General features: G+C 41.7%; 4 protein-coding genes and 1 long non-coding RNA gene across 5 annotated transcripts; 2 read left to right on the forward strand and 3 right to left on the reverse strand.

Moving 5' to 3' along the window:
• Nucleotides 1-19,441: 19,441 nt before the first annotated feature.
• Nucleotides 19,442-52,116, reverse strand: ZAP70 (zeta chain of T cell receptor associated protein kinase 70). The gene is made up of 13 exons (XM_026698403.2): nucleotides 52,018-52,116; nucleotides 47,028-47,478; nucleotides 45,727-45,887; nucleotides 41,480-41,618; nucleotides 39,232-39,313; nucleotides 36,279-36,316; nucleotides 33,510-33,564; nucleotides 30,035-30,218; nucleotides 28,409-28,615; nucleotides 26,159-26,351; nucleotides 24,415-24,555; nucleotides 22,213-22,325; nucleotides 19,442-21,504 (listed from the first exon to the last, which is right to left on the reverse strand). The coding sequence occupies exons 2-13, from the start codon at nucleotides 47,427-47,429 to the stop codon at nucleotides 21,414-21,416; spliced, it is 1,806 nt and encodes a 601-aa protein (XP_026554188.2). The 5' UTR covers nucleotides 47,430-47,478; nucleotides 52,018-52,116; the 3' UTR covers nucleotides 19,442-21,413.
• A 16,189-nt stretch (nucleotides 52,117-68,305) lies between these two features.
• On the forward strand, nucleotides 68,306-149,340 carry ADAMTS10 (ADAM metallopeptidase with thrombospondin type 1 motif 10). Its single transcript, XM_026698996.2, has 25 exons — nucleotides 68,306-68,877; nucleotides 74,867-75,184; nucleotides 79,487-79,851; nucleotides 86,849-87,008; nucleotides 91,318-91,535; nucleotides 92,909-92,992; nucleotides 95,414-95,559; nucleotides 101,366-101,409; nucleotides 103,192-103,297; nucleotides 103,991-104,137; nucleotides 104,248-104,389; nucleotides 108,546-108,653; nucleotides 109,684-109,829; nucleotides 109,925-109,988; nucleotides 113,576-113,678; nucleotides 118,781-118,914; nucleotides 120,443-120,566; nucleotides 123,348-123,428; nucleotides 130,927-131,090; nucleotides 133,525-133,651; nucleotides 137,545-137,674; nucleotides 139,588-139,792; nucleotides 143,769-143,945; nucleotides 145,397-145,553; nucleotides 147,167-149,340. Exons 2-25 carry the CDS (start codon nucleotides 75,097-75,099, stop codon nucleotides 147,274-147,276), a joined length of 3,330 nt encoding a protein of 1,109 aa, XP_026554781.2. The 5' UTR covers nucleotides 68,306-68,877; nucleotides 74,867-75,096; the 3' UTR covers nucleotides 147,277-149,340.
• Nucleotides 120,453-135,954, reverse strand: LOC148128394 (uncharacterized). The gene is made up of 3 exons (XR_015741313.1): nucleotides 135,877-135,954; nucleotides 133,439-133,668; nucleotides 120,453-120,580 (listed from the first exon to the last, which is right to left on the reverse strand). It is a non-coding gene; the product is annotated as an uncharacterized LOC148128394 (long non-coding RNA).
• Nucleotides 149,341-154,679: 5,339 nt separating the features above from the next.
• MYO1F (myosin IF) lies at nucleotides 154,680-232,532 on the forward strand. The gene is made up of 28 exons (XM_026698998.2): nucleotides 154,680-154,845; nucleotides 186,690-186,827; nucleotides 188,372-188,461; nucleotides 189,553-189,647; nucleotides 195,661-195,748; nucleotides 197,238-197,327; nucleotides 198,902-199,033; nucleotides 200,955-201,089; nucleotides 201,414-201,546; nucleotides 202,533-202,729; nucleotides 203,247-203,327; nucleotides 204,818-204,904; nucleotides 205,884-205,970; nucleotides 207,866-208,033; nucleotides 210,224-210,309; nucleotides 211,398-211,479; nucleotides 212,442-212,548; nucleotides 213,450-213,548; nucleotides 215,630-215,774; nucleotides 217,089-217,203; nucleotides 219,356-219,525; nucleotides 221,407-221,552; nucleotides 222,934-223,080; nucleotides 224,966-225,114; nucleotides 227,100-227,186; nucleotides 229,624-229,837; nucleotides 231,016-231,185; nucleotides 232,105-232,532. Exons 1-28 carry the CDS (start codon nucleotides 154,843-154,845, stop codon nucleotides 232,179-232,181), a joined length of 3,318 nt encoding a protein of 1,105 aa, XP_026554783.2. The 5' UTR covers nucleotides 154,680-154,842; the 3' UTR covers nucleotides 232,182-232,532.
• Nucleotides 232,533-234,245: 1,713 nt separating this feature from the next.
• OAZ1 (ornithine decarboxylase antizyme 1) lies at nucleotides 234,246-243,124 on the reverse strand. Its single transcript, XM_026698994.2, is given in 6 exon segments — nucleotides 234,246-234,716; nucleotides 234,864-234,949; nucleotides 235,873-236,045; nucleotides 236,296-236,382; nucleotides 236,384-236,441; nucleotides 242,868-243,124. Coding segments are annotated over 6 exon segments (657 nt in total). The 5' UTR covers nucleotides 242,990-243,124; the 3' UTR covers nucleotides 234,246-234,585.
• Between the last annotated feature and the right edge of the window lie 17,631 nt (nucleotides 243,125-260,755).

A 260,755-nucleotide genomic window follows, 5' to 3' on the forward strand; every position in this document is an offset into this window, starting at 1 on the left:
CCTTATAGGTGATGTAGTGATGTATAAATTTAATAAATTCAATAAAATATTTTTAAAAAATCAAAATAAAAACTTGAGAGAGGAGGTGGTTTCTTGCTGGTTAATGATCTAGCTGTCTGTTCTGTATTAACTGCAAATTCTGGGTACATTTCAAGAGTATTTCTCCATAAAACACAATGCAACCAACTTATGGATAATTGTCCCTAAATCTGAGTGAAACAGGAAAAGTTGCAATTGGTACAGTAGCACAATTGTACCAATGTGGCCCTTGCCTCTTAAGAATTCAATGACTACAGTAAGCAGAGTGAAAGTCCAGAATTCTGCATTTAAAAAGGACTGAGGCCTAGGTCATGCACATCTTTGATGCTATCCCTCAACTGTAGAAGGCCCCTGCTCAAAACCTATCCCCACTCCCTAAGATGAAAAGTCCCATAAATTAATTGATTGTTGAAAAATCAAAGTCAAACAGCTCCAGGAGGAACTTTTGTGGGTGTTAGCAATAGAAATGGATCCAGAAACGAGGCAGAAAACCATGCTTGCAAAGCTTAGCTATTTATCCAGGCTAACTAACATCACAAAAACCAGCCCTGTCAACATTGGTCTTTCCCCAGGTTTACATGACATTTGCAACATAATTCACATTTAAGCACTTACAGGATGCTTTCTCTTCTTGTTTTGATGCTGATATTGAAGGTGCAGTGAAATCACAGAAGACACGGGGATAACCTGACCTTTTAAGTCTGCTTAGTGCTGCAACTCTGAATCACTTCAGACCCGCCTGGAAAATTGGTAAGATCAACCACAATTTCCTTTTCACCACCTCATCTGTTACCTCACCCTGGAAGAAGAAAGAGAACAGCAATCTTACCTTTTCAAAGAATGGCAAACCTTTCTGTGGCCTCCTGAGCTCTACTTCTGGGATCTCCTATTGCTGGAATTCATTGGCTGGTTCCTCACAACAATTTTCTAAACAAGTTGCAGTGAAGGCTAAAGCCAGAATAAGATCTGTTTATTAGGATCATGGCTTAAACAGCAATTAGATTTTGTTAACCCAGATTTAAGTTTAGGGTGAATGTGTGAACCCAAGCATTATGTCATTGCCCTTCCTCCTGCCTATTATTTTTATATATATAAAATGATGATGGTGAGATTCAATTTTTTTTTACTACCAGTTCTGTGGGCATGGTATAGCTTTGTGGACATGGCTTTGTGGGCATGGCAGAGAAAGGATACTGCAAAATCCCATTCCCTCCTCACCCCACTAACTTGTTTTCCAGCTCCGTTCTCCTGTGCAGGGCAACCAAAGAAGAGCCAGCTGATCAGCTGGGACTCGGGAGGTAGAGAATAGATGGGGCAGGGCCAGTCAGAGGTAGTGTTTGCCAGTTCTCTGAACTACTCAAAATTTCTGCTACTGGTTCTCCAGGACCGGTCAGAACCTGTTAAATACCACCTCTGATATATTGTTATTGATATTGAGAAATATTGTTTAGCCTAAATTAGATGCCACATTGCAAACATTATGAAAAATGAATTGACTAATGAAATCTGAAAGCGATTCATGTTGATTCATAATTAGTATTTAGGCAGAAGTGTTATTTTAGTGTTCCAAAATTTTTGCAAGCATGATCAGAGATCTGACAATCTAAAAGAGGGATAGGATTATGACACACACAGCTTGCTGCAAAAGGCAAAATCTAGGGGCAGCTGAGAGGGAACACACATTTTCTTAATTCTGTGGGTCAAAAATGTGCCTCTTTCAACTGAAACTCCAATTGGCAGGTAGCGTTACTCTCAGGTGCTAAGAGTCATTTTTGATTACTGATTGTGTTTGCAGAGACCTGAAATTCTGCAGCACAAACTCTGCTTTTAATGACAGGGACTTTCAATTTTGACAGATTGCTTCAGAAGAATCAAAGGAATCATAACCGATTTCACGAGGCATGCTCAGTTTCACTCTAGGTGGGAAATATAATGAACATATTTTAAATAAATTTTATACGCTAATGAACAGCGTATTACATAAACAGCTGCTAGTGAGAATGTCCCCTTTTATAAAAACCTAGAACTAGAGTAACTCCAAAAAAGATTTCTTTACCACTTTTGAATTTTCTCAAGCAACTTTATTTTCTGGTATCTATACACACAGTTCCTGACCTGAGGGTGCAACTTTTTGACCCTGCATCCATGAATCTACTCTTGACTTCTGAGTCTCAGTCTATGATGTCAAACTTCTAATTCCTTGTCATGGTATACAGCAGAGGTGGTATTCAGCTAGTTCAGACCAGTTCTGGCATACCAGAAGTTTTGACTGGTTCGGAAAACTGGTAAATACCACCTCTGGCTGCCCCCGCCCTGCCCCTTCCAGGAGTCCCATGTGCCCCGTTTTGGCTCCCAGGTAAGTGCAGGGAGGCTTACGAAGCCCAAAAGCGCCCCCCACCCCCCGGCCCTTTTCTGCTCCCAGGAGGCTGCGGGGTCCAACCAGTTGCTGATCGCTGCGAGCCAGTTCCAGGCTTGGCAAGCACGGTCAGTCCTTTATTGTTATAATAAAGTATTGTTGCACTCATGCTCTGGTTCAGCCTCTCTTTTCCCAAACTTAACAAGAAGGCTTCCCAGACTTTTGATCTCTAGAGATGAAAAATCTACACTCTATGAAGACAGATTGTTCTACTATTGTATATAGACAATTAAAAAGTTTGTCCTTGTATTTAAACAAAACCCCAGTAATTACAACTTCTATCTATTATTTTTGGCCTACTTTCTGTGGCCATGACAAAGAGTTTCTTGCTGTAGTCTGTGTAACAACCTTTTATATATCAAGATGCTTAGTTCTTGATATATAACCCATAATGTCAAACTTCTGAGCCTTAATAGTGGGAAAACCGGGTGTTGAATATTGTGTTGGTGGTAAGAGCAAATAGAAATTGATGAACATGCTAATGGAAAGCACCCTGAATTGTGCACAAAAACATATGAACTCACGAACCTCAAATATTACTTGAAACTTCCTGTTACAGCAAGCTTGTCTTTTGATCCACTGCAAACACACATAAGCTTAGAATTATGCCACAAGTCAAAGTCCACTGACTAGATCAGATCATGGTTGTTCATAGTCCTATATCTGAAGCAAAGCCAGGGCACTGGAGAATGCATCTTGACTAGCCAAGCAAGGATCTCCTAATTGCATATCGTTTATGGCAGTTTTCCATAGGATGCATCCTTCCTTGTCAACTTCATGGAAGGCAGTTGAACCTTGTCAACTTCACAGCCTGGTCAACAGTTATGCCTGATTGATTATAGACCTAAACATTTGGAGTAGCCTGATCTATCAAGTCAGGCAATTCTTCTCCCGAGTTTTGTAGCTATATCTGGAATCAAAACTTGATCTATCTTCATATATAGATACAAAATTTCTTTAAATATCAGGGCTCTGATCTCTATGACTTTGAAGAAAAAGCAAGTTAAGTGAGATATAGGAAGCCTCCTTGTACTGAATCTAATCCTTAATCCATCCACCTCAATACCATCAGGCCAAGATCCCTCTAGATTCCCGAGGCTATTTGAAAATACCTGGGGAATTCTTCATGCATGCATCCATCCATAGCAGGATATTGATATAAATATATTTCTTCTCTAGTTCTGGAAGAAAAAGGTAGGTCTATCCTTTAGGGGGGGAAACTGGGCAACCTTGAGGTGGATTTTGTTACCAATGGAGGCAGTAATAGAAATCCAAGATTTTTGATGATTAGAGAAAACCACATCTGAAATGAAACCTGCCTCATTGAATGGAAGTTGAATGTCAGTTACCTAGAAGTGATGTGTTAGTATTAGGAAGAACTTTGCAACCTTTCAAAAATGTCACGTACTCCTCTTTTAGCTCTAACCACAGCTACTACTTTTATTACTAATATAAATTGCAATTTGTGTGGGAGAACAGGAAATACTTGAGGTTTCAAAGCAATACTTATGGTTGAAATAACTTTCAACTACATGTTGATAAATTTAATATTATTGGCCTGAAAATTCAAAACCTATCAAAATCTACATGAAGATTCATTCTATCTTGGCCAATCCAGTTTTTGCTTCATAACTATTGTTTCATATCCAAGTTCAGAAGCCATTGATTACCTCTATACTCCTGGATAGAACATAGGTTGTAACTCCACAGTTTTCATACATTCGCAACTCCAGAAAGAATCATAGTGAAGGATAGCAATTTTGTATGATGTTCAATTCCAATAATCGATGGTTTATTTGGTAAAATAAGATATGAATCATAAAACAGGAATAGGCTGTTTGGGTCACTGAGTGAGCACTGTTGGTCTGCTTTCTTTTTATATAGAGTTTTTTCCACTGATAGTCAGCTAAAATCTACCGTCCGGTATTTTAAATCTATTATTCCCCATTCAGCCATTTCCATGAATCTTCCTGAAATGTAGTGCCCAGGAACAGGACAGTGAACTTGAGATGTGTAGTTTGATCAAACTAAACTGAAGTAGAACAATTAATTCCCAAGATTGGGGAACCATCTTGTTTCTGTTGAAGCATCCTAAAATAGTATTCACCTTTGTTGCAGCTGCATTGACTGCTGACTCATATTCAACTACTGCGTCAACAACTTTTTCCACAATGACTACCGCCAACATAAATGCCCACCTTTAAATTCCTGTGCATTTGATTTGTTTGTACAAAACTATACAACACCCAGCTTCTATCTGAGGGTGGACAGTTAGGGGGAATTTTTCAACTGGCAAGAGTTGTTATCTAGTGTAATAGGTTGACTCGTGAAGGTTTAATTTAAATCAAAGCCCAAAATGACATTTAGAGAACCATAATGCTCACCTCCCAATGAAACCAATATTATGAGTTCATAGCTATTAGCTTTGCAGTCTTGGGAATGCACATTTTCTCTACAATGTTGGGAATGTTCAATGCTTTCAGTTTAGAAAAAAAAGAGAGATAATAATACTTATGAAATCCTGACTGTTGTAGAGAGTTGATAGAAAGGCCTCATTTCCCAGTCTTTCTAATAATCAGAGTTGAGTTTTGACTCACTGAAATCTGGACTTAAACACTACAGTTGGTAAGGTTTTTTTTCACACTTGTAATTCATTTATAAATGTTGTGACCACAAGGCCACAAACACAGATTGTTGTTTTATTTTTTAAGCATTTGATCAACGGATAGAGGCGAGGAAGTAGGTTATGCTCTTTCCTGTGTTGTTGTGGGACTCAAGACACACTTAATCAAGTTTGTGAAAGAGCTTAGAATAGTGTGGAAAGCTTGGTTCATTTTTAACCTTGGTTAGTAGCTTTGGATGTGTGTTTGTATGCTTTGAAGTATCCCAGCAGATATAGAAAAAAATTCAAGATGGCAGTCATGATTCAGATTAAAAAGTGGGAGTTTGTTGCTTTGTGTGGTTATGCTAGCCACCTTGAATTTTTGGACCTCTCCTTTGCAGACCCCCATTTAAAACATTTCCATTTTGTCAACTTCAGAAGGATTTCTGACAATTTACAAAAAGCTGAACATTAGGAATGGAATAGAAACTCCGCATCCAATAAAAGAAATTGCCTTCCACTCCTCTTCTGCAATTGATCTTTCAAGATATCGGGCTATCTCTGAAAATTTAAATCAATCAAATCAGTGTTCTCGTTGCCTGGAAAACAGGAGAGCAGTTGGAAAACAAAGTTCAGAACCTTGTCCCATTTTCCAGTTAACTGTCAAAAGAATAGCTGTTGAGTTAAAGTGTTCAGAAATTTATGTAAACTAATCCTTTTAATCTTTTCAATGCATCTTAAAACCCTCTATGAGACTCTTGTTTTTCGAAAGCATGGTATTGTTTGTAACTTTGCTGTCAAGAGTCAGCCTCATATCTGCACATATTTTTACAACCTCTTGAGTCCTGCCCCATAAGATATTAGGATAGCAGTTCTGCCATATTAGGGTGATCAGAATCCAAGGGAGTTTAGTTAAAACGAGAGAAAACAACTCTTTGCTAGAGGTTTTTTCAATGTTTGCAGTGTTGATGATGTAGAGAGTGGGAGAGGAACGGAGCAGGCAAAGGCTACCAAAGGGTGGAGGTATATGGAACTAAATTTTTTAAAACCCAATACAGTGCTGGACCTCAGGCCAATCTTTTATTGGGTCAGTTTTGATGCATTGGAACTGCATGACTGAAAAGTGTAAGAGCTGGAGTCTCATTAAATTTGGAGGATATCTCATTGAGAATTCCGTATTAGGGATAAGAAAGATACCCTTCATTTATTTCTTCTGTCTCAGAATACCGTGATCTACCAGACCAACACTTGCTATAATTGATTTATCAATTATTGTTTGTAACTAAGGTATGATTTATGATCTATGACCTACTTCAGTGGTGGAATTCAATTTTTTTTAACTGCCGGTTCTATGAGTGTGGCTTGGTGGGGTGGCTTGTGGGCGTGGCAGGAGAAGGATACTGCAAAATCCCCAATTCCCTCCCCACCCTATTAACCTGTTTTCCAGCTCTGTTCTCCTGTACAGGGTAACAAAAAAAGACCCAGCCGATCAGCTGCAACTCAGGAGGCAGAGAATAGATGGGGGCAGGGGCAGTGGTTTTTGCCGGTTCTCCGAACTACTCAAAATTTCCACTACTGGTTCTCCAGAACTGGTCATAACCTGCTGAATACCACCTCTGACCTACTTGGTGTTTGTATGTACACTGTGAACTTGTGCACTGGAGACAAACTCCTTGTGTGTCCAATCAGACTTGGCCAATAAAGAATTCTGTTCTGTTCTAATTCTGTTCTAAAATAGCAGCTGCTTTCCACTGTTCACAGTTATTGGGGGGAAACAGACTATTAAACATAACGTAAATTCAGAAAAGTTGCATAACAATTTAAGTTACATTTTAAAAAAATTAAACTCCACGAGTTAAAGGTAGATTAACTATAAATTAAGGAAGGAATGTTATTTTGAAAACTAACACAATTAAATTTGTTTAACTAAACACTAGATGTAAACATAACTGAAGTTAAGTTTACTTAATTAAATGCATCTCATACAATTAATTCTTAACTACCTAATTGACTGCAGGTTTACATATGAATCGGATCTTTAAAGATAATTCATTTGAGTATTACTGTCCTGAATTTATTTATCTATTCAAAAGTTTTGTCTAAAATAAAGGAACATTCAATTACTTTCTGACTATGATCATTCACCTATTGGTTTTTTTAATTTCTGATGTTCAGAAATTCTTTCTAATTTTGCAAGAATACAAAAACGCTTAAGGAAAAAAATAGACACAGGTGGCAGGAACCAAAATGAGATACATGTATGGTGATAGAACTGGGTGTTGAAAGAATTTAGAAGTACAGAAAAATGAAATGATAAAGGCAGAATCTTAAAGAATAACTCTTCTATAATAAAGCAAATGGTTAAAATTTTAATTTAAAATTTAAAAGCCCAATCTAAGAATAAGCTTGTATATATCTACTGGATTGTTTTTTGATGTTGTTATTGCATCTTGGAAAAAGTATCTCCTTTTTTTTTTCTTTCTTTCTTTTCTTTGATCTGGGGTCAGCAAATCCTATATCAAGACTGATTAAAACCACTAATGTTTAATTCTCTTGTATGTTGTTGGTTCATTTAGTCCATCAATCACCCCTTATTCTTAACTTCAACAGTAATAAGTAATTTTGGAATTCAATTTCATGCTCATATTTCTAAGTTTACCTCCAATTATCAGGGGAATTAAAATAGCACTTAGCTTCCATTTTAATGAAATAGATAATATTTACAAGGTCAGCACATGTTTATTTAGTAGCATTTCTCTGTGGCACTGCTTCCAACAGAACATAGTAAAACAATAACAATACAATTAAAACAAACATTTAGTTTTTATATTTTTTAGTGTATGGCACATGTTAGCCAGGGATCACCGAGGTGGCTGGCTGCCTCTGTGAAAGGAATTTTTTCGGGCGGTGTTGTCTTTACTCATGGGACGCCTGAATGCCGGTAGGCAATCGTGTGAGGCTCCTTTCTTGTCCCTATAATTCCTCATAACAAAACAGATGTAATAAAACTTTTGTGGGTGAAAAGCCAGGAAGGAGGGAGCTACATACATCACTGTATACTTGGGGGAGGGGAGGCTTTCAGTAAACTTTTAGTGAACATTCACTTTAGTGAACATTCAGTGCAAAAGGAAAACTATCTGAATCATAAAACACTGCAATTCGGCCAGATTTAGACAGGATGAGGCTGTAAACAAGTGTTTTTCATACTTGGCAAATTTAAAATGTATGAACTTTCAATACCCAGAATGATGGAGAATTTGGAGAGTCGACAGTGGAAATTACCGAGATTGAGAAAAACTGTTCTAGCCCATCCTTATTTATCTTGAGGGCTAAAAGGACAGTGATGATTGGATTGCAACCAAATCAATTAAAAGTAAAACGAACACCTCTATTTTTGAAGCAAAACAGTGTAGCTGTAATATACAGCCGATCTCTAAATGCTGAGTAATTATACGTACACTGAATAAGCATCAAAGAAGCATTTAAAAGGATCTAGGAGCAAGAGAGGATGAGAAAGTACCAGACCGCAAAAAATAAGATATTCAAAAGAATTAATTTAAAAGATCAATTTAAGAACAAGCTTGTACTAATTTTCTAGATTACATTTTTGTTGCATCCTGGAAAATTTGTTTCTTTTTCATTTTTTCTCTCTCCTTTGGTTAGGGGTCAGCAAATCCTACATCAAGACTTATTAAAATGGTAATGTTTAATTCTCTCTTTTTAAAAATTATTCATTTAAAATTCATTAAATTTCTACAAAAAATAAAATATAGCCTATCAATTAAAAGTAAAAAAGAGCAAGGGGGTACAAAAGAATAAAGAAAGAAAAACGTATTTGTGAGGGAGCTTCCAACTTTATTTTGATACCGTTACAAAAGCAAAATACCTTAACCTTTTAATTTAAAATTGAATAATATGCTGTATTTCTATTACCATAAACACTTCTAATTATCAATTCCTAAAATTAATATAGCATTTCTTTTGGTTACAAGCAAAAAGTCCAAATGGTTTCCACGTAGAACCAAAGCTAGACAAAATCTTTTCTTTAATCAAAGTAAACAATTTCCATATCAGCCAGTTCCATTAACTTCTACAGGTCTTCTCACATCTGTGCATAATCAATGTTTAGTTCTCTTACATATTGGTGGTTGGTTTAGTCCATTGATCATACAACACAAAGGCCAAAGATGCCAGGTTGAATGAAAAGTTGGGCTACAAATATCTCAAATAAATATCTCTCCAACTCTATCCTGAGCTCTACCCTTTGACCACCTAATACTTGGAATGAGAAAATCTCTTTTCAGTTATGTTTGTCAGTTCCAATCAATTGGGATTTCTCAACTGTTTTCCCACCCTGCTCAATGTCTGTTTGGAAAGAAACAATGTTTGTTGTCAATATTCTGATTATTTCATTGTGTCTTGTTCCATTTTTAACCCGGTTTATTTTTTTAAGGAAAATACAGAAATTGTAGAGAGGGTAAAAAATTAAAAAGCTTTATTACCAATTGTTTTAATTGGCTAAAAAGGTCATTCTGAGTTTATTTTATGTTAAGTTGAAAACTAAGCTAGACATTTTATTAAAAGTGGGGAGGGAGATTTCTTCAATGTCTTTGTAATAGCATTCCATTTCTTTTTAGCAGCGAATAAATGGAGGGTCTTTTTTTTTTCTTAGAAAGTTCTGCAAAGGAAATGTTTCTTCTAACACAAAAATTTGTTTCAGAATTTTAACTATCTAGTGTGTAATTGTCAATCCTTTGGACATTCTAGATTCAAGTTAGTACAATTTTAGCAGCAACAAAATTACTTCAAGACATTAACTTTTTGCTGCAAATCAGTTTTGAAATTTAGAAGTCCAGTTTATATAGAATAGAATAGAATAGAATAGAATAGAATAGAATAGAATAGAATAGAATAGCAGAAATGGAAGGGACCTTGGAGGTCTTCTAGTCCAACCCCCTGTTCAGGCAGGAACCCCTATATGATTTCAGACAAATGGTTGTCCAATCTCTTCTTAAAAACTTCCAGTGTTGGAGAATTTACAACTTCTGGAAGTAGATGTGTAGATGTATATATTCCCGGACAACTCCTTGGAAGTTTTTTGGCATTTTTGGGAGGGCGGGGGTAGCAAACATATTCCACACGCCTTCCTCCTCCTATTTTCCCCACAACAACAACCCTATGAGGTGAGTTGGGCTGAGGGGTACTGAGTGGCCAAGGTCACCCAGCCAGCTTCCATACCTAAGGCGGGACCAGAACTCATTCTCTATCGATTTTTAGCCTGGTAACTTTAACTATCACTAGGCTAACTCTCAGTTAAATTTTATCCTATAGTAGGTATCTGGAAAAAAAAAACCCAGAATATTCTACAAGGCTGTCACTGTGCCTGATGTAAAACTGATGTACTAGATCAGATTTCCAGCATCATGTTAAATCTTGGCTGGACAGTAAATCATTGCCAAATTCTTTCATACATTTTGGACACTAGTACCTTAACCGTCCAAATCTTGTCTGATCTGATCCAACTAATTTAATGAACTAACTCACTCACAATAATTCCACAAGACCATACTCGTTTCTTCCTAAATATTTACTAATTTCTGAATCCTAAATTAAAAGCATTTAATTTAGGATTGTTGCTCACAAACAATTTCTTAGAAATGTTGTATGATAACTCCAAAAAGAGGAAAAGTGGTTAGCGTGGATAACGACAAATGTGCTTTGATGGAGTCAAGGACAGGATCTTGATGTAATAAAAATATATAGGGGATAATTTTGGTCTTAGTGAAAATCTTCATAGATGAATCATTTTGTGACCCATTTCCTAAAAATATTGCCCTTTTCCCTGGAGATCCAGGGAAACTCTGTGGAGTTTCAAAATCTCTTCTTTGGTAAAATACCTTCCTTTCCTATATGCTTATTTTGAAAAGAAATTTGTTGTACAATTGCAGATTCAGATTTAATATGATTTTTATGATCTCCACAAAGCCTGCTCCTTGAGGCTCTTCTTGCTTAACAAAACATATTCATCCATTTACCATGATAACTTATGAAATACTGCAATAAATGTACATTACATATACTGAGCAAACATTTTAAGAGAGAATCTCTGGCTAAGTATCCAAAAACATCTGTAATAATAATTTGAATGATTTATTAAATTTATATGCTGTTCAATTCCCAGCTGTCTGGGCAATCATATCAAATAGGATGGAATCAAGTAGAATGAATCATTTACTCTAATAACTCTGAATAAAATCAAAAGAGAATAGGGAGAAAGAAAGTGAAAGAAATTGTACGAAGGGAGACAAAGTTGGAAGAAAGGTTAGAAATGGTTAAGAAAGGCAAGAGAACTGAGGAGGGTTTTTTTTTAGTTTTTTTTCACACACAAGGAGAAAGTCTGCTAAATTTAACGGAATTTGTTTCCATCTAAATCTGACTTCATTGTGGTACAAGTATGTAATATCGTACTTACTTGTTTAAGATTTAAATGCTGAATAAATGCATGGGACTATGCTGACTAAAGGCCCCTTTTGGAGAATACAGTTCATTTTCTCTGGACAATTTGGACTTCTCAGTTGCTCTTAAAGAGAAATAAACAATAGTTTCATTTTGTATATTCTGTGATTGTTTTTACAAATACTCAATTAAAAACCTCCAAGTTATAGATGCCAAATATATGAAACTTGATTAGTGTTGGTTGCTTTTTGCAGAAAGGGAAGGGTGGCTTATTATTTTGTTAAAATCTGGATGGTTTGTGTTTCAATGTAAGATATGACCAGAAAACAGGTGAGCCCAAAAGTAAAAATAAGCTGCAAATGCAGATCTTGAGATCAAGGGAAGAAAAGAAGATGATGCTTACCTGCCAGCACCAAAGATTGAATGCGAGATTACAGACTCTGAAAATGGCTTAGTAGTTAGTAGTACCGGTAGTAATTAATAGTCTTGAGCAACTTGTCTGCTTGCTTCCTTACTTGGTTTGACCTGAAAAATGGCATTGATGTCACTGTTATGTAAGAAGGGAGGACACCCCACGTTTGGTGGGATTGCTTTTATCATAAGAAAGTGGGAAATGAGTCATTGGAACAAAATCTCTCTCTCTCTCTCTCTCTCTCTCTCTCCCTCCCTCCCTCCCTCCCTCCTTTTGTGAGAGAGAGTGCATATGTATGTTTGGGTGCAAGTGGGTGGGTAGGTGCCTACACGCTAGAGATACAGCTATCCTTTCAGCAAAGCTGTCTTTCAGATTGCCAACACTATTCTTTTAGAACAGAACAGGATAACAGTGTTGGAAGGAACCTTGAAGGTCTTCTAGTCCAACCCCCTGCTCAGGCAGGAAACAAACCCTACACCATTTCAGACAAATGATTGTCCAGTCTCTTCTTTAAAATTTCCAGTGTTGTAGCATTCACAACTATGCTGCAGTTTATGTCCATATATTTTGAACTGCAGAGCAGTTGCTCTGCAGAGCAGTTGGGTGACCCGTATAAATTTTCTTAATAAATAAATAATTAATAAAGAGATGATGACCATGTTTATGTGAATGGAAAGTTTTGGCTGTCCTTAAGAAGCAAAGTTGGTAATGTTAGCAGGGTTTCAAACATAGTATTCAAGGTGCAAAATGGATCAATTGATTTAGCTCATTCTCTGAAATGTTTGCGGTAGAGCAGCACTATTTATAGATGTGTTTTGGTTGGTTTATTTTTAAATTATGCTGCAGGTTTTATGGCTGCTATTTATGAAGCATAAGCATCATGATGAAAGAGATTGGATGGCATTAGAAGCTATATGGAAAGCTAAGATTTAAAGCTCCTAACAAAGTATGAACACCAACAGTGAAAAATCTGGGCTGGCTGCAAAACATTCTATTTGAAATAAATATCTCATTTGTACTCCAGAACTTAGAATTCTTTATTGACCAAGTGTGATTGGATACACAAGGAGTTTATCTCCAGTGCATAAGCTCTCAGGGCACAGACAAGCAACAAAGTGATAAGTCATAGATCATAATCATAAAATACAATCATCCTAAATCATAAGATAAAACAGTCAGTGATGGTCATAGGATACTAATAAAAGCAATCAACATAAATCATAAGACACAAACAACAAAATGATAGTCATAATATGCAAAAGGAATAGGTAAAAGGAAAAATGAGAAGGATAATAGTAAAACAGTCCTACTAGGTGATTTGACATGCTAAGGCATAAGACAGTGTTGTGAGAATTAGTTGTTTAGCAGAGTGATAGCATGCGGGGGGAAACTGTCTGTGTCCAATTGTTTTGGCGTGCAATGCCCTATAGCATCATCTTGAGGGAAGATGTTAAACAGTTTATTTCCAAAATGTGAGGGTTCTGTAGATATTTTCACAGCCCTCTTACTGACCCCGTGCAGTATACAGCTCCTCAATGGAAAGCAGGCTGGTTGTAATTGGATTTTCTGCAGTCCTAACTATTCGTTGAAGTCTGTGTCTTTCTTGTTTGGTTGCCGTCCCAAATCATACAGTTATAGAGGTGCAGATGATAGACTCAATAATTCCTCTTGTAGAACTGGATCAGCAGCTCCTTAGTGTCATGCCCCTCATGAAGACTGACTCTGAGGGAGAGGAGGAACAACCGACAGGGAGTGGAAGTGTGACTCCGGAGGTTGTGGAGGAGGCTGGGGAAGGGCAGAGGCTGGCTGAGCAGTCAGAGGAGGACCCAGGCCCATCCCCTATCCATCCTAGGGCACGCAGGGAGGAGAGGATAAGGGAGAGACACGTGGTTTCCTCGGGAGGAGAGGGCCTTGATCCTCTTCATGAGCTGCAGGTGTGAGAACTGCATAAGAGTTTGGACCTGTGTTCTGATAAACGCTGGAGACAAAGTGTGTTTTATTTTGGTTTGAGGTTATCTTGGCTGGCGTCCTTCCAACAGATTGTGCCTTATTATCTCCTTGAATTTGGTAAATACTTCTCCTGTTCCGCTGTGGAAATTTCATCACTGTAGTTTGTTTGGTTTTTATTTTCACCTCTATCTGCTCATTAAATTCAGACTGTATTGCTTTCTTTTGAAGACTATTTTTGAGTATGTTTTATCTCCAACTGAGAATTATTGAACAGTGGGGCAAAGTTGGAGGCATTAAAGGACATTTATTTACGTCTTAGATTTTGTTACGTTTGTTTTACACTCTGGGTCATCACACTTGAGCAGTCTGAGCTTTCTGAGTTGGTGCAGGAAAAACATTCTTTTGTGTGTGTGTTTTTAATGATGTTTTTGATGTTAGATATCAATTTCAAGTCCTGGGAGATTATACAAAGGTCTCTACTGTTGATATTGTGTTGTCTGGTATTGTAAGAGGTGGTAGAATAAGTGGGCTTCTAAAATCTACTATTCTCTCTCCAATTTCCAGTGTGTTCAGTTCAATATTGTTCCAGCTGCACCACAGGGCCAGTTGTTCAACTTCCCATCTGTATGCAGATTTACTGTACTTACTGAACATCCTCCTCCAATTTTAAGAACATGATGGGGAAAAGTGAGCACCCTGGATGTAATAAATGTGGAACTCCTGTTCTGATTTAGTTTAAAAACAGGAACAAAGGCCTTTTTGCCACTGCTCCTCCAGGAAGATCAATAGTAGATTTTATTTATTTTATTTATTTATTTTGTCAAGCATGTATTAGACAACACATATAAGTATAAACACGATTATGAATACATGAAATGGATTAGAATAAAAAAGAACATTAGGACAGGGACGGTAGGTATGTTGGTGCGCTTATGCACACCCCTTACAGACCTCTTAGGAATGGGGTGAGGTCAACAGTAGACAGTCTAAAGTTAACATTTTGGGGGTTTGGGGATCCACAAGGGTGCTGTCAGAAAAGAGGGGAAATACATAAGGAAGATCTTCTTCTCCATCTATGAACTATCATCTAGGAATGTAGAGATTCCCTCTGTCTTTTATTCCCAGGACCACCATTTTAGGGAATAAAAAGTTTGAAAAGCAAATTATCCAGACCAACGGGGACTATCTGTGCTATAGTCCAGTAGAGTCCAGCAGTGTTTCTCAAGCCCAGTGCTGGCTGCGGAATTCTGGGACTTGACATCCACACATCGTCAAGTTGCCAAGATTGAGAAACACTCGTCCAGTGCTCCTCAACCTCCATAACTTTGAATACTTTTTCAGTTCCTTTTTTTCGTCCTGTTGTAATTCTGAATGATCATTAAATGAACGGTAGTAAATTGAGGCTTACCTGTATGAATACATCCATCAGGAAGGAATGCTGTGTGGAAAAGTGCTTTATACAAATATCTGCCCTTCAAATGAAGAAAGCCTCTGGATTTCTCTGTCTGTAAAGGAGGACTGCTAATCAGCACTTGAATTCCCAGATCCTGCCCAACCCCCAATATAATTATTAATTTAATATTTTCAGTATAAAATATTACAAGCCTGTTTGACCTGGCCTAACTTTATTCTAACAGGAAAAGGAAGAGAAATAAACAACAACAAAAACTGGAAATTAAAATAAAGCAGCTTCCTGCTGCTTTACAAACAATTGGTTTGTAAAAGGTTTGCATTATGCACTCAGTGTGCCATATTACAAGAAAAAGTAGGATCATTTCATGGGCCTTTCAAATAGCTTTGGTCTATTGTGTGTTTTTAGGGGAAGGAGAATTTGGCGGGTGGGAGTGAGTTTGGGGATTGTCATGTATGTGTGTGTGCGTTGGGTCTGTTTTCTGGGTGTTATGGGAATTTCGTTGTATGTGTATACTGTGTATATACATACAATGACAATAAAGTATTCTTGTTGTTATTGATAATATCATTTGGTCCCTAAATGGGATTGCTCAGACATTTTCTACAGATAAAAATTGAATATAATCAAAGATAATAAAATGATCAAAAAGTGAAAAACCAAAACCAGCTAAAAATATAATTCTACAATCCTCACACAGTCACACAACAGACCCACGAAATCACAAAAGATTTCTCAAGAAATTGACAATGTAATAAAGAAATACTGAAATGGCTGCATCGCTATTATACAGAACCCCTTTCTTCCTTTGTAATCTTGGGTGTGAATTGCTTGCAATATGTTGTCTGCTGGCAACTGATGAAATGCTTTCTTTAAAAAATATTTAAAAATAGAGTAGATTATATAGATTCCGAAAACTGATGAAGAGATTTTTCTCATTGCTTCACTTCTATAAACTAATCTCAACACATATCTGAACCACTTTATATAAAAAAAAAACCATGGGAAAAAAATAGTAAAAAAGATTTGACTGGGTTTCCAGTAAGAAAGTCATTTATTTTATTAAGACTGAAACTGTGGGAGTTCAACACCCAAAAAGAAGAATCCAGTTTGTACATAACGGTTATTGCCCAATGAGAGTTGCAACAAACTATTTAAAAGAAAATATGCTCTTTTTATTTTTCAATTCCATTCACTATTATTCTATCAATAAACAAACAAGTTGTGTATTCTCCAAAGTAGGCAACAACCAATTCCAACAATAAACCACGTTACACATTCCAATAAGAAATCTCCAAGTAGTTAATACATCTTTTTAAAACCTGTACTGTATTATTTCAACAAAAATAAAAAGTCACAACACTGTTCATAAAGATTACCCAACTCTTAGCAGCCACACATAGATCTCTCCCCCACACCCCATGGCTATATGATCCCAAATTAATCTATAGATTTTCCAACAGATTCTCTAACGCCACTTTGCTACTGTAACCGAGTCCATCCCGCTTTGTTTTTGATTATTTTCTTCTTCTCCTCTTTTCTTCCACCCTTCCCAGCATTAGATCCTTCTCCAGAGAACTAGGTTAGCAAATAGGATAAATTGAGCCTAGTCATTTAACCTTGAGTGGGAACTGAGTAGATTTATGCAATGATCCATTTGTTTCTTTTCTTGGCTGTCAACAGTATTTTCAGGATCTTCTCCAATACAAAAAAAATTTCAATACTATTATCAAAGTCCAACTTTTCATAGAATGCCACATGGAAAACATTGCTTGCATTATTCTGATCTTTATAATAAGATACATCATAACATCTCAATATCTTTGCCAAGATCTTCATAGCTGCTCTACCAAATGCTGGTCTACAGCATATTTCTTCACTGCTTGTTCCTTGTTAGTTGATCCTATCAGCTACTCAGGAGCTATCTGCCACTTCAGTATCTTCATTGTCAATTCTAAAACCAGTCCCACAAACCACTAAAATTTAGCACTGACTTTTCTTAACTCCTGCAGACACTCTGGTTCTTTTCAGTTCTCAGTCAAAATCCTCTTTCTTATACTTTCATCTGATTCATTTTGCGGGATATTTCCAAAATTTCTGGGAGTCAATCCTCAGGTTCTCTGCCTGTCCTAAATAAGAGAAACCAATTATTTTGTGCTTTAAGGTAGCTGCTCCTTAAAACCACTGGGCCTTATTCTGCAAGAATCACATTTCCATAAAGAAAGAAAAAATGGATAACCAGAGGATGATCTGCTCGTGAACTTGAAGGCTCCTTTCTCATAGACTTCTTGGAATGAATAAACTTCTGAAATACTTCAGCTCTGAAATGCTTCAGAGATGCCAGAAGTGTTTTTAAGATGGAGAAATGTTGCAAAGAGATCCACCATTATATTGTACATTACATTTAAAGGGGATCCAAATGATACTGATACCACTACTTAAGAAGAGTATGTTTATTAGATAGGCGAAGCAGACAGCAAAAGAAATACATTCCCCAATTCAGGATTTAGCTTCTTCACTCTACTGTTTTTTTCTGTCTTACCCACATTAGGTCCTAAATCCAGATTCAGGTCTTAAATCCAGATTCAGTAAGAAGGGAGGGAGGGAGGGAGGGGCTAATTTTTACCAAGAAATGTTTAGTACATTGTTTTGCATATCAGAGGAATTGTGCAAAGGTCACATTTTTCATTCTGAAATTTCCCCCCCAAATATACTACATTCATGGAAAATTATGAGAATGACTTACAACTGAATAACAACCTACCTAATAAACTTGCAGAATTGAAGAGTTGCAACTTTTAAAGTCAGAAAAAAATATCTTCTGCTTAGAATATAGACCAATTTCACCTACCCTATCTTATGTTTAGTTTCATTTTGTAATTTTTATTTTTATTTAAATGATATCTATCTTAGTAAATACCATTACGAAATTAAGCCTGTTTAATTTCAGAACGATAGGTGCAGAATCTAGGGGAGAGTTCCACTTTGATTTAAGGGGTGCTCAAGAGATAGATGTGCTTCAGAATTTGGCCAATCCTAATAGGAATCCATAACTATTCTTGTGACATTAAGGACTTCTTTCCAGGATATTAACTCTATAAGTAGGATGGTGATACCATAAAACATTCCATGTATGCAGGATGTGGTCAAAAAGATTAGCATGGCAGCCATGACGGTACCTTCAAAGCTCTATCTGTGGGTGATGTTAGGGGTTCTAACGGATGCCCTAATTAATTCATGAGCCTCGAGACAAATTTCAAAAGAAATCCAATTATTCATTAGGAGCAACATGTCAGCACTTTTCCCAAGTGCAGTTGGCTCTGCCCTATGTAGTTTACAGCCCACCTATGACCCTGTTTCCCCCCTCCTCCCAGGGTGTGTCATAAATCACATTCTCCAATGAAGCACTTTAGTGGGCTGTGGAAAACATGCCTTTTGTCTTTTAACCTTACCCTGACCATTCCCCCCATTATCCAAAATATGGAATTTGCAGTAGCTTTAACTTTATATATTAAGATAATTATTATAATTATATAAATATAAGTAAATATAGCGATTACATCCCCAATATCCTCTCAGGGATCTGCAAAATCAAAATTATTTGCCAGCCAATGTTGAAATAGAATACAATATCCCACCATATAATTGTGAGAAGTGGTAGCAGCAGCAGGCACATCAATTTTAATTTTTAATACAGTACATATTAATAAATGTAACCTACAAAAAGAAAAAAACTATTTCATTGGGAAAATAAAAAAATTCCAACAGAGGAGGAAACGATTAGGAAAATAATGGAATGTGTGGAAATGAGTAGATTAACAATGGCAATTACAGAACAGGAAGAAAAAGAGTATTATAAGATTTGGGATTTATTTTATGAATGGTTAGATAGAAGAGTAAAAAACTGAAATATAGGATAACAGTAATAATATCTTTGATTATCTTTGAATGAGTAAGAATATGAATATCACGGAGTAAGGATAAGATTTGTCTTGAAAGATGATACAGAATTGAAATTATATGGTTAATGATGATATAATAATGGAATAATATGATGTAGATTGTTGACTAGAATGGTCTATGAATATAATCAAATAAGAAATGTACAACAATACTACTATGCGCGCAAGATAGATGTACCCAACCAACACACTGTAAAATTGAAAGATAGTTTTATTTGTTGTTTTTGTTCTAAAAATAAAAAACTTTTTAATACAAAAAAAAGAAAAGAAAAACTCTTTTTGTGTCTTGCATAATTTTTAAAAGTGGGAAGGAGTCCTGAGAGGAAAAAACCCTGATTACATTATCGCAGATTAAAATATATAAAAATAAATATTATTCTTGCTTTTAAAAAGGGATTATTTGCCTTCCCACTGTAGAAAGTTAGCACCCACCCCTCTCCTAGAAGAATGGAATATTCTAGGAAATATTTAAAAAGCAGAATATTATACTTCCCTGGATGAGAAAGGGAGAAACATGTTTTTAAAGACAAAGCAGCTCTCTGCCCCCACCACCTCTCCAGCTCCAAGGTGATGGGATTAAGACAAGACATAATAGGATTAGCCCTTTACCCCTCTCACCACATGGCACCTGGGAAGATTACATCATCCAGTGGGATTCAACCCCTTGACAGCAACCAATCAGGATGCTCTTCCTGTGCCCCAGGAAGTTCAAAGCTTATGGAGGGCATAAAACTCAGGGACTCTCAGCATCTCTTCCCTTTTTCGCCCAGGATCTCCAAGGCATGTCATCCTGTCCACCATTAAACCTTCTTTCCAAGCAACTTCCATGAATCCATTGTCCTTTTTCCCCACTTGGAACTGAACCCGGAAGGATATTTCTTCTAACACCCACTTTCCCAAAAGTACACACACGTGTGCGCGCGCACACACACACACACACACACACACACACACACACACAAGAGCATCCTATAGAATTACTGTATGCCCATGACCATATTGATCCAGCATTTTTCAAGACTAACTTTAAGATATTTTTTGTAGCAAATATTTTGAGAATTATTCCTATACCTATTCACTTCCAGGACAGCTTTTTAAAAAAATCATGAAATGGCCAGAAGTTTTTCCTGCCAACCACCAGCCACAAAAGCATCGGGGAAACCAGAACATCCATGAAAAAAAGCATAATTGTTCCATTTGTAAAACAAAAGAGGAATTAATCTTTCCATGTTTAGCAGATTTCACGTTTAACTGATCTGGGCTGTCTGCAGCTAAAAAAAAACTGCTGCAGTGATCATAGCTCCATCCATTTCCTACATGCATTGCATATGCAAGACACAATTAAAAAAAACATAATGGTTGCCATCCTGTCATTTTTAACCTGCAGACACAATATGGGAGCCCTGATTTTGCTGGTTTTTGAAAAGGGTATTGATGGCCGGTCATACCCTTTTGTTGTAACCAATCTCACCTTCCAATTATCCCTCCCTCTGTCTGGAACAGCTGACTAGGAATTCTGGGATTTGCAATCCCAAGGCATCAAATGGGTACATATGTCAGGAAGCTGCCAGACTCACTGCCAGAGGTGGCATTCAGCAGGTTCTGACCAGTTCTGGAGAACCCGTAGTGGAAATTTTGAGTAAGTTGGAGAACCGGAAAATACCACCTCTGACTGGCGCTGCCCCCAATCTATTCACTGCCTCCTGAGTCCCAGCTGATTGGCTGGGTCTTCTTTGGTTGCCCTGTGCAGGAGAATGGAGCTGGAAAGCAGGTTAGTGGGGTGGGGGAGAGAATGGAGATTTTGCAGTGTGATTCCCCTGGAGTGGGGTGGGAATGGAGATTTTGCAGTATCCTTCCCCTGCCATGCCCACCAAGGCATGCCCACCAAGCCACGCCCATAGAACCAGTAGTAAAAGAAAGATCATCCTGCTCACTGCCCCTAAGATCCATCAGTCTAAAACATATGAAGAATAGTTGCAAGAATTGGACATGCCTAGTTTAATGAAAAGAAGGACTAGTGGTGACCTGATAGCGGTGTTTCAATATTTAAGGAGTTGCCACAAAAAAGAGGCAGCACATCATCCTTTCAGAAATGCTGAAGCTGGCAAGAGGCGATGGGCGCATGTGCCTTCCAACCATTTTCATGAGTCCATCACATTTCTTCCCTACAACTTCTCTTCCTTCCTGTCAACGATGCTGTAGTAATACGTGCGGATCAGTGTCTCCACAGCAGCAAAGTTTGGGCGGTCTTCCCATCTGGCGACAAGAAAGTAGACATGTCAGAAATAAGGGGAATCTCTACAGACATCTGCAAAAAAAACAACCAATTTCAGAGAGCACCAAGGACTCCTCATTTCAGCTTTGAACTACAAATATTATTCTCCTTTATCGGTACAGAAGAGCATGTTTTCTCAGTCTAGAAATATGACCCTCTGCTGCCAAACTGTTGTGGTTAGCTGGCAGCAGGTGTGGATGGTGGAGGAAAGCGAGGACTCAGATAAAAGGCCCGGATCATCAGGGAATGGACTGCTGCCTTCAGGGATTGTGGGAGCTGGCAGCAGTGATGAGGAGGTTCCCGAGGAGCCTGTGCCAAATGCACGTGAGCGCAGGATGATTTGTAGAAGAGAACAGCTGGAGCAGCACAGGCGACTCGGGAGTAAGGATGCAACATAATGGCCCCTCCCTCCAGGGAATATAAGCCTGGTTTCAAAAGGTTTTTGCTTTTGCAGAAAGCAAAAACGTTCTACGAACTCAGCATTGTGTGTGGGGACTCCGGCTTATCTGAAGAATTCTGTCAAGGCTTTTCTGGTTGGACTAATTGGCTGCAAGCCATCTTTTATCGACAAAGAAGTTATTTGTCGATTAAAGCTGTGAAAAGTTGCTGCGTTTGTTTGAAATTTTCTTGCTGGTAACAGGGTTGGGTCAGCACACAAACCGAAAGAGAAGGTGATGTTCTCGCCTTACTTGTAAGTCCAACATAGGTTCATCAACTTGTACATCTCTTCTGGACAGCTGGATGGACATTCCATACGCTTCCCTTCTTGGATGAATGCCATGACTTCAGGTCCTTTCATTCTCTAGAAGGGGAGAAAGAGATTGGTTAATGAAGCTGAGCATCTGTTTTGGTAAAACATTAGAGTCAGCCCCACTAAAGTAGACTAGACCATGACATCAAGTGCACAGGAAAGCTAAAACTACTTTGATTGACACTGGCTGTTAATAAGAGTTTTGCAAGTCTGATTGTGCTATACCTTCTTCTCCTTCTTATACTCTTGTGAATTAGGGAGGTGTCGCTTTGAACTGTTCACTAATGTTTTCTGGCTCTTATGGACTTCAAAAAAAAATGCTTCGCCTCCTTTTGCCTATGCAATATTTCTATCAAAGTCATCTTCCTTACTGTCTATAGAGTGACAAAACCCAAAACAAGCCAGTGGGCTCCTACTTTCTTGGCCTTCCAGAAGACTATGAAAACCTGGATCTTCCCCCAGGTGCTGGGCAAGGAGGAGAGCTTAGTCCAGCACATGAGCATCTGGTGTAAAATGTTTTGGCGCCTTGGTTGTCTCTTAGAAAGGGTTATCTATCTATATAAAAGCGAAATACCACTCACGCATCATCACAAAATCTCCAGAACCGTAAAGCCTACAAACTTGAAATTTGGCACGTATGTTCCTCTTGGCTTCTAGGTGCTCGCTAAGAAAGGATTTTTCAAAATGACCATCATCAGAACATTAGTATTTCCTATATTATTATTAACATGCTCTGATGCTAAGGAGTTCTATTCCCACTCCCCACCTAAAAAGAAATCTGTTCCAAATGCAAAACACAAGCAGAGGAGAGGAGTTTCAGTTTCAGTTTCACAGCAGCAAGCAGCTTTAGTACAAAGCAGTTGAGCTAAGCCATGCCCAGGCTCCTTGCTGTCTCCTTCTTGCTCACACAGCAAATACTGTTTCAATTTCCAAACAGCCCTCAATTCTCTCACACACTGACAAGATGCTAGCCAGATGAATACCAAAGGCACATTTCCCTGCCCCCCATTTTCCTCCCCCAAAACTAAGCCTGATCACATAGTTTCGTAGCAAAGCATGGAGCTAGTTTCTTAATATGTTATACGCAGGGGTGGGATTCTACCAGTTCGCACCTATTCGCTAGAACCGGTTGTTAACATTCTAAGCAGTTTGGAGAACCGGTTGTTAGAAGAAATTAGTGGCCTAATCCTGTAAGGTAGGCAGGAAAGAAACATTCTGGTGTTGCTTACAGAAACTGCCTCTCCGTTAACCCTTATTACATTCTTGGCAGGACTAGACTTCCTGTCTCAGGAACTTCTCTGGAGTTTTTTTTCCCTTCCTTTGTTGGTACTTTGCTAGTGTGGAGTGACCATTCAAAGTTACAATGGCACTGAAAAAAGTAATTTATGACCATTTTTCACACTTACGACTGTTGCAGCATCCCCAGTCATGAGAGGCCAGGCGAGGAGATGCGTGTCTCGATGTGAGTGATATTGAGTTGGCCATGCCCAGCCAATAACATGACCACCAAGCCACGCCCACCAACTAAGCCACACCCACAGAACCAGTTGTTAAAAAATTTGAATCCCACCCCTGGTTATATGGGTTTGATTGTTGTTAGCTTCCCAGGTTTATATTGTGTAAGATGGGCCTCTCTTAAATAAGCAAACACACAAAACCTCATGACCAGTTCAGCTTCCTACTTCCTAGGTCAGGAGACCTCAAAGCTATTATTCTTAGAAAATAAAATGATGAAACCAGGTGCTTTGGCTGGAAAGGTGTCTTGTGTTTAACTAATATTATTTTCACCTCCCGCCTGCAGTAGACACTGAATAAAGCTTCGTGCAAAGAAAATATTTTTTGCTGAATCCTGTTTACAAAAACCTGGAGCCCATTGCATGCATCCAGAGGTGCAGGTTCCAATTCTGAGACACTTATGGGGTAGGGCCAAAAGGTCAAAATGTATTTATCAACTGCTAAGAAAACCAACACGAAGCAATAAAAATGCAATTCAAAAAAAATAACAAAAATACAAAATTCATTAAAGGCGGCTTCAGGATTCTACAATCGCAGCCCCATTCTTTAGAATTGTATGATCACAGCACCGCCTTAACTGTTTTGAGCCCTCCCTAGTGAACCCCCAAATTCTATCCATATTCACCTTGTAGGGTTTCTGGCCATAAGAGAAAGCCTCCCACATAGTCACGCCATAACTCCAGACATCACTCTTGCTTGAAAACTTCCGAAACAGGATGCATTCTGGCGCATACCACTTCAGTGGCCACTTCCCAGTGGTCTTGGCCTGTGGGTGAGGACAGAACGGAAATTTCAGTGAGATGAATTATTGGAGAAGACCAAGTATGTAGTCCTTGACTTACGACCACAACGGAGCCCAACATTTCTGTTGCTAAGCGAGAGAATTGCTGAGGGGGTTTTCCTCTCTTTGCAACCATTTATTTTTTTGGCCACAGTTGTTAATTGAATCACCGCAATGGGTTAAGTTAGCAACTGGCTTCCCCATTGCTTTGCTTGTCTGAAGGTTGCAAAAGGTGACCCAGGGACATCACAGCTGTCATAAATATCAACCAATTGTCAAGCATCCCAATTTTGATCACGTGACCAGAGGGATGCTGCAACAGTCGTAAGTGTGAAAAACGGCCATAAGTCACTTTTTTCAATTCCGTTGTAACTTTGAACGGAACAAATGGTTGTAGGGATGGGATTCAACCGGTGTTACTACCAGTTCGGTGAGAGTGTGTTTTGTACACGCCTGCGTGCTTTGCATGGGTGCATGTACAGCATTTGCTAAAAAACCTCCACTGTGCCACCCGGACAGCTGACAAGCGCTGCGCGTGGGTGTGCAGTGTTTGAGAATCCTCCTCTTTCCTGTTTTTTTAACCTCAGCTATGCCCTGCAAAGCAGCTGAGATTGAAAAAGCAGGAAATAAAGGACAGCCAAGAGCCCGGGCGGGCAGGTAGGCCAAACAGATGACCAGAAAGTCATCACAGCGAACCAGTTTGGTGTCAGCTGCTCTTCAGAGCTACCGGTTCTATAGAACTGGGCTGAACCAGTAGCATCCCACCCCACTAGGGGTGTAAGTCTCTAGGACTACCTGTACAAGCACATATTTATTTCTCCTAAAATACAAAATGATGGGGGAGGGGCAAGTGATATAATCTCATTTGCAAATCTTGAAGCTCTCCTAAATTTTAGATACCTCTATAAGAAGCTTTATCTTAAATGTCATAAAAGATATCCATCACAGATTTCTGCCAAGGTGGATTTTTGATATTCAATAGGACAGACTCTGCTGTGGCACCCACACACAGATAGATGCACTTAACAGAGTTTACCAATTCATTTGTTTATTTATGTAGGTATATCATCCCTCACGATAGTTTTGTTTTTCGGATAACGTTATCACATTTTGCAAAGCCTCACATAAAAAACAACAACATAAATGAATAATCAAGAGCCTCTCTTTGAGGGAGATGGGAGATGAGCAATGGGAAATGACTTTCTGCTATTTTTTTTTTATGTATCTAGGAAGCGCTAACAGGGAATGCTTGCATTAAAGGGAGACTGAAATAATCCTTCCTACCCTCCTTATCCTTCCAACAAAACTCTCTCTGAAATGAGGGGTCCTTGGTGCTCTCTGTCCTCGCTTGTTTTCTTGCAGACATTTCATTACCCAACTAGGTAACATCATCAGTGCTCGTGCTGCACTGATGCACGAGCACTGATGATGTTACTGAGTTTGGGTAATGAAACCTCTGCAGGAAAACAAGTGAGCTCAGAGAGCACCAAAGATCCTTCATGCCAACCCTGAGCTACAAATATTCTCCTTTATTAGTATCTCTGAAATGCCAGCGGGATTGATTTTCCCATCTTGTCTTCTTGCTCACCATATAATAACTGTCGTCAGCTGCCAAAGCTTTGGAAAGCCCGAAATCGCTGATTTTGGCATAATGCTGGTTGACAAGTAACACATTCCTGGCAGCCAAGTCCCGGTGGACAAAGTTCTTTTCTTCCAGATACTTCATTCCAATGGACACCTGGTGCATCAGTTCGACCACATTATTCACAGGAACCTCATCCCTAAGGGGAAAAGGAAGAGAGAGAAATCTCACAACCGTGTTCCCGGACAAGTAATCCTTGTTTTACAAGAGTTCATTTAGGGACCGTTTGAAATTAGAAAGGCATTGAAAAAGGTGATGTGTGATTGTTCTTCACACTTGTCAACTCACAAAATATTTATCTGGTCTTTTAGAGTTGCTAGCAGAAAGGGAGGGGGGTAGCAATGCAGCAGCTTGCAAAAAGGAAATTGCATTCCATAAATGTTTTCATGGATAGTTTCTAAGTGACCGAAGTTTTTGCCGTGCAAAATTCTAACTGGAGAGTATGATTGATGACTCTTGGCTATGGATGTGTCCCATTGGAGAATATGAATTATGATACACCCATGGGGTAGCGGAAAACCAGGGTCAAGGGTGACAATGAATGATGTGTCTCAGAGTCAGCTACACCCAGGCAGCACCGGTATGTTTACTACTAATAAATCTTCTTTAAGCTGTGGAAATCCGGCTAGAGTCCCGTGATTTAAATGGGGGTAACTACTGGAGACCTGACGTCACGACTGTTGCAGCAGCATCCCCAGGGTCACATGATCAAAATTTAGGGGCTTTGGCAACAGACTCATGATGGTCAGAGGTGGTATTCAACAGGTTCTGACCAGTTCTGGAGAACCGGCAGCAGAAATTTTGAGTAGTTCGGAGAACTGGCAAATCCCACCTCTGACTGGCCCCGTCCCCATCTATTCTCTGCCTCCTGAGTCCCAGCTGATTGGCTGGGTCTTCTTTTGTTGCCCTGCACAGGAGAACGGAGCTGGAAAGCAGGTTAGTGGGGTGGGGAGGGAATGGGATTCTGCAGTATCCTTCCCCTGCCATACCCACCAAGCCACACCCAGAGAACTGGTAGTAAAAAAAATTTGAATCCCATCACTGGTTTCAGTGTCCCGGGGGTCACATGATCCCCTTTTGTGACTTTCTGACAAAGTAAAGTCAATGAGGAAGCCAGATTCACTTAACAATCATGCTACTAACTTAAGAACTGCAGTGATTCACTTAAACTACTCAGGCAAGACAGGTTGTAAAAATGGCCCAGAGCTCAATTAACAACGGTCTCACCAACAGAAATTTTGGGGTCGATTGTAGTTGTAAGTTACGGACCACCTTTATTTGATCTGCTCCTTATGGACTGGAACTTCACCTCTCCACTTGGCTACTAGTTATATTCTAGGATTTGTAGACCAAATACATTTGGAGAATTCCAGATAATGGAAGGTTTATCTTACAAGCCCCACATTATCCTGCCTTCACTCATTTCATTATTACAGGTAATGCTTGACTTACAACCATTCGTTTAGTGATTGTTCGAAGCAGAGGTGGTATTCAGCAGGTTCTGACCAGTTAGCGGAAATGTTGTGTAGTTCGGAGAACTGGCAAATCCCACCTCTGACTGGCCCTGCCCCCATCTATTCTCTGCCTCCTGAATCGCAGCTGATCGGCTGGGCTTCCTTTGGTTGCCCTGCACAGGAGAACGGAGCTGGAAAGCAGGTTAGTGGGGTGGGGAGGGAATGGAGATTTTATAGTATCCTTCCCCCAGGAGAGGGGAGGGATGGGATTTTGCAATATCCTTCCCCTGCCAAGCCCACCAAGCCATGCCCACCAAGCCACACCACACCCACCAAGCCATGCTCATGGAACTGGTAGTAAAAATTTTTTGAATCCCACCACTGGTTCAAAGCTACAGTGGCACTGAAAAAAATGGCTTATGAGTTATGACTGTTTTTCACATTTCAACTGTTACAATATCCCTGTGGTCATGTGATCAAAATTTGGACACTTGGCCATTTATCGGGGAGGATTTTTAGGCCCTGAGCAGAGTGATACTCATAAATGGCCCACGTCAGTCTTCCCAGGGCCTCTCCCACCCCAGTGAGCTGAAAGGTGCATTAGATGATATCAAAGACCCCTTCCAGAATAAATGACTTTGTGATTATCTCAGTGATACTGAACTGATGGGTCATAAATGGTTCTAAGCCCACACCCTGGAAAGGTATAAATTTCTTGCATGATGTGGTGGCATCCACTCACTTCTTGGAAGACAAGAACTTGTGCAAGGGGCCACCTGATGCCATCTCCATCACCAGCATGAGAGCTTCGGCATGACAGACTCCAATGAGACGGACAATGTAAGGATTGTCCAGCTGGTGCATAATCTGGGCCTCCTTCATCATTTCGTCCTGCTGTACCACTCCATTGCCATCTTTTAGCATTTTGATGGCTACGTCAATTTGCTTCCTGGAAAGGAGAGAAAATGAGAAGATAGAACGTCGATAGAACATAGAATAATAGAGTTGGAAGGGACCTTGGAGGTCTTCTAGCCCAACCCTTTACCATTTCAGACAAATGGCAGTCACTTTTTGAACGCCTCCAGTGATGGAACTGCCACAACTTCTGAAGGCAAGCTGTTCCACTGGTTGATTGCTCTCACCATTAGGAAATTTCTCCTTAGTTCTAGGTTGCTTCTCTCCTTAGTTCGTTTCCATCTTGTTTCTCATCTTGCCTTTTGGTGCTTTGGAAAATAGTTTGACCCCCTCGCCTTTGTAGGAGCCCCTCAAATATTGGAACACTGCTATCTTATCAACCCTAGATGGAGACGCCACCCATGATAGCAAAAGTAGGGAACGGTTGATGTGAGAAGCCTGAATTGTTTCGAAATGAATGTAACTCCAAACAAAAAATAATAATGAATAGTAACTCCAAACAAAAAAAAATGAATTAACTCCAAACACACGTGATTCATAGTTGTTCTCTTTTGTTCTAGAAATATCAACTATTTTGGGCAGCCACCCCCTAATGAGTGCAATTTTATTTCCCAAACTAGCCCTGAAACAAAACAATTCTAGCATTCTGAGAAAAATAAAATGGCAGCCATCAGAAAATAGCTGCCGACATTGCTCTCTTATCTTGATCAGAGATACATATAACAAAAAGTAACCACAGCAAACTCTGTGAAAGAGAATGGAAGTAACATAATTTCCTAAAATCAAAATGTGGGGTTTTAAAATAGAAACCAAGAAGAGAACCGCAAAGCAAAGGAACATATTGATTGTATCACCCCCATCTTGTGACTGTGTGTTGTATCCCACTCCCTGTGTAGACCACTTGAGGACTGTGCCAGGCTTTCATGTCAAATCCAAATCCCCCAAAACTTAAACCTTAAACTGTCTACCATGGATCTCACTCCTTTCCTAAGAGGTCTTTACAGGGGCGTGCATAAAGCGCACTAGCGTGCCTACTGTCCCTGTCCTACTGTTCACATTTAATTTGTACTCATTTATTATGTGTATATACTTATACCCGTTTATATTTATATGTTTATATGTCATGTTCATACTTGTTTTCTCATACATGCTTGACAAATAAATAAATAAATAATAAAGTCAAAGATGCCCTCCTAAGGTGGGTGAGGCTATCTACTATTTTGGAAAGAGAGACCTAGGGACCTAGGCGGCAAAAGAAAGGACCATAGCTACTTTCCCTCTACCAAGTTAAGACATCCAACCCCAAATTATCTCCAAATTTAAGGAATCCTCCACAAAAGACAAACAAAATGAAATTTGATTTTTCTCATGGGGAATAGCAACTTCTGAAAACTGCAGAGATCTGTTTCAGCACATTAAGAGAAATTTACCTCAGAACATGGCGTGCACTTACTTCTTCATTTTGTAAACTCCTTTCCTGACACACCCAAAGTTGCCCTCTCCCAGGTCCACTTCATCTATCATCAGACTGCTCCTTTTTAAGAATAGCTTCCGGTCCTTGAGCTCTTCAGGGTCACTGTATGGGCTTTCATAACATGAAGTGTCCATGGGCAAGATCCGTGTCTTTTTCCCTGCTCCTATTCCCCCCCCAAGAAAATAAAGTAGATTAATTGTGGGTTTCATGTTTGAAAATCCCCTTCCTTGTTTCTCAATTCCCACTCCTTCTAGATTCAGTTCAAGCTACCCATGTTATATTAGTGACTTCGGCTCCTGTAAGACTGAACAATAAGCCAACTTAGGTTTCATTGAAATTGAACAGAACTTTGATTAACCATAACAATATTCTTCTTATTATTAAGTAGTGGGATTAAATAATGGGGAAATTACGGTCTCCATGCCACTCTGTGAGGCATCTTGCAAAACTCTAAGGGGAACCAGAATGTGAACGAAATTAGGAATTGGTACAATCTGTTGTGCTTACTTGGATTTTTGCTCAGACCATAGAGACCTTAAAATATTAGAACCTTTTCACAATGCCTGCACTCTTCAGCCTTATGGCTTCCTTTCTGTCCAAGCTCTTCTCACTTTCTCCAATAGCAAATTCAGGATTTCAGGTAAGGACTTGGATGACTTCAATCCATGGAAGAAAAGTCTACCAAGGGACATGAGTCTTCAAGATCCATGATACCTCTAGGTTGAAGGCAGCAGGCCTCCAACTATGACCTGAAGGAGAACAATGCTGGGGAAAATCTTTGTTTCCCATCCCAAGAAGCATCTAATTGGCCACAAGGAGCATCCGTGTGTCTGTGTGAAAAAGTGTCTACTTTCTACCCTACCATAAGCTAAATAATCTATCCAGGGTTTTAAAAAAAAGATATACAATAATACCAAATCTAAAATACAATATCTAAAAACACAATAATTAAAATAACTAAAACCCACTAGTAACAATTAAGACTGTTTCATACCCCCCTTCAGAAAAGTCCAACTTCTTCCAGAAGGCAAATAGAGTTAGAACTAAACAAACCTACAACAGGAAGACATTACTCTGGTGGTCTTTCGGGCATGTTATTAAGCAGGTACTTGGCTGATTATCCTGAGTTTCTCAAGTCAATTTTTTTTAAAAAATAATAACTCCACAAGTGGCCACAAGAGGGTGATAAAGTAACACATATTGTACAGTATCTCCTAATGTTCTATCTATTCTATTCCGTTAGGGATATTGTACAGTCTGTATTATTTTACACCCTCCTGTGGTCACTGATAGTACTACCTTTTATTATTATTTTTTAATCGAAAGAAAAGTAAGTTTCAAATACTTTTTTTTTAATGAAATGGCTATATATATATATATATATTTTTTTTTCAACTTGAAATTACATGGAGACTAGCAGAAAGTAAATACATGTTTTGGGTTTCTGATGCTGTGGGGTTCTATTAAAAGTACAATAAACTTTTCCAAAACAGGTTGCAGCCTGAACAGTGGATGAGACCTTATAGTATGATTTTTTAATTTTAATTTAGGCTGGCTGAGCACCCTGTTGGGAACAGCATTCCTCACAGAATTGTGTTGCCATGTCTTCTTTTCAGACAGCAGATTGCAAGTTATTCTTAGGATAGCAAAGTGTTGGTCTTGGTTCACCCATTCTTATTCATTTCTACCCTACCACAAGCTAAATAATCTATGCAGGGCTTTAAAAAAAAGATATACAATAATACAAAATCTAAAATACAATATCTAAAAACACAATAATTAAAATAACTAAAATCCACTAGTAACGATTAAGACTGTTTCATACCCCTCTTCAGAAAAGTCCAACTTCTTCCAGAAGGCAAATGGAGTTAGAACTAAACAAACCTCCAACAGGAAGACATTACTCTGGGGGTCTTTTGGGCAAGTTATTAAGCAGGTACTTGGCTGATTATCCTGAGTTTCTGAAGTCAATTTTTTTTTAAAAAAAAAAATAACTCCACAAGTGGCCACAAGAGGGTGATAAAGTAACACATATTGTACAGTGTCTCCTAATGTTCTATCTATTCTATTCCATTAGGGATATTGTACAGTGTGTATTAGCCAATGTGCTAATTTGTCAAGGGCAGGGAGTCACAGAATGTCGGATTGTTCAAGAGAAGTATTAACAGTGAAAGGACGTATTGACATGAATCAATCTAACCTTTGCTCTTTTGCTTCTGTTAAAGAAGTTGCTTGGACTATTTTGCTAAGGATGGGAATCACTTGTTAGAAATTCATTCTGCAAGAGAATTGTATCCTTTTCTATCTGGTTTCTCGCCTCTGCAATTTGCTTCAGAGCTAGACACATCCTTGGAGACAATTCCCAGGAACATCCTGCTCCATAGATAAAGGAGGGGGGGGCTGCCTAGGAGCACAAACACACACAAGGACAAGGAATAATGTGTAAAATAACAAAGTATGGACAGAGCACAGATAAAGAATGCTCCATGGATAAGGAAGGGGAGAACATGGGCAAGACATTGCCCACATTAATAATGAACCTTTGTCTCTGATTGGATACACTTTTTTCTATCGGCATAAAGAGTATACAATACTCTGAGCCACTCTCGCAAAGTGTGACTATTCCTCACATGCATTTTGTCTGTATGTTTTGGACATACTATTCAGCCATACTTTTTGCTTTGGCCAAAGAATAAAAAAAGCTGCTATTTTTGCAAGCCTTGTCTCGAGGCTCGGGGAAACTTTTGGGACCTTAAAACAGAATAACAGTCTGAAATGGTATAGGAACTTCTGCTGGAGCAGGGGTTGGACTAGATGACCTCCAAGGTTTCTTCCAACTCTTTTACAGGTAATCCTCAAGAGTTCATTTAGTGACCGTTTGAAGTTACAATAGCACTAACAGTGACACAACCATTTTTCAAACTTTGTGACAGTTGCAACATCCCCATGGCCACGTAATTTACATTCAGATGCTTGATGACTGGTTCACATTTATGACAATTGCAGGGTCCCCCGGGTCATGTGATCATCTTTTGCAAAGCTTTTGACAAGCGAAGTCAATGAGGAAGCCAGAGTCGCTTAACAACTACACTGATTCACTTAACAACTGTGTCAAGAAAAGTCGTAAAATGGGGCAAAACTCATTTCTTGGTTAGCAACATAAATACTGGACTCAATTGTGGTCATATGTCAAGGACTACGTGCATTCTGTTTAACCTTCAGAAATTATGAGGAGCACTGAATGAGGGGGAAATCTATGACTGGCCCATGAAATTGCGGCCATTGCAGCATCCCTGCAGTCACATTATCACAATATGAGCAATTGTGTACTTGGCTCACAATTATGACATCACAATGAGCCACGGTCACATGAATGCCATTTGTGAACTATCCTGCCAATAAAATAAACACTTTATCTTTATGCTGTATCTGCTAATACTGTTCTCAAACTCACCAAACGGCTCTGGTGTGTATCCATCTGAGTTCTGAGGTGTGAATCTCCGACCAGCCTAGGAAAGTCAGAGCAGAGTTTACACTGGAGAAATTCAGGGCAGAAAATGTGCATCTGTACCACTCAGTTGTGCTCTCAATCTTCAAATTCGCAACAGGATACCCTACACCACCAGACTTGAGATTCTAGGCTTAAACAACCTTGAACTACGCCGACTAAGATTGGACTTAAGCATAGTACATAAAATCACATGTTACAACGTCTCTTACCAGTTAATGAATATTTCAGCTTTAACCACAACACAAGAGCACACAACAGATATAAACTTAATGTAAACCACTCCAAACTCGATTGCAGGAAGTACGATTTCAGCAACAGAGTGGTCAATGTCTGGAACTCACTACCTGATTCTGTTGTCACCTGCTCAAACCCGCACTCCTTTCCCCTCAAACTAACCTCTATTGACCTCACCCCATTCCTAAGAGGTCTGTAACAGGCGTGCATAAGTGCACAATCGTGCCTACTATCCCAGCCCTATTGTCCCCAAATATTAGTTCCTATTTCTTGCATTTAAAATATGTTTATTCTTATTTCTATTGTATTGTAAGCTTTTGAATAAAAAATAAAATAAAATAAATAATAAAATAAAATAAAATAAAATAAAATAAAATAAAATAAAATAAAAAAATAAAATAAATAAAATAAAATAAAATAAAATAAAATAAAATAAAATAAAATAAAATAATAAAGAGAGACAAAGCAGGGATCCTAAAGCTAGTCAGGGAATTGCGTGTCTGAATTGGGATTTCAATCCTGCCCAATGTTATCTTTTTGGGCATCCTTTCCAATGTTTTCCATAAAATGATTTCAATAGGATTTTCCTGGCAACTGGTGGGTATGGGGTTCACCAGAACAGCAGCCCACTAACAATATCTTGCCCACTCCTTCCCCCACCCACCCCCAGTGTCAACTTCGAAATGGATTGGGCCTGTCGCAGCCATTTTCTCTGTTTTTCAGCTTGACGCACTTTGTGGGGAGGAGGGAGCTGTCAGCTTTGGAAGCCATATTGACAATGGACACTTCCACACTGCCACATTCTTGAGCCTGGGAAAATGGGAGGGGCGGGATATCTTGGAGGGTATGTGGTTAGACATAATAGCATTCTTCTTCTAAGTCAAGGTCATGTTATTTCTGCACCTGGGTGAGAGGACATCTCAAGTTGGGACGGATGGTGATTGGGGCATCCAATGATGAGTGCGGGGGGGATTTGTAGTTTTTTATTTATTGCAAGGAAATCCAGAACTTTCAGATTCGGGATTCCCCAGGTGTGCCAGGTTACTATCCAAATAAAACAGAACTTTTGGGAAGATGTCTGTCTCAGAGTTATTTGTTGAAGTGGAGGTTTTCTGGAACCTCAGACCAGACATCTACAACTTATTATCTTGTGGGAACCAAGTTCATCCTAACATATGCTGTCCAGAGACTGGAAGAAATTACCAAGGAGATGCCAGAACACCTAATTGGACAGTGTGATCTGTGACAAGGAGGGAGGGAGCTGTCTAATCTTTAATTATACTGAAAGCCCAGGAAATAGCCAGAGATGGTTTGTTTTTCAGCTAAGCCAAACTGGTGCACTCAATGAAGCAGTTCTTTGAGAAAGCTAAAAAGTCTCAGAGTTGCTGGATTGGTTGAGTTCATTACTCAGAACCTTAGCATTCAGTATGAATGCCACTAAACTGCTGAAGAAACAGGCTTGAGGTCTGGAGCTACAACCAGATTCAGGGTTGTTGCTAAGATCGGAAACCCTTGTGGCTATGAGCATCACTCACCAGTTTAGGCCAGTGTATTAACTGCATCCTTCTGGCCCTCCTAATTCATGTATTTGTAACCTGAAGTCTCAATTGCTTACTACTGTGGCTGCTGGTACCTCCCTCACTTCCTGACAAACCCTCGCCCTGCTCTAAAGATAGTTTTAGCCTCAAAGAAACTTAAGAAGGGCTGAAGACAAAGCGCTAGTCTTTAGCATTACCTTTATTTCCAAGAATAGAGCTCTGGGTGTTCTGAGAAAGTGGAAAACCGTGAAGGTCTAAAACCCAGGGCTTTGTTTCTCTATGTGATTCCCTGCTCAGAAATATATCTATCTGTCTCTGTTGGTCTGTGTCTGTGTCTGTGTCTGTGTCTGTGTCTGTGTCTGTGTCTGTGTCTGTGTCTGTCTGGATGTCTGGATGTCTGACTATCTATCTATCTATCTAGCTAGCTAGCTAGCTAGCTAGCTATCTCTATTATTTCTATCTATCCAGCATCTATCTATCTATCTATCTATCTATCTATCTATCTATCTATCTATCTATCTATCTAGCTATCTAGCTATCTAGCTATCTAGCTATCTAGCTATCTCTATTATTTCTATCTATCCAGCATCTATCTATCTATCTATCTATCTATCTATCTATCTATCTATCTATCTATCTATCTATCTATCTATCTATCTATCTATCTATCTATCTATCCACCCACCCACCCATCTAGCTAGCTAGCTAGCTAGCTAGCTATTCTACCTTGTCACTGAAAGACTTCTCTGCCATAGTGATCATTCATTCAGCTTTCAGCTTGTTAGTTTGTCCTTCCCATTTGCTTAGTTCCCCCTGATTTCTGTCTTTGGAGAGGATTATTTTTAGGTTGTTTTATGACAGCTGTAAATGCTTTTGCGGGCAACATGGATGAGAAGCGATCCATAAAAGCATTCACTGAGCAAATGAAGACCACACTTACCAATGTAGATGGATGCGCTGGTGGCCTTGGAGTGGCAGCTGTTGGAAAGAAGGGAGGAAAGGAACAATAGTGAAATTTGTTTATGTATACAAGCAGACCTCCATTTACAACAATTCATTTAGTGACCATTTGAAGTTACAATGGAACTAAGAAAAGTGACTTATGCCTGTTTTTCACAGCTACAACCACTGCAGCATCCCTTATAATCACAGGATCAGAATTCAGATGCTTGGCAACTGACATGTACTTATGACGGTTGCAGTGTCCTGGGGTCATGTGATCACCTTTTGTGTCCTTCTGACAAGCAAAGTCAAAGGGGGAGCCAGGTTCACTTAACAACTGTGTTATTAACTTAACAACTCCAGTGATTCACTTAACAACTGCATCAAGAAAAGTTGTAAATATATGACATATATAACAGGCAGCCTATACCTAATGATAAACTGATCATGTAGTGCGAGGGTCTTCAAACTTGGCAAGTTTAAGACTTGTGGACTTCAACTCCCAGAATTCCTGAGCTAACACGACTGGAGGAGGAATTCTGGGAGTTGAGGTCCACAAGCCTTAAAGCTGTCAAGTTTGAAGACCCCTGATGTAGTGCCTCTTAGTGATCAGCAGCATATTCATTAATTCATTCTTTCACTTGGCATGGCTCCCCATCAGAGGTTCATGACTCTGAGCAACTAACAATATAAAACATTTTAAAAAACAGAAAATGGCAACACATATAAATGATAACTGGGATGAAAACTAACTGATCAGTGATAATTGCTGTGTGAGGATCCATCACACCTCCTGACCCTACCAGGTGATAGAACCATGTGTTTAAGGCCCTGTGAAAGGTTGAAAGTGTCAGGGCCAACGTAATCTCAGGGTGGGATGAATGGAACTCATCACAAAAAAGACCCTCTTCCTAGGCTCTGCTAGATGAACTCCCTAATAGATGGGACCCAGAACATCTCTCTTCTGCTGGACCCGGATAGATACAGTGGTGTAATTCAGCTGGTTCAGACTGGTTTGGGCGAACTGGTTGTTAAATTACTCCCATCCCACCCCATCCACTATCGAAGTGGATCCTGGGCACTGCACTGCAATGGAGAAACGGGCAACAGAGTGGCTGGCGTGAGGAAATGAGAAGACCACTTTCCCTCTTTCTTCTCCCTGCTCCTCCTCCTTTCCTTGCGCCAGCCGCTCCATTGGCTGTTTCCCCATTGCAGCACCCAGGATCCATTTTGCTAGCGGGATTAATTTAACAACTGGTTCACCTAGGCTCAGGTTGGCCGTTGGTGAACCTGTTGTTAACCAATGGATGGGTAGATCTAATTCAGAGAGGCAGCCCCAGAAATAACCTAGGCCCTGTGCCATGAAGAGTTACAACCACTCCGTTGAACTGAATTGGAAAGATATTGGCAACCAGTGCAGTTTGCAGAGCAGAAACATAACATGGGCTGACCGAGAAGGTATACACAGCTAAGCCCAAAATTTCCATTGCTAAGCAAGACAATGGATAAGCGAGTTTTGCTCCATTTTATGACCTTCCTTTCCACAGTTAAGTGAATCACTGCAGTTGTTAAGTTAATGACACAGTTAAGTAAATTTGCTTCCCCATTGACTTTACTTGTTAGACATTCACAAACGGTGACCATCACCCTGAGACAATGCAACATTCATACAGTAAATACAGGGCAGTTGCCAAGTGCCTACATTTTGACTGTGTGACCATGGGGATGCTGCAATGGTCATAAATGTGAAAAACTGTTGTGAGTTGCTTTTTTCAGTCCCATTCTAATTTCAAACGGTCATTAAACAAATGACTATAAGCCAGGAACTACTTATATAACTGCCTGCTGTCATGTATAGAAACACCTATAAAATTGAATGCCCTGACTAGTGGGGATAGAATAGGAATATGCATATGCAGCAAAAGGAACTTCTGGGACAATATTTTACAGAGAGTATTACTTTACTGATAATTCCATATCAGGCACAGAAGAAGCAAAGCCGGTTCTGAAGTTTTCGCGCATGAAGCAACGTAAGTAAAATCTCCTGTTCTCCCCTGGGCCACTCACTGTTCATGGTCCATTAATTACACTCAATTTGTTTTGGGAAAGAGTCTGAGTGCCTTGAAACGACCCCATCAGAAATGCAGGCAAAGTTGCCGCAGCAGGAGCATCCTGAGTTGCCTTAGCATGCACGGTTAGTTAAGAATCGCCCTACCCAGAAATGGAGGTGCTGGAGGAGGAGGAGGAGGAGGAGGAGGAGGAGGAGGAGGCGGCAGTAGTGGAAAAGCAAGCAACTCAGGACGCTACCGTGGTTTTGCCTGCTTTTCTTACTGATTTTGTCTGTAGTACCTCTTATGTAGGGCAGGACAGCTGTTCCATAGGTCTGTTCATCTTCTAGGCCTCCATTATATCTCAGTGTGTTTTTGTGGATCAAGCCAGTGATTTTGCTTTTGTGGAATCCGTTGGCTGTCAGTACTTTAGTCAGGGTGCATAGTTCAGTCTTTATGTGTGTCTTGTCTGCCAGGCGTTCGGTTCTGGTGATTAGTGTTTTGGCCACGGAGTTTATCTATGCTGGGCGGTGGTGGGATTGGGTGTTGAGGTAGCGGTTGGTGTGTGTTTTCTTCTGGTATAAGGTTGTTTCTTCTGGTAGATGGCTCACTAGGACACACCATATACCAGAAGAAAACACACACCAACCGCTTTCTCAACGCCCAATCCCATCACCACCCAGCACAGATAAACTCCGTTGAAACCTATATCATCTGAAGGATGTTAGCTTAGACAAACTCTGATACCATCCTTCTCTGCAGTTCCTTTTTTTAAAAAAAAAAACTGTAATACAATCTTTAAGGAATATAGATTTTATGATAACTAAAACATATACCCCGGGAAGAAAATAACCAGAATTGCCAATCCTTTTCTCAGATATAGGAGAGAAGTTAAAACCTTACCTGATTGCATTTCAGGATTTGGGGTGCTTTCCTTCAGATAATAGATAAGGCCATCAGGTTTGAGTTTGAAATACTCAACCATCTGGTGAAAGAATGTTGAAGGAGAAGAGCATAAGAGGAAAGAGAAGGAATGGGATGGGATGGGATGGGATGGGATGGGATGGGGAGGAGAGGAGAGGAGAGGAGAGGAGAGGAGAGAAAAAAGCTTTATTGTTGCTTTCAAATGTACACGAATCAGCATATATTAAAATGAAATGTTGTTGCATCCAGTCTCCAAAGGTAACCATTATGCTTATGCATTATATAACCCACCATACATATATGACACAGAGAAACATGACAGTCTAGTTTGAATGTATACATATGCATGGCGGGGGAAAAAAGAATCCTGCGAATGGCAAAAGGAACAAAGACGTTTCAGAATGTGGAAATCCTGCTAGAAATACTTCAAAACGTCCTCCCAGAGGTGAGCAACAGAAAGAAGGGGATGTGTGGGATCTCTAACCATGCTTTGAGCTGTAAGCACATAGCACTTATAAGCGGTATCTTGAATGACAGGAAGCGAGCTTCCTATAATCTTCTCAGCTGTCCTTACCACTCTCTGTATGGACTTTCTATCTGAGGCACTGCTGCCATCAAACAGGGATGCAGTTTGTTAAAACGTTCTCAATCATGCCTCTCTAAAAAGTGGCCAGGACAGAAGGAGAAAGGTGTGCTCTCCTCACCCAATGCAGGAAATGCAAATGCTGGTTTGTACACTTTACTAAAGACAACCAAGTCAAGGAGACTAGAAAATTAATGAACAACCAAGTTTTTAGTTTAATGGCCTTTTTGACATCCTTATTTTCTTGCATCCCCAGAGAAAGTGGGAGGGAAATTAAACATCTCAAAAAGATACGTGAAAAAGTCAGAAATACATTTTACAGGACTTATTGGAGCAGTGCTGCCCTTCCTGGGTTTCATTTGGCCAATACAGATAATCCTCGACTTATCACCCCCAAATTGCTGTTGCTAAACAAGACAGTTGTTAAGTGAGGTTTATCTTATTTTATGACCTTTCTTGCCACCCTGGTTGAGTGAATCACTGCAGTTCTAACATTAGTAACGTGGTTCTTAAGTGAATATTTTTCCCATTGACTTTGCCTATCAGAAGGTCACAAAAGGTGAATACATGATCACCCTGGGGCATTGTAACAATGAGAAATATGAACCAGTTGCCAAGCATCCGAATTTTGATCATGTGACTGTGGGAATGCTACAATGGTTGTAAGTATGAAAAACAAAGAGATACAAACAAACTTATCAACCAAAGAAGACACTTTGGTTGGTAAGTTTTTTCCACTTACCAACCAGAGAGCCAATACAGCACCGGGCTAGAAAGTGGGAGACTGTGAGTTCTAGTTCTCATGAAAGCCAGCTGAATGACTTTGGACCAGTCACCTTCTCTCAGCCCAATTCACCACATAGGATTATTGTTATGGGGAAAATAGGAGGAGGAAGGTATGTTGGATACAGGGGTGGGATTCCACCGGTATGCAAACCAGTTTGATGATTGTGCGCTTTGTGTGTGCTCCGCATTTAAAAAAGCACAAATACCTTCTACTGGAGTCCCTGTGAATAAAACAGCTGAGGCGCGGCAAACCACTCTGCCACAAGAATCAGCTGTGCTCTAACAAAAGGCAATAAAGCACAGGAAAGAGCAGGGACCGGCAGGCGGGTCCAGTGGTGGTATTCTACCGGTTTGACCTGGTTCTGCCAAGCCGGTAGGTCCAATGAGCAGTGGAGACTGAACTGGTTCTCTCCGACAGTGTGCTGTTTGGCCCACCCACCCACCCGGGCTCGCATACTAACCTTCATGTCCTGCTTTTGAAGTGCAGCTGCTTTGCGCGGCACAACAGATTGCCACGTGTCAGCTGCTGAAGCAACAGGGAGAGTGTAGGATTACAGGAGGTGAGTCAGAAAGCCTCTGCACCTGTGCAAAGTGCACATTTGGCACAAGCGCAAAGCATGCCTACCAAGCCACGCTCACCAAACCGGTGGTAAAAATTTTTTTGAAATGCACCGCTGGGTGGGCCCACTTCTCAACAGTACCAGCTGATCTTTGGAACAAGGGGCTCGCCCAAACCGGTCCGAACCAGTAGAATCCCATCCCTGGTTGGATATGTTCACCAACGGGTTATTTATAAACAAAAGGTAGGTTATAAATAAGCAAACAAAGCAAAGCACTCATTCTTCACTGCAATCTCACCTGCCACAGCGTATCAAATTGGGTTCCATCTTCTATAGAGTATTTCCCTGATTTTCCTTGTACTATTCGATAGTGATAAATAGTCTTTCCGTATACAAGGGAGAGGGCGTAGCTTCCTTGCTCTTTCTTTTGTCTCAACCTGATGGGAAAAGAAGAGGAAGACTAGAAATAGCTACATTTCCACAAACGAACTGTACGATTCTGATGCAGCAACTTAAAACAGATTGGTAATTCTGTCAGCTTTCTCTTACATGCAAATCTGTCACGTTAATATTTATCTGGGTCTCCTCCCTTCTCTCTTTCTCTTTTTTTTTTTTTTTTGCAAATCTATCAATAGAATGAGTTTCAGAACTTTTGTTTAAAAAAAAGTTTAGATTAAATTGTCCTAGGCTGCATTAACGGAGGGATAAAGATCACATGAAGTGTTAATATCACTCTATAATGCCTTGGTAAGGCCACACTTGGAATACTGCATTCGGTTTTGGTCACTATGAATGTAAAAAAGATTTTGAGACTCTAGAAAGAATGAAGAGAAGCACAACGAAGATGATTAGGGGACTGGAGACTAAAATATATAAGGAACAGTTGCTGGAATTGGGTATGTCTAGTTTAATGAAAAGAAGGGGTGACATGACTGCAATATACCAATGTCTCAGGGGTTGCCACAAAGAAGAGGGAGTCAAGCTATTCTCCAAAACACCTAACAGTAGAACAAGAAGCAATGGGTGGAAACTAATCAAGGAGAGAACCAACCTAGAACTAAGGAGACATTTCCTGACAGTTAATCAGTGGAACAATTTGCCTCCAGAAGCTGTGGATGCTTCAATACCAGAAGTTTTTAAGAAAAGATGGACAACCATTTCTCTGAAATCGTACAAGATTTTCTGCCTGAGCAAGGGGTTGAACTAGACGATCTTCAAGGTCCCTTCCAACTCTATTATTCTGCTATTGTGATAACTTGTGCATTTTTGTGCTGATTTCTTCAAACATAACACAAATTTTTGCAGATTTGCCTCTTATATAGATAGTCCTTGGTTTGCAACCACAATAGAGCCCAAAATTTCTAAATGAGACTCTTGTTAAGTGAATTTTGCCCCATTTTACAATCTTTCTTGCCACACTTTTTAAGTCAATCACTGCATTATTAAGTTAGTAACGTGGATGTTAAATGAATCTGGCTTCCCCATTGATTTTGCTCAGCAGGTAGCAAAAAATGATCACATGACCCCAGAAAATTGTAGCCATCATATATATGTGTCAGTTACCAAGCATCTGGATTTTGATCATGTGACCATGGGGATAATGCAATGGTCATAAATGTGAAAAACAGGCATAAGTCACTTTTTTCAGTGTGTTGTAATTTTGGAAGGTCACTAATTGAGCTATTGTAAGTCAATGTATCTGTACTTCATTTTTTTTTCAATTATTCTAGTATCAAACTAAGTAACATCACCAACGCCAACATCAACAGCACTGATGATGTTCCCTAGTTTAGTAATGAAACGTCTGTTGCAAGAAAACATCCAAATTCTGAGAGTACCAAGGACCGCACATTATATATCCCTGCATAACAAAGTTACTAGTATTGCACCAATCAATTATGTCTGCCACAGACAAAAACATTTTAGATATAAAATTTTAATGTTAGACTGCAGGAGATAAGATTTTAACATCATGGAGGGCAAAAAAAGAATATTTTGTTTATATCACTTTTAAAATATAAGGCTAAATACATTTGCATTGAAATGCAAATTTAATCAATTTCACTCCCTTCCTTAGGAAGCACTGGGAAATTCTCCAGCAAGAGAGATATACAAGCCCACTTAAGATATAGTGATTTCTCAGTTTAATTTTAATTTCCCATGAAATGCCTCTAGGCCTATCATCTGACTTTCTCAAAATGCCTTGGACCTGGATGCTCTCAGGATATTTTGGACTGTTGACAGAATGAGATTTATTGGAATCACTAGAGAAACTATTGAGAAACTGCTGCCAATGCAGTTTTTAGAAAGACATGACCATTTTTAGAAAACTAGTTCCCTGGAGACGTAAATAAATATAGTATAAACAGTAATTTTATATATAAAAAAGAGACACATACTTTCACTACAAATCCTAATAACTGATATTTTGAAAAAGCTAGTGACAAAGCTGGCTTGGATATTGCCTGATGGTATGTTCCAAAATCCTAGAATAACATGGTTAAACAATTGAAATCTTAAATTTGAATGATTTTAATTGCTAAGAAATTATTATGAGGTAAATTATAATTTTAAGGGATTATTTTGGCATTTTACAACTGATTCAAATACCTTGCAGACCAAAGTTTTTAAATGATTGCAATTGTACCAATTTTAACGAATGTTTATACATTAAACACTGTTTGTGTTTTGTGTACATTAAACACAAAATCAATCATTTATAACAAAGAAAAAAGAAATCCCTGGTGAATCTAATCCCCGAGGGAACAGAATAAAATGATCTATTCAAAGAGGCACCCCCTGAATCAGAGTTAACCATGTATTTATTATTCATTAACATCCAATTCACAACATGTAAATATGACTGACTGGTTTAAGCCTTTGGCTGCGGTTTATATCACCTATAATTATTTACAGTGGAATTTGGTCTAACGATTGCAAGATTTGGCTGAGTTTTACTGTCCTGAGATGCTGTGGGGACTCTGCGACAGTTGCACAAGTGTGAGGACCAGTCATAAGCCATTTTCTTCAACACCGTTGTAACTTTGAACGCTCAATAAATAGAATGGTTGTAAGTCAAGGACTGCTTATAAAAGGCTGCTTAGGCAGAATGTAGATGTTCTGACCCAGTTCCCCAAACTCGACAAACCCTCTGACATGAACTCAAAAAATTATTACGAGTGCCAGTAGCCCTGAAAATAAGTTTTTCTCGCAGGCTAACAAGTCTGTCCAGCCGGAAGATGAATAGTTATGTGCCACACCTATTCATCTCTGCCTCCTGCCTTTTATCGCCAAAGCTAGAGGGGGGCCTTTCTAGCACCAGTAGCTCTCCCTTCCCCAGGATTGACCCACGGCTTTCCAACTGTCCAGACAGTTTCGAGTTAATGGGATATGGGATAGTTAGTTAGGATTTGAGAGCTGTCCCCTTAAGGGAATGCCTCATGGTAAATGTAGTTAAGGTATCCTGGGAAATGTAGTCCATGTCATGTGGTCACATCTGTAATCCTGATTGGTCACTAAATTGACCCTTGTTGGGTTGGGGGAGGCTCCCTCACTCTTGCCTGAAGCCATTACCATGCAGCCTCTTCAATCATCATGGGGTTGAGACTTTATTATCTTCCTACACCACAATTCAGATATGCAAAGGATTGGACATTAAGAAGAACCTCATCATAAATGTGAGTTGACAGGATGCCTGATGAACCAATAAAAAAGACTTTGTGTGGATGCTTGGTGGAGTTGATCTATCTGCCTTTGTACAGGACAGGCTGAATAGTTCTCCTCTGCCTTCTGTGTAGCCGTGCATCAGGCACTGGACTCAGCTGTTCCTCCCTTTCTTCATCATCAACCACCTCCAGATCTGGGGGCTGTTGACTCTCCATCTGAGGGCTGATGGGCAGCCCAGGCTCTGCCTCTGCCTCTGCCTCTGTCACTGTCTCTCTCTCTGCCAGCTCCATTCTCTCTTCCCCCTCGGAGTTCCCAAGTTGTCCTGATGCTGACCAGTAGTGGTATTCTACCAATTCGGCCCGTTTCTGGTGAGCCAGTAGCAGCGATGAGCAGTGGAGACCAAACTGGTTCTTTCTTCCGCTCTGATGTTGGGCCCGCCTGCCCACCCTGGCTCCCATACTCACCTTTATCCACCAAATTTGAAGCGCAGCTGCTTTGCGCGGCACAGAATAGGACTGCGTGGCAGCTGCTGAAGCAACCGGGATCGTGCAGGCTTGTAGGAGGCGAGTTAGAACGCCTCTGTGCCTGCGCAAAGTGCGCATTTGGCACACGCATGCACACAAAGTGTGTGCACGTGTGTAAAGCGCGCCCACTAAGCCACGCCCACCGAACCGGTGGCAAAAATATTTGAATCCCACCACCGATGCTGACCCTGACTCCCACACCTCCTCCTCCTCTGATTCAACTGCTGGAGGGGCCGGTGGCCGACAGGCCACAATACTATAATTATGCAAATGTGCGTGTCTTAAATATGGAACTGCAGGTAGTGGGGAGAAGAAAAAAAATTCCCCAGAACTAAAGGGATCCTTAAATGCTTACAAGAATTTCCCATCAGGCTGTGCTCCTGAGTAGAGCCGCATCTCAGCTTGCTCTCGGGAGATGGGGCCGTGGTACCAAGGCATTTTCTCATGAGCAGTGGTCGCCAGAAGTTTCTCCACTTGAGGTGCTTGGCTTATGATTGCTACTTCAAGATTTTCTCCCTATAAAAAAAAGAAGAGGGGGAGGGAAATTATCTTTCGCAATATTGGGAATTATTAAAACCTGGGAGATAAGTAACAATAGATGGGGAAGTTTGCTATTTCTGCCCTTAAGTATGTTTGGATAAATGGATAAAATTCAACCTAATATTTTCCCCAGCAATCTGAATGGAAAAAGTTGGGGGGTGGGATGGGGGTCAGGCATGACATAGAAGAATATTTCAGTACAAAACTAATTTACCCCCAACCCTAAACCTGGCAGTTTAATTTCTACAGTTAAATTCAGTGCAAAAGAGGAAAGGATATTCTGGAACTATACATTCCTCCCTAAAAAAATATAAATTCAGTGTTTTGGAATGGTTTGGAATCAAACCATTCTAAAACACCAAATTAATCTCTCCCTCTCCCCCCCCCTCCCCCCCCTCTCTCTTCTCTCTCTTTTGGAACTAAAAATCATATTTATTGTACTTACTAAGCTTTCGTCAACCTCTGCTGACATCATCAAGAATATTAAGCTACCATTACAGAGAGCCATGCATTTATATATCATTAATCAATTTAGCCCTTGTGCAGGTAATAGGCCCTTCCAACTGCCTTCCCACTCATAATTAACTCTGTTGTTTGCGCTTCAGTCATGTTAGTCAAAGGAGGCTCATCTCGTTGTTCCCTCCCTTGCCAGACCCAGCCTGGAATGCTTATCTCTAAGAGGTGATGTTAACCTGCCAGCTATTGCAATTTGTTGCTTTGCTCATGAAGAGCTATTCATGAACACAGCCATATCTTTTTTTTTTTTTACATTCAGAGACCTGAAAAAAGACATAGTGGTTTTAATAGGTAGCAGCAAAGAGGAATTGAGCTTGTATGACTTTCAAAGCAGTTTTTCAAAATCATTCTCAAAATGTGCATAAGTGAATGCAGGTGTATATGTGTGTGTTTGTCTCTCTGTCTCTCCCCTCCCTCTCTCTCCCTCTGTGTGTGCATCAGGGGGCTCTGTGTGTGTGTGTGTACTGTACATAAAATATAGCATTATTGGGAATTTACTTTTGTCAATAGGTGTTGGATTTTGTAAGCCATCTCATATAAAACATATAAAAAGAAATAAATTCTCTAATGGGAAAAATAAAATCAAACTTATGCTCATACCTCTAAGTTCCACGTTTGCCGGACGTATTCGCGGACCATATTCTCCCGGATGTTATCAAAAATCCCCAGCTGGGGTTCCAGGCCATTAGGACGGTTGCAAGGTTTCTTCAAAGGACAGCAAAGTCCATCTGCATCCTTGGAATAAAATTCGCAGAGCTCTTCGGGGCCACAGTGCGCTTTCCCTCCAGAGATGGCAAAAGTCCCGTTCATCTGACGCTCGATGGGGTAATGGTAGAACTGGAGGTTGTGCACTACAGAGAGGACATAGCCGCCAAGATTGCGAAGGCACTGTCGCAGCAAGAATAGCCCATCCGACATCCCTGCCAGTTTGAGGTGATCCTCGGCATCTGACCGGGAGATGCTGCCAAAGTAGAAAGGCAGATGGGCAGCTGGATTGGGCATCTGGAGAGCGTGGCTGGTTCCACCACAATGTGCTGTAGCTTAAAAATGTCTAAAAAGAAAAGGTGAACCTCGTGATTAACAAAAAAAAAAAAGAAAATATATACCTGCCAAGGGACCTCTCTTTAGTTTCCTTTGGACAAAAATAATACAATCTTCAGAAACAAATTCACTTGGAGAAAGATGACAGTAGCAAAATAAGTATGCTCCTATCTATCTTTCTTTGATTATTTACCTTTAAAAAAAAAACCAAAATCATATCTCAGAAAGCAGCTGCCTCTACAAGTTTTTGAAGGTTCAATAATAGATGCACATGGAAGTTTTGAGGGTTAAGAACTCTGGGCGGATGGAGTAAAAAATGTAAGAGTTATTTCTATATTCTCATACTTCCATTTGATGGGTTCCAATGGACAAACAGGAGGAGGAGGAGGAGGAGGAGGAGGAGAAAGATATGGAAGAGAAGGAGAAAAATCAGAGAAGAGGAGGAGGAGGGGGACGTTGTTTATAGTTTTACTATTCAGTGAGAAAATGGTGGACAGACTCAAGCTCCTAAACCACCAAAAGACTTTAAAGAACCTGGTTTAAGATAACCTGCTTGTTGGGACCTGCACATTCTCGCCACATCACCATCCAGTCCTAAAGCCCAGAGTATTTTTTTTTTCTCTTCTTTTCAAAGTCAAAACAGCCATTTGTGACATTCTTAAGCAGGAAATTGTGGCAGGAAACCAGCCAGTGATGGCTGCAAGTAAACAGAGCAGGTAGGTTGTGTCTCGGTGGGTGTCTGGATTTTGCCCCCTAAAGAAAAATATTTCACACATTCTATTCACCGAAAATACATTGAAAATGGGTATTTTGTTGCTGTGAAGGAATCCTTAGGCAAAAGCAAAGATGTAGAGACCCTTTAAAATCTGTAAAGGTTTGTATTATTTGCCTCTTCATTGATCTGAATGGTAAAATGTAAAAAGACCGTCTTATTAAATGAGATTTAAACACCCCAGTGGTAACAGCAGCAAAGGATTGAACTAGAGCAACAACAGCATTTTTCCCTTTTTTACACCTAGTCTCTTATATTTAGACTGCTTTATACATGGAGGTAGTACACAAAATTATCTGCTACAATGTCCTACCAGTCAATGACTTCAGCTTCAACTGCAACAATACAAGAGCACACAACAGATACAAACTCAATGTAAAATGCTCCAAACTTGATTGCAGAAAGTACGACTTCAGCAACAGAGTGATCAATGCCTGGAATGCACTACCTGATTCTGTTGTCACATCCCCAAACCCTCACTCCTTTATCCTTAAACTATCCACTATTGACCTCACCCCATTCCTAAGAGATATTTCGGAGGTGTGCATAAGTGCATCATCGTGCCTACTGTTCCTGTCCTATCGTCTCCATTTATTCGTACCTATTTCCTGTATTCCTACTCATGTTTATACTTATGCCTATTATTTTATAAGCGATTGACAAATCAGATAAATACATAAATATTTAAATCCCTGTAAAGTAGCAAATGCAACCACTTTGAATAAAAGCCCCATACATAAATAGACTTCTGCTGTGTTGGCACAAGTATCTGTGCAATCCTATATTTCTTTTTCCAGCAGTGGCAGTAACCCATAATGCTCTTTGGAATTCCATAAATTATTGAAGGAAAAAAAATTCCCTCTTTTATTTTAAATGCCAATAGACACCGCAGGTTCTATTCAGTTAACACAGAGAAGAAAAAGAGCTTTGTTCATCTCTCAGATTTTTTTTTTTTTTGCAACTTATTATGCTGGGCAAGCAATTTTGTTTCCCCAGCCACTAATAAGATCTTCTTCAATTTACTTGCTTATATTTTACTTACATTCTACCATTATTCCATTATTTCCCAGAAACTCTATCCAATATATTCTATCTTTGATGGCTTAAAGAAACAATATCAGTTGTAACAAAACTGTAGTCAATCAACAACAGATATGGAGGAATAGTTAAAAGCACAGGGAATACTTATCTCTCTTCAAGCAAACATCTATCTGGTTTCATCCACAAACCCTACATCCCATGGTTCAGACATGCCCTGGTAACTACTTTTGTAAGACTTATTCCTTCCTTCCTCCCTTCCTCCCTCCCTCCCTCCTTCCAAAAGGTGATCACACAATCCTGGGATATAGCAAAGATCATAAGTATAGACCAGTTGCCAAGCATCTGAATTTTTGTCACATGGCCATGGGATGCTACAAACATTATAAAAATTGGTCATGTCACTTTTTTCACTGCTGTTGTAATTTTAAATGGTCACTAAGTGAACTGTTTTAAATCAAGAACTACCTGTATACTGTTTTTAATATTTCATTTGCACACTGCCAGAATCTCTCTGTGAGAGAGATGGGTAGTTCCTAAATAAGTTAAATAGATAGATGATAGATAGATAGTAAGAGAGAGTGAGAAACATAGATGGGGCACATACAAGCTATTACATATCCAATGTTATGCTTGGAATCGCAATATATTGTAATGGTATGTGAGAATGACCTTGGGAGATAGGAGGAAGAATTGCAGCCTGGACAATATTCTGGGAAATAAAACCTGTGTCCGAAGCATAAAGGGTGGGGAAAGCATCTCAGAGGCTTTCTAATTTGCAGGAAAGTAAATTTAAGGACAGGAGAGGTACTTTCAGACTTGCAAGATTCTGTTAATGCAACCCTACAATAAAAATAAAGTTAATAATCATGATCATACTTTTAGTCTGGACTACCTTGAAGGGCTAACTTATATATATTTACATGCTGGCCTATGTTGGCGTTCAGAAATAAGAAGTCTCCCTGGTACTTTTGGAAATTATTAATCACAAAGGCTCTTACTTGAGAGCTTGCTATGGTTCAAAAGCAGAGCATATGATCTCGGTTTGAAACTATGGATGGTTACTATGTACACAGACAAAACTACACGCCTGATCAATAATCCAACTTGTTATTAGCAATTTTCTGAACTCTTTAATATGAGGATACGTTGGAGTACTATGAAACACATCCAGGGAAGCAAATGGCGTTGATTTTCTTGGATGCACAGAAAGCATTTGATAATCTGAACTGGCAGTTTATGTTAGCACAACTGAAAGATATGGATTTTGGGGAAAGATTTATTAATACAATTAAGGCGATATATTACAAGCAAGTGATGATAAATGGAGATATGTCAAGAGAAGGTTGCTATTTTTTTAAAAAGTACACGAAAAGGGTGTCCCTTGTCACCACTGTTATTTATATTGACATTGGAGGTATTAAATAGAAATATCAGACAAGATATGGAGATAAAAAGTTTGGAAATAAATAAAGAAATACATACATTACAGGCATTTGCAGACGATGTAGTTGTTATTAGCAATTTTCTGAACTCTGAACTAGGTGATTTTGTGAGGCCCTGCCATTAGTTCTCCACAAAAGAATAATTGCTACGCTGGATCAGGCCAGTGATTCATTGTAGGGCCTTTCTGAAGTATTAAGTTACCATTCTCTCTGCTCCTCCTTGAGTCAGCAGAACACTAGACAGACATAAAACATGCTGTCCCTGCTGCCAATCCATTTCTTAACTTTATGGTTTATTTTCAAAATTGTATCCCCAGCTTTATAGCAGGGGTGCAGCTAAGGATAATTGAAGCCTATCATACTCATGAGATAGATCAGAGAAATACAGCCGAGAAAAGGGGTTACTTTTCCTAAGAAAGGTGAAAATAGTTACCTGAAAATTCAACCTTTAGGGGAAAAGGCATATTTTAAAAAATATTTAAAAATTTAGGTGAATTGAATAGAGCAGCTTCTAAAATTTACACTATTTATACAGTATATAAAATAAATTGGAAAGAAATTTGGGAGGAATCAACCAATTTAGGAAATTGTAGGGCGGGGGGCGGGGGAACTGTTCTGAGCTATTCCTACATCTCTTAAGGAGGATTCCTCACTTATAAACGGCATTTACACTCCGACTCAGAAAAGTTACAAAATCACATGCTTCCCAAATGTTTGGAAAAGCGATGCATAAAAAGGAACTTATTTACATCTTTGATGGGAACGCCCTAAAATAAAAATCTTTGGGGATAAGATTCATGAAATAATTAACTGTATTAACGCCAAACTATTTGTAGAAGAAGTAAAATTAAGTTTGTTGTCTATCTGTTCAGGGTTAAGTTTCAGAACTATATGAAGGCATAAGTCAACTACTTTGCTGACAGCAGCCGAAGAGTCAATAGCCCACTGTTAGAAATGAAATTCTTCCTCATCCCTTGACAAACAGTTCAAAAAAACCTCTGGCATTTCATATCTATGAAAAATTAACACATAAAAGGAGACGATTTTAAGAATATGCATACCCCCCCAATTTTTAAGCCTTGTGGCATTTCTCCTAACAGCGCAAAACAAAAATGAAAAAGACCACTAAACCATGAATAAGCCACTGTTTGGAGTAAATGAAAAATGGTCCTTGATCACTGCATGTTCCCTTGTCAAATGTTATCAAACAAAGACCCAGAATTGAGAATGAGAAATGGAACTGAAGTTTAGCAGCCGTTACCCTTTCGCTTCATCTCCAGATAATCTTACTTACCTGATTTCAAAAAACAGGTAGACAAAAGAGGCCTTCCTTCAGTCTTTTTGTTCTTTTCACAGAACCAATAAATAAAAGAACATGCAGTTAGAGATGCTCTCTCTCACACACACAGCAGAACAGCGTTTGGGTAGCCATGTGGGCAGGGCAGAGCTGTTTGCCCTCAAAACGCTAGCTGCACCTGTGACGTCACTGGGAGGCTTCACTTTCAAGTGAAAACCTGATTTCCTCCTTACTAAGGCAGGAAAGTTTGAAAGGAGCACATTTAAATGAATGCAAACGGAATTCATGATGCTCTGAAGAATACAACCGTGACCTAAAAACACACTTGTCATTTCCTTCACCAACAGGGCATCTGTACTTTGCCAGAGCTGCTCAGCAAGCCAAAATTCAACTGGTGGAGCCATTTCTATCCTGCCTGGTCTGAAAAACTACCAGTTTATGTCCCTGACTGCCAGATCACTATGGTGGGCCCAACAGATTTTTAATTTTATTTTATTTTTAATTCAATTTATATGCCTCTCATCTCACTATCCAAAAATGGCATGTATATGGATGTTTTACACCTGTTCCTAACAGTAAGGATTCACTCAAATTCTTTTGCTTCTTAAAAAAAGAACAAATATATAGATATAGAATGATATAGATTTTGAAATTGTTAAAGGGTTGAAATAGAGACTGATCTGGATGCACATAGCATCCTATAAACTATTATATTTCATAAACTACACTGGATGAGTTTGGCAGAACATATTAAGGCAAACAATGATTTATAAATTGTGGTTGCTGAATTCATACAGGACGCTAATCCAAAACTAGACAGGTCTTATTATGGTTAAGTATGTCATACAAACTCAGCTTCAATTATAGACTCTGTTATACTGTACACTAAAGCAGTGGTCGCCAACCAGTGGGCTGGGGACCACCGGTGGTCCGTGAGGAAAATTTTGGTGGTCTTCAGAGAAATGTCCTCTCCAAAGCACCCCCCGCAAAAGCAATTAATCCAGGCTGCGTGGGAACACAAAACCATCTCTCTCTCTCGAGGAGTGCTCATGGGGAGAAGCAACCAGAGTCACTCTCGTCTCTCAAGAGTCCAGCTGAAATTTCCCATGCTGTTTCTGAGAATACTCAAGAGAGAGAGGGGGCGGGGATTTTACAGATAGCTTGGGCAAACTCCTGTTCCTGGGAGTCAAAGCACTGAAGCGCGAGTGGCGTGGGAAACTTCGATCGGGCTCCTCGAGTGAAGGTGGAATGCTGATGCCGCACAAATGCAAGCAGCGCAGTGCTCCTGCACCTTCCAGCCATCTCCATCACTGTTTTGGCCCACCTGTGCCACCGCCCCCTCTTGTCACAACAGCACCTGGGCCGGCGAGGGCTGCACTGCTTTTTGCACATTGCACCACATGCAAATTTGCACATTAAACATGCCAACCCCTACGGCGGAGATTTCCAACCCCACCATGGGCTGGTCCCATATTCCAGAGCTGCAGTAGTCACCAAATTGGCCCTTTGGTCATCCTGGAGCAGCTCTTCCAGCCCATGGCAGTTCAGTGCACCCAGGTGGAGAAGCAGCTTCTCCAGGATGACCAAAGGGCCAGTCCTGTGACAACTGCAGCTCTGGATTATGGGACCGACTTTTCCAACAACGTCAGCAAACCATCCAGGGCGTATTTCCCTCCCCTGCCATTGGTCTTACCTTCCAGTTCCAGCTCATGTGGCTCTACTCAAGGTAAGGTTTGCACTCAGCCAAAAGGTGGAGGCCAGCGGGCAGGCAGGCCATGTGGGTGGCGCAGCCTTGTGTTCCCGTGCAGCCTGGATTAATTGCTTTGGAGGGGTGGCGGGACATTTCTCTGTGGACCACCAAAATTTTCTCGCAGACCACCAGTAGGACTGAAGGCTAAAACATATGAAGAACGGTTGCAGGAATTGGATATGTCTAGTTTTATGAAAAGAAGGACTAGGTGTGACACGATAGTAGAGTTCCAATATCTAAGGATTGCCACAATGAAGGGAGGATCAACCTATTCTCTATAGCACCTGAAGGCAGGACAAGAAGCGATGGATGGAAACTAACCAAGGAGAGAAGCAACCTAGAACTGAGGAGGAATTTCCTGACACAACAATTAATGACTTGCCACCAGAAGTTGTGAATGCGGCAATACTGGAAGTTTTAAAGAAGAGGTTGGACAACCATTGGTCTGAAATGGTATAGGATTTCCTGTTTGAGCAAGAAGTGAACTAGAACAGTGGCCGCCAACCTATTGGGCACCAGGGACCTGTTCTGTGAGTAACGTTTTTCCGCAGACCAATGGAGGGATGGTTTTGGGTGCTGCTTTAATCTCACAGATAGTTTCTGGCATGCCAAGGACCAGTGCTGATCCATGGACCAGGGGTTGTTGCGGAGGACCCCTGGACTAGAAGACCTTCAAAGTCCCTTCCAACTCTTTTATTCCATTAAATGACTGGTGTTTCTGCCTCCAGTTTTAAAACTATCATCTTCTTTTTCCAATCCAGTTTCCCTTACTATATATTTACTATATAGGTTCACAAATAAATAAGGGGAGAGAGTATATGCCATGTCACACTCATTCTCTCTATACAGTAATGCGGCTTCCTGACCAGTAGTGGTATTCAGCCGGTTCACACCACTTCGAGCGAACTGGTAGCAAGGATTTGGCGTGGGTCCCCGAACCGGTAGTAACTTCTGGCTGGCCACGCCCCCAACCCAGTCGCTGCTCACTCGCTTGCCCTACCCGCCTGATGCTCGCCTGCCCAGTCACTCCATAAGGTATTTCTTTCTTTTTTTCCCTCCCAACAATCAGCCGTTCCTAAGATCAGCTGTGCCAGGATTCCCCTCACTTACTTACTGCTTTGCCCAGGAGGCTTCCCTGGGGCCCAGGAAGACAAAAAAATGGAGGGGAGCACAGCCCCCCTGCCCCCTCCATTTTTTTGCCTTCCTGTGCACTCCCCCACACTCCATTTTCTGCCTTCCTGAGCTCAAGGGAAGCCTTCTGGAAGCGAAAACGCCCTCCCAGGAGTCTTTCCTGAGGCTCTGAACTGGGTGTCCAGTTTACCTCAAACTTTTGGAAGGAGATCCTGAAGTTATTGGGCTCCGCCCAGGGCTTAAGCTCCGCCCGCCACCCACAAACCAATGGGGCTTGTGAGAGAACGAACTTGGTAATGGAAAAGTATCTTAGGTGTTATATAAATTATCAGCAAGATGATTGGGCTGACCTACTGCCATTTGCTGAGGTGGCATATAACAATTCGGTACATAGTAGTACTGGGTTTACTCCATTTAAAGTGGCTTCAGGACAAGACTTTGTACCCATATCCGAGCTTCCACAGGAGAAACTTAACATTCAGTCATTAGATGAATGGATAACACAGCTCCAGCTTACCTGGCCGGTTACCCGTAAAGCATTAGATGATGCTCATCAAGCCCATAAAAAAATTGCAGATAAAAAGAGAACTCTACAAAACCATATCAAGTTGGTGACAAGGTCTTTTTATCCACCAGATATTTGCAAACCACACAAAAGTCAAAAAAGCTTGGACCTAAGTATGTTAGACCTTTCCCAATTAAACAAATTGTGAACCCTATGGCAGTCCAACTGAAATTACCTAAAACCCTCCAATGGATCCACCCTGTCTTCCATGTTGGTTTATTAAAACCTAAACATACCTCCACCTTGAGACTGAGTCAGGTCGATCCCCTCGTGCCATTGCTAATTGAAGGTGAACAACATTTTGAAGATAAAGAAATTTTGGATTCTTGAAAACAAAGGAGTCAACTCCAATATTTGGTTGTTTGGAAACATTTTCCTCTTTCCCAGTCTGAATGGGTGAATGAGAAGGATGTTAGAGCTCCTAAGCTTGTCAAGGCATTTCGTACTAAATATCCTGATAAACCCTAAAATATAGTATTATGGTGTTACATACATATTTTCTGTTATCTTCTATTTTTATGTTTTATAGGACTAATGCCTCTTTTGCAGGAGGGCCAAATGTCAGCCTTCAAGATTTTCTTCCTTTGCTTTGCATCTTTTGGCTGTCATAAGTAACGGGGGGAGGAGGGGGGACATGGTTATGGGAAGCGAGCTGGAGGTGTTACAAAACAGAACTGTATAAGTTGGCGGGGGGGGGAGTTCTTGCTTAGGCTTCTATCCTATGCTATGCACAGCCGCAACTCTTTATCAAACTATGTCAAGGTCAACGGACAGAGGCCTCATCACCACCTGGAGATGCCCACATGATGCTATACACAGCTTTTAATTGGATGAGCCAATTGAACTATTGGGGGTGGGAACGTTGCCATCACTTTGTATATGTGATTTACGTGCTCATTTTCTCAGTTTCAGAATTCTTTTGTTGCTACTACTTGACTTCCAGTCAAAGATATCATTTCTCTAATTGATGTAGTCTTTCTTTCTTGGATTTTGAATGGAGCACCATCTGACACAAATAGATGTTCTGAATTCCCATTTTTGAGCATATTCCAAAGCTTAACAACATTGGCACCAAAGGGACAGTCTATAATCAATGAGGCACATAGTGATATCTTCTCAAGTATCCAACGTGCTTCAGCAACAATGTCTCATGTTCCTTTTCAAAAGCCAGCTTGAACATCTGACATCTCTCTTTCCATGTCTGGCTCTAATCTCAATGGATGATCCTAAGCATAGCCCCAGCACATCTAACGATGCCTGAATAGAAGATGTAATTGTGGCTGGGAAGGATGAGAGAGAAAGAGGGGGGAGGGAGAGAGGGAGGGGAAGGAAGGAAGGAAGGAAGAGGGGGGGAGGAAGGAAGGAAGGAAGGAAGGAAGGAAGGAAGGAAGTGTTTGGTTTCAAAGAGTCAGAATTTAGATTTTTTTTAAAAACCCACCTTGGGCCACTAGAGGGAGCATGCTCTTTCTCTTTGACCTAATCTTGTTAAGTACTGTATAAATGCTTTCAGCTCCCTTTCAAAAATACAACAGGTGGTCCACAGGTTACAACAGCAATTGGGAGAAGAATTGCCGTGCTACGTGACACATGCCGAGCACTGGTGGGATTCAATTTTTTTTTTACTACCAGTTCTGTGGGGGTGGCTTGGTGGGAGTGGCAGGGGAAAGATATTGTAAAATCTCCAGTCAGAGGTGGGATTTTCTGGTTCTCCAAACTACTCAAAATTTCCGCTATCAGTTTTCTAGAACTGGTCAGAACCTGCTGAATATCACCCCTGATGCCAAGCGATGTAGCAAAAGCATAACATCAGATGAATGTATCACATAACAACAGCAGTTCTAGCAGTTCCAGTCCCAGTTGCTTCTATCCCAGGGCAGTAACTCCACTGAATTCTACTGTATAGTGCAATATTAATGCAATATCAGGGTTTTTTTTAATTCAAGGTATAGAATGTGAAGGATGTGTGTTTGTGTTTATTTTCATAGTCAAGATGAACACTGAAGATGGTATTTAATTTCGTTGTACGAGGTGCAATGAAAATAAAATAAAATAAACTAAATATTGTTCAGTAAGGACCTCTTAGGTAAGGACCTCACTAGGCCTCAGCTTTTGACTTCCTGCTGGCTTCCCCATTGACTTTGCTTGTGGGAGGTTGGCAGAGAAATTGTCATCGTGTGACCACGGCTCGCTGTGATGTTGTACTTGTGAGTTGGGTTCTGGGGACCTTGATCATAATCATTTTAACCACAGAGACGATGCAACAGTCAAATCTAAGGACCAGTCATAAGTCCCCCTTGTTCAGCACTGTTGCAACTCTGAATGGTTGCTGAACAAATGGTCTCAACCCCAGGACCACCTGTGGTAACGTTTTTAATCTCCTTTTCTTTGAAACTTGTTGTGCAGGAAGTTTTAGACACCCTATGTTAATTTAAGACAGCGGTGGGGGTGCTTGTGCTTGCGTGCGAAGCTCCATTTGCCCACAGCCAGAGGTGGTATTCAGCAGGTTCTGACCAGTTGTGGAGAATCGGTATTGGAAATTTTGAGTAGTTCAGCAAATACCACCTCTGACTGGAGATTTTACTGTATCCTTCCCCTGCCAGGCCCACCAAGCCACCCACACAGAACTGGTAGTAAAAAAAATTGAATCCCACCACTGCCCATAGCTCATGTGAGTGGAGCTTTGTGCACGCATTGCTCATTGTGGCCACAGCCTGGTTTGAAATAAGCCACAGTCTGGGGGTGAGGGACCCCTGCTGTAAAACATTATGGGGCAGTATATAAGTGTCTGTACTTTTGCTAGTGCTACTTAGTAAAAGACAACCAGCTGATTGTGGCTGCCATCTTGCCACGTTTATCCTGCCCCCCCAGTGGGCTACTTTTCATAGTGATGTCTCTCTAAGACTAAATCCAGCATACTGACATGAAAACGTTGTACCTCCATTACAACAATCACACAATCAAAGCCACTTTTCTACATATGCATCACATCACTTGAAAAAATTCCTTTCACAGAGGCAGCCAGACACCTTGGTGATCCCTGGCTAACACGTGCTAAAAAAAAAATGCTTGGGAAAAATGGCTGAGGCTTTGATTGCATGGTTGTGGCTGCCATCTTGATCTTTTTTTTTTAACACCACCCCATGCCATGGATGCCCCTCCTTACCAGTATGTGCAACCAGTGGTTGAAAAAAGCAAGATGATGGTTGGGGATGTGAGATGATGTTTCACCCATTTGGGATGTGTCGAGTGGTTGGGGCACTGCTGGTGCTGCTACAGGAGTTCTCTGGTGTTTCTGACTTTCGCCGTACAGGTAGTCCTCGAATTCTGACCATAATTGAACCCGAATTACAGTCACAAATCATGCTGGTGATTAAGCAGGTCACCATGTGATGCGTGCCTGATTTTATGGCCTTTTTTTGCAGTAGTCATTAAGCGAATGTTGCAGTCATAAAGCAAAGCCATTGTACCCAACAGATTTTTTTTTTGCCAGAAACCGGAAGTAAATGCCAGTTTCCATTTTAAAAAAGAAGTCATAAATCATAATCATATGACCATCGGATACTGCAAACAGCTGTATATGCAGGTCAGTTGCGAAGTACCCAGATGTGATCACGTGATTGTGGGGGAGGGGCCAACCATCTGAATCTTAAGGGAAGTCTGTCGTAATTTTGAAAGATCACTAAACAACATGTCATAAATTGGAACTAGCTGTAGGCACCTGGCATTGCAGTATTATTCTGAATACAAAAGTAGATTTATTAGGGAATACACAGGAACAGAAAATCTAAGCTTCCGCTTATTATTTGTCTATATATGCGGCCTTTGTTTTTTTTTCTGTTGGATTATTTTTTATATTATTTTTTATAGTTGCTGATGAGGTTCTTTTTATACTATATTGTTCTTAGCAAATTTGCGGTTAGCTGCCCAGTTATGTTTTTTTAAATGGCCAGTCATATACATTTTCTAAACCAATATTTAAGAGAGGGAAGCACACAAAAAAGAGGGAAAGGAAGAAATAGGAAATGTCCTTTTTTCCTTAAACACAGAGATTTGTTTAATTAGCAACAAGGCAGGTGAAAATCAGAAAAAGGAAGGGGTTTAACTCTCATAATTGAGGCTTAGTGGTCAGAATAGGTGGCTTGCAAATGTATTTTCCAACACATATTAAGACTTAATTCATCCACCTAAGCTTAAACATAAAGTAACCACAACACAAAACCAAGGTGTGATTCTCTTAATGTTGCACGTTCCTTTCTTGTTTGCGTTCTCAGACTAGAAAGGTATAGGTGTTAATTTGTCTGAGTATCCTATTAGAAATCTCAAAATCCTCCCCCAGAAAGGGAGGGGGATTGAAAGATTATTTAACTGTAGGTAGCCCGCATAGATTCGGTCTTAAATATAGTGCACACTATGTCAATTCTTTTCTGAGATTTGAATTTACAGGTCTTGAGCCTTTGCTTCTTAGATCTCTGACGTTAATGAAACCAATGCTATAGTGCCTCCTAGTGGTCAGTAGTAAATGTACCCATGGTCAGTAAGGAATACCTTATAACCATGTTAATATAAAGCATGGTTGACTAATTTCCTACAGAGCCTGTCATAAAATATTATACACCCTGAAACAGGGATGGGCTGCTGGGGGTTCACAGGGGTTCAGGAGAGACCCTAGCTAAGATTCTGTGCAATTTGGAGAAGCCCCAAATCCCACTCCTGGAATGCCCTGCCTGTCTCTCCCCGCCCCTCCCAGAACTCCCCACGCAGCCTGTTTTGGATGGAGGTAAGTGTAGGGCATGTGTGGAGGCTGGGGGAGGACGAAAAACGGGCCTCCTGGAAGTTTGGGAAGGTCAGAAACAGGCCCGTTTCCAGCTTCCAGAGAGCCTCTGGAGCTCGGGAAGGCCATTTTCCTTCTCCCAGAGGCTTCAGGAAAGCCTCTGGAGCTCGGGGAGGGCAAAAACGCCCCTCTCACCACCATGGTGCAGGAGGCCAACTAGGCCACGCCCACCATGACCACACCCACCCAGCAACCGGGCAGAGAACCCTTTGCTAAAAATTTTGAAGCCCGCCCCTGCAGTGTTTTTTAAATTAATGTTATTATTTATTTCAAAGAGGTCCTTAAGACAATCACTCATAATAACAGAATTATGGGCAAAAATCGGTCCAATTCCAGGCCAGGTGAAAGACGCTGGAAATAAAATGGAAGCAGGCTGCAGGAAAGGAAGTCTCTGTTTATTTGGTAGCCAGAAACTAGTGACAGCAGCATGTTTCTGGGGTGGCCGTGGCTGACAACACGGGGATGAGAGTAGGTGGGTTTTCGTACATTCTTTGGAGTTTTGTGATTGAGATGTCTATTCCTGTGTAAGAATGTGTCCTTTAATATTTTAATGGCTGTTGCCAAATTCCTATGGTGTCATGTAGGGGTCATGGCTGGCTCTATAGGCAAGAGGGGAAACGCATATCCTACATGTTTTGTTTGTCTGAGCTAATCTTGTCAGTTGTGCTAAACTAATCCTTGCCTATTGTGTTGCTTATTTAGGGTTTCTGGCTGCTCTTTGCTTATGAATAAGATTGGTTCAGTCTTTCTGAATAGATACAAAATCTCCATTCCTAAAGATCAGCCTCTTCAAGTTTCTGCTCAGGGTTGTTTTCCTATGGCAGAAATACTGGGGCTGCTTTATGTCTTTGTTAAGATTTTTCTCCTCTTCTCCTTTAGGGGAAAAATTCTACCCTGCCTCTTTTTAATGTTACAAATAAAGAATACTTTAATCTTGGGAAGGGGGGGGTCTTCCTACAATAATAACAGAGTTGAAAGGAACCTTGGAGGTCTTCTATCTAGCCCATTCCCCAGCTCAAGCCAGACATTCTGTATTAGTGGTTAAACTAGTGGCACAGTGGTTAAAGTGTAGTATTGCAGGCAAACTCTGCCCACAGCCTGGAGTTCAAGGTTGTCTCAGCCTTCCATCCTTCCCAGGTAGGTAAAATTAGGAGCCAGATTGTTGGGGGAAATATGCAAATAATGCTTCTACACTGTAGACGGCCCTGCTACTGCTATTCCAGACAAATGACTGTCTAATCTCTTCTTAAAAGCCTCCAGTGATGGAGTACCCATAACTTCTGAAGGCAAGCCACTCCACTGTTTAATTGTTCTCAGTGATTCCTTTTGGAACACCCTGCAATTGGACTATTGCAATGCACTCCATATGGGGCTCCCTTTAAAAACCACTCGGGAGCTGCAGCTGGCTGCAGAATGCAGTGGCATGGATAATTATAGATAGAACATAGGCTGCCATAGGCTGTCACTGCTACTTCGTGAACTATATGGTTGCCCATTAGTTCCAGGTATAATTCAGAGGGCTGGTTATCAGCTATAAAGCCAGAGGTGGTATTCAGCAGGTTCTGACCAGTTCTGGAGAACCGGTAGCGGAAATTTTGAGTACTTCGGAGAACCAGCAAATATCATCTCTGACTGGCCCCGCCCCCATCTATTCTCTGCCTCCTGAATCCCAGCTGATCGGCTGGGTCTTCTTTTGTTGTCCTGCACAGGAGAACAGAGCTGGAAAGCAGGTTAGTGAGATGGGGAGGGAATGGGATTTTGCAGTAACCTTCCTCTGTCACACCCACCAAGCCACACCCACAGAACCGGTAGTAAAAAAAAATGTGAATCCCATCACTGTATAAAGCCCTTATGAAACCAATTGTAGGGCTTAGTTATTTAACTCTATGGGACTTAAATATCTATATAGTTTCAGTCTATGGGACACTCAAAGTCTCATAGATTAAACAGTGCCATGTGATGGGACACAGAAAGCTACCCTTCTCTGCCATTGTAGCCGCCCTCTGGAACCCCATTCCGTTCCAGATATACATAGCTCCATCCTCATCCTGTTAAAGTGAGCCCATTGGTCTAGTGCAGGGGGTCTCCAAACCTTGGCCACTTAGAGACTTGCGGACTTCAACTCCCAGAATTCCTCAGCCAGCATGGACTTATGGAATCTGGCTGGGGAATTCTGGGAGTTGACACTCACAAATCTTAAAGCTGACAGCTTTGAAGACCTCTGATCTAGTGAACATGTTTTCAATCTTGGCAAGTTTAAGATATGTGGATGTCAACTCCCAGAATTCCCCAGCTGGCTGCGCTAGTTATTAAAGCACCAGGATAGAAAACAGGAGATTTGTGAGTTCTAGTCCCAATTACTCTCTTTCACTTCAATTCACTTTATAAGGCAGAATAGGATGAGGAGGAAGGAACATTTCCCACCTTGAGTTATGGCGGGAAGATTTTTTTAAGAAAAATATTTAAAAACCTGTCCCTGTCTGCAGGTCCTGAGCTAGAGTGAATGTTTAGACCAGGGGTGTCAAACTCGCGTCATCACGTTGTCATCATGTGACGTATTGCAACTTTCCCCCCCTTCGCTAAAACAGGGGTGGGCATGGCCAGTGCATGATGCATCTGGCCCACAGGCCATGAGTTTGACACCCCTAGTTTAGACCGTTTGTGAGTCCCTTTGTTGTGAAATTTTGTTCTTCTCTAAAATTTGTTTTGGATTACAAATAGTCCTTGACTTACAATCATTCATTTACTGACCGTTAAAAGTTACAATGGCACTGAAAAAAGTGGCTTATGACCATTTTTTTAATGCCACGGTCACGTGATCAAAATTTGGATTCTTGGCAACTGGTGTGAATTTATGACATCGCAGCTTTCCAGCTTCCAACAAGCAAAGGCAACGGGAGAAGCCAGATTTGCATGATTCATTTAACAACAACAGCAATTCACTTAACAACTGTGGCAAAAGGGTTGTAAAATGGGGCATAACTCACTTAACAACTGCCCTACATAACAATAGAAATGTTGGGCTCAGTTGCCATAAATCAAGGTCTACCTCTATATATTCTGTGTTTCTATTGTTTTTTGTTCTGGTATTGTGTAATCTGTCCAGAGTTGTACAGATTATAATTGCCAATTAATTAATTAACTAAACTGCTCTACTGTTTCCCACTATTCTCAGAATAGCAAATAGAGAAAAAAATGAAGAATTAAAAACAATACACTAATAATAATATATAACAGCATTGACTAATAATGGTAGAAACCAAAATCTAGCACGTACGCATCAATGTACATTTTTATTTGCTTATGTGATGAGTGGAAACTGATTAAAGATGAAATTCTTATCTGTAATGGCAGATGTTCCGTAAGAGATACCAGCATTGAGAAAGGAAAATTTTCTGAGAGATTTGGCTGACTCATAAATTATTTTAAATCGGGGAAAAAAACAAACCTAAAGACACTCACCCCAATTTAAGGTAAAACAGAGTAAAAATATTTCAGAAATGCCCCTAGCCTAATGGCTGGTATAATAATTCAAGCATGGATGGAACCATAATGACCGGTAGTGCAGTGGTTAGGATGTGTTGGAAACGGGATGAATTGGGCATCCAGTAGGGTCAAAAAAGTCAAGATGGCAGCCTGAGTATACAAGTGAAGCCCCACTCCTTTTTATATACTGAACTGAACAGAGAGAGATTCAACCTGGAAATAAGAAGAAACTTTCTGACAGTGAGGACAATCAACCAAGGGCACCGAAGTTGCCTTCAGAAGTTGTGGGAGCGCCATCACTTGAGACTTTCAAGAAGAGATTGGACTCCCATCTGTCAGAAATGGTGTAGGGTCTCCTGCTTGGACAGGGGGGTTGGACTAGATGACCTATAAGATCCCTTCCAACCGGGGGTGGGATTTGAATTTTTCTACTACTGGTTCTGTGGGCATGGCTTGATGGGCGTGGCAGGGGAAGGATACTGTAAAATCTCCATCAGAGGTGGTATTTGCCGGTTCTCTGAACTACTCAAAATTTCTGCTACTGATTCTCCAGAACTGGTCAGAACCTGCTGAATGCCGCCTCTGTTTCCAGCTCTGGTTATCTGTTATGTATGTCACAGAAATGCAACCCTAGGCTGCATTAACAAAGGGATAGAATCAAGAACACGTAAAGTGTTAGTAGCTCTTTGTAAGACCATACTTGGATTACTGCATCCAGTTTTGGTCACCACAATATAAAAAAGATGCTGAAACTCTGGGGAAAAGTACAGAGAAGAATAACCAAGATGATTAGGGGGCTGGAGACTAAAGCATATGAAGAACGGTTACAGGATTTGGGTATGTCCACCCTAGTGAAAAGTGGGAGGAGACCATGATAGCAGCATTGCAATGTTTGAGGGGCTGCCAGAAAAAAAAGCACCAAAGCACCAGAAGACAAGACAAGACAAGACAAGAAGTAATGGATGGAAACTAATCAAGGAGAGAAGCAACCTGGCACTAAAATCTCCTAACAGTGACAACAATTAACAAGTAGAACAGCTTGGCTTCAGAAGTTGTGGGTGCTCCATAACTAGATGTTTTTAAGAAGAAATTGTTCAGCCACTTGTCTGATGTTTCGGCAGAATCTCATCTGCCATCATCAGAAGCCTCATGATGGCTTCTGATGATGGCAGATGAGATTCTGCCAAAACGTTGCTACAACTTTAAAAGCACAATTATAATGACGTGGGAAAATGCCCGAACAAAGCTGAATACCATACATGTAAGTACCCACGAAAACTTAAGAAAACAAATAGATAGATAGATATAGATATAGATATAGATATAGAGATAGAGATATAGATATAGATAGATATATAATCTCTCCCTTTGGATGCCTCTGAGTCCAGAGCAATTCCCAGAACTCATCTGCCAATATTTTTCCCCAAGTGAACATTTATTATATTCCATTTTTCCCCAAGTGAACATTTATTACATTCCATTTCTGCATCTGCCTATAAATATGTTTTAGACATTTGCATAAACATTCATATTCTTTGTCCGCAGCATAAAAGTTTGCGGTTACTTTTGCACAATTTTCTATTATACAAGATACAAGTCTGCATCCCTGGATTAACCATTAAGCAAAATAAGTACAAGTTTAAGGCACCAAGGGAAGGCCGGGCACCGCAAAGGGTTTTTCTTTAAGGCTACCGTGGCCTTAACTCTTTCAGTGCCACAATCAATTCAGTTTTCAGCACTTATTGAGTCTTAATGTCTTGTCACCTGAACAATGGAAGAGCTAAGGAGCACCTTTGTTAGGTCGTGAATAGGTCATCGATTGATCTTAATCCAGCCAGCATGTTGCAAGCAATTTCCATTAATCTACACTTTTTTATACTCAAGTTTTCCTGCAAGCCTTTTTTACCTGACACATGGATTTTGGTGAGCCTATTTTAATATAGGGGTGCGGTGGCATCACAGTTAAGATGCTAGAATAATTGACCGGAAGGTCAACAGTTTGAGACCCAAGCACTGTGTGACAGGTTGAGCTCCTGTTCTTGCCCCAGCTCCTGCCAATCTAGCAGTTTGAAAGCATGCAAATGCAAGTAGATAAACAGGTACCACTTCAGTAGGAAGGCAACAGTGTACTTCTTGTCATATAGTCATGCTGGCCACATGACCATGGAAGCATCTACAGACAGCTCTGGCTCCATCAGCTAGGAAATAGAGATGACCACTGCCCCCTTGAGTTGGGCACAAGTGGACAGAGGAAACATTTTTCTTTAAAAACAACAACCCCATTTTAAAATAGACTATTTGGAGAGTCTCAGAGCAAGCCATTACAATGTCATTCTGCCTCATGCCTTACTCTGAAAAATGCAAGGTAGATCAGTGGTTCTCAACCTGTGATCTGAGGATGCCTGGAAGACCACTATGCCATCACAGCGGGGAGGGGGATTTAACCTGGAAATAAGGAGAAACTTGCTGACAGTGAAAACAATCAACCAATGGAACAGATGTTGCCTTCAGAAGTTGTGGAAGCTTCATCACTGGAGGCTTTCAAGAAGAGATTGGATTGCCATTTGTCGGAAATGGTATAGGGTCTCCTGCTTGGGCGGGGTGGGTGTGGACTAGATGACCTGCAGGGTCCCTTCCAACTCTGATTATCTGTTAAATCTTGAGTTAAGTCTTAGGGGTCCGTGACCATGGTCCGTGGGCCAGAAAAGATATTTCAATGGGGCCCGTGGTGAAGAAAAGGTTGAGGACCACTGAGATAGGTTGTTTATTTGTCTACCAAGGCAAGCCTCGCCTATCTCTACCTATAGGCAGCCCTAAAATACCTTCCAGAATCCTTGCGCCCAACACAGCAGTGGTTCTTGGCATGCTTCAAAATCAAGAGGATTTGCAAGTACAAAACCAGCTTTTGATGAAAAAAGCTGGAAGCACAGCAGTGTTAGGTGAGGCCCGGATTCGCATCTCGCATACGCATAGCAACTGCTCAAAGAGAATTTGATGAGTGGGTGGGAATCTTGGCCACCACTTCATTCAGGGAGGGAATGTTTGTTTCCTTCCTTTCATACAATTCATGCTGTGTTGGCCTGGCTTCTGGCTCCTCCAGTGCACAAGCATAAAAAGACATTGAACCCAAGCACCCAGCTCTCCACTGCAGAATCCGACCTAAGGTTTGGCCCAGGAAGGTTCTTGTCTCTTGGAACAGAATTTTGGCACAGGGCCTGGCAAATTCGAACTTAGCACCCTCCCTTCTTTATATATTCATCCGAAGGAAACGTAACCTCACACCCATGGGTTTCCTTTCTTGAACTACATTTAGATTAACTCCCAGTGAGTTACAATTGCTCCTTCCCTCCAGTCTTGAGGTGGCAAATTTAGTGGGAGAGCAGAGTTTCTCAACCTTGGCCACTTGAAGACATGTGGACTTCAACTCTCAGAATCCAATTGCCAAGTGTCTGGATCACATGACCACGGGGATGCTGTAACTGTCATAAGTGAGAAAAATGCTCATAAAACACCTTTTTTCAGTGCCATTGTAACTTTGGACAGGCACCAAATGAACTGTTGTAAGGTGAAGACCACCTGCATATGTTTCTAAACTTGGAAGGCTCCATTGAAGAAAAAAAAGGAAACACAGATTTATCAGTTTTGTTAAGAATTGTTATTGTTAATTTGAATTTAATAGAAAATGTCCATGGGGAAAAAAAACTAGAAATGTCATTAAATTCTGTGGTTTCGTATCAGAAGATCGTCATACCAAAAATCCCCACCCACCTTTTATTCCACTGTTATCCCCCCGCCCCTCACCATGAATTATTTTTTCTGTGATAACATTTTCGTGAATTAGTAATTATCTCAATTTGGGTGGAAAAGAAGGGCATCACTTCTCCCGTCTCTTCCTGTTATTTATTCATGTATATGCCGCCCATCTGCAAAGTAACTCTGAGGCTTACCATTCAAATCATAAATGCGAAGGTATTAAAACCATTTACTCACATTAATATTAAAATTTTACTTATGTATTACAGTGATCCATGCCAAAGAATAGGGCAGATGGGACTCGCCATCGTAAGTGACATTAAAATGACAACTTCGTGTAAAAGTGGGAACAGCCCACAGAAAGGGAATATTTTGCTGGGCACCCTCTACTCAATGTTAATGCTTTTAACCTTTGAATGGGGGGGGGGGCGGGGGAATTAGCAGCATTGGCCCTGATGATATGTAAGATTAACTCCCTGCAAAGAAGCACCAGGAATCTTGCAGCTGCTTAAAACTGAACTTGGGTTTATACTAGCAGATAAGCTCCACTTCCAAAAGCTAAGCAACCCTGAGCTTGTTACAGCTACTTGTGAATTTTATTTTAAAACATTTTGAAGGTTGCCACTAAAAAAAAAAAAAAAAAACACCAGTCTTTCTTTGGAGGGCCAATTGAAATAACTTGTCCCGATCCTCCTTTTCAGGGTGACTTGATCCTATCACAGCAAAAAAGACCTGCCTTTAGATGGCGTCAGTGGAAGAGGAGGAGGAGTTAGTTTTGGTGAAAAGGCAAGAGTGGTTGATTTTTTTTTCCCCCTTTTAATTTAGCCTGGCAAGAGTTTCCTCTTTTTTTAAAAAAAAAGCAACCTATTGCACTCCACACTACTTGCTAACCTCTCTCAGAGACCTTTTGTATTTGGAAAAGAGCCTTCCTCACTCCCTGTTTGCTTGAGAACTGCCTGCATGTCTTTCTTTCTTTTCTTTCTTTTTTAAAAACCTCCTTCTTTCTCTTCCCCACCTCCTCCAGCTGTGGCTTAGGAAAAGCCTTGCCCTCAAAGTCTGGAGCACTTTCTGACAAGAAGAGGAAAAAAAAAACACGAATTGGGGGCAGCCAAGAGAGAGAGAGAGAGAGAGAGAAACACAACCCACTTTCACAAAGGGTAAGCAAAATTATTCTTTCTCTCTGCTCCGACCCCCCCCACTTCTCAACCCTTCTCCAGCCCTGGCCCCTTTGGAGTTTGCCATCCCAGCAAGGCTCAAAACCCCGCGCCAGGACTGGGACCCTCATGCAACCGAGTTGGTGGGGCTGAGCACCGGCTGCCAAGGTTGCTCCAGCTGAGAGCGGTAAGGTCCTGAAAATCGGGCAGGATTCCTCACCTTCTGGGCGGGTGTGGGGAAGCATGGGGGGGGAGGGGGGGCAATGCTTGCCAGATGTTCCCAAAGCTTCACACGTATGCAGAAAACGGCCTGTCATTGTTTCTCGTGAGCCAGCAGATTGGTGCTGCTGGTGCTCCTTTCGCCGAAGCTTAGCCTCCACCATCTGGTTGCAAAGTTGCAATTTCCATCTCCCTCAAGACTTTTGACTTTTCTTTTTTCTTTTGGGTCTGCTTTTAATTACCTGTCTTCTGTGGCAGCCTGTCAGGCGGTGTGGGATTATATGTCTGCCTTTCCTTGCCCTGCCCTGCCCTCCGACTAAAAGCACGCTTCTCTCTCTCTCTCTCTTTCTAGCTCTTATCTCTTCGCTTTTTATTTTTTTCTGTTTATATGGCAATCTCTCCATGTTTCTGGATGGTTTTCCAAAATACCCCCCTGGAACAACAAATTAACGGTGGTGCTAATTTTGCAAGAGCCGCTGGAGAGCTGGCACAGCCTCTACAAATCATAGGTTCCTCAGATTAGATCCTGGAAAAACATCTCCCCACCCCACCCCCCACCCCATCCAAAATAAAATAAAAACCCCAACCACCACCCCTTTAATTTAATCCCTTCTTGGAACATATTCTTTTAATATATTCAAGTAAACATTTGTCAAGATGAAAAGCCATGGATTAGAAGTGCAAATAACAAGAGCTTAATAAAAGAGGTTCAAGCATTCAAAAGTTTGGAATTGGGTCAAGATTAGAATCCAAACGTTTGGGAGCTCAATGCTTCGGGGAAATTTGCATACATTCTGCTCCTAGTTTAATAGACATGCAAAACCAGAAGTGAAACTAGAATTATAAAGCTGAAAGATAACATCATGAGTTTGCTCCCCCCACCCCTCCTGCCAGCAGAAAGGACCTGCTATGAACCCTGTCAGACAAGAAATTTGGGTGGGCAGGGTCCAGAAGACCTTTCTGTGCCTTGGCTCCTGAGTTTGACCTTCTGTAAGAGCCTGAAGACCTGTGGCTCTGTGTGTGTTGAAATCACTCTGGAGGTGGTTAGCTAGATTGAAGGAAACGCCACCTCTTGTGGTCTTCAATTCTTTTCTCCCTTCCCCCCCCCCCCAATCTTCTTTTAATCTTTTAATGTTATATTTTTAGTATAGCTATGATTATTGCTATTACTGTTTTACCTTTTAATGTTTATATAAGATGCCCAGAGTCGCCTCAGGACAAAATGAGCAGCACATAAATCAAATAGATGGATGGATGGAGAGAGAGAGAGAGAGATCCTGCGAGATGACCTCTGTCTACTTAAAACTTTGTATGAAAGCAAGTCCACCAGTTTTTAAAGCAGGAGGTTTTTTTTACCGGTGAACCATCATATCAACCAATCCTTCTTAAAATATAACTAAAATCCCTTCATGCTGCACATAAATCCAATATAAATGAATGAATGAATAAATTAATTAATTAATATCCTGTTAGATGACCTCTTTCTGCTTAAATCTTTTAAGGAAAGCAAATCCGCTACTTGGACGTTCTATCAGTGGGTCACACATATCATCAACACATTCTTAAAATGTAGCTAACATCCCTTTGTTTTAATTAATTGAACCCATCAATTGGGGCCCTATCCAAGCAGAGAGAAGAATTTACTTCCTCTGGGTTGTACCTAATTTGCACATCCAAGATAAATACTTCATCCAAGGTGGAATTACAATTTTCTGCCTTTACATTTTGCTAAATTTTGTCCTGAAGTTCTTGGATTAAAAACAACAAGTATAAAAAGATGCTGGTATGAGAAGAAACTGCATGGAAATGAACTGCACAGAAAAGCATGGAACTGAAAAAAAAAATTGAAAGCTATATCTCAAATATATCATGCCAGAAAATGTGTTCTCGGGTGTACCATTTATGTGTATATGCGTGGATATATTTGTATATGTGAAAAATGTACACAGAAAGATTGTTCTGCTGAATATTAAAATGTGAGCTAATGCAGTTAATTTAGGAAAGGAAAACAATACACTGGTAGAAAATTATGGGACACGTTGCTTCTTCCTAATTTTGTCATCTGGAATGACAGACAGTAAATTTGATTTATTTATTATTTTATTAAGTAGATTTGTACCCTACCCTTTATTTTTCTTCTTCCACTATAGTGTTATCCATTCAAGTCTACTTTCTTTCTACTCACTATATCCATTGGCTCAAATGTTTTTCTTTCCTTCTTTCCTTCCTTCACCCACCTACCCATGTCCATATAGCCAAATTGTGCCATATGTAGACAGAGAATCTGAGATTGTGAAAAATATATCATTGAGTTATGACTGGTTTGTTATGACTAACCCAAAAAAAGGGACATGACCTGGATCTAAAATTCTGATAGTGCCCCCTCCCCTTGCAGTCACATGACTGGACTTTGGATGCTTGGCAATATGGCTGCATTTATTGTCATTGCAGTGTGTTGCAATTACACGTCCACGTTTTACAACAATTTTGCCAGAAAGCAGCACTAACTTCCAGTTTTCAACAAAACTGCTTAACAACCACTGCATTTGCTTAATAACTGTTGTGACTGTCATAATAAAGGTTGTAAAATCAGGTTGTGTGACTGTCCTATTACAACCATTATGATCCTAATGGGCAGACTCCATTACAGTCATTACTCCAGGACTACCTGTAGGTGCTTTCTAAAGTGAATTCATAGCAGATGGCTGAATTATTTTGTTGCTGAACTATGCAGTATCTCAAGTCACAATTGTTGGAGGATGAGCAGAATAGAACTGGAATGATTCTAGTTTTGTTTGTAGGCTTCCCAGCATCTGTCTGGGCACAGTGCCTGCCTTCCAAATACGTAGCAGGTGGAATTCTGGGAAATGTAATCCCAACATTTATAGAAAGTACGTACAGTACCAAGCTGAAATAAACTGAGATTATCTCAGTTTAATCAAAAAAAATTCCCATGTACATCTGCCCTGAAGGTGCTGTGGTGATGGCAGCAGAGAGTGGGGGGATTTTTCTTAACTAACTCTCTGACTCCCATAAAGAAGAAGATTTAGGTGAAAACTCGGAGAAAAGGAGCAACTGAGGGATGGATTCCCTCAGAATTTTCTTCATTCTGCTTGAGACCTTCACCACGTTAAATAAATCACAGGTTCCATTGTACAAACATGAACTACAGAATGGAAAGTCCTGCATAAAATGTCTTCGTAATTTTGCTTTGTAGTACAAAAAGATTTTTCCCTTGGGGCAAAATCAATCCTCATCTGCTTTCCATTAATATATTCTCAATCCAGAGACCAGGCCAAATAGCTAAATTCTCTCCAGCTCTGGTGGTGAAAGGAAGAATAGCTTCACTGAGCCCTCCATTCCTCTCCTCCAGAACAATATGTGTGGAGGAAGAGGAGGAGGAGGGGAAAAAAGAAAAGGTCTACATCAGAGTAACTGTATCTGAGTTGCCAAAATTCAGACATGCACTAGAGGGCAGCAAAGAGAGTTGTACTCTATCTCTTTGCTACCCTCTAATGCAGGGGTCTCCAACCTTGGCAACTTTAAGACTTGTGGTGGACTTCAACTCCCAGCACTCTGGGAGTTGAAGTCCACAAGTCTTAAAGTTGCCAAGGTTGGAGACCCCTGCTCTAATGTTTGCAATTTTGCAGCTCTGCTATGACAGCCCCTGTCTTAAGACAACCTTCTGGTGCTCCCCAGATGCAACCAGACAAGTCCAAATAGGCTGAGTGGAAATGCTGCTACATGTTCCAACACATCTGGAGGACACCAAGTAGGAAGGCTGAGCCAGCTATTTCCTGAATCTGCAGAAATTTAAAGCATGAGTCAAAAAATACAACAGGATGAGAGGCTGGAGGGGGGAGTGCGGGTAAAAGACAGGCTAGTGGGGGGAGATGTTGGGTTGGGTGTCCATCAGCTGGGACTAGGAGTTGCTGAAGGGTAATGAGAAGTAATTATTCATAAGCTCCCAAGGGAAGCTGCTTCACACACTGAAATGTGAGGCAATTAATGAGGCTGAGGTAAACCAGGCCTCAGCCTGGAAATCCTGGAAGGCTGACAAAGTAAAAATGCTGACTTCAGACAGGCATGCTCTGAGCTGAATTCCTTTCTTGCTATCCCTTTTTCTTTCCTTTTCTTCTCTACCACCAGTCACACTTATCAGCTGAATTTCTCTTTTTTCTGTCTCATTGCCTTTCCTCCCCATGCTCCATTAACCTGTTCCGCTTTGCTCTTCCATCCATTACTTTGCCAGCCTTCTGTTTCCCTCCATTCTGCTCAAATCTGTTCTCGTCCCTTCTTCCCTTCTCTTTCTTTTTCTCCTCTACCAATGTTTTTCTTTCTGCGCAATGTCCATTTAGTATTTCTGAATTGCCTTTTGCTTTTCTTCACTCTTTCTTCTCCATCTTTTCTCCATTGGTATCAAGAGGAAAAAAGCCCACTGAAGTCCAGAAATTTGAACATCTTTCTCGTCATCCATCTGAAAAATGTTTTCCCATTAAAGCATTGGCCCATTTAGTGCTTTTGTAACTAGTTTTATTCCAGAACTTTTAAAAAAAGTTTGAAGCATCATGTTTTATTTTATGCTCTGCACACATACCTCCCCCCCCCCCATTGTGTTCAGTCATGTCCAATTCTCAGAGATTGCATGGACAAGTCCCTGCAGTTTTCTTGGCAGGTTTTCCAGAAGTAGTTTGTCACTGCCTCCTTCCTAGGGCTTTGAGAAAATGACTGGCCCAAGGTCATCCAATTGGCTTCATGTCCAAGACAGGGCTAGAACTCACAGCCTCCCAGTTTCTGGCCTGGTGTCTTAATATGGTAAGATAGATAGATAGAATTCTTTATTGGCCAAGTGTGATTGGACACACAAGGAATTTGTCTTGGTGCAAATGCTCTCAGTGTACATAAAAAAAGGATACATTCGTCAAGAGTCAAGAATTATCAGGTACCAGACTTAATGATAGTCATAGGGTACAATAAGCAATCAAACCATACTTGGAAACAGTCCATATAAATCATAAGGATACAAGTGACAAAGTTACAGTCGTACAGTCACAAGTGGGAGGGGATGGGTGATAAGGAGTGATGAGAAGATTAATAGTAATAGTAGTATAGACTTTGTAAATAGTTGGATAGTGTTGTGGGAATTATTTGTTTAGCACAGTGAAGACGTTTGGGGAAAAACTGTCCTTGTGTCTAGTTGTTCTGGTGTGCAGTGCTCTATATCATCCTTTTGAGGGAAGACGTTGAAACGGTTTATGTCCGGGATTTGAGGAGTCTGTAGATATTTTCACAGCCCTCTTTTTGACTCGTGCAGGATACAGGTCCTCGATGGAAGGCAAGTTGGTAGTAATTGTTTTTTCTGCAGTCCTAATTGTCCTCTGAAGTCTGTGTCTGTCCTGTTGGGCTGCAGAACCAAACCTCAGTTAATCACATATGAGACAGTGATATACGTTTCACCTCTGTTTTTCCATCACTCAGCTCTGCCCGGCTAAAATGTTTCAGGTAATCCTCAATTTACAACAGTTAATTTAATGACCATTCAAAAAATATGACCATTTTTCATGCTTATGACTATTGTAGCATCACCATAGTCATGTGATCAAAATTCACATGTTTGGCATCTGACTCGTGACCATTGCCATATCCTGAGATCGTGTGATCACTCTTTATGACCTTCTGACAAGCAACGTCAATGGGGAAGCTAGGTTCTCTTAACAGCCGTGTTACTAATTTAACAATTGAAGCGATTCACTTAACAACCGTGACAAGAAAGGTTGTAAAATGGGGCAAAACTCAAGTGTCTCACTTAACGGAAATTTGGGGGTCAATTTGGGTCTTAGGTTGAGGACTACCTGTATTTTAATATTTACTGTTGTTTTTCCCTCCCTTAAACTCTGTCTTTTTCCTGCTCTGCCCCCTGCTACTGTCATTTCTGCTCACTATCCAACCTCCTCCAGTGCAATGCTACAGAGAACCAGCATATGCTGAAGGACGAGACCCTGCTACAACACACTTTAAACACCCCACATCCTCACTGCCTTCCAGAGAGTGGCTGAGGATGATCACGAAGGACCCTGGAACCTCTCTTGCAGTGGCATAAGTGGTGGCTCAAAGAAAGAAATGTTGGGGCAGAGTCGGTCAACTTGGTCCAACCTAGCTGACACTATAAAGAGCCCTGCCGCCCAAGATGGCAACGGTCTGGAGATTTCTCACCTGGACACTTGTCTCGACCATGTCTACAGGCAACCTTCCTGGCTACACCTTTCAGTCACAAGGTACAGTGTTACTGGCCCAAAGCACCAAGTTAATGACATTTGAAATCTTGTACTTCTAGTCCTTAAGCCAGAAGTCTCCAAACTTGGCAACTTTAAGACTTGTGGACTTCAACTCCCAGAATTCTCCAACCAGCTATGCTGGCTGGAGAATTCTGGGAGTTGAAATCCACAAGCCTTAAAGTTGCCAAGTTTGGGGACCCCTTGCCTGAAGCCAAGGGTGGACAACATATGGCTTACCGCCATACAGGACTTTCAGTCTTGTTTCTGCAAAGATCACACTGCTAGCATTCAGGCACTAGCCATTAATCTTGCATTGGTAATGCAATCATCATCATCTCCTTTTAGTGACAATATAATCCCTTGTGGGATGGAGTCTGAGCAACTGAATGGAGCTGAGTGTTTACTGGCCAGATGCTCTTCCTGTCGCCGATGCAGAGTTTTGTTCATTTTGCATTGGTAGTGCAATGTTTCACCATTATTCTGTGGAAATAAATCATAAAATAGAACAGGTAGGTGAATATTCCAAAGGAATTATGCAGAGTGATAGGGCACAAAAGGAGAAGCACTTCACAACCTATAGATCATTTTAATCTTTCCTTTAATCAGGGTACTCATCTTTATTAACAAAACACTTATCACCAAACTTCTGATAATAAAATAAAATAATGTTATACTTCTATGCGCACACACAGTCCAAACATTTGGATGTGAAAAAATACAGCTTTATTTTCACTAACTTGTCCATCTTTTAAATTTATTTATTGTCTTGTTATTGAGTTAATGGGTGAATAAAAGAGCACATATATTCCTATATTATGTATTTGTTATTCTTAAATATTTTTGAAAAATAAAGTTGAACCGTTCAATTGTATCCGACTCCTGGCAACTATAGGCAAGGGCTCTCCATGCCACCTTGTCAAATGCAGCTTCTTTCAGTTGTTGGATGTTCATCTTTGTATCAGTTTCGATGTTGTCAAGCCAGCATATTCTTTGCTTGCCCCTTCTTCTTGTTCCATTAACCATTCCTAGTACCATTGACTTCTCCATTCTCCAATGAATTCGCATGCATAACACGGTCAAAGTAAATCTGGCTTCCGGTTTGAGCTTCTTCAGCGACAGACCAAAACCTTGTCTCTCTGAGGCTTCAATCCGTGCTCGCTGCTGGAGAGCCCCGAGCCGGTTGGTTTCGGGGCTAAGCCCCGTAGCCCCGTAGAGGTGGTGGAGAGGGGGGAGATTGCCTGCAGGGTTGAGGAGAGCCGCATCTCTCCTCCCCAGCTGGCCATTACTCCCTTTCCCGAAGGCAGTTGTAGCGGTGGTTAGAAATGGCCACCACAAAGAAGAACTCAACTGGAAAAGAATGTGCAGGAGGAAGATAAGAAGAGAAAGTTTTGGTTGACCGGGTCAAATAGCAAAAGCAACAAATAAGGTACCCTAGAATTGTTCCCAAAGAAGATTTTGAAGCTGTGAAGGAGAGAGAGAAGGGAAAGGATTAGGTTTTTTTTCTTCCCTTCCTTATACTGACAGCTAAGAGACTTAAGCAAGAAACTGAAAAAAAAAATCCACTTTGACATTAATAGGCATCTAAGCTGAAAATAAAAGTCAAAGGGATAATAAAGATTTCTGGACATTTAAAAGTTTTTAAAAGCTGGAAAGGAGAAAAAAAAAAGAATAGAAGGGCAGGATCTGGAAAAATGGAGGAGACTGCCTGGAATTAAGGAATGGAACTGTACTTAAAAGGAACTTACAGTGAAATTTTAACAAGATTCCTCAAAGATACATTTTAATGGAAACTTGGTAACAAAATAATAGAACCCCAGGAAGAGAAAGTGGAAAAAAGAAGCAAGTAGAAACAGCCTTGGATTATTTGGATTACTTGGTGATTTTTGGTTTTTGCATCTAGATGACTAAAATTAACTGGGTGATTGTTTAAAAGTTTTTAAAATGGTATCACTCTTAGAAGAACTGAAACGGAACTTTAAAAATGGAAAGAAGACGCACAAGAAGAGAGAAGTTCTTTTGGCTTCGTGTTTCAATTCTTAGAAATGGAGATCTGGAACTACGAGAAGTAACAAGAAATGCTTGCAGAACAAGAAGTTTGGGTTACAGAAGAAGCCATCTTTAATGATCAAATAATTTTAAGGGGTGAAAAAAGAAAAGGGGGGAAAGAGAGTGAAAGGTTTAAGATTAGAAAAAAATAACCAAAAAGAAGAACAATTTGAAAGATAAGTATAATATTAGAAAGCAACAGAAGAGGGGATTACAGATGAGAGAGTTAGAAGTAGAGAGACCAGGGGGTAAAAAGGGGAGGGAAAAGAAGAGGAGGAAGAAGGCAAGGAAAAGAAGTTGTAAAAGACAGAAACAAGAAATGGAGAAACAGGGAAAAGATATAAGGATTGTAACCATAAGTTTGTTTAGAGATAACGGGTGAAAATTTAATTGTAAAAGGGATTCTGCAAAGGTACATAAGATAGCTTTGTTATATTACAAATAGAAATAACTTTAGAAAATATGATGATGGATAAAATATTTATTGTAATGCAGTGGGATGTTTGTTAATAAATAAGTGAATTAAAATGATTGAGAGAATTAAAAGGGAACATTTTTAATTATTAGTAATGATTTATAAAAATATAAGTGAGAAATATGGGGAAAAAAAGAATTAACTATGGAAAGTTTATAAGTGTTCCCAAGGAAGTATGATATTCAATTGAAAAGAAATGTTAAAGATGTTAAGATTTTAATGCATATTAATGATAGAATTGAATTGGAATGGAATGTGTTTTATTTACATATATATAATTTTGTCTTTTTAAGAATATAGTGTCTATTTTAAGAATGTACCAAGCAGAATTCGATTGGAAGTTATGTATTATATTGAATGCTATAATCTTAAAGCTATACATTGAAGCTTAAATAAGAGTTTGAATGGATAAAATTAAAGGATATAAAGGTGTCATACTGTAATTGGTAACTACAGGGAAAAAATTGCTTAATAAGAAAAGATAATGTGAAATTGTAACAGGACAGACAAAAGTATAAATATAATTATTTGAATTGAGATAATTAAAACAAAGTTGAGAAAATTAGAAGAGGGGGAAAAACTATGTAGAAAATATAAAATGGTAACAAGATATGGAATAGAATATAAAAATGAGCATGAAATTGAGTTTTGTGTCTGTATGAAGAAGTGATAACCTGGGACCATGCTATTTTCAAAAAAGATGTTTTATTTGTATTTTGTTTTTGTGAAAACCCAAATAAGGTTTTCAAAAAAAAAAACCACAGTCAAAGTAAATCAGATGTAGTCTTGAGATTTTGGTTTCTAGTGAAGTGACTGGTTTTATATAATTCAACACCTCTGTTAGTTGCTCTGGCTGTCTGTGGTTTTATGCCAGTACCATAGTTCAAAGTTGAGCACAGGTAGTCCTTGACTTACAACAAATCACTTAGTGACTGTTCGAAGTTAGCACAGTACTAAAAAAAAAAGAACTTATGACAGTTCTTCACACTTATGACCACTGTAGCATCCCCATGGTCATGTGATCAAAACTCAACACACTTGGAAACTGACTCGTATTTGTGATGGTTGCAATATCCCGGGGCCATGTGATCACCTTTTGTGACCTTCTGACAAGCAAAGTCAACGCGGAAGCTGGATTCACTTAACAACTATGTTACTAACCTAACAACTGAAGTGATTCACTTAACAGCTGTTGCATGAAAGGTTGTAAAATGAGGCAAAATTCACTTTACTATCCCGTCTAGCAACAGAAACTTGGGCTCAATTGTTATAAGTCGAGGACTAGGGGCGAAACTAATTTTCTCTGAGATCCAATGTATAACTACTGTATGTGTTTTTATTTTATACATATAAACATATTTTCTTTCTGAGATCAGGTATCTTGATCTTACCAAACTCTCAAAAGGGTCCAAGGCATTAAAAGGTTAAAAACCAGAGGTGGTATTCGGCGGGTTCTGACCAGTTCTGGAGAACCGGTAGCGGAAACTTTGAGTAGTTTGGAGAACAGGCAAATATCACCTCTGACTGGCCCCACCCCCATCTATTCTCTGCCTCCCGAGTCCCAGCTGATTGGCTGGGTCTTCTTTGGTTGCCCTGCATAGCAGAAAGGAGCTGGAAAGCAGGTTAGTGGGGTGAGGAGGGAATGGGGATTTTACAGCATTCTTCCCCTGCCACATCCACCAAGCCACACCCACAGAACCGGTAGTAAAATAATTTGAATCCCACCCGTCATTAAAAAAACCCCTCAGTTACTCTTTTCCTGTCCTCTTCTGCCTTCACAGAAGAATTTCTCTCCAACCTCAGCCACTACGAGATTGCCTTCCCCATCCAGGTGGATCAGAATGGTGACTTCCTCAGTTTTGATGTAAAAAGCCATCGGAAATGGAGGTCCCGCCGGAGTGCAGGCCACCCTTCCTACGACACACCCGAACAGCACGTATTCTACAAGGTCTCTGCTCACCGGACCCAATTCCTCCTCAACTTGACATTGCACACCAACTTGCTGGCGAGACACTTCCGAGTGGAGTATTGGAGAAAAGGCGGAGTAGACTACCAACATGAGTTCCACGAAGATTGCCACTATGCCGGTCATTTACAAGATGAGTATCTGAACTCAAAAGTCGCTATCAGTAATTGTAATGGTCTGGTAAGTGTCTTGTTTTCTTCCCTAACTCTGCTGGCATTAACAGAAACAACCATTTGCTGGTCATTTTGAGCAATATTTTTGCTGGGCTCCAAAAGACATGCTGAATCAATCCAAAGCGTCTGGGCCTTATCAAATGGAAGAAATTGTAGTTCATTATAAACATAACTTTACAGGTAGTCCTTTATTTACAACCATTTTTTAAGTCCTTGACCAGTGGTGGGATTCAAATAATTTAACAACCGGTTCTCTGATGATTTCTTCCAACAACCAGTTCAGCAAACTGCTCAGAAAGTTAACAACCAGTTCTCCTAAACTGGTGCGAACTGGCTGAATCCCACCACTGTCCTTGACTTATAATCACTTATAACTAGTTCTGAATGTTCCAACGCCGGAAGTTTTTAAGAAGAGATTGGACAACCCATTTGTCTGAAATGATATAGGGCAAGAGTCTTCAAACTTGGCAACTTTAAGACGTGGACTTCAACTCCCAGAATTCCTGAGCTAATATGATTGGAGGAGGAATTCTGGGAGTTGAAGTCCCCAAGTCTTAAAGCTGTCAATTTTGAAGACCCCTGGTATAGGGTTTCCTGCATAAGCAAGAGGTTTGACTAGTAGACCTCCAAGATCCCTTCCAACTCTGTTATTCTATTCTATTCCATATTCTATTTCATATTCTATTCTATTCTGTTCTTTGTATTCCCTATTCTATTCCTAGTCCCATTCCATTCCATTCTATTCTATTTCGTTTAGCATCTATTCAGAGTTACAACAGCACTGAATAAAGTGACTTATAACCAGTCCTCACACTTATAACTGTCACAACATCCCCATGGTCATGTGATCAAAATTTGGGCACTCGGCAGCCAGAATGTATTCGCTTAACAACTGTGGCAAGAAAGGTCATACCTACAATGGGGCCAAACTCACTTCAGTGTCTTGCTTTGGGGTTAAGGACTTAGTTAAGGACTAAGTCAAGGACTATCTGTAAAAATAAAATAAAGATAATGACAGGCTGGTGAGTTGCCTGTGGGAAGGGGAGGGTGTGGTTAAATTCTTTCTTCTCCCCCAAAATGTCCACAAGCCACCTGCAACTGTGATGGCTATTTGCAAACCACACCAGTATGGCAAGAAACAGCAGCTGGGAAGGCAAAACATTTGCCAGGAGAAAATAGAATAGAATAGAATAGAATAGAATAGAATAGAATAGAATAGAATAGAATACCTTTATTGTCATTCCATGAATACAATGAAATTTGAAAGCTACTCCAGCACAGTGCCACCACATCACAATCACACTACAAGTATTTAAAATTATAATAATAATAATAATAATAATAATAATAATAATAATAATAATAATAATAATAATAATAATAATAATAATAATAATAATATTAATAAATCACAAGTGCACTGTTTGATTCAAGACAATTATTGCCTTGGAAAAGAAACTGTTTCTCAATCTATTAGTCTTCATTTTAAGACACCTATAACGCCTCCCTGATGGTAACAGATCAAAATATGATTGTCCAGGATGAGAACAGTCTGTGGAGATTTTTAGTGCTCTAGAGAGGAGTCTGGTCTTCACAATCTCTTCCAAAGAGGAAAGAGAGCAACCGATGATTTTTTTGTGCTGTGTTTATAACTCTCTGGAGCATCTTCTTATTCACTGCAGGGCATCCAACATACCACCCCGTTACACAATATGCCAAAATGCTCTCGATGGTAGACCGGTAAAAAGTAACCAGCAACTTCTCACCCAGACCACTCTTTTTCAGCAACCTCAGAAAGCGCAGGCGCTGTTGGGCCTTCTTTGCAGTGGCTGTAGTGTAGACCGACCAAGTAAGATTGTCGGAAATATGCGTTCCTAGAAATTTGAAACTATGAACTCTTTCCACACAATCTCCATTGATATATAGTGGGAGAGGCTCTGCTTTGCATCTTCTGAAGTCTATAATCAATTCTTTGGTTTTTTTTTGATGTTCAGGGTGAGGTTATGACTCTTACACCACAAGACCAGTCTGAGGAAAAGGGACAAAGGTAAAGCCGCCGATTCCTTCTGCAAAAATCCAGTGGCTCACCGGGCGACAGCAAAGAGTTAGTTTTCTGCATTGCTTTGCCGCCCACTGGGCGCCATCCATATTTTTGCCACTTCAGATCCGATAGCAAAAGTGACCTCTGTCCTCCCAGACTTCAGGCTGCTCGGTTGCTCCATCCTAAAAACAAATGCCTGCCGAGTCCTCGTTTTTAACATTGCTCAAACTGCTTCGTTGCCAAACGGCTCCTACCATTAGGAAGTTTCTTCTCATGTTGAGCTAAAGTGCGCTTGATGGCCAAATCCCACCCATTTGTTTAAATTCCTAATGCAGCGGTTGCATTTCGGAAATGAGGCCAGGTAATTTGAAGAGAACTTTATAACCATCCCCTGGAGCCTCTGTTCTTTACCTCCTCCTCCTCCTTGCCCCGCCGTACCACAAACACAACAGCCCCAACTGCTGTTACGCTCCACGCCAAGAGTTTTCTTCCCCCTTTCCAGCTGCCTCCATCCACTGATCCTTGAGTTTCTGGCAACTTCCCGGCAAACTATCCTCACACTACCTCACTTGTGTTTGGAATGATGGCCTCTGGCCAAGAGCTACAAAGCTTTCATAGGAAGCGAGAAACCACTGCTGGCCCATCACACCCCCTCGCAGGGCGGCTGAAGTTGAATGCTTAGCTGCAGGCACACAAGAGCGATTCAGGGTTTGTTGTGGTGAGGTTGGCAGAAGCTGGAGGTTTCAAAAGATCAACCGCTATTTAAATTTGCTAAATTTCTTAAGAACGGCTTTTAGAAGGAAAATAACACCCCTGCTATTCTCTTACGCTTTTTGTTGTTGTTTTGTTGTTGTTGTTCTGCAGTTATCTCAAGTTAAACCGGAGCTGCAGAAATATGTAAGAGACAAGGAATGTGTAAGAGCCTTTGATATATAACAGCTCTTGACAGTGCAGGCCATCCTTGACTTACATTCATTCGTTTAGTGGCTGTTCAAAGTTAACAATGACATTGAAAAAGTGACTTATGACCAGTCCTCACCAGTGCTGGGATTCAAACTTTTTTACTACCAGTTCTGTGGGCATGGCTTGGTGGGCGTGGTAGGGGAAGGATACTGTAAAATCTCCAGGCAGAGGTGGTATTTGCCAGTTTTCCGAACTACTCAAAATTTCCGCTACCGGTTCTCCAGAACTAGTCAGAACCTGTGAACATCACCTCTGGTCCTCACACTTTACAATAGTTACAGCACCTCCATGATCATGAGATCAAAATTTGGGTGTTTGACAACTGGCATGTATTTGCAATGAGTTTTATGTGATTGCCACTTGCGACTTTCCCAACCAGCTTTCAAGCAGCGAAATCAGTGAGGAAAGCCAGATTTGTTTTATTTATTTTATTTGTCAAATGCTTACAATATAGTAGAAATAAGAATAAACATAAGTATAAATACATAGGTACTAATAATTGGGGACAATAGAACAGGGGCACAAGGCACGATTGTGCGCTTATGCACGCCCCTTACAGACTTCTTAAGAATGGGGTGAGGTCAATGGAAGTTAGTTTGAGGGTAAAGGAATGGGGGTTTGAGGATGTAACAACAGAGTCAGGTAGTGAGTTCCAGGCATTGACCACTCTGTTGCTCAAATCGTACTTCCTGCAATCAAGTTTGGAGTGGTTTACATTAAGTTTATATCTGTTGTGTGCCCTTGTGTTGTGGTTAAAGCTGAAATATTCATTAACTGGTAAGACATTGTAACATATAATTTTATGTACTATGCTTAAATTCAATCTTAGCCAGCGTAGTTCAAGGTTGTCTAAGCCTAGAATCTCAAGTCTGGTGGTGTCGGGTATTCTGTCGCGTACAGAGGAGTGTAATACTCTTCTTGTAAAGTATACTTCTGGACTCGCTCAATTGTATTAATGTCTGATATACAGTGTGGCTTCCAGACAGCAGAGCTGTATTCAAGTATTGGTCTAGCAAAGGTTTTGTATGCCCTGTTTAGCAAATCAATGGTTCCAGAGAAGAAGCTTCGTAAGATTAGATTTACAACTCTTAAAGCCTTTTTTGGCAATGCTGTTGCAGTGAGCTCTGGCACTTAGGTCATTCGATATGAGTACTCCAAGGTCCTTGACAGAGTGAGGGTTGTCAACGAGGTCACACCTGCCTAGCTTGTATTTGATGTATTGATTTTTTTTACCGATGTATAGGACAGAGCATTTGTTGGTTGAGATTTGGAGTTGCCAACTGTTTGACCATTCAGACACATCATCAAGGTCACGTTGAAAGACGGTAGCATTTGCTTAACAATCGAGCAAAAAAAGGTCATAAAGTCAGGTGCAACTCACTTAATAATCACCTTGTTTAGCAATGGAAATTCTGGTTCTGTTTTTCAGCTGATAGAAATAATAGAGGAAGGGGTACTTCTAACAAACAGAGCCACCTCACCTGTTCACCATCTCTTGGGGCTCCCAGGCCTGCTGTCATAACTAGGTCTTGAGGGACCCTCGCAAGCTCAGAAGCAATGAGGCCATCCTCACTTGGGAGGGGAAAAGATCCCACAGCAGAAAAGGCTGCAGGAAATTGGTCCTTAGACAAGAGAACCCATAACATGCCCACTCTGGATAGGAACAACTCGCCATGGCCAACTCACTGTGGGAAAACTTGCCGCAGCCAACTTGCCATGGGACAAGTCAATTCAACAAATACAAAAGTTAAATTAAAGAAAGTAAATTCAGAAATACAAATATTACAATAATTTCAGTGAAAATGTGGTCACCCATAATAAAAGTAACTGAACGAAATGATTAGTGCAATATTGAATTGTTCTGTGGCAAGTTGTCCTGTGGTGTGTTGACCATGGTGAATTGCCCATGGTGAACTAGCCATGGTGAGTTAGCTGTGGTGAATTGGCCGTGGTGAATTGGCTTGGTGAGTTAGCTATGGTGAATTGGTCTAGTGAGTTAGCTGTGGTGAATTGACCATGGTGAATTGGCTGTGGTGAGTTGGCCATGGTGAATTGGCCTGGTGAATTAGCCATGGTGAGTTGACCATGATGAATTGGCCTGATGAGTTGGCCGTGGTGAGTTAGCTGTAGTGAATTGGCTGTGGTGAATTGGCCGTGGTGAGTTGGCCATAGTGAGTTGGCCTGGTGAGTTAGCTGTGGTGAGTTAGCTGTGGTGAATTGGCCATGGTGAGTTGGCTGTGGTGAATTGGCCATGATGAATTGGCCTGGTGAGTTGGCTGTGGTGAATTGGCCTAGTGAGTTAGCTGTGGTGAATTGGCTGTGGTGAGTTGGCCATAGTGAATTGGCTGTGGGAAGATGGCCTGGTGAATTGGCTGTGGTAAGTTGGCTGAGACAAGTTGTCCCAGACTCTGCTCTCACTTTGTTGGATCTGGTAGGAGAGGTGGATTAAATCAGGACAAGTTACTCCCTCAAATTACTGTGCCTAGTCACATGCCCTGATATGGGTTACAGATTTATTCCAAGTGCATCCACCTTTTAGTTAGGTTATGTAATTTCATAGGTGCTCAGGATGCTCATTATTTGTTCCTTTGATGTAGTTTTAATTTTATACACTTTGTATTTGTTTACTTCAGTCTTGTCAGACCATCATAGTTGCAAGTTATTTTTAGGTGTTTATATGAGAAGAAAGAATTTACTCATACTTCCCCATGAGAAAAACTCACTATCCTCTACCTCAGATGCTTTTTATTTTATTTATTAGATTTTTATCCCACCTTCATTACTTTATAAGTAGCTCATACATAATACTCCTTCCTCCTCCTATTTTCCCCACAACAGCAACAACCCTGTGAGGTGGGTAGGGCTGAGAGAGTGGGATTAGACAAAAGTCACCCAGTCAGATTTTCATGCCTAAGGCAGGACTAAAACTCCTGTCTCCTGATTTCTAGCCTGATTCTTTAATCACTAATGAAACAGGCTTTTTTTAAACTGAAAAGAAAGTGGTACTTTGAACTAAACCTTTAAAAATGTATGGTTAACGCAGAATGGTATTTCAAAGAATGAGCTAATTACTTATGTACCTATTCAGGCCTTTCCAGATGCTTTTTTTTGTAATACCCACCCCCTCTCCAAAAATCAGACTGAAATTGAGAAAGCCATCTAAGTTGTAAGACCTTAATGAGCTAATTCTCTGCCAGCATATCTGATATACAATCCATGTCCCTTTTCTCTCTAGATTTTTGCTTTCTCAATTTCCTATCCTGTCAACAGGGTGCTGAACTGACACTGGCAATGACTTCAAACCCACTATTTGCTGCGACCTTGGACAGTCACTTCTTCTGTCCCCAACCTATTTCATAGGGGTGTTGTTGTGGGGGAAATAAGATGAGGGAGTGTTACATAGATACATCTCCTGCCCTGAGCAGACAAAACATTAATCTAAAAAAATAACCAAGTCTGCATGTGGAAATCACTCGACTTAAAGAAAGTGGGAGAACAGAGACATTAGACTGAATCTATTAATTGTGTTGTTTCAAAGGTGTTTTTTTTTTCAAGAGGCAACTGGACTTTCTTTGTTTTTTCCTTGAAGAGCTTTCACTTTTCATCCAAGAAGCTTCTTCAGTTCTAAGAGCCAGTTCTTCAGTCAGAATGAGAAGCAAAATGTCTTCAAGGAAAAAACAAAGAAAGTCCAGTTGCCTCTTGGGAAAAAAAAACACCTTTGAGACAACGCAATTAATAAATTAAGCCACAATTAGGAGGTTTCACTTCTCATCCAAGAAGCTTCTTCAGTTCTAAGAGCCAGTTCTTCAGTCAGGAATAAAGAAGCTTCTTGGATGAGAAGCAAAATGTCTTCAAGGAAAAAGCAAAGAAAGTCCAGTTGCCTCTTGAAAAAGCATCTTTGGGACAACCATGAATTGGATGACTAAGAATCTCAATAGATATTAATTATGTTCTTTTTATTGAATGCAAACATGCAGTTTCCTGCCTCTCTTTGTTCCAGCATGGTGTGATAATTGCAGAAGATGATGAGTATTTTATTGAACCCCTGACACTTGGGGTCAATATCAGTGAGGAACAAGAAAGAGAAGGAAGCCCTCATGTGATCTACAAACGATCGTCTCTCCAGCACCCACATATGGACACAGCTTGTGGTGTGTTAGGTAGGAGCTCTATTTGACTGCATTTGATGAAGAAATGTCTTGTTGTGATTTCTATTATATTTTTATATTTAGAATAAACAAGTTTCTATCCCTTATTCTTTTTCTTTTTTTAACTGCTTTAAAAGACATTTGGATGCTTATTGTCTGAAGTTATATATATATAGAGAGAAATAAGATTTAAGCGAGGAGGGACGTTCTTGGAACATTATTATATTTTCTATCCCTATGATTAGCGAAGCACACAAAAATTATGCAAACTGAGAGAGGCTGGGGGCAACAGGAGGTTATTACCAACATGTAAGACTGTTATTCAAGTTCCTACTGGCAACCACAAAGCCACACTATTTTTTTTTCTCCTTTGCATTAAATTCAGGGCAGTTAATAGGCTGGATTAGATTAAATGTAGGAGACACCACAAATGTCAATAACATTAAGGCAGAAACTTTAAAAGCCATCCAGCTAGTTTAAAAATGTTTCACTCCAGCAGACATTTGGTTTGAGGATGTAGTTGTGGATTTGAAATGCGGCCAGGGAGAAGGGAAAGAGACACACATACCACCTCTAAATTGTGATGCTGGAATTCATGGGGTTAGATTCCCAGTTTCCGGAAGGAGGAGAGGAAAGCGAGCCAGCTGATCTTGGATGTCTGACATTTTCTTTCACATTAAAGCTGCCAAGCTTACCCGTTGTGTATTGATACTGCACTCTATTCCCCTGGCTGAAAAAGAGGGAAAATCTGTTTCCAATTTGTTTCTTGGAAAACAAGAACTACTGGACAAATGTAATCTTGGAACAAGAAGTGGGCGATTTGCATTCAGATCCTTACCATCAAATACCGCCTCTCCTCCTTCCATTCCAGATTTGGTTTTACTGCTGATGTTTCATGCAAAATCCAACATGTGTGCCTGTTTCTGAATAATAAGACAGGGCAGAGGAAGTCTGCTTTTGAGGGTGAACAGCAAACCACTTGGTTTCTGGTGGCATCTGGAGAAAAGAACATTTAGTTTTTGTGAAGGACATTATCCCCAGATTTATTTATCATTTCATTCCTCATTATTTACAGTCACAATTTCTTAGCAATATTTATACTCACATTTTATTAAATAAATAAATACACACACACACACACACACACATACATATACTTATCAGGTTTGAAAACTGCCCATCTCCTTTATAGAGAGACTCTAGACGGTACATGTACAGCTGGGTAAATACAGGTAGTCCTCAACGTACGACCAAAATGGAGCTCAACATTTCTGTTGTTAAGTGAGACATTTGTTAAGTGATTTTACTATCTTTCTTGCCACCGTGGTTAAGTGGATCACTGGTTGCAATTGTTCAGTTAGTAACCCAGTTTTTAGTGAATCTGGCTTCCCCGTTGGCTGTGAGAAGGTCTCAAAAAAAAGATGATCACATGACCCTTGGGACACAGTAACAGTCATAAATATAAACCAATTGCCAAGCATTTAAATTTTGATTACACGATCATGGGGATGCTGCAATGGTCGTAAATTTGAAAAAGTTACATCACTTTTTTCAGTGTTATTGTAACTTTGAATGGTCACTAAATAAACTGTTTGTGATGACCCAAAGGGGCGTGGCACAAAGGCAACACAGTCAGATAATCAGTAGGAGGAGTCCCTTTATTAGCTCCAACTTTGCCCCCAATGTCCTGGTTACCTTCTGGCTAGAGAAAAACTCTCCCAGGAACAGCCTTTGGCTGCAGAGAATCAAGTCCAAAATGTAAAATGAGGTAATTAGTCCGGCAGGGCAGGAGCAAGAATTCCAGACATGAAGGCACGGCAATAACTCAACACAGTTGAGAAGACACCAGGAACACAGATAACCAAAGTCAACACAAGCTAAACTCACATTTGTTCCCAGCAGCTGCCACACTCAGCATGTATTTCTTTTAAGCTCCCTTCTTAGCTGTGGCTAATGAAGGGAATCAGGGCCCTTTCCTCCCCCGTAAGCCACACAACCCATGTTGCTCTCTTCTCTATTCCTCCCTGCATGTCCTAGGATGGAGAGGAGGTGGGCCTGGGTCTTCCTCTGAACTCTGGTTCTACCTCTCCCCTGCTCTGCCTAGCTGGACTTTGCCCTTCCCCAGTTTCCTCCACAGCCAATGAGCCACACTCCCACTCCCTGTCAGCTGTTCATCAGCTTTCTTTGGCATATATTCAAACACTAAAATGCCCGGCAGTTAAATTTTTGGGAGGCCTTAGGGCACAATGGTTTTTTTTTGAAGCTCCATATTCTTGTACGTTAGTCCTCGAGTTACGATCATTTGTTCATCAACCATTACAGCAGCATTGAAGAAAGGGACTTATGACCAGTCCATGAACTTATGGCCATTGCAATGACCCCACAATCACTTTGGTTGCTTGGCAGCCTGCCCACAATTATGACCACAGGGGGTCTTTCAACCCCTCCCCCCCCTCCAATCACCTACCCCTCTGCCCATCTATGCTCTTTTGGCCCCCTGCGAAATTCCACGGCCCTTGCTGCCCTAACTGACCTTCACAATCTTCTTGTTCCCACTGCTGACCAAGCATCCCGCCCAGTTCCTTCAACAAGGCAGATGATGGCTGCGTGAGACTTTCTTCCCCAGGTTACCCACAGTTGTGTCCTTGCAACACCTGGAGAAGATGGGCAGCAGCTGCCCCATGAAGGGCCAGGGCAAGCCCCATTGTCAACAGCTGGAGCAAGAAGAGATAGGGTGGTGGAGTGCAGGGTCGTAGGGGCTCTCAGAATATAGTACCGCAGGCTACTTCTGCTGACTGCCGGCTGCCTGCAATTTGGCCGTTCAGATCTCACCAGGCTCAAGGTTGACTCAGCCCTTCCATCCTTCTCAGGTGGGTAAAATGAGGAGCCAGATGGTTGGGGGGCAATATGCTGATTGTAAACCTCTTAGAGGGGGCTGTAAAGCACTGTGAAGAAGTATATAAGTCTAAGTGCTATTGCTACAGGGCAGCAAGAATGGCTGGAACACCTGGGGTTTCATGAGGTGGCAGTTTCGTGCTGCTCCTGAGAGGCTTCCTGGGGTGGCTGCTTTGTGCGGTGCTGCTGGCCTGGGTTGGGGTTGGATTTCACGCTGTGAGGGCTTTGCATTGCACTGAAGTTAAGGGGATTCTTGCAGCTTCAGACAAGAAGCCCCTGAGCCACAGGGTGCTCCCACAAGGCAGGGTACAAGGTGGCCAAAGGTCGAGATGAGATTGAGATAGGTGAGCGGGCGAGTAGAAAAGGAAGCAGTCCCTTACCTGACTAGCAGTCCCTTACCTGACTGGGATGTGGAGCTAGCAAAGACTAAGCCCAGAATGACTTGGATTGGGATGGGTATTCACCCAACAACCTGAGATCCTTGGTTAACAATAGCAAGAGGGAATGCCAGCATTGCTGCTGTTGAGTGATGCAGTCATGTGACATCATGCTTTATGACTGTATAGGTTAGCAATGGAAATTCTGGTCCCAGTTGTGGTCATAAGTCAAGGACTGTGTCAGGATTCCGGCAGTTACCCCAATTAAATCATGAGTCTCGAGCCAAACTTACAAAACTTCAAAATGATTTATTGGGAGTTAACATGCCGGCACTGCCTGGATGTAGCCAACTCTGAGACACATAATTCATTGTCACGCTTGATGCTGGTTTTCCCTCCACTTCCCTGGGTGTATCGTAATTCATATTCTCCAATGGGACACATCCATATCCAAGAGTCATCAATCATGTTCTCCAGTTAGAATTTTGCACTGCAGAAACTTTAGTCACCTAGTTACTAACTTGGAAAAGATTTGTGGAATGCACTTTTGATTTCAAAACTGCCACACTGCTCCCCTCTCCCTTTCTGTTGGCAACTCTAAAAAGACCATAGAAATATTTTATGACTTGACATATTTTCTTCTCACTAAATCATATATCAGGGGAATATTTCCCCTTTCCCTTTCCTTTCCTGCAAAGGGTCTGAAGAAACTCATTTTTTTTTCAAAAAAACCTTTGAATTCCATTTTATCCAATTGCTTTAATTTCTTTTGTCAAATGATATTTACCCATCCAATAATTTCAACCATACTTTAATAGGTGCCTGTAGTTATACTGAGTGGAAAGAGGAAGTTTTGTTTGTAGGATTCCTTTGGCATTAAGCTAAAACCAAGCTACCATGATGGTTTATCATTGAATTTGTTGAATGTGTTCTTTTGGAAGCAGTTCTAGACATAAGAAGTCAGTTGGTTTTGCATTGTGAAGTATTGGGATTCCAAGAAGAGAGGAAGAAGAGAAAATACTAAAGACTTCATTGCTATTTCCCTGCAGATGAGAAGCCGTGGAAAGGTAGACCCTGGTGGTCACGGACACTGAAACCCTCCCCTTTGAAGACCCTGGGCAACTTTTCTCAGAGGGGACAACTGCCTCTGAAGAGGTCAGTCAGCACTGAGCGTTACGTAGAGACTCTTGTGGTGGCTGATAAGATGATGGTGGGCTACCATGGCCGGCGAGACATAGAGGAATACATCCTGGCTATCATGAATATTGTAAGTATTATAACCAAGACCTTTGTCCTACCATGCTATGTGAGAAGGTCCTTGGGAGACAGGAGGAGGATCCACAGCTTAGGCGCAGTTTTTTTTCCCCCAAGGTCACTCGCACATACCTTATCATCACACACTATGGGTAGTCATTGAATTATAACCACAATTGAGCCCAAAATTTCTGTTGCAAAGCAAGACATTTGTTAAGTGAATTCATAAGTCACTTTTTTAAAAGTGCTGTTGCAACTTTGAACAGTCACTAAATGAATTACTGTAAGTAGAGGACTACCTGTATTACCATAATTTTCTACTCCCATTTTTGTGACCTAGTGGTCACCATATCAATAGCAACAGCACTTAGATTTATATACAGCTTTACAGTGCTTTCCAGCCCTAAGATGTTTATAGAGTCATCATATTGCCCCAACAATCTGGGCCCTCATTTTACCCTCTTCGGAAGGATGGAAGGCTGAGTCAACCTTGAGCTGGTGGGATTTGAATTGCCAAATTGCAGGCAGCCAGCAGGCAGCAGAAGTATCCTGCAGTACTGCACTCTAACCACTAGCTGACTAATCCCTGGCAGCTTCATTTGTGGATATTGATTTCCACATTTTCTTTTTACCAGACTTCTCAACTTAGTACCGTTTAGATATGTCAGGACTACAGTTCCCCAAATTCCTCTCCTAGGTTGGAATTTTGGTAGTTACATGCCAAAGACCTGTAAAAGGCAAAACAGTGAAAAAAAGCTCATTACAAAGGCTGACGTGTCCTTCTCATATTAGTTCTTTATGCAGCTGAAAGATTCCAATTCCCGTTTCTTTCTCAGATCTTCTTAGCAATAACAATAGTATTGAGATTTACATACTGCTTCACAGTGCTTTACAATCCTCTCTAAGTAGTTTACAGAGTCAGTTTATTTCCCCCAACAATCTGGCTTCTCATTTTACTGACCTCAGAAGGCTGGAAGGCTGAGTCAACCTTGAGTCAGTCAGCATCAAACTCCTGGCAGTGGGCAGAGTTAGCTTGCAATACTGCATTCTAACCACTGCACCATCGTGGTTTTTCATAGCTAGCAGCCAAAGTTTAGAAGAAAGAGGATAGTGCCCAGGATAGTGAAATCTATTGGTGAGCCACAGTGGTGCTTGATAGAAACAGAAAACAGATCTTTACGAAAAGAGACTTCTGGGTAGGAGAGCGTGAGAAGTTAGATGTGATTAACCACAAAATCTCCCTTGAACATGCCTCATTCCTCTACCCTAGCTTGAAAAGTTCTTCCATATTCTGCCAATCCTGCAAAGGATGCCATTTCTGATCAATCATGATGCTGAATCCATCTTCTTTTTAACACTGGTGTTTCCTTGTTTCCTGGAGGTCAGGTTGCTAAACTTTTCCAAGACTCAAGTTTGGGCAATATCGTGAACATTCTGGTAACCCGCCTTATCCTGCTGACAGAGGACCAGGTAAGGAAGGGATTCCCAAAGGAAAGAGGAGGAGGAGATTATTTTAAATATATATCTATACAGTGTTTTGATAAAGACTAGGCATACTACAAAATAGTATGTACTACAGGCAGATCGTTCATTCAGTATAAGGAATGAAAGGCTATTTTGTAGTTGTTCAGTTACTAAGTTGTGTCTGACTCTTTGTAACTCCATGGACCATAGCATGCCAGGCCCCACTGTCCTCCACTGTCTCCTGGAGTTGCCCAAATTAATGTTCATTGCATTGATGACACTATCTAACCATCTCCTCCCTTGCCGTCCCCTTCTCCCTTTCCCTGTCATGCCCCTGTTGGAATCTGATTCAGAGGGGGAGGTCGAACAGCTACCAGGGAGTGGGAGTGTGGCTCCGGTGGCTGTGGAGGAAACTGGGGAAGGGCACAGTCCGGCTGGGCATTTAGAGGAAGACCCAGACCCGCCCACTCTTCATCCTAGGGCATGCAGGGAGAAACGGAGAAGGAAGCAACATGGGTTACGGGGGAGAAAAAGGCCCTGATTCACTTCATTAGCTGCATCTGGGAAAACAGGATATAAAGGGTGTTTGCGCACAGCACCTTGCCGGAAGCAATGTCTTATTTGGGTTCTGGCGTCCTTCCAACTGTGTGTGTTTCGTTATCTTTTGGAAGTCTGCAATTCCTTATCCTGCCCTGTCTCGTTAATTGCTACAGCATGGTTTGTGTTGTTTTTTATTTATAATTTAGATGTACTTTGGATTCGGACTGAATTTCTTCCATTTAAAAACTGTTCTTGGAAGAGTTTCTTCTCCAGCCGATGATAACTGGACATTGGGGGCCAAGTTGGAGGAATTAAAGGGCCTTTACCTACTTTTGTGACTTTGTTGCTTTTGTGCCATGCCCCGGCTAATCACATTCCCTTTCCCTTCCCGACATCAGAGTCTTTTCTAATGAGTCATTCTCATTAGGTGGGCGAAGTATCTGAGCTTCAGCTTCAGGATCTGTCCTTCCAAAGAACAGTCAGGGTTGATTTCCTTTTAGACTGACTGATTTACGTATCTGATATTAGCACAGTTGAGAAATATTTCACCAGAAGAGTTCTCCACTCCTCGACTCGTTGTAGAATACCTTATGCCACCAGACTTGAAATTCTAGACCTAGAAAACCTAGATTTATGCCGCCTTCGATCTGATCTAAGTATGGTATATAAAATCATACATTGCAATGACTTACCTGTCAATGAATACTTCAGCTTCAACCATAACAACAGAAGAGCACACAATAGATACAAACTCAAGGTTAGCCGCACCAAACTTGATTGCAGGAAATACGACTTCAGGAACAAGAGTGGTCAATGTCTGGAATACTCTACCTGACTCTGTGGTTTCTTCCCCAAACCCCAAAAACTTTAACCTTAGACTGTCTACTATTGACTTCACCCCTTTCCTAAGAGGCCTGTAGGGGGCTAGCATAAGCGCACCAACGTGCCTACTGTCCCTGTCCTATTGTTTCTTTTATTTTTCTTATATGTACCCATTTCATGTATTCATAACTATGTATATACTTATACCTATTATCTTGTAAGCGATTGACAAATCAAATCAAATCAATAAATAAATTTAATTTCCTTGCAGTCCAAGGGACTCTCAAGAATCTTCTCCAGCACCAAGCTTGGAATATTAGGGAAGATCATAATAGACTCTGAAGAATCATCACCAATCCCAAGGCTAATTCTAGGAGACATGGACCAGAGGCATAAAGCAATCTAGTTATATATGAAAAATGTTTTCACCCCCATTGTGAAATTGAACATTTTCAAAACAATCTAGGACTAAATAAAAAGAGATGTCTGAAGAAGTGCAATGACTTGAGATCCTAATAAAAAACAAGGAGGTTCCTAGAAGGAAAAGCTCATGTATAATTTCCTCTTTGATGCAGGAAATTATTCCCCAGAAAAATCTTTCTGGGAAATCAGAAATTACCCCCAATAATGTGGGAAAGGATGAGGAGGTAATATAAGAATATGGGAGGGGGAGGAGGCTGTCAACATGGAGTTCCAATAACAAAATGTAGTTGCAAAGGAGGCTCTATCTTATGTTCCAAAACAGACAAATAGAAGTGTATCAAGATGCCAAGGAAAATTCTCCACAAATTAAGGGGCCCTGGGTTGTGTCTCTCTGAGTTTGGTGGTTTTCTTGCAGACATTTCATTACCCAAACTAAACAACATCATCCATGCTAGTGATGATATTAGCACGGATGATATTACCTAACTGGATAATGAAATGTCTGCAAGAAAACAACCAAGCTCAAGAGGGCACCAAGGACAAGCCCAAGCTACAAATATTCCGCTTTACTGGTCTCCAAAGATCATCGATCAGCTCCTCATCACATCATTCATGTTCAGATTGACCTGTTATCTTCTCCAGCCATCCCTGGAAATCAACCATCATGCTGGGAAGTCCCTTGACAGCTTTTGCAAGTGGCAGAAGGCTATTGTGAGCCTCAGCAGTGATGGGAACGCCATTCCTGACAACGGCATCGCTAACCATGATACGGCAGTTTTGATCACCAGGTAAACCTCTAATTTCAGGGAGGTTGGGTTGGAATGGGTGGGGATGAAAAGCCAATACAAACAGCCCTCGAGTTGTGACCATTTGTTTAGTGACCATTCAAAGTGATGATGATGATGATGAAAAAGTGACTTGGAACAGTCCTTGCATTTATGAGCCGCAGTGGTGCAGTGGTTAGAATGAAGTACTGCAGGCTACTTCTGCTGACTGCCGGCTGCCTGCAGTTTGGCAGTTCAAACCTCACCAGGCTCAAGGTTGATTCAGCCTTCCGTCCTCAGTGAGGACCCAGACTGTTGGGGGCAAGAGGCTGACTCTGTAAATCGCTTAGAGAGGGCTGTAAAGCACTGTGAAGCGGTATATAAGTCTAAGTGCTATTGCTATTGCTAGAGCCATGGTGGCGTACTGGTTAGAATGCAGTATTGACTGTAAACTGCTTAGAGAGGGCTGTATGAAGCGATATATACCAGTAAGTCTAAGTGCTATTGCTATGACCGTTGTAGCCACTGCCTGGTCACATCAGAATTTGGGAGCTTGGTAACCAACATGTATTCACAGCAGTTGCAGCATCCTGAAGTTACATGATCACCATTTATTTGCGATGTTTCTAGACAGTTTTGGACAAGCAAAGTTAATGAGGGAACCTGGATTTGCGTAACAATTGCATGATTCCTTTAGCAACCGCAATAATTCACCGCAGCAAAAAAGTTCATAAAATCAAGCGCAATTCACTTAATGACCAGCTCGATTAGCAACAGAAGTTCTGGTCCCAATTGTGGTCATAAGGTCAAGGACTATCTGTGGTGCTTATGTTGAAATACGGTTTCTTCTCGTGCTTGTAGTTTACTTTCATGAAATAAAATGAAATGTTTGCTGGAATACTTCTGTGAAAGTATCTAATAGTCTCTGAAATCCTGCAAGATAACCACGGTTACTCTGGGGAACGTTGTCTTTCTGGGGAACTATATCTTTTGCCTCCCTTCATTCTAGATGTGCAAGATAAGGAAGGGAAGAAAAGTATGCTAACTTGGAAAGTCTTGTCTTTCAACACAGCTGCTTGAGCAATTGCTTGTGGGTCTTCTCACTGAGTCCCCGGAGCATATTTACAAAGCCAATCCTTGGATGAAAAACCACATGCCTTGTAAAATTTCTCCGTGTCTCATAAATTCTGCATCTCTAGATAACATCCTGCTGTGCTTTGGAGTTTGGGGTTGTTCTTTTTTTTGAAGGGTGAAAGAGTTCATTGGTTGGGTTTTTGCAAAAGGCACACATGTCAGTAAGAGATGAACCATCAGGAAACTTACAAAATTAAAGTTTTAGCCAGGGATGGGCTGCTGGGGGTTCGCAAGGGTTCAAGAGAGCCCCCTAGGGCTAAGATTCACACCCATATCCCACTCCTGGCTGGCCCCGCCCACCCTGCCCCTCCCAGGAGTTCCCACACGGCCCATTTTGGATGTAGGTAAGTGCAGGGTGCACATGGAGGCTTGGGGAAGGTGAAAAACGGGCCTCCCGGAAGTTTGGGAAGATCGAAAATGGGCCCGTTTCTGGTTTCCATGGAGCCCGGGGCGGCCATTTTCGCCCAGAGGCTTGAGGAAAGCCTTTGGGGCCCAGGGAGGGCAAAAACGCTCCCCCCCGCACCGCCATGGTGCAGGAGGCCAACTAGGCCACACCCACCATGGCCACGCCCACCCAGCAACTGGGCAGAGAACCTGCTGCTAACATTTTTGAAGCCCACCCCTGGGTTTAGCCCTTCTGCCCATATTTATATCCCATTTGTTGCCCACACAAAATTACGAAGGCATTTTTTATAGCGGTGGGATGTATCAAATGGAGTGAAGTTTCATAAAAAGGAAGAACCAACATCTGGAGTGACAGCTATTAAAGATGCTAAGTTTGACCATGTTATTTGCAAGGATTTACAGGCAATTACAGAGATGCATGATTGACAACCATGATGTTGCAGTGGTCAGTTGGATAACAATTGCTCAAGTTGCTCTCAGAGGAAACCTGTTTAAATTGAATTTCTCAAAACATTACATGAACTGAAATAGAATCTACCTTTCTGATGTTTGCAACAGGGTGTTCTTTTCAAAACAATGTACACAGTGGCGTACGGGAGGTCTGTTTCGGAGTAGTGCACATAGTTAATACCTATGAATTTTCAACCAGACCTTTTTAAAAAAAACATAGTGAAATCGAATAAGAAGTAATGAATTTTAAATTTGCAAAAAAAAGGAGAAAACTCATCCGAATCTCATGTTGACAAAAAAAAACTCCTATCAGATCATTGATGGCGAACCTTTTTGGCACCGAGTGCCCAAACCAGAATGTGCATGCCGGAGCGCCAGAAACCCAAAGACCACCTAGCCGGTGTGTGTGTGCCTGTTTTCAGGCCATTTTCTGGACCATTTTCCAGGCCATTTTCTGACATTCTGTCTCCTGTGAATACCAGAAACCAAAAGGAGCAGCTGGCAACCGTGCGCATGCCTCCAGAGAGGGCTCTGCGTGCCACCTCTGGCACACATGCCAAAGGTTCACCCTCACAGACCTAGATGAACAGAACAATTTGGTGGCAATCCTTTACCCTTCCAGTGAATGAAAATGTTAAAATCAAACAAGTTTTGGAAAAGTACGTCTCCTTTTACAGTTATTTGGGTGCACTTCCGTCTTTAAAGATATGGCTGCCATTTCTCCCACTCTGCCTGACTCAGCGCAAGAGAGGAAAATGTATTCACAATTTCCTTGCTTCGGTTGGGTATCCTTGACATACCGTCTCATGTCTGTCTTTCTTTGATCTTCAACAGAGACTTATGGCCTTTTCCCCCTTGCCCCTAACCAAGGCCTAAATATAGAGTACCCTCATAACATTGGCTTCATCTCATCTCTAACCCTATGAGTAAGACAGGCTTAAGTCATCCTTGGCTAAAATGTTTTTTTTCCCTTTCCCTCCTACATTGTCAGTCTCAGGATATGTAAAATCTGTTAAAACTTCTTCCCTGTTACTTTGGAGGAAAATCAAGGGGCTGGCAATGACTAAGAAGAGAGGCAGTCGAGGCTGGAGAGAGATCAGTAATAAGGACAGCAACTTTCATGCCAGTATGGATAGTCCTCCACTTACGACCACAATGGAGCCCCACATTTCTGTTGCTAAGCGAGACAGTTCAGGGGATTTTGCCTCATTTTAAATCTTACTTGCCATTGGTTGTTAAATGAATCACTGCAGTTGTTAAATTAACAACATGGTTGTTAATTGAATATGGATTCTCCACGGACTTTAAATGTCTTTGGAGATTCTTAGTCCTCCAGGACATGCTTGTCCCAAAGGTGGTTTTTCAAAAGGCAACTGGACTTTCTGATTTTTCTTTGAAGACGTTTCGCTTCTCACCCAAGAAGCTTCTTCAGCTCTGACTGGATGATGGGGAAATGGAAGGATTTTTCAACAGTTCCAAGAAGGCTCCAAATCCATTTGCACCATTCAGCTGACCCTGATGACACAGATAAATCTTCAGATGGTCTTAACAACTCGCTAAAACAGAGGTCTCCAAACTTGGCAACTTTAAGACTTGTGGACTTCAACTCCCAGAATTCTCCATAGCTGGCTGGAGAATTCTAGGAGTTAAAGTCCACAAGTCTTAAAGTTGCCAGGTTTGGGGACCTCTGCACTAAAAGAATGCAAATGACCAGCTGTCTGCAAGAGAGTAAAAATCCTTCCATTCCCCACTGTCCTGTCGAAGCTGAAGAAGCTCCTTGGATGAAAGCGAAATGTCTCCAAAGCAAAACCAGAAACTCCAGTTGCCTCCTGAAAAAAAAAAAGCACCTTTGGGACTCGCTGACTTTTTTCTTGTGAGAAGGTCGCAAAAGTTTAGTTTAGTTTACTTCATTGTCATTGCACCTCCTACAATGAAATCAAATACCATCTTCAGTGATCACACCTGCACACTGCAACCGTCATCAGTATGAATCAGTTGCCAACCGTCTGGAGTTTTGATCATGTGGCCATGGGGATGCTGCAAAGGTGGTAAGTTTGAAAAATGGTCATAAGCCACTTTGGGGGGGTGACGCAACTTTAAATGGTCACTAAACAAACGGTTGTAAGTCGAGGATTACCCAGTGGTGGGATTCAAAAAAAATTTTTATAACCCGTTCTGTGGGCATGGCTTGGTGGGCGTGGCAGAGGAAGGTTACTGTAAAATCTCCAGTCAGAGGTGTGATTTGCCGGTTCTCTGAACTACTCAAAATTTCCGCTACTGGTTGTCTGGAACTGGTTCGAACCTGCTGAATGCCACCACTGAGCAGAGGGGGAAGTCTTAAGTTCAAGTTATCTTCACCTGGAGCTGAAGTTGTGCCATCACAAAATTTATCCAATTCCCAGGGAATGCGTAAACTCTCCAAGACCCAGTTTTCAATCCTGCGCCTCTAACAAGCAGTTTAGCAAGGTACAGCTAGCCCTTGACTTTCAACCATTCGTTTAATGACCTTACAACAGCACTAAAAAAGCACTAAAAAAAGGCGATTTATACCAGTGGTGGGATTCAAAAATTTTTTACTACTGGTTCTGTGAGCGTGGCTTGGTGGGCGTGGTGTGGCTTGGTGGGCGTGGTGTGGCTTGGAAGGCGTGGCAGGGGAAGGATACTACAAAATCCCCATTCCCTCCCCACCCTACTAACCTGCTTTCCAGCTCCATTCTCCTGCACAGGGCAACCAAAGAAGACCCAGCCAATCAGCTGGGACTTGGGAGGCAGAGAATAGATGGGGGCGGGGCCAGTCAGAGGTGGGATTTGCCAGTTCTCCAAACTACTCAAAATTTCCGCTACTGGTTCTCCAGAACTGGTCAGAACCTGCTGAATACCACCTCTGATTTATACATACAACCAGTCCTCACGCTTATAATTTTCACATCAGCATGTCTGTGGCACATGATCAGAGTTTGGATGCTTGGCAACCGGAATGCATTTACGATGGTTGCAGTGCCCCAGTATGTAATCATTTGCAACATTTCCGAGCCAGCTTTCAACAAGCAAAATCAATGGGGGATTTTTCACTTAATGACCATGTGATTCGCAGCAACTGCAGTGATTCACTTAACAACCATGGGGCAAAACTTTGTAAAATCAAGTGCCACTCACTTAACAAGCACCTTGCTTAACAGTGGAAATTTGGTTCCCAATTGTGGTTGAAAACTGAGGGTTACTTGTGCTAGGGAAATCTCTTGCTTTCGTGGTCTGCTTGTTTTTCTCTCTTGTAGTCACAGAAGAAGGTGGGAAGTTGAATTTGATGGATATTTGGTCAGACTCAGCAGGGCTCCTAACAAAATAGTTTAATTTAACAGAATTACAATCAAATTCCTTTAATCCCTCCCAGCGGTCCAATTTATTTTTATTGCTTTATTTATATCCCACCTTTATTGTTTTTATAGATAATTTCACGGCAAACATACCTAATATTTCTTCTTTCTCCTGTTTTCCAAATAACAGCCCTGTGAGGTGGGTTGGGCTGAGAGAGAGAGAAAGAGACTGGCCCAAAGTTACCCATCTGGCTTTCAAGGGTGATTTGCAGGGCCCATTTTATTTTATTCAAACTTTACATTCAGGGGATGGTTGTAAACAGGCCCACTGATGAAAATGCATGAAAATATTGACATCAAAATTTAGGCTTACATACCCCATCCGCTCTATGGTGTTTTCATAGATTCTTCACTTGGTGATCATTTTCCGGACAATAACGCTGCAGAAAACACAGTTTAATCGGTGCAATGGAATCTGATCTAATATGAAATTTTTCTTTGTTTCTTCTCTTTTCCCCTCCTCCTAGATATGATATTTGCATTTACAAAAACAAACCCTGTGGAACTTTAGGTAGGTAAAAAATGTATCATCAAATGCTTATCGTTATAGCCTACACTAATTTTTTGTGCTGTTTTTTTTGAAGTGGAAAAAAATTTACTTGGGCTGGGATCATACAACTCAGTAAATAGGCCAAAATGGGGTTTGTAGTAGTGTCTATACACAGGGGTCTCCAAACTTGGCAACTTTAACACTTGTGGACTTGAACTCCCAGAATTCCTTAGCTGGCCGTGCTCACTGGGGAATACTGGGAGTTGAAGTTCACAAGTCTTAAAGTTGTCAGGTTTGGAGACCAGTGGTGGGATTCAACTGTTTTTACTACTGGTTCTGTGGGCATGGCTTGGTGGGCGTACTGTAAAATCTCTAGTCAGAGGTGGTATTTGCTGGTTCTCTGAACTACCCAAAATTTCCACTACCGGTTCTCCAGAACTGGTCAGAACCTGCTGAATGCCACTCTGTTGGCCTATAACAAACACCACTGTCAATATGTGCCTCTTGACGTCATTATGAAAAATTAGCAGTTGGGTCATCATGCATATGAATTGCATCATTTTCATCCTTTGCCTCTGCCGCCAATCCCATAGACATAAGTAGAGCATGATATAGTGTTTCATTGGAATCCTCAGCCATTTTTTTAATGTGTTGATTGATGCAAAATATTTGTTAAGCTATTAGGTAGTCCTTGAGTTATGACCAGATGCTTTGTGACTGTTTGAAGTTATAAGGGACCTCCCACCACCACCAAAAAATGATACTTACAACAGGGTTCCAAAGTGCAGATGGCAGAACTGCCCTGGGGTTATGTGACTACATTTCACACACTCATTTACTCCATATTTACAGATGTTTGCAGCATCCTGCAGTCAGGTGACTATGATTAATGACATTTTTGCATCAAACTGGGATTTACTTCCATGTGGGGGTGGAAGGGTGGGCAAAAATGCCCAATAGCGGACAATGGGTTTACTTAATGATTGCAAGGTTTGATTAACAACCACAGCAGCCACTTCACCAGCTCCATTTTGGTCGTAAGTCAAGAACTACCTGAAGTTGTGTTTGTAAGGGCATGGCCCATTATAAGGGTAAGGCAATTATATTTTGCTTATCTGAAGTAAGGTTTATAGCATCTTGGGGTAAACACAACCAATTCGGGGTAACCTAATCTTCCTGTTACTGTTATCTTTAATTCTGGTTTCTTTTCCGGATACAGTTGGCCTTGGAGTAGGTTTACATAGTAGTAGTATTTCCTTAGGAGGAGAATTATGCCACATTGGCTAAGGATTCTGGGAGTTGCAGTTAAGCACGTTTGTTGAGCTACAATCATCCTCACTCGTTGCTTGCAAAGAATGGCTGAAGGAAAACATTCAGTCTCTCAAAAAGTTTCAAATAGTGAACTGGGATTGTCCATTGTGGCAACTTGTGATAGATGAAATCTGTAACAGATTCGCAAGTACGGGGCTTGGAGGGCAGCAATATAATAGCCTTGATATAATTAATAATATGGGGAAATGTGTTGTTGTTTTTAAGGTGATGTCTATTAACTTGCCTTTTAACACAGGGAGGCAGCTACTTGTGGGCTTCAATTCCCAGAATTCCTGAACCAGCCATATTGGCTCAGGAATTCTGGGAGTTGAAGTCCACAGGTCCTAAAGAGAGCCATGCTCTAAATGAACTAATTAATGAACATTTTTAAATCATTAACACTACTAAAAACTGAATTGGGAAGTGGGCTAGAACCACAAAGTGGGTAGACTTCGCTTCCGCTCCCCATGGTCATGTTTTTCCCTTCCCCAGGATTGGCCCCTGTGGGTGGCATGTGTGAACGTGAAAGGAGCTGCAGCATCAATGAAGATCTCGGCTTGGCCACAGCTTTCACCATTGCTCACGAGATAGGCCACACGTAAGTGTACCATATGCAAGCAACTTTCATGCTACTCATTTATTTATTTACTTAGAAATAGTCCACCTACTCGCATATGGCGACTCAAGGTGGCTTATATAAAAACACAATATAAAAGAAATAAAAATAAGAAAAAAGAAAAATAATAACCCCCCCCAGGTGGGCGACAACACACATTCATACCAGCCGTTTCATAGGCTCCATCCTGCTCTAGATTCCTCAGGCCTGTTGGCAGAACCACGTCTTCAGGGCCTTGCGAAAGAGTGTTAGTGCACCAGTTCAATTTTTTTTTTACTACCGGTTCTGTGGGCGTGGCTTGGTGGGTGTGGTGTGGCTTGGTGAGTGTGGCTTGGTGAGCATGGCAGGGGAAGGATACTGAAAAATCCCCATTCCCATCCCACTCCACCCCACTAACCTGCTTTCCAGCTCTGTTCTCCTGTGCAGGGCAACCAAAGAAGAAGCAGCCAATCAGCTGGGACTCAGGAGGCAGAGAACAGATGGGGGCGGGGCCAGTCAGGTGGTATTTGCTGGTTCTCCAAACTACTCAACATGTCCGCTACCGGTTCTCCAGAACTGGTCAGAACCTGCTGAATATCTGTAGTGCACCCATTTCGGGTTTCCATCTTCCTTGGATGGGGAAGGCCCTTCCAGATGTTTAAAAAAACAAACCATAATGTTTCTCCCCTTTTTCAGGTTTGGCATGAACCATGATGGTGTTGGAAATAGCTGTGGAGCCCGGGGACGGGAGACGGCTAAACTCATGGCAGCTCATATTACTATGAAGACCAACCCCTTTGTGTGGTCAGCATGCAGTAGAGATTATATAACCAGCTTCCTGGAGTAAGATTTGACTCACTTCATTATCGAATGTTCCTCGTTTCCCCCCCAAAACTGGGGTTCTTTTCTCCCAAATCCTTGTCACTCATAACTTGTGCTCCCTCTACCTCTAGCTCTGGAATGGGACTCTGCCTGAATAATGCTCCACCCAAGCAAGACTTCATCTACCCTACAGTGGCTCCAGGGCAAGCCTACGATGCAGACGAGCAGTGCCGGCTTCAGTACGGAACAAAATCTCGCCAGTGTAAATATGGGGTAGAGAAGCCTTCCTGCTTTTCCTCTTGATTCCCAAGGGGTTGGAAGGAAGGAATTTTAGTTAGGCAAAAACATTGGAGGTAGTCCTCAACTTACGACCACTCACATAGTGTCCATCTGAAGTTATGATGAATCCTAATAAAGCTACTTATGATTCCAAGTTCTGACATCCAGTTCCCTCCCTCTGGGGCTGTGTGACCCTATTTTAGATGCTTGGAAACTGGCTCACATTTGGGGCTCCAAATAATACATCCATAGCAAATAGAACTCCGAGGCAAGTAGGTCCTCAAAGAACAAGTTTGTTGGACATATCATATTGGCACTGACTGGTGAAAACCGACTCTAAAGGTTCCTGTGGTTTTCACCTAATTAAAACTAAAGTTTCCCCCCCTTTCCCAAACAATCAGTCACATGGCCCAATCAACGTGCTGTTCGGTTGCTTGGAAACTTCACTTCTCCTCTCTTCAGCCACCAGTGGGAATGCCCTTGGTTCTCAAGGGAAACTATTTTGTTTTGGCTACAAAACTCCAGCTATATTCCCTCCACCCCTCCCTATCCCTCAGCACCATTGTGGCAACACTGAAGCCTCCAATATGGCTCAGTCAGGCCAGCTTCAGAGTTGACAGGCTGCTTGTAGCATCCTGTGATCACATGACCTGAATTTATGATGTTTTTGCTGAAAACCAGCATGTACTTCTGGTTTCCAGAAAAAAAGAAAACTGCCCATAGTGAACAATGGATTCACTTAACAACCATGTCATTCAAGTAATGGACATTGCTTTCCCTTAACAAGCATCACAACAAAGGTTTTAAAATCAGCTGCCATCACTCACTTTATGACTGTCATGATTTTTGCATCAACCATAACATCTTTTCAACCTGTTAGTCATGTCTAACTTTTTCCTGAATTGAGTGAGGTGCCCTTGATGTTTGGTTATTTCTGATCAGTCATTGTAATAATGTGCTTTTATACCGATCAGATTGACAGCTTATAAGGAGTCAGAGAGGATGGTGCATTTCTTAAAGCCAAAATAATAATGTTCCTTGTACTTATTTCAGCGTCCCTGTCAGAGCTTCAACAAATCCACCCTCATTCAAATCAAAAGTCTCTAGCCACATCTCAGAAAAAGTAAATTGGTTTATTAGAAATTGCCATGTTGGTGCGTGGCTGTGTGCAGCCAATACTAAATCGCATCATACATTTCCCCCTTGACCCTGGACTTTCCCCCACCCCCTGGATGTGACTTCTGCAATGGGACACATCAGTCTCCAAGAGTCATGCATCATGCTCTCCAATAACTTTATTATGCTCCGACAACTTTGGGCTGCTGAGGTGATTATCTAGGCATTTGAAGAATGCTATGTTTTCCCTCACTCCTTTTTTCTGGCAGCTAAAAAGACCAAAAGAGTATCTTTTTAGTTGACAGTCCCCAATGAAGAGCAATATGTATGTATGTATGTATGTATGTATGTATGTATGTATGTATGTATGTATCTATCTATCTATCTATCTATCTATCTATCTATCTATCTATCTATCTATCTATCTATCTATCTATCCGAGGAAAAAAAGACACAGAGAGACTCAGTTACATTTCCTGTAGAATTATAGAATCATAAATGCTAGAGCGAGAAGAGATTTTGGAGATTTTCTAGCCCAATCCCCTGCCCAGGGCAGGAATCTTTAAAGCAAGGGTCTTCAAACTTGGCAAGTTTAAGACTTGTGGACTTCAACTCCCAGAATTCCAGAGCTAATTCTGGGCGTTGAAGTCCACAAGTCTTCAAGCTGTCAAGTTTGAAGGCCCCCTGCTTTAAAGCATCCCAGACAGAGGGCTGACCAGCCTTTCCTTGGAAACCTCTAGTGATGGAGCCACTACTGTTTCAGAAGACAGGCTGTCCCACTGCTCTCATAGCCTCCTTGTTTCAAGTTTCTCTCTCCAACTATAAAGCTTCTATCTGTTGATTCTTGTCTTACTTCAGGTATAGGTAGTCTTCAACCTACAACCGTTGATTTAGTGACTGTTTGAAGTTACAACAGCACTGAAAAAGATGACTGTTTTTCATACTTATGACCATTGCAGCATCCTCATGGTTACGCGACCAAAATTTGGGTGCATGGAAACCGGTTCATATTTATGATGGTTGCAGTGTCCCTGGGGGCAGGGGGGGGCGGGGGGCGTCATGTGATCACCTTTTGCAACCTTCTGACAAGCAGAGTCAATGGGGAAGCCAGATTCACTTAACAGCCGTGTTACAAATTAACAACTGCGGTGATTCACTTAACAACTGTGGCAAGAAAAATCGTAAAATGGGGCACTTAACTCACTTAACTATCTCGCTTAGCAACAGAAAGTTGGGCTCCATTGTGGTCGTAAGCCAAAGACTACTAGGACGATGGAAAATAAGCCCACACGTTTTTCCCCTGTGATATTCATTCGTGTGCAGGAAACTTGTAGCTGTGTGCTATCAAATGGAAGAAATTGTAGTTCATTATAAATGTAATCTTACAGGTAGTCCTTGACTTACAACCGTTTGTTTAACGATATTTGAAATTACAACGGCACTGAAAGAAATGACTTAGAACCATTCCTCACACTTACAACTGAAACAGAATCCACAGGGATATCTGATCCAAATTTGGGCACTTGGCAAACAGCATGTATTTTACGAAGCTAGCAGCATCCCAGAGTCATGTGATCAAGATTTGTGGCCTTCCCAGCCAGCTTCTGACAAGCAAAGTCAATATAACCACATGATTCACTTAACTCAGGGGTGTCAAACTCAATTTCGTTGAGGACCGCATCAGGGTTGTGTTTGACCTCCGTGGGCCGGGGTGGGTGTGGCCAGGGTAGGCATGGCCAGCTCCACGTCACTCGTGTCAGGGGCGCCTGTGGTGGCCCGAGCACTCTGCCAAGTGAAAACGGGCTCCCAAGCTCAGTTTCTGGCTGCGACGGCCTCCTGCAACCCTCTGTGCAAGTGGCCCTCCCAAACTCCATTTTCACTGGCAGAGGCACCACAGGCAGAGGTGGTATTCAGCAGGTTCTGACCAGTTCTGGAGAACCAGTAGCAGAAATTTTGAGTAGTTCAGAGAACCGGCAAATACCACCTCTCATTGGAGATTTTACAGTATCCTTACCCTTTCGTACCCACAGAATCAGTAGTAAATCAATTTGAATCCCACCAGTGACCGCGGGCCATCCCTCGTTTCTAGGATGGCTGTGCAGGCCAGATCTAAGCATCCTGCAGGCCGATCCAGCCTTGAGTTTGACACCCCTGACTTAACTGCAGTGGTTTTCTTAACAACCATGACAGACAGGGGTGCGACTCTCTTAACTACTGCCTACCTTAGCAATGAAAATTCTGACCCCAATTCTGATCATAAGTTGAGGATTACCTGTATTGTATAGCATTTCCTCGTTTGGACCTGATTTATATATATATATATATAAAACCACATTCATGTTCATAAAGTAAGTGTGCTGAATAAAGGTGACCACGTATGGGAAAATGAACATATCCTTATATTGTATAGAACAAACCTGTTTTAATTATTTATTGCTATAATCCGTACACTCTAAATTTGCATTTGTCTTTAGGGTTAACTTCATGTTTATTTGTGGCCGGTTGGAAGACCATTTTTCTGCTTATTTCAGATAGCTGAAAGATTGCATCAGTACTCCCATTTTTAATTCAGATCTGCAAATAGCTAGGGAAGCAATCAGCTTGAGATTATTTTGATGCAAATGTATGCAGTTTTTTGTTTGTGAAGAAGACACTTACCTACTGCAAACTCTACTTTTTCCAAATTTTGTAAATTCAAGAATTGCATTCTAATGTATGTTTATAAGGAGAAAATACAGATTATCGAAGACAGTGGGTTAGAAAAATCTAATGCAGAAATATGCAGAAAATGACTATAAAATGATCCTTGGACAATCTGCAAAAAAATCATGTGAGTTTCCAAGAAAAAATTAAAAACATGCATAATCAAGGCTGAAACAATTGATTCAAAACTACTTATGGCTGGAAAAATGAAAAAGTCAGCTAAACCAAAACTGAATTCTCTCAGCTCCGTATCCCACCCCATTACTCTTCTTGGCACTCTCTCTTTTCCTGTTCCTACAATCCACCAACTGTTATTTTGTTTGTCATCCAGGAAGTTTGCAATGAGCTGTGGTGTCTTAGCAAGAGCAACCGGTGTATCACCAACAGTATTCCAGCTGCAGAAGGGACCATATGCCAGACTAACACCATTGAAAAGGGGGTAAGGAAAAACCATGATATCAGGAAGGGATGAGCATCTCAGACCTGGCCACTGGAAGATACGTGGACTACAACTCCCAGAATTCCCCAGCCAACATGAAGTCCATATATCTTCCAATTGCCAAGTTTGAAAAACACTGATCTAACTAATGGTTTGATCCCAGAAGGGTATGACTAGCTGATGAGAGCTAAAAAGCTATACTACTCTCCCTTTATTTTTTTGTCAGTAAATTTAGATTTACCGCTGATCTAATTAGTACAATAAAGGCTCATTGGTCAGTACATCAGTACATCAGCACAGTACATTGGTCATTGGTCAGCACATCTAGTCTTTGCATGCAGAAGATTCCTGTTGCACCTGAGCTGGGACCCCAAATACTTCTACCTAGTACTGTGACTTCCTGTAACAAATGAGCCAATTGGGGATGGCTTCCTTTATTTTTATAAATCATACCTATATTCAAAACAGGAACTCGGGGTAAAACATTGGTGACATATTCAAGGGTACAGACAGTCCTCGATATACAACCATTCATTTAGTGACTGAAGTTACAACAGCACTCAGAAAAGTGACCTACAACCATTCCTAGCACTTAGGACCATCACAGCATCCCCACAATCATGTGGTCAAAATTTGCAGGCTTGGCAACTAGCATGTATTTATGAGGGTTGCGGCAACCTGGAGTCCTATGATCATCATTTCTGACCTTCCCAGCTAGTGTCCGACCAGCAAAGTCAACGGGGGGAAGCCAGACTTGCTTAATGACCCCGCGGTTCGCTTAACAACCATGTAAAAAAAAAAGCACATAAAATTGGGTGTGACTCAAAACACCCTGTGTCACTGTTCCAAGCACATCAACCTGGTCCGATGGGTCTTAAAGAAGTTGACACCTTGCTTAGCTAACTTGGTCTCAATTCGAGGTTGTAACTCAAGGACTAAAGCAATAGGATTTTAGGAATAGCCACTTTAAATTTCTGCAATATTGCCTGTGTTTTTTTCTCTCCATCCACCTTGCCTCCACCCTACTCAGTGGTGCTACAAGCGGGAATGCGTACCTTTCGGCATGCGGCCAGAAGGGGTGGATGGAGCATGGGGCGCCTGGTCCCCCTGGGGAGAGTGCAGCCGGACCTGCGGGGGAGGAGTTTCCTCATCCACTCGCTATTGCGACAGTCCAAGGTAAGACAGACATTCGGTGCAGCCTCTGGGCATCGCACTGTGAGCCCACAATGATGCATCCTTTCCCATATATATATTTTTTTCTTTTTCAAAAGGCCAACCATTGGAGGAAGGTACTGCCTAGGGGAACGAAAGCGCTACCGGTCGTGTAACATTGATGTGAGTAACACTAACCACAAACACACTGTGCAACATCCTAGAAATTTAGAGCCGGAAAAACTGTTTAGGCCATCAAGTCTAACCCTCTTTTTCAGTGCAGGAATTCCTATTAAGTCATCCGGAGACAATAATGTATAGTGTCTGTCAGACACATCTGGAGGAGGAGGGCCCACCTCTTCCCTGGGAAATTAAGCTTCTCTTTTGAGCTTCTCTTGCCTCCCCGCCCCAATACTCAAGTGAATCAGCCTTCCTGTATTTTAAAACCATTATTCCATGTTCTGCACATTATTCCATGTGATACAGAATAGTTTGGGCCTCCTCAGGTACTTGAGGAGCTATAGAAATAAGAAAAGGAAGGAAGGGAGGGAGGGGGAGAGGGAGGGAGGAAAGGCAGGCAAGGAAGGAAGGAAGGAAGGAAGGAAGGAAGGAAGGAAGGAAGGAAGGAAGGAAGGAAGGAAGAAAGAAAGAAAGAAAGAAAGAAAAGAAAGAAAGAAAGAAAGAAAGAAAGAAAGAAAGAAAGAAAGAGAAAGAAAGAGGGAGAGGAAGGCAGGCAAGGAAGGAAGGAAGGAAGGAAGGAAGGAAGGAAGGAAAGAGAAATAAAGGGAGGAGGGAAGGCAGGGAAGGAAGGAAGGAAGGAAGAGAGGAAGGGCAGGGAAGGAAGGAAGGAAGGAAGGAAGGGAGAAGGAGGAAGGAAGGAAGGAAGGAAGAGAAGGAAGGAAGGAAGGAAGGAAGGAAGGAAGAAAGAAAGAGAAAGAAAGGCAGAGGAAGAGGGAAGAAGAGAAGGAAGGAAGGAAGGAAGGAAGGAAGGAAGGAAGGAAGGAAGGAAGGAAGGAAGAGAGGAAGGGCAGGGAAGGAAGGAAGGAAGGAAGGAAGGAAAGAGGAAGGAAGAAAGAAAGAAAGAAAGAAAGGAAGAAAGGAAGGGAGAGGAAGGCAGGCAAGGAAGGAAGGAAGGAAGAAAGAAACAAAGAAAGAGAAAGAAAAATCAATATGTACATTTTCCTTGGTCTTCTCTTCTTCAGGCTGGTGTTTCTCAACCTTGGCAACATGAAGATATGTGGACTACGTTTCCCAGATTTCCCCAGCCAGCATGTAGTCCACACATCTTCACGTTGCCTAGGTTGAGAAACATTGCGTGTCAAACCAGCGGCCTGCAGGCCAGATGCATCCCATGCAGACCACGCTCACCCCAGCTCCGCAAAGGGGAAAAAAAAACATTGCAATAGGTCACGTGACAGCAATGTGACGCAGTGAGTTTGACACCTGTGCTCTAGACCAAATTTCCTGCTTTCCTAGCAGAACATATTTCCATCCATTTCCAAGCATCCTTTTTGCGCTTCTCTCCAACAGTTCTATTTTTTTTCTGAATTCTTCTGAATTGGGTGGGTGCTCAGAACCAGACACGATACCTAAACTTGCATCAGAACCACCGCTAATACTTCCCATACTTGCAAGCTGCACTTCTTTGACGCTGCCTGAAATTGCATTTAGCTGTAAGGAATTTTGGGTTGGCCGGCTGGTGGGAATTCATAGAAAATTCTTCAAACCTCATGAGTCATTTTGGTTGAAAGATAATTCGTTGTTGTTTAATAATGTGGAGTTGAGACTTTATCCTCTTTGCACCTCCCGCTATGCCTGCTACAAGTTTTCTCAAAGCTGCACCAAGCAGCTTCTTTCCTTCCCCCACCCCAGGCAATATTTTGAAATTAAAAATCACTTTCAGATAGTCTTTGGGGGAAATTATTATCAAAAGTTCCCTTTTGTAGAGCTGTGAGAGGCACCAGTTTCCCTGTGTTATATATTCCCGGGATACATCCATCAGGGGTTACTTAATCAGGGCAGTTAAAAACAACATGTCTGCATTCATCCAAAATGCTAAGCAGGGTCAGTTTTAACTTCAGTTGGTGGCATGGGGTTTTAGTTTTGTGTTTATGTTCTTGTTTTGGGGCTATGCATTGTGTGAATCTAGACCACTTGGCTAATTAATGGTTCAGTCTATTAGGTGAACCCGTAAAATTGTCTGCAAATTCGGCCACAGAATTCCTTGTACGGGTAGTAACAGATAACAGATAATCAGAAGGGAACTTGTAGGTCATCTAGTACAACCCCCTGCCCAAGTGGGAGACCCTACACCATTTCTGACAAATGGCAGTCCAATCTCTTCTTGAAAGTCTCAAGTGATGGCGCTCCCACAACTTCCGAGGGCAATTTCTGTTCCATTGGTTGATTGTTCTCACTGTCAGAAAGTTTCTCCTTATTTCCAGGTTGAATCTCTCCTTGTTCAGTTTCCATCCATTATTCCTTGTCTGGCCTTCGGGTGCTTTAGAAAATAGATTGACCCCACTTCCTCTTTGTGGCAGCCCTTCAAATATTGGAAGACTGCTATCATGTTTCCCCTGGTCCTTCTCCCCTGGTCCGTCTTCTACTTACAACCGCAATTGGGACAAGACGTTCTGTTGCTAAGCAACTTAAGCGAGGTGCCTCATGTTACCACCTCTTTGCCACGGTTGTTAAGAGAATCACTAAAGTTGTGAAGTAAATCATGTGGTCGTTAAATGAATCTGGCTCCTCCCATTGACTTTGCTTGTTGGAAGCCATCTGGGAAGGTCACATATGGTGATCTCATTAACCTTGGGATGCTGCTACCATTATAAATACAAATATTTGGTTACCCACACACCCATATTTTGATCATGTGACCCTGGAGAGGCTGCAACGGTTGTAAGTGCAAGGACTAGTCCTAAGTCACTTTTTTCCAGTTCTGCTGTACTTTTGAATACCGTATTTCCCCATGTATAAGCACCCCCTTTGTATAAGCCACCCCCCCCAATTTTTGGACTGTGAAGTTTTGAAAAAAATATTTTATTAGAGAAACAAGTTATGAAGAAAGAAAATTTACAAAGAAACAAAATTCGACGCCTAGATCTACAACTTCGGTCATGACGCCGAAAGCGGTGCGAAGCGACGCTAGCAATCACGCATCGAACGAGAGTAGGAACGCAGCATTCAGGCCGATGCCTAGCGTATGCATTTCTATCGCGTACTCGCACTCGTAATCGTATCATCACGTACAATTTTTACAAAAAGTATAGCATACTGCTGGAAAACCAGTTTATTCCTACTTTATTATTTTATGCATTTTTCACATATAAAAAGTGTACCTGCTTTGTATATGCCACCCCCCTACTTTTTGGGCTTGAAAATTTTGGAAAAAAGGGGTGGCTTATACATGGGGAAATACGGTAATTGCTAAGCAGATAGTTGTAAGTTGAGGACTTCCTTCATGTAGCATTTTTCCCCCATCTGTAATAGTTAAGAGTCACAAATAGATTTACTTTCTATTTGAATATATCTCAATGCAAAAGAAAACAAAAAAAAAACTCCAAAATCTTTTCCTGGAGTCCCTACATTTCAAGGTTAGGCTCCATCCTAACAACCAAATATTTTTATTTCACCTTCATCATGATGTTTTTTTTTAATCAGGAGCCAGAAAAAGCTTACCATCCATGCATTGGTGGACATAATCAAATCCAGCTGTTGATAATAATTCTGGGATTTTCCTTTCTTCCTTGATTCTTACCCTGCTTTAGGATTGTCTTCCTGGGTCAAAAGACTTCCGAGAGGTTCAATGTGCCGAATTTGATCACATCCCCTTTCGGGGAAAATACTATACCTGGAAGACATACCGAGGGGGTAAGTGTAGCATTTTCCAACAGACTGCTTCAACATCCACGTAGACTTAACATAAGTGGAAGTTAATAAAATTTTGCAGAGTGGGATGTTTTTGCACAATTGGCCCACTGTGTTGTGTTTCCAGGGCACCCTGTTCCAATCCTATCTGTGCTTTTCCATTTTTCTCTCCAACAGTCAGTGAGAATTCTATGCAGGTTGAATCCTAAAGGTCCAAAGTGTTTTTCCTAGGGAGGTTTTGAGTTGGGTTGGGTTTTTGTGCATGCTCTGTCAAGTTTAACACTCAGAAAATTGTAAGCTGCTATCAGCATATTTGCAAGGGGCAATGATGGCTCAGCGGTTAAAGACGCTGAGTTGAAAGCTGACAGACTGAATTCGAGACCCAAGTGCTACGCGCGGGGTGAGCTCCCATTACTTGCCATAGCTCCTGCCCACCTAGCAGTCTGAAAACATGTAAATGTGAGCAGATGAATAGGTACCACTTCGGTAGGAAGGTAACAATGTTCTGTGTGCCTCAGCTGGTCACATGACCACAGAAGTGTCTTCTGACAGCGCTGGCTCCCTCAGCTAAAAAACAGAGATGAGCATCTGTGGTCGTGTGAGTTGGACTCAACTGGACAGGAGGAAACCTTTTCCTTTATTAGTATATCTAACAGCTATTGTCTGGCTTCTGTCATGGTCCATAAAGAAAGGATGCCTTATCCTATCTCAGTCCTGCCAACTGTAGAATATTGTATTCTTACAGGCCAGTAACTGACAAATGAGTTCCCTCATTTGAGACAATTGAGGTGTGCTTGTGGCCCTCTGGGGTACAATTGTATTGAAGTAATAAAAACACAAAGTTATTAGAAGTGTTAAGTCAATTTTCATTCATCCGTTTATTGCTTTGGGATTCTACTTTGTCCTGCGGTCTCCTAATTTTTGAAGGATATAATGTTCTTTAAAAACGCTTTCAAGATGGTTGAAAATTTGCCTTTTCTCTATCGCCCCCTTTTTAAGCAAATAATTGGCTTATATTTATTATATTTAGAGTTAATTTTCTTATAAAAATAATATAATATAGTCATGAGGTCTCTAACCTGGAAAATAGCCTGGGAGAAAACTGAATTTTTAATAACTTATTTCACCTTTACCACATTGAATCTTAATATCTTGTGTTAAGCAATGGAGTCCTGAGGAGTTACTATTGCTTAAGGCACCAGTTGGTCTTAATCCAGCTGTGCAAATAGCTGAGAAAATGAGATATAGACACACGAGAGGGGAAAAAAGGAAATAAGGTGCTTTTCCAGGCAGCTCTTATTTTTTAAACTCTGATTTACAACGGCAAAAAGAGGCATCCACAAGGGGACTGCTCAGCTCAAGCTGTTTCAGAGATTGTGTGGAATTTCACATTCCCCACCCGCTACTCTCAATATAGAAATAGCAACAAGGCAGCAGACAGAAACAAGGGAGAAAAGACCCAGGAAAGGCTGTGGAGAGGAATCCAGACAGGGGAGATTGTCAAAAAAAAATTGGATGGTTTTTCATGGTGAATTTATTATTGCAGCTAATTCCTTTGGGACAAGGAATGAAGACACACGCACGCACACACAAAAAAGATTTTGTAATGAAAACATATTTTGAAATGCTGCAACAGCTCAGCCTTGCCAACTTTAAGATGTCCAGACTCCCAGAATTCCCCAGCTGTCATGTTGTAATTAAAGTCCACACATCTTAAAGCCACCAAAATTGAGAAACACTGTCCCACGGTGTTCGTTCTGAGGAAATAATGTTTCACGCAGGAAATAGGCATTTATAATTCTTCAGGTAAAGTGCGAGGGGGGGCGGGGGAGTGCAAGGGAAAGAAGGAGGCAGAAACCTTCGGCTATGCCATGATAATCTTTAAAATGTCTGGGGAAGGACATTTTCTGGCTAGCATGTTGCAGCTTTAATTCTCCACTAAGGAAATGTTGAAGGAAGGGAAAAAAATTGTGCAGCGTCCAGCTGCCAAAAGCTTGCCCACCCAGATATACTGTGTAGGATTTTTTTATGTTGGAAAGAATTTCGAAGGTCATCCAGTTCCCTGCTCTGTGCCGAAATCTTGCAACTTCAGCATTCTTGGCAGGCAAATTTACAGCCTGTACTTAAAACTCCAGCAGAGAAGAAAAGGCCATCGTATCTCAAGGAAGTTTGCTCCAGGGTTAGACAGTTAATAGGAAGGTGTAGCCCAATGGCTGCCCTGCCACTTCTGCCCATTAGTTCTTCTGTGGAATCATGGAAAGCAGACTCACATTATCGTCCCCCATTATCGTCACATTATAGCTGGTAAGAGATAATAATGGGGGGGAAGAGGAAACAGCATTGTGCTTTTCTCTGATTTTCTGTCCTGCAGGCTAAACTTCAGGGGGTGGGACTCAGCCGGTTCAGGCTGGTTCACACGAACCGGAGGTTAAATTTACATCTGGTTCACCGAACCGATAGTTGAACCGACTGGCTGCCCGCCCCCCCCCTTCCCCCGCCCCGCCAAGGAGTTTCCATGCAGCCCATTTTGGATGCAGGTAAGTGTAGGGTCCACATGGAGGCTTTGGGAGGGCAAAAAATGGCCTCCTGGAAGTTCCAGAAGTGTGGAAATGGGCCTGTTTCCTGGCTTCTGGAGGGTCTCCGGAGCCCAGGGGAGGCCGTTTTCACCCTCCCAGAGGCCTGAGGGAAGCCTCCGGACTCTGGGAAAGGCAAAAACAGCCCTCCCGGAAGTTCCAGTAGGCCACGCCCACCCAGCAGCAGCCAGGCAGAGAACTGGTTGTTGGGATTTTTGAATCCCACCCCTGCTAACCTTCCTAGTGTTTTTATTAACTAGTCTTTATAGGGCTTGGTTTCTTGATTTACCAGCATTCTCCTTTAAACATGCTTAGCTCCTTAAACAAGTCCCAGACCTTTGGCATATGGCTCAAAGGTCAAGTGTGGCCCTTGGCCAAAAAAGAAAAGAAAAAGAACCTCACCAACGCTGCATATGCTGGCTTATATCCTTCAAACTGAGATTTCTTTCCACTCTTCCATCTGTTTTTGCTAAACACTCAGACTCGGCCATTCAGCCAAACCACTTCTGAGACATCTGTTAATAAGTTCCAGGTTTCTCAGCTGCTCACCCTCTGAAGGAGCTGAGCAGTGTAGAACTCCAGGAAGCCAGAGCTGAAATGATTTTAAAATATAAGAAGACAGAAGGATATGCAATCAATTTTCTTCGTTCAGATTTGTAGGCATGACTTCAGTTTTCCCCTCTTCTAGTCTCTTTCACTTGCTGATAGCCTGGGTTCACACAATGCACTTAAGCAGGTTGATTCAGGGTCCAGAAGGTAGCATATACCTGTTAGTAAAGGGGAGAGGGGGCACTTTTAACCCCAAATTATTATTTTAGCTCCTTAAACAAGTCCCAGACCTTTGGCATATGGCTCAAAGGTCAAGTGTAAGTCAACTTGTAAGTCCTCCCATCAGCTATTTTGTGCAAATCCAGGAGCCTAACCAACTACAAGTAGTCCTCGACTTATTACCACAATTGAGCCCAAAATTTATGTTGCTAAGCAACAGTTAATTGAGTTTTGCCCCATGTTATGACTTTTTTGCCACAGTTGTTAAGGGAATCATGTAAGCAGAGGCAGATTGGAAAGAGGCCAACCCAAAGATTCCAAGAAGCAATAAGACTTTGTCTGAAAATACTGTATATTGTTATGTCCATTGCTTAAATCCCACTCAATATTTGAGATAGAAAAATCATACCGTGTTTCTCCAACAATACAGCTTCCCCCAATAGGAAGTCCCAACATGTTTTATAGGCATAAAATCAAATTAAGCTCCTTCCCCCAAATTAAGGCCTGTATTAAAACATGTGAAATGGGGGGAATGGTGGGGGGTGCTTGCCGTTAGGAAGTACTTTTGTTGCATACCCGGATATGGTGCTGCCTGCGTTGACTTTGGCGTTGGTGGAGAACTTCATATCGGGAGACCTTCTGCCACCGTTGCTTTCCCTTCTCCCTGTGCTGCCACGGCGTTTAGAGCGACGCTGCGGCGTTTGGCGCAGCCATGCGCGACCAGCCAGGGCTCCTCCCTGAAACCGGAGCCCAGCGGAGACACTCGGCCTTAGGCGCTCCTGTCGCCGCCTTCCCTTCACCTTCAAAGGCAAAGCCAATTCTTTTAAAAACGATGCCCTACTACCAGTACAACAAAGCCTCCTCTGCCCGAGAGGGCAGCCCAACCCTACATGGGGAGGCAAATCTCCTGGGGCCGCAGCGCAGGATCAGCCCACCCCAAGAGAAGTGCCCAGCTGCCATCCCTGCCTGGCACCGGGCAGAGCGCAAAGAGCTTTGCCTGGGGTGCCCAGCGCAGCTGACAGGCAGGCTCTCCTGTGAGCGCCTTTTTTTTTTTTTTTGCATAATTAGGTAAAGATTCATTCTGCATTCAGTAACAGTGCTATTCTGCAGTCCAGCCAATGGTGGTGTTCAGCCAGTTCGCACTGTTTTCAGCTGAACCAGTAGCAAGGATTTGGCGTGGGTCACCGTAGCGGTAGTAACTTCTGGCTGGCCACGTCCCTGACCCAGTTGCCCCTCCTCCCCACCCAGTCAGTCCTTATGGCACATGCGTAACATCGCACACATGCCTGACATCGCTGTGTTCTTCCTAAAGGTATTTCCCCCTCCCAACGATCAGCTGTTCCTACAATCAGCTGTGCTAGAATTCCCCTCGCTGTCTTACTGTTTTGCCCAGGCACAGCCCTCCCCCCCCACTCCATTTTTTGCCTTCCTGGGCCCCAGGGAAGTTTCCTGGGAGCAAAAACGGCCCCCAAATGAAGGCCCCCAAATGAAGCATGGGGGTGGGTGCCGCGTGCCTCTCCCAGGCTCTCTTTTTTGCCTTCCTGAGTCCCCTCCCCAAGGAGGCTTGCCTGAGACCCAGAAGGCCCCAAAAACAGGGGTGGGAGGGGGTGCTCCAAAAGAAGCCACGCCCACCTAGTCACATGGCCATGCCCACCTAGACACGCCCACCTAGGCACGCCCACATAACCGATAATAAAACATTTTGAATCCCACCAGTGAATCCAGCCTGTGATAAACTCATGTGAATTAATTACCGGCTTGCAGGTGGTGTCAAATCCTGTTCGCTCAACTGTTTGGCTGAAGGTTTTAACTTCTACACAGAGAGGGCTGCAGCGGTGATTGATGGAACGCCCTGCCGCCAGGACTCCCACGACATCTGCGTCAGCGGAGAGTGCAAGGTGACCAGCCGTGTGTTACTCAAGCCATTGGTCTTTCTTGTCCATACGGTACTCTCGGCTTATTGCTCCGGCGCAATACAGATAGTCCTCGACTTACGACCATAATGGAGCTTGCCGATCACAGTCGTGAGTCATGACAATCGTAAATCAGGCCACCCACATGACCAACCTGATTTTATAATCTTTTTTGCAACAGTTGTTAACTCTGCAGTAATGAAACAAACCAGTGATCTGCTAAGTGGCCCATTTTGCTGAAAACTGGAAGTAAATTCTGGGTTTTGGCAAAACTATCATAAAAGCAGTCATGTGACTAACGGGGAATGTTGCAAATGGCGATAAGTGTTGCTGAAAGCCCAAAGTGCAGTCATGTGTCTGCAGGGTGGTAGCCCTCAGAATTTCGAATACAGGTTGTAAGTACCTGCAAAGTAGGTCTGTTGTAACGTCCAACAGTTGTTAAGTGACCGATTGTAAGTCAGGGACTTCTTGTATGCTACTTCTGGACTTAATTTGAAGGTAAATGTAAGAATACAATTAGGTGCATTAATACCTTCTCCATTGGAGAATTAACCAATGGAATTCACTGGCACAAGATATATTTATCGTGTTTGTTCAGGTGGCTATAAAAGATTATGAGATAAACTAACTCGATACTCGTGCTTCACTATGAAACTATGTGGTCGGACTTAGTTTTTGGGGAGGAAAATAAGAGGAAATTTTTTTTGCCTCTGCCTACTAGCATCCATCAGTATTCATCTGGCTAGTGTCCTGTCAGTGTGTGAAAGAGTTGAGAGCTGTTTGGAAACTAAAACAGTATTTGCTGTGTGAGCAAGAAAGAGACAGCAAGGAGCCTGGGCGTGCCTTAGCTCAACTGTTCTGTACTAAAGCTGCTTGGTGCTGTGAAACTAAAGCTGAAACTCCTCTCCTCTGCTTGTGTTTTGCATTTGGAACAGATTTCTTTTCAGGTGGGTAGGGGGAGTAGAACTCCTTAGCATCAGAGCGTATTAATAATAATATACAAAATACTAATGCTCTGATGATCATTTTGAAAAATCCTTTCTCAGTGAGCACCTAGAAGCCAAGAGGAGCATACGTGCCAAATTTCAAGTTTGTAGGCTTTATGGTGCTGGAGATTTTGTGATGATGCGTGAGTGGAATTTTGCTTTTGTATATATAGATTGATGGATGATCTATCATTAGCTATTGGTCATCTTAAAAACACTAAGTTTCTTGATAGCATTTGATGAAAGGAAAGGCAGTTGCCTTTATCCCATGCCTGTGAACTTTTGAAGATGCCCTGAGGGACTTTTGACACAGTTCACGAAAATTATTTTTAAGAAGCAGTTTTTAGCATCAAACAACAAAGAAGCATCTTCCTGGCAGCATCTGTATGGCCACTGTGGAAAATAATAAGAGGGTTTTTTTTTTAATCTGATCAAGGAGCATTTTAGGTTTTTTAGGGGAACGAACAGGAAAGCTATTAAAGTGATAGCACCGGATCCACCAACGTTTTCCATTTATTTCTCATAAGCATGTGGGCTGTGACCGCGTCTTAGGCTCAGATACAAAGGAAGACAAATGCCGCGTTTGTGGAGGAGATGGAACCACCTGTGAAACCATCGAAGGGATCTTCAACCATTCACTGCCGGATGGAGGTGAGGATGACTTCCTGAAGTTTAAAAATGAGAGAGCTGTAGGAGCAGAATTGACATCATTTCCCTCAGGGACACTTCTACTTTGAGAAAAATGGTTTCTGAAAAAAATGAACAACCACTGAGTTTGAATTGGGATGTTTTGCTTGTAAACAACACCCGAATGGCCAGTATCTGGAATGTCACGTGCCCTTTTGTCACAAGCAGTGTTTTGCAACTTTTAAAATGCGTACGTCTTCAAGGATGATTGCAATGACAAGGCAGAAATGGCCAAATGAGCAACAACGTAAACATAAACACTGTGCATTTGAAATTTTTTTGATCTGTTCATTGGAAAACCTGGAGAAAGACAAAGCTTGGCTAGCTAAACTAATGCCGAACTTACTTGCGTGCGTAATCACTATATAATTTAAATCAGGGGTAGCCAACCTTTTGGATCTCAGGCATCACCAAACTCATAATTTTAAATCCTACGGACCAGAGACCCTGGGAAAATCCCCAAAAAAATCTGCAGAAAAATTCCCCACCCCAGGTTTCCTACCGATCGATCATTCTTCATTTGGGATCTCAGGATACCATCTCCAGCTCTGTTCTCAGGGGGAGAGAGAGAGAGAGAGACTTTTGGCTTCATGCAAGGAAAGCAGCAGAAGCAGCAGAAGTCTTTATTTCCCTCCCCCAAACTCTGCCAGAATGGCGCATCCTCTTGGAGCAGGATGCCTTGCAAGGTCCCAAAGACTCGTTTCTGGCAGAGTTTGGGGGAGAGATAGAAAGACTTTTGCTGCTTTCCTTGCACGCAGCCAAAAGCAGAAGAAAAAAACAGAAAGAAGCAGTCCGATGGCCAGGCGAGGCACATGAGGCGAGTAAGACAAGTTCTCCCCCTCCGCCCTTTCCCCCCACCCCTCACTACCTCGTGTTGTTTGCAATGCAAGCGACGCAAGCCTTGTGTTTCCATGGGCCATGTGGGCGGCGCAGCCTTGTATTCCTGCGCAGCCTGGATTAATTGCTTTGGGGGTGACATTTCTCTGCGGACCACCAAAATTTTCTCGTGGACCACCAGTGGTCCCCGGCCCACTGGTTGGCAGCCACTGATTTAAATTACAGTTTAGATTTCATTTTCATCTTGATAAATCTAAATCACGTTTATAAGAAATGGGGCAGGAAGTTGTTTTGGTCAGTCCCTTCTGTCCCTTTTTGTGTTTATATAGTATCCTAAATCAGAATTTAAGAAAACACTTTCTATATTCACATAATTTGTTGTGCCCCCCCAAATTAAACCATATTACAATTTAGTATTATGGCCAGATTAACTCAATGTATTAACGCTGTGGTTGGATTCTCACAATACATTTAATCACAATCACAATCACCCAATCTCTTTTTAGAGAGGTCAGAGAGGCCGTCTATCAACAGAGGGGGAGGGACCACCTATTTCCTGTCTACAACAGAGTCCTTTCAGAAATCCCAGGAAGTCCCACACTATTTGCATTCAGATTCAGGTGGCCCTGAAGATACAGATGAATCCCCAAGTGGCCTCAACGACTCTCAGAGTGCTAACAACCAAATGACTGCAAAGAATATAAATTCTTCAGTTAGAACTGAAGAAGCTTCTTGGATGACAAGTGAAATGTTTTTAGGGAAAAAAAACAAGGAAATCCAGTTGCCTTTTGGCAAAGCACCTTTGGAACTACCATGACCTGGATGATTGAGAATCTCTGTAGACATCAATCTCTTTTTAGCCTAGCCTAGCATATTGCACGAACATCGTCTATAACTCAGTGATTGTGTTGACAGTTTACACGCATAAAATGCCAGTCCCAGTTTTTTTAAAAAATCAAATAATAGAGAATGGAAAGTTTTTCATAAATCATGGCCAGTTAGAATAAGATATACCTATCCAACCTGGTGCCCTCCAGATGTGCTTAAAGTGCAAAGCCAAGATAAAAGATAATATTTGGAAGCTGCTGTTTCAATATAACTGGAGGGCACCAGGTTGAAGAAAAGTTCACAGTTACCCAAACAAGGTTATTAAAATACAGAGATCTGACTTCAGTTCCTCAGACCACAATTTCTGTATATTCTGAGAGTTACAATCGGGTGGGATTCTACCGGTTCGGACCAGTTCTATAGAACCGGTTGTTATGATTCTGGGCAGTTTGGAGAACCAGCAAATTGTGCCCCTGGCTGGCCCTGCCCTTCTCCTCCCCTCCCAGTCAGTCCTTATCGCACATGCACGACATTGTGCGCATGCACGACATCTCTGACTGCGTTCTCCCCTACCTAGTCCCTCCTTAAGGTATTTCTTTCCTCCCCGCTCCCAATGATCAGCTGTTCCGATCAGCTGTGCTGGGATCCCCCTCGTTGTCTTACTGCTTCGCCCAGGAGGCTTCCCTGAGGCCCAGTAGGAAGAAAGGGGAGGGAGGTACTGCCCCCCCCCCGCGTTCCATTTTTTGCCTTCCTGGGCCCCAGTGAAGCCTTCTGGGAGCAAACCCCCCCCCCCAGGAGGCTTCCCTGAGGCCCAAAAATGGAGGCAAAAAAATGGGGGGGGGTGTTGCTGCCAAAAAAAGAAGCCACGCCCACACAGTCACATGGTGATGCCCACCTAGCCACACCCACAGAACTGGTTGTTAAAAAAATTGAATCCCACCTCTGGTCACAAATCTCACCACACTTACTTGCAAGATTATGTAAAATTACCCTGTGTAAGATGTGCATATTTGATGCAACTTCAGTAAGTAAATACTTGGTTATAAATTCCACACTCTTGTTTTTAACGTTGTTTTTCAGGCTATGAGGAGGTGATTCTGATTCCCAAAGGATCTGTCCGCATTGATATCCGGGAACTTAATTATTCTCTCAATTATCTTGGTGAGAAGTTTGTATTATATGGGAAATGTTTGAGGTCTTATGTTCTTGAAATGACTTTCTGTAGATGTTCCCCCAGCAATATTTTTCTGTCTCTACCAGCTTTCCTGTAATTCAGAATATGCTAAGGAGAAATTCTTGCTTCTCTGGAGGTTATTTTGCTCATTAGCTTAATTTGTCAGCCTTTCACAGTAAGTAAGAAATATTCAAAAAAATGGAAGGAAACAACCCGAAGGGTCAAAATGGGGCCTATTTTTTTTTCTTCAAAAAGCTGGCATTGTTTGCAATAGTGGCAAGTATCTGTAGCTCGGGTGGAGGTTCATTCTCCGAGTTTGTGGATCGATATCTGAACATTTCATTATCAGGTTAGGTAACATCTGCAGCAGAATTTAGGGAATGTCGGTATTGGTATTCTGTGTCAACTCATAAAACATTCCTATACCTGTTTTAGTAGTTGCCATTTAAAAAAAAGGTGGGGGGAGAAAAACTGGAAGAGCAATGCAGCAATTTGGAAGCAAAAGTACATTCCAACTCTCATTTTTAAAATACTGTAATTAAACCACCAGGGCTTTTGCTTGCAAATATCTTTAATTGGAGAACATGAATGATGACGCCCAGCCTGTGAACGTGCTCAATTGGAGAATCTGGTTTATGAGACGCCCGGGGGGAAGGGCGGGGAACAGGGTCACAGGTGACTGTGAATTACGTATGCCAGAGTTGGCTTCATACAGGGCAATACCAGTATGTCGCCTCTAATGAATCCCTTTTTTGAAGTTTGGCTCGAGAATCATGATTTAATTATAGGGCTATTGCTGGAATCCTGACAGCCTGCTTATATGAGCTTCATGTGGTCAGTAGGTCTTGTGATGGTAAGGTCACATCAGGTGAGGGTCACTTCAGGTCAGGGTCTTGTGATGGGGCAGGTGTGGGTCACAAGTAAGGTGAGGTGTCAGGGACCCACATCTGACCCATCACAAGGCTCCTCACAAGACCCTTGTTTGACACATCCTGCACCTGATCCATCACAAGACCCTGACCTGAAGTGACCCTCACCTGACATGACCTCACCATCACAAGACCTACTGACCACACAAAGCTCTTATAAGCAAAGAACACCAACACTGACCTTCCCTAAATTCCGCTGAAAATGTTACCCTGGTAATGAAATGTTCGGAAACCAACCAACAAGCTCGGTGAACGAAATTCCACCTTCAGTTGATATTGTATTGTAATTTTTAACCTAGCACTGGTCAGTCTTCAGAAAATAAACCTGGTTGTGGCTTACTGTTGCATGCCCATAAAGAACCTAAGAACTTTCTATGAGGTTGGAAAGAGCAGAAGAGACTATGAAGTAATGCCAGCTCAGTGCATGCCACCTAGGGCAACCACTAGATGGAAGCAAAGAGATTCAGAAAACTGTAATTCTTTGCCGCCATTAGTGGTTATTGTTATTCCCGCGTGTTAGTGTTTGGGGATAAACCCCCAAGCAGAGTATGCAGCAGCAGTCCAGCCAGGCAGGCAAATGAGAGAGAGAGTGGGCCCAAGAGTATACACACACTGGAGACAAAAACACTGTTTGTGGTTTTAAAATAGTTATTTAATTCACACAGAGATTAAGAAGTGTCATTCAGTCCATATATCATTATCCAGTATATCTATCCAGTTATCAAGTCAATTAACAGTCAGTACAATGTCCTTATCTGCTTGTAAATCTTCTCCTCCCGATACCTTTCTCTCAAAGACAACGCTGAATCCTCAGCTCACCAAACAAACAGTCCTTGTGTTCAGTTGAAATGGTATCTGGCACAGTAGCCATCCAGAGTAAGCAGATAGACGTTCCAACACAGCAGACAGCAGACCAGGAACAGAACCAGGTGCATCCAGAAGCCGGGTCTATTACGTTTCCCTTCCTACCTTTATGACTGCCTGCAACCGCACCCACAATGACATTGCAGTTTCTTGTGCTTAAAGCTACAAAAACACTTAATCTTAGGTTTACATATTTATTCAACCCAAACCTGGTTGGTGTATCCATATACCCAACATTCTCCCCTTTTGGGTGAGATAAATATGTAATGCCTTTACATTCTAAACCCATATTTTTCACAACTCTCTAGATGCTTAATAGCACCTTGGGCTTTGGTAAAATGATCAGCTACATTGTCCTCCGACATGCAGTACTCCAGCTGTATCAATTTACTCTGTACAGATTGTCTTACATTAAGATACCTCAAATCTGTATGTTTACTTCTCGTTTTAACTGCAATATTAGTGGCCATTTGAATTGCTGCCTGATTATCTTCATGTACAACTATGGGGTAAGTTACAGTTATACCCATATCCTTCAACATTTGTTTGTACATAATTAACTCAGTACACAATAAAGATAAACAGGAGAATTCTGCCTCCATAGTAGACAAACTTATATGCTGTTGCCTTATTGACTTCCAGCCTATTAATGTCTTACCCAGCATTATGGCTGTTCCTGAAGTCGACTTTCTTGTGTCTCTTTCTGATGCAAAGCTAGCATCTGCATAAGCACTCAATATGAGATCACCTTTTGGTTCTAAATACAGTGCATGGTGTAATGAACCTTTAAGATATCTTAGGATTCTTTTCAATGCTATCCAGTGACATTGAAGCGGATCAGTATTGTGTCTTGCCAGCTGGTTAATACTAAAAGCAATATCTGGCCTTGACCAATTGCTAATATATGATAAGCTACCAATCAAAGATTGATATAGTTTCTTATCACACTTGGGACTTTGTGTATCCATTTTGCAAATATCCTGACTCATTGGAGTCTTTGCAGGCTTACAAAGTTCCATCTTATAATCTATTAGCAATTTAGATATCTTATCTTCCTGAGATATCTTAAAACCTTTCTGTGTTCTCAATATATTCAATCCTAGATATCTCTTTATCTCCCCTAATTGCTTGATTTTTATTTTCTTGGCTAATGATGTGATTATTTCATTTGCTTCATCATTAGTCTTAGTTATCAGAGCAATATCATCAGTAAACAACAATAATAATGATATTTTCCCATTCTTTTCTCTCTTAAATAGACATGGGTCGGCTAAACCAGCTTTAAACCCTATATTGGTCAGTTCCTTCACAATATACTGGTTCCATTCATAGCCCGATTGTTTAAGACCATAAAGGCTCTTTTTTAATAACCAACAATCATTATCATTATTATTGTCTCCTTTAAATCCATTAGGCCTTTTCATATAAACAGTATGTCTTAGTGGAGCATGCAAGTAAGCAGTTTCCACATCTAAATGGTTAACTATATATTGCTTGCTTGCTGCCCACACTAATGCTGCCCTTAAAGTTGCTGCTTTCAGACTAGGTGCAAATACTTCATCATAGTCTTTTGCACTTTGTCTAAATCCTTGGGCTACTAACCTTGCCTTATGGATTGTGTTTCCATCCTTATCAGTCTTTATTTTAAAAATCCACTTGCAGCCAATGGGTTTTTCATTACTAGGTAATCTCACGTTTTCATACACTTGCATATCCTTCAGAGACTTCAATTCCTTATTGATAGCTGCATACCAATTTTCTTTCTCTTTAGAAGGATATCTTTTAATCTCATCCACAGTATTTGGGATTCTATTTTCCTGGCACACTGTATTAGCCTGGTATCTATCAGGCGGTCTAGATATACGTGTAGTCCTTCTGGGTATTACTGGGCTTCTTTGAGTTACTACCTGTTCCTCATCTTCAGCTATTTCTTCCTCTAGGGGCTGTACTTCTTCCTGTACTTCTTGCTTTACATCTTTCTTAAAGTTACAGGGATACTTAATGGGATTTCTATATGATTCAATAATCACCTCGTTATTGCTATCCTGCTCTAACTTATCCCATCCTACGTGCTCTAGAAATTGGGCATTGGCACTACATAACACCTTAGATGTGCCTTTCTCCCAAAATCTATATGCCCTATGGTTAGCTTGATAACCAACGAAGAATAATTGTTTAGCTCTATGTTGCCCTTTACGCCTGAGTTGTGTAGGGATATGCACCCATGCTGGTGCACCAATGTGCAGGTAACTCAAATCAGGCTTCCTGCCATGCCACATGGTGAATGGTATTTCACCAGTGGTTGAGTTAACAACGTTATTTAATAAATGATTAGCACACATTGTGGCCTCCCCCACAAAGAATCAGGTAACCCAGAATCAGTTAACATAGTACGGGTCATCGCCTGCAATGTTTGGCCTCGCCTTTCAACATATGCATTGTGTTGTGGTCTGTATGGTGCAGATGTCTTATGAGCTATTCCAGCTGCCTTTAATCTATTCTGGAATTTGCTATTAACAAATTCCGTGCCATTATCTGTCACCAGAGTTATAATTTGCCGTTTGGTTTTTCTTTCAGCAAACCTTAGCCAGTTGAAGAAATGTTGATATGTTTCAGTTTTGCTTTTCATTAGGTAGCAAAACCCATATCTAGAGTAATGGTCCATAATGCTCAGTATATATCGAGCACCCCCATACTGGGTTTCTTTGGACCTATAATGTCTGCAAATACTACTTCTAAAGGTTCTGTAGTTTTGAAACCATTTAGCCTATTTGCAGGCATTATTTTACTCTTATCTTCACAACAGACATTACAACGCAAATACTTATCACAGGGTTTTAACCTTATTCCTTCAGATAACTCTACTGTACGTTTTAGCATTTTAAAATTTACATGCCCCAAACGCCTATGCAATAAATGGATACATTCATCATGAGGCTTGATATTATTAAATACAGTCTGTGCCTCCCCTTTCTTACTATCATGTAAGACATATAATGCTCCATTTAAAGCTGCAGTTACCTTTTTGCCGTCTCTTTCCAGTATGCACTTATTATTCTTCATATCACAATTGCTAAACATGGCCAGTTCAAAGGATTTCTTTGGCTTCTTTACATTCTGGCTCTTTCCTTTTCTGCAGAATCTTGCCAAATGTCCTCTGCCTCCACAATTAAAACACTTTTTAATTGTGTGTGCCGTTGAAGATAACTTCTCTTCTTCCGGGTGCTTTACTTTACACAGCTGGTTTCTCTCAAGCTTTGAAGATAATTTCTCTTCATTAGGCTTATTCTTATCTTCCCTCAGCTGGTCACGTTCACTCCTTCTCCTGGCTTCTTCTAATAGCCTGCCGGTTATCTCAGTTACTGATAAACTGTCTTTAGGCAACACCTCTAATGCAGTCACAAAATCATCATAGCTTCGATCCAAAGAAGACAGTATAATGTATACTTGTTGCAACTCATTAAATATAAGCTCTTTTTCTTGTAATTCTTGAAAAATGCTTTTCATACAGTTTAAATGAGTTAACATGTCTCCATTTATCTCAAGATGTGTTCTAAACAGCTTCCGTGTAAGATTGATATGAGCTCCTACACTGTCTCGAACATAAATCCTTTTAAGATTATCCCAGCATTCTGCAGCATTTTCCACTCCACGGATATGAATGAGTTGCTGGTCAGACAGGGTGAGACCTATGATGCACAAAGCCTGCTCATTCTTTCGTTCATAGTCCTGTATCAGTTTATAATCCTCTTCATCGTTAGGATTTAAGTTAGATACATCTGGTGGGTTTGTAATTATGTCCCACAAACCTTCTCTTCGTAGCAGTAAACTACATTTCATAGACCATGAAACATAGTTTGTTCCATCTAGTCTGGATATCATGGACAGACTTGGCAAATTTACTTGTGCCATTTCTCTTGAGATAAATAACTATTCAACAAACAGTTTGTTCAGTAATGTGCAACTCACCCCAAACACTCACTGGTATATCCTGGTTAGTTAGACTGTGCACACTTCTGGGCCCATAACCAATGTTAGTGTTTGGGGATAAACCCCAAGCAGAGTATGCAGCAGCAGTCCAGCCAGGCAGGCAAATGAGAGAGAGAGTGGGCCCAAGAGTATACACACACTGGAGACAAAAACACTGTTTGTGGTTTTAAAATAGTTATTTAATTCACACAGAGATTAAGAAGTGTCATTCAGTCCATATATCATTATCCAGTATATCTATCCAGTTATCAAGTCAATTAACAGTCAGTACAATGTCCTTATCTGCTTGTAAATCTTCTCCTCCCGATACCTTTCTCTCAAAGACAACGCTGAATCCTCAGCTCACCAAACAAACAGTCCTTGTGTTCAGTTGAAATGGTATCTGGCACAGTAGCCATCCAGAGTAAGCAGATAGACGTTCCAACACAGCAGACAGCAGACCAGGAACAGAACCAGGTGCATCCAGAAGCCGGGTCTATTACGTTTCCCTTCCTACCTTTATGACTGCCTGCAACCGCACCCACAATGACATTGCAGTTTCTTGTGCTTAAAGCTACAAAAACACTTAATCCTAGGTTTACATATTTATTCAACCCAAACCTGGTTGGTGTATCCATATACCCAACACCGCGGCCTAAATCTCATAGTCCTAGCGCAGAATACAGTACAACCTGCCAGTTTCTGAACCACCGCTGCTGCTGTTCCTCCCTGCAGTTTGCTTGTCTGCACAAGCCTTAGGCACCAGGAGAGATCTGCTTCCCCAAATGTAGGCTGTAAGCACTTGACCAGATTACCAATATTGCAAGGTGGGAAGGGGCGTCTCGTTTGGTTTGGTTTGCCTGGGGCTTGGTTTTGTTGTCCCCAATTTGGGTCTGAGCCTGGTGCCAAAGACATTGAAGAGCACCAGACATGAGGTGCGGATTTTGTTTCCTTTTATTGAATAGAATTTTAAAAAGGTTTATACATTTTCACTAAAGTAGAAGGCGGGATATATGAAAACAAATCATGTAATAAATATTTTAGAAATAATCTAGCAATTGTCCTGTTGGCCTCTAGCCGTCCCCATTCCTAAGCCTTAGCTGATGAATACTCCAGGAGTTATCTAATACACGTTCTATTTGCTCCATGTTTTCCCTCTTCCTAACTTCTAGCTGAGCTATGTAGAATGTCTAATTCTTTGATCCTGTTATCAGTCCTCAAATCACCTAGAATCAGGGGTGGGATTCTACCACTTCGGGTGAACCTCTTGTTCCGATGTTCAGCTCGATCTGGAGCAGTTCGCTGCAAAAAGGAAGTGGGCCCGCCTGCCTGCCCCGGCTCTTTCCTGTGCTTGATGCCTTTGTTTAGAGAGCTCAGCTGATTCGCGCAGCAGAGTGATTTGCCGTGCCTCAGCTGTTTTCTTCACAGAGGCTGCAGTTGAAGGTAAGCAAGGGCCTGCCTTTCTTAAACGCGGAGCACACGGGCGGAGCGCGCGATCATCAAACCGGTTGTTATACCAGTGGAATCCTACCCCTGACTAGAATTGCTACAAGTGAGACATGCACGTACCCTCTGTGAATGAGCATTCTTTGTTCTTGCCAGACGGACTGCAGAATTATAGGCTTCCCAGTTTTATTTCAAGTATATGCCACAATGGCCTTGCTTCGTTTTAGCAGACAGCCCATCGTCAGTTGAAACAGTTTCTTTTGGCTTCTTCTTCCAGCTCTGAGAGGAGAAAACGATGAATATTTTGTCAACGGGAAACTTTCGATCGACCCTCCCCGGCGCTTTGACATTGCTGGAACCACATTCCACTACGGGCGCTCTCAGGATGAACCAGAGTCTCTGGAGGCCCTGGGCCCAACTAACATCACCCTGATTGTTATGGTTAGTTAGGGGTGGGATTCAAAAAAATTTTACTAGCAGTTCTATGGGCGTGGCTTGGTGGGTGTGGCTTGCTGGCCGTGGCCGAGGAAGGATACTGCAAAATCTCCATTCCCACCCCACTCCAGGGAAAGGTTACTGCAAAATCCCCATTCCCTCCCCACCCCACTAACCTGCTTTCCAGCTCCATTCTCCTGTGCAGGGCAACCAAAGGAGACCCAGCCGATCAGCTGGGACTCAGGAGGCAGAGAATAGATGGGGGCGGGGCCAGTCAGAGGTGGTATTTGCTGGTTCTCCGAACTACTCAAAATTTCTGCTACCGGTTCTCCAGAACTGGTCAGAACCCACTGAATACCACCACTGGGTTAGTTATAAAGTTGAGCCAAAAGAAGTGATGGGAAGAGGAAATATTAATTTGGTAGAAAGTTTCACTCAAGTTGAGCAAGAGTGCCTCACTGGATGAATTTTCAATTGTGAAAGAGATGAGGAACTGCTCATTAACATGATCCTTTTTTCACGGGCTAGAATTACCCAAGTGACTTAAATTTGTTTCGCACAGCTGATTCATTTTTATAAAGATCACTGAGGAGATAAGTTTGCCTTGCGATTAGTATGCAATATATTTCCCATCTGTAGCTGTTAATCTATTCGTTCCTTTGTTAAATTCATAGAGTCACCTATCTTACTTCTGTGACTTTGGGCAGCTTGCAAAGTTATGAAGACAAAAAGAAACCAACCAAAATTATAACTGCAAAAGTCACTAAAACATTAAAAAAAAACAATAAAAACCTTTAAACTGTAAAAAATTACAATCTGTGAGAGAGCGCCGTTCATTTTCCTAAGAGTATAGCCACCCAGCAGGCTGTGCCCCAATATCACTGGATTCCCCAGGTCGAGTGGCAAAGCCAGATCTTCAGCCTCTATCAGAAGGCCAATGTAATGATTTGTGCGAATGACCTTGGGAGGAATGGGGGGAAGAGTTGCTGCTGCCCAGGGAATGATCAGATAAGAGAAGACATTGCCTGCAATTACATAATGGGCAGAAAAAGAAGTTCAGAAGCCTCTTCTCACCCCTTCCCCAAATAGTTCCCAGGCTGTAAAGGAGAGAGTGGGCAATTTGTAATTCCAGACTTGCAAGATTCCATCAATGCAATCTTACAGTAAAATAAAATTAACTCATCTGGTCACGTTTCCTGTCTGGCCTGCCTGTGAAGGCTGATATGAACCTTGCAAGTTTGAAAGTACAAATCTTCCCACCATCTCCTTCACAGCCTGAGAACTTTGTGGGGCGGTAGGGAGTGTTTCCTTCTGAGCTTCTTTCTCTGCCCATTATGCAACTGTGGGATATACTCTCTTTTATCTGATCACTCCTAACCATCAATTCTTCCCCCTGTTTCCCAAGGTCATTTCCACATGCCAATAGAGCCAATAAGGTCAGGGCCAATCTGACCTCAGGGGTATTATGTTTTAAAGCCCAGGCGAGGCAGCAGAAAAAGCTCTCTTCCTGGGCCTTTAGATGAGATCCCTTCAAGGTTGGGATCCACAATATGAGCTTTATGCCAGACCTGATGGGACAGGTGTGTTTGGGGTAAGTCTGTCTCTCAAATATCCCAGCCGCATGCCATGCGGGGCTTTGTAAATCATCACCCACACCTTGAATTGAACTTGGCAGCAAACTAGTAGCCAGTGCAGTTCACAGACCAGAAATGTAATGTATGTGTCAGGATTCCGGCAGTTACCCCCAATTAAATCATGAGTCTCGAGCCAAACTTCCAAAACTCGAAAAGGATTTATTGGGAGTTAACATGTCCGGCACTGCCTGGGTATAGCCGACTCCGAGACACATCATTCATTGTCACCCTTGACCCTGGTTTCCCCCCCCCCTCATATTCTCCAATGGGACACATCCATAGCCAAGAGTCATCAGTCATGCTCTCCAGTTAGAATTTTGCACTGCAGAAACTTCAGTCACCTAGTTACTATCTTTGAAAACTATTTATGGAGTGCACTTCTGGCTGGCCACATCCCTGACCCGGTTGCCTTTCGCTTTCCAAGCTGCAGCATTGCACTTTCAAACCCCTTTCCCTCCTCCCATACTGTTGGCAACTCTAAAAAGACCATAGAAATATTTTATGAGTTGACAGTATGTTCATCTAGATGCACACACACATAACCACTGTATTTAATCATATCAACTCATAGTTGCTCTCATGCGTTTGGCTATGTTATGTTTTCATACCCAGAAGGCAATCTTTATTTGAATGGAATCACTGGAGCAATGTAATAGCATAGTTGTTGAGGCCTCAAAAGTACAGTGAATGGAAGAAACAATTAAAAATAAAACCTCTCACCTCTCATTTCTTCCTGCAGTAAATGGTCGTATATGATCCTTTTCTTCCAGCAGTTTTGTGATACTGTTGCCTGTCTATTGTTATAGGTTCTTGTGCGAGAAGAATTGCAGAGGATCCGATACAAGTTTAATGCACCCATTGTTCGCAACTCCATGGTCCAATATTTATGGCAGTATGTCTCATGGACAAAGTGTTCTGCCATTTGTGCTGGAGGTAAGAGTGCAGTGATCCTGTTAAAAAAAGGCAGAAAGCTAACAATAAGTTGAATATTGACAGTTGGTTGTTGCTGATAGCAATAGCAATAGTACTTAGACTAACATGCAGTACTGCACTCTAACTACTGCGCCACCATGGCTCATAGCTAAACATTGCAAAAAAGATTTTCTTAAAATGTTTCTACAACTTTCTCCTTCTCATATTTTCACTTTGAAAAAAAAGATTTTTTTTACAAAATAGTAGTTCCCACTTTTTGTATAACAATGGAGTCTAATAATAGCAACTACTATCATTTCATCTATTTTTTTTGTTTCACATAAAACAAGCAAGCAACCTATCACAATTAAAGAAATAAGAACATACATTAAATATCGCCCAACGTTCATCGCTATTCACCTTATTGATTACATGTACACTTCATATAATTTGTACAATAACATCTGGATTTCCTTCGTCCTGTGCAAAAATCTAGTGTCAAATGGCATATTTACAAAGTACTGTCATGCCCTCAATTTTGTCATGTGTGCACCTAGTCTCAGAATGAATTTCAAGGCATAAGTTACCCTTCACATGATCCTCTGAATTGGCTTATCTACAATGGGCTTTACTCTAACCAGGTCAGCTTTGATGCTTTTTTTGTTAGTGTTTCTCCCAGACATTATACATTTAATGTTAAAACAAGATTTGCTTTTGTTCAATTGGTCTGTGGGGGCGTAGCCTTTTCCAATGTCAGAACCATGATGGTGTAGTGATTAGAATGCAGTATTGCAGGCTGACTCCACCAACTGCCAGGAATTTGATCCTGACCGGCTCAAGGTTGACTCAGCCTTCCATCCTTCCAATAAAATGAGGACCCAGATTGTTGGGGGCAATGGGCTGACTCTGTAAACCACTTAGAGAGGACTATAAAGCACTATGAAGTGGTATATAAGTCTAAGTGCTAATGCTAATCAGTGATCATGTTCTTTCTCAGTGACACACCCCACAAATGTTCATCTACATCATGTATTTCCACCAGTTATTGCATAGTATGATAAAATACTTCAGGAGCAAAATGCCAAAGGGCATGCAATCTATATTAACCATATGGTTTATTAAACATACATGGGCATTTTTTCAGTAGTATGTGACAAAACTCTGCTGCATCTAGCTTGGGAAATATCTTCATGTCTATCTGTTTAATTTTTCTTGGGATGTCATAATGTCTTTGAATTTATTTAATTCTTTGAGATCCAAGCAGTCTTTCATCTTTCCAGTAACATATAACCATGGAATGAACCCCTTCAGTTGTATCTTCGTGCACTAAATAATTCCTATCTCCATTTTAGCCAGTTCTGCTTTCGGTTTTGTTCTCAATGCTTTGGGTATGTTTATTATAGCATGTATTACAAGTTCTGTGTCTATATTGAGAATATTCTGATGAGTTATTGGAAAACAGCCAATACTTAGAATCACAGAATCAGATATGTAAGGAACTATAAGGTTCACCTAATCCAGTGGTGGGATTCAAAAAATTTTACTACCGGTTCTGTGGGTATGGCTTGATGGGCATGGCATGGCTTGGTGAATATGGCAGGGGAAGGATACTACAAAATCCCCCTTCTCTCCCACCCCACTAACCTGCTTTCCAGCTCCGTTCTCCTGTGCAGGGCAACAAAAGAAGACCCAGCCGATTAGCTGGGACTCAGGAGGCAGAGAATAGATGGGGGCGGGGCCAGCCAGAGGTGGTATTTGCCGGTTCTCTGAACTACTCAAAATGTCCACTACCAATTCTCCAGAACTGGTCAGAACTGCTGAATACCACCTCTGATCTAATCCAAATGTTGAGAGGGACAGGAAGACCAATTAAACCACACTCAACTATTTCCAGTCTCTTTTTGTCAGCACTTTAAAGTAGCAACTCTACTTTATTTTTACAGGTATAATAACAGAATCATGATAACCTCACAAAACTCTTTTCCCCCTCTTGTATAGTAAATCAAAGTGGGGTAGTCTTGAATTTCTTCTAGAAATCTAGAAACTTTAATTAATATTGGTTTCTCAAAAACTTTAGAAGTACCCAACTGAATGTATTTGTGTTCCCTTTATAGCACAATACTCGCTGTCTGCAGACCTTTAAAAATAATATTCTGGGGTTGGCAAGTTGCTTTCTGGTCTTCAAATGCCTATTATTTGATTAGGAGATGTTCTGGATATTGACAGAAAGGGGGAAAAAAAACTACCCTTTTCTTGATAAGGCCACACTTGGAATACTGCATCCAGTTTGGTTGCCACAATATAAAAAAGATGTTGAGATTCTGGAAAGAGTGCAGAGAACAGCAACAAAGATTATTCAGGGACTGGAGGCTAAAACATATAAGGACCTGTTGCTGGAACTGGGTATGTCTAGTTTAATGAAAAGAAGGACCAGGGGTGACATAATAGCAGTGTTCCAATATCTCAGGGGTTGCCACAAGAAGAGGGAGCCAAGCTATTCTCCAAAGCACATGAAGGCAGGACAAGAAGCAATGGATGGAAACTAATCAACGAGAGAAACAACTTAGAACTAAGGAGAAATTTCCTGACAGTTAGAACAATTAATCAGTGGAACAGCTTGTTCCCAGAAGTTGTGAATGTTCCAACACTGGAAGTTTTAAAGAAGAGATTGGACAGCCATTTGTCTGAAGTGGTGTAGGGTTTCCTGCCTAAACAAAGGGTTGGTCTAGAACAGCGGTCGCCAACTGGTGGGCCATAGCCCACTGGTGGGCCTTGAGAAAATTTTGGTGGGCCGCAGAGAAATCTCACTCACAGAGAAACCCCACCACCAAAGCAAGTAATCCAGGCTGCGCAGAAACACAAGGCTGCACTGCAGGAACACTTCCCCTGCCCGCTCACTCCTTACCCGGCAAACTTGCCTGCTAAAATTGCTATTTTTCCTTTTTCCAACCATCATCTGTTCTGCTGTGCTGGGAGATTTAGATTAGCTAGGAAGCCGGAAATGGTTGGATTTCTTGATTTCTAGCTAGTCTTTTGAGCTTCGGCTCTGCTTCCCTTAGGATTGAAGGTTTGCTTGCAAGTAACTTCAGTGCAGACTCATGGCAAGCAAATTTGAGAGACTGAGCTAGCTGATGGCAGATAGGTAGATTACTGAATGATTCTGTGAGCAACTCAATCTGCCTGCTTTGCCTGATTTTGGGTAAAAGTTGCTCTTTTTTAAATAAAAAATTCAATATTTACATGCATGGTTTGTTGTGAGTTAATTTTGTGAGTTTGCTTGCTAGCAAATTTTATGTGACAGACTGAGCTAGCCAATGGCAGATAGATAGATTTCTGAATGAATCTGTGATTCTGTGAGCAACTCAATCTGCCTGCCTGTTTTGCCTGATTTTGGGTAAAAGTTGCTCTTTTTTTAATAAAAAATTCAATATTTATATAAATATTTATAATATTTACATACAAACCATGCCCAGCCAGTCACATGACCACCAAGCCACATCCACAAATTAGGCCATGCCCACAGAACCAGTTAGTGGTCCCTGGGATCTAAAATTATGAGTTTGGTGGTCCCTGAGGTCCAAAAGGTTGGTGAACCCTGGTCTAGAAGACCTTTAAGGTCCCTTCCAATTCTATTCTATTCTATTCTATTCTATTCTATTCTATTCTATTCTATTCTATTCTATTCCATTCCATTCCATTCCATTCCACTCCACTCTATTGTTGTTATATTATTATATTATATTATATATTATATATTATAATTATATTATATATTATTATATTATAATATTATATTATATTATACATATTATATATTATAATATATTATTATATTATATATTATATATTATATAACATATTATTATATGTTGGAGATTTTGCTTCCTCACTCAGCCTTCCCCATCATCCCACAGGCAGTCAAGTTCAACCCGTTGTATGCAGGAATCAAGCTGACAGCTCCACGGTGCTCAATCATTTCTGCAACCCTGAAACCAAGCTACCGGAGAGGCAGCGGCCATGTAACACTGAGCCATGCCCACCAGCGTGAGTTGAATTTTTTCTAGCGTTTGAAGGGATGCATTTAAAGGGGTGTGTGCAGGAGCTCTTATCAAAAGGGAATGAGGATTGAGGATGGGTGCTATACAGGACAAAGCAGCAAGGGAAAGAGAACATATGTTGAATTTGAACATACAAAAAAGGAAGGGTCAAACAACAACTTAGAGCAGGGGTGTCAAACTCAATTTCATTGAGGGCCACATCAGGGTTATGTTTGACCTCGGGGGCCGGGTGGGTGTGGCTCACTCGTGTCAGGGGCTCACCTCCCAGGCTTTGTTTTTAGCTGCGACAGCCTCCTGCAGCGCTCTGCCAGGAAAAATTGAGCTCGCACACGTCCCTCCTGAGCTCCGTTTTTGCTGGCAGAGTGCTGCAGGAGGCTGTCGCAGCTGAAAACGGAGCCTGGGAGAGCAGCACACGGCCCTCTAGAGCTCCATTTTTGCTGGCAGAGGCACCGTGGGCCAGTCTTTCAATGTTTCCAGAGCAGCTTCGGGGGGCAGATCTAAGCATCCCCCAAGCCACATCCAGCCTGAAGGCCTTGAGTTTGACACTAGAGAGTGGGAAAAAGGCAAACTTACAACAGCTTATTTAGAGACCACTCGAACTTACAGTGGCATTGAAAAAAGTGACTTATGGCTGTTTTCTACAGTTAGGACAGATGCAGCTTCCCTGTGGTCCTGTGATCAAATATGGGGCACTTGGAAACTGGCATGTATTTATGACAGTTGCAGTGTCCCGGGGTCATGTGATTCCCTTTGTGACCTTCCAACGAGCACAGTCAATAGGGAAGCCAGATTCACTTAACAGCCATGTTAATAACTTAACAACTGTTGTGATTCACTTAACTACCGTGGCAAGAAAGATCATAAAATGGAGCAAAACTCATGTAGCAATTTTCTCACTTAGCAACAGAAATTTTGGGCTCAGTTGTCATAAGTAGAAGACTACCTGTACTGAGTGCACCTCAAGGCAAGGATGTGTTATGTACCCTCACAGTGAGCAGAATCCATTACCTCAGGTAGTCAGGGAAATTAAATAAAGATTAAATGAGCTTTGTTAAATGAGCTAAATTTAAGACTGTGGGAGATAGTTGATCAGATCAATTTTTGGAGTGCCCATCACACACTATCTCCCATTACTGTTGTGATCCGCCGGCAGCCTGCAGAGATGGCAGCAGAGTCAGACAATGGGGAGGAACATGGACCAGTCCAGGAGTCTGGGGAGGACTTGGACAAGAGTTCTGCATCCGATACAGAGATGGGGCCAGGGCCATCTTGGAGTTATGTGCTGACTCCAGAGCCTCCAGAATCTGACAGCAGCGAGGCAGAAGGACAAGGGGAGCTTGTGTGTGCAGAACAGTGCACGTGTGTGCAGAGCTGCCAGAAGGCAAGAACAATTAAGACAAAGGGGGCGACTCAGGAGTAAGGCTTGGAGGTGATTGGCTCTCCCATAAGACATAAAGGAGAAGCAAAGGGACATGAACCTTTGCAGGAAGCAACTTTGTTCTTACTGGTCGGTTTGAAACCTGATGCTTGGTGTTGAATTTGTGTTCCATTTCGGTCTTGTATAACTAATTGGACATGTAGTCGTTGGCAGCATTTCAAGGAAGATAAAGGTGCGTGCTTATCAGACTTATCCTGAAGGACTTTGGCAGACTTCCATGGGACTATTGACAAACAGTTTGAGAGTCATTACAGGCTGTGAATGACTAAAATTCACAGCTGTTGAAATAAAGAAAAAAGGGTTAGGGGATTAAGGTGTGTTTGTTAGTATCTCAGTTAGCCTTGGTCAGAACAATTACATTATCAAGAGTGGAATGGCAACAAGACCGACAAGTTTCAAATTTAGGCAGGATTAATTTTAGCCATGCCCTTATTTTGCTTTCTGTTTCCCATCTCAACTAGTTGGGTGATCGGGAACTGGTCCGAATGCAGCCGCAGCTGCAATCAGGGAGTGCGGAGCCGAAGCGTGATCTGTCAGCGCAAAATCTCCACCACAGATGAGAAAACTCTGGATGATTCCTCTTGCAACTTGCCACGGCCTCATGTGCTGGAATCCTGTAATAATCACACCTGTCCTCCAGAATGGGTAACCCTTGACTGGTCTGAGGTAATGAGCTTCTCTTCGGGCCTTCTCAGTCTGGCACCTTCCAATTTTATTCTGTCTGTCATTCATTCATTCATTCATTCATTCATTCATTCATTCATCAGTCAGTCAATTTGTCAACCAATTAATTTATTCTCCACCTTTCTACTCAACAAGCAGCTTACAGAAGTAAAAAGTAGAACATAAAAGAGAAAAATAACCTGAATGCTATTAATACTAAGTGAAGTAACAAAAGCCTGGAATAAAGGATGTATCTTCAGAAATAACCAATACACAGGAAATGTACCGTTATGGAGTTAAATACAGATAGTCCTCAAATTACAACCATTTGTTTATGACCAAAGATACAACAGCACTGAAAAAAGTAACATGACCATTTTTCACACTTATGAGTGTTGCAGCATCCACATGGCCACATGACCAAAATTTGGGTACCAGGCGATGGGTGTATTTCTGACAATTGCACTGTCGCAAGGTCATCTGATCACTGTTTGTAACTTTCCCAGCCAGCTTCTGTCAAGCAAAGTCAATGGGAGAAACCGGATTTGCTTAACAACCAAATGATTCACTTAACAACTGCAGTGATTCGCTTAACCACTGTGGCAAAAAATGGGTTGTAAAATGGGGTTCAGCTCACTTAATAACTGTGATGACCGAGAGTGTAACACAAATGTAACAAAATCCAAAACATAAATAAATGTCCTTTAATGCCTCCAACTTGGCCCCACTGTTAAATAATTCTCAGTTGGAGTTAAAACTTATTCAAAAATAGTCTTCAAAAGAAAGCAATACAGTCCAAACTTAATGAGCAGATAGAGGTGAAATAAAAAACCAAACAAACTACAATGATGAACTTTCCACAACAGAACAGGATAAGTAATTACCAAATTAAAGGAGATAACAAGGCACAGTCTGTTGGAAGGACGCCAGCCAAGATAACTTCAGCCCAAAATAAAACACGCTTTGCTTCTGGCAACGCTATGTTTTAACCGTCTCTCTTATATACTATTCTCCCCAGCTGCGACCAATGAGGGGGATCATGGCCGCTTCCTCTCTCGTAAGCCAAGTTGTTTCCTTCTCCGTTCCTCCCTGTGTGTCCAGGATACAGAGGGGTTGGGCCTGATTCTTCCTCTGACTGCCCAGCCGGCCTCTGCCCTTCCCCAGCCTTCTTCACAACCTCCAGAGCCACACCTCCACTCCCTGTTGGCTGTTCCTCCTCTCCCTCAGAGTCCGACTTTACCAAGGGTATGATAATAACTGTCTTGCTTAGCAGCAGAAACTTTGGGCTCAATTGTTATAAGTCAAGGGCTACCTGGCTTTTCCTAAGGGAATGTTACGCCAGCGGCCCCCAACCTTTTGGGCACCAGGGACCGGTTCCGTGGAGAGAGGTTTTTCCGTGGACCAGAAGGGGCATGGTTTCGTGTGCTGCTTGCATCCCACAGGTGGGGCTTTGCTTGTTCGCATGGACTGGTTTCTGGCATGCCTTGAACCAGTACCGGCCCCCACAAACTGGGGTCGGGGACCCCCGTATTACAGTTTGGGAGCAGTGCAGAATCCCCTCTCGTGTGTGCCAGAAAGAGGGTTCTTTGAGAGCAGGACATCTTCAGAAAAGCCTCCCTTGCAAATCTTAAGTTGAACAGGTTCATGACAAGAGAATTCTCTCTCCTAAGCACTTTAGGACTTTAAAAGTCAACATTGTCCCCTTAAGTTTTGTCCCCTAATTGATAACCAGGAGAGAATTCCAGTACAGGTAGTCCTCAACATATGGCCACAATTGGAACCAAAATTTCCAGTGCTAAGTAAGGCAGTTATTAAGTGAGATGTGCCTGATTTTACAACCTTTTTGGCTATGGTTCTAAAGTGAATCACTGCAGTTATTTAGTTAATCTGGCTTCCCGCGTTGACTTTGCTTTTCAGAAGCCGACTGGGAAGATTGCAAATAGTGATGACATGATCCTGGGATACACAATTGTTGTAAAATTATGTTGGTTGCCAAGTGCCCAAATTTTGATTGTGGGACCATGGGAAACGCTGGTCATACATGCAGAGACTGATCATGTCACTTTTCTCAGTGCTGTTGTAACTTCAGGCAGTTGATAAATAAATAGTTGTAAGTCAAGGACTACTTGTACCAGGCATATACCGTGTTGCCCCCAAAATAAGACCTATCCTGAAAATAAAGACCTAGCATGTATCTGCATTTGCACCCAATATAAGTCCTATCCCCCCCCCCAAATAACGCCTACTTAAGCACCTGTGCAGCCAGCCAGCCACCCATTCCGTCTGACTGCTTGCAGTGCCACCGACACGAGGTGAGGTGAGGTGGAGTTTCCCCACATGTCCCACACCGTCTTACCTCAGTGTCCCCGGAACCAGGCCATCCACACCCCAGTAGCTGCCCCAAGGCAGGTGTCGGGGCATGGATGGCCTGGCTGCTGGAGCCCCGAGGTAAGCTGGTGAAGGGCATGTGGAACAACTCCACCCCCTACCTTGTGGCAGTGGCACTCAAGAAATAAGACTTCCCCCCAAAATAAGTCCTAGTGCTTATTTCAGAGCCCCAAAGAAAATAAGACCGGGTCTTATTTTCAGGGAAATACGATAACATATCTATACCTTGTAGTGGCTAACTGTTCCATGTTTCTTAACCTTAGCAACTTTAAGATATGTGGACCAACTCATTTCTCCAGCCAACATACTTAAAATGTTAAGACTGAGAAACACTGGTCTTGTTTGCATATTTCAAGGATAGCTCTATCTAGCACACTACAGTGGTTAGGATGAGAAGAAGCCAGGCTACTGAGATCTATTCATCTCAGGTATGGCTTGCAATAATTAGTTGTGCAAAATGTCACACACCATGGTTACCATCCATAACCCCAGTAAATAGCTAAAGCGCTCGAGATTGAAGCAGATGATGTATATAAAACTGTGGTTCTCAAACTGGTCCACAGACCCCTGGGAGGGGTGCGGTGTCACCACAGGGGGTCCATGAAAGCTTGAAGATGTCAACTCATAAAATATTTCTTTTAGAGTTGCCGACAGAAAAGGAAGGGGGAACAGTATAGCAGCTTGCAAACCCGAAACTGCATTCCGTACATGTTTTCAAAGATAGTAACTAGGGGACCAAAGTTTCTGCCACACAAAATTCTAACTGGAGAGCACGATTGATAACTCTTGGCTATGGATGTGTCCCACTGGAGAATATGAATTATGATACACCCAGGGGGTGGGGGAAAATACAGGGTCAAGGGTGACAATGAATTATGTGTCTCAGAGTCAGCTACACCCAGGCAGTGCCAGCATGTTAACTCCCAATAAATCCTTTTTAAGTTTTAAGTTTGGCTCATGATTTAAATGGGGGTAACTGCGGGAATCCTGACAGAAGAAACGTTATGGTTTAAACCCTGAAGTTAAGTCTTGGGGGTCCATGTCCATAGTCCAAATCCAATATCCAAGGTATTTAAAGGGAGTCCGTAATGAAGAAAAGGTTGAGAATTGCTGACATAAGGAATTGGACCAAGACTGGGTTGACCCATGATCAAGTCCATCCTCAACCATAAAGTTCTTTCCGGTATGCCTTCTTTCTCCCAGCCCAAATTCTCTCAGAGGGTTGTCGCAAGGGGGAGAATATTGTACATTACTCTGAGGTCTTGGAAGAAACACAAGCTATAAATCTAATGAATAAACAATAAATAACTTCTGGGAAGCCTCTGAGATATCCTCAAGCGCCATGTGTACCAGATGTTAGGTTCATGACTTACCACTGTTTGTGTTATAAAATAATTTTGCTGGCTGCAACGGGAAACCAAAAAAAAAAAATACATTGAACTTTCTGCCAAGCTCACGGCAAAGTCACAACATCCACACCCGAGATGATTTCACCGGTTTATTTTCTACTACCCCAGAGGCTGTCAAACAGCATGGGAATTGCAATAAATCGCAACCAATAAGTGAATCCCAACTTTTTCCTTCCTTGTAGTGCACTCCGAATTGTGGGCCTGGTTTCCGTCATCGCGTTGTCCTTTGCAAAAGTGGCGACCATCGTGCCACACTGTCTACCTCCCAGTGTCGCGAGAGCTCCAGACCCCCAAACACCATAAGGTGCAGCCTTCGGCGCTGTCCGCCCCCGCGGTGGGTCACTGGCGAATGGGGAGAGGTACACAAAGTTTCTTTTTCTCCTACAGTTTTAAAGCGCTAGTCAATAATTGTTCAAGAGGCACAGCACTGCATGCTGGGGGCACTGAATCCAAAGGCCAGAAAGCCAGAGAGAAGAAGCTATTGAAAGCTGATCTGCCATACTGATTGGTTTTAATCCAAGATAAAATCCTTTTGAGGTCTGTTTTTTTTCCCCACAAAGTAACTGAAGAATAGTTATGTTTCTAGGGGAACAAGTCAAAGCAAGTTCACCAAATCATCCTTTGACGCATTCAGAGATTAATAATCAGTGGTGAGATTCAAATATTTTTACTACCGGTTCTGGGGGCGTGGCTTGGTGGGCGTGGCAGGGGAAGGATACTGCAAAATCCCCATTCCCTCCCCACCCCACTAATCTGCTTTCCAGCTCCATTCTCCTGGGCAGGGCAACCAAAGAAGACCCAGCCAATCAGCTGGGACTCGGGAGGCAGAGAATAGATGAGGGCGGGGCCAGTCAGAGGTGGGATTTGCCAGTTCTCCGAACTACTCAAAATTTCCGCTACCGGTTCTCCAGAACTGATCAAAACCTGCTGAATGCAACCTCTCTTAATAATGTTTGAATCAGAAGGGCCAAGGAGAGGATGGTGACGAAAGTGTTAAAAGACTCCAGGATCTAAAGCTGATCTGCCATACTGATTGGTTTTAATCCAAGATGAAATCCTTTGAGGTCCATTTTTTTCCAAAAGAAACTGAATTAGTCCAGAACTAATTCTTCCACTCCACCCTCCACCTGTCAGCGTTCCAGGAAACCTCCACTCCAAACAATAACTCCGAGACAAACATCTCAAAAGTTCTGTTTTATTTGGATAGTAAACTGGCACATCTGGGAAATCCCGAATCTGAAAGTTCTGGGTTTCCTTGTAATAAACTTTTAAAAAATACAAATCCAGCCCCTGCACCCATCATCTCATCACATGCCCCAATCACCATCCATCCCAACTTGAGACGTCCTCTCACCTAGGTGCAGAAATAACATGACCTTGACTTAGAAGAAGAATGCTATTATGTCTAACCACATACACTCCAAGAAATTCTCCCCCTTCCATTTTCCCAAGCTCAAGGATGTGGCAGTGTGGAAGCGTCTGGTGTCAATGTGGCTTCCAAAGCTGACACCACCATCCAGTCAGAACTGATGAAGCTTCTCGGATGAGAAGCGAAATGTCTTCTTCTTCCTTAAGGAAAAAACATATTCCAGTTGCCTTTTGGAAAAAAAAAAAAAAGCATCTTTGAGACAATCATGTCCCGGATGACTGAGAATCACCATAGATTCCACATTTTAAAATTGCAAAGGTCGAGAAACACTGCTCAAGACCCAGCAAAAGACTGAAGGGGGGCAGTGCTCCAAACTCAAAATAATAGATCTGCTCTCTTGATTTAGCCCAATTTCTGCATCTGCCTTACTCTTTCCCGCAGTGCTCTGGGCAGTGCAGTTTTGGGCAGCAGAGGCGTTCCGTCCAGTGCGTGACCTACACAGGACAACCATCTGGTGAATGTGTAGAAGCCCTAAAACCCTCGGCCATGCAACAGTGTGAAAGCAAATGTGATTCTGGACTGATAGAAAACCCTGAAGGTACCCATAGCATGGAATGATTTGCAAGCTGAGCAAAGAAATTAACCCTTTGAAATGGCTGAATGACTCAAACCTATTGTTTGGATTCTGGACTGCAACATGGCCCAGAAGCCTGAAACCATAGACTGCCAAATGTGAGTTTGGCCTGGGGTACTTTTGGCCAATGGAACATGTAATAGAAAACCTGCTGTGCAGTTCACAAAAGCCCAGCCATGTTGATTTTTTACCACAGAACATTACAGTGGCATGAGGGGATTTTTTGCATACTAAAAGTAGACTTTAATTCAATCTTGGCAACTTGAAGAAGTGTGGACTTCAACTCCCAGAATTCCCCAACCAGCATTGCTGGGTGGGGTATTCTAGGAGTTCAAGTCCATAAGTCTTTAAATGGCCCAGGTTAGACATCCCTACTTTAGTTGTTGAGGTATTTTACCCCAGCATTTAAGGGCTGCAGGGGATGGCGGTGGGTGACATGATATCTGAAAAAGGAGAGTTTAGAATATTTTTTGTTCATTTTCTGAGGCGCAGAGTTTCAAGTAATACAAGTAGCATCTTATAAGTGACATCAGAAGCATCTAGATGCTGGTAATAAAAGACCATTGGAGGACCACAGATGGTTCATCCTCGATCTACGATTTAGCATTCTATCTGAACTTTGCCCTTATGGCTTGGTCACCAAGCTATGCTTAAGCTATAGTGTAGCATGTTATATGGATAAATGATTAGTTTTGTGGCGTTCTTGATGCTATTGGAGTTTGGTGGTTTATTTGCAGACGTTTCATTACTCAACTAGGTAACATCATCAGTATGATGGATTGTGGAATTTGCTGCCTCTACATATTGTAGCTTTCCCTGCAGTTTTGTTGGGCTGTGGTTTCCTCCTTGGTGGTTCCTTGATGAGAGTATCGCCTTCTTCCTTATTGTTTGTTTGCTGTTAATCTCTGCTTATCTGAACGTTGACTGCTGGAGGAGTTGTACTGTATTCTTTTCATTTCCTTTGTAGACTTTTTCATATTTCTTTTGAATGGTGTATAAACGGGCTGTATCTCTATCAGATAAAAGACTAGAACATCAGACAAACAATCAGGCAGAAAACAATCCTCTAAACAAGGAACCACCAAGGAGGGAAACCTTAGCCCACCACAGCTGGCAGAGCAAGCAACTGCAGTGGTGCTAAAAAAAGTTTGCGAAATGGTTTGAATTTACAATATTTCTGCATAAATATTAACCAAAACGTGTTCTGTTTTCTAACCAAGTCCCAAAACTAGAAAAAGGACCCAATTAAACAAAAAGAAACATTATACTTGCTCATTTATTGAGGAAAATTATCCAACTACCTATATAAAGAGACAGCAATTCCTGCTCTCAGTCACAGTGATGATATTAGCTTGTTGGGTAATAAAATACCTGCAAGCAAATGACCACAGAAAGTAGCAAGAATGCCACAGTTCAACCCCAAGCTACAGATATTCTATCAGAATGATTAATTCTCTCTCTCTCTCCCCCTCTCTTTCTCTCTCTCTCTGTCTCTGTCTCTCTCTCTCTGTCTCCCTCTCCTTCTCTCTCTCCCTCTCTCCCTCCCTTTCTTTCCTTCTCTCCCTCTTCTTCTCCAGAATGCAAAGACGTCAACAAGGTTGCCTATTGCCCTTTGGTGTTGAAAGCTAAGTTCTGTAGTCGTTCATACTTCCGACAGATGTGTTGCAAAACCTGCCAGGGCCATTAAACGCATTCGTGTCCATTTAGAACTGCAGGAAAACTGGAAAAGGTCCAGGAGGGGAAGAGAGACAGCTGCACCATTTCCCCATCTCCACCTGCTCTTTCCCCCCGAGATCATCAGTGAAAAAGCCAGCACCGTAGGCTTTGGTGCTCCCAGAAACCAAAGAAAATCTCTTATCTTCCCCATTGGTTAAGTACCGCTATTAAACCACTGCTGAAATGCGCACTGAGGCAGACAGTGGCATATCAGGCTAGGAAGTACTACACAGAGGCAGGAGGGAGACCGAATGGATGGGAAGCACATTTAAGCGCATTACTTGAAATGCTAAACATTTGTATTTATTTTATTACACAGCTGGGTACCATGATTGCTGGCCGACTGCACTATCACAGCGATAATCCCCCACTGCCCAACAGGGAAGGAGATTCGAGTTACCAGCACCCCATCTACATGTTTTAGATCTTGACCCCAAAAGCAGTGCTTTGGCAGGGTTACAGAATAAGGTAGATAAAAGATATGAAGAGAGAAGTGGATGGAATCACAAGCCTGCTATCAAATGGTAGAGCAAAGTGTTCCTCTACCTTGGGAACTTTAAGATGCATGAACTTCAACTCCCAGAATTCTCTAGCTAGTATGCAATCCCAGTATTTGGGTTGGCTGGCATGGCTGGCTGAAGAATTTTGGGAGTTGAAGTCCACACACCTTAAAGTTCCCAAGGTTGAAAAATCATTGATTTTTTTTTTTTCTTGGACATAACACAAGAAATTCCATAAAACTCACTTGGTTTGTGAGTTTGCTGTGGTTTTAGTTTTCTAAAAGAAGGGAAAAGAGAAATGAATGACCTCCAACTCTGTTATTCTGTTTTCTGAATATTCTTACATGCATTTGGATCATGTTTGAGGAATTCTAGTATTTTTTTTTTCAAATATAAAAAAATTCAGTCACAATCTTTTATTATCACAAAGTGAATGTTAGCAGCCAAAATACATATATGGGGAAAGGAAGATCCTATTTGTTTATCTGTTTTTTTAATTTCTTTGCTAACACCTTGAATCTGTGCCAAATTTAGAATTATTTTTAAGGTGCACGTTTCAATGATATTTGTTATGATTTTTCCATCCCTTTATCACCCACTTTAATCCCCAGCTTTTCAACTGAGAGTAACAAAAATTGGTGCTATGATTTCAATGTAATAATATCACTTTAGCTTATTTTTATTCTGCCACAGAAAATTTATCACTGATTCAGATGTAATATTGTTATCCATGGTTTTTTATTTTGTTTTAATTGCAGGAATGACTTCTTTATGTGACATGGAGTATGTATGTATGAAAGCCCTGTATGTTTAATTTGTTTTATTAGTTGAAAAATGTTCAAGGCAAATACTGCTCAAATAGAATTCTGAGTCACATGCAATTTAATTTCCAATTTTAAAAAAAGAAATCCATGTATAAACCATAGTTTCAAATGCTTTCATTCATTCACCGTTCCTCCATATTATCTATCTTCCTACTATATATGGACATAAAATAAAATGCTTTTTTTTAAAAAAATGATACAATGTCATGTGACACTATTTTGATTATGTTTGTGTAGTGTTTTGCCAATCCACTGTAGCATTTCAAAATACTACACAAACAGAATCATGACATACATAGAGCAGCAATCTTCATTTTTTAAAACTGTATACATGCAGATAATTATATATTGCTAGGATATAAAAGACAAAATCAAAATAGACTGTAATTTTCAGTTTCTCTGATGCTCAATTTTGTAATTCGATCAATTTTATTTGACTCATTTTCTCTACTTTTTTATTTGTAAACTTTACACTTCCAAACAATTTTGAGGTTTGTTTTTTTTAAATACACTAACATTTGTTAAATTTCTTTGAACATCCACATTTGTTTGCAAATATATAAAGTATATAGTTTTGCAAGCAATTTCCCCATATTGCATTTTTCTATATTACTTTCCAGTGATGCCTTTTGTATGAAATATTTTTCAGTATCTACTACGATCAACAAGCTTCATGGCTCAGAAAAATACAATTTTTACAACTGGGATTTATTTCTTGAGTTTCTTTTCCATCTCTAATCATGACTGGGGCTGCGTGTGTGCAAATGTGTTTGTGTGTGTGTGCACAATGTTTTATCAATGCATACATTTGCACATTTATAACTCTTGACTTTGTATTGAACGGTCTTAGGGGCAAAACTCTTTGGATAATAATGAGTATTTATTAGATTACATATTTTAAAGATGGTAAGCCCGTCCTATAGTATTGATTCTGCTGCAGGGGATTCTATCCTGCTTTCATGATGTACAGGTAGGTCCTTGCACTTATGACTATTGCAGTGTCACCACATCACAGGATCAAACTTTGGTCTCTTGGCAACTGGCGTATATTTATGATGGTTGCAGTGTCCCAGGATCACTTGATCTCTGTTTGCAAACTTTCCCAGCCAGCTTCCGACAAGCAATGGGGAAAACCAGATTCACTTCACAAAAAATGTAAAATTGGGCACAACTCACTTAGCAACTGCATCACTTATCATGGAAACTCTGGTCCCAATCAAGGTCATGAATCAAGGACTACCTGTATTCTAAGAGGAAAGATACAGAAACAGAAAGCTGCTTTATCCACTGTTTTAGAAATGCTTCCAGGTGAGCTAAAATTAAAGAGAAGGATTCAGATCAAAGTGCAGCAAAGGTATATAACAAAGCTGGTTTCCTTGCTCCTACCTGTATCATCCATGGAAAGGACTCCAGGGGGTCTATAAACATTCACCTGCTTATAATCTAATGAAAACAACCCTTAAATGGGTCTCTAGTCTTTGTGTTGAAGTCAAACTCCCCTAACCCTGAGAATTAGCATAATGAATGGCCCTGAGTTAGTGCCTCCCAGATAAGTTGAGGAAAGTGGTTTATTGTGCGAGGATCGTGTGGCATTTCACTCATTTTGTGCTATTTATTTTAGTCTCCCCTTGACATTTCACCTGAGTTAAAACAAAAACAAAAAATCTGGATCCAGTTCAAATGTTAGATTGATGATAACCAGCATTTGACTAGAAATAGATAGAATGGCATATTCATATACATGAAAATATTTTCAAAGGTTATAAAAGAAACCATTTGACTTTTCAGTACTTGTTAACTCGCCTGAGGACAAATCCTTAAATATTCAGCTTGGGACTGTAGTGCGATAAGAAAATATGAGGTAACTTCCTGTTCTCAGGTCATTCCTGTACAAGCAAAGATCTTTCTCTCAATATACAGGTAGCCTTTGCTTGCTGACTCCCTTGTTTAGTATCTGGTTGAAGTTACAACCACTGGAAAAAAAAAACCTCCAGCTTGGCCCTAATCCTCACATGTATAGTCATTGTACCCACCTTACCCCTGGGTTATGTGATTCCCATTTGTGACTTCAGACAAGAATTAATTGGAAGCATGGAAGTAAAATTGCAAGTTGTATTCATGTGATGTCTCACTTAACAATAGTGATTTGCTTGATGATGGAAACAAAAATGACATAACTCTGGAGCAGCCACGTGAAATTTCACGTAGTCACCCCAGCACTTAGCAGTGTTACTGCCATTCCCAGTTAGAGTCACTAAGTGAGGATTACTTGTAATCATTCTAATTGACTTACAAGTGATGTTTTAAATGATGTTTGTGATTTTACTGCTGCTCAGATAAGGAATTCTGATGCTTGCAATGTAAGGGTTTTTTTTTAATGTATAATTTCATATATAAATATACACAGATGTATTATTATAATGATTATAGAAATTGTTTAAAATCTTATTTCCAAGAGGAAAGCATCTGAAAGACAGAGAGAGAAATTACAGCATGAGTTTTATAATAAAGGAACTACCTACCAGCCCAAGTTCGAGTTTATTTGCTTATTTTTGAATTCTGATCTCTAGAACTGCCCATCCATAATGACTTTTATGAATCAGTCCCTTCATGCAGCTGTGGAAAACACAAACACTACAATTTCCAGAACAGAAAAGAGCAGATTTGGGAAACTTCACTTAATATTAAGCTGTAGGATTAAAATAAATTTTTTAGATGCTGGATTAAGGTTGAAGGGTCAAAGCAACTATCAGATGAATTTCAGTAAAAAAAGTATAGGGTTAAACATCCAGACAGAGGTAAAAATCTCCAACATGGCGGGCAAGACATTGTCATTCAAGCTCCTCCTCTTTTATCCATGTTTTGACATCACATACATGTACAAAATGGGGTGGGGTTTGGATGACAGTGCTGTACCCACCCTCTTGTAATAATAATGATAAATAATTTTTATTATAGTCACAGACCAGCATTACACATAAGAAACATTTTTAAAAAATTTAAAAGGCAAGATAATACATTACCATTAGTGGTCATTGGACAGTCAAAATGCCTAACTTCACAGGGAATATACCGAAATTTAGCTACATTCAAAGAAATGATCGTACTCTGATAACAGCAATTGTATGTAGAAAAGATCTGTGTTTCCAAGGTGAAGTGAGCCTCGACTTATGACCACAATTGAGCCTAAATATTTTGTTGCTAAGTGAGACATTTGTTAAGTGGGTTTTGCCCCATTTCTTGCCACATTGTTAAGTGAATCACAGCAGTTTGTTAAGTTAGTACAGGGACTCCTCGACTTATAGCAGTTGATTGAGTGATCATTCAGAGTTACAACAGCATTGAATTGAATTGAATTGAATTCTTTATTGTCATCGTAGATATATACACAGGATAACCCATACAACAAAATTCACATAACACCCAGAGACCAGACTCAACATGCACACACACCAGGGGTGGGATGCTACTGGTTCTGCCCAGCTCTATAGAACCGGTAGCTCTGAAGAGCAGCAGACAGAACCAATTCTGTGTTTGCTGCTGTTTGGCCCACCTGCCCACCCGGGCTCTTACCTGTCGTTTATTTCCTGCTTTTTCAATCTCAGTTGCTTTGCGCGGCTCAGCTGAGGTTGAAAAAGCAGGAAAAAAAGAGGCTTTTTCAAATGTTGTGCACCTGCGCGCAGCGTTTTTCAGTTTTCAGCACAGCTTAAGGTTTGTTTACACGCGTGCACAGCACGCATACGCACACAAAACATAATCACCGAACCGGTAGTAACACCGGTTGAATCCCACCCATGACACACACATGACAATCCCCAAACACCTCGCCACCCACCAAAATTCCCCGCCTCCTAAAAACACACAAGCATCCACACAACAGACCAAGTAATACTGTCCAACAGCTCACTGATGGTGGTCGTTAAGTTCATTGTTAAGTGCAGTTATAGCTCTGGATAGAAACTATTCAGAAAATGTGTGGTCCGAGTTTTAATTGTTCTGTATCTTTTGCCAGAAGGCAACAGTTCACAAAGATTGTGAGCAGGATGGGAAGAGTCTTATGTGACTTACAACCATTATTCAGAGTTATGACCTTTGGAGCATCCCACATTCATGTGATCAACATTCAGATGCTTGGCAACAGGTTCATACTTAAAACCATTCGTTTAATGACCGCTCAAAGTTACAACAGCAATGGAAAAAGTGAGTTATGACCATTTTTCACACTTACGACTGTTGGAGTATCTCCAAAGTCACATGATCAAAATTCAGGTGCTTGGCACCCGGCTCATATTTATGACCGTTTCGGTATCCTGGGGCCGTGTGATCTGTTTGTGCAACTTTCTGATGAGCAAAATCCGTCAGGAATGTGGTGATTTACTTTATAAACGTGGCAGGAAAGGTCATAAAATGGGGAGAAAATTCACATAGCTGTCTTGTTTACCAATATAAATATTGGGCTCAATTGAGGTCATAAATCAGAGACGATCTGTAAATATTTTGCTGATTTGGAAAGAGGTGTTCGACTCCCCATCCTCTTGCAGATGCTGACATTCCCCCATTGGCACTCTACCTGGATGAATATGAAATCGTGTGCAGCTCTGGAACACATCCACAAAGAGATCATTATTATGTAGCCTAGAATCAAGCTAATTGGAAAAACTGAAAATAAGTAGCCCAGACAAAAGATATAAAAAGTTATGATAGTTGATTGAAGGGTGGCAACCCCTGGGCCACAGCCCACTTACCAGGCTGTAGCCCATTTGGAACTAGGCTGCGTGAACCGTGCGACCATGCGTGTGCGTGCAACTCAAATTGCACAAGCAGCGGGGTTGGTTGCCCTCTTACCTCCCCAATGGGCTGCCAAGCCATAAAGATTGGGGACCGCTGGCACAACGTCTTGATATAATGTGTTTTTGTTTTTTCCTTGAGACAACAGAGTTAGAACCTATAGGGGTATGTGCAAATAGCCTTGGGAGATAGGAGGTAAAGCCAGACCTGGACAACTATCACATAAAAGGTACTTTAGGAAGGGAAGCAGAGGTGGTGTTCAGCAGGTTCTGATCAGTTCTGGAGAACCAGTAGCGGAAATTTTGAGTAGTTCAGAGAAGTGGCAAATGCCATCTCTGACTGGCCTCGCTGCCTCCCGAGTCCCAGCTGATCAGCTGGGTCTTCTTTTGTTGCCCTTCACAGGAGAACAGAGCTGGAAAGCAGGTTAGTGGGGCATGGAGGGAATGGGATTTTGCAGTAACCTTCCCCCAGGAGTGGAGAGGGAATGGAGATTTTACAGTATCCTTCCCCTGCCCCGCCCACCAAGCCACACCCACCAAGCCACACCCACAGAACCATTAGTAAAAAAACAACTGAATTCCCACCAAGGTGGGAGGTGTAAGAAGCAGTTCAGAAGGGATCTCCCTCATTTTCCAAAGAACAAAGAAGGGGGCAAGAAAAACTTTCAGGCTTGCAAGGTTGATGCTTGCCCCTATAGGTAGTCCAGAAAAGAAGCACAACAACAAATACCAGTTCTAATTTTATTGCAGAATCTTGCAAGAGAATAATAGATGCAATCCATGGAGGAGGGGAGGAGTCCTGTATTACAAAATAATTGCATTGAAATGTCCAGATATTTTAATGCACTGCTTTTAGCTGCCACTGCCACCCCTGCTATCACTGAAAATTGCTGACCTTCCAAAATATTTGGAAAATATTTATTTAAATTACTGAAATGGATGAATTTAAGTAAAGCCACCTGCATTTCTCGGAGAATAGCTCATTCTCTGAGGGGCTGGATATTTAGCACATCCTCACTGCTGATAAGGTTTCATGTCTGATGAGTCATTTCTCTGATGGTACCTTTAAAACAACAAGGGTGTTGGTTTGTTTCATACATCCGGATTGATCTTAGCAGAGGTGTTCCTCTTAATCTCATTTTGACAAGCGAGGGCAAACCTTATTTTTTTTACTTACCCAAAATACGGAAATGTAGGGGAATTAAGCAAAGGGTTGGTGGGGGAGTGGAATAGAGGAAGCAACTGTGGTTCCATTTCGCTCTCTCTCTTTCAGTTGTACAAAGAGTTATTGCAGGACTCAGAGCTCGCTTGCTAGCAACTCTGCCATGTCCTCTGGGAAAACTTGGTGAATCAAGACGGTAATTGGCCCATCTTGGTGGTAGGTTAATCTTGGCCACCAAGCTGGAGAGCAGACAGGAAGAAAGCCATGGTAAGTCCCATCAGACCCCAAAACCTGGGTGCAGAGCAGGAGGGTGAGAAGTGCGTGCGGTGAAATCTTGACGTTCTATTTTAAACCCCTTAAAAACAGGATTAATATCCTATCACATCTGGATAGTAGAAGAGGAGGATAAGAGGGCATGCTTCCTGCAAAAATTACCCCCCAAAACACACATGCATTGAGATTTAATACTGAGGGAGCCTTGTAAATGTTTGAAATAAATATTTCACATCTACACGACTACTGAACACCAGCTGGAAGTTATATCAGGCTGAGATTTGAAGGGCCTGTTTGAAAATCCCACCCAAATCAATAACAACGTTCATTTTGGATGGGAGTTTTAGAGTGAATTAGAACATTATTTTGCTTTCATACATCTGAGATAGTGGGTGAAATTTCCTCTCCTGGCCTTGAAGTACTTTTTTCCCCCCTTTTTCCTGGTGACAATCATTCTTATTATCCTGGATATATATTTTTTTTCAATTGAGATCATGTGTTTTTCAATGCTGTGATACCTTTTAGTGGATAAAATAAATAAAATGTTTCTGTTTGGAGATGGATCCCCTGATTTTTTTTTCAATTACTTCAATTCTTGCACAATGGTTAAATGTTATAAGACTTTGGAGACTCTTATCATAGGATGTCCAGGTGCCAAAATTAGAATCCTGCCCTATTTAACTAATCCAAGAACTCTGACATCAATCTCATAAAATTTCAGCCTTTAGAAATGAAATAAATTATTTAATAAGGGGTAGGTGGGTGCGTTATCTGGGTGGTCTTAAAAGCATAGGCATGTTGATTTGTGTTTTACCACTCTTAAGACTCAAGAGATGGCTATCCATGGTGTTCTTTGCCTGATGCTTCCTACAGTATCTAATAATGTCAGTCAGGAATTTCTTCCAGCCAAGAATCTCCTTTTATTTGAGTCTCAAATTTTTCCAGTCAATCAATTGGAGAGTAAGATGTTAAAAGTCCAATACAACTGGAGGACATCAGAGTGAAGGAGGCTGATGTTGCCACTGCTGGGATCCTAAATCAACAGGACTATAAACAACCATAAATTCATATGTTCTTTGGTCTAGTACAGCTTTTCCCAGAATGTCACTTTTTGAACCTTCCACCATGTTAGATATTGATCACACCTGCTGAGAACATCACCACTTCAAGGTCAGACTCAAGGGGGATGAATTCCATTGTTTCCAGGCATTCTCCTATTAATCCAATCCTTACTGAGGTAGCTGACCTACTTACTATATGGGTGGCAGATTTAGCTAGATGCTTAGACTGGATTTGGCATTTTTATCCATCTATTTAGTTGTTCCAAAACCCGGAGCTAGGCGGATGTTGCAGTTTGATGGCATTAAAGGTATTATCACAGGATGTCACCAAATAAAACTACCTTTTGCAATTGATTGGTGGTGATTTTGTCAGTGCCAATGGTGTTAAATGGTGTTTCAGATGTTTTGAGGTTGGTTCCTTGTTTCTTCGCTTTCTTTTGCCACAGTCGTTCTATTTCTATTTGTAGGTCCCCATGATTTGTGATTTTCTCAAGTTTTTTCTTCTTTTTTCTACTCTTTTGTCTCCAAGCTTTTTCACATTCATTGTCCAGACTTTTTTTTAAAAAAAGTTCTTATTATTTGTTAAGTTAGGAATGTTATGTGGCAGTAAATTCCATCACATTATCTCCTCCCCTTTGTAATGAAATAGCACAACCCCAGGTTTTTCACATTGGTGAAAACTAGACCTTTAATCCATTGAGTAACAAAATCATATGAAATGCCACACGTGATGTCTGAAGCTTACATGCAAAGTCAAAAACATTCCACAAGTGAGTAAGTGAGTGAGCTTCGAATATATGTATATATATATATATATTCGAAAAAAGTAATGTTTGGATCTGTTGTTCATACAGAGCTGCATTTTAAGGCCAGCTCTGCAAGCCAGTTTTATTGGAGCAGGACGGGTGTGCCTTTTTGATGTTTTAATGCCTTACACAACACTGCTAGTTTAGAAATGTGATTGCTTGAGGCTGGTTCCTTGCTGGCTTTTAGTCTTTTCGAAACTGACCTGGGAAATGGCAGAGCACAGCTTTCGCAATCTCCATCCTCCCCCTTCCAACAGTTCTCCTTTTTCCCTTCCCTTTATTGAAGATCTTCAAACCACAGTGTCAAAACTCAGAAGAAGGTGATAAATGTGCAGGCTGCAGGCCTAACATTCTCACTGTCCCAGTGCACTCAGGAAGGTCCTTTTTGCTTTTGGTCTGTTTTGTGTCTAGTATGTTATTATCCAAATTTGACCCACAGGTGCAATTCAATAATTTTAAGGTTGGTTGTTCAGGTAGACATAACAGAATAACAGAATTGGAAGCAGGGATGGGATTAAAAATTTTTAACAACTGGTTCTGTGGGCGTGGCTTAAGTGGTAGGCGTGGCTTGGTGATCATGTGACTGGGTGGACATGGCTTGGTGGTCATGTTATTGGCTGGGTGTGGCCAACTCAATATCACTCACCTCGAGGCACGCATCTCCTCGCCTGGCCTTTCATGACTGTGGGGATTCTGCAACAGTCGTAAGTGTGAAAAATGGTCATGTCACTTTTTTCAGTGCCATTATAACTTTGAATGGTCACTCCACACAAGCAAAGTACCAGCAAAGAAGGGGAAAAAAACTCCAGAGAAGTTCCTGAGATGGGAAGTCTAGTCCTGCCAAGAATGGAATAAGGGTTAATAGAGAGGCAGTTTCCGTAAGCAACACCAGAATGTCTCCTTCCTGCCTTCCTTACAGGATTAGGCCTGTAATTTCTTCTAACAACCGGTTCTCTGAACTGCTTAGAATGTTAACAACTGGTTCTAGCGAATAGGTGCAAACTGGTAGAATCCCACCCCGATTGGAAGGGACCTTGGAGGTTTTCTAATCCAAGCCGCTGCTCAAGCAGACCCTATACTATTTCAGACAACTGGTTGTCCAATCTTTTCTTGAAAATCACCAGGGATGGAGCACCCACAACATCTGGAGGCAAACCATTCCACTGATTAATTGTTTTAACTGTCAGGAAATGTTTCCTTAGTTCTCTCCTTAACTAGTTTCCACCTGCAGCTTCTTGTTCTGCCTTCAGTTGCTTTGGAAAATAGGTTGTGGCTTCTTTGCGGCAATCCCTTAGATACTGAAACACTGCTATCGTATCACCCCTATTCCTTCTTTTCGTTAACTTCCTCCTCCTCCTTCTTCTTCCATATCCATCGTTGGATATTGGCGATCCTATTTTTATCAACAGCCTCACGAAAAAGTGCTGCTGAGTTTTTTTTCAAACTAGTCCCTTAGATTTTGAAGCCACAATGTTCTTAGTTTTGGGTTTACCATGTTTCTAGCGGACGGAGAGATTCTTAGCACCCCCGGCCCATTTAAGGAGTGCCCTTACTTGGGGCCATTGTTAGGTTTTTGCCATCATTAACATGATTTTCCTGGGAAAATATGTAGTGTAGTAGTCTTCCCTTTGCTTTCTACACCGCTGTGCACACCCTGTACAAGTGGTTGCCACCATACCGTGTGCTGCACCAATGTGGTCTCCACCTTCAAGTCGATACTGATGAGCCAGCTGCCACTCACCTGGCCTGTTGGTCCATGGGAGGTATTTGAATCCCCTCCAACCCACCATTACAGCATAAAGCTATACTGAGTAAGGCCCCCCAATCTGCCACCTGGGGTGTGCTCTGTGGGGGTTCCAGGTTCCCCCAAGAGTTTGTTACCCTAGACCAGGGGTCTTCAACCTTAAACACTCAAAGAGCCATTTGGAACCGCTTCCCACAGAAAACACCGGGAGCCAATAATTTAACAACCGGTGTGACTAGGTGGGCGTGGCCAACTCGACGTCACTCACTCCCACCCAGTCACCTCCTGCTCTGGAATATGGAGCGAGTCTCCATCCCCCACCATCACCCTTACCTTCTCAGGCCAGGTGAGGAGTGATGGGAGGGGAGGGGCAGGGCCAGGCAGTGGCGGGATCGGCCGACAGGGAGCTGCAGCAGAGGGCCGAAAGAGCCGCATGCGGTTCTAGAGCCACAGGTTGCAGACCCCTGACCTAGACATACCCAATTCCTCCAACCGTTCTTCATATGCTTTAGCCTCCAGTCATCTAATCATCTTTGTTGTTGTTCCCCTCTTTAAAATGAGGTGACCTGTTCATTTTAAATGAAGGTTTGCTCAACCTACCTGCCTACCTGGGGCCAGGAGAGGAGATACTCAGTCTTGATAATGCCAAGCATTTGAAAAGTGGAGACCATTGTGTGCAACTCTAATTCCGACCGGCCCCTTGTGATGGAATTGTATTATGCCAAGGATCATGCAACAAAGAGCAAGCCACAATGTGGATGGTTGTTTATGATTTAGCTTGCTGAGGGCACATGGGGCTAAATGTCGTTCACAAAAGCATAAGAGTTGGGAATTTAGTTGCAGATCATGGGACCGACCCTTTAGTTTGTCTTCTCAGGCCTAAGAAAATGTCACTGGTGTGTTACCAACTCTTTTACTGGAATGAACTAGGGAGAAATTTGGCAGCTGGTTTGGGCAAATGTAATGAGCAAAACAGGATCTTATTCTTTGCAGAGGTTTAAAGTTGAGGCACTGGATCCCTAAAGGATCTTTTCATTGTATAAAACTTGAGCAAATGAAACTTGGGGAGAGAGGATATGCCTTCAGACACATTAGGGACTTAGCTTTCAGTTCCTAGGACAAAAACGTCTATTTTTCAGAGGCCTACCATGGCAGGCAACATTATACCCAGTGAAGTCTGTCCAATAATACCAAAATGACTTGGTGATTGCAGGATACATCCTACCTTTAATTCCATATTGCTAGGCTGCTGAAAGCCAAATGTTTTGCTCATAGCAAGCCAAGGTTCACACAAGATGTTGTTCAGGAAGATCTCGAGCTAAATCGGTTTGGCTCATCTATATACTACTAAAACTCTCCTGTCTGTTTATAGCCATCAATTGGGCAAAGCAGTGTATCATAGGGCGACTGTTTTTCAATTAAGGTATCTCAAGTGGACTAACTTAAAAGATTGAATCCAAAATCTGGGACTCATGAGATTGAAATTTCAAAGATCCAAGTTGTGGGCACTGAAGCATCTCTGCATCATCACAGTCACATGATTTTTGATGCTTCCTGGGAGCTTCCCACAAGCAAAGTCAATGGGGAAGTAAGAAGGAAGTCGCAGCTTGTTCCTATCCCGACAGCATTTTTGTCCTTGATTATTCTATTTCTGTTTACATAAGGAAATCTCTCTGAAATGATGACCGAGGAGTCATGGGTCGTCTATACTAAGCTTTAGTAGCTATTTTTGATTTAGGGTTTTCTGTGCTCTGCTATTTTGTTTGATATCCCATGTTTTGGTTTGGCATGTTTTGTACATTTGGAAAATGTCTTACTCCACAAATCATACTTAGTGGGATGGCAAAGTCCAAAGACAATGTAATGGTCTATGGCAGGGGTGTCAAACTCAAGGCCTGGTGCAATGGTGGGATTCAAAGTTCTTTTACTACAGGTTCTGTGGGTGTGGCTTGATGGGCATGGCATGGGAAGGATACTGTAAAATCTCCAGTCAGAGGTGAGATTTGCCGGTTCTCAGAACTACTCAAAATTTCCGCTATCGATTCTCCACAACTGGTGAGAACGTGCTGAATACCATCTCTGGCCTGCGGGCTGCATCTGGTCTGCGGGCTGCTTAGCTCTGGCCCATGGGGCAGCCCTGGAAACAGTGAAGGACCAACCCGCAGTGCCTCTGCCAGTGAAAACAAAACTAGGGAGGACTGTGTGCAGCCCTCCCAGGCTCCATTTTCAGCCACGATGGTTTCCTGCAGCCATCTGCCAGCAAAAATGGAGCTTGGGGGGGCCATACACACACACACACACACACACACACACACACACACGCACACACGGGCTCCATTTTTTGCTGGCAGAGGGTTGCAGGGGTGTCAAACTTAATTTCATTGAAGAGCACCTCAGGATTGTGTTTGACCTCGGGGGCCAAACTGGGTGTGGCCAAGGTGGACATGGACAGCTTGACATCACTTGTTTCGGGGGCACCAGTGGTGGCCTGAGCACTCTGCCAGAAAAAGTGGGCTCCCAAGCTCAATTTTCGGCTGCAATGGCCTCTGGTCTATGGGAAAATCCTTGAGAGAAAGGACAAGGAAGAGCCACAGACAGGCCAAGAGTCAGATAAGACACATCTCAGCCAACAGAAAGAACGGGGGCACGAAAAACATCCCAGAAGGGATCTTCCCTATTTCTCCTGGGAAAGCACAAGTGTTCTTCAAGTTATGACCATAATAGAGCCTGCCCATCACAGTTGTAATTCATCACTTTTTTGGCAGCAGTCATTAAGAAAATCTGATGTTGTTAAGTAATATGATTTTACATTGTGTAAGCCACCTCAAGTCGCCACCGGCAAATAGGCGGCAATGTAAATCAAATAAATAAATAAATAGATAGATAATAAACGTTACAGTTGTTAAAGCGAACCAACTATGAGTGCAGTTTTTCAAAACAAAACAGTCCACATAAGTAGAAAACTATCTGTAAAGAACATACTTTAAACTTGCAATATTTTATTACTATAATTTTACAATAAACATAGCATTACTATTCACGACACTCATGGTATTGGTTTGTTATCTGGACTATGTCTCAGGGCTGACAGACAGAGATCAAGATACATCAAAGAGTCAAAAGCCAAACCTGAAGGCTAGAGAAAATTAGAATCCAACAGTGACTTTAAAACTTGAGAGCCCCTTGCAAAATTCCTACTCGTGATTAGGAACTTGGCCCTAAACATATTTTACAAGAGGCCATTTTTTGTTTCTTCAATAAATATTTGTAGCCTAATGAGCCTGCATCCTCCAGCAATGGCACACTTGAAGCCACATTCAGATTTCTTCCCAAAATCAGGAGGTACCTCCTGGAGAGATAGATCCAAGGCTATATTTTTCCCACTGGTCAAGAGCAATCATGTGTTCTGACCCACACCCTTTTCAAACAAATCAAACACAATCCAAAAGGAACGGTAACCTTGTAATGCTTTTACAAAATAATTAGCTGTGATAAGCACAAGCCTTGCCAAACTGTGCAAGAATTGCCAAAAGAAAACAGACAAGAAATAATTTGCAAAATAAGAATCTTCAAATACAAACCCAGGATACTGGAACGTCCACGAGGCTGGAGTTTCAAAATGTCTTTACCTTCTGCAAAGTACGTTCATTTCACAGCTGGCTTTTATCTTCTTGAAGGAGGGGCCATTACCTTGCAGCTTTACTCCCGAGTCGCCCGTGCTGTTGTAGCTGCTCTTTCCTCCAAGCAATCCTGCGCACACGCGCATGTAGCACAGGCTCCTCGGGAACCTCCTCATCACTGCTGCCCCACAATCTCTGAAGGCAGCAGTCCATTCCCTAATGGTTCTGGCCCCTCATCTGAGTCCTCGCTCTCCTCAGCCATCCGCATCTGCTGCCAGCTAACCACAACATCATGCCAGAAGAACATTGTTGTTGGTAGACCTCCAAATCTTTCTTTGGAGCCTTGGAAGCAAAGCAGACATTGAAAATTGAGCAAAGCATCTGCTCTTGGAGAGGACAGTTCAATCTCAGTATCCTCCCAACTACCCAAGAAGTCATTAAGGTCAAGGTTGAAATTTCAATCTTGGAGAAAAACAATACCCCAATCAAGAAACTACAAACTCAGACCATCGAACAGTAAACAACTATCAAGAAGAAAACAATATTCCCACCAACCAGGCACCAATTGTCTCTAAACAGAAAGCAATCCCTATTTCCTTCTAGCATTGATGGTGTTATGTTCCTAGTTGGATAATGAAACACCTTCAAGAAGACAACCAACCTCTAGACTCGAGTACGGTATGGAACTCATTACTGCTAAACATAGTGAGGACCACTAGCTTGGGTGATTTTAAAAAGGGATGGAATAAATGTATGGTGAATTGTATGATGATATTGATGATGATGATGATGATGATATCCACTCAGTCATGTTCGACTCTTGGCAGTTCTATGGAGTCTACAAAAGTCTATTAGTCTTAAAGATTTCATATTACCTCTAGAATTGGACCACCATTCTTTAAATTCTACTTGCTGAGGAGAGAGGTTGCTTTCCATCTGCTGACTATAACCACCTCTGATTTGCTTCTAGAGGAAAGATCAGTCTGGAAGGACATCATTGGTCCCCAAACCACATAATTTCTTCACTTAAACTGTGACATTGGTTTCTTGGCTGTTTCTGTTTCTCTCTGCTTCCATTTTTCAAATTTGCATTAGATCTACAATACTTCTAGTCTTTCCCTCCCTATTGCCTAGCTGCTTTTTCTATAATCTTTCCTCCGTGCCAGATCTTAGCAGGTGACACAAACATTGGAACTCAACTATTTAACTAGCTTGTCTCCTTAGCAATGAAACTAAAGACCACACAATTTTTATTTTATGAGATGTTGTCCAAATGGTCGAAAACTTTTTCATCTTCAGGACATGAATAGAGATATATGAAAAACCATTTAACCAATTCATTTCACTCTCTGCATAACCTTTGCATAACATTAAGAACGAGTTCACACATACATAGCTGCTTGGGTTAACCACAGTTATAAAACAAACTCAAGGGTGTCAAACTTGCGGCGTCACGTTGTTGTCACTTGACGTATCGTGACTTTTTTCCTCTTTGCTAAACTGGGGGTGGCATGGTGCATCCTGGCCGCGGGCCGCAAGTTTGACTCCCGTGAACAAACTATAGTAGCCTGATTCACACACACACACACACACATATATTTAATAAATGACAGATGCATCATGTGGGACATATGTGATCATTAACTCCATTAAGTGTCATCCACCAACACTTACATTTTACTGTGATAAACAAGAGAAAATATTAAATACATAACTGGAGAGTAATCACACTAACTACATTTAATCCACATTACAGTGTAATGTAGTGTTTCATAATCTTGGCAGCTTTAAGATGGGTGGACTTCAACTCCGAGAATTCTCCAGGTCGCCTTGCTGACTGAGGAATTCTGGGAGTTGAAGTTCAGCCATCTTAAAGATGCCAAAGTTAGCAAAAAGTTTGCAAAATGAAATGAAGTCTGTTAATTATTGTCCTGGCCCCACCAAACATTTTTAGCTTGTGTCCCCCAAGTCACCATTCAGAAATCTAGCATGACCTTCAGACAAGATAAATTTGGCCATCAACGATGGTTTACAAATTGCAGGGTTGGGATGTACAGATCCCATTAAATAAAAACCGAACAAGTTGTATCGTGGTTCACTGTGATGTGATGAGAACCAGATGACAATGTTTTTCAATGAATTAATGGGACAGGATAATCTGTACTTTGTAACAACATTAATTCTACAAATGCACTAAGCCAGGAGCTCAAAAATAAAACAAGAATGGAGCTTTGGAACTTTTTAAAAGAAATATTCTCATCAGAAATATGGAGCTAAACACTCAAATTTAAAATCCACATTTTAATGGCAAGGACGTATCCTCTCTTGAATTTATTTTGAAGCGATAGTTCTTTAGAGCAGCAACTGTATCAAATCCTAAATTTTGCCCAAACCAAAAACAATTCAACTTCAGGGAATGTGCACCCATACTGGAGCCCTCTTTCAACTTGCTCCCAAAGTTGTTGGCTTGTGTAGGAAGACAGATTAGATTAGATTAGATTAGATTAGATTAGATTAGATTAGATTAGATTAATGGGGTTGGAAGGGACCCCCGCCCAAGCAGGAGACCCTACACCATTTCTGACAAATGACAGTCCAATCTCTTCTTGAAAGCCTCCAGCGATGAAGTTCCCACAACTTCTGAAGGCAACTTCTGTTCCGTTGATTGATTCTCCTTATTTCTAAATTGAATCTCTCCTTGATTAGTTTCCACCCATTGCTTCTTGTCCTGCCCTCAGGTGCTTTGCAGAATAGCTTGACTCCCTCTTCTTTGTGGCAACCCCTGAGATATCAGAACACTGCTATCATGTCACCCCTAGTCCTTCTTTTCATCAAACTAGACATACCCAGTTCCTGTAACCATTGTTCATATGTTTTAGTCTCCAGTCTCCTAATCATCCTGGTTGCTCTCCTCTGCACTTTTTCTAGAGTCTCAACATCTTTTTTATAATGTGGTGAACAAAACTGGATGCAGTACTCTAAGTGTGGCCTTACTAAGGCTTTATAGAGTGGTATTAGTACTTCCCTTGATCTTGATTGTATCCCTCTGTTAATGCAATTTAGGATTGCATTAGCTTTTTTGGCTGCTGCTGCACACGGCTGGCTCATATTTAGCTGGTTGCCCACTAAGACTCCAAGATCCCTCTCACAATTACTGCTATTGAGCCTGGTTTCACCCAGTATTTATGTGCACTTTTGGTTTTTCTTGCCTAAGTGTAGGACTTTACTTTTCTGTACATTGAATTTCATTTTGTTAGATAGGGCTCAGCATTCACGAGAGCAAGTTTTTACAGTAATGAGAGAAAGTTCTTACAGTAATCCTGCTTTGCATGCACACACACACACACACACACACACACACACACACATGTGCACGCACACACACACTCACATATATACAGAGGAAAGGACAGGACCAAACAAGACAGATACAGACTCCTACAAATAGTTAGGACTACCAACAAAACAATTGTAATAAGCCTGCCTTCCATGGAAGACCTGCATCTGCAGACCCGCTCACACCCTGGACATAAACTGTTTCAACTCCTCTCCATGGGACGCCACTATAGGGCATCGCATACTAAAACAACTAGGCACAAAGACAATTTTTTCCCTCATGCCATCACTCTGCTGAACACATAAACCTTACAGTATTGTCTTATGTCTAAGTATATTTATCCTTGCTGTATACCTGCATGTAATATTACTATTATCCTTCTTATCTTCTTTACTAATCCCCTCTTATTGGTATCATTACTTTAATTATTATTACATAGTTGCTTTGCATGTACACTGAGAGTTTCTGCAGTGGAGACAAATTCCTTGTGTGTCTCATCACACAATTCCATTCCATTATTTATTTTATTCTGTTATTCTATTTATTCGATTCCATTATTTTATTCCGTTATTCTATTCTATTCTATTCTATTCTATTCTATTCTCTATTCTACTCTATTCTCCATAATGTACAGTGGTTTGCAACATCCCACAATCACATGACAACATTTCATGACTGTTTTGCCAAAAACCATAATTTACTCCTGGTTTTTGGCAAAGCCATGCCCATAGCATATCACTGGTTCACTTAAAGACCACTGCAAAATAGATCATAAAATCAGATCAGTCATATGGGTGACTTGATGTATAACTATTGGGAGTTATGACTATGATGGGTATGTTCCAGTATGGTCATAACTCAAGGATTACTGTAAGGGTACTCCCAGATCAGCACCTGGTGGCACCTTGTTACCTAACCTTTTAAATCAGGGGTCTCTAACCTTGGCAACTTTAAGCCTGGTGGACTTCAACTCCCAGAATTCTTAAAGTTTAAAGTTGCCAAGGTTGGAGGCCCCTGTTTTAAACAACTTATTAATTAGCCTTTTGAACTTACAGGTGTTATAAGCTTTCCTGAGCTACAGCTTACCATAAGATGCTTGGACTGAGTAAACTGATATGGGATTTAAATTAAGATAAGGAGGGGGGAAAGGGGAGGAAAGAGAGGGGAAGACAGATTACAAGTACCTTATTGATTGCCTAATACAATGTGTTAAAAGCTCATTGTGTTTACTCAGACCTTTTTCAGATGGCCTGAAATCTTTTGATGTGTGAGGGTTGAGCAATCTCTTGCTTAATCATGCTGTTAAAGTTCCTTCTTTTTTTTTCTTTTTTTTTTGTCCCAAATACTTACTTTGAGGTCTGCCAATGAGTGTCCTGGGAGATTGAATGCTTTGATATTGTTGCTGTTTAGTTGCTATGTTGTGTCCGACTCTTCCCGACCCCATAGTCCAGGGGTGAGGAACCGTGGCCCCTTTATGACCTGTGGACTTCAACTCTCAGAATCCATGCTGGCTCAGGAATTCTGGGAGTTGAAGTCCACAGATCATAGTTCCCCACCCCCATCATAGCATGCCAGGTTCCCATCCTCCACTGTCTCCTGGAATTTGCCCAAATTCATGCTAATACTTTGGTATGAATTGGTCCTTCTTTTCAGTCCTAATCTCACACTTGTGGCCAGCTATTCTTTTGTGAAAAGTTTGGTTCTGTTTGTCCTGCACAAAATCCAGAGAGGCATTTCTGGCAGATGATGGCATATATTATATATCAGATTGCAAAAAAAGCAAGTGAAGGATATAGGAAGTCCTTGATATACAATAGTAATGGAGTCTGCCCATTACAGGTAGTCCTCGACTTATGACCATAATTGAGCCCCAAACATCTGTTAAGTGAGTTTTGGTCCATTTTACTACCTTTCTTGCCACAGTTGTTAAGTGAATCCCTAAGTTAGTAACATGGTTGTTAAGTGAATCGGGCTTCCCCATGGACTCTGACTGTCAGAAAGTCGCAAAAGGGGATCATGTTCAAAATTGTTTACTACCGGTTCTGTGGGCGTGGCTTGGCGGGCGTGGCAGGGGAAGGATACTGCAAAAATCCCCATTCCCTCCCCACCCCACAAACCTGCTTTCCAGCTCCATTCTCCTCTGCAGGGCAACAAAAGAAGATCCAGCCAATCAGCAGGGACTCAGGATGCAGAGAATAGATGGGGGCGGAGCCAGTCAGAGGTGGTATTTGCCAGTTCTCTGAACTACTCAAAATGTGATAACCCGGGGCGTGGCACAAAGGCAACACTGTCAAATAAGCAAGAAGAGTCCCTTTATTATCTCCAACTTTGCCCCCAGTGTCCAGGTTACCTTCGGCTGGAGAAAAACTGTCCCAGGAACAGTCTTTAAGTGGAAGAAATTCAGTCTGAAAACAAAGTACATACAAACTATAACTAAAAATCCAAACAAGCCACGCTGCAGTCATTAACTTAACAGGACAGGAGAAGGAATTGCAGACTTGAAAGCGCAGCCAAAACATACACAGTTGGGAAGACGCCAGGAACACAGATAAGCCTTGACAATACCAGATAATTCACAATTTGCTTCCAACAGTTTGATGTGCGCAACTTCTCTTTTTAAACATTGTGTTCCCAGCTGCAGCTAATGAAGGGAATCAGGGCCCTTTCCTCCCTGTAAGCCACACAACTAACATTGCTCCCTTCTCTATTCCGCCCACATGCCCTAGGATGAAGAGGGGGGGGGGCTGGGTCTTCCTCTGAATTCCCTCTGTCTTGTTCTACCTCTTCCCTGCTCTGCCCAGCTGGACCTTCCCCAGTTTCTTCCACAACCAATGGAGCCACACTCCCACTCCCTGTCAGCTGTTCAGCCTCCCCCTCTGAATCAGATTCCAACAAGGGCATGACACAAAATTTCCTCTACCGGTTCTCCAGAACTGGTCAGAACCTGCTGAAAACCACCTCTGATCACATGACCTTGGGACTTTATAACCATCATAAATACTGTATGAATCATTTGCTAAGCATCCGGATTTTGATCATGTGAGTATGGGCATGCTGCAATACTTTTAAGTGTGAAAAATTGTTGTGGTTCACCGTCAGCAGGTGCGGACAGCTGATGTCTCAGAGAGTGAGGACTCAGACGAGGGGCCTGCGTGTGATGCAGGGATGGGGCCAGGACTATCAGACCGTGGAATGCTGCCTTTAGAGATTGTGGAGGCTGGCAGCAGTGTTGAAGAGGTCCCCGAGGAGCCTGTGCCAAGTGCGCATGCACGCAGGGCTGCTCGAAGGAAGGAGCAGCTGCAACAGCACAGGCGACTCGGGAGTAAGGCTGTAAGGTAATGGCCCCTACCTTAAGAGATAAAAGCCATCTGACAAACCGGAGTTCTTTGCAGGAAGCAAAGAAGTTTTTGCACTTAAGCCTTGTGGACATTCGGACTCTCTTAGTTGGTCTTTGGAAACTCTTTGTGTTTGAAATATTTCTCGGCAACTTTATCTAGTGTTCTTGGCAGTCTTGCACAACCTTGGCTCATTCTTATCAGAGACAATTAGTTTGAAACAGCCTTTTAACCGTGAAGGAACGGAATTCGTAAAAAAATCATTAAAAGGTTTAGCTGTTACCTCTGTTTCGTGTTTGTTTCTTTGGAACAAGGTTTGGGTCAGAACAAAAATAGTCATAAGTCACTTTTTCAAGCCGTTATAACTTCAGTCACTAAATGAGTTATTGTAAGTTGAGGACAACCTGTAAGATCATATATCAAGAAGGTCATAAAATGGACTGGTCTCATAACCAACCTGATTTTATGCCTTTTTATTTGAAGCAGCACCACAATCATCATATGAAGCCACTGTCTGCTGTGGTGCAGTTTTGCTAAAAGCCAGAAGCAGCTTCCAGTTTTTGGCAAACCACCATTAAATGCAGCCATGTGACCACAGGATGCGGCAAACCACTGTAAATGTGTCAGTGTTGCCAAGTGCCGAAAGTTCAGTCATGTGATTGCAAAGGGGGGGGAGGGAGACAACCATTGGACCTTAAGAACCGAATTGTAACTTCCTTTTTTAAAGTAGGTTGTAACTTTGAACGGTCAGTAAGCAAACAGTCATAAATAGAGGACTATCTGTAGTCATGCGTTCTACTTTTACATTCTGTATTTGAAGTCACTGAAACCCACAACAAGGAACAGAGCTTAGAATGGTCCGAGGTAAGCCAGTGTGCAAGGATTCCTCACTATGACATGACAATCTGAATTCTCTTCACATTTTACTGATAATTTCCATATTCAAATTTCTCTCTGTGAAACACCTGCAAATTTTATGCGAATTGAGAGTTCTTCCTTCTTCTCTTTGGGGATGATACTGAAGTCACAGAGAATAGTGATGAAAGAGTCAAACTGAAATTAAAAAAAACAAGTTTAAGTTCCTTTTATGTATGTATGTATGTATGTATGTATGTATGTACCGTGTTTCTCATATAATAAGGCCGGGTCTTTTTTTTTTTTTTTGAGCCCCGAAAAAATGGCTAGGCCATCTTTTCGGGGGTGACTTAATTCCCCCCCCTTGCATCTTCGGGCGGGCGGGCGGCAACGGCTTAGATGTTGACCTCGGCGTTGGTGGGGCACCGTATCGGGGTCAATGCAGGCAGCACCATATCTGGGTGTGCAACAAAAGTACTTCCTAACGGCAAGCCCCCCACCACCACCACCACCCATTTCGCATGTTTTAATATAGGCCTTAATTTGGGGGGAGGGGCTTAATTTCATTTCATGCCTATAAAACATGCTGGGACTTCCTATTGGGGGAGGCCGTATTGTTGGAGAAACAGGGTATGTATGTATTGTGGAAGAAATATCCTTCTGGGTTCAGTTCCAAGTGGGGAAAAAGACACTGGATTCATGGAAGTTGCTTGGAAAGAAGGTTTAATGGTGGACAGGATCACATGCCTTGGAGATCCTGGGCAAAAAAGGGAAGGGATACTGAGAGTCCCTGGGTTTTATGCCCTCTCTAAGCTTTGAACTTCTTGGGGCACAGGAAGAGTATCCTGAGTGGTTGCTGTCAGGAGCCATAGCTAGCTTTGTAGGTTGTCTGTGTGCTAAGTTTGGTTGAATCCCGCTGGATGATGCAATCTTCCCAGATGCCCTCTGGTGAGATGGGTAGAGGGCTAATCGTATCATGTCCCGGGAGCCATGTGTCAGTCCCATCACCCTGGAGCTGAAATGGAGGCAGGGAGCTGCAGGGAGCTACTTCGTCTTTAAAAACGTGTTTCTCCTTTTCTCATCCAGGGAAATTCAATATTCTGCCTTTTTAATATTTCCTAGACTATTTCATTCTTCTAGGAGAGGAGTGACTGCTAACTTTCTACAGTATGTATGCAGGGGTGGGATTCTACCGGTTCGGCCCAGTTCGGGTAAACTGGTAGCTCCGAAGATCAAGATATATCTCCCCACCACCACTGATCAGCTGTTTTCCGAAGATGAGCTGTGCCACGCGATTTAGATTAGCTAGAAAGCAGGAAATTGTTGGATTCCTTGCTTTCTAGCTAATCTAAATCACGCGGCACAGCTGATCCTCACCCTTGCTGTTATACTGCTTTGCCCAGGAGGCTTCCCTGAGGCTCAGGAGGCAAAAATGGGGTGCAGGGGGCAAAAAATGGGTTGCGGGGGGGCTGATAGGCCTACTGGGCCTCAGGGAAGCCTGAGAGCAAAAATGGGGTGCAGGGGGGGGGCACAGGCCCCCCCATCCCATTTTTGCTCCCAGGAGGCTTTCCTGAGGCCCAGTAAGCAAAAAAATAAAAATAAATTAAAAACCCACACCCACCCAGTCACATGACCACTTGGCCACACCCAGCTAGCCACGCCCAGCTAGTCACGCCCACAGAACCGGTAGTTAAAAATTTTGCATCCCACACCTATATGTATGTACGTATGTATGTATATTTGCATTAAAGATTTTAGGAAGGAAGACAAAAATTAATGCAGTCCGTTATGATGTAAGGAAAAAGAAAAGTAGAAAAAACGAATCAAAGAGACAGCTAAATGTGCCGGAAGGGGCGGGGGGGGGAACCCAGTTAAAAAAATAAATAGAAAAAATATAAAGAAGTAGCTTTCAGTCTCCTTTGCAGCAGTTATAAGTACAACTATAAGTTTCTTTCTTATTCTAGTTGCAATGTAACTCTCTTCTTGCTATAAACTATCCTGTCTAATCATGAAAACTATAAATCAAGTTCCCATTTCCTTTCAGAACTCATAATTTTGAATCAATTACTGTATCTCAGACTAATCTACCTCACTAGGTTGTGATTATTATGAGGGTGAGTGAGATGACTGACTCCCTGTTGTACATTCTCCTCTAGGAACAGTTTTCACCTTATTGGTTGAGAATGGCGGCCTATAAATGGAATAAGCAAATAAACTGCCTTGAGACCCCAGTGATAAAATGGGATATTAAATGTAATACTATTTAAAATCAATATATACGGTACCCTTCTTTTAGGGCTTAAATGTTCAGAATTCATGTATGAGGTAAGGATATGATTCCTGGAATTTTTATGATGAGTCTCTCTATCTCCACAACTTTTATGCATGTTCCTAATCAATGGATCTTTATTTTCCTAAGCTCCTTGAGATGGATTCACTGGATATAAATGTCCTCAGACATTTCCTATGGGCTACCTACTGCTAAATTTCCTCTTTTTGCAACATTTTGTGGAAAGGGCTACAAAAATTCAAAACTCTACACCCCTCTGGTGTAAAAGAACCAAAAGAATAATGTGTATAGATTTTTTATGAAATTAAAAAGGTGATCCTCAATTTACAGACATTTGTTTAGTGACTGTTCAAAGTTACAAGAGCACTAAAAAAAAGTGTGCATCCTCGTAGTTACAACTATGGCAGTATCCCCCATGTTCACATTAACTGCCCATTTACGACAGTGGTGGGATTCAAAAAATTTTACTACTGGTTCTGTGGGCATGACTTGGTGGGCGTGGCTTAGTGGGCGTGGCAGGGGAAGGATACTGCAAAATCCCCATTCCTTCCCCACCCCACTAACCTGCTTTCCAGCTCTATTCTCCTGTGCAGGGCAACCAAAGAAGACCGATCCAATCAGCTGGGACTCAGGAGGCAGAGAAAAGATGGGGGCGAGGCCAGTCAGAGGTGGGATTTGCCAGTTCTCCCAACTACTCAAAATGTCCGCTACCAGTTCTCCAGAACTGGTCAGAACCTGCTGAATATCACCTCTGATTCATGACTGCTACACTAACTGCCATTTATGACTTCTCAGTCAGCCTTTGACAAGCAAAGTCAACAGAATCAGAACAGCTGGAAGGGACCATGGAGGTCTTCTAGTCCAACCCCCTGCTCAATCACAAGACCTTATGCCATTTCAGACAAGTGACTGTCCAGTCTCTTCTTAAAAACCTCCAGCAAAGAAACACCCACAACTTCCGGAGGCAAACTGGTTAATTGTTCTCACTGACAGGAAGTTTCTCCTTAATTCCAGGTTGCTTCTCTCCTTGATTAATTTCCATCCATTGCTTCTTGTCCTGCCTTCAGGTGTTTTGGAGAATAGGTTGACCCCCTCTTCTTTGTGGCAGTCCCTCAAATCCTATAAAATTAATGGGGAAATAACAAGGGAAAGTGGATTTGCTTAACAGCTTGTGCGATTCACTAAACAATTGCTGTGATTCACTTAACTGTGGCAAAAAAAAATATTGACAAATCAGGCTGGTATAAAATCAGATTCACATAAAAGCTGCCTAGCTTTGTTGTTGCTATTGTTGGTTGCGAAGTTGTGTCCAACCAATCGCAACCCCATGGACGATGTTCATCCAGGCCTTCTTGTCCTCTACCATCTTCTGGAGTCCATTTTAAGCTCACGCCTACTGCTTCAGTGACTCCATCCAGCCACCTCATTCTCTGTCGTCCCGTTCTTCTATTGCCCTCAATCTTTCCCAGCATTAGGCTCTTCTTAGCAACAGAAATTCTTGCCCCAATTGTGTCATAAGTCAGGGACAACTTGTAACAAGTGGGATCCAGATGAAGGAAAAAAAACTTTTCTCTCAGCCAAAGGTCAAGCTGTGTGATTAATTGTCCGTAAATCAAAGACAGAACAAAGGAAACTCATTTGTCACACAAGACGTTCTGAACCTGGGGAACTCCAAGCCTCAGTTTCCTACTTTTAAAAGATTAAACAAATTCACTAAGATGATTTTTGTGAACAGCTATAAATATATTCTATGGAAGTTACAGCATCTGGAGAAGTTCTTCAAGGGAATCTATGAAGAAATATAATGTGATGACCCAGGGCGTGGCACAAAGGCAACACAGTCAAATAAGCAATGAGTCCCTTTATTGTCTTCAACTTTACCTTTGGCTGGAGAAAAACTCTCCCAGGAACAGCCTTTAACTGTAGAAAATTCAGTCCAAAACAAGGTACACACAAACTGTAACTTAAAATCCAAACAAACCAAACTGAAGCAATTAACTTGACAGGGCAGAAGAAGGAATTTTAAACTTGAAAGCACGGCAAAACCCACACAGTTGGGAAGATGCCAGGAACACAGATAAGTCACGATGATACAAGATAAAGTCACGTTTGCTCCCAACAGCTTGCTACACGCAGTTTGCCTTTTTTTATATGCTGTTCCCAGCTGCAGCTAATGAAGGGAATCAGGGCCCTTTCCTCCCCCGTAAGCCATGCAACCCATGTTGCTCTCTTCTCCATTCCTCCCTGCGTGCCCTTGGATGAAGAGGGGGTGGGCCTGGGTCTTCCTCTGAATTCCCTCACCATTGTTCTACTTCTCCCCTGCTCTGCCCAGCTGGACTTTTCCCTTCCCCAGTTCTTCCACAGCCAACAGAGCCACACTCCCATTCCCTGTCAGCTGTTCAGCTTTCTCCTCGGAGTCAGATTCTGACAGGGGCATGACATATAAATAGTCCTCAACTTAGAACAATTCATTTAGTGATCATTCAAAATTACAATGGCACTGAGAAAAGTGACTTATGAATGTTTCTCACACTTTATGACTGTTGCAGCATCCCCATGGCTAGGTGATCAATATTCAGAAGCTTGTCCACTGACTCATATTTATGACAGTTGCAGTGTCCCGGGGTCATGGGATCACCTTTTGCAAACTTCTGATGAGCCAAGTCAATGGGGAAACCAGACTTACTTAACAACTGTGTTACTAACCTAGAAACTGCAGTGGTTCACTTAACAACTGTGGCAAGAAAGGTTGTAAGATGGAACAGAACCTGCTTAACAAAATAACAAATGTGTCGCTCAGCAACAGAAATGTTGGGCTCAGTTGCGGTGATAAGTCAATGACTACCTCTATTGTTTTCATTTGCTACTTGTGAGCTTCCTGGAGGAAGAATTGCAAAGTGAAACAATACGCTACCAGCTCTGTTAGTTAGAACTAATATGCACAGGCAGTTTACACTTGAGGAAGGATATGGTTACAGATTTTAAAGTGAACAAAAGGATGAAAACAACTAGAGTAGGGTTCTGCTTGCACCCAATATATATTATATAGCATATATATATATAGCATCAGTTGATAGCAGAGAGGTGGCCAAAGTTATTTGAGGACAATTTTAGTTCTCATTTTACTGACCTCAAAAGGATGGCTAGCCGAGTCAATCTTGAGCCAGAATCAAACTCCTGGCAGTGGGCAGAGTCAGCCTGCATTACTTACATTCTAACCACCGCACCATCATGGCTGTTGTAATTGGTAAAATGGGTTGGTCACATAAGTAATCTTATTTTATGACTTTTTTACACGGTTGTTAAATGAATCCCATTGTTCGCTATGACATGATTTTGCCAAAAAACCAGAAGTCAATGCCATTTTTCAGCAACACTGTCATAAAATATGGTCATGTGACTCGAGATGCTGCAAATGGCTGTAATGCAGAGCTATGTCGCCTTGTGCCCAAAGTATGGTCACATGACTGTAGGGGGGAGGGTTGCAACCATTAGAACTTCTGTTCCCTAAATCCCCTGTTTAAGTTCTTGCTAAGCAACCAGTCATAAGTTGAGGACTACCTGTAGGTACACTCCTACATGGACTTCCAGAGTCTCACCTGGAATCTGGTCTCCTCACTTCTTTCCCACCAGTCTCTGAATTATTGAGGATAATGCCTTTTGTGCTCCAGTTAGTAAAGTAATGTAAGGTGAGGGATGAGATACAGATAAAATGAAGAGGAGGGGAGAGGAAAAGAGAGGGAGGAGGGGAGAGGAGAGGAGAGAAAGGGAGAGAAGAGGAAGGGAGAAGAGAATAACCTTTATTGTTATTTTTTACTGTGAGCATACTGGCACACTTTAAATCTGAAATCTGTTGCCTGCTGTCAAAAGAAAGTATATATTTACCCAAACACATGCATAAGACTCATATACACATTATGTATACATATATATATATATGTACTTTACATACCTACACACACATGTGTGTGTATTATATATAATATAAAAAAAAGCAATGGCACTTATACCGTTTTACAGTGCTTTACAGCCCTCTCTTAGCAGTTTACAGGGTCTGCCTATCGCCCCCAACAATTTGGGCCCTCATTTGACCCACCTCGGAAGGATGGAAGGCTGAGTCGACCTTGAGCCTGGTGAGATTTCAACTGCCAAATTGCAGTCAGCAGAAGTAGTCTGCAGTACTGCATTCTAGCCACTGCACCACCAAGTCTCTTTGATAATATATATATTAATCACTGTCCATTATGAATATGTAGTAGAAGGAGGAAACTTGAGAGTTCCCAAGGTTGATGCTATATGGAACAAAAACTATGACCGAATCTAGATATTCTGCTTCAGGTACCACGAAGCCTCCCAGAAGGTAACAGGTAAAACAGGTCATGAAAAGGATGCGTAGCATCCCAGACAATACTGCGGACTCTGCTCAAGCATCGCCTATATGTTACAACCTGGATAGAAAGGAGTGAGCTGCCAACGATCTTTTCCGCTGTCCTCACCACTCTGCACCGCCTTCCTGTCCGAGGCAGTAATGCTTCCAAACCAGACTGTAATGCAATATGACAGGATGCTCTCGATCATCCCGCTATAGAAAGTGATAAGGACAGTGGGAGGAAGATGTACGTTTCTCATGTGATGCAGAAAATACAGGCACTGCTGTGCCCACTTCACCAGGGTCTTCATGCAGCAGTGGGATCCTACTTGTTTCACTACCGGTTTAGTGATCGTGCATGCATGTACCTAACACGTGTGCGCCTAAAGCGTGTGCGCAGCTTTCCCACATCAGTTGAGGCCTGCAGTGCCAATCAGCTGAGTGGATAAAGAAGAGAAAAGCGAAGGGGCAGGTGGAAGGGCCAATCCTGGGCTTTTCTCTTCTTTCTCATCTCAGCAGATCATTGGAGGCTTTTTTTTTTACCACCGGTTCGACTAAACCGGTCCAAACCGGTAGCATACCACCGCTGTCTCCATGGCTATGTTTTTATGCTGCATCCTGAACAAAGGTTTTTTTTAAACAATCAGATATCAACTGTCCCTAGTCTTGGTTCTGGCTGGCATCTAATCCCTCATAAGACTCAAGCCTGGGCAGGATAAAGGGATTCGGGGCAGTGACTTGAAAAGTTTAGCAAGTTTAGCAAAAAGTTTTTTTTTTTAAAAAAAAAACTAGCTTCTTGGCTCCTCTCCAAAAGAGAGAATCCAACAAGCATTTTTCTCAGTGCACTGGGGTGGTCAATACAGGATGTGGCATCTTTATTTTTCAGTATCCTGCACCAACTCTTCAGGTTGTGTTGTTTACAGCAACAGTGAAGAAACTCTGGCTTTTGAACATGTAGGCCAGTCAGCTGAAAAAGGGCAAACCTTAGCCTGAACAAAATAAATTCAGAGTAAGGGCTGCAAAGAGGAAGTAGTTTGCTTTAAATTGATCTTGTATGTTAAATCGGACGCTGAGAAACAGTGCTGGCGAGGGTCTTTACGGTCCTGATGAGACATCCTTGCAGAGATGCTGAGCTGAAATCTTTTCTATCCATCCTTGTTGGTAAATAGTTATACCTCATGAATTTCAGCATCCCCCTTGCAAGTCCTTAGCTCATTGGTATTTGCTTTGTTTCAAGTCACTGCCATCACATGACTTCTCTCCAAAGTCATACAGATCAGTGGTGGAATTCAAAAAAAATTACTACTGGTTCTGTGGGTGTGGCTTGGTGAGTCTGGCTTGGTGGTCACTGCTTGGTAGGTGTGGCAGGAGAAGGGTACTGCAAAATCTCCATTCTCTCCCCACCCCACTAACCTGCTTTCCAGCTCCGTTCTCATGTGCAGGGCAACCAAAGAAGAGCCAGTCGATCAGCTGGGAATCAGGAGGCAGAGGATAGATGGGGCAGGGCCAGTCGGAGGTGGTATTTGCCGGTTCTCCGAACTACTCAAAATTTCCACTACCAGCTCTCCAGAACCAGTCAGAACCTGCTGAATACCACCTCTGATACAGATATTTCTCAACGTACAGCCACAATTGGGACAGAATTCCTGTTGCTAAGGGAGACAGTTTTTAAAGGAATCACAGCTGGGGTCATGTGATCACATTTGGTAACCTTCCCAGCTGATGTCCATCAAGCAAAGACTATAGGAGAAGCCAGATTTGCGTAATCACCAAACAATTCATTTAACCCCTGTAGTGATTCACTTAACAACTGTGGCAAGACAAGTTGTAAAATGGAACAAAACTCACTTCACACACTGTCTTGCTTAGCCACGGAAATTTTGGGCTCTATTGTGGTCGTAAGTCAAGGACTGCCTTTGGAAGCTTATAGACTGAATGAGTTTTAAACCGCTATCTTTAGTTACCCTTCTCTTTTTTTAATCATTCAGTTTTCATTTTCTTTTCTATTACATTTTGTTTGTTTGTTTTTTAAATAATTTTTATTAAACATACAAAAAAGACATTTAAAAACAACAATGAATATGGTGCATATATCCTAGCACACCTAATTGTCTTACATCATTAAATAATAAATATAGAAAATAATACAAATTTATATATATATATATAAACTTTAGTCATCTTTAATATTCTTGTTCCTTCCTTTTTTCAACCAGTGGTAAAACTTCTCCCAAATTTTATAATAATCAGATTCGGTCTTATTTTTTTTACTTCTTGAGTTAATTTATCCATTTTGGCGCCCATCCAAATTTTCCTAATTATTTCCATCTCATCTGGTATTTCATTACCTTTCCATCTTTGGGCATAAGCTAACCTTGCAGCTGTGGTGATATGGATTATTAAGTATATTACATTTTTATTAAATTTTCCCGCATTAATTCCCAATAGAAAAATTTCAGGTCTGAATTCTATTTTAATTTTGCACATCTCTTCTATCCATTTCTGAATTTTCTGCCAATATGTTTGAGCTTTCTTACACTTCCACCATAAGTGAAAATATGTTCCACTTTCTTTATTGCACTTCCAAGCATTTTGTTTGTTTTAATCACTATAATACATCCACTTTTTTCACCCTGTAGTCAAATCTGATCTTCTTTTGTTTCTGTGAGGGCTCTGTGTCTTGCTGTTAAAATCAAAGAACAATAAAAATAAAAGGCCCCAACGAGATTGGCAAGAAGCCCAAAATGCTGGAAATGTAAGAAGGTTGGCAGTACATTTTATCATATGTGGTGGCTATGCCCTGAGACTAGGGCATTCTGAATTCAAATTAAAAACTGGTTTCAAGAGATCACTGTTTATCAGATTGAGCTCAGACCGGAAACCTTCCTTTTAGGAATTAGATAGAAGATAGAATACCCAAAGAAATAAAATATTTGTTGCTACATATTACAACAGCCGCCAGAATAACCTTTGCACAGGTACAGAAAACTCTCAATATTCCTAAAGAAGAACTGATATTACAAAAAGTCACAGAAAGCACCGAAATAAATATGTTAACGTTGAAATTGAAAGACAGAGATGACCCTGATTATTACCTAATCTGGAATAAATGGTATGACTGGTTAGCAAACAGAACTAAAAAAATAAGACAAGAAACTTAACTGTAAGAAACCTTAAGAATGTAAAATGTAAATTTGTAAATTATGTAAGAATATAGGAATAATGATTATAAAGTTATTAATTAATATTAGATAAATATAAATACAATGTGTTAAGATATTTATGATAAAAACGTGTACAGATGTCAAGAATGTTGTTGAAACTATGATGCTTTATGTTGAAAATTAGAAACTCAGTAAAAACATATTAAAAAAAAAAAGGCAAGAGCCAGTCAGGAATTTCCTGAAAGACGACAGACTTCATGGGCCGATGGGCTTGGCTGACATGTTTGTTTCAGTTCTTCATAGAGAAGAGTCACCAAATAGCATGACTCTTTTCTTCTGGTTGGGCCCAGTTGCATCCTCTTTGCCTTTTAGGGCTAATAACACCCTCCCATCACCCATTCTGCCCTGTCTACTCTATTTCCTCTAAATACTCAGCTTCTGTTTCCTCTGCAGGACTCTGAGTTCCAGCAAGCCACAGTAGCTTCCCTGTCTCCGTCTGACGGCTACTTCCATCTATTGAGCTTATAGAATACAGAATATCAGAGTTGGAAGCAGTGGTGGGATTCAAAAAATTTTACTACCAGTTCTGTGAGCGTGGCTTGGTGGGAATGGCAGGAGAAGATTACTGCAAAATCCCCATCCCCTCCCCATCCCACTAACCCAGGGGTGGGATTCAATTTTTTTAACAACCAGTTCTGTGGGCATGGCTTAGTTGGTGGGCGTGGCTTGGTGGTCATGTGACTGGCTAGGTGTGGCCAACTCAACATCATTCACATCGAAGCACGCATTTCCTTGCCTGGCCTCTCAAGACTGTGGGGATGGTACAACAGTCGTGTGAAAAATTGTCATAAGTCACTTTTTTCAGTGCCGTTGTAACTTTGAATGGTCGCTCCACACAAGCAAAGTACCAGCAAAGGAGTGGGGGAAAAACTCCAGAGACGTTCCAGAGACAGGAAGTCCAGTCCTGCCAAGAATGCAAAAAGGGTTAACGGAGAGACAGTTTCTGTAAGCAACACCAGAATGTTTCCTTCCTGCCTTCCTTACAGGATTAGGCCAGTAATTTCTTCTAACAACCGGTTCTCTGAACTGCTTAGAATGTTAACAACCGGTTCTAGCAAATAGGTGCAAATTGGTAGAATCCCACCCCTGCACTAACCTGCTTTCCAGCTCTGTTCTCCTGTGCAGGGCACAAAAGAAGACCCAGACAATCAGCTGGGACTCAGGAGGCAGAGAATAGATGGGGACAGGGCCAGTCAGAGGTGGTATTTGCCGGTTCTGCAAACTACTCAAAATTTCCTCTACCCGTTCTCCAGAACTGGTATGAACCTGCTGAATACCACCACTACTTGGAAATCTTCTAATCCAACCCTGTGCTCAAGATCCTATATCATTCCTGACAAATGACTGTCCAATCTTTTCTTTAAAAGCTTCAGGGATGGAGGACCCACAATTTTCTAGAGGCAAGCTGTTCCACTGATTAATTGTTCTCATTGGCAGGAATTTTCTCCTTAGCTGTAGGTTGGATCTCTTCTTGACAAATTTCCACCCGTTGCTTCTTGTTCTGCCCGCAGATGCTTTGGAGAATAGGTTGATCCCCTCATCTTTGTGGAAAGCCCTGAGATATTGGAAGACTGTTATCATGTCATCCCTACTCCTTCTCTTCGTTTAGTCTAAAGAAGAGACTAGATATCCAGCAACTCTTCTTTGAGTGTTTTAGCCTCCAGCCCCCTAACCGTCTTTGTTACTCTTCTCTGCACTCTGAGTCTCAATATCTTTTTTATATCATAGTGACCAAAACTGGACGCAATATTCATTCATTCAGATTAACAGAGTTGGAAGGGATGTTGTAGGTCATCTAGTCCAACCCGTGCCCCCGCCCCCGCCCAAGCAGGAAACCTTATACCATTTTTGACAAATGGCACTCCAATTTCTTCTTGAAAGCTTCCAGTGATGAAGCTCCCACAACTTCTGAAGGCAACTTCTGTTCCATGGGTTGATTGTTCTCACTGTCAGAAAATTTCTCCTTACTTCCAGGTTGAATCTCTCCTTGTTCAGTTTCCATCCATTATTCCTTGTTTGGCCTTCGGGTGCTTTAGAAAACAGCTTGACCCCTTCCTCTCTGTGACAGCCCTTCAAATATTGGAAGACTGCTATCATGTCTCCCCTGGTCCTTCTCTTCACTAGACTAGCCAGGCCCAGTTCCTGTAACCGTTCTTCATATGTTTTAGCCTCCAGTCCCCTAATCGTCTTTGTTGCTCTTCTCTGCCCTTTTTCTAGAGTCTGAACATTTTTTGTATAGTGTGGTGACCAAAACTGGATGCAGTATTCCAGGTGTGGTCTTACTAAGGCTTTATAGAGTAGTATTAGTACCTCACTTGGTCTTCATTGCATCCCTCTGTTAATGTAGTTTAGGATTGCACTGGCATTTTTGGCATCTAGCTCCACTCTTTTCTGTTTTCCTTCTGGAGGGCTGTTCCTCATAAGGTTGCCATTCATAGCACTGCAATGTGGGGCATCCCTAACCAGTTTCTATTCTAGAATTGTGCTTCTCAACTTCAGTAACTTTAAGATGTATGGACTTTAACTCCCAGAATTCTGGGAGTTGAAGTCCATTAAACTTAAAGTTGCTGAGGTTGAGAAACACCATTCTAGAACAAGGAGGGAACTAGGAAGGATGTGCCTGAGAGAGACTCAGAGTCCTAGCTAAAGAAAGCTCCATCTATCAGGATAGGGTTAGAATTATATTTTGTGACCAGGTAGGTAAATATTGAGTGGACATAGGTACACTGTAGAATCAAGTGAATTCATTTATAAATCATTTAAAGTTATTTAATAAAATTCCATTCATTTCATTTCAAAGTTAACCAATTGGTAGCCCCTTCTCAGAAGTAACCCTCTACCTTCTAGAACAATCTTCCCGCAATACATGGCTGACTCAAAACCTTTCTCCAAGGTTTTTGGGCCAAGATAAATATAGGTCGAGTTATAGTATATTTTTAACTAATCAATCAGAATAAAGCTGAAGGGACCCTGGAGGTCCTCTAGTCCAACCCCCTGCTCAAGCAGGAGACCCTACCCCACGATGGCAGGTGGCATGCAGAGCCATTTGTGCGGGCACGCGAGTCCCAGGCAAGCTTACCTGACTGCACCTCAGAGCTGATTTTTGGTCAGTTTGAGGCCTTTTTGGCCTCTCAGAGGCTCGAGGAAGTCTCTGCAGCCTTCGTAGGCGGAAAAGCAGGCCTGTTTCATCACTTCCTGTATTTCCGGAAATACCGGAAGTGACAAAATCGGCCCATTTTTTGGCCTACAAAGGCTGCAGAGGCTTCCCTCGAGCCTCTGGGACACCGAAAAAAGCCTCAAGGGCTGAAAATCAGCTGGGAGGCGCAGTGCAGGTAGGAGGGCAGCGGGTGGGAATCGCGCACGCATGCGCATGGGGTGTGGGGAGGGCCCACACACATTGCCTTCTGGGTGCTGGTATACGAGCGAGCGTGCACCCAATTTTTGGCATAGGAGCCCAAAAAGGTTAGCCACCACTCCGCTATCCCATTTCAGACAAGTGGCTGTTCAATCTCTTCTTAAACACCTCCAGTGCTGGAGCACCCACAACTTCTGAAGTCAAGCCATTCTACTGGTAATTATTCTCACTCCTTAATTTATTAATTAATTTTAATTAATTCCTTAATTAATGTTAAGGCTTGCTACCATTTTATTTATTATTAGTTGGTGCAGTTTTCCTCTGTGTCTCTTGTTAATTTTTATACTCAGCTCCGAGTGATGTTGTTGATTGGATGGTCCTATAAATATACAAACAAATTGCTGCCCTTCATCTCCCCTTCCTTCTAACTGGTCGTGATATTTCAAAGACATATAAACAAAAGGGAAAAAAAGAAAAGCATCTCACAACCAGAAAAGCATCTCACAACTAGAAAAGGATTTTGTGTGTGAGTGAGAGCAAGATGAAAAGAACTAGTAAAGATTTCCCAAAAATAAATATTGTATGCCACCCAGAGTCATTTTCTTATAAGATGGACAGCTATACAATTGTGATAAATGAAAAATAATGGGATTTCTCATATAAGGAACAGAAAGGTAATGAGAAAGGGACACCAACTTCTAGGAAGATGAACAATAGTTCTGTTGTAAAACCTCCTTTCTTAGAATTGATAAATCCTCAGCCTTTTTCATCATCTGAACGCAGGGGTCTCCAACCTTGGCAACTTTAAGCCTGGAGAACTTCAACTCCCAGAATTCCCCAGCAAAGCTGGCTAGGGAATTCTGGGTGTTGAAATCCTCCAGGCTTAAAGTTGCCAAGGTTGGAGACCCCTAATCTGAACGATGATCACCAGCTGCTCTAAAACTTTTGATTTTTCTTCAAGTACTGTAACAAGTGTGGGTATGTTGCAAGTTCAAGAGGAATTAACACATCCCACCAGCCATGTGGCTCACAGTTTCAGGTTTTTATCCCTACATTTTCCCTCTTTCTTCTTCAAACATAATCAACAGAAACCCTATCATTCCGTTGGCTTGTTCTCTGTCTCAGGTTTTCATCTTAGATAAGTAGAAACTTCTGACTTTGAACAACAACAATAACAACAAGTTGCAGATTTCCCTTTAAACTTTTCCCCTTTCAAAACTTAATTTTATTTATTCTTATTTACAAGTACCGTGTTTCTTCCCCAATAGGAAGTCCCAGCATGTTTTATAGGCATAAAATGAAATTAAGCCCCTCCCCCCAAATTAAGGCCTATATTAAAACATGCAAAATATGGGGGGGGGAATGGCAGGGGGCTTTCAGTTAGGAGCGCCCTGCGGGGAGCCATGCCTTGCCACCAACCTCCCTACTGTCACCAAATACTTTTGCTGCACACCCAGATATGGTGCGTTGACCTCAGCGTTGGTGGGGGCACTTTGTATCGGGAGACCTTCTGCCACTGTACCTTTCCCTTCTCCCCATGCTGCCACGGCGTTTGGAGCAATGCCGCGGCATTTGGCACAGCCACGCGGGGCCGGCCAGGGCTCCTCCCTGCAATCTGTGGAGACACTCGACTTCAGGCGCTCCTGTCGCCGCCTTCCTCGGCATCGTTCAAAGGCAAAACCCATTCTTTTAAAAATGACACCCTACTAGGACAAAGCCTCCCCTGACCGAGAGGGCAGCCCAACCCCACGTGGGGAGATGAATCTCCCGGGGCCACAGCACAGGATTGGCCCACCCCGGGAAAAGCACCCAGGCGCCATCCTTGCCTGGGGCGCCCAGCGCAGCTGACAGGTGGGCCCTCCTGCCCGGCGGTGGAGCTCTGGCCAAGGCAGCAAGTGCCTCCCTGCTGGGCCCTCCGCTCATCCTGCCAGGGCTGCGCCGGAGCTGGGCGGGCTGGGCAGAGCCAGAAAAGTGAGCCACGGGTGTGCGTCCACCTGCCAAGTGAAAGAGCAGGGCTGACCCGAGCTTGGCTTCCCAAGTCCCTCCAGCCCAACCCCAAAGGGGCCACCGGGAGAGGCTGGCTGAGGCAGTGATAGCGCCCACCCGCCCGCGGACAGGGAGGCAAGGCGATGGCAGCACTGCTTCCTTGGTCGGCGGGTCCAGTGGATAGAGCCTGAAGTCGCCCATCCTTTCCATTCCTCGCCCAGGCTGTCCCCACGCACCTCCAAACGTGCCAGCAGCTCCAAATGCTGCAGCAGCATGGCCATCGAGGCAGAGGCGCTCGCTCGGCCGGGCTCAGCTCTCAGGGGCTGCCACAAAGAAGAGGGAGTCAAGCTATTCTCCAAGCACCTGAGGACAGAACAAGAAGCCATGGGTGGAAACTAATCAAGGAGAGAAGCAACTTAGAACTAAGGAGAAAATTCCTGTCAGTGAGAACAATTAATCAGTGGAACAACTTGCCTCCAGAAGTTGTGAATGCTCCAATCTTGAGAGTTTTAAAGAAGAGATTGGATAACCATTTGTCTGAAATGGTATAAGGTTTCCTGCCTGAGCAAGGGGTTGGACTAGATGACCTCCAAGGTCCCTTCCATTTCTTCTATTCTATTCTATTCGATCCTATTTGATTCTATTCGATTCGATTTGATTCCAACCTACTTTACTTCTTTCAAGAAGTGGCATTTCGCTTCTCCCATTTCAGTATATAATCCTTCAAAACTAACAGGTATTCCTACTCATTCTCTCTTTTACTGAACTCCAGAGGCAAACTCCTGGGAAGTCTCATTATTCACTCATCCGACTTGCCAATGTATCAAAAGCAAAGCAAATTTAGAATAAGAAACAAAATGTATAGCAATCTCAACATGAAAAACAGATTAAAACCAGAGGTGCAGAATAAAAGCTCTATTTTCAAAACCTGAAGATTTGCAGAGATCTTTAGCTGGTGGTTAAAAGAGGGGAATTTTTTTTTACTACAAATTCAATTTTGGTTAAAAAAAAAATCTGCAAGGGATAAAAGTTAAAGGTAATCCTCAATTTATGACACAACTGAGCCCAAAGTTTCCATTGCTAAACAAGGCAGCTGTTTAAGTGAGTCAGGTCCACCTTTTATGACTTTTTGGCACTGTTGTTAAGCGAATCACTGCTGTTATTAAGTGAATCATGCAATCATTAAGTGAATCTGGCTTTCCACGTTGACTTTATTTGTCAGAAGCTCGCTGGAAAGGTTCCAGGTGACAATCCCAGCACCCCAGGATGCTGTAACCATCGTAAAAACATGTCATTTGCCAAGTACCGGAAATCTGATCACATGACTGTGCAGAATGCTGCAACAGTCGTAAGTCATAAGCATGAGAACCGGTCATACGTGACTTTTTTTAGTGCTGTTGTAATTTGAATGGTCATTAAACAAATGGTTGGATGGAGTGGCGTGGTGGCCTAGGATGGAGCTCTCGCCTCACAATCAGGAGGCTGTGAGTTCGCTCCTAGGTAGAGGCAGGTATTTCTCTCTCTGGGCACACTGAGAATATATCTGCTGAAGAAAACTCCACACTGGTGACAGGAAGGGCATCCGGCCATTAAAACACTCTGCTAGCTCCATTTGCTCGCCCAGACTCCATCCCGCAAGGGATTATGAGGTCATTAGAAGAAAATGATGATTAAACAAATGGTTGTAAGTCGAGGATTCCTTGTATGTCATACTTCTTCAACCAGGTGCCTTCCAGGTGTGTTGGCTATAACTCCATCCACTCCAGCCAGAGCAAAGAAAAGTGACTGATCACTCACGTCATCCAGGGTTACTTTCTCATGGATAAAATCTCTTTTTTTTTCCTTCTCTCTTAAAGGGCAGCAAGGAACGCTTTCATTGGCAAAGCCACAATGTCAAACAGAGCGGGGTGGATGACATGGTCTTGCTCTCCAAAATTAATGAAGATGCCATCGTTGAAAATCTGAAGAAACGTTACATGGATGATTATATTTTTGTATCCTTTTATCCATATTTTAAAGTGTATGTGTGTGGGGGGGGGGGATGATGAGGGAGAATGTTGAAAGGATCGATTGAGTCCGTTTGATGAGAAAAAGCCTTTCGTTCGTTAAACCATTGTTACAACTGTAAATGGAGGCTGCTGGGTTTTGTGGCTGCTGTTAAACGAAACTATTGTTCGCCGGGGGCATTTTTACCAAAAACTGGAAGAAAATTCCAGTTTTCAGCAAAAATCCTCATAAATTATGGGCACGGGATGCTGTAAACGTTCATAAATGCAGGCCGATTGCCAGGCACGTGAAATGAAGTCATGAGACCACAACAACAGGCAGCCATTGGAACTTCAGAACCAGGTTATAAGCAGGGATTGGGATGCTACTGATTCTGCCAGGCTCTATAGAACCGGTAGCTCTGAAGAGCAGCAGACACCGAACCAGTTCTGTGTTTGCTGCTGTTTGGCCCACCTGCCTGCCCGGGCTCTTACCTGTCCTTTATTTCCTGCTTTTTCAACCTCAGCTGCTTTGCGCGGCACAACTGAGGTTGAAAAAGCAGGAAAAAAGAGGCTTTTCAAACGCTGTGCACCTGCGCACAACGCTTTCCAGCTCTCCAGGTGGCACAGCTTAATGTATTTTTACACACGCAAAATATAGTCACCGAACCAGCAGTAACACTGGTTGAATCCAGGGGTGGGATTCAATTTTTTTAACAACAGGTTCTGTGGGTGTGGCTTAGTTGGTGGATGTGGCTTAATGGTCATGTGATTGGCTGGGCATGGCCAACTCAATATCACTCACATCGAGGCACACATCTCCTCGCCTGGCCTCTCATGACTGTGGGGATGCTGCAACAGTCGTAAGTGTGAAAAATGATCGTGTCACTTTTTTCAGTGCCATTGTAACATTGAATGGTCAGTCCACACAAGCAAAGTACCAGCAAAGGAGGAGGAAAAAACTCCAGAGACGTTCCTGAGACAGGAAGTCTAGTCCTGCCAAGAATGTAATAAGGGTTAACGGAGAGGCAGTTTCTGTAAGCAACACCAGAATGTTTCCTTCCTGCCTTCCTTACAGGATTAGGCCAGTAATTTATTCTAACAACCGGTTCTCCGAACTGTTTAGAATGTTAACAACTGGTTGTAGCAAATAGGTGCGAACTGGTAGAATCCCACCCCTGGTTGAATCCCACCCCTGGTTGAATCCCACCCCTGGTTATAAGTACCTTTTTGGGGGTGGGGAGGCATCATCACTTCAGACAGTCATTAAGCTGTGGTCCAGGTTTTTTGCTCTGTGAGGGAAAACCCACATATAAGTCTATATTCAGGCATGAATGCAAAGGATCTCCAGTTAGGAAAGAATCTGTGGATATCTTGCAGGTGTAGCTTTGATACCTCAAGATACCCACTTTTTAAGTGCACATTGTTTGGTCTACAAGATGGCAGCCGCAATGGCTGCAAATCTCATTTGGTTTTTTTGACCCCAAGCATCATTAAAGAAATCATGGCCCATTTATTTTTCCTCTTTCTGGTCCTTAATAAGCAATGCTCAGACCTATATTGGACCAGTCCTTATTTCTGTCAACCCCTTTAAGCAGATGCCCTACTTTACAGATCGAGAAATTGAACTCTATCAAGGAGCGGTGAGTCAATTCAATGAGAAAAATCAATTTAAGAGCCAAGGATTCTGAACGATCCCATTCCTTGAATTTCTTACAATCTATTTTGTTATCCAGTTACATTTTTTTTAATCCAGCCAATAAAATGAATTGTATAATGATATCACTTTTTCTAGAAAAAACATTGAGGTCTGCTGATAAAAATTTTAAAAAATTGATCTAAGATTTTGCAAATTGAAGTAAGAAATGTAGAAGAACAATTGCATTATATCAGGTTGCAGGTAATATCTAGCAATTTCAGGATGATAGATTAAATGGATTTTTCATATGATCCCCAGAAATGCTGGTTTTATTTTAATTTTATGTCACTTTAATTCCTTGAGCTCAGATTAATTCATGTATTAATCAATCAATTCAGTTTATTGAAATCACAGACTAGTACAAATTCATGTATGTATTCTATTTATTTATTACAATGCAATATGTTCAATTAAATCCCTTGTTCATATGGTGTGGTACAATAGTGGGATTCAAATAATTTAACAACTGGTTCACCCAGGGTCAGGTTGGCTGTCGTGGGAGGTGTGGCCAATCCCTATTGTTCAGTTCTGCCACGCATGTGGGACGAACCTCCCACAATGGCCAACCTGACCCTGAACAAACCAGTTGTTCAATTAACCCGCACACACACTATCAAAGTGGATCCTGAGCACTGTGTTGCAATGAAGAAATGGGCAATGGAGCAGCTGGCGTGAGGGAAGGAGAAGGGAGAAGAAAGATGGAAAACAGGCTTCTCCTTCCCTTGCACCAGCCTCTCTGTTGCCCGTTTCTCCATTGCAGCTCAGTGCCCAGGATCCATTTTGATAGTGGGGGCAGGGTAATTTAAAAACCAGTTTGTCTGAACTGGTGCAAACCGGCTGAACCCCACCACTAGTGTGGTGGGAATTTTCTTCCCTGTTTGTTATTAAGCCATTAGCAGAAGTCAAAAAGTAAAAATCGTGGATTCCACTGTAAACATAAAACCCCCTTTATATATATTAAAAGCAAGAGAGTAAAACTAAGACCATGAATGCAAATGTTAAGTCCTGACTGTAGGCCTCCGATTTATATTCTAGGCTCAGTATGAGAATCCACCTCACATCTATGCGCTCACAGACAACATGTACCGCAATATGCTCATTGATGGAGAGAACCAATGTGTCATCATCAGGTAAATTTCGTATTGATGGAAGAGGGTATTTGGAGCTCATGGTTGAGCTCATGTGGGGTCCTTAGCACTGTCTGAGCTTGTTCTCAGACATTTCATAACCAAACTAGGTAACATCTTCAGTGCTAGAAGGCAGTAGGATTTGCTCTTATTTTTATACACTGGTGGCTTTCCCTGTCAGTGTTGGAGGGAATGTTCTTGGTGGTTTCTTGATTAAGCTGTTATTTACTGTTAGCCTGTTTTTATCTGCACTGGTAATTCCTTGTTTGGGGTATTTGTCTTGATTGTTGATCTCGTCTTAATCTTGGTGTTAATTTCTGCTCATGTGGGTGTTGATTGCTGGTGAGGAGGTGTTTGGATCTTTTTGTTTCCTTTTGGGCTTTTGGATTGTCTCTTTTGAGTGGTGTGTAGTGTTGTTTATCTCTTACAACCATTTGTTTAGTGACTGTTCAAAGTTACAACAGCACGTATGAGTCCTTGCACTTGCATCTGACCCACACCCTTTTCCAACAAATCAAACACAATCCAAAAGAAACAGAAAACTTGTAAAGCTTTTACAAAATAATTAGCTGTGACAAGCACAAATGTTGCCAAGTTGTGCAAGACTTGCCAAAAGATAACAGACAAGAAATAATTTGCAAAATAAGAATCTTCAAATACAAACTCAAGATACTGGAATGTCCACGAGGCTGGAGTTTCAAAATGTCTTTGCCTTCTGCAAAGAAGGTTAGTTTCACAGTTGGCTTTTATCTTCTTGAAAGAGGGGCCATTATCTTGCAGCCTTTCTCCTGAGTTGCCCATGCTGTTATAACTGCTCTTTTCTCCAAGGAATCCTGCGCTCACATGCACTTAGCACAGGCTCCTTGGAAACTTCCTCATCACTGCTGCCAGCCCCCACAATCTCTGAGGGCAGCAGTCCACTCCCTAATGGTCCTGGCCCCTCATCTGAATCCTCGCTCTACTCAACCATCTGCATCTGCTGCCAGCTAACTACAACAACTTACGACCATCACAGCATCCCCGTGATCCCATAAATCCCCCTCTATTGAGAGAGGGCTGTTCAATTTTGACATCTTTTGACGAAGAGGCCATCTATGTCAAAATTGAACAGCGCTCTCTCAATAGAGAGGAAGGGATAGGGCATCATCTATCTCCAGTCTACAACACAGTCCTTTCAACAGTTCTAAGAAGGCTCCACACCCATTTGCACCACTCAGGTGACCCTGAGGACACAGATGAAACTCCAAGTGGTCTCAATGTCTCTCTAAAAGAATACAAGTTCTTGCTGTCTGCAAGGAGTATAAATCCTTCCATTCCCCAACAACCAGCCAGAGCAGAAGAAGCTTCTTAGGTGAGAAGTGAAATGTCTTCAAAGAAAAAGAAGAAAGTCCAGTTGCCTCTTGAAAAAGCTCCTTTGGGACAAGGACCTGGATGGTTGAGAATCTCCACAGACAAGAACTAGGGGTGCTTGCTCTCTGCTACTTATAAGTCAGCTCCCCCATTCACTATCTACAAGGGTTGCTGCAGAGGTGTTATTTCTGCAGGTTCTGACCAGTTCTGGAGAACCGGTAGTGGAACTTTTGAGTAGTTCAGAATACCACCTCTGACTGACCCCGCCCCCATCTATTCTCTGCCTCCCAATGAGTCCCAGCTGATCGGCTGGGTCTTCTGCACAGGAGAACGGAGCTGGAAAGCAGGTTAGTAAGCTGGGGAGAGAATGGGGATTTTACAGTATATCCTTCCCTTCCCCTGAAGTGGGGTGGGAATGGAGATTTTATAGTATCCTTCTCCTGTCAAGCCTGCCACGCCATGCCCACCAAGCCACGCCCACAGAACCGGCAGTAAAAAAAATTGAATCCCACCACTGGGTTGCTGCCCCAAAGATCTCCAGCTGCAGTTTAGCAGCAAAAGGGTGCATGCTGCATTGAAACATTGAAGAAAATCAGTAACATCCTTCAGAATAGGAAAAAAAAACCCTGCAGGAATTTGTGCTTTTTGCGAAATCAGCTTACTTTATGGAAACCAAGGATCATTTTCCTCCTTTTTTCATGAAGAATATTGCAGAGATATATAAGGTAATTTTGTGAGATTACTCTCAGTTATAAATATGTATAATTAGAAAAACATGGTAGACTATTAAAAGATTAAACGAAAACACCAAGTGGAAGCAGCTTGAATACTATCTATATGGGTTTTCCCCTCTATTCAAGTCTTTAGTTTCATTATATGCCAAACAACCTTTATGGATGGAAATGCAGAAAGAGAAAATGCTGAACCTTTTAACCAATTAAAACTATCTAATTAACTGGGTAAATAAACTTTCTAAAGCTATGGACCATAGGCAGAGAAAGAAAAGCTGTCCTTAGCACAGGGTACAAACTCTTGTCTCCTAGTTAATCTTCTCCACTGCAATCATGATGAGATCATTGCAAAAGATGGATTGCAGGATATGGGGCAATTCTCCCCTCTGTGCAGGCTGCAAAATTCTGTAAATAAACCTTGCATTGTTTTTAGTAATAAGAGGCCAAAATGGAAGCATTTCTCTGACATTCAGGAGCAAAGTTTTCTCTCTACTGGCATCTTCAATGCAAACTTTTCCTGCACCTATCTGCATCCATCGTCCTTCCTCACCCTTCTCCTTCCATTCAGCCCACCAGCTGGGCTCCATCATTTTTTCAATACTTCCCCACTGGTGCCCTCTGGGCAAAATGGAGTCCAGGTGGGAAGCAAGGACTCTGGAAAACTTGACAATCGGTGGAGATAGGGTTGCAAGGAGTCCATTGCCTACAGCAGCTGTTCTGCTTCATGATGAAGCCATCTGAATCCATGCTTAAGGCATCAGGAACTATTTAAATTTAACCCAAAGGTGCTTTTTCAGGAGGCAACTGGACTTTCTTGTTTTTCTTTGAAGATGTTTCGCTTCTCCTCCAAGAAGCTTCTTCAGCTCTGACAGGATGGTGGGGAATGGAAGGATTTATATTCCTTGCAGACATTTGCTCATTTGCATCCTTTTAGAGAGTCCTTGAAGCACTTGGAGGTTTATCTGTGTTCTTAGGGTCATCTGAGTAGTAGCTCCTGGTTCCTGTAGTCTGCAATTTTTTTTTTCTCTGGAAATCCATTCCTACTCCCACACCATTCCAAGGATGGTCATCCCAAATTGTATAGCCAAAAGTCTGTAGAGATTCTCAGTCATCCAGGTCATGGTTGTTCCAAAGGTGCTTTTTTAGAAGGCAACTGGATTTTCTTGTTTCTGTTGGAAGAAGCTTCTTGGATGAGAAGTGACCAGTTGTACGTCACTTTTTTCAGAACTGCTGTAACTTTGAACTGTTAAACAAATAGTTGTAAGTTGAGAACTACCTGTATTCCATTATTTCTTCTTGCTGTTAAGCAGCCTGCCTGCCTGCCTGCCTGCCTATCCCCTCCCCTTCCTTCTTTCCTTCCTTCCTTCGGGGAAAAAAATTGAGTCAGAGATTGGAGAGAAAATGCTGGAAATAAAATGGAAGCTGGCTACAAAGAAAGGGTCTCGGTTTATTTGGTTTTCAAGAAATTTCAGTGACAGCAGCATATTTCAGGGGTGGCTGACCAATTGGCTGGGTGTGTGGGTGCATTTTTATAGGGTTCTGTGGTTTGGTGATTGAGATGCTCCAGGGGGGTTGTGCAATGCAATGAGCCTTGTGTCTTTTACTATTCCAATGGTGGTGGGGAAATCCTGTTATGTCCTAAAGGTCATGTCCTGTCCTTAGAATTTGGGCGGGGGGTGTAAATTCTTTTTTTTTTAATAAATTTTATTGAATTTACAATTAAAAAAAACATAACAACATTACATATGCAACAGAGAGAGAAAAAGAAGAAAGAAAGAAGGGAAAGAGAGAGGAAAAAAAAACGCTTCGGTCTTGCGACCGAAAAAGGAGAAAAAGAAGTATAAAAGAAAGAAAAAAACAAAGAGACGGAAGAAAAAAGAAAATACGTTAAAACCAGACAGATATCCTTTTTGACAGTCTGCAAGATCCAATTCTCCTACCTTACTTTAAATATACACATCTTATCACTATTTATGCTTAAATTACCCTTTATTCATTGAACAGTTTATCTCTGATATAACCAATTATACCACGCATTCCAATTATTATCAAATGCTGAAGACTCTTTATTTTTAAGAGCTATGGTTAAATTGTCCATTTCTGCGCAGTCACATATTTTCTGAATGACCAATTGATCTGTAGGTAAACAGGATGATTTCCAGCACTGGGCAAATGCTAATCTGGCCGCAGTTAGAATATGAATTATTATATATTTCGTCTTTTTAGGAAAATGTTTATCAGAGATCCCTAGTAGGAAGAACTCTGGCTTCTGCTTGAGACCTATTATAGGAAGACTGGAGCTGCTTTCTGCTTTTGTTCAGATTTTTTTTCCATTTCTCCTTTGGGGAAATATAATATTCTGCCTCTTTTAATATTCCCCAAAATATTTCATTCTCTAGGAGCGGGGCTTCCCTCCCTTTCTCCCTCCCTCCCTCCCTCCCTCACTTCTTTCCTTCCTTCCTTCCTCCCTCCCTCCCTTTCTACTATCTATCCATCTACAAAGCCACAGGGGTATGCCTGATAATTTTATTTAGTTATTTAGTTAGTTTAGTTTGTCACGCATGAATGAGAAAACAAGTATAAGGATGAACATAGCATGTAAACATATAAGTATAAACTGGTATAAGTATGTACATAATAAATGAGTACAAATAAATGGGAACAGTAGGACAGGAATGGTAGGCACGCTGGTGCGCTTATGCACGCCCCCTTACAGACCTCTTAGGAATGGAGTGAGGTCCACGGTAGACAGTTTAAGGTTAAAGTTTTTGGGGTTTGAGGATGTAACAACAGGTAGTGAATTCCAGGCATTGACCACTCTGTTGCTGACGTCATATTTTCTGCAATTGAGTTTGGAGCGGTTTACTTTGAGTTTGTATCTATTGTTTGCCTGTGTGTTATTGTGGTTGAAGCTGAAGTAGTCATTGACAAGTAGGAAGTTGTAGCAGACAATTTTGTGTACTAAGTTTAGATCAGACTGTAGGCGGAGTAGTTCTAAGTTGTCTAGGTCCAAAATTTCAAGCCTGGTGGCAGAAGGTATTCTATTGCAAGCTGAGGAATGGAGGACTCTTCTCATGAAATAACCCTGGACTCGCTCAATTGTGTTAATGTCCATTATACAGTGTGGATTCCGGGCAGATGAGCTGTATTTGAGAATTGGTCTGGCAAAGGTTATGCCCTGGTTTGCAGTTCAATGTTACCAGAGAAGAAGCTTCGCAAAATTAGGTTAACAACTCTTAATGCCTTTTTGTCAATGCTGTTACAGTGAGCTCTGGGGCTTAGATCTTTTGAAATTAGTACTCTTAGGTCTTTGACAGAGTAAGGGTCATCTACGAGGTCGTATCCGCCCAGTTTGTATTTAGTGTTCTGATTTTTGTTGCCAATGTGTAAGACAGAGCATTTCTTGGTTGAGATTTGAAGTTGCCAATTGTTCGACCATTCTGACACATAGTTAAGGTTGCTTTGTAGGGAAGCAGTATTGTTGGTGGTGTTAAATAATTTTACGTCATCAGCGAAGATAATAATGCAGTTGAGCGTTTCATTCATTTTGTGTGAAAAGGTTGCGGGTTAAGCACAAATAAGTATATTTTGTTCTAGGTCTTTTAATGCAAAAAACGGTGGAAGGTCACACCAGCTATTTGGAATTTAGCAGCAAACTCTAAAGATGTTCTTGGGTACAACAGAGTCTTGAGGACCTTTCAGAATATCAAAAGGGGTGGAGCTAATCTAATTTCAGGAGGAAGGATGTTCCATAAGATGGGAGCCATGGCAGAGAAGGCACGTCTCGTGGAACGTACCAAAGGAATCTCCCTAGCTGATGGTACCCATTGCATGTCTTCTCTGCCAGATCTAATGGGGCATTTGCACTCCTGTCCTCTCTGCTTTCTAAATTCATCCTATTTCACCCATTTTACAGCATGTCTGTGTATTTTTAGTGGTGAAAGTGGCGCTGGGAAAACCGTGGCTGCAAAATACATCATGGGATACATTTCCAAGGTGTCGGGAGGAGGCGAAAAGGTTCAGGTAAGTGTGAAGAGCAACGGGCTTGCATTCTCTTCTCTTCCTTCTTCCAGTTCCGGTTTTATTTTTGTTTTTTACTTTTATCTTTCACTTCATTGTGCATGCAGAACAAAATCCAATTCTTTTATTTCAGAAGTCATGTATGTACAAGTTTTACAAGTGTTTCCTACCTCTCAGGTGTGTTGGAACGGTGACTCACAGAATTCCAAGTCTACCCAGGAATTCTGGGAGTCATCATCCCAACAATTGGAAAGGCATCCGGCTGGTATAGGGTGGTGATTGCAGGTCCCCAGGATGCTGCAATTGTTTGTAAATGTGCCCCAGTTACCAAATGCCCTAGATAGGTGATGGTGAATCTTTTCAGCACCGAGTGGCCAAACCAGAACACGTGCGCAATGTGCGCATGCCGGAGTGCTGGAAAGCCAAAGACCAGCTGGCCAGTGTGTGCGTGCCTGTTTTTTTGGACATTTTTGGAGCTGTTTTTCAGGCTGAAAACTGAAAACTGGCCTGAAAAGGGCCTGAAAAATGGCATGTTTTTTGGCCGATTTTCAGGCCATTTTCTGGTGCTCCAGCTTCCGCGAAGACCAGCTGTTCGGTGCGCATGTGCCAGAAACCAGAAGAGCAGCTGGAGACAGTGCACACACCCACTGAGAAGGCATGCATGCCACCTCTGGCACATGTGCGATAGGTCCGCCATCATGGCCCTAGATGCAATCATGCAACTGGGGGGAATGTTCCAAAGGTGCTTTTTCAAGAGGCAATTGGACTTCCTTGTTTTCCTTTGGAGAGATTTCGCTTCTCATCCCAGAAGCTTCTTCAGCTCTGACTGGATGGTGGGGAATGGAAGGATTTATATTCCTTGCAGATGTTTCTTCCACTCCCCCGCCATCCAGTCAGAGCTGAAGAAGCTTCTGGGATGAGAAGCAAAACGTCTTCAAAGAAAAACCAGAAAGTCCAGTTGCCTCTTGAAAAAGCACCTTTGGCACAACCCTGAGCTGGATGACTGAGAATCTCCGTAGACATTTAACTGCAGGGGATGGTGTGGCAATCATAATTTCAAGGACAGATCGTAAGTCACTTTTTTCAAAACTGTTGTCATTTTGAATGGTCATTAAGCAAGCTGTCCCAAGTCGAGGATCAGCTGTATCATTAAAAAGACGGCAACTGTGACAATGCAATCAAAGCATAGATGTCGCACATAAAAAAAAATAGGCAGAGTTTCAGTTGTACCATTGCAGTTGCAAGATTGACTCAGCCTTTCATTCCTCCAGGGTGGGTAAAATGAGGACCCAGATTGTTGTGGGCAATATGCTGACACTATAAACTGCTTAGAGAAGACTATAAGCACTGTGAAGCAGTATATAAGTCTAAGTGCTATTGTTATTGTCGCACCAACCACCGAGGCCGATCCCTTTTTAGCTAACCGTGATTCTATTCCAGGTGGTTCTGTCTGGTCTCCACGCAACTTTTTCTTTCCTTTTTTTTTTTTTAGCATGTCAAAGACATCATTCTCCAGTCCAACCCATTACTTGAAGCCTTTGGCAACGCCAAGACTGTGAGAAATAATAACTCCAGTCGATTCGTAAGTCTTTGGGTAGAAGAGAAGATCTTGCTAGGAAACAGCAGTCTGTTGTATGTGGGGCAACGTATGTTGCTGAGGCAAAAAAATAAAAATAAAGCATTACAGCAATGTTTCTCAACCTTGGCAACTTTAAGATAATGATGCACCTGTCTCTCATCTACAAGAACTCCTCAACTTACAATGTGCAACCTGTTGAAGTTCTGACAGATTTACCTCAGGGATACTTATAACCCAGATTCAGAGTTCAATTGGCCACGTTTGTAGCCCTTTGCAGTGCTCCACAGTTGCATGACCACATTGTATGTGTTCTTGCCCCAAACCAGCACTAACTTCACGTTTTTGGCAAAACTGCACTCTTAGTGAACCATTGGTTTGCTTAATAAATATGTACCAAAAGTCATAATATCAATCATGTGACTGAGACTGACCCATTTTATAACTGTCATGAGTTATGACCGAAATGGGAAAGCTCTGTTATGGTCATACGTTGGAGCCTACCTGTGCATATTGAGAAAAAGAATAGAATTAGAATTAGAATTAGAATTAGAATTAGAATAGAATAGAATAGAATAGAATAGAATAGAATAGAATAGAATAGAATAGAATAGAATAGAATAGAATAGAAATCAGGATAGGATAGGGAATAGAACAGAACAGGAATAGAATGTAGAGGAGAAAACAGAATAGAATAGAATAGAATAGAATAGAATAGAATAGAATAGAATAGAATAGAATAGAATAGAATAGAATAGAATAGAATAGAATAGAATAGAATAGAATAGAATAGAATTCTTTATTGGCCAAGTGTGATTAGACAAACAAGGAACTTGTCTCTGGTGCATAAGCTCTCATTACGTACAACAAATAGCGATAGATCATTATCGGTCATTTTAAAAATATATTCATCATAAAACATTAGATATAATGGGGAACCAGAAATAGAATCATTGGGGAACTTCAAATAGGTCACTCCAACATCTCATTAGCAAATATATAAATATAAGGTTTTCTACCTGAGCATGGGGTTGGATTAGAGGACCTCTAAGGTCCCTTCCAACTTCGTTATTCTATTTAAAAAAATCTTGGGTGTCCCATTTCAGATTTGCCCAATATGCCTTCTCTCACATTGGAGGCTGAAATGTTTTCTGTGTGTACATACGCACCCTTGAGAGTGGGAATCGGACCTAAGCAAAGTTTAGTGAAACCAATTGTATAACTCTAGTAGTAAGGACCTTTATTTACAGGAAATATTTAATACGGATAAGCCAAGCCTAGCAACCAGATGTGCTCTGTGCCTGGGGAAGATAAGCAGAAGGAAGTGGTTTCAGATTTGCAATCTCTTAGATCAGTGTTTTTCAGCCATGGCAACTTTAAGATGTCTGGACTTCAACTCCCAGAATTCCCCAGCCAGCATGTTGCCAAGGTTGAGAAACACTGTCTTAGACAAAGAGCAGGTAAAGCAAGGAAAACCTTCATTTTGAACCTACATCATACTGCCCCCTTGTGGTCAGTAGGTCATGAGATGCTGAAGCATCTGCACCACTGGATTTGCAACTTTCACTGTTTCATACCAGGGGAAATATTTTGAGATCCAGTTCAGTCGCGGAGGTGAGCCCGACGGAGGAAAGATCTCCAATTTTTTGCTGGAAAAATCCAGGGTGGTGAGCCAAAACGAGAGCGAAAGGAACTTCCACATCTATTACCAGGTAATTGGAAAAATCACAGATATATATATATATATATATGGCCGTTGGCACGAAATGCTTCTGCAAACCCGCCTGAACATTCAGGTGTGACCTATGCTACTATTGCTGATTTACCACCAGCAATAAATTAGGGGGATGGTTTATTTATTTATTTTAAACATTATTCGTGGTATATATTTTATGTATTTCAGTGCTTTGTCCATTTTTTTCTATATAATTTGTAAAATCAAATTTTGGAAAAAAAGTGATGTTGGGCTTTTGATTGATTTGTTAGCCCTTCTACAAGAGAAGAAACACAACCAGGATTAATCGTAAATTGAGATCTACCCGTAGAATAAAAAGTTGGCCTGAACAGGATCTCTTGAATTATTGAAATAGGGTTGTAGCTCAACACACGCTATACAATTTTTTAGATCGTTTGAGATGATACTCTGCTCAGTGTCCAAAATGTTCTGCACAGTGGTGCAATTCAATTATTTTTTTCCTACTGGTTCTGTGGGCATGGCTTGATGGGCATGGCAGGGGAAGGATACTGCAAAATCTCCAGTCAGAGGTGGGGTTTGCCAGTTCTCTGAACTACTCAAAATTTCCACTACCGGTCAGGGCTGGGATTCAAATTTTTTAACAACCGGTTCTGTGGGTGTGGCTAAATGGGCGTGGCCTTGTGACTGGGTGGGTGTGGTTTCTTTTTTTCTTTTTTTTCCTAGCACCTTCCTGCCATTTTTTTTTTTGCCCCATTGACCTCAGGGAAACCTCCGGGGGAGGCGCTTTTGCTCCCAGAAGGCTTCCCCGGGGCCCAGGAAGGCAAAAAATAGAGTGTAGGAGGGCGCACAGCATACCCCTTTTTGCCTCCTGGGACTCGGGGAAGCCTCCTGAGGGAAGCAGTAAGACAGCGAGGGGGATCCCAGCTCAGCTGATCATCGGAACAGCTGATCATCGTGAGGGGGGAAGAAATACCTTAAGGAGTGATTGGGCGGGAGAATGCAGTCAGCGATGTTGGGCCTATGTGCAATGTCATGCATGCATGATAAGGTCTGACTGGGAGGGGAGGAGCAGCAGAGTGGGGCAAGGCCAGCCAGGGGCACAATTTGCCAGTTCTCCAAACTATGCAGAATCATAACAACCGGTTCTATAGAACCGGTCCAAACCGGTAGAATTGCACCTCTGCTACAGGTTCTCCAGAACTGGCCAGAACCTGATGAATACCACCTCTGCAGTGATGGGATTCCAAAAAATTTACCACCGGTTATGTGGGCGTAGCTTGGTGGACATGGTGTGGTTTGGTGGGTGTGGCTTGGTGGGCATGGCAGGGGAAGGATACTGTAAAATTTCCATTCCCTCCCCACTCCTGGGGGAAGGTTACTGCAAAATCCCATTCCCTCCCCACCCCACTAACCTGCTTTGCAGCTCCCTTCTCCTGTGCAGGGCAACAAAAGAAGACCCAACCGATCAGCTGGGACTCGGGAGGCAGAGAATAGGTGGGAGCAGGACCAGACAGAAGTAATTTACCGGTTCTCCGAACTACTCAAAATTTCCGCTACCAGTTCTCCAGTTCTCTAGAACTGGTCAGAACCTGCTGAATCAGAACCTCAACACCTCTGGTTCTGCATGAGTTGAGTTTGAACTTCCAATGAGAACTATTTGTGCATTCCAGAAGGGAGAGGGAGAGGGAGGGAGGGAGGGAGGGGGGGATGGAGAGAGAGAGAGAGAGAATCAGAGAGAGGAAGGAAAAGACAGGCTAGGTAGAACAAAGGTCCCATTCATGTTTGTTTGTAAATCCATCAATTGCCTCTCTACAATTTGGATCCCATGAAATAACCTTGGAGAGACTGCAATCTTTAACAAAAGTTGTTGACATGGTCCTGAAGAATTCAACAAGGTAATCCATCAGTCTCATGTCTTTATCTATTTCTTTTTCTAGCTTATTGAAGGTGCTTCCCAAGATCAGAAACACAACCTGGGCATTATGAGCCCAGATTATTATTATTATTTAAGCCAGTCAGAGACCTATCAAGTGGATGGCACAGATGATCGGAGTGAATTCCATGAGACCATGGTAAGGGACCATTATTTTACAAGACTCATCATTAGGGTTTTTTCATGTTTTGAATGCTGCCCAGAGTCCATTACCCAATAAAGGTAATATTTTCAGTCATGTTAAACATTGCACCTGAAACCCACAAATAATCTTTCTTTCTTTCTTCCCTTCCTTACTCCTTCCCTTCCTCCCTTCTTTCTTTTCTTTTTTCCTCTCTCTTCCCTTCCCTCTGTTCTGTGTTTTTCTTTTCCTTCCTTCCTACCCCTTTCACTTTCTTCCTCTTTCTTCTCTACATCCCTCCCTCTCTCTCTCTCTCTCTCTCCTCTCTCCCTTTCTCTCCAGAGTGCCATGGATGTGATTGGCATCACAGGCCAAGATAAGCAACTTGTCCTACAGATTGTAGCTGGTATTCTCCATCTAGGGAATATCAGTTTTGAGGAGAAAGGGAATTACGCCCAAGTGGAGAATTCAGACTGTAAGTAGCTACCAGTTAATGGGGATAAATTCATTAATCTGTGAATATTAACTTTGACATGTCCAATGGTAATGTGAAGAGCCATAAAGATGAGCTTGGGGAAAAAATATGTGCTGATGATTACAAAAACATATTTTAAGACCGGGAAAAGAAGAAAAGCAGAGGTTGGATTCAAATTGGGTAACAAAATTTGTGGTTCTGTGGGGTGGCTAGGTGGGCATGGCCATGTGACTGAGTGGGCGTGACTTCTTTTTTTGGCAGCACCCCCCACCCCATTTTTTGGGCCTTCGGGGACTCAGGGAAGCCTCCTGGGGGGGCGCTTTTGCTCCCAAGAAGCTTCCCTGGGGCTCAGGAAGGCAAAAAAATGGAGATGAGCGCACCCCCTGCCCCCCTCCAATTTGGGGGCCTTTCTGGGCCTCAGGGAAGCCTCCTGGGCAAAGCAGTAAGTAAGCGGGGGGAATCCCAGTACAGCTGATCATAGGAACAGATGATTGTCGGGAGAGGGGAAAAAAGAAATACCTTAAGGAGTGACTGGGTGGGGAAGAACGCAGTCAGCGATGTCAGGCATGCACGCAATGTTGCGCATGCGCGATAAGGACTGACTGGGCAGGGAGGGAAGGGGCAGGTGGAGAGGGGCAGGGCTAGCCAGGGGCACATTTTGCGGTTCTCTGAACTGCACAGAATCATAACAACCAGTTCTATAGAACCAGTCTGAACCGGTAGAATCCCACCCCTGGTTATAAGTCAAGGACTATCTGTACTCCAGTGAATTAGGGAGGTATCTGTCTGAACTACTTCCAAATATTATTATCTCTTCTGGACTTTCAACAGATCCTATATATCTCCATCAAGGTTGCTTTCTTTACGCCCTACACATGCCCCAATTCAAGGTGTTGGAACATGAGCAAATGTTATGTATGTTGACATATCCTGTTATCCAGAGATGCCAAAGGAGGTTTTTTTTTTTTTCCATTTCCTCACTTCAGTGCTAGCTTTTCCCGCTTATCTTTTGGGAATTGACAAGGACCGCCTAGATGAGAAACTCACCAGTCGGAAAATGGACAGCAAATGGGGTGGCCGGTCAGAGTCCATTAACGTAACCCTCAATGTAGAACAAGCATCTTATACTCGTGATGCCCTAGCCAAAGGCCTTTATTCCCGGGTCTTTGACTTCCTCGTTGAGGTATGCAACCTTGTTCTGTGGTGGGGGCAGGGGGACCTTTGGGATGGAGTGAGGAACAAATTGATGACTGGTTGGCTCATGCCATTTCTGTCTTTAACAACTGAGAGGGACACTCCAACTCTATGGTGTTTTGAACAGTAAGACAGAACTGGACTCATTGGAAAACGTTGAATACAATGGTGTCTTATTTGTCTCTTCCAACTCTATGGTTTTTTTTTTTTTTTGAAGATCAAATCAGAAAGAAGGACTTACTCAACATGAGAAGGACTAAGATTTTCTCAGGAAAACAGTGGGCTGTTTAACACCCATATGTCTTTGAATGCTAGAAATAGAGGGAAATATGCCTTTTTTCTTTGTTTTGTTTGAAAAATAGATATCTTATATTGGGAATTTGGTTTTTTGTCTACCAGATGGCATATTTTTTTTTATCACTCAATGCCAATATTAAAGAGATGTGGCCTCTGGTAATAAAATTCTATATTTTATGCAGCTAGTAATTCTTTCTCTTCACTTCCAGTCCATCAACAGAGCCATTCAGAAACCAAAAGAAGAATACAGCATTGGTGTCCTAGACATTTACGGTTTTGAAATATTCAAGGTAGGTCTGTGTTACTGAGAAACCAGTGGTCTTGGCTTTTGAGAAAATTCTGAACTCAAAAATGTTCCTGTACCCCAAAGACACCGTTGTCCAGTTGGTCGTATCATTTAACTTAGTTTAGTAAAAAAACCTAAAAGACAAAATATTCCTTGTTAATTTTACTATCTAAGGAGCCATAAATAAATGGAATGGTTGGAAATCCGGGTCAGATTCCAAGTGACCTGGATTACAATCATGTGACCGAGACAGTGCTGTGACAGTCATAAGTGCGAGAATGGTGAAAAGTCATTTTTTCCAGTCCCATCATAACTTTGAACAGTCACTAAATGTAAGGTTGTTAAGTGAGGATTACAAAGTAATACTTTTTGGTAAAGTAAAAAGGTTTGGGTGGCATTACTAGTCTCAAGTCATGTGCATACAACGGACACCATTCTCTGTCCGTTGTAATTCTGTTAAGGACAGAATTGGTAAGTTTTGGCCCATTTTTGTTCGCTATGACACAAGCAGGGGTGGGCTGCTGGGGATTCACAGGGGTTCAGGAGATTCTGTGCCATTAGGAGAACCCCCAAATCCCACACCTGGCTGGCCCCATCCACCCCACCCCGCCCCTCCCAGGAGTCCCCACAGGGCCCATTTTGGATGCAGGTAAGGGAACTGGAGGTTCGGGGAGGGTGGAAAATGGGCCTCCTGGATGTTTGGGAAGGCCGGAAATGGGCCCATTTCCAGTTTCCAGAGAGCCTCTGGAGCCCGGGGAGGGCAAACCTCCCCCACCACGGTGCAGGAGGCCGACTAGGTCATGCCTACCATGGCCACGCCCACCCAGCAACCAGGCAGAGAACCCCTTGCTAAAATTTTTGAAGCCCACCCCTGGACCCAAGCCCAATCAAGGTTCAATTTCACCTAATCAGCATAATATTGTCTACATCACTCAACTAGGAGGTGCTGAGAGAATATGAATCGTTTGTTATGTTTAAGCAGAAACAAAGAAAAGCTCTGAAAATGTTGGGACCAATTTTAATTGTTGGTTATTCTCAATGGTCGGTCATTTATTTCTTACTTATTTATTTGTATCCCACCTTTATTGTTATTTTAGAAACAACCCAAAGTGGCAAACATATCCAACACACCTTCCTCCTCTTTTTTTCCCTCACAACAACATTGCGAGGTGGGTTGGGCCAAATAACTAGCCAAAATCACCCAGCTGGCTTTCATGACTAAGGCAGGATTTGAGTTCTCAATCTCCTGCTTTCTAGTCTGGTGCCTTAACCATGAGACCATACTGACTCTATCTTATGAAAGAATAAATTCTTAGCAACAGGAAGCTTCCCGTGTACTTTTGCTGGCTTGAGTCATACTGATTTGGAATCTGTGATCCACACAGTTTCCCCCACTTCTTTTATCCAAATCTGGAACTTGAATGGAATGTCAACTAACTGCCTCCTTTTCCAAACTGTTCTCTCTTCCTTGCTTCATATTCCCTTGATCTTCAGAGAAATGGCTTTGAACAATTCTGCATTAACTTCGTGAATGAAAAACTTCAACAGATCTTCATTGAATTGACACTTAAAGCAGAGCAGGTGAGTTTGGTGTGGGAGGAGCTACAAATTCCTTTGAGGGTAGGCTGTGGATTCTGTGGTTAGGTCTCCAATTGGCCACTTGTGACCCAACCTATCCTAACCTGGAGATGGATCTATATGGAGATTAACCTGGAGATGGATCTATATCTCCAGATTAGGATATTTGGGGATAGCATCTGCATGAATTCCTAGAAGGTTGACTGGGAACTCCAGGGGTTTTAGTTCCACCACATCAGGAAGGCATCAGGTTCAGGAAAATTGCAGTCCTAGGTTGCATTAACAGAACCAAGATCATGTGAAATATTAGTTTCTTTAGAATGCTTTGATAAGACCACACTTGAAATATTGCATTCAGGTTTGGTCTCCATGACATAAAAAAGATGTTGACACTCGAGAAAGAGCGCAAAGAAGAACAACTGAGGTGATTAGGGAATTGGAGACTAAAACATATGAAGAACAGTGCAAGAATTGGGTATGTCTTGTCTAAGGAAGAGGAGGACTAGGGGAGACATGATAGCAGTCTTCCAATATCTCAGGGGTTGCCACAAAGAAGAGGGAGTCAAGCTATTCTCCAAAGTACCTGAGGGCAGGACAAGAAGCAATGGGTGGAAACTAATCGAGGAGAAAAGCAACCTAGAACTAAGGAGAAATTATCTGACCGTTTTAGAACAATTAGTGGAACGACTGGCCTCCAGAAGTTATGGATGTACCATCACTGGAGGTTTTAAGAATCAATTGGACAACCATTTGTCTGAAAAGGTATCGGGTTTCTTGCTTAAGCAAGGGGTTGGGCTAGAAGACCTCCAGGGTCCTTTCCAACTCTGTTATTCTGTTCTGATCTGTGAGATTATCAGATCAGAAAGGTATTCTTAACCAGACAGGTACAGAATGGCATTCTTAACTAGACCCTCTTTTTTTTTACTGTTCTTTAAATGTGCATGAATTGCTTCTTTAAAAACAATCTCTCCCCTTGCCCTAGGAAGAGTATGTGCAGGAAGGCATCAAGTGGACCCCAATTGAATATTTCAACAACAAAGTTGTGTGTGATCTCATTGAAAACAAAGTGGTAAGGGAAGGACTGAGGAGGAGAGTGTGGATTTATTGAGGTCTGGGGCTTGAGCTGGGGATGGGGTTACTACTTTATTCTAGTTGAATTAAATTCTTAAAAGGCCTTGGTTTTTTCCATAAAATAATGAAACATCCATGCTGTCAGGATTCCGGGAGTTACCCCCATTTAAATCATGAGTCTCGAGCCAAACTTCCAAAACTTAAAAAGGATTTATTGGGAGTTAAACTGTCCGGCACTGCCTGGATATAATTCATTGTCACCCTTGACCCTGGTTTTCTCACACCCCCTGGGTGTATCATAATTCATATTCTCCAACGGGACACATCCATAGCCAAGAGTCATCAATCATGCTCTCCAGTTAGAATTTTGCGTGGCAGAAACTTCAGTCACCTAGTTGCTATCTTTGAAAATGGAATGCAGTTTTGGTTTGCAAATTGCTGCACTGCTCCCCCCACCCCCTTCTGTTGCCAACTCTAAAAAGACCATGGAACTATTTTATGAGTTGACACATGCCTTCTTCTTGCCTAAAATTCATTTAAAAATTTTTTGGAGCATTCCATTACTCTCTAAAAAAGAAATCTTGGAGACTCCTACTTATATATTCATTTGTTTAATTTATACGCCACTCATCTCACTATCCAAAGAGTGGGCTTAACATAAATTTAACTTTGTTTCCTGGCTGGAATTACTATTTCTTACCTCAGAATTACCTTCAGGTAAGATGGTCGGCCTATACATTTTATAAATCAATACATTTTTAGTGCTTTAGAACAGCGTTTCTCAACTTCAGTAACTTTAAGATGTCTGGGCTTTGACTCCCAGGATTAAAATGATACAAAAGACAGATAAATTACAACTGCCGAGAGAAGTCTTTAAAGATTTTTGCTATCAGCTGGGAAAATAAAACATCTGTATCTGAAAACAAACAACAAATGCATACAAGTGGAGTTATAGAAACAGAAGTCCATTTCACCCATTTCTTAATAATACATTTTACAACCAATTTAAACACAATTTTGAATTCGCCATATTTGGAGCCAAGCAGTCCTGCCATCTTGAACAGGACGGAGAGACTCAATGCCCCATGAAGATTCTCAATCATCCAGGTCATGGTTGTCCCAAAGGAGCTTTTTTTAAAAGACAATTGGACTTCATTTTTTCCTTGAAGATATTTTGCTTCTCATTCAAGAAGCTTCTTCAGTTCTGACTGAAGAACTGGCTCTTAGAGCTGCAGAAGCTTCTTGCAGGGGTGGGATTCAAGTTTTTTAACACCCGGTTTTGTGGGCATGGCTTAGTTGGTGGGCGTGGCTTGGTGATCATGTGACTAGGTAGACGTGGGTTGGTGATCATGTTATTGTCTGGGTGTGGCCAACTCAATATCACTCACATCGAGGCACGCATCTCCTCGCTTGCCCTCTCATGACTGTGGGGATGCTGCAACAGTCGTAAGTGTGAAAAATGGTCATGTTACTTTTTTCAGTGCCATTGTAACTTTGAATGGTCACTCCACACAAGCAAAGTACCAGCAAAGGGGGGAAAAAAACTCCAGAGACGTTTCTGAGACAGGAAATCTAGTCCTGCCAAGAATGTAATAAGGGTTAACGGAGAGGCAGTTTCTGTAAGCAACACCAGAATGTTTCCTTCCTGCCTTCCTTACAGGATTAGGCCAGTAATTTCTTTTAACAACCGGTTCTCCGAACTACTTAGAATGTTAACAACCAGTTCTAGCGAATAGGTGTGAACCAATAGAATCCCACCCCTGGCTTCTTGGATGAGAAGTGAAACCTCTTCAAGGCAAAAAACAAAGAAAGCCCAGTTGCTTCTTGAAAAAAGCTCCTTTGTGATGGAGAGGCCACATTTTCACTCCTTCACTCTTTGTCTCTCACTTCCAGAATCCTCCTGGAATCATGAGCATCTTAGATGATGTTTGCGCTACCGTGTATGCAAAGGGCGAGGGGGCCGACCAGACTTTGCTGCAGAAGCTCCAGTCTGGAGTGGGGACCCACGAGCATTTCAACGGCTCCAGTTCAGGATTCATCATCCACCACTATGCTGGCAAGGTCTCCCGCATTCCCCACTATCCTTCCTTGTCTCCCCTTCCTTCCTTCCTCCTTTCAGTTTGGCTTCTCCAGTTTCTGGGCTGAAAATTGCTAACTCTGTTGTGCTGTGGCTTGCACATACTTGTATTGCCTCTAATTTTGGTCACCACAGTGTAAAAAAGATGTCGAGAGTCTAGAAAGAGTGCAGAGAAGAGCAACAAGGCTGATTAGGAGTCTGGGGGCTAAAACATTTGAAGAACAGTTGCAGGAATACACTACCTAGTGTAGTGAAGAGACGGAGTAGGGATGACATGATAGCAGTGTTCCAATATCCCGATCTCCAAAGTACTTGAAGGCAGAACAAGAAGCAATGGATGGAAATTAATCAAGGAGAGAACCAATTTAGAAATAAGTGAAGTGAGAACAATTAATCAATGGAACAACTTGCCTTGTGTTGTGAGTGTTGGTTCATGGGAGGTTTTTAAGAAGAGACTGGACAACCCCTTGTCTGAAATGATATAGGATTTCCTGCTTCAGCAGGAAACTACTAGAAGTCCACCAAGGTCCCTTCCAACTCTGTTGATCTGTGTATGTTTGTTTCTGTGTAAACTGAACTCAGATCAGTTAAAATTATGTTTAAATTGATCATATATATGGGCATATATGTCTACCTGTAGTGCTTGATAATTGGGTTTGGGAACTTATCGCTGAGCAATGTGATCAGAAAGCGTGACAACCTGGTAGCTGTAACAGTTCCAGCTGCTGTCATAAAGTGAATCCCATTTGGGAGATCAGCATTTGCAATCTCCTGCAGGCTTCCCCATTGACTACATTTGTCAGAATCATTCATTCATTCCCTAGTTTGGTGAGGAAACATCTGCAAGGAAATAACCCAGCTTAGAGAGCACCACGGACCCCACATATAAGAAGTATTTGCAGAAAGCATCTTTCCGTGAGCCAAGCATCCTTCCTAGACTGATTAAAGCAGCAACATCCTTGGGACCTCTTGATTTCAGAGACCTGAATGTGTGTTGAGAGCCCCAATAAATGCAGCGCATGATCCAGAACACATAAACGCACAGACCTACACACAGACAGGAACTCGTTCTGCCATGCTGAGACTTCCTAAGGAGGTAGCTGCTTTAATGGTCCGAAGCAGGGAGGCACATTTTGCAAAGTCACTCCTCTGGATGGATGAATCTCTGGCCAATCAGAAATCAGGTTAAAGGGAGGCAGAAGCAGAGAAACTGAAAAATGGCATGGAGGGCAGAAGCTGCCAGTGAAGGTCACAAATGGTGATTGCGTGAGTATGGGATTCTGCAATGGTTCCAACTATGAGGAACAGTCACAATTCTCCTTTTTCAGAATCATTGTGACTTTGAATGGTCATTGAACAAATGGTTTTTAAGTGAGGATTATGTGTGTGTGTATACCCATGCACTTCCATGCTAAAAGAACAAAAGCAATATTCCTTGATGTACTGTCATTATTGGGTCAAGAATTTCCATTACTAAGCCAGGAGGTTGTTAAGTGAGTGACACCTGATTTAATGACCTTTTTTGCCACAGTTCTTAAGTGAGTCACTGCAATTATGAAGCAAATCATACAATGATGAAATGAATCTGGCTTCCCTCATTGACTTTGCTTGTTGTGATCATACCGCTCTGTGACACTGCAATTGTTGCCAGGAGACCCAATTTTGATCACATGACCTCAGAGATGCTGGAGTGAAATGCCTCAGAGATATAGCAATAGCACATAGACTTATATACCACTTTACAGTGCTTTACAGCCCTCTATTAAACAGTTTACAGAGTCAGCATAATTTTCCCCAACAATCTGGGTCCTCATTTTACCCTCCTCGGAAAGATGGAAGGCTGAGCCAACCTTGAGCCTGGTGAGGTTTGAATTGCCAAATTGCAGGCACCCAGCAATCAGCAGAAGTAGCCTGCAGTACTGCACTCTGACCACTGCGCTACCACAGCTCCATATGTATGAGAACCAGTCATAAGTCACTTTCTACAGTGCCACTCTAACTTCAAACGGTTGCTGCATGAATGGTTGTCCGACAAGGATTACTGTACGATGGAGAAGGTGCTAGACTGGGAGTGGGTAGATTTATTTGAAGAAAGTAATGAGAAAGCACATACACCTAACGGGAATTGGAGATGGCAAAAATGCTAACCATTGGCCTATCTATCCTAACCACAGGTCTCCTATGACGTGAACGGCTTTTGTGAACGAAATCGGGATGTGCTTTTCACCGACCTGATAGAACTAATGCAAAGCAGTGAATTGTGAGTCTGTTTTCCCTGCTTTCTTCCCCAAACCTCACTTGGTCGTATTTTTCATTTTTTTTATTCTTGGTTAAAAGCTTCTCTGAGGCATCATCGTGTTACCCCAAAACAAAAGCACATAAAGAAGGAAAACAGAAAGATTTGGACTACAATTCCCGTCAGACAACACGGCCAAGAGTCAGGAATGGGAATTTTATTCCAACAACTTTGAAAGCAGACTTGCTTAAGCTGGTGCCATGAGATGTGTTGACACTTAGTGCAGGACATGCTACCTTGGAATTCTGGGGATTGTAGTTCTGACACAAATCAAATTTGGAATCCTGATTTAAAGAGGCAAAAAATAATCCCCAAATCTGGGGGAGAGAAATGACTAGACTTAGAATAATTTTATTATCACTTTGAATGTACACTTATCGGCATACATAAAAATGAAATTTTGTTGCATACAGTTCTCAAGGGGTCTCCACCTCCAATATACACCACATAAACATGAATAAATAAATAAGTAAATAAATAAAATTAGCAATGTGTCTGGGGAGAGGAGGTGTTGCTCAGATTGGCAGAAGCAGTCTATTAGGGTACCCCAATTTATTTATTTATTTATTCAGGAAATGTAGATGAATGTAGTAAATGTAAATGAGATGGCTGCCCATCTCAAATACGTGACTCTGAACAGCTAACAGCTAAAAACAAATGGAAACAGAATAAAATACAACCAGCATTTAAAAGCATAAATCTTGCAATACCCACCTCTTTTTCTGTGTGTGTACTATGTACCATAAGCATATCAAAGTCACAACTATATAACCTTAAAATGGTGGCATTTGTGGTATAATGTTCTTTCGGCAACAAGATTTCTTATGCAACAATACCGTTTTTGTTCTTATTAAGAGGATGTTAGATAAATATATGGCTATCGGATAGTGGACTAACTTATTCAGGGTCAGTCTGAATATAAAGCAAGGGAGAATTTATTCCTTTGTGCTCCCTACATATACCTCAGAATACCATCTTTAATATCAGTAGTTTATTTTTACATGTCCATTTCCAAAATTCTAGTTCTTTCTTACTTTCTTTCCCATTCTTAGTGCTTTCATCCAGATGCTTTTCCCAGAAAAACTTGATGCAGACAAAAAAGGACGGCCCACTACAGCTGGATCCAAAATTAAGGTACATATTCATTGGAGGGGAAGCTCTTTTTTAATGTGTTCCCCATCAACTGATGCTAGGAAGCAATTAAGGATAATGAAAGCAATCTCTGTAGCTTGTCAATGAACAGGTCTAGTGGTTAAAGCATTAGGCTAGGAACTGGGAGACTGTGAATTCTAGTCCCGCCTTAGACATGAAAGCCAGCTGGGTGATTTTGGGCCAATCACTCCTCCTTAATCTAACCCACCTTGCAGGGTTGTTGTTGTGGGGAAATTAGGAGTATGGAGATTCTTAGTCATCAAGATCACGGTTGTCCCAAAAGTGTTTTTTCAAGAGGCAACTGTGGACTTTCTGATTATTTTTTTGAAGACGTTTTACTTCTCAGCTAAGAAGCTTCTTCAGCTCTGATTGGATGGTGGGGAATGGAAGGATTCACCATCAATCTCCAGTCTACAACACAGTCCTTTCAACCGTTCCAAGAAGGCTCCACACCCATTTGCATTACATATCCTGAGGACACAGATAAACAGCAAGGTGACCTTAACTGCTTGCTAAAAGAATGCAAACGACCAGTTGTCTGCAAGGGGTATAAATTCTTCCATTCCGCATCATCCAGTCAGAGCTGAAGAAGCTTCTTGGATGACAAGTGAAACGTCTTCAAAGATAAAACAGAAAGCCCAGTTGCCTGTTGAAAAAGGACCTTTAGGAGTATGTTTGCTGCCTTGGTAATTTATAAAAACAAAAAGGCAGGATTAAAAACAAGTATGTAAATAAATACAGTAATAGACAGGAATCCCAATGCAATAATTACATCTCAAGGCAATATCAGCTCTCACTAAATTTTCAAAGTTCAGTGAGAAGATTTGACAAGGAGAATTCTGGGAGGCCCTTTATTCTTTGGAAAGGACTTTATTCTTGGTGATCTGAAGCCAAATGTGGTGGGACAGATTGGGTAACACCAAGAATCTTGAATCTCCCCCCAGAAACAAGCCAATGATCTTGTGAACACGCTGATGAAGTGTACGCCTCATTATATCCGTTGCATTAAACCCAACGAGACGAAGAGGCCACGAGACTGGGAAGAGAGTAGGTAAGAGAGAAGGCGTTTCTAATGCTCTACGCACCTCCATATCAAAACCATGAACCAAAAGCAAAACTTAAAATGTGTTCGATCACGGGAAAAGAGACTCGAGACCAGTGTGACAGTTCAGCTCTTTATTTGGTATATAGATCTGTGCTGGACCTGCAAGCCACGGCAGCCCTTCATATAGGGATTGCCAGCGGCTCGCAACCAATGACGGCTCTTTGAATCTCCCGCGATCGGCACGGCCAATCGCTGTTGATTCATTACGAGCCAATCACTGCTGTTCTTTCCACCAATCACAGAGCAGTCCGTTTGGACCAATCAGGTGAGGGTATTCCAAGAATGCTAATATGGAACAAAATGCATTTAAGATATTAATCAGTCCTGTTACAGGTAGTCCTTGACTTATGACCACAACTGGGACCAGAATTTCTGATGCGAGCAAGTTTGTTATAAGTGAGCCACATCTGATTTTGCAAACTTTTTTGCCACACGTGTTAAGCAAATCACTACCGTTCTTAAGTAAATCATGCAGTTGGTCCTTAAGTGAATCTCTCTCCCCCCACACATTGACTTCGCTTGTCAGAAACCAGATGGGAAGGTCACAAATGGTGGTCCCCGTTGTAAATTCATGAGGGTTGCTCAGCATCCAAATTTTGATCATGTGACCATAGAGATACAGAGATGGTCATAAGGGTGAGGATCTATTGTTCGTCCATTTTTTTTTCAGTGCTACTGTAACTTGGAACAGTTGCTAAAGCAAAGGTTGTAAGTTAAGGATTACCTGCACTTGCTAATTGTCCTGGCCTCTCCCATTTCTAAGACGTCTTCCCTCGTTAGCATTTTTCATAAATTTAATGTCCTTGAGAGGTACATTCCCCTGCTATGTTACACATACATCTTGCAGGGTAAAGCACCAAGTGGAGTACCTGGGACTGAAGGAGAATATCCGAGTCCGCCGAGCTGGATTTGCATATCGCAGAATATTTCATAAATTCCTGCAAAGGTAAGAAGTTAGATTGTTATTATCAGACTGATAGAGGATTAGGTAGATATATAAGGTAGATGGATTAGGATGGATGGATGGATGGATGGATAGATAGATAGATAGATAGATAGATAGATAGATAGATAGATGAGAGAGAAAAGAAAAAGAAAGAAAGAAAGAAAGAAAGAAAGAAAGAAAGAAAGAAAGAAAGAAAGAAAGAAAGAAAGAAAGAAAGAAAGAAAGAAAGAAAGAAAGAAAGAGAATAGATGATATGATGGATAGATAGGCTAGATGGGATTCCAATATCTAAGGCACTACCACAAAGAATACAGGGACAACTTATTCTCTGAAACACCAGAAGGCAAAAAAAAAAGCAATAGATGGAAACTAATCAAAGAGAAAAGCAACTTCCAAGGTCCCTTCCAAATCTGATGATGATGATGATTGATGATGATATAAGATTATTTATAGACACACACCTATTTCACAATATGACTTTGGCAATTAGGCATATTTAAAATATCAATAAAAGAAATATAGCAACCAAAACAAGAAGCATAAAATGGCAACTGAAAACAATCAACCAACCAATACTTCACACATTCAACTAACTACTAGTGCTCAGAAAACAGCCAAGTCTTGAGGGCTTTTCCAAAGCATCAACTTAATCTTGGATAGAATGGTCTTCCAGAGGGCTGGTGCAACCATACATTTCCTGGGTTCCACAAGATTATATTCTCTAGTGGGACCCAGAACATCTCCCTTCTGCTGGACCTGATGAGACAGGTAGACACCACTGAAGAGAGGCAGCTCCTCAGATAATTTTCAGTGCCATGAAGGTCTTTTTAGGTGACCACCAATACCTTGAATTGCACTCCAAAACATATTGGGAGCCAGTGCATCTCACATAGCAAAAATGTGCCATGGGTATGTCAACATATCTCCATAATTGTTTGTCACATTCTAGAATAATTGTAACAACAGGGTGTTCTCCAAGGGCAGGTCTATGTAAAACATATTGCAGTAAACTACTTGGGAGGTGATTGAAGTATGAGTGACCGTGGTTAGTGCCTCCTGGTTTAAGAAGAGATACAACTGGCACGCAACATGAAGTTGGACAGAAGTCCTCCTGGCTACAGCTGCCACTTGCTCCTCCAACAGGAGCTGTGAGTCTAGAAAGACTCCTAAATTATGCATCCATTTTGTCTGGAGTAGTACCCCCCTATCCAGAACTAAAGAGGGAAAGTAACTGGATGCAGGAGGCCCTAAAACCATGAGTTATTCAGTCTTACTATGATTGAGTTAATGCCTGTAGGATAATGTGTGTGGACAATCAACCTTTTGGTCCAGCTCAGCTGGGAGGAAAAAGGGACTCGTTCATCAATTCAAATTCTTCACCTTCACCTCCTAACTCAAATTAGGGGAACCGTGGACTGAACAACTTCCTGTATTAAGCCATTCCCACCTTCCTTCCAGATAATTATTTTTGTAAATGGCAGGAATGGATTATGAAATTTGGACTTTGGTCAATGGTCAGGAATTGAGAATGGAGAATTGACTGCTGTCAATGGCTAAGAATGAATGATGGAGAATTGACTGTTGTCAATGGCCAGGAATGGATGATGGAGAATTGACTGCTGTCAATGGTTAAGAACGGATGACAGAAATTGACAGCTGTCGATGGCCAGGAATGGATGATGGAGAATTGACTGTTGTCAGTGGCCAGGAATTGAGGTTTCCACTCTTGATGGAATTGACTGGTCAAGGTGGGGGGGGGGGAGGGGAATTGGAGAATTACTGCTGGGTTGGGGAAGACAAGATGGAGAAAACTAGATCATTTTCTGAAAGAGAGGAAGTGGAATTGGGGGAAAGGAACAGCATTTTTCATGCCAGCATGATGGATCTGCACACATCCAGCGTGTTTGGTGACGTTCAATGGCTAAGAATAATGATGGAGGAATTGAATGTTGACCCAATGGTGACTCTGCAAGTGAAACGGATGACAAATTGACGTTACATTTATAGTCATGGACTCCTCGCATGTTAGCAATCACTTTCAGGTTATTATCTGAGCGCACACATCTGCTTCCTTTCTTAAGGTATGCCATCCTGACTCCAGAAACTTGGCCAAGGTGGCGAGGAGATGAACGCCAAGGAGTCCAGCACTTGTTAAGGTCCGTCAACATGGATGTGGATCAGTACCAGATGGGCCGTACAAAGGTTTTCGTCAAGAATCCAGAGTCGGTAAGTGAAGCAACCTTATGAGCTCTTTTGAAAAATGGGGTCCTTTTGCATTGTTGAGGTTACATAAAAAGTATAATCTATAAACTGAATTACAAGGAACACTGCACACCAGAACAACTAGACACAAGGACAGTTTTTTCCCGAACGCCATCACTCTGCTAGAAAAATAATTCGCTCAAAACTGTTCAATTATTTACAAAATCTGCACTACTGTTACTATTAATCTTCTCATCACTCCTTATCACCCATCCCCTCCCACTTGTGACTCTATGACTGTAACTTTGTTGCTTGTATCCTTATGATTTATATCGACTGTTTCCTAGTATGATTTGATTGCTCATTGTACCCTATGACTTTCATTAAGTGTTGTACCACATGATTCTTGATGAATGTATCTTTTCTTTTATGTACACTGAGAACATTTACACCAAGATAAATTCCTTGTGTGTCCAATCACACTTGGCCAATAAAGCATTCATTCATTCATTCATTCATTCATTCCTAAAGGGAAAAGCATAAGTACCGATAAAGGAGAATATTTGTGTTCAGGGTTGTAGAATACAGGTAGTTTTCAACTTATGACCACAATAGAGTCCAAAATTTCTGTTGCTAAGTGAGACAGCTGTTAAATGAATTTTGCCCCATTTTACGACACTTTTTTGCCAGAATTGTTATGCGAATCACTGCAGTCATTAAGTTAGCAACACAGTTGTTAAGTGAATCTGGCTTCCCCATTGACTTTGCTTGTCAGAAGGACGCAAAAAAGGATTACAGTGGCCCTGGGACACTGTAGCCGTCATAAATATGAACTGCCAAGGATCTAAATTTTGATCATGTGACCATAGGGTTGCTGCAACAGTTGTGTGATAAATGGTCGTAAGCAATTTTTTCAGTGAGGTTGATACTTGGAACGATCACTAAATGAATTATTTTAAGTCGAGGACTATCTGTATTTGTAGCTCAGCATTAGTGATGTTACCTAGGTAATTTTAGGTAATTAAACGTATGCAGAAAAACAACCAAGCTCAGAGAACACCAAGGACCCCTCATATCTTAAGTCCACAACAGGCAGAAAATATTTGGAAAGGGTCATCTCCCTAATTCACATATGAAGGGAGGGGATAGCACAATCCAGGTTGCAAGACTGTGTTATCATAGCCATTTCAATAAAAGTAGTTTTATCCTTCCTCTGGAGTTGTGCCCTTGGTCTAGCCTAACTGGTAGGACTGGTAGAGAATAAACGCAAGGTTGTTTTTTTCCCCTTCTCTTCCTCCTGCCTTCATTTGATTTTATTGTTCTTCTTTTTGCTACCAGCTCTTCCTCCTAGAGGAGATGCGGGAACGGAAGTTTGATGGGTATGCCCGGGTCATCCAGAAAGCGTGGCGCCGTCACATCGCCATCAGGAAGTATGAGCAGATGCGAGAAGAAGGTAGGAGAGGGGTCCTTGTTCTCAGGACATGATGGTACCCCACTAGTTGAGGCCACACCTGGAATATGTGTCCAGTTCTGCTCACTGTGTTACAAAAAACAGGGCTGGGCTGCTGGGGGTTCGAAGGGGTTAGCGAAGATTCTGTGCAGTTCGGAAAGCCCCCAAATCCCACTCCTGGCTGGCCCCACCCACCTCACCCTGCCTCTCCCAGGAGTCCCCATGCGGCCTGATTTGGATGCAGGTAAGTGCAGAACATACATGGAGGCTCAGGGAGGGCAAAAAACGGGCCTCCCGGAAGTTCAGGAAGGCCGGAAATGGGCCCATTTCTGGCTTCCAGAGAGCCTCTGGAGCCCGGGGAGGCTGTTTTTGCCCTCCCAGAGGCTCAAGGAAAGCCTCCGGAGTCCAGGGAAGACAAAAACTGCCCCCTGCCGTGGTGCAGGAGGCCAACTTGGCCACGCCCACCATGGCCACGCCCACCCAGCAACTGGGCAGAGAACCCATTGCAAAAAAATTTGAGGCCCACCCCTGACAAAAAAGATGCTGTCTCTAGAAAGGGTGGTAGAGAAGAGCCACAAAGATGACTAAGGGACTGGAGGCTAAATAGTATGATGAATGCTTGAGGGAGCTAGGTACGCCTAGCCTATTGAAGAGGAGAATTAGGCGGACGTGGTAACTACCTTCCAATTCTTGAGGGGCTGCCTTTGACATTCTCTAAGGCACCAGAGGGCAGGACAAGAAGAAGTGAGCGAAGGCTTGTAAAACAGAGGTCCAATCTTGAAGTAAGGAGAAATTTCCAACTTCTATTTTGGAGATTTTCAAAAGTAGAACCATTTGTCCAGGATGGTATAAGAGCTGTGGTGGCGCAGTGGTTAGAATGCAGTACTGCAGGCTACTTCAGTTGACTGCTGGCTGCCTGCAACTTGGCAGTTTGAATCTCACCAGGCTCAAGGTTGACTCAGCCTTCCATCCTTCCAAGGTAGGTAAAAGGAGGACCTAGATTGTTGGAAGCAATAGGCTGACTCTGTAAAATCACATAGGGAGGGCTGTAAAAGCACTGTGAAACACAGAGAAGTTTAAGTGCTATTGCTATTGTTATAAGGTTGCCTGCTTTGAGCAAGGGATCGGGATGAGCTTCAAAAATTTTAGCAAAGGGTTCTCTGCCCAATTGCTGTGTGGGTGTGGCCATGGTGGGCATGGCCTAATCGGTCTCCTGCACCATGGCAGGGGGGTGGGGTCTTGCCCTCCCCGGGCTCTGGAGGGTTTCCTCAAGCCTCTGGGACAGAGGTGGTATTCAGCAAGTTCTGACCAGTTCTGGAGAACCAGCAGCAGAAATTTTGAGTACCAGCAAATCCCACCTCTGACTGGAGATTTTACAGTATCCTTCCCCTGCCACGTCCACCAAGCCACACCCACGGAACCGGTAGTAAAAAAAATTGAATCCCACCACTCTTCTGGGAGGGCAAAAATGGCCTCCCCGGGCTCCGGAGGCTCTCTGGAAGCTGGAAAGGGGCCCATTTCCGGTCTTCCCAAACTTCTGGGAGGCCCATTTTTCACCCTCCCTGAGCCTCTGTGCACACCCTGCGCTTACCTGCATCCAATATGGGCCACATGGGGACTCATAGGAGGGGCGGGGTGGGGTGGGCAGCGCCAGCCAGGAGTGGGATTTGGGGGTTCTCCTGAACCCCTGCAAACCCCCAGCAGCCCACCCCTGAAGGGGATGGATTAGAACAGGGGTCCCCAACCCACAATCCATGAACCGACATCTGTCCATGGCATGCCAGAAAGTGGGTCACACAAACAAATGAAGCCCCATCCATGGAATACTGGCAGTATGCAAAACCACCCCCCACTGATCTATTGAAAAACCTCTCTCCATGGAACCATCCCTGTGGCCCCAATGGATGGGGGGCCACTGGACTAGAAGACACCCCCCCCCCAAGTCCCTTCCAGCCCTATGATTCTATCTTCTATGTTAGATAATAACTGCAAGTGAGATTCAAATATTTGTTTATAACAAATATTTACTTTTCACATTTTTGAATTGCACACTTCTCCTGTGTTACTAATCAGTAACATTATAATCAGTCATAACCACCGATGTCTACCGCACTTCACTATTTGCTCTTCCCCTTGTTATCCCTTCTCCATGAAGCATCCCATATCCTGTACAACTTCAAAGAGAGACGACGAAACAGCATCAACCGGAATTTTGTGGGTGATTATCTGGGCATGGAAGACAAACCAGAACTGCGCCAGTTTTTGGGCAGAAGGGAGAGAATCGATTTTGCCGATTCAGTCACCAAGTACGACAGGCGGTTTAAGGTAAGATGGAGTTGATCTTCCACCATGAGGTGAAGAACCAAAAGCTGTCTTCCAATACCGACCTCTTTTTCCAAAACCTCAAAGAATTCTTGGCCTTTGTCAAAGAGTTTAAAATTGTTGAAACAGCTTCACAAACTTTCTTTTTAGAGTACATGTCAGGGCTGCCCCTAATCAATCTCTAGGAAAGAAAACCCTTGACTCCTGTGATGACCTGGGGCATAGCACAAAGGCACCACAGTCAAATAAGCAATAAGAGTCCCTTTATTATCTCCAACTTTACCTTCAGCTGGAGAAAAACTCTCCTTTAACTGTAGAAAATTCAGTCCAAAACAAGGTACATACAAACTGTAACTAAAAATCCAAACAAACTAAACTGAAGTAATTAACTTGACAGGGCAGGAGAAGGAATTTCAAACTTGAAAGCAGGGCAAAACTCACACAGTTGGGAAGATGCCAGGAACACAGATAAGCCACGACGATACTAGATAAATTCACATTTGCTGCCAGCAACTTGCTGTGCGCAGCTTCATCTTTTATACACTGTGTTCCCAGCTTCAGCTAATAAAGGGAATCAGGGCCCTTTCCTCCCCCGTAAGCCATGCAACTCACGTTGCTCCCTTCTCCGTTCCTCCCTGCGTGCCCTAGGATGAAGAGTGGGTGGGCCTGGGTCTTCTTCTGAATTCCCTCTGCCTTGCGCTACCTCTCCCCTGTTCTGCCCAGCCCGACTTTGCCCTTCCCCAGTTTTTTCCATAGCCAACGGAGCCACACTCCCACTCCTTGTCAGCTATTCGGCCTCCAACTCTGAGTCAGATTCCGACAGGGGCATGACAACTCCATAGAGTCAGAGAAAAGGTACTTTTCTTTAAAAGTACCTTTAAGGTCCTTTTTTAAAAAAAAAATGGATGGCAGCAAAAGCCCAGGCAAGGTCTGAGATAAATTCCCATGAAAAGACAAATTGAAAATAACCCCAGAGCTCACCCACCCTCAGTAGCCAAGCTACCAGATGTCAGCCAGGAAGATGTTTTGGGAACATCTCCAGTCTAGGTGCACCAATCCTTCTTCACGCATACCTATCCCAGAATGGTTGGCTTTGAAGATGTGAAATAACCCATTGCTTCTCACAAATTCATCTCGCACCACCTGCACGCTTCCCCTCCCAAATACCCATTGCTCCCCACCTCTGTTTCCATGGCAGCTGGCAGCAAGCTTGAAAGGAAGTGTAGGCAGCCAGGCTGACCGAGTTGAAATGGTTATTATATTTTATGCTTCTATCAGTACTGAAGATCTTATTTTTTTTCTATTCTGATAGTTCTCAGCTTATGAGCACAATTGAGCCTCAAGTTTCTGTTTAAGTAAGGCAGTTGTTAAGTGAGTTCTGCCCCATTTTATGACCTTTTTTTGCCATAGTCATCACTACAGTTATTAAGCAAATCATGCAGCCATTAAGTGAATCTACCTTCCCCCCATTGCTTGTCAGAAGCCAGATGGGAAAGGTTACAAATGGTGATCACATGACCACCAGAACAATGCAACTGTCAAAAGTACATGCCAGTTGCCAAATGTCCAAATTTTGATCATGACTGCAACTGTCATAAGTGTGAATTGACATCATAAGTCCATTTTTTTTAGTGCCATTCTAACGTCAAAGTGTCACTAAACTTTAAGGACTACCTGTGCTTTCCTTTTTTCTTCTCGTCTTTATCCCTAATTTTGCTTTGTCTTTGCTTTCCCTCTTTTTCCCTTGAAACCATTTTTTGTGCTCCTTTGTATTTTATATTTTTTTTCTGAAATTTAGTAGTTGTTTAAAAAAACACCCAAGGAATTTTTTTTGAGCAGATTACCAGCTGTAAAACTTCCGCCTCTTATTTTTCATCTGCGCAGTCCATCAAGAGGGACTTAATCTTAACACCCAAACACCTGTACCTGATTGGCCGAGAGAAGGTGAAAAAGGGGCCTGAGAAAGGCCAGATCCGGGAGGTGCTGAAGAAGAAACTGGAAGTCCAAAGAGTCAATCGGGTCTCTCTCAGGTGAGCTGCATTCCCATCCTGTAAAACAGGAGTCCCCAAACTTGGCAATTTTAAGACTTGTGGAAGTTGAAGTCCACAAGTCTTAAAATGGTCATGTTGGGATACCTCTGCTATAAAAGGCACCAAGGCCGCAGCATCAAGTGGCTTTTGCTAGAGAAACCTCAGCAGGTGTGTTTAAAAAGGCCCTGGGGTTGAAATCCTCCATGTGACACATGTGGAAAAGCTTCACTCATGTGCTCACAGCCATCATTTTGACTCTTAAAATGCCCCATGGACATCCCTAGCCCCCCTTGCCACTCTTAATGTTGGAGGAACACCTACCCATCCAATCATCCAGCTAATTCTCCATCTCCCAAACTGGTGTTTTTCTACCTTGAGAGCTTGAAGATGTGTGGATTTCAACATGCTGGCTGGGGAATTCTGAGGGTTGGAAGTCCACATAAACTCAAGCAGAAATTAACAGTTTAGCAGAGTTGGAAGGGACCTTGCAGGGCATCTAGTCCAACCCCCGACCCAAGTAGGAGACCCTACACCATTTCTGACAGATAGCAGTCTAGTCTCTTCTTGAAAGCTTCCAGTGATAAAGCTCCCACAACTTTCAAAGGCAACTTCTGTTCCATGGGTTGATTGTTCTCACTGTCAGAAAAAATTCTCCTTATTTCCAGGTTGAATCTCTCCTTGTTCAGTTTCCATCCATTGTTCCTTGTCTGGCCTTCGGGTGCTTTGGAAAAATAGCTTGACCCCTTCTTCTCTGTGGCAGCCCCTCAAATATTGGATCACTGCTATCATGTCTCCCCTGGTCCTTCTCTTCACTAGACTAGCCAGGCCCAGTTCCTGCAACCATTGAGAAACACTGACCTAAACTGTGAAGGAATTCTGGATAGCGACATAGAGGGAAGGGCCCAACTGGCACAACAAATAAAGCAGGACAAAATTGTTTCTGGTCAATAGCTGTCTCCTGCTTATTGAACAGGAGCCTTGAGTGCAGGAAAATCCCCATCTTACATGCCACTCTTGAATGGGGAAGCACCACCCTTCCACCCAAGATCAAAGCTGGGATGTGTTCCCTGTGGCAGCTCTTTTGGTTGGTGCTTTCCCCCTTAGTTGCAAAGCCCAAAGGCTCAGTTGCTTCTTCCAGACTCTTAACAGCCACGACGCATAAATGGGCCAAAGGACTAGAAATAAACTTGTCTTAAGAGTGAAAAGGGATTTTTGCAGTCGCCAGTCCTTGCAAGCCAAACCACTCTGGCTGAAGTCCCTCTTGGGCACAAGCGTTATTTGAGGCTCCTGGGGGTCTGGGGCATCTGTCCTTCTTTCCAGAAAACTGACATTTTTTCCTTTTTGTTTTTTCCTTTTCCCCTCCTGATTCTTTTCTCCCCAGCACGAAACAGGATGATTTCTTCATCCTCCACGAAGCCGAGGCAGATACGCTCCTGGAATCCATCTTCAAGACGGAAGTCATTAGCCTGCTATGCAAACGCTATGAAGAAGCCACCCGAGAAAAGCTCCAGCTCCATTTCAGTGACACGTGAGCAGACTAAGAGGGTTGGCTTGGAAACCTAATATATTAGCCAAGGGCCGCTCAGAGCAAAAACAGTTTGCTGCCACGACAATGGGAAACAATTTAAAACCTCCCTCAGCTTCTCATTCACTGCTGTTTCCCACAGCAACCGTGAGCTGGAAGTGTGCTCGGTAGTTCCCCACCACCCGTTTTTTTTCCTGCCATTCACTTAGCTACAGATTCAGCGGTCTTCAGGTTCTGCTGAAAACCATTGTGTAGTCATCTGAGCAAGTGATAACAGATAATCAGAGTTGGAAGGGACCTTATAGGTCATCTAGTCCAACCCGCCGCCCAAGCGGGAGACCCTACACCATTTCTGACAAATGGCAGTCCAATCTCTTCTTGAAGGTCTCAAGTGAGGATGCTCCCACAACTTCCAACGGCAACTTCTGTTCCATTGGTTGATTGTTCTCACCATCAGAAAGTTTCTCCTTATTTCCAGGTTGAATCTCTCCTTGTTCAGTTTCCATCCATTATTCCTTGTCTGGCCTTTGGTTGCTTTAGAAAATAGCTTGACCCCTTCTTCTTTGTGGCAGCCCCTCAAATCTTGGAAGATTGCTATCATGTCTCCCCTGGTCTTTCTCTTCACTAGATTAGCCAGGCCCAGTTCCTGTAACTGTTCTTCATATGTTTTAGTCTCCAGTCCCCTAATCATCCTGGCTGCTTTTCTCTGCACTTTTTCTAGAGTCTCAACCTCTTTTTTACAGTGTGGTGACCAAAACTGGATGCAGGACTCTAAGTGTGGTCTTACTAAGGCTTTACGGAGTGGTATTAGTACTTCCCTTGATCTTGATTATGTCCCTCTGTTAATGCAATTTAGGATTGCATTAGCTTTTTTGGCTGGATTGGAAGTGAGGAAGGAAGGAAGGAAGGAAGGAAGGAAGGAAGGAAGGAAGGAAGGAAGGAAGGAAGGAAGGAAGGAAGGAAGGAAGGAAGGAAGGAAGAAGCCCCCCTGTGTCTCAGGCCCAAAATCAAGAATGGCAGGTGGTTATTCGTCCAAGCCAGCTCTTTTTTACTATTATTATACCTACAGACAAAGTCTTGCCGGATGGCAGACTCCACTGTCTGCCTACAATTACTCTTTGACTTATTAGGAAGCGGCTGTCTTCACCCTCTTTCTCTCACACATATTGTCAGCTTACAACCATTTGTTCCCTCAAAGTTGAAATGGCACTGAAAAAAGAGACACATTATGACTATTTTTCACACTTACGCCCATTGAAGCAACCCCATGGTCATATGTTCAAAATTCTCCCACACCTCACTGCTGTCTGAACCCAAAGACAGCTGATGACTGCCAGCCTGCCCTGGCCCCATCTCTGCCTCTGATGCAGAGCCCTCGTCCGAGCCTTCCTCAGCCTCCAGGACTGGCCCAGCTTCCTCCCCAACCTCCTCCCTATCCGATTCTGCTGCCAGCACCGCTAGCCACCGGCAGGCCACAACAGTCATAAGTCTCTTTCTTCAATACAGTTGTAACTTCAAACGGTCATTCAATGAATGGTTGTAAGTTGAAGACTATCTGTATATAAATAATGTTGATTGCTAATCACTTATGGCCAACTCATCCATAAATCTGTGTAATCTCCTTTTAATGCTGTGGTTTTTTGGTCTTTGCCATCTCAGGTGACAGTGGCTTAATTCTGATTTGCATAATCAAGTCACTCTTTTTTGCTGTCCTCAAAGGTCATCCTGCCGACAGGCAAAATGGAGCTATGGTCCATTTTGGCTCTCCTGGATGAAAGCACCAAAGGTAGCTCAGGCAGCTCCCAAATATAGGATTAGAAGGGTTTTGAGGCTAGAGGTTAAGACCACGTGTTGTAACCTGGATTGTCTTCCTCTTCCTTCATTTCAGACTACAATTCCGTGTGAAGAAGGAAGGCTGGGGCGGAGGCAGCACCCGGACAGTGACCTTTATGAATGGTCCAAACAACGTGGCTTATCTCAAATCATCCGGAAAAAATCTCTGTGTCTGCATTGGAAGTGGGCTGCCTAAGAATTCCAGTAAGTGGCTTATGACATGAGCCATGGTGGCGCAGTGGTTAGAGTGCAGTACTGCAGGCTACTTCTGCTGACTGACTGCAGTTTGGCAATTCAAATCCCACCAGGCTCAAGGTTGACTCAGCCTTCCATCCTTCCGAGGTGGATAAAATGAGGACCCAAATTGTTGGGGGCAATAGGCTCACTCTGTAAAACCATTTAGAATAGAGTCAAGTCGAGTCGAGTCGAGTCGAGCCGAGTCGAGTAGAGTAGAGTAGAGTAGAGTAGAGTAGAGTAGAGTAGAGTAGAGTAGAGTAGAGTAGAATTCTTTATTGGCCAAGTGTGATTGGATACACAAGGAATTTGTCTTGGTACAAATGCTCTCAGTGGATATAAAGGAAAAGATATATTCGTCAAGAGTCAAGAATCATAAAGTACAACACTTCATGATAGTCATGGGGTACAATAAGCAATCAAATCATATTTGAAAACAGTCAATATAAGGCTTACGGAGGGCTATAAAGCGCTGTGAAGCATTAGATAAGTCTAAGTGCTATTGCTATTACTATTGTGGATCTTGTCTGGGAGGTCAACAGGAGCGGGCCAATTCAGAGGTTGAAGGAACCTGGCCAGCTGAATCTCTTCTGGCACTCTTCCAGCATTAATAATGCCTTGGTTTGACTTCTCCTGGGAGAAGGCAGGGTGAGAGAGGCTGAGATTTCAAAGGACTGCTCCCATCTCGGAGGGAAGTTGCTTTGGGGGAAAGAGTCCAAACAAGGGTGGGCTTCTTGGGGGTTTGCAGGGGTTTGGGAGATCCTCTAGCTAAGATTCTGTGCAGTTTGGAGAACCCCCAAATTCCACCCCTGGCTGGCCCCACCCATCCCTCCCCCAGATGTCCCCATGCGGCCCATTTGGGATGCACGTAAGTGCAAGCCACGCAGGGAGGCTCAAGGAGGCCTCCTGGAAGTTCGGGAAAGCTGGAAACGAGCCCATTTCTGGGTTCCAGAGATCCTCCAGAGCCCGGGGAAGGCCATTTTCACCCTCCCAGAGGCTCAAGGAAAGCTTCCAGAACCCAGGAAGTGCAACCCCCCCCCACCCGCCATGATGTAGGAGGCTGACTAGGCACGCCCACCATGGCCACGCCCACCCAGCAACCAGGCAGAGAACCCGTTGCTAAAATTTTTGAAGCCCACCCCCGAGTACAAATATTCAAACAATATACTTTAACCAACAATCCAGGTAGCTATTGTACAATAAATGCAGAAAGGTGGAATTGTCTCATGAAGGGGAGTGTGTTCTCCTTGTTACTTCTGTTGTGAGCAGAAATAGTTGCAGTCATGGTCTCATAAACAGGTTGTGTCAGATCCGGAATAATGTCAGGTTTCCAAGTGATGAAATCCATTTAAAAAGAAAAAAAGCAAAGTCCACCTTCCAAAACAATTTCTTTTATTTAGGAAAGCATCAAATTGGCAAAGTCCGTGGTAATTCTGGATCTGACACAACCTGGAATTCTCACAATATAATATAAGTATAATAGAATTGTTAGAGATAAAGTACTGTAAGGATAAAATATGTTTGAATAAATGGTGATGATGAAATGAATGTTATAAAGTAGGCTAAGTTAAAATGGGGATTTGCTCACATAAAATGATGAAATGCAAGTAACAGTCTATTAAATAATTAATAATGATTATATCAGAAATACGTATAACTTGTACATAATATGAGGATTAAAAAATAATTAGAAAGGAATGACTGTAGAGATTGTGCACAAGAGACTAGTACCGACTGACACACTGTATGTAACTGAAGATGGTTTTATGTTTTTTGTTTGTGTTTTTTTGTGTGTTTGTTTAAAAAAATAAAAAACTTTTCAAAAAAACCAAAGAAAGCTGTGCTTCTGCAGAGACGGTATTTGTTTGGGCACTCAAAGGTTAGCGCCAGGTAAAACATACCACCAGAGAACTTCTATCTTCAACCCTTCTTCGTGTTTTTTTCTCATCCTGTAGAGCCAACCAAAAAAGGAATCCAGCAAAGCAGAGGACGTCCTCCCAAACACCCGCCAATATCCCGAGCTGCTCCGCCAATTCCAAGAGGTAGGAAGACTGTGCTCAGCTTCTAGGACTGTTGTGAGGGACTTATAAAGGAGAGAAGTAAGGAGAACTTTGGAGAACCTCGCTGAGGAATGAATGAAAATGTGGGCTAGCCAGGAATGGAAAACCTGCAGCCAAACCTCCTAGCCTCTTTGTAGTCTCCAACGTGAGCTCACGACTACAGTGGATCCACCAAATCGGGTGGCAAACAAAAAATCCACCCAAGTTTTGAATTAGGTCACAATTCAAATATTGGGTGGTGAACAAAATCGGTGCAGAAAGATTCCCTTTCTGCACCGATTTCCCCTTTGGCAGCTTTTTTTTGACTGCGCACATACGCAGTCAGTCGTACTTCCGGACACAACCAAATCGGGTCGCAACTGGAGTGCAGGAACAGATTACGGTCACGACCCGAGGCTCCACTGTATGCAGAGGCAAATCGCTGACTTAGGGTAGTTGGCTTCCTTTTTTGTTGTTGAAAATAAATTTAAAAAATAGGTGTCTGAAGCTATTGCCAAATGCCGGGAAAATCAGGAGATCCAGACAGTTCAAATGGGGGTTCTCTACAAGAATCTGAACTACTGACAGCCAGGGGGAATTAACAGGAGATAAGAGTGGAAGGAATTCAAGATGGGCTGGATTTAGATCTTTTGTGGGCATGAAGGGACTCATGAGTGATGACATGTTTGACTCCTCCCTCAGTCTCAGCCTGGTCATCTTCTACAGCTATTATTAAAGAAGGTTAAAAAAAGCAAACCAAACAAATTAGGTTATGCCAAGAACAAATAATAGAAGCTAAAACATCTAGCCCTGGTCTTTTTGTGATGCTCTCAGCTCTCTTCAGAACTGGAAAGATGGTGGAGGTATACACACAACTGAATTTACTTTATTTGAGGGGAGGGGTTTCACCCTTTATCATAAATTTTAGCAAACAGCTGGGCATAGAGGAATTCAGAAAGTACTGATGAAGGGATACAAAATATGCTACCAAAACCATCAAGAGATAATACAGTAGTCCTCAATATACAACCAGCTGTTTGGCAACCAAAGTTATGATAGATTCCACTCAAAAGATAATTACAACCGGGGTGGGATTCTACCAGTTCATACCTATTCACTAGAACTGATTATTAACATTCTAAGTAGTTCAGAGAACCGGTTGTTAGAAGAAATTACTGGTCTAATCCTGTAAGGAAGGTAGGAAGGAAACATTCTGGTGTTGCTTACAGAAACTGCCTAGGTGGATTTGCTCCCCAAGGGGATTTTACCATGTATTTTACCAGTAATGGTTGATAAGGCAGGCTCGAAAAGTTAGCGCCTTCCTAAGCATAATCATGGGCGTTGAATCCGTTGGTGATGTCCATCTTGATTTCTGGATTCATGGAGACCTAACCCTAATCCTACGTGGATTTGGACCCCAAGGGGACTTTACCGTGTATTTTACCAATAATCATAGATAAGGCAGGCTCAAAAAGTCAACACTATCCTAAGCGTACCGAGGCACTATGAATCTGTTGTCAATGTCTCCTTTGGAGTGGGTATTAACTTAAACCTCTGATGTGTGATGATGAAGATGATGATGATGATGATGATGATGGTTGTGGTTGGCCTCTATGATTTTCAAAATTTATATAAAGAATGGTATCATCTCTTTCTAGGAATATGTATCTCAGAGAAGCTTGCAGATTTTAAAATTGGCACCTTTAAGATGCGTGGACTTCAATTCCCAGAATTTTCTTCTTGGCTGGGGAATTCTGGGAATTGAAGTCCATGCATCTTAAAGCTGCCAAGTTTGAGAAACACCGATTTAGAGAGTTTAGCAGCTAAAATTCATCTGATATGGTGAACTGCAGTGGTGGTATTCTACCAATTCAGCCAGGTTCGGGCAAACCAGTAGTAAAACATGCTACTGTTTGGCCGAACCGGTAGTAAAAAAACAGCTATTTCTCTTTTTATTTCCTCCCAACAATCAGCTGTTCTGACAATCAGCTGTGCCAGGGTCCCCCTCGCTGTCTTACTGCTTCGCCCAGGAGGCTTCCCTGAGGCCCAGGAGGCAAAAAAAACAGAACGTGGGCGGGGGGGGGTGTGCTGCAAAAAAAAGAGAAGCCACTCCCACCCAGTCACATGGCCCTGCCGACCTAGCCACTCCTACCTAGCCATGCCCACAGAACCAGTAGTAAGAATATTTGCATCCCACCCCTGGTGAACGGCATACCTTCATAATTTTAAGCCTGCATGGTCTTAGGCTCTCTAAGAATTTGAGAGATCTCTAAAACTTTTAAGAATTAACTCCCCTATAAAAGAACATTTCACACAAAAAAATATCCCAGATCTCCTACAGAGTCTAAATGAGGAGCAAGGGGGGGCTTATCTGCCAAACAATTAGTCTGTAAAAAGTGGATGGTTCAGTTAGCAAGACAGCTGTTTGCACCACTTCTAGGAGGAAACCAATCAGTTATCTGCAGGAATGGAGCCACTCAACTTCCTTACAACACCAGGCAACAGGAACAGACCTACTGCAGTCCCCAAAGGCCTGGATCAGGTCCTCCAGCCACGGCACTTCCAAAACAAAATATGGCACGCCGGCCAAAGGCCAGGGTACCCCCAGATCACAACATGGAGTTCCTCAGTGTCCCTGACCAGGGCATGGCTGGGTATGTACTACTTTTATTTTTTTAAAAAAGCTAAAGAGTTCCCCTGTCCAGTGGTGTCCAACTCTGGAGGGCAGTTGCTCATCTCCGTTTCCTCGGAATGGGACAAATTGCCACGACCAACTCACCGCTGCCAACTCAACCACGACCAACTCACCGTGGGACATCTTGGTGTGAGACAATTTAACAATTCTATTTAATGATTTAAAGTAAATTTTAAAATATTTTAATTTTTGCCAATCACATTTCATTCTGTCCCTCCTTTTGCATCCTATCTTTAATGATTCTGTTCCACTATTTCTTTGATATTAATGTAATTCTTGTCCCGCAGGGAATTGTCCTGCAGTGAATTGACTGTGGCAAGTTGGCTGTGGCAAATTGGCTGTGGCAAGTTGGCTGTGGCAAATTATCATAGACCCCCATTTCCTAGCCAAAGGAGCCAGCATTGTGCAAAGATGGTTCCGTGGTCATGTGGCCAGCATGACTATATGCTGAGACACACAGAACACTGTTACTTTCGCACCAAAGTGCTTCCAGCATTCTAGAAGATCCTTGTATTGCTGTTTTATGTTATTTTATGTTGTTTTCTCATACAGGTAGTCCTAAACTAATGACCACTGTTGAGCCCAAAATTTATGTTATTAAGTGGGAAATTTGTGAGCAACCATCATAAATGTGAATCAATTGTCAAGCATCCAAATGTAAATTATGTGTCCATGGGGATGTTGCAACAGTCATAAGTGTGAAAAATGGTCATAAGTCACTTTTTTCAGTGCCGTTGTAACTTCGGTCACTAAGTGAATTGTTGTAAGATGAGGACTACCTTGGGAAAAAGAAAACTTAAAATACTAATAGAATGTAGCTCAGGGTTGAACTAGGAAATAATTGGTGCTCTCTGAGTTTGGTTGTTTGCTTGCAGATTTTTCATTACCCAGTTAGATGATCTCATCAGTGTATTGATGATATTAGCAAGTCAGGTGATAAAATGTTTGCAAGCAAACAACCAAGTTCAGAGAGTATCAAGGCCTCCAAAAAAGCCTTCAAATAGTCACCTGGGTGTGGTTATTGCATTTGAACCCCAAAATATTTGTGATCCAGCCTTGCTGGTCCAAGACAGAGCAATACACCCAGCTTGGATGAGGTGTTGGACAATTTGTTCATTTTTCTCTCCAATGTATCAGGACACAAAGGAAAAGAAGTATCAGCCAAAGGCCACCTCCTGCTGCAGGAAGACCCAAACCCCAACCCAAGATTTCTGGACCACGTTGTCGGGCTTTGTACCGTTATCTTAGTCAGGATGTGGACGAACTGAGTTTCAATGTGGGCGATGTCATAGATCTCTTGATGGAAGGTAAGGGGACTTCGCTCTGGCCCAGGTGACCCCACCAATCGTTTTTCTTGTGAGCAGGGGAATGGAAATCTCCACACTTGAGGCTGGGAAATGTTGTAAGTGGGAACCCAGGACTTTCTATTCTGATATAAACATGTTTTTAAGCTTAAAATGAGAATGGTTGAAGATGAGACTATTTGCAAAGTTAGTGGGGAGCGATGGCTCAGCAGTTAAAGATACCCAACTTGTCAGCTGGAAATCGGACAGCCTGGGTTCAAGACCCAAGCAACGGATGACAGGCTGAACTCCCATTACTTGCCTGCCATTCTAGCAGTTCAAAAGCATGCAAATGTCAACTCATAAAATATTTCTATGGTCTTTTTAAGAGTTGCCAACAGAAAGTGGGGGGGGGGAGCAGTGCAGCAGCTTGCAAACCAAAACTGCATTCCATAAATGTTTCCCAAGATAGTAACTAGGTGACTAAAGTTTCTGCTGGGCAAAATTCTAACTGGAGAGCATGATTGATGACTCTTGGCTATGGATGTGTCCCATTGGAGAATATGAATTACGATACACCCCAAGAGTGTGGGGGGAAAACCAGGGTCAAGGGTGACAATGAATTATGTATCTCAGAGTCGGCTACACCCAGGCAGTGCTAGACAGTTTAACACCCAATAAATCCTTTTTAAGTTTTGCAAGTTTGGCTCGGACTCGTGATTTAAATGAGGGTAACTGCCGGAATCCTGACAGCAAATGGGAGTAGATAAATAGGTACCACTTTGGTAGGAAGATAACAGTGCTCTGTGCTCCTCCCAAATGCTGAGTCATAGCTCTAGATATTTTTAAAGAACAGGAAATTTCCTAAGATCACAAGTCTTCCACAGCTGCACAACTTCAAAAAATCTACTCTAAATGTAGCCTTTTGTTGTCGATTTTATAGATCGCTCTGGATGGTGGAAGGGTCGTCTCCATGGCAGAGAAGGACTTTTTCCCGGGAATTACGTAGAGAAGATCTGAACAGAAATAGCAATCTGAAACAGGCAAGATAGGAACGAGTAAATTAGCCATTTCCTGGAGGCAAGTCGGGCTAAGCACAAAGAAATTCTTACCTGGATGTTTCTTGATGGCTTTTTTCAAAGCAGCAACCTTGTTTAAGAACCTCAGTGAAGAGTTGACCTAGGACCTTTCTTCACTTGTATGATCTTTTAAGGTGCTCAGATGCTATTTAAGAAAAGTGTTGAGGATCTAGAAATATTTTGAATAACTAGTTGAGTATGGAATGCATGTAAGTACTGCTTGCTGGGTCTGGACACCTGATGCAATCTTGTTGCAGGCATTATAGGCAATTAAAATACCAAATTTTAAAACACGAGGATTCCACCTGTCTTCTTTGATTTCTCAATATGGCATGTATTAAAAGTTGGGGCTTGTTTATAACGATGGCTGATAAAATCAGCTTTATGAAGGGGCGTCCAGATGAATTGAATAATTTGGCATACTGTTGCTGATAGGAGAGGTATTAAACTAAAGCAATTCTATTAAATGCCTTTCTTTTTTTCCTTTATTTCATCCCATGAGTTTAATACCCCCACCTTTTTTTTTCATAAAAGTTGCCTCCTGGGAGAATAAATTCAGTAGGTATGTATGGCAGAACACTGGATGCTACGAATGGGATTTGTGGCCGTATTTCTTAAAAGTGGCAAACATAAGAGGGATCTCTCCTCATCTTAAATCCCTCAGTGGGACTAAGGGAACGGTCAAAATATTGAAGACCTGGGGGTCTTCCAGGCTCAAGTAAAAAGTGTCGCCTGCCCCATCCCCACCCCATTTTAACTGCAATCAATACTCAACTCAGGAAAGAAACCTGAACCCGATTGTAGTTTGCAAAAAAAAATTAAAATCCTTACTGAAATCAACAACTTGAAGGAACAGAAAAAAAAGCCCTATGAATGCCAGTCATACGTTAATTCCACTTCAGAGCTGGATCAAAAATTCCTAATTAATTATGGTTAGATCTGTATCCTGCTTTTCCTTCAGAAATGGAAAGCTGCGTACGTTTCCCTTTATCCTGTATAGCAATTTGGGCTGAGACAGTGGCTAACCTAATCATCTTGTGAACTTTCTAGATTGACTTTGACCTGAATCTCCTTAATCGTTAGTCCAATACTGAAATGCAGTATCACATCCATTAGGAAACCCAGGAGGGACTAGCTGGGCAAATAACTGCACTCCTTCACACTGGAGAATGAAGAAATCAGTAAGCAAAGAGAGACATTAGGAGTCTCGGTTTGGATAAACAATGAGATAGATGAAGTAATTCATTTGTTTCTTCCCAAACACCAGATCCAGTTTACGGTGACAGGATTATTTGTGCATCCCACCTTGAAATACTGATGAGTGGAAATCTGATGTTACCTTCATAGGCTCATCCATTCGATGCTTTGCAAGATCCAGTCTTCTTGCAATACAATAGAGGCAATTCAGAAAAGTAGCTATAGGATTAAGCTGTTCATTATTTCAGGATAATTTATCAAGGCAGAAGGGGTGAAAATTTACTGCCAAAATTTGAAATTGCCCCAATCAGGCAAGGAGAGATGGCAGGAAAGGGAAGAGATGGCGGATCTTGACAGCAGAAAGGCATAGAGATGAGGGGCTCTGAATCCATTATAACTTCCTTCCAAAATATTTTCCCATTGCCCGATTTTTCTAGGTTAAGTAACTCCAATGATCAGAGCTCAAAGACAAGTGTACACTTTTTTACTTCCATGAAGTATTTTTTGATGGTAGATTAATGTTTAATATATTTTAAAATAGTAATGCAACATCTAACAACTAGTCCGTGCAGGAAGGAACTCAACCACAATCGTGTATCCAACTTTCCTGTCTGTAGCATCATCCTCCAAGCTGGTATGTATGTATCATGGTTCCTGATATATTCTAACCATAGCTATGGACCTGGCAAGTTAGCAGTAATTAGATTTTAGTATAAATGAAAGATAAAAACCCAAGAATAACTCTACATAACAATCTGTGCCAATTTCTTTCTAAAACGAATAGGTTTTGAAACAGTAAAACCAGCAGTAAAGTAAAATATAAACTTTTATTTAGAATTAAAGCGAATACTTCAGTATCACAAACACACAATATTAAACTTCCAAGAAATATACTGCTAATTTGGAGTGAGCATTTATTTTTGCACAATTACAACATGCGGACAAGTCCAGGGGAAAAAAAGAGAAAAGATGACAAAAGTTGGAAATTTTCAACATCTTTCCCACCACCAGAGCAGCTGTCACAATAATTCGTACAAAGAGCAAGTCATTTTATATGTGTGCATGTATGCTGATGTATAAGATGTTGACAAAATTCCTACAGATTCATCTTTGACAAGGAACAAGCTCTAAAAGGCAAACACTGCAATCTAGTCTTCTTCAGAAGAATCTCGTTCAAAGGTGTACACCATAAAGCAAGCGTCAGGTCTCTTGGGGACAAGGGGATGACCTGGTCTCACAATCTCAAAGCCCAAGAAGCTGAAGGTACGGAGCAGCGAAGCTACAAGAAAAACCAAGAGATTTAGTACCAATTCCTTGAGATACAGGACATAGGGCTAACATGCAAGCAAACCCACCACCCGCTGCACAACCCCCTTAGAAGGGCAGTCTCTGCTCACCCTGCCTGGCACCATCCCAGCTTCCTTACCTCGGTCATCTCTGTTCTTGTGGAAACAAATGAACACATGCTCTACTTGAAGCTGCTCCTCCGCAAACTCAAGAAGAACTGCAAAACTAAAGACAGGAAGAGAGTGAGACACTTTCCCACCCCCTTAAGAGGTATTTCAAAACTATTTTTATCTAGCTGAAGATCCATGATAGGGGAAAAGTTAAAAGGTAACGTTGTAAATTAGGAAATCTACTATCCACCTACCATATATACTCACAGATAAGCCAAGAATTTTAAGCTCCAAAATGCAGCCCCCAAAATTTGACTCATTGGTGAACCAGAGCTCAGACCATGGCCTTAATGTTGACTAGTTGTATAAATGATAATATAATGGTTATTTGTTATAGTTAAAATGTGAGGGTAAGTGTGTGTGTGTGTGTGTGTTTTGATGCATTTTTCATTGTATTTTGCTCGAATTTTTGAGGGCTGCCTTATCTGCTGTTACATAAGTTTATGTGCTTTTTGCTCTATAATCTTGTGGCCCTTTTAAGCTTCCTGCTCTTTTAGTTTTGCACATGATTACAAATCAAAAAGCACCTGCTCAAACACCAACAGAAAAACACACTTTCAATGTAGTTGGCGAAAAATAGTTTTGAGGATTTAAATGCATCATTCTCTCATGCTCCTGAACACCACGGGGCACTGATAATTTTTTCTCTAATTACTCAATACTGTTTCAGCTAAATAGAACAAATAGTATCACCCAACAGCACTAATTAACTTTCAAATCTATCAAGATCTAGAGTCTGACCTTCTTCACAAATGTCATCTAGTCATGAAATGTAATCATGGAAAAGTATGAACTGAATACAAGAAAACAGACAGGATGTGACATGGGCAAGAACATAGCTGCAAGCATAATACTGAGAACATAGCATTTTGCAGCTGTGGACCAACAACTATCTTGAGATTATGAAATTTGCTGTTGACCTGACAGTAAGAACTATTTCATAATTTTGAAATTTCAAAATCAGCTATTTTGCTCTACCTGTCTTTGCTCCCCTCCGGCAAAGAACCGTTGGGAAGTTCGATATACAAATTGCTGTTATTCAGCACAGTTCTCCAACTGATGTGTTTGGCATCCGTCAGCCTGGATTGGATATTCAGGATTCTTGTCCTGTTACTTGATGTTATTTCCTCTGTTACATTCAGCCGATTATCCTAGAAAAGGCAGAATTTAGATTATTTGTAGATCCTCTGAACCATAAGCATAATTATCAAACAATATGCAAATTTTCCAACAGCACAAGATTTATTCCTGTGCTGGCTTACTTGCCAGGCCCAATATTCAGATAGGTACAAATCAGTGTAATTGCTCTTAATAGCTAATCTTCCAATTCCTTTACACTTCTCAAGCCCTCCACAATTTAAACTGTATCAATCTCAATTTATAAAAATGATGTGTACTTACAGAATAAAATAAGTTAGCTGAAAGATTGTGATCCCTCCGACTATTCCCTCGCCCACCTGGGATCTTCAGGGGTGGGTGAGGGACATCAGGAGCACCACCGAGGCCCTGGACCCAGGTTACTACAGCAACTTAAGGACACCCTGGAACTGAAAGAAAGACGGAAACATTACTGAGGTCAATATTCAAGGGCAGACTAAAAATTGTAAAATAATCAAATATGGTAAAAAAACAAAAACCATTACACCCAGCCAGCAGGAAGTTATAAACCAGCACACTTAGAAAGCCTAAGATTGAAGATGTCAGGATGATCCCATCAGCAAACGGGGAGATGAAATTATCTCACTATCATTCCTCCTTTATGTTTCTAGTAGTTACATGGACCGTCTAACTTCCGGGAAATGCACAGCTGCCCCCAGAATCACACCTGGATATATAACAAGTGGGGCAGACTTCAGTGCAAAGTCTCCTCTTAGTTTTGGTAGATCTGATAAGCAAACACAGAACCTTTATGTGTTGCAATGCAACCTTTGCATAACCATTTTATTCAGAGAGTAGTTTTTTTAAAAAAAACTGTAAACCTACATTTAGATTACAGTAACACATTCTAATAGTCTGCCTTTGAAAATGATATAGAAAATACAACTGGTAGAAATATAAGCAACTGGGATGCTAGCAAGCAGCAACAGTATTGCAATGCAACGTTCATTCTCCAGTTGACTGCTGACAAGTCTAAAGCACCAATTCAAAGTGTTGGGTTTGAGCTGTAACACTCCATGTGGCTTGGCCCCAGGATACTTCACAGACCAGTTAATGTCAGTGGAATCTATCTAACCTAAATGCACATTTAGAGGGAGTTTAAGGTTCCATTTTGCAAACAAGTGGGCATGAATCCAAAGATAGCTCCTCTTATGGCTGCCCCATTATGGAATGTATCAGTGCTTACAGATGCTTCACAAGGGGTAAAGACAGTATTATTTAATGAAGCTTTTTGGAAAATGGTTGGTGGTGTCCTGATTTCTCAGTGACCAGGTAGCTGTATTTTGGTTTTTAATGTTATATGTAGTTTTTATTGCTGGATTGGTTTTCTATTTTATTATTTTAAATAACCAAAAATGATCTGAGCTGACCAATATGTAAGTTGTTAGTAAATACATTTTGCATTAAAATCAGATCACAATCCAACTATGCCAAATTAAAAAAGAAAACCTTCCTGCAAACATACAATTCCAGACTTACAGTCCCATCTGAATGGTTCCACTAGCTGTAACTGCCTCTCCAGTTGTTTCAGTCTAGTAGTTTTTGCCTGCTGTCCTTAGGTTGTAGGTTAAGTGCTGCCATTTGGAAGCAAAACATTCTTCAGAACGTATAGAAAAGCTCCGAAATTAGAAAAATCAGATGCTTCCTTTAGGACCCTAACTGCTACCATAGTACACAAATCTTCCATTCTTTGTTAGATAGGTTGGCAATCTATGAGATGCCCCTTTCATTTTCAATTAAATGGATATATAAAGGTATTTTTAAAATGTGTGGGTCTGCTGCAACTATATTCTGTAAAAATTTTGTACAGTAGCTCAATTATGCAACTTTAAAATTTCGTCAAGTTGAAAACGAATTCCGTACAGTACATTTGTTTGCAGAGGTGCTTCTGTGTCACCAGCACCCAACTTAACTGAAAGCAATTATTTTGCCTTTAACATCAACCACAGCGACTGCTGTTCCTGCTAGCCCCTCCCTCTGCACCATCCTTCATTCTGCAAGCTCACTGGGGTTGCGTCACCACAGCAGATGCAGCAGATCAAGGTCCCCCTCAGGGAAATTCTCATAACCATCCTGCCAGCAGCCATTTGCAAAACAGAAGGGGGAAAAAATCCACCATTTTGAACACCCTTTAAAAATTCTGAAATCTTTTAGCACTAAGGCATCAAATTAGCATTCCTAAAATTTAACAGAGTGATTTATCTGCCATATATGGCAGGCTTTTTTTTCAAAAAGGAAAAAAGAAAATGCGAAACAAATGATACTGTTGGTTCTTCAAACGGGTTCGTCTTCCATTCAAGAACCCCTTTCTTGCACTTTGCACACAACTGAGCTTTGTGCTGTGTCCAAGATTTTTTGATTAATGTAGTGTGCCAACGGGAAGCAAATTTCATTCTGCGCTGGCTGAGTAAATGCTAAAACACGGTTTTAGGGTTCACTCATAATAAATTAAGATTTCCTAATTTGTATATATGACAACTGCTTTTAAATTTTAAATTGTGGTTTTATTTTGAAGGGTAATGCACATACTTTAGCAATTAATAAATCAATGAATCCCAGAAGAATAGCTTCAGAAAAATTAAGCATTAAGCTTAACATTGCTACTCTTGCAATATGAAACATCATTCTACTCCATCATATAGGTAGCTTCAATTACCTGATGGCTAGAGTCCTTAAAAAAACACTGAACTAGCTGGACCTTGCTCTATTCGATGTCAATTAAATTAGGGCTTAATTTCTCAAAAACCCTGAATTCACTCTTTTGTTTCCAAAATGTTAACCTACATGGGTGAACCAAAACATTCTGGTAAGGGAGCTGTGTTATGCAAGATAGATTCAGCCCAACCCTACTTTCTAATCATCTTCCATATTTAAAAGCAGTATTGTGTCCTGAGGACATTTCAATAGTTCTGAGTCGAAGTTTTTCATGGGATACATTATGCTTTCATTAGGTATTGATATTGACATTATTCTCCATAAAAACTAAGCTGAACGGAGTAGCTAAGGTATAAAGTATTCCAACCCCATTCTCCATTATATGGGAAATGTTTATGGGTAAAACAGCCTATTTTGCATACTTTTAAAAATGGTTCTTTCTTGCTTTGTTTAAATCTAACCAAGTGGAATGTAGAGAAATGGCAGGCAGTTTTTGGTGAAGCACATAAGCCACATTTTTTTAAAAAAAACAAAACACAAACTTGCCCTAAGATTTCATACACTGAAATCTCAAAATAGGACCATTCCTTTCAGTCTGCCTGTCTAAGGTTCTGTTGGCATCATTATTTTTAGGTGCAGTAGCATTAATCAACACTGCCAATGCCTGGGTCTGGAGAATAAAGGCCCAGCTAGGGCAGACACTAAATGACATTTGATCAGATTTAAAAAGGGGAGTCGTCAGACCTGGCTATTGGGGATGCTAATTCAATTATTTACTTTTATCCGGCACATAATTCAACTATCTGCTAAAGACAATTCACATTAAAGAGTGGTCCCAAGTTAGGTCAGGAAGAGATATCTTACACAGAATCCCAAAGGAAGAAAACAACATTCATTCCTAAGGTTCCCCTTATTCCATCATATACAACTGAAAATGATAACGGTAGAACAGAGAAAGAAAATTCTTAGATGAACTACATCAAGTTGAAATGGGCTCTATTTTAATGCAACAATTTTTCAACCATAGGAAGCTCTGGATGTTGGCCTATCTATCCTATTATTCACAATTATTAATCATGACGGCTGAGAATCATATATAATTCATTATCTGGGGGTCAAGATGGGGAACTCTGTGAATGATATTTTATCAAGAAGCCAGCCTCTTTTTATATACCTTATGCAAAACTTCCTTGGCTCATCAAAGGAATTTCCTTATTACAATGAAGATCTTCTCATATCAGGAAAATAAAGTGTATGTGCAAGCAAGAATCTAAGTTTATCTCAACCAACAATTAGTCTCAGAACTGGTTTGGTTCAGCTGAGGAAACACTGCAAGTGACCTTTGTCTTGGTTAGGCGATCCCCATTTCCAAATCACGTGTTTTCCCTTAAGCAGCTTTTTTCCTGACCGCATAGCACTAATGAAATACTGTGATCTTGCTCGTACCAAGCCATAATATGCAGTTTGGTTTGACACACTAGTATACTGAATGAAGCCCTCTAGTTGTGGCTAAAGGTTGCCTAGCATATATGAATCCAAATTCAGAAAACAAAAAAAAATATCAGCTAGAGCTGGGGGAATGAGTTCACAGTAACTTTTAAGGCTGATCAATTACTGAAGAAAATTCTGTGCCATAAAGCCATTCACAAACATTTTTTTTCCATAGGGGAATGATGTAAACTAAGTGGCCATGTTGTATATACAGGGATGGCTGGGAATTACTTTATTTGACTCTTTCTGAAGAGTGTAAGATTTTAAAAAATTCTATAGCATATTACAGCAAAGTTTTGCCCTTCCCTTCTTCGAAATAGTGGGGAACCAGAACATTTTTCCCTGTAACCATTATAATGACTTTCAGGGGCCACTGATAGTTTCTGTTTCTAACTGCAAAGCTGATCACCCTAATCCCACCCATTTTGCAAGCAAAGTCACATCTGCTGAAGATAAAATCAAATTTAAACAAACTGCTTGCCTATAACATTTCAGGATACTTCTAGCTATAAATTCAAATAGCTTCTCTTATGCAGATACTCTTCTCTCTAGATGAGTTTATCTACAATTGTTATTACCAAGGAAGCATAGTCAGATTTGGAAAAGCATACAATACAGTAACACATATATACTTCTCCCTCCCTTATAACAACATAAACTTCCTATGTGAAAATCTGAATGTAAGAAAAGCCTGCAATCAAGTGTTTTCTGTCTTACAATAGATCAGCTATATCCCGCTATTACTTCTCAGCAGTTCTATCACAGTGCCTACAATTCATCTAATGGGGGGAGGGCATTATCACATTAGAGGGGAGCAGTTTGAATGTATGCATAGAAGATCCCTCTTTGGGGGAGGGAAAGGTACAGCTTTTCATACAGAAATAAAACAAGATAAGTCCCTTTCTAATAAAATATTTATTTTTTGAAAGATCTGAAGTAGGAAACACTCACATGAAAATGAGCTGTATGTCTATATGTATACCTAGAAGTACCTTCATGTCATCTTGTAGCTGCATATAAGTATTAAACCATACTAGCCGGGGGAAAGGAAAGATCCCCCCCCCCAAAAAAATAGGACTTATTACAATAGGGAAGGTGGCTGATATACGTACAGCAACACATTTTTCTTTTCCAGGGGGGCATCTATTCAGGCTTGAAAAGATACACATTTCCTACTACTTGATTTGGGCCTTATATGTTAATGCTCAGGACCCAACAGACTGTGGAACTGAGAAAAGGGTAACAACTTGTTTATGATACAAAGACTTTCACATGACATCGCCTCAATCAGGACCTGTTTTCCTAAGATGGATATTATATGAATAGGTTACAGAGGATCTTTTCCAGGAACTGTGAAAGAAGGGACAAGCTTTGTCTTCATTGTTTAAGGGAGTAAACTACATCAACTGATTTTTATCTATAAAGGCCTGCTGTCTTTCCAATTCTCTCTCTTGAAATGTATCACTAAAATTTCTCTACTTTATGCAACTGGAGGAAAAGGAAGACACCCCCCCCCCTCAAAAAAAAAGCTTTATGGCTTCAATACAATTTTGCTTCATCCTCCCTGAATTGATGGAATTACACATACTTTTTAATGAAGTAAAATGAATAATTCTTTCTCTACGTTAAGAGATTAATCCGGAGTTTTCATTTTCTCCTCTCCTCTAAACCCAAGTAGTAATTAGGCAGTTTGATCTACCAACTATACCCGGTATGGCAGCAACCAGCTACAAATGGAGAGGCTGAGTTTTAGTCCCACCTTAAGTACAAAACCAGAGCTCTTGGGTCACACTCTCACAGCCTTAGGAAGGCAGCAAGAAGCAAACCACTTCTGGAAGGAAAAAAAAAAAAACCTTGCCAAGGAAACTGCAGGGACTTAGTCCAGCTAGTTACCAGCAGGGGACTCGACTGGGAGGTGCGCACATCCAGTAATAAGGCCTCCACCACCTTAGGCCCTATCTAGGGGCCAAGCGGCAAAGTGAAAGACCTTCCGTTGATTTATTTTTTTTTAAAAAAACAATACGATTCCTTCTTTTACTACCGTTTTGTTCTGTTCGGAAAGTAGCTAAGAAAAGCGTACAGCTAATCAGGAAGTATGAAGCTCCTATATAGAGAACCTTTAAGCAGCGCATTCTCAGTTCTCTTTTTTCCCCCCTTCCTTTTTTTTTTAATGCCAGAGTTTCGGCTGCAAAAAAAGGGAAGCGGGTTTCGGGCCCGTCCTGTTCACACGAGCCGTTTTGGGAAGCGCTTCAAAACGAGGGGGGGGGGGTCGGGGCCAGCAAGGGTTACGGAACATAGGCAACCAGGCACCAATCCCAAGAGCCGCCCCTGGAAAGGCTAAGGGGAAACCTAAGAGGAGGAGGAGGATGGCAGCGCATCCCTCCTCCACGCAAGGCACGATCTGGGAAGAGCGGGTGAAGCGAGCACAATCTAGCCCGAAGTGAGAGCCGACCGTCCTCGGTTTCCGAAGGCTCGCTCTTCCCCCCCCCCCCCCCCCCCGGTTGCCAGGAGAAAGGGGGCGTGGTTCCGCCGGCTCCGCCCCCTCCCCTCGTGCCTGGGCGGGGCTCGCAGGGCGAGGCCGCGGGACTAGGCCGCAGAGCGTGAGGCGAAGCGAGGCGTTAGTATGGCCTAATTTTTACTCGATTTTATTTTTTTTCTCCTCTCCTCACCTCCTCAAAGCGGCGTTGGTGGGCAGGGTGGGCATGGTGACGATACTGGTCTTTTTATTTCCTTCCTTCTCGCGGGCAAAGCAATGACTGTTGAGGATCCGCTGCAGGGAGGATTTCACCATCCGGGCCGCCCCCTGGTCGCCGAACCCCCGGTCGGGTCTTTGCCCTTTTCTCCTCCTCCTTCCAGCCCCCTCCTTCTCGGCTACCTCTTGGCAAGGATTTCTTTCGTTCTCCTCTCTTCGGCAGCACAAAATGGCGGGCGACGGAGGACGGCCAACTGCCTTTATATGGCAGTGGGCGGAGATAGCCCCGCCCATCCGTGGCGTAGAATTGCGTAAGCGCGCCCACTTGCATTTAACGAAAGCCCGGCCTACTTCCGGTTGCTTAGAGCAGCACCCCTCCCACTTCGAAACGGCTCCCTCGCCGATGCTTCGTGAAAGAACAAGGACACGCCCCCTTCCCTCCCTCTTCTTTTTCTTCTCCACCGTTCGGTCGTGCGGGTCTCTCTCTGAGGTAAACAGTATTTTCTCTTCCGACCTCCTCGCTTTTGAGGCGGTGCCAATGGGGGAAGAAAGCGTTTCTGATTGGCTGATGGGCTGAGATGAAGAAAAGGGTGGAGAGCAATGGTTAAGATGGCGCGTGCGCACACCCTAGTACAGTATTCGTTAGGGCACAATAGGCGGATCCAAGTGGAAAGTTTCATTGGCTTAAAGAACGTAGAGTTCGGCACTCAATTGGTTGTGAAAGGTGCCTTTCTGGAAGGTGACGACGACAAGCGGGGACAGAAGCTAGGTGAGGAACTTGCGCACTGTCAAGGCTTTAATGGCGGAAGCGTTAAAGTAGGGTAACCCCAGGGGGTTGTTTATTCTCGTATCAACCCACTCAAAAATGACAAAAAAATTTTTTTTTACCAAATTTATATAATAGTTCATCTCATAAAAAGTGACCCTGGACGGTGTACAGCAAAAAAAGCAATAAACATATAAATAATAAAGCAATAAATATGTTTTTTTTGTCAATTGCTTACAAGATAATAGGTATAAGTAAAAACATAGTTATGAATACATGGATACATATAAGAAAATTTAAAAAATATAAAAGAAATAGAACAGGGACGGTAGGCACGTTGGTATTTACAGTTAAAATTATTATTTTTTAAATGCACACACGGAAATCGATGAACGGAGGCATTTCAACATCTCACCGGTCTCTGAGACTCCCAGGCCTGATGACAAAAGCCAAGTCTTGAGGGAGTTCTGGAAAATAAGAGATGGAGCTGACCTCATTTGGGGGGTGGGGTTGTTCCAAAAAGGAGACGCCACGGCAGAAAAGGCAGCGAAAAAATATTTTACAGTACAGAACGCAATAAAAAAAAATCTTCAATTTGCCCCCTCCGACCTATTCAATAATCCACTATATATACGGTCTTGAATTCCTGAAGGAATAATTTGGGTATAAATTATCTAGCCTTCCAATCTTCAGCAGCCCAGAGACACAGTTCTGACTATTAAGTCCTTACATTATAGCATTGGTAGCCTAAACTGATTATCATAATGATGTTTAAATTATTTTTAGTTATTTTAAACAGTTTTTCTTTGAAAATCCTCATGAAGCAGGTTCTCCTTTAATTCATAGTTATAATGTGGAAAAAATAAAGTAGATCAGGAAAAAACCCATCCATTTCAAGTTTCTTCCTGTTCTATTCAGTATTAATGCGGTATTAATAATTTAGAAAGAAGGAAAGACTAATTTTTTTATAAATGAAAATGTTGCAGAGATCTGTTTTGTCAAATAAAATGAATTTCCAAAAGCTAAAATCCAATGGTTGTAACTGAATAAGACATGTCAAATGCATTAATCTGGGGTGGAGAGTAAACCATACTACTAATATATATGAAAAAGATCTAGAAGTCTTGGTCAATAACAAGCTGAATGTGAGCAAACAATGTCATGCAACTGTAAAAAGCACAAATGCAATCATCAGTGAAAATAGAATATCCAAACCACCAACCATGAATTTATCAAATGTAAAGAACTCTTACTATGAAATAACCTCAGATAATTTGCTAATTGTTTTATTCTTTGATCCCTAAAAGGAAAATGTGGACTTAGTGGCAGAAACATCCTACAAGTCATTGATTCCCCCTAGTTAAAATTGTTTCAGAGAGCAGGATGTGGGGTGGGGGTAGCATCTTTCTGAGATCCTAAAGACGTTCTCTGTTTCTAGTCCATAGGGACACTATAATGTCAGAAAGCATAGTAGTTTATACATTTTCAACTATTCAGTAGGTCTTACAATTTACATTTTATTCATTGTAGGTGGTATTGTATGTATCTTATCTGTACCTTGTGAAAAATCCTCAGGAATTCAGTAGGCCTATAAATAAAAATGTATAGAGTAAAAAATATACTCTATTTAGTCCTTTTTGTATAGGTGATACAGTAATGCTTGATTGGATCCAGTTTACACAAAAATGTGGATCCATAGAACTTCTGATCCCATTTTACATTGGAAAAAAAAGCATCATTGAGATGAAAAGTACCGGTAAATAGTTGGATTTTTTTTCCATGTTTCATTTTGGATCAACACATTTTTTCCTTTTTTGAAGTCTATTAATAAAGTTGCTGAAATATCAGTTTATGTATTATGTGACACTGAATATAAAAGGATGCTCTCACAAGGACATTTTGTGTAATATACTTTTTTCTTTTCTGGATGCTTCCACCATATTGATCTCTTTTATTCATCCAATCATTCACCAGCTCTGATGTGTCTAAAGCTTAGTTGTTTCCACTCTATAGAATTGGTTGCAGTAAAGTGGCATGTATGAACATTAAGATAAGCATTCCTTTTGCCTGGAAAAATAAATTTCTGTTTTTGTTATATTAACATAATATAATGCTCTCATATAATTTCAGTTTTGTTATATTAATCTACATTAGGGACAAAGAATTGCATCATACTAGTCTATTATTACAATTCCAGTTTCAACAGGAAAGGCTGTCAAAACAAACAAATCCCAACTGTGTTAAGTATTTATATCTGAGTTACTTTAAATGCAGTTCCATCTTCTTAAAGAACAGCAAACATTGAGGGAATGTGTGCACAATATCATTAATTGTTAAATTAACCAAGGCAAATTATTTCCTCCTCACTTATCCAAGTAATGGATCATTTATTTAGTTTAGTATTTCTATCTCAAAATGATATATTCTTAATCATATCTTACTACAGCCAAGGCGAGGAGTATTAAACCAGTGCAAATAGTCAAACAAAATAGTAATAAAGGTAGAGATCACCAGAGTGAAAATTGAAAAAAGATGTTGAAACGAGGCAGTGGAAAATCACTTCCATACAGGTAGTCCTTGACTTATGACCACAATGGTTGACTTGGAACCAGAATTTCCATTGCTAAGCAAGGTGGTTGTTAAGTCACGCTTGATTTTATGACCTTTTTTGCCATGTTTGTTAGGTGAATCACATCATTAAGTAATTCCAGCTTTCCCCATTGACTTTGCTTGTTGGAAGCCAGCTAGGAAATTTGCAAAAGGCAATCATATAACCCTGGAATAGTGCAACCATTATTAATACATGCCAGTTGCCAAGCACTCAAATGTTGACTTCTTGACCATGGGGATGCTATAATAGCCACAAGTGCAAAACCTATCTTCTCTTTTTCCAGTGTCATTGTAAATTTGAATGATGACTAAATGAATGGTTGTAAGTCAGGGACTTCCTATACTTGGGTTAACACAATTAAATTGACATATAGTTGTTGAGCCCGAGTCAAAGGAATGTTTATCTTTACATACAAAGGACTACATAAAAAGAACCTTGATTGCTGGATAAGCAATCCAGTATGTATATTATGTAATATAATGTTAAGTTCCTTCTCAAGGTTTGAAGACATAAATCTTACATGCCATCAAGTTATTTTCGGTTGGATTCATATATTATCCTAAGCCATTATTTAACCATGGCTTTAAAAAAATAAACTACAGTTGGCTGGGCTCACATGACACACCATAAATTGCTTGTGCAAAACCTGTGGCCTATGGTTAATGACAAAAAGCAAAGTTTACAAACCCTCGTGGATAGGTTCACACATTAAAGCTAATATAAATAAATATAATATACAAAGCTAAAATTAAACAAATCATATTATGATATAGTTAGATGTGCAGTCCAAATAATATCTGCTAAAAAGCTCTTCTTTGTATTAAAGTAAGTGTGTGCTTTGTTGGGTGGGGAACATTGCAGGAGGATCTATTTAGCTAAGTCCAAACATGTTTGTGATATATTTTTGTTTCTTCAAACTAAACACTTGTGCACTGAATTGTATGGGAGCTAGCACTTTTGACTGCAATTGTTGGGTCAGGAGAGAACATTCTATGCTGCTACACTGGTTTCAGTTATCAGTCACTTGATTTTATCTCTAGTTCCTATCTTGCCTTGTTAAAAATAAATTGCTTTGGCTGCAAATTAACTCTGCTATGCCCTGCTGTGCTTGCACTGATGTCCACTGATTGCTGGAGCGTATTAAATCATTTGACTTAAGTTATATAATACAATCTAGATGGGCAGTTTGGCCAGCTCAGATTTTATCCTTGCATTTTCCCTCTACAGTAGTTGTTTCTGTTTTATGCTGTTATATATTGCCTCAAACTGGTTTTTACCAGCTTCTTTTTTTAAAAAAAAAAGACATGGGGCAAAAATCCAAACTACAATTTGCTTGCTTTGTTTATTTCAACATTTACATCTGTAAGTAATGCTGTGAGACTCTTGCCTCATTGTTTAGAATTCCATAAAGAGGCCAAACAAGTTTGCAGATCAGATAATTAATTGCCTCTGGATTGGCAGAACTTGCTGATTTTAAAAGATTAGTTTGTGTTCAATGCGCTGTGAGAACCCAGTCAGTCTGATTAGCTTGGTGTAATTTATGGTTTAAGAACTGGGTTTACTTATGAGGCCATGAAAAAGAGAAGATTGGTTTTACTTTACTAATTTGAGGAGCAAATCTCTGCCAATATACACTAAATCAAGAACCAAGAATGTGAAACAGTAAATATGTGGAGCAATATCTCAACTACTAACACAACTGTGCCTCTCTCAGCATCCCACAGTGTGTTATTATACATGACTTTCCAACTTCTCATAAACTGTAAAGTCCATGGAGAGATTCTAGGTAGGGAACACCCAATATCCTAAAAAGATAAATCCTTATTTATTACATTAATTTAGCGCATGGAATATTATAGATGGACTAACAATATATATTAACATTTCACCTTGATTAATAGCACAATAAAATATAAATGTTGAAAAGATCTATGTTCATATACCAGTGTCTAGGCCATCTAACCATTGAAGCGCGGCATCATTTATATGAAAAAAAAATAATCAGACACTGCACTGGTATATTCCCTCACCTTACAAATGTGACCTACAGTTGGACGTCGGACGCCACAGTCAAAAGTGCCCCATTTATACAGAGAGTCCCAGTAGATGCCGAGCGAGGTGCAAATCCTATTCAGGATTGTCCATTGCTGATCTGGTAACTCGAAGCCTGCCACTCTTTTTCTGTACGGTCATTTATATCTCTTCCTATGACCGGCAGTTCAGTGACCCATTTGGTTTTCCATAGGGATCCAAGAGCCATTTTGTTTCCAACCTTTTATTGGACAGTAACTTAGACATGGCCATCCTCCAAGAAACGCACATAGAAAACGAAAATAATCCCTATAAAATATACAGAGCAAAGGCAATTATGGTTCTGCTGGTGGGTAGTGTAGCATCTCCTGATATCATAGCTTCTTGAAATTAAATATTAAATGAAATGTGATACTATTTAATAGTCCTTTAACAGACCTTATTATGCATTTAGGAGTGCAAAGATATTTTAACATGAAGTATACAAAGTGTTAACACATAGCGGAGCACACACATCTCTCCCCCTCAAACCACTGTGTTGTGGTTTGAGACTTAAAGTAGGCCAAGGAAATGCTTTTGCCATCCATTAGTAATGTGATATGGGCAACCATTAAAGCTGTGTTGTTCATTTGAAGTTTTAGAATGGGTCACAGGGGGCTGAGTTATTATTGCTTATCATCCACAATTTTCTAGGTTATACTACCAAGTGTTGTGGTCCACCAACGGTCTGCAGAGCTGGCAGCAGAGTCGGACAGTGGGTAGGAACATGGGCCAGTTCTGGAGTCTGGGGAGGGCTCAGACAAGGGATCTGCGTCCAACCCAGAGATAGGGCCAGGGCAATTTGAGAATTATGTGCGGACTCTGGAGTCTCCGGAATCTGACATCAGTGAGGCAGAGGAACAGGGCGAGCCTGTTCCCAGTGCGTGTTTGTGCAGAGCTGCCAGAAGGCAAGAACAGTTAAGACAAAAGAGCGACTTGGGAGTAAGGCTTGGAGATGATTGGCCCCTCCCATAAGACATAAAGGAGGAACAAAGGGACATGAGCCTATGCAGGAAGCAACTTTGTTCGTTCTAGTCAGTTTAAGCTCTGCTTTGTTTGGCCTTGTACAGCTAATTGGCAATTTAGTCGTTGGCAGCATTTCAAGGGAGATAAAGGTGAGTGCTTATCAGCCTTATCAGCCTTATCACTATTCATAAACTGCTTGGGACTCATTACGGGCTGTGAATGCATATAATTCACAACCGTTGAAATAAAAAAAAAGGTTTTTGGGAATAGCGTGTGATTGTTACTGTTTCAGGAAGTCTTGGTCAGAACATCAGTGTAAAAACAATATAGAGAGTCCAGCTTCCCTTAAATTCTCAGCGCAGAGACATACAGATGTTATATTATGTCAAGCTTCCATGGGCAAGAATTTACATGATTTCCACACATACCCTCTTGGAGGTTGGGGGAATTTCCCCTATTTTTTACAGGGTATATTGTATCTGCTATTTTCGGTTATCTCCTGCCAACCAAGCAGCTGGAAAGCATACAAATATGAGTAGATAAATAGCAGCGGTGGTATTCTACCGGTTCGGCCTGGTACGCCTGAACTGGTAGCTCCGAGGATCATCTGGGAGTGAACCAGTTTGCTCTGATGATCAGCTGCTGGGCACGCCTGCCCACCCTGGTTCTGTATTGACCTTTATTTCCTGCTTTTGAAGCTCAGCTGCTTCACGCGGCACAGCAAATTGCCATGCATCAGCTGTTGAACACACAGGGAGAGTGCAGGATTGCAGGAGAAGGTCAGTAAGAAACCCTCTGCGTGTGTGCAAAGCGCGCCCACCAAGCCATGCCCACCAAACTGGTGGTAAAACAATTTGAACCCCCTCCCCCCATTGATAAATAGGTGCCACTTTGGTGGGAAGATAATAGCCACATGACCACAGAAACATCTTTGGACAATATTGACTCTCTCAGCTAAGAAAGGGATTTAAATACCAGCCGCAAGAGTCAGACATGATTGGGGCAGGGGAAACTTACCTTTTTTAAAAAAATTCAGTTATGCTGGCCACCAGAAGGCACTGTGTCCTAAGTTCCATCCTCATTGGACGACACAGCGCCTCCTGGTGGTCAGTTTAGCTGCGAGACTCCTCAGGTGTGGGATTCTCCAGACCCCAAAGGGATTCTCTCAACCCCAAAGAACAGGAGTGTCAAACTCAATTTTATGGAGGGACGCATCAGGGCTGTGATTCACTTTGGAGGGGGGGGAATGGGAGTGGCCGACTGGGTGGGTGTGACCAATTGGGTGGGTGTGGCCAACTGAGTGGGCATGACCAGCTTGACGCCACTCCCCAAACTGCTGGCATGTTTCCATTTTGCTATGGGTAGACCGGGCCAAAGCAACCTTACATTTTTCAGGACGCCCCTGCAGGCCAGATCCGATCACATTGCGGGCCACATTTGGCCAGCGGGCCTTGTGTTTGACACCCCTGCCATAGAATAAAGTCTGTCTGCCTGTGTCTGAGGAGTGCCAATCAGAGAGAAACCAGACAGAGATGTGGGGCATGCTGGAGCCTCTGGGTTACAGTACAAAGCCATGCGTTTTTCCCTTCTTCCTGAAAGTACAGCTGCTTCCTGATGGTCTTCTGAATGTTCTGGGGCCCTGGATTAAAATGGTAATTCCACAAGGTACCCAGATGAGACCCATCAATCCATGTTTTAAATCCCTTTCATCTTATTTTTATCTCAGCAGGGATAATCTGTTCACCAGAAACACCAGGGACCGAAGAGCAATTTGGTAAAAAAAATGTGCATGCTTCTTTGCTTTTGATGTCTGCAGTGATATTAATAATCTCATTCCTGCCTCCTACGCATTTCCTGTTCACTCTCATATCAGTCGTTGCAAGCATTGCCTGGTGGTTTTGTTTTATTTATTTTTTTAATATACTTGCAGGCACAATTCTTTTAAAGAGTTTTCGGCAGTAATTCTGGAATTGTAAAATATTGCCACATTCACTAGTTTTATTTTTATTTTTTCCCCTGAATCTTGCCTATACTGTATCTGGCTTTTCACCACCCTTTTCAGGAATATTTTCCAGCACAATAGAGCTTTAGGGGAATTACAGTCTTGCTTCTAGCTTCTTTTGCTGACATTTAAAAAAAAACCCTGCTGTTTTTAATAATATGCATTAAGGATTAGAAAGCAGTTTCAGAGAGGAATTTTCAAGCTGTGTTGAATAAATACATGTACCCACCCAACTCCTAAGGAAGGCCAGCAATGCCACTGCCAGTTCTGAGGAGGAAGGAGACGGATATAAAATAATTATTAATCTTTTGGCAGATCATGTCTTTAAGCTGACTTCATAAATCCTATTGTTAAATATTTTATTACAAGTTCATTTGCTTGGCTGTAATAAAATATAAGAATGTGGATGTTATTATAGGAGGACTTCGGCAAGAGGGTTCAAATTGTTAAAAGTGTTTTGAAATCTGGAATCCCAGGATTTTTGCAGTTGTTAAATATACAAAACAGCTGTTCCTAACTACAGGTATATTTAAGGGTAATAACTGGAAAGAGACAGCTGGAGAGGCAATGAAGAAGTAAACAGGACAAGTGTGTAATAAACCACATATATGCTGTTGTGATTTGTCTCAAATGTGGACAGGATGTGGTAAGTTTCTTTGTAACAAAGTATTGAAATGAATTCTACATTTCCTGTATTGCACATCTGCTATCCAGAAGAAGTGGAAAAGCAACAATATACAGGTAGTTCTCGACTTAGGGCCACAATTAAGCCCCAAATTTCTGTGACAAGTAAGACAGTTGTTAATGTTTTTCTTGCCACAGTTGTTAATTGAATCACTGCAGTTGTTAAGTTAGTAACATGAGTGTTAAGCACATCTGGCTTCCCCTTTGGCTTTGCTTGTCAGTGGGTCACAAAAGGGGATCACATGACTTTGGGACTGTCGTGACCCAGTTGGAGTCTGAATCCAAGGAGGAAGCCGAACAGCTGACAAGGAGTGGGGAGTGTGGCTCCGTTGGCTGTGGAGGAAACTGGGGAAGGGCAAAGTCCGGCTGGGCAGAACAAGGGAGAGGAAGAACAAGAGAGAGGGAATTCAGAGGAAGGCCCAGGCCCACCCCCTCTTCATCCTAGGGCACGCAGGGAGGAACGGAGAAGAGAGCAAGGTGGGTTGCGTGGCTTACAGGGGAGGAAAGGGCCCTGATTCCCTTCATTAGCCATACCTGGGAAGAAAGTTTAAGAGACATGCAGGCTGCGTGCGGCAGCTGCTGGGAGCAAACGTTTATCTTGTGTTGACTTTGCTTATCTGTGTCCCTGGCATCTCTCCAACCGTGTTGTGTTTTGCCATGCCTTCACATCTGCAATTCTTGCTCCTGCCCTGCAAACAAATTGCCTCATCTTGCCTTGATTGGACTTATAGTTACATTTTTTGTTGACCACGTTTTGGACTTGATTCTCTGCAGCCAAAGGCTGTTCCTGGGAGAGTTTTTCTCCAGCCAGAAGGTAACCGGGACATTGGGGGCAAAGTTGGAGCTAATAAAGGGATTAAATATGAGACCATTGCCAAACTTCTGAATTTTGATCACGTAACCATGGGGAATGTGGCAAGGTTGTAAGTGTGAAAAGCGGTCACAAGTCACTTTTTTTCACAACGGTTGTAACTTTCAACAGTCATTAAATGAACAGTTGTTAAGTTGAGGACTAGCTGTCACACCAGAAAAGCATCTGAAACCTTCAGTTCAATAAAATTCAATAACATTCGATCTATAAAAAGCCTACATAAGGGCATAAGTTGCACATATTGCAAGTTCCCAAGTGCTTGCTAATAATAGTATCAGCGGGTCTCCTAAGGTTTTGCTTTTTGATCTTTGCTTTTTTAATTTAACTGATCTCGAAAGATGAAACAAGCAAAAGCCATGAAAACTTTCCTTGGGATGTTTTCATAGTAATTTTTATTCAGCATTACAATTAAAAAAGATAAAAACTAATACAAACTTTAAAAACCTTAAAAAAATTAAAAATAGAAAGAAGAAGAGAAAAAAAGAGAAAGGAAAAGAGAAAAGATAAGACTACAGGAAGGAAAAAATAAGACTACAGTAAAGAATAGAAAAAAGAAAAGTGTAAAGAAATTATTTCCCCCTTCATCACAACTACAGGTAGTCCTCAACTTTAGGACCCACAATTGACTCCAAAGTTTATGTTGCTAAGTGAGAAATTTCTTAAGTGAGTTTTGCCCCATTTTATGACTTTTCTTGCCACAATTGTTAAGTGAATCACTCAGAGGTGGTATTCAGCAGGTTCTGACCAGTTCTGGAGAACCGGTAGTGGAAATTTTGAATATTTTGGAGAACCAGCAAATCCCACCTCTGACTGGCCCCACCCGCTCTATGCTCTGCCTCCTGAGTCCCAGCTGATCGACTGGGTCTTCTTTGGTTGCCCTGCACAGGAGAATGGAGCTGGAAAGCAGGTTAGTGGGGTGGGGAGGGAATGAGATTTTGCAGTACCTTTCCCCTGCCATGGCCACTAAGTAATGCCACGCCCACCAAGCCACGCCCACAGAACCGGTAGTAAAAAAATTTGAATCCCACCACTGGAATCACTGCAGTTGTTAAATTAATAACCCGTTAAGCCATAAATCTGGCTTCCCCATTGACTTTGCTGGTCAGAAGGTCACAAAAGATAATCATGTGATCCTGGGACACTGCAACCGTCATAAATGTGAGTCAATTGTCAAGCATCTGAATGTAAATCACATGATCATGGGGATGATGCAATGGTCATAAGTCTGAAAAATGGTCATGTCACTTTTTTCAGTGCCATTGTAACTTCAAATAGTCACTAGATTAACAATTGTAAGCCATGGACTACCTGTATAAACGATTTTAGTGATTGATCACCTTCTCTTAAAATACAACACATTTCTTCTTCTCATATCTTTTTTCTATAAACAGATTCTAAAAGCCTACTCCATTCAGTCATGGTTAGAAAAGTCTATTAAGATCTACCAGAGATGATAACGTACCAATAGACCTTGACTTACTACTGGTCACTTAACTACCTTTTGAAGTCCCAGCGGACATCCCCAGAGCTATTTACAACATATTTTTGAAGTTACAATAGCCACATGCACACAGACACGCATGGTCCCATGATCACATTTTGGCAACTACTCCAGAGGTGGTATTCAGCAGTTTCTGACTAGTTCTGGAGAACCGGTAGCGGAAATTTTGAGTAGTTTGGAGAACCGGCAAATATCACCTCTGACTAGAGATTTTACAGTATCCTTCCCCTGCTACACCCGCCAAGCCATGCCCACAGAACCGGTAGTAAAAATTTTACTGTAAAATTTTTTAGAGTCTCAGTTTTGTCCAGGAAAACCTGTTCCTCTTTCACATAATCATTTAAACATACAAACATACATTTAAACATAGCAAACACTTTTATAATTAACTTTTGGATCCGTTGTTCACAAATAATCTCCACTGTTAAAATACTGTGCTCCATTCTGTATTAGTAAGTCAAATTGAAGTGTTCTCTTTTCATTGCAATCTTTAGTTTTCTTTCTTGTTCCCTCTAGTGTCCAACCTTTAAAGTCCACCACCATCATACCTCTTTTTTTTAGAATTCAAAACACAGAATTTTCCTACAGAAAGGATGATTTTAATTGATTTCAAAATCTTACTTCAAGTCCATCTGGATGCTTAGTTCATTTTTAAGTTTCTAAAATTCAAGATTCCATCAACCAAGATGATTATGGGACTGGAGACTAAAACATACGATGAACAGTTGCAAGTACCCGGCATGGCTAGTCTAGTGAAGAGAAGGACGAGGGTAGACATGATAGCAATCTTCCAATATTTGAGGGGCTGCCACAGAGAGGAAGGGGTCAAGCTGTTTTCCAAAGCACCTGAAGGCCAGACAAGGAATAATGGATGGAAACTGAACAAGGAAAGATTCAACCTGGAAATAAGAAGAAATGTTCTGACAGTGAGAAAAATCAACCCATGGAACAGAAGTTGCCTTCAGAAGTTGTCATTCATCATTGAAAGCTTTCAAGAACAGACTGGACTGCCATTTGTCAGAAATGATGTAGGGTCTCCTGCTTGGGTGGGGCGTTGGACTAGATGATCTACAAGGTTCCTTCTAACTCTGTTAATCTGTTAATTTATTTGCTGCTTATTGCCAAAATTATTTTTAAACCCGTTGACTTGTATTTAAAACTTATTTTGCTCAGGATTGAAGGAGACTCACTCTGTGCTATTAAAAATATATTGATCTGAAGCTTCCTAATATGTGAAAAACAATTAACAAACGATTTCAAAAAAGTGCTTAGGAAAAAAATGTGAATCCTGTGTCCATAATGGCTTTGAACACAGTTTGGGTGGAAAAGGAGTTCCCTCATCTCTGAGAGATCTAAACCCACTAGACAACTTTGTCTTGTGGCCTCTTCACGTGGAACAACTGTGAGGAGCACTTGTGAATAATCCCAAATCCTTATTTATAACCCTTAACCAGAGAGGAATTTCAAAGAACTGGTCTGTTCACTGGCTCTTTGTTCCACCAGAATCTTCAATGTGTCATTTCTTCCCTGGAAGTCCAAACTTTGCTTTGGCATTTTTGAAACACTGCTGTGCTGACGTTGGGTGAATTAATGATGACTAGTGCTTGCTTTAGACCTACCCTACATGCCATAAAAAAAGATATATTAAAATGAAAATACATGTAGCAATGATGACTATGCTGATCCTTTCAGCATTTTTGAAAGGATGGGGAAAGGCATAGCTGAGATCAGAATGCCTACTTTTTGTGTAAAAAAATCTAAGTTCCTATCTCTGGCATCTCCAACTGAAGAAATAGCAATAGCACTTAGACTTATATGCCACTTCACAGTGTTTTTACAGCCATCTCTAAGCAGTTTATAGAGTCAGCATATTGCCCCCAACAATCTGGGTTCTCATTTTACTGACCTCAGAAAGATGGAAGCCTGAGTCAACCTTGAGCCAGTCAGGACTGAACTCCTGGCAGCGGGCAGAGTTAGCTTGCAATACTACATTCTAACCACTGTGCCATGGCTCCTGTGGCTAGATTGAGGCTAGAAAGCAATCAAAACTCAGTGAGACTAGAAAGAAATTAAAACTACCTACTAAGAAAATGCTAAGATTTGTGACATGTAAAAAGGTGAGCGATTTTATATGCCATTTTCCACTGTGGTTCAGGTGGTCCTTGACTTACAATCATTTGCTTAGCAACCATTCAATAGCACTGAGACTTATTATACCGCTTCACGGTGCTTTACAACCCTCTCTAAGCAGTTACAGAGTCAGCCTATTGCTCCCAACAATCTGGCTCCTCATTTTACTGATCTTGGAAGGAGGGAAGTTTGAGTCAACCTTGAGCCTGGTGAGATTCGAACTGCCAAATTGCAGTCAGCCAGCAGTCAGCAGAAGTAGCTTGCAACACTGCACCCTAACCACTACACCACCACGGCTCAATGTTACAACTACATTGAAAAAAGTGACTGATGATTAGTCCTCAAATGTACAACCATTGCAGCATCTCCACAGTCATGTGATTAAAATCCAGGAGCTAGGCAACTGGCATGTACTGAACACAGTTCCTATGTTCCAGGGTCATGTGATCACCATTTGTAAACTTCTCGACTGGCTTCTGACAGTCCGTGGGGGAAGCCAGCTTCACTTAACAACACATGATTCGGTTAACAACTGTGGTAAAAAAAATAAAAGGTCATGAAATGAGGCACAACTCACTCTGCTTAGCAATACCTCCCAGGTAGAGAATGAACTGTAGCTCAAGAACAGGATATGTGCTTTGCCATATCCAATCTGGGGGAAAAAATCTCTTTTTGCCTGAGGCATGGAAAACAGTTGTCAGCAATAAACAATTCCGGATTGGATCAACCAGTGACATGGCTCTCTCTTTTACTCTCCGCAACTCAGTTCTCAGTATTTAGGCATCCCCTGCCCTCAAAAGCACAGATGTCTATAATATTCGTGTATGCTTTTAAGTATCAATACAATTTAGAACTAATTGCTATAAAAATGATTCTCACCACAGTCAAGAAGTCTGACCAAGTGATCTTGCTGAATGCAGTATTTATTATCCAGATGCTACCTTTAGACAGGCAACTGGAAGAATCTGTGATATATTTGAAAACCCAGTGACACAGTCCCGCCAGTAGGGGACGCTACATGATCACTAAATTAAAAGGCTATACCAGCCAAAATATTTTCCAGTTATTTTAAATATTACAAGGATTACTATGAGATCCAGAATTTTGGCAATGACTTCTATAAGGTTGGATGTATTTCAGTAGGTAAATGTTGATTAAAGTAACTGCAAATAATTCTTTCTAGGAACTGTTCAAAGTCATAGGAAAGTACCAGTTCTCGGTTAATAGGGGAAAGACCTTTACTATCCCAAGACTTATTGCCAAGTATATTTGATCTGTTGGAAGCTGCAACCCAACCTTCTAACTTTCTGAGCCATAGGAAGCTATCTGATGACGCTGTGACATCATTGTGAAAGGTACAGATTACATTTTTTGGCCTGATTTTCACCTCTGGGGAAATGTTAAGAGAAGGGTGGGAGAATATGGAATCACAAAATCAAAACCAATCTCATTCCTATCCATAAAACTACCACAAAGCCACAAAAGTGAATGGAAATGTTTTGTCCTTTGTCATCAGACATACATAAGGGGACTTCGGTGTGTTGTGGAGCTGCATGCAGTCTTCTTGCAACTGACTTTTATTATTTTTATATGTTAAATTTTTATCCCACCTTTATTGTTTTTATAAATGACACAAGGTGACAAACACATAAAAGTGTTTCTTCTTCCTGGTTTTCCCAGGTTGAATTGAGAGAGAGTGACTGGCCCAAAGTCATCCAGCTGGCTTTCATGCATTAGGTGGGATTAGAACTCACAGTCTCCTGGTGATTGGCAGGCACCGAATCGCTTTCATGCCTGAGGCCAGACTACATTCTTCTGGTGATTGGCAGTCACCTAGCCAGATTAGAAATCAGTCTCCTAGTGATTGGCACAAAGTCACCGAGCAGACTTTCATGCCTAAGGTGGGACCAAACCTCACAGCCTCCTGGTGATTGGTGCAAAGTCAGCTGGTTTTCATGCCCAAAGTGTGACTGGAATTCACAGTGTCCTGATGATTGACACTGTTGGAAGAAATATCCTCCTGGGTTCAGTTCCAAGTGGAGAAAAAAACCCTGGAAACATGGAGACTGTTTGGAAAAATTGTTTAATGGTGGACAGGACCACATGGCTTGGAGCTCCAAAGTGAAAAGGACGATCACATCCTTCAAGATGTTGGGTGAAGGAAAAGAAAATGGAAGAGATGCTGACAGTTCCTGGGTTTTATGCCCTCTTTTGGGATTTGAATTTGAGCTTGTATTCTGATTGGTTGTCAGACTCCCATGGGGCCATGCAGGGGCAACTCTGTAGGCTGCCCTGAGTCCCAGGCTTGGTTGAGCCTTTGCTGGGTGATGACGTAATGAAAGGGCTTTGGGCAATTCCTATTATAACTCTACCTGGAGTAGATCTTTGTTATGTAAAATAGACTGGCCCAGGCCAGAGTAATGGTCTATTAGCAAAGGGGAGTTGGTGGGCTGAGTTTCTGCATCTTTGAGTTTCTACTTTTCTTTTTAGAGGAAATATTCTGCCTTTTTAATATTTCCTAGGGTATTTCATTTTTCTAGGAGAGGGGCGGGTGCTAACTTCCTACAGCACAAAGTCACCTAGCCAGCTTTCATGCCTAAGGAAGGACTAGAATTTAGTTTTCAGGTTTCTAGCTTGGGGTGTTAATCACTAGAGTAGTCCAAAGTGGCTTATATGCATGTAAATTGAGCATATAACTTTGCTCAATTTATGAAAAGGACCTCAATAAGTCAAACATGTTTTCAGGGTACTTCAGCAAAAATATATAATTTTCAAATATTGGGAACAAATTGTTCTTCTCTGTTCTGGCCCGGTCAGATTTTTTTCCTCAAAGACTGCTTCAAGTTCTGGGCTCCACATTTTCCGAAAATGTGGTCAAAGTAGAACAGGTTCATAGAAGAGCAAGAAGCATGATGATAGACTAGGACTAGACTAACCAAGTCCTGTGAGAAGAGGTCAACATTGCTGGCTGTGCTCAGCCCGGAGAAGGAGAAACTGAGGGGGAATATGATAGCATGCTTTTAATATCCATGAGAATATCTATGAGTGAAATGTATGAGCCCTTCTCTGCCGTGCAGGGCACAGAACACAGTATAAAATGGGAGTAAATTCCATTTGAACCACTTCCTAACAGCAAAAGCAGTTCAACAGTAGGGCTGCTGACCTAGAATGGGGATATGTTCAAACAATCTTCTGTCACGGATGCTTTAATGTGGATCCCAGGGCAAGGTTTTGGACTCAGTGGCTGAGATGGCCTTTTCCTGCTTCACAGGCCGCTGGTTTTGTAAATTTAGTTGGATTATAGTTGTTATTTTCATTTGTTTTCATTGTCATCTCTGATCTACCTATCGAGCTGCTTTAGAAAGCATAGAACATTTAACAATCCTAGCAGAGGTGGGTATTCAGCAGGTTCTGACCAGTTCTGGAGAACCAGTAGTGGAAATTTTGAGTAGTCCGGAGAACCAGCAAATGCTACCTCTCACTGGTTCCGCCCCCATCTATTCTCTGCCTCCCGAGTCCCAGCTGATTGGCTGGGTCTTCTTTGGTTGCCCTGCACAGGAGAACGGAGCTGGAAAGCAGGTTAGTGGGGTGGGGTGGGCAGGGAATGGGGATTTTTCAGTATCCTTCCCTTCCCATGCCCACCAAGCCACGCCCATAGAACCAATAGCAAAAGTTTTTGAATAGCAGCAGTTTATCCTAGGGTTCATTATTCTATCTCCAGCAATCTTCATCTTTTAGGCTTCTTTCCTTCACATCGTTAGTAATGCTGGCTCTTTCCTACCAATATAGGATATCCATGATCTCCTTAGCAGGCAGGCAAATCATCATACAGTTAACATACCCATCATCGCTCACCAATTCATGTCTATCAAGAATCCACCCAGGTTTAGCCTAAACGCTAAAGATTTGTTTATCCTCTTCAGAATAGACTCCTTCTGAGAGGGCCTTTCCCTCTTCCGTGGACTGACTACCAAAAAGCCAAAAAGCCACTGGGTAGGATGTTGCTATTTAACTGCTAAAGATCATTTTGGAACCAGCCTCTGGATCTCTCTGAGTTTTAATAAGTTGCCTTTGAAGAAAACAAGGTTTACAAGCCATAGTTCCTTGGATTTACCTCCTTTACTAAATCAGTTAAACAGAATTGGAAGGGGCCTAGTAGGTCATCTAGTCCAACCCCCCACACCCAAGCAGGAGACCCTACACCATTCCTGACAGATGGCAGTCTAGTCTCTTCTTGAAAGCTTCCAGTGAGGAAGCTCCCACA

This window comes from Pseudonaja textilis, chromosome 1 (assembly GCF_049901715.1).
Source record: "Pseudonaja textilis isolate UNSWEBS1 chromosome 1, rPseTex1.2, whole genome shotgun sequence".
Classification (NCBI taxonomy): domain Eukaryota; kingdom Metazoa; phylum Chordata; class Lepidosauria; order Squamata; family Elapidae; genus Pseudonaja; species Pseudonaja textilis.

Coding starts and splice junctions, on each gene's coding strand:
- ZAP70 (XM_026698403.2), bottom strand. CDS start 47,429: ATGCCCAATCCAGCTGCCCATCTGCCTTTCTACTTTGGCAGCATCTCC. Junction 26,352..28,408: donor AAGTTCTTGTCTTCCAAGAA/GTGAGTGGATGC, acceptor TTTTCCCCTTAG/GGATGAGGTTCCTGTGAATA. Junction 22,326..24,414: donor ATGGCCAGAAACCCTACAAG/GTGAATATGGAT, acceptor CTCCCCTTCTAG/AGAATGAAAGGACCTGAAGT.
- ADAMTS10 (XM_026698996.2), top strand. CDS start 75,097: ATGGCAACGGTCTGGAGATTTCTCACCTGGACACTTGTCTCGACCATG. Junction 103,298..103,990: donor GCTCACGAGATAGGCCACAC/GTAAGTGTACCA, acceptor CCCCTTTTTCAG/GTTTGGCATGAACCATGATG. Junction 145,554..147,166: donor ACTGATAGAAAACCCTGAAG/GTACCCATAGCA, acceptor CTTCTTCTCCAG/AATGCAAAGACGTCAACAAG.
- MYO1F (XM_026698998.2), top strand. Junction 186,828..188,371: donor ACATGGATGATTATATTTTT/GTATCCTTTTAT, acceptor AGCAATGCTCAG/ACCTATATTGGACCAGTCCT. Junction 223,081..224,965: donor CAGCTCCATTTCAGTGACAC/GTGAGCAGACTA, acceptor CCTTCATTTCAG/ACTACAATTCCGTGTGAAGA.